We start from the raw sequence: 243,793 nt of genomic DNA, 5'->3' as shown, positions 1-243,793 counted from the left end.
TGTGGGAAAGTAACATTACCTATCTCACAGATATAAAGAAAGTGGCCTGGGCTGGGGATGTGGCTCAAGTGGTAGTATACTCACCTGGCATGCACTGGGCACTGGGTTCGATCCTCAACACCGCATAAAAATAAAATAGAGATATTGTGTCCACCTAAAACTAAAAAATAAATGTTAAAAAAAAAAAAAGAAAGTGGCCTGCCTTGCAGTGGAGAGTGGAATGGAGTTATCAACAGGAGAGAGTCCCTGCATGAAAACAGGCCTGGGAACATCTTCTTGGGTTTCTCTCAGGTGAACTTTTCATCTCTGAGGTCTCTTGTTGGATTTATATGAGAACTGATGTCCTGGTGACCTATACAAGAACTATAGCCAGAGCTGGGGAACTTTAAGATTCCTAATATCCAGGCCACACCTCTAGCCCATTAAATTAGACCCTCTAGGGGTGGGTCACAGACATTATTATTTTTTAAGCCCCTTCCCTGCAAGGTGGTTCCGAAGTGCAGATAAGTTAGCCAGTTACTTTTTTACATTTCTAAAAGTAATGGTAGAGCTGGGGGTGTAGCAGAGTGATAGATGCTCTCCCTGTGGGCATGAGGTCTTGGGTTCCACCCCAGAATTAAAAAAAAAAGTAATTGTATAGTTCTAAGAACAGACTAGCATTTTCTGGGGGCTGGGGTAAGGACAGTGGGTTCCCTGGGGCAATACATGTGGGATTTGGAAACACCCATGAACTTGTGTGAACTGTGGCAGACACCATTTATCAAAGTTTCTCTGCTGCTATTTTAAGGAAGTAAAATAGAACTGAAGGGTGTCTTGCTGTAACACAACTCTTGTGGGCCCCAGCCTTCCTCTGCTGGCTTTGCCCTTGATCTGCTGCTGGCTAGGTTCCTGCAGTGACCACACGTCTCTTATTTGCCAGTGTGGCTTATGTTCTATTCACGTGTACAAGTCTCTGGGCACACTGTTAATTTCAGACCACGAGGGTAAATTTGGTTTGAAAAAAGATGTGTCCCATGGAGTCTGCCAACTCTCCAGCCTGTAAAGAACTGGAGGCCGGAGCTGTAAGCGACTCCTGCCAAAGCTGGGGACTGTGCCAGAGTTCCTAGTGTCGCTGCCATCTGAGGCTCACGGAGGATTTTAATCAGCTGAATTGAGCAGCCTGTCCGTGTAAGCCCAGGCACAGCAACCAACTGGTGTTGTGACTTCAGGTTGCACACTGGGAGTCGATGTTGGAATCGGTCTCTAGGGCTCAGAACTCTAGATTGAAGAAATCATTCTTTGTGGTCAGACATTGCCAAAGCTTTTCTTGGACCTATGGTACCGGTACCTGATCTTGGTGCTGGGCCCAGGAAGTGCTCCTTGTCCTCAGATATTCGCAAGACCTGGCACAGAGCTATCGTTCGCCACCAACCACTAGAGGGACCTCCACCCCAAGTCGCGGGGTTAGAGTACAACCGGACCTAAGGTGGGCCGGGACGGAGCCTGCCAATATGCAGATTCCGTGGGATGGGCGGGGCTCACAGACAAGGAAAGAGGCTCTCCTCAGGCCAACCTCAATTTCTATTGCATCGCTCACTGGGTGGGGGAAGTACAGACGTCGCAAGGGTTGCTGCGCTGAGTGTGCCTCTAATAAGGTTTTCGGTGTTTCCCTGCAATTCTCTGCATAGTGTCTTCCTGCTTCTTCAGCTTTATTCTTTGCGTCGCGGGAGCGGTCCTTAGGGGCTACCGAAACCCCAGAGGCCAGGAGCACCAACACTGAGAACTGCCCAGGGGCCTCCCAGCAGCCGGAAGGGTCTGGGAGGAGGAGGTGGAGCGAGCGGGGCGGGGCCCTGGAGGGGCGTGGTTCCCCGGGAGAGGCGGGGCTTGGAGCCTGCACGCGGAGCGCGGCCCAGGGGGCGGGGGAGATGAGGCAGGTCCCTGGGGAACTGGAACCGCAGCGGACGGGTCCCAGAGGCCGGCTGTGGTTCCCGAGAGGGAGGCGAAGTGGCGGCCTTAGGAGGAGATTCCAGGGGTGGGAGAGGGACGCTCAGGGACGAGCTTCCCTCGGGGCCTCCGCCTCCGTCACGTGGGTGCGGGACCCGGCGGCTGCCGGTCGGTCTGCTGGTTGGTCAGACGGTTGGTCGGTGGGACGGTGGCCTGTAACTGAGTTTTCCGCTCTCCTGTTCGGAGGTGGGAGGGGCACAAGAGCGGCCCGCACACCTGATCCGCCCGGAGAGAAGCGGCGGTCCCGCATCCAGGTCAGTGGGCTTCCCTCAGGTGAACTTCCCCCAGGTGACAGGGGCTCACCGCTGTCCGGACGGGGATTCCCCCACAGGAGCATTGCCAGGGGACACAGATCCCCTAGATCCAACAACCACACGGGGCGTGAGGTCTGTGCCTCTTTGGGCCGGGAAGGTGTCCCAGGCGAGAGGACTGGAACCCTTCCCCTTTCTCTGGCCAGAAGACTGGGAGAAGGGTATAACTCTATGGTTTTGCTTGGGATCTTTACCCCGCTTTGCCCAGAATCCGCAGACAGCCCGCGCTCTCACAGGTGCCAGGATAGTCCTGGAGATGCCGGAGTTGGTGGTTACTTCGGTATGACAGCTTTAATATTGTTCACCCAGGCAAATCTTTGTTCAAAAAAGTGTGTGTCCAGAAGCAATGCCCGGGCTAAGACCAATGCTATATTGTAATTGCAAAAATGCAGCATGCTTTTCAAAAGCCCAAGTCGCTGCTTCCCAGTAGACTGCAATATGGGGATGGTCCTATTTAAGAGTGCACCCTCCTTCCCTCTTGACATGCCAACTCCAGACTGGTAGTTTTCCTTCAGAAGAAAATAAGATTATATATTTAAAGACCCGAGACTTCGGATTTGGGTAGGATCAAAACAGGCATTCTAGTCAGTGAAAATCCGATTATATTTTATCTTTTAAGGCAGCTGGATATTTGGTAGAGATCTGTTTCCCTTTCCAAATTTTGGTTAGTCTGTTTTCTCTCTTTCTATTTATCTCTCCTTCCTCTACCCTTCATTAGTTGATTATAAAACAAAACTATTATGTTTACAAATTTTATGGTGTTTTGTGAAGTCAAATGTTCAACTACAGAAAGGTAGTTAACAGCAGTCATAATTCATCTTTAGTCTTTTATTAGTGGTATAGTCATAGTCATACTTTCATGTATTAGGATAGTCATACTTTCATGTATTAGTATATTCAGTATAGTTAATAGACAATTCATTTTAAATGTTATCTGATTTATAAATTATTTCTCTCTGCTTAAATTTATATTTAATTGATCTTGAAGTGAGAGACAGGGGGATTGGTGAGTCTTTCACTATTGCATTCATCCTGGATTTTTTTTTTTTTTTTTTTGTGTGTGTGTGTGTGTGTGTGGTACTGGGTTTCAACCCCAGGGCCTTGCACATGCTAGGCAAATGTGCTTTACTACTGAAAGCACATTTAGACTCCCATCCCTTATATAACATTAATAGTGTTACTTTGAGATTTGGTAATGTACCAGTCATTAGCTTGTTGCTACTAGGGAAACAAGCTGAGTATCATGATCCCTTTACTGTAGTAGCTAACATAGATGGGCTATGTCTGTAGGACTAAGTGAAGTAAGATTAATTACATGAAGGAGGTAGGAACAAAGTGGGGAAATTCCCATCTTTCATTTAAGCATAAAAAATCTGGGATAATTTCAGGAAGGGGTGGTATAAGTGATGAACCTCAAAGGATTTCTCCAAGGTTTCTGCAGGCAGAGGTGAGTGAGTAGGAGTGACCTAGGCTGTGAAAGCTGTAGAGGCAGGCAAGCTCAGACTAGTGACAAGTGGCCAGCAGTCCAGCCTGGCCCCTATGGTGGGTGGTTAACAGTAAAGCAGGTAACAAGATGGAACATGGTCCCAGCTGGCCAAAAACACCAGGTGTAGAAAGAAGTTCATTCAGACTTTGTCTGAAGGCATGGGAGTCAAATGATTTTAAGCAGAGGATTGACTTATGGTTCTGTGAGCAGCTCAAAGTTGAAACTTTGACCCTTGACCCAACTCCCAGCCTGAAACAGAAAATCCAGTAAATGTTTTGTGGAAGTTTGAGAAGCAGTGCTTCTCAAACTTTAACAACCTAAGACTCACTGAAAATCTCCTTCAAATGCAGATTTGATTGGGTAGCTCAGAGGTGGGATCTGGTGTTCTGCATTTCTAACTTTTTCAGGGGAGGGTGGCTATCACTTCATTATCTATAGCAAGAATTTAAAGTAGTAGTTTGCAAACTGACTTGCTTGAGGGAGCTTTAGGAACAGTTCAGATTAGGTAGGTTTGGGATTTTGTAAAAAAGATCCCTCAGGAGATTCTGACAACTGCCTGGTAGGAATGGCTGTAGTGGACTCTGGCAATGCTTGGGAAGCAAGACTGGGGAGGCTACTTAGGAGACTGGCAGACTAATTTGGGGTAGAAGTAATGAGCCCTTATCTGGGACCTGAGAGAATGGTGAAATTGATACCCAAGAGACCCTGTAAATACAGAATCTGTAGGCCAGGAGACTAAGAAGTGGGAGGTGTCAGTCACTACATGAGGAGGGAGGAGCAGTTCTAGGAGAATTTAACTTTGGACTTGAGGAATGGTACTATTTACAAGTTGTTTTTTACTTGACCATAAGATTTTTTTTTTTTCCTGAATTACAAATCTGTTCATGATACCCTTCTGCTTAAAATCCCCTGGTGGATCCCTTAGTACAAAATATGAGACGGTAGAGTTATACAAGCACAAGAGACAAGGTATTTAAACATTTATTAAGTTCCATAAATTGTGCATCTCCATTCAAGATGTGACACTCAGTCACTATTTGGTGTGGGCACAACTAGGCTAAAACTCTTGGTAGCTTTGTTTTTTTCCTGAGTCACTATTTTTCCTGCTTCCTCTTTCCTCAAGAGTTCCACTTCCCTTGGACTTTTGTTTTCTAGCATCATGCTTTCATTTTAGTGCTTGATGGCACTTATGTGTCCCTGTTTTCAAGAATATAGGAAAGGTGAGTTGTAGTCTGCATAGGCGGACAGGTACTAGGGATTGAACCCAGAGGTGTTTTACCACTGAGCCATGTCCCCAACCCTTTTTAATTTTTTTTATACTTGTAGGTGGATAGCAGCATGCCTTTATTTGTTTAGTTTTTTTATGTAGTGCTAAGGATCCAACCCAGTGCCTCACACATGCTAGGCAAGCACTCTGCCACTGAGCTACAGCCTCAGCCCACATCCCCAACCCTTTTTAATTTTTATTTTGAGATAGGGTCTCACTAAGTTGCTTAGGGACTTGCTGAGTTACTGAGACTAGACTTGAACTTGTGATCCTTTTGCCTAAGCCTCCCAAATTGCTGGGATTGCAGGCATGTGCCACCCATCTGGCTATATTTTCTCTTAAAGCCAGCTCTGTTGGACCTTGTGGATCTCCTCAAGGCCTATTCTTATCTTCCACATAACTGGTAAATAGTCTTCTAGGAAATGATGCCCTAGAGCCATCTGTTGAGCTTTAAACCCAGTCTCCTTAAGGTCTCAAAATTCCAGAGGGCTGCTCATTCTGAGCTTTGCCTTTAGCAAATTTATGATTTCTTTTGGCCTTAGGGTCATTGGTTTAGTACTCTTTGGTAATTTCATTTCCTCTCTGTGTCTCTGTCACATTCATACTATGTATGTCTGCACACTGAGGGCTAAGCATTCATTGGGCACGGTGCTTTTAATCACCCTGTTCTATGTTGTGTAGTAATCTTGGTTTCTGTAACACATCTGTAGACACCAACAGGATGAGATTGTCTGATAGGATAAAGTATAACATTCTTGTATGACATTCAAGTCAATGTAGAGGCTGGCCCTAATTTAGCTCTCCAGCTGCATCTCCAATGTTCCCCAAACCAAGGGACTCGATCATTTCTGCTTTTATGTGTCTCCCTGCCTCTGCACACGTTTCCTCTCCCTGGAAATATCTGTTATCTCTGCTCTGCAAGATGGATGAACTGTTATTAATTCTTCAGGATGCTGATCAAATTCTTGAAAACTCCTTACCATCTTCGTTTTTACTCTTTGCTTCTAATATATACACAGTGCAACAAATTTAGATCTCTGCTGTGTTACTTAAGTCACTTGTTTGCAGTTCTCTCTATGCTCTAAACTGCTTTGGGCTGCTTCAGCTCTTGTGTATGGCCCATTATCTAGTAGATGTTCAGGAAGTGTTGTGGTAAATGTGGGCCCTGAACTGGCTGGCTTTGCAGTATTTTCTTCAATAAAGAGGAAAAGGGGCAGTTCATTTTGTGTGGAAGATGAGGGAAGAAAAGGAGCAGAAGCTGAAAGATTGGAAAGACAGACAGGCCCAAAGAGTAGTGGGCCCGCATGACTAGAATCTTGGAGTGGGTGGGGACACTAACAGAGGAGAGCCTGGGATCTCAGTCTGGGGTCAGATCATGTAAATCTTTGAAATCTAGAGCTAAAGAATTCAAATTGTATGACATCAGTGACATTTAGGGTTTTTTGAGAATGGATAAGATATGGTGAAAGCTGTGTTTTCAGGAGGATTTGGAGCTATAAAGTACAGGTTAGAGAGAGAGAGGGAAGGATTTCTTGTGAGGATGGACTATTGGATAACTCATGGAGGTAGCTTAGGACATGAATCAAGGGAATGTAGTAGCAATGGAGAGGAGGGAATGGAAGCAAGTGAGCTTTCCAACAAATCCAGTAGGATTTGGTGACTACTTGGATTTGGAAGAGAGAGAAAGGAGTCAATTTGGACACTGACATTTTGTTCTGGTTTGCTGGGAGAAGAATAAGGCAATTGTTAGCAGCATGAGAGCATGGAGGAACTTCTTGGAAGGGGGAAGGGAAATGAGGGTGATTGATTCCTTTTGGAATCAGAATGGATTCTTGCTTTCCCTTTATATTTTGACCAAGGAGGATAGTGAAACCCAAACAACCTGCCCAAGGACACCCCCCTCTTGGTGGCAGAATCCAGGTCTCCTAGCCTTCTGGCTGGGACTCCGTCATCTGTAGCACAGTGTTTGGTCAGAGGAATGCCGCCAGAAGGTCCAGATGGAGATTCCATTAGGCAATGAAAAATGGGAATGAGACCAGATTGGGGTGAATTCAGTCTGCAGAAGAGCTAAGGCTGGAGGCATACAGGGTTTTGACCTGTAGTCTGTTGGCAGCCAATGTCAATGGGGGCCAAAAGGCTCACGAGGCCTCCTGTTTGTCCTGTGTCCTCCATGCATGTGGGGCTAAATAGGTAAGAGTGCTTTTATGGTACCAGAACTCTTCTACTTGTTATTCTCAGTGTGGGTACATGTAAATTAATTGTGTTTTTCTGGGAATACAACCACTCATCAGTTTACCATTTCCATGAAAAAAGGTATTCCAAGAACCAAACATCCTTACCCCATACAGACTTTAGGGACACATTTTGCTAGTTCATGAGAACTTGAATGGGGATGGGAGCAGAGGGTGGGAGTGACAGCTAGCTGGGTGAGGCAATCAGTCCTGAGGACTTCCTCCAACTAGGGGCAGGGGTCAGGGATCCAGCTGACTGACTGAAGGCCACACCTGTCAGATGATGAGAGAGAACCTTATCTAGAATCTGCACTGCTGCCAAGAGACTTGGTGGAATTTCCCTCTTCTTCTCACCCCTCCCTCCCATACCTCCCTGCATAGCCAGGCTCTCCAGCCTTTAGCCTCCTAATATAATGCCTTGCCTTTACCATGTGCCCTGGTCACTTAAGTTTACTAAGGCAGAGCTGGGTTAATGCATGTGAAACATTATCACCTGACATGTGGTTGCCAAACAAAAACAAAAGACACAAGGAATACTGGGAGTCCACTTTAAGGGGAAACTTACAAGCCTCCTTGGCTTTTTGGAGCTATATAGCTGGGTCTTTCCATTTTCCACTTCATCTTGTTCAGAGGTTGTGCAGAAATAAACATAAACACACACATGCACCTCCTACCCCTGCCTGTCCCCACTGCCACCCTGCCTGTCCCCACTGCCAATGCACTGAGAACAAAGTGTGTGCATGAGCCTGCTCACCCATGCTAAAGTAACACAGGGACAGCCATAGATTGCAAACTTGAAAGATGGGTTTTCCAAGGCTTAGGAATCATTTATCAGAGGCAGGTGGGTGGAGGATCCATTAACAAATCTCTAGGAAGAAATTAGTTAGCTTAGATACTGTATAGGGAATAGATCCTACATGGCCTCTACCTTGGCCTGCAGCTGCTGTGGCATTCCCAGGGTGCTCTACTTTGGGTATAGCTATTTTTACCTGGGAATGAGGATAGTATAGCAGGAAATCCTAATCCCAGGGTTTCTCTGTCTGCTTAGGGATAGCCAAAGTTTTGGTGAATAAGGAAGGGTTTTTAGTGGGGTCAGTCTGAATTGCTGCCTCAACTCTCCAGGGTAAAGATGTGGTTCCACAGCAACTTGTGTGCATGTTGGAAACAAACCTATCACATACAGCTGAGTCTTTCAGGCTGGGCAGGGACCACTCTGAGCTGGAGGGCCACTTCTTTGATTGCACTAGGTGTCCCAAGAAGTCCTAGAAAATTTCCCCAACTTTTTTCTTGCAGAAAGACCCAGAAGCTCTGACAGAAGGAACCCATTGTTTGACAGGTATATGTGAATTTATGTGTAAGAGAGAGGGAGACACAGAGTTGTATAGAATCCAAGAGGTCTGTTGTAGGGACTGAAAGAACAGAAAAGGACAGAGCCACAACTCAAACTAAGAAGACCTTGCCTTATATACAGGACAGCTCTCTCAGGGGCAATAAGTTCCTTCTTCCAACACAAGTCCACCTCTTCATGGAGGCATCAAAGGTAAAGATGGGACTGACTCATAGAGGGAGAGAAGGGAAGAAAGTGTAGAACTTTTAGCTATGGTAGCTTTGACAAAGGGCTTGTCTCATGAGGTAGGGGAAGTGTTATTACCACTTTATGGGGTGTGTATTTATACACGCTCATGTGTGTATGTGTGTGTGCTTGGGAGTCAAACCCAAGGTCTTGTGCATCTAGGCAAACACTACCACTGAGCTCTACAGCCAGTCCTGGGAAACAGATTTCTGAAGGTTCCAGAGTATTAGACTTAATTTTATTTATTGGCCCATATGGATGCTTTGACGGGTGAAAGGAGGTAAGATAAATGCTAAAATATATGAACTTGGAACGATAGGACTGTTTTCACACTGGGATGTGTGGCATCAAACTGAGTGTTCAAAACTAAATTTTATGAGAAACAGGCAGGCAAGGAAGTGTGGGTAGGGGAGAGTGGATTGGTATGGGGAGAGGAGAGAAGTTAGAATGTAATTTTGGGTGGGACTGGCAGTTTCTTATCATACAACATTTTGCCAGAGTGAAGGAATGGTTCTTGGCTCTGACACCTGGCCTTGACTGGATGTCATGAAAAAGTTTATTACATAAGCTCTTCCTGCAGCCAGCCAAGACATCTGGTTCTTCAATGAATACTGCTCACCTGGTAACAGCAACAACAGCCCTGTGTGTGTCTGTCTAGGGTTTCACTGCTCAGGCTCACTGGTGCTGCATAGTGCCCTGGGCAGGGATTGTTGTCCTGCTCCTGGAAATAAGGAAACTGACTCCTGCCCACCTCCCACCTTCCTTAATGATAGGTGCAGGTTTTCTCCATCTTGGGGGCTTGGCCTCCCTGACCCTGAGGACCCTGGTAACTCTAGAATGGGGGCTTTGAATCAAACAGTTCTCCATTCAAACTCCAGCTCTACACAGGTTTGCTGTTGGTACTTTGAGCAAGTCCCTTTACCTCTCTGAGTCTTAAGTTCTTCATCTGTTTAATGGGTTAAGATAATAGGCTTACCTTTGTTGTGAAAATGAGATGATGCAATCAGTGTTGACTATAGTTCTTGGCACATTGCAGATAGTCAAACCCTATTATTTTTGTCATTATTTTTCTCTTTTCAGGAAGCCAAAGAAAAATATTTTGCCAAAAGGAGGGGTTAGCATCATCCAGAGGGATTATACTGATATTTCAGGGGAGTAGTATTCTTTAGGTGTCTAGGTGTGACACAGAAAGGGCAGTCATGGGTGGGAGTGAACAGAAAGTCCAGGAGGCAAAAGTGCATGGCAAGGTAGGTCGCAGTTTGGCTTCAGATAGCTGGTCACCTTCAGGACAAGGGAAGCACACAGATCTCAGAGCCCAAACCAGCTCAGTGAGTGGTGGCAGGATAAGTGCAAAGTCCTTCCCTTAGGCTCCCAAAATCAATTAGTGTGTCCTACTTGTCCCTGTGGAAAAGCTCAGATAAATTGGCTTAGCCTGCTGCATTAATAGAAATCCTGAGTATAGAGCTTGGTAAGGGATCTTCATCCCTACATTGGCCAAGACTGGCCACACCTGGAGGCATGTGGGCAAGGGACCGAATATGCTGCAAAGCTGTTGAGGGCCACAGCTGAGTCAGGGTGGCACCTGGCATTTTGCCAGAGGGAGTGGTTGAGAGGTGATGCCAGAAAGCCATTGAGATGATGATGCTTAAGTTAAGCTGTGTATTCAGTTGTATATAGAGCTTTGCTGTCCTGCAATAGGGTGGCTCCTGCTGCCTCAGGTGCCCACTACTTTGGAGTTCTGGGAGAGTTCGTGTTGGTTGGTTGGTGAAGTTCCGGTGGAGGGTTCCGATTGGTGTGTGGTGTTCCTGAAAGGGCCGCGTGGGTGGTGTTGGGGGGGGGGGGAGTTCGGAAATAAAAGTTTGTTCCTGCTTGAGTGGCTCGTGATTTGTGCCCAGCCAGACTGCGGCACAAAGCCAGGGTTCTTGTCCTACAAGCTTTGGAAGAACTTGAGTATAGATAGGAAGACAGGGGATCATAGGGATGTGACTATTATTTTCAGATGGGTGAGGGAGATACTATGTTCCACACTTCTCAGAATGCAGACTTGAGGAGGCCATTGCAGTAATGGTAGAGGGAGTTAAAGAGGAGGCAGATAACCAGACCTGGTGTGTACAGCCATAATCCTAGCTATTTTGAAGGCTGAGGCAGGAGGATTGCATAAATCTGTTTCCCAGGACTGGCTATAGGGCTCAGTGGTAGTGTTCAAGACCAGCCTGGGCAATTTAATGAGACCCTGACTCAAAATACAATAAAAAGGGCTGAGGATGCAGCTCAGTGGTAGCATGCCCCTGGGTTCAATCTCTAGTACAACCAAAAAGGGAGGCATATATTTGTTTGAAATGGTGTAAGAAACTCAAGCTTGTCTCTAAGGCCAAGTATCTTTCTTAAAGTATGTATTGGAGTCCACCTGAAAAAGGGCATTTATTGTCCAAGTGGTATTGAGTAGAGAGGATTTCATGAAATAAAGGGAGGCAGGTTGTGTTGAGAGGTCAAAGGACTATCTGAAAGGACTGCAAGATTTTTTTTTTATTAGTTGTTGAAAACATTACAATGATCTTGATATATCATACATTTGATTCAAGTGGGGTATGAATTCTTTTTTTTTCCACGTGTACAGATTGCAGTATCACATTGGTTTTACAGCCACGTTTATACATACAGCCATATTAATGTCTTTTGTATTCTTCGGCTACCCTTCCTTTCCCCTCTCCCCTCCCTTCCCCTCCCATCACCTCTCTCTACCCACTCTATGACACTTTTCTCTCTCTCTCTCTCTTTTTTTTTCTTCCTCACACCATCTTATATATAATTTGGACTGCAAGATTTTGACAGTAGGTTTTGTGGATCAATTAATTGGGACTGGGTCCTAAGGAATTAGAACTAGAGATATACCTTTTGGGGCAGGTGGGTTTTTTCTGTGTGAGGAAAGATGAGAATATGCAAAGATCCTTCGTGGTCAATGAAATGTTTTGAGTTAAGGACATAGAAGTCTCTTATGTAAATGAACAAGCTGGGATAAAGAAATAATGAGGAAACTTAGCTAGACTCTTTCTAGTTGTTAAAAATTGAAAAAAGTTGGAACTAAGATAATGGGGTGGGCAGGGGAGACTTTATCCTGTTGATGGTGGGAAAGAATTGTTGGCTTCTGAGCAGAGATGACTTTTAGCACATGTAGGGTGGAGTGAGGGTGAAAGGCCAGGGACAGGCAGCCTTAAAGCTGTGCAGAAACTTCTCTATCCTAGCTCATAAGAGGAATATCCCACTTAATGATGGGGCTAGGGAAAGAGGAAAGGCTCCAAGGATATCCCTTTGTGAGCTAAAACTTTGAGGCTGTGATCCATAGAAAGTGATAAACTATGTGTATTCTCTACTGGTGCCTCCCTTGGCCTAATTGCCTTGCTACAACATGAAGGCTTTTTCTTTCTCATGGGCATTCCATGAAGATTGTGAAAACACAGCACCCTGGGACAGAGAGAACCAGGGCCTGTGGTCTGAGGCACTGAGCTCCCAGCATCCAATAATGGTGGGTATAGAAGGGAGTTATCCAGAAGGACACTGGCCACAATACTGGGAAGTTTGACTGTCTACAGTCTCGGCCCAGAGCAGGTTCCAGCCCCAAGAAAGGCGGGGGAGCCTGTGGGCATCAGGGCTTTATTTAAGTGGGCTGAGGTTTTGGGTGGGGTATGGTAGGTGGGAAGATGGAGAATGCTGTGTTTAAGCAACATGGATGCCTGAGTGCCATGATATCCTGGTTTGGGGAGATATTATGGCCTGACAAAATGGTAGGGAGGAGATGGCAGCCACAGAGTCAAAACTATCCCACTGGGTTTGGGAAAACTACACCCTGTTAGGAGCATAGGCAGAGCATAATTCATAAGTACTCTGGAATCAGTAGGCTCGTGTTCTCATTATTTCAGTCACTAAATAATTTTCAAATCCTCCTCTTCTCTGAGGAAAGTAGTGGATAGTGGGACATGAGATGAAAAAGACATGACCCCTGCCTGAATGGAACTTAAGGAATGTACCTCTCACTCAAATCAGGCTGTAATAAACACTAAGAAAATAAGAGTATTTAGAAAAAAGAGGTTGGACTTCCTGAGCATGTGGTGATTGAGGTGTGTCTTGAAGACAGAAAGGGACTCTGTGGAGGTGAAGGGAATTCCTGGCAGAGGGAACAGAAATGTACAAAGGAGGGGGACTGGAAATTAAGGAGCATGTGTGAAAATAGCCAGTGGTTAGGTTGGTTAGAACTGAGAAGTGAATGAGGTTTAGCTGGGGGTCCCCCAAATCCATAATGATTGGCCATTATCATTTTTTATAAAATCCTCACCATGCCTCAGGCATTGAGCAGAGTTTTGCTTCTGTCTCATAGCAGCCTTTCAGGACTTAGCTCAGCAGGCTCCACGAGGATGCAGTACTTTCCTAAGCTTTCCTAGCTGGTGAGTGACTGAATTTGATGTACACTCAGTCTGCTTGATTTCAAACCTGTGTTCTTTCTGCCTATTTTGCTATCATATTCAGAGTCCAGATTATACAGAGTCCATTACATGAAAACTTACTTTTATCATGATGAGGAAGGAAGATGGTCAGTGAACGTGTAGTAGACCACATGAACACTTTGAGAAACACTTGGGGGGTGTGACCAGATTGTCACAAAGCACATCCTGGCCCCACTTGATATATGCAAGCATATATATTATTTAGGTAAATCTCTAAAAGTTGCATAGATTTTCATGGGATCTAGAAACTGTTAATACCTGACTGCTACAGGTAATTTCTAAATTCTTAGCTAAATTCCTCTCTTTTCTTTCCCATTCAAGAAAGTATATTAAAATAGGACAAGACAATCCCAATTTTCTCATTTATACAAAAATTTCCTCATCTTTAGCTACTTTGTCATTAGTAACAAATTATAATGAACCTTACCTGTTTGGGACCCTAGACTATCATCCCTAAAGGATGTTTGGTGAAAGTGGTGTTCGAGAGTGGGTCTTGAGAGTGGGTTGGAAGGGTTGGGTGAAGGATGAGAGTCAGAGAAATATGGGCAAAAAAACTCAGGTGGGGATGTGGGGGTGGAGAGGAGGGGCTGGTATGGTTCAGTAGGCATTTGCTGCAAGCCTGCCCATGCAGGGGTGTGGAGTAGGTGCTGGGTCATCTGCATGAAAGGAGAGTATTGTTTCCATGGTAGACATGTTCAGGCTTTGAGCTGGTGGGTGTTGGTGGGGGCTGCCTGCTCAAGTCATCCTGTATCCTGTAGAGCCAGCCAGTCCTTATTGCTTGATCAGGTATACCCTGGGCCCTGTCCTGTCCAGCTTGGCTCTCCTCCTGGAGCTGAGAACACATACCTGGCCCTAGTAGCTTCACCTTTCTTCTGTCCTCAGAGTGGTCTTGAATCCTTTAGGCTTCCAAATGGGAAGCTTTTCCTCCACTCGGAAAGTTTGAGAAAATCACATGGGGAGGCAATAATAACCTTAGAGAAGATACAGTGCCATTTCAGGGAGAAGATAGAGTGATGTCTGGGTTGTGATTACTCAAGATCTTATGTTAACAGGAGACTTCAGAGGACAGAAAGCTCTACCTCTGTGTTTTAGCTACTAATAAAGAACATTTTAAAAACTATTAAGGGCTGCCCTGGTGTCACAAATCTAGTCCTCGAACGTCATGATTACTTATATTTGAAAGAGAATTTTAACTCAAGTAACAGTTGAATGAGGAATGGTATTCATGAGAAGGATCCTGAACTCTACTTAAATGCATCTCATTACATCATTGTTAACACTGTGTATGGAAACTTTCCCTAAGTAACTCCTGGAGTAATTGACTGGTTATAGGTGTCCCTCTAGTGTGTGGTGCATACTAAGTGCAATTGTGAGGTCTTTCTGTGACACTGATACACCTCAGCCATCTTCTTTTAAGACCATCTCTAGAGTTAAAATGGGTATGCTCAAAATCAGTGTATGAGGCCAGGGACCTTCTGCTTTAAGGCTGAAGCCAGCCATGAATGTGGTCAGCACTTGGTACTTTGCTCCCTGATCCCATAAAGCCCAGCTTTGGTTTTAGCTTCCATGTTGGGGGCCTCCCAAATTCACTTCCCTGGCTACGACTTCTCTGTCAGATGTCTGCCCCAGATGGCCCCCAAGTATCATAAACTTAGCCTACTCACTGTCCCTAAGCAGTGCCACCCGGTAAGACCATAGGAAAATGACTGAGAAAGGTGCCAAGAGTTTGTTAAGAGTGCATATGATCTGTAGGAAATTTGCAGTCTTGAAGGCCTAATAGTGGCTCTAACCTGCTTTCTGTCAGGTACTGCTAGAGAGACCTGCAACTGCTGGAGAAAATCTAGAATATGTGTACCATGTTTGAGCTCCTGAACCAAAGGATCTGCCTATGTCCAGCCCTGGGTATGGGAGACATAATCTCCATTATATAAGAATCCAAGAAATCAATGTGTATTACTCAAAGAAAAAACTAATCTATCTCATAAATAGTACAGGTTTTAAGAATATGCTCTTCATCTTAGCTATGTCGTCCCCCATTCATATTATTGAAATCCTAACCCCTGAAGTGGTGGTATTAGAATGTGGGGCTTTGGAGAAGTGATTAGGTCATGAGAGTAGAGCCCTCATGAATGGATTAGTCATTAGTCCTTTCATTAGCCAGAAGGATCTAGCTAGACTCTTCTTCCATGGGAGGACATAGGTAGAAGGTGCCATCTATGTATCAGGAAATAGGCTCTCACCAGACACTGATTCTGCCAGAACTGCATTCTTGGACTTTCCAATCTCCAGAACTGTGAGAAATATATTTTGGTTGTTAAACTAGCTTAATAGTTTATAGTAATTTTGTTATAGCAGCCTGACAGTAGCAAGGTATTTTTGCTGCCTCCTGCTCTTGTCCTCCTTCAGGGGAAGAAGTCTCTACCCACTTTGACACGAAAGGAGCCTCAGAAAGTTTGGGGCTGGACTGGGCTGGAATGTGGGGACTTGGTTTTTGTAATACTGTCTCTTGGCCCTTTTGAGTCACGTAGACCTCTACACCTTTCACTTCTTACTTGAATCTGAGGAACTATTTGAATATCTTCTATGGGAGAATAACAGCCCTGATCAATGGAAAAGAAGAGGTAAAGAATGGAGAGGCCCTTAGGAGACTCAGACTTTTCTACTCCCCTAGGTTCCAGCTGGCAGACTTCCAGGAACAAGACTGCTTGGTCCCCAAGCAGGAGATATCTAGTGTGGTGTGCTCTGCAGGCTTGTCTTTGATCTATAGCACCATGTGTGGAAATGGGGGATTCCTGCATCACTTTTCTTGGGAAAGTCCCTAAACCATCTTTGACCTCAGAGCTCTGGGGGAGGGAAGTGATCTGAGTGACAAGTGTCTTGTGACTTGCAAGTAAGGTTAGGGAACTGGCTAGGTCCTGCCCCTCCCTGCCCACATTGTATGCTGGAGCTATTGAATTAGGTTGAGGAAAAGAGGGCTGGGCCCATTGCTTTTGGCTGTTTCTGCTATTGGTGCTTTTTTTTTTTTTTTTTCTTTTGCATTGCTGAGGTTCAAAGATCTCATGCACACCAAGTGAAGTGTTCTACCACTAAGCTATTCCCCCAGGCTGCTCGTGGTTTCTTGAATGTATCAGGACAGCTGGGCTATCTTTGAGGTCCTAGGTTTCCTCCTCATTGCTTCTTGGGCTTAGTCCCCAGGCATGATTCAAAGACTACAGATAAGGGAAATGCCCTTACCTGGATGTTGTTTGAGAATTAAGCAAAGTCTTCCCTGGAATGTGAGTAGATCAGAACAAGATCAAATAGCTTTGGAGAGAAGGCTGTCTTCTGTCCGTAAGTTTGCCCAGCTGTGTCCAAGATCAAATGAGGGTCAGATGAGGGCTTTGGGCTGCCAAAACAATGTACTGTGACTAGGGGACTGAAATGGCAGACATTTATTTTTTCACAGTTAAGGAGGCCAGAAGTTTGAGATTATGGTGTCAACAGAATTGATTTCTTCTGAGGCCTCTCTTCATGATTTGCAGATGGCCATCTTTTCCCTGTGTCTTCACATGTTCTTCCCTCTATACCCACCTGTGTCCTAATAACCTAATCTTACAAGAACACCATTACATTGAATTACTGTCCACCCTAATTTAATTACCTCTATTTCCAAATGTGGTCATATATTGAGGACATTAGGATGTAAACATCTGAATTTTAGGGGGACACAATTGTGCTATTAAAAAAGGTGTTTCCAAAATCCTCAGAGAACAAGGCTCAGTATTATGGTGAAAGACAGAGAGGCACTCATTGCTGGTCCTGCCAAACGGGACCAGCAAAGGAAGGTAGACATAATCTAGCCAGTAGAGAAAGTTGACCAATCTTATGCAAAGACTCAACTCAGAAAAGCTTGGGCCTGAGCTTTTTGCTTGCAGTCTGGGTTCCATTGTGGCCCTTTGTCCTCCAGTGAAGGCAGAATTGGTAATATTTTCCAGCCCAGGCCTTTAGGAGAAGCCCCTCCTCATCTGACAGAGACAGAAGCGAGGGTGTTGACAGTGCACACCGGATGGTCTTTAAGGAAATTCTTTGGTCCCTTTCTGGCATTTTGTATTGTTTTAGATGAGGTCTTGCTGTGTGGCCCAGACTCATCTTGAACTACTGGGCTCAACTGATTCTCTCATCTCAGCCTCCAGAGTATCTAGAGGGCATGTACCACTGTGCCCAGTTCTGGTTTTTTGTTTTCTTTTTTCAACGCAAAAGGAAAAACTTTGTAGTAAAAACTATTCAACAAAATGTTGAAATGAAGATTCAAAATACAGAATAAATTAATTCAATTAAATTTATCTAGAGCCTGCCAAATTCTGGGTCCAGATTCCCTGCAGGCAGCTAGAGAGGCTCCTAGAAGGTAGCTGGCTATAGGCTAAATTTATGCATGAGATCTCAAATACTCTAGATAATAGCAAAAACTCACCAATTCAGACTTTTTTTTTCTTGTTGCTTAGCATTCTAAATTAATGGAATGAGGAGAAAGTCCTGGTTTTATCATCTGTTAGGGAAAGTTACATTTTCTGCTATCATTGGTCTTTTACAAATGTAGTTGTATTCATCATTTGTCTCTTGCTCATGCCAGGCCCAATCATGGCTTAGTTCCCCTTATGGTAGAGCTGCCTTTGCCTCTGAATATCAGGCTGCAAAAAAGAGGGATCTCAAAGTTAGATGGAGAGGCTGTCATCGACAACCTCCAGCCCTTATCAGAATGCTGGTCAAAGTCACATGCCCCTTCTCTCTTTACTCTTCACTAAGAAACACAAACATTTACTGTCTACTTTTGTCCGATTCTTTGTCAGGCTCTGAGAACAAAGAAGCAAAATAGGATATATTTCTTGCTCTCTAGTCACTCAATTAAGAAGGTGGGATAGACACACTGAGAAATAATATAATTACTGTTTATATTATTATAATTCTTATAATACAAATAGCTCTGATGATCAAGGTGGTCTTCACCACCACCTTGTAAGGTAAGATAGGAACAGAGAATGGAGGGATTCTTGTATCTTTAGGAACTTGAGGTAGCAGTGTCAGAAAAGTCCTCCTGGATATGGAACATTTGAACAAAGCCTCAGACTGGGTGGGATTTAAAGTATAGATGGAGAAAAGCACCCCCCACGTAAAGAAACAAAGACAGGAAAACCTTTGTATATTGGGGGGTGGGAAGTAGTCTGGTGTGGCTGGGACTCAACTTGGTAAGAAGGTGGATGGTATTAGGATACTTGAACCAAGCTGCAAAATATGGCAGCCATGGACAGTTTGGGAACAGGGGAGTGATGTCATGAGCTATGGGAATATTCCTACCACACTGGGAAGGATGAATTGGGGAAGAGTCAGAGGAAGCAGCTTTTATAATGATGAGGGTCCAAACTATGGGAGATGAGACATGAGGAGAGCTTGATTGGATGTTAGAACATACTCAGGGAATCTGGATGGCATTGTAGAAACAGCACCATATGAGTCATCAGGAATTTAAGTTCAAATTTCAGTTCTGCAGGAGGGGAAGGAGGAATCCTGCATATAATCCCCCGTCTCCCCCTGCCCCCCCAAAAAATAAAATTTATGTCCCTAAGTGGTGGGCTTTTCTATTTAACATTTAATTATTTTAAAAAGTCCAACACACACAGAAGTAGAAGGAATAGTATAATGAATCCTCTTCGCCTATCATCCAACTTCAACAATAACCTCTTGCTTGTATTGATTTTTGAGATGAGGCTTTTAGTAAGTATTCAATTTGATGCTGGATTTGAAGCATTTCTGTAAATCTGCCTGTAATCAGTCTGAGGCAGTGAAATGATACCAGGTCCATTTATTCCTCCTTGGAGGTAAATTGAATGTGAATGTGCACACGTAAGTGTGTGTTCATTGCTGTGAGAATGAAAATGAGGGCTGCTGCCTTTGAAGGCTGAGTTCTGGGACTGAAGAGACACACTGCCAGCAGGGGCCTTGTCAGTAGGATAAGGGTCTGTTTACCACAGAGGCAGGTGTGGAGAGGGGAGAAAATGGAGGTAAGAACTGCTGGGAGGGAGGTTTTTAGGGTCAGATACACTCATTACCCATTCATTGGAATGTCTGTCTTGCCCAAGGCTTGATTCACACTGACCAACCTGATAAGGCTTGTCCATGAGCCAGATGTCAGTGAACTAATTCACTTTGGCAGGCATTGTCCCGTGGCCACAACATAAATGCCTGTCTTTCCAAACCACCTTGTTGGCATTGCCCTATGTAGGAAAATAAATTACAGCATCATCTGCGGATTGCTGGGGGAGCCGAGCTCCCAGACAGAGGACACCATATGGAAAGAAGGCATGTGACCTATGGCTGTGATGTGCCTCCTAGCTAGTGATTGTGCTCCTGCCCTCAGAGATGGTCTTTTAGTTACCAGTATGCCATGCAGACCCAACAGTTTTATGGGTATTGTTGCCTTGTTCTTCACTAGCTTGGTTTGGAGCACAGTAGTTGTTCATACTACTTAAATGACTTCCAAGTTTTAGTTTTACAATTATTGAAAAATAGGCCCAGGAATCAGAGGGATATCAAGATATCAGGTTTATGTCTAATAAAGTTGTTTACAGAATATGACCCATTGAGTCCTCAGTATATCCCTTTGCTGAATTAAAATAGCCACCTCTAGTAGGGACTTAGACTTGAGATGAATGCAAGTCTCCTCCTGGGGCAGGCCACTTCCCTTATCAAGGTGGCTTAGAGAGAGAAAGAAGGATGGGGCCGAGTTGCACATGCTTGATTGTTTCTCCCATTCTCACCAATTACATACTTATTTGCTCCCAGGGGAGGAAGTTCTGGAAAGAGAGGATGTCAGTGTCCTCTCATTGGATATCCTATGGCCACTTGAAGCAGAAACAGAATAAAGGTGAGAGCAAATGTTATAAGTCTCAGCATTGGTTCATTTGGCAGGCAGAGGTGGGAATGCTGTTGGGCAAAATTGTCTGGGCACTGAAAAATAAGTGTTGATGGACAGACTGGAGAAGGGGTCTTTTGGCTGAGGGGACAGCATGAGAAAGCATAATGCTGTCCATGGCTGGAGTATCAGGGACTCAGAATGTGGCAGGAGGTAGCTGGACTTGACGAGCAAGTGCTGTATAACCTCAGAGTCAGACTGCCTGAGTTCAAATCCTATCTCTGCTGCTTCCTGGATGTGTGATTTTGGCCAAGTTGACCAACTCTATGAGCTTCACTTTCCTTTTCTGTGAAGTTTGGTTATAAGAGTTATGAATGTTGAGATATGAGCTACATATAAACATTTAGCTCAGTGTAGAGAGAATGCTTAACAAGTGTCAGCCTTTATTAATACCTTCATGAGTCTAGAACAGTTGGAGGTTGGCTCTGATCTAGATGCACCTTATGAGTTTGGACTGCTCTGGGAAAGGCCAGGTATGCTCAGGTGAGAGGAGGCCCTGCAGTGCTCAGGTTCTGAATATGTGAATGTAGGCTGAGCAGCAAGAACAGGAAGAATGTGGTGGTGAAGACCATGTCTGCAGAGAGACCCATGGAGACTGGATGCTGTTTGAGGGGAAGGGTCACAGGTAAGTGCAGGCTGCTGTATAGTTCAAGGAGGAACCTAGAGGCGCTTTGTCCTGGATAGCAAATGAAGTAACTGTCTCACTGATGTGATGCCAAGAAAAGCAGTCCAGTCTACATGGATAGACTGCTATCTAAATGATTTACTTTCTGAACTCATTTAAATGTCTCAGTCACCTTTTCAGATAGATACTATTCCCATCTCATCCAGAAGGAACCTGAGACACAAAGGTTATTCTTGCCCAGGACACAGAGTGTCAGAATCAGGGTTCTCACCCAGGCAGTCTAACTCCAGTTTGTACTTTTAACTCCGCCTAGACTGCCTTTCTAGGAAATAAGAACAGGAACAGTTCCATAGATGACAAGGCAGCTTCAATGAGTGAAAAATTCGCTACAGTGGGAATTAGGGGGAGTGGAAGGTGAACAGTGGCTCGTGAATCCAAGAAGAAACATGACATAGTAGCTGGGGGTGTAGGATCTTAGAGAACAGAGGCTTTAACATTAGTGTGGGTTGAGAGGAAGGAGCAGGACAAGGCAAGAAATGCAGATTTAACTTAGAGGGCATAATTGAGATGGACTCATTGATGATATAACAGTAGGTCAAAGGGAGGAGGAACAACTTTTTCGCAGGATGGATGGGAGGACTGAAGTGGAGAAGAGGGGAATCCAGGGGTTCCATTTATCATCAAAGAAAGATACATGCTAGTATACTGCAAGGGAGTCTGACAGGAAGGAGATAAAAGATCATGGACATGTAAGTGTTTGGGAGCAGAAGAGACATGGGAATCTGATTCCCCAGGCAGAGGGACAGTGAGAATAAGTTGTGACCAGAGAAGCAGAATGCACCCAGCAGCAAGTTCAGTGTAAGCTGGCGGTGGCTAGGGAGAGGCAAAGTTTGAGGTGAGAACAGCCTGCTGACTGCTGGGCATAGGGCTACAGGGGGCCTCCATATGGTCCAGAACAAGGGAGTGGGGAAAGAGAAAGTCAAGTCAAAGAGAGCCTGGGAGGTGCCGGCAGGGACCTGAGGTGGGCAGGAGAGAGAGCGGCTATCATTGCCTGCTTCTACTTGGGAGGGGGCGTCCAGAGAGCTCTGTGTGCTCCGCTGAGAAGAATCCTGACTCCCTGCATCCTTCCATGTTATTGCTGGGAAGAGTAGGTGGCTTCCAGGTGTTCCCTTTAGAGGTGCCATTGTCTGGTAGACGGGGGGGGGGCAAGTTCTCTAGGTGAGTAGAAGTGAATGACTCTGCCCAAGCTGGTTCCAGCTTCACCTGCTGTCACTTTCCCTGTTCCCTGGCCACAGGGCTATATCTTTAAAAGACAAGAGTGATAATTATAATATATTCCTCACAAATGAGATAATGAAGATGAAGTCTTTTCACAGGGATTGTTACTGGTTTTTTTTTTTTTTTTTTGGTAATGGGGATTGGGCCCAGGGGTACTTTATCATTGAGCCATATCCCCAGCCCTTTTCTTCCTTCCTTCCTTCCTTCCTTCCTTCCTTCCTTCCTTCCTCCTCTTCCTCCTCCTCCTCCTCCTCCTCCTCTTCTTCTTCTTCTTCTTTTAAATTTTTTTAAATTTTGAGACAGGTTCTTGCTAAGTTGCTTAGAGTCTTACTAAACTGCTGAGGTTGGGATCCTTCTGCCTCAGGCTCCTGAGTCACTGGGATTACTAGTGGGCACCACAATGCCTGGCCGGACTGTTGCCTCTTGTAGGAGGCAAGAAACTTGCTATAAACTTTCAGAGCAGGTAGTGTTTACAGGCAGGTAGAAGTTGTCTAGTCATGAGGTAATTTGCCATCATTTTGATGCATTGTGAAGAGCCATGTAGCTAGGGAACAGGTAGCTAGCTCTCGAAGCAAGTGGGTTGTTGGTTCTGTCCTGGTCCTTTACGTCTCAGCCTTGGAGTCACACTCTCATTTACATTTACTTCTCAGATGCACTCTTTCTAAGGCCTACAGAAGGAAAAGAACCTTCCATCTCAAGTTCTCTAAGTGGCTATAGTGGGTCCTGCTCTGGTGAGGACACGTGCAGATAAACTTGTCCACAGTATGAGAGGGCAGACTGATGGGGGCCTTGGTGATATTCTGTTCCCTGGACACTGCCTGGCTCCCCATCTCACTCTTTCCAAAGGCACACATCCTGGCCTTGCCACTTCCCACCTTCCCACATACACACTCCAAGTCCCTTTCCTTTTGGAGTACTTGCATTATATGTCTTCTGAGATCTGCTCAGACCATCCTGGGGGAAGGCCCGTGGCCTTGGCCATATGGATTGTTGTGTCCTCTTTGCTACAGTTAGCCCTTGAGTTGAAGAAAAGAACCAGTTTGGGGAATGGGGGCAGGATAGAATATCAAAAGCAGAAATAGGCACAAACAAGAGGAAGGTTAAGCAGACATTTCAAAGTATTAAGCAGGGACACTGGAAGAAAACAATGTCAGCTTCTCACTGTTCCTCTAGCCCCGAGGTCAGATGTGTTGTTGGTGTGAGCCGTCAGAACCTCACACTCGCCCACTTCCTGGCCAGACCCTGCTCCTCCTTTTGGGCTGAGCTTGGCTGTCAGCATCTCATGCTCATGGCTTTGGGGTGGTGTTTCTCTTAAGTAGCTTGCCATTTCAGGTAGGAGGGAGATACTGCTCCTGTTCCTGAGACTATGGGATAGTGAGACTGGAAGTTTGGCCTCTTGGCACCTGGAGGTGAGGTCCCAGTGACTTGTGTTTCTTTGTGGTCTTTAGAGGAGGCTGTTCAGCTTTGTGACTGATTGCCCTGCTGTTGCTATGTGTTGTTGAAAAAGCTGTTCAGTACCGTGGAACCTTGTTTAAAGGGCTGTGGTTTGGTGAGAAGGGCTTGAGCATTTGGCTAAGTGTTTAAGTGGAAGCATCTGGGTTGGGCTGTGCCAAAGGAGGCTGGTGGTGGGGCAGGGACATGTGATCAAAGTCGGGCTGGGTTTTAAATGCAAGATGCAGAAAGCAAAAGGAATCTTTCCAGCGTGTTTGGTAGAGCTGGACTATAGCACAAATATTCTTAGGGATCTCTTGGATCTCCCCCAGTAGGGAGTGGCTGGTAATGCCCAGTTCATACAACTCACTAACCTGGTACAGCAGGAAAAAGATGCTAAACAAGAAATACTTCTTTAGACCCTGACACTACCTTGCACTGCCAGCCTGCACCCAGGTTTATGGCTCTTTCAGCAATTCTGGCAGATCTCAGCCTCCTCACTTTGGTTAACTGACGTACTAATCAGACCAGCCTGATGTGGGATATTTAAGTGGGAATATGAAGCTGTGTATGTGAAAAATGTATTTTGATATTATAAAGCCTTAAGCCAGTTTGTTATTAGGAGTTACTGATACTGTGATTAGGTGAAACAAGCTTGTTCACCTTCAATTTTTTTTTTGGCATTCTTTAATTTTATCCTGTTCAGCTTTTCTTAGCCTAATTAAGCTACTGTTATTCACTGACAAAAGAAATCAAAATTTCTCCTCTTAATTCTGATTGTACAGCATCTCTCTGACCTGCCTTGACTTTTCAGTCATGGCAGAATATCTCACTGGGCCCGGCTCCCCCTGTTCTCAAGGAAAGGTAAAACTGTGGCCTTGTCTTTGGGTCATGACACAAAGTCAGTGGCTCTGCCTTGCTCTGAGTGGCTTTCTTCTCAGGCCCAGTGTGCGTACTTCTCCTTTCTGTCAAGCCGTTTCTGGGATGACTGGGCATGACTTCTGGATCGTGCTAAATATTGTTCAGGCCTCAGGGCCCTTAATTAATTAATTTATTTATTTAACATGCCAAAATACATTTTTTAATATTTATTTTTTAGTTGTAGTTGGACACAATACCTTTACTTATTTTTTTTTAAAAAGGGCCCTTGATTTAGACTTTGGCCCCTGGTAGAATGTGGATGACTTGAGCTGATCCTCTCCAGTGCAGACCTGGGACTTTTATTCCTTCCATTTCTCCCCTTTGGAGTGGGACTGTCTATCCTACACCCATTCCATCACTGTATTTTAGAAGCAGATGACTTACTTCACAGGCTTATAGATGAAGAGAATTTTGCCCCAGGAGCCTCCAGCTGCCTCCCACAGGCATTGTTGATTCTGTTCACTGGTTTAGCATAGGTGAGCTGAACTCTGGGGTCAGAGACCTGGCCCTGCCCTTGAGGATCTCACCACTGAGACAAAGGAGTCTCACGCATTATATGGCTAGTGCTCTGGAGTAGTCTGTTTTGGGGATGGGAGAGAGTCCCTGGAGAGGATAATTGAGCCTCAAAAGAGGAATGGGAGTTGAGCAGGGGGAAGGAGGGTCTTGGACTCAAACATTATCTACTGAGGAAGTCCTGAAAGCAGGGTCAGGCTGGTAACAGTAGCTTGGCTATTGCTCAGGGTGGAGCCAGATACAGCCAGGAGAATCATTCCCGCTGTGGCTATGATCCCCCACTCCAGGTTTGAATCGCTACAATCCCACAATGTATATGCTTTTCCTTGCACATTACAAGTAGGGAAAATGAGGCTCATTTATGTTAAGGAACTTGTCAAGGGCACAGGTGGTCAAGGGCAGGATGTGGTTTAAATGTGGTCTAACTACAGAGCCACACTCATCACCAGCCCATGGCTCCTTACTTTCCTCTGTAGATACCTAGGCCTCTGACTCTGAGTCCTGGATGACAAGAAGATTGTGAAGTGTTGTGAAAACCTTGGTGAGATTCATGAAATAGACCCATTCTCCTGGCAGCAGGGACTAGCATGAGTGGGGTGTGAAGTACAGCTGGAGGCAAAAAGGCCAGTTAGAAAGTCATAGTAGTCATTATGATGAGAAATGACTGCAGGGCAGGTGAGAAAGAGGGGACACATCTGAGAGGGGGTGAGGAAGGAGACTTTACTAGACTTGGTGACCCACTGTGTATGGGTAATGAAAGGGGAGACTCAGGGATCCCAGGTTTCTGATTTGGTGACCATGTTGGCATCACTAAGATGGGTTGGGGAGTGTTTGGGGGAGGCGATCTGTTGGTGAGTGAAGGAGGTGTAAGGGAGACCTGTTGCCACCTCCTTCCAGCCCCCACTGTCTATCTGCCAGTATTTAGTTCAAACTGACAATAAATCAGTTTATCAATAAATCTATAAACATTTATTTAGGACTTACAGAGATCTTGGAACCTAGCAGGGCTACAGGGGAGGTGGCTGTGCACAGTTGCCATCATCTCTTTCCTGCAGGATGAAAGAGACAGGAGATCACATTTAGGTGGGCAAGATAGAGCTTGGTTTCCTGGATGAATTGGCTTAATGGAAAGATGGGAGTTTAGCAGAGAAAGCTGCTGGCATGGACATAAAACCGGACAGCCAGTTAACTAACAATTAGGGTCAGTTCATTAATGACAAAGCATTTGGTTGGGATGAGGAGAATACTGCCAAGAGATAATAGAAGCTAAATTTGTAACCAAATGATGAAAATCCATAAATTCAACTCTGACTGGTGGCCAGCCATGATATTTCTAAGCAGAAGAGTGCTTGGTGCAGGGCTCAACTTTTATTGGTGTCAGAATTACTTGAAGAGTTCAGTGAACTATGAAGGCCAGGCTCTCTTCTACTTATCTGTGCTTCATTAGGTCTCCTAGTGATCCGATAAATAGGTTGTTTTATTTTCCCAGTTCATTTTTTTCCTAAATAAGTGCATTATAATTGTACATAATGGTGGGATTTTTTTGTTACATATTCACGCACACAATATAACAGTATAATTTGACCATTATCGTTCTCCAGTATTTCCTCTTTCCCTCCCCAAACAACTGAAGTTTGAGGACCACCGAGATGTATGGGTCTGAGTACAGGTTGAGTGGAGAAGGCTGCTTGGAGGGAGGCCACCAATTAGGTGGCTATTGCAGTCCTCTGGATTGAGGTAATACAGAGACAGGTGAGGCTGTGGGAGCCAGTGAGGCCACCACAAGCAGGAGTCTAGAGAGCTGTTCTGCTGTCTTACTCAGCAGCAGCAGCACCCATAACTGCATCTCTGTCTGGAACCCTTCATTTGGCTCTGGCATCTTTCACTTTTCTTTGCTTTCCTCTTCAGTCTCCTTGGTAAATAAGATCCTCTTCTTCCTGATAGCTGTGTACTGGATGTTCCAGAGAGTCCTAGGCATTCTTCTTTTTTAATTTATATACTTTTTAAGTCACTTCATGAAATTGCTTTAAATACCTTCTTTATTCAGATGGCTCCCAAATTTATATCTCCAGCACAGACTTCTTTTCGAGCCTCAGAATATATTTCCAAATGGCATTCAGGGTATCTTTTCTAGGTGTTCTTAGGCATCCTATGTTGGGCATTTTGAAACCAATGTGCTATTTTACCCTGACATGCTCCCTTGTCACTCTTGATCTCTCAGGGACTCAGGCCAAAAACTTTGAGGTCGTGCTCAACTTCTCTCTCACATGTCTGTGTTCAACCTATCAGTGAATCTTACTGGCTTTTCCCTCCAATAGATCAGTATTAGAACATCTCTTATGATCATTTTGGTCCAAGCTACTTTCTTCTTTTGCCTGTCTTTCCTGTGTTCACAGCTTCATTCCAGCAGTCTGTTTTCCAGGCAGCAGTCAGAACAACTATTTTAAAAGGTAAGTTAGATCATGTCACAGTGTGCTCAAAGCCCTTCAGTGGGTTCCTGTCTCAGCAAAGTGGAAGAAAGACAAGAAGAGTGTGCATTCTCCAGCAAGTTGCCTAATTAGTTTTCCCATTTATAATGGAAAATAATCATATCTTTACGATGATATGCAACTGGCATGTGAGGATTAAGTGAGATAATGTTGAATAAGTCCTTAGCAGGTAGCTAACAAAAACCTGCCCAATGTAAGGTAAAGAGGAGAACTGAGCACACCTGAATTAAATGTTAATATTGTGCCACACTATGTGTATTATCCCTGGTGTTTTTGATTGTTTTGTTTTATTTTATTTTATTTTAGTATTAGAGATGAAATCCAGGGCCTTGGGCAGATTAGACAAGTATTCTACCATTAAACTATATCACCAGCCTTATTTGTTTTAATTTGATCACTAGTACATAGCCACACAATTTAAGGAGTTGATGATTATAAATGATTTCTTAACGTAGCTATCTCTCCACCTATGCACCCCACTGTCTTTCTCAGATGTAGCCACTTAAAATTCTTTTAGTATTTTTATTTGTATCTCTTAAAATGTATGTTCTCCTTCTTTATTTATTTTTAGTTGTCATTATCCAGTGACTTATAATTTCCTTATAAGTTCAGAAGGTAAGAGTTCAACTCAGAAGAGCTTAGAAATCCAGTTTTTCCCTCTCACCCACAGGCGCGTTTCCATCCATTCCATTCTGCTAATGCAGTTTCAGTGAGATCAGTACGTGGTGTTTTATCATAAGGATATGATTATAATACTCTTGGTTTCTGTGTAGTTCTTTTGTTATTTGTGTGGTTTGTTTTCTTATCATTGAATCACACAATTCTTCACCAATTATACAGATCTTGTAGATATTTAGGTGCATCAGAAGTTCTGCCAGTTTCACTTTACTGAAGAAACCTCTTTCTGAGCTTCAGAACTGGCCCTCCTTTTATGTTTATTGTATCACTGTTACTCTGGCATCTCCCTTATGTCTCCTTTCTCATGCTCTGTGTCCTTGTGGTTTATATTTTTCAAAATAAACTCTTCTATACTTGTTTGAGTGGGGAGCTAAATTAGATGTTTGGGTTCAATCTGATATATTTACATGAGGTCTCCTTGACTTTTGCCTATAACAATAAGATTTGTTTTAACTGATTTTATAGATGACACGTTGACATTCAGAGAAGTTAAATAAGTTGTGTGAGGACTCACAGAATGATGTGGCAGAGCCCATATTTTAACCCAAGTCTGGCTATACAACCTATGTTCTTGGTTGTTATAAGTTGATATGGAATGTGTTTAAGGATTCAGACATTGCCAGCAATTTCCTTCATTTTTCTCCTCTTCCTTACACTCAAATAACTTCTTGTTCTTATTATCCTAAAGAGATATGTCTCTTATATTTTTTTATTTATTTTTACTTCTGGTACCAGGAATTGAACCCAGGGCCACTTAACCACTGAGCCCCAGCCCCTGCTTTCTTTTATTTTTATTTTGAGAGAGGGTCTCACTAAGTTGCACAGGGCCTTGCTAAATTACTGAGGCTGTTTCAGCCTCCTGAGTCACTGGGATTACAGGGGTGAGCCACCACACCTGGTTCTTATATCCTTTTAGAGGCTATCTCCCAAGCTTAAGGGTAGCAAAAGGTGTTTCTTAAAATAACTACTAAAGAACAGCTATGGTTTATGGGAGGCCTTTAAATTATGGAGGAAAGACTTATAGTTTCTTGTGATATGCTGCTACTTCTTTATCATCTGTTGGCCATTTGGGGAAGGGGAAAGGTATGAGATGAAGCCAAGTTCTGTGGTGGGTCCCTGATTGAGGATCTTTCCCTGCACCTTGCCTTCGATGCAGGGTTGCTGGATGCAGCTGCTGAGGAGTCAGGTCCCAGCTCTGGCTCAGCTGTTTCCAGATACAGGATTGTCAGGGACTCCTAGCTCTTTTCTCCTATTCATCACTCCACCCAGGATGTGTGAACCTAACTCAAACAAAAATTACAACCCCAATCACTTTTATTGAGAGAAAAAAAAAATAGAAAGTAGAATGGAAGCTTGTGACTCAGTGGAAGCTTGTGATCAGTAAGGTTTACTTGTCCCAGGCATATGTTGCCCAGTTATTCCTATTTTTGGTTCCTTTTGCTAAATGTGAAAGTAGTTAATATAGTATATGAATCACTGTTTGCATCAGAGCATATCAGATGATGGATGGCAAATTATGACTCCCTTACTGGTCCTGCACCTTAATCATCTTAAGGTGCTAAGTTGGCCTTTATGTGGTGCAATTCATGTGGCCATGAGATCCATCATCACATATTGCTACTCTAAGACGTGACTGTTTGATTGGCTGGTTTTACAGCTAGAGCGGCATTTTCTCTCTGACCAGTAGCAAAGAGGAGGGTAAAGTCTTATCTTAGTGGGAGCTGTAGCCTTAGTCACTCATAGACAGGAAGATGACAGCATGCATAGAGCCTGAGAATGAAGGGAGGGATGAATGGTGAATGGACCACACCTTTGCTTAAACAACATACCTTTCCTTATATCTGTGGCCAGGGATGAGCCCATTTCTTGGCATAAGAAGTACACCTGCTCACTAGGGACAAATGCAGGGCTGTGTTAAGTGTTCAAAGAGATGATAACTGCTTTTGTATAACATAACAGCTTTCACTGTATCAAGCATGTTAAGATCAATGTCCTTCTTTATCCTGCTCCTCTCCTTCCTGGGCTGATTGGTACCCCTATTTAGAGTCTCTATTATTCTGTTATCTGTTCTTTGTCAGGCCTTGGATAGCTGTGACAGCTGTCCTTTCATTGGTAGGGAAAACGAGTTAAGTTCCTACTATTAACTTTTGACATCACCTTGATTTCACTTGTCTCTAGATTTTGACGTGGCTTCTGGCTCTCTTTCTTAGCCCCTTTGGATTGGTGCCTCTTTTGGATGCTCCCTCTGGCTTCTGAACCTTACTTCCATCTAGAAGACCTCTTGGCATATTGCCTCTGGAACTTTGCACACATAAGCCCCAATTTCCAATGAACTCAGCTCCTGGAGGAGATATGTGTCTTTGTGGGGAGGAACAGGCATGGAAGATGCTAGAACACACTATTTGTTGTCACATGACACGTTTGCCTCGGAGACTTGTGATATTGTGCTATAATAAGAAATAAAATATTTGATCTTTTTCCTGGCTTCTAGCATAGAGCTCCTAAAATCCTTGCATGGGGGTGAGAGAAGAACCTTTTGTTATTTATACAAGCCCCTTTCAACCATACCTGAGTTTATGCTAATGAGATGACTCCTAAAGGATGGGGACTGATTCCCAGAGGAACCATCCATGATTAGAGGGTTAGAAATTCAGCCCCAGCTCTAATCCTTTACCCTTCATCTTGGGGTTGAGGAAAGGGTTTGGAAATTGAGTTCAATTACCAATGATTGAATGAATAATGACTTAATCAATCATGCCTGTATAATGAAATGTCCATGTGAAATCACAAGTTTGGAGAACCTTCAGGTTGATGAACCCATAAAGGTGCTGTGAGTCACCTCTAGAGAAGGCACCAAAGCTCTACCTGACCCCATTCCCCTACACCTTGCCAAATACATCTCTTCCATTTGGCTGTCACTGAGTTGTATTCTTTATAATAAACATAAGTAAAATGTTTCCCTGACTTCTGTGAGCTGTTCTAACAAATTATTCAATCTGAGGAAGGGGTTTGGGAATCCCTGATTTATAGCTGGTCAGTCAAAAGGGAAGCCTGGAGTTCTGATTGGCATCTAGAGTAGGGATAGTCTTGTGGGATTGAGCCCTCAACTTGTGGGATCTTATGCTAACTTCAAGTAGTGTCAGAATTGAATTGAATTGTAGGGGGCTGGGGATACACCTCAGTTGGTAGAGTGCTTGCCTCAAATGCACAAAGCTCTGGGTTCAAAAAAAAAGAAATGAATTGAATTGTAGGACACCAGTTGGAGTCCTACAGACAATTTAGAAATTGCTTGGTGTAGGAAAAAAAAAAAAAACACGTTTGGTGTCAGTGGTGTTGTAAGAATACAACACTATTGTTGTTTTTCATTTTTTTCTTTAAACCTCCTTTCTTAAGGGAAGGGATTGCCCTATCATGTGTTCTTTGCTTATGGGAACTCTAACCTAGACAGTAGGGAAGAAAACCACTATTAGCTGCCAGAGTGGGAATGGCTAGTGACATCACGGCTTCCCTGATCCAGTAAGATTGTGTTCACAGATGGGGGCAGGAGGCCTTACACCTATGCTACCTTCAGCCCTTCCATATCTGATGCCTACCTCATAGCAGCACTGTGCCAGGGTAGGCAGGGACTCCTTCTTATCCAGGTATTCTGCTGTCACCTCAGACCCAGCAGGTCTAGAGCTGAGCTCATCAGCTCTGCTCCGAGAAGGTTCCCCAATCTCACTGTCCCAGCTCCTGAATTGTGACTAGGATAACTTTGACTCATGCCCCACTTCAGGCCAGCTCCCACGAGTCCACCCAGTTTTGTTTGCCAAGTATAAACTCATCACTGGGCAGAGGGCCCATGTTCTTTTGAGGCTCCTCTGTTGCAGGGGGTCATATTTTGGGCCCTTGGGCAGTACCTCCTAACTGCCCTCCCAACTTTCACCCTGATACTGAGGCCCCAAATGGGCCAGCCACAGCTCATCCATGGGCCCAGTCTCTTGAAATATGAGATCTTTCTTTAAAAATCTTTGTAGTACTTCCATCTGAGATCACTTGATTTGTTATGCACTGGTATCCAGATCCCTGAAAGGAGTGGTTGTGGTTCCCAAGCTCCTCTTTTATTGCCCTTGTCCTGCTTATGTGAATTCTTTGGAAGGTTTTGACTCATCTTGAGTGGCTGGATGGTCCTTTTTAACGTCAACTGTTTTGACCGTAGCCAGCTCCATCCTGCCCTTGCATGCTTCCCTGTCTTTCATGTACTGCCCTGTCTGGAATGCCATTCTCCTTATCTTCTGAGAAAACACCTACTCATCCTTCAAGATTCAGGGAAACTGCATACCTACATTTAAAAGCACACCTAAAAGTGTACCATAATTATTTGTTCAATTTCTGTCTTCTCTGCTCGACTCTGTGGTCCACGGGAGCAGGTACAACATCTGATTTATCAGTATTCCCCCAGTGCCCAGGACACTTTAGGAGATGTTGGTTGCATGGATTCATCCATTTATTCACAAGTATTTATTCATAAACTTCCTTGTGCCAGGCATCATGCTAGATACTGAGGATAGGGGAAAATAAGGCAGACAGGGTCCCCCTGCCTTCAGGTGGAAGCAAGAAAAAATAATTTGGAATTACTGTGCTTCACAGGGCTGCTTTAGATTAGGGGTATCTGGGGAGGCCTCTCTCAGAAGATACTTTGGAGTTGAGACCTGAAGGATAAGAATAGTCAGCCCTAACCCTGCGGAGAGCTGGGGAGTGAGTTCAGGGCAGAGAGGATGGCAGGTGTCCACTTACAGAAAGGACATTTTCTTGGTGTGATTGTGAGCCCTCAGGAGAAAATGCTGCTGAAGCCTGAGAAGCCTGAGGAGAAGATGTGAGGCTGGGCCGGCCAGACTCTGTAGTGACTTTTTGGTAGATCACAGTAAGGATTTTGGATTTTTTTCAGAAGAGCAGTGGGACGTTTTTGGAGGGAAGTATTTCAAACTTTTAATGTTATGGCTGAACAAGAGGGAATCTGCTGATGCCATTTCTGCTACCCCTCCTTTTCCTGCAGCCTCTTCTTACATCCCAACTCAAGCTTGCTTCCCTTCCCATCCCAGATTTACATACTGTGTTACTCTGGAGCAGCTGGAGCTGCTCTTCTCACTTCACAATACTTCTGGTCTTTGTTTCAGTCTTGTCTGGCTCCTTCCAGGAACCTGAGGTGCCAGTAGGACTCCCCACCCCCTGTGGGAACTCCCATTGTCATTCTCTTAAGCTAACTGTGCACTAGTTCTGTCCTGAGGCCTAATGCGTATTGCTTTTGAGCCTTCCTTGGCCTTTGTCCCTGTGAATCAATGCCCTGCCCCTCCATGTGCAGAATGGCTGTCCTCCTTTGCCAGGCTCAAGCAAATCAGAGGCTTGAGCTTATCAGGGTTCAAGATGACACATATATGAGCTCCACAGTTTCCAAAGGGTTCTCTCTCCCTGGGCCACATCCTTTTAGTTAAAGTCTAACTTTGTGAGCTGTTTTGACAAAAATATGTCCTGAGGTTATCTCGTCACTTGAAAAACAAAGAATAACAATAGCTAACTAATATTGAGCACTTATTTTGTGCAAAGGAATGTGCTTAGTGCTCACTATGAAGCCTTAATGATTAATTAATCATGACTCAATCCTGTGAATTAGGTTTTGTTATCCCCTTTTACAGATAAGGAAATTTAGGCTCAGAGATTACACAGTAAATGGTAGAGCAAGGTATGGGCTCTGGCCATAACTCTAGTGCCTATGAACTCAACTGCTACTGTCTGGTACAGTCCAGCATGGTTCCATGTGGTTCTGAAATCCTTATTTATACCATCTCCAGAGCTACTTCCATGTAGAGCCCCCTTTCTTCTCTTCACTCCAAAGGTCCAACTTCACAGGGAAAACTAGGAGAGATGCTCAGAACCATCCATTTCCTGGCCTGTGCATGTGTGAGAGCCACATCTCTGTTTTCCTGAGCTCTGATGCCATTAGGCATACTCATGGATTTTGCTGAATGAGCAAACAAAGACTCCTGCTCCAGTTGACAGACATGAGCTAAGTCTCTTAGAATTACAAATGCTGTTATAAGATCTTCCCTGATCTCAGGAAACAAGAAAAATGAGATGAGGCTGCAAGAAGACAGTTGAACTCTAAGAAGCAGAGTTGTCCAGAGATGGCCCTGTCATTACTTATCAAGCTCTTAAAGGGGAAATACAGCCTCAGGAAAGTGGCTGTTCCATGTATCCTCGGAGATGTTCCTCATCCCCAATAGGGCGAAATTCTAAACCTTGAATAGTGCCGGATAGGGTGCATCTGAGATTGGTCAGACACAGTATTCCTGGACAGTGTTCTCTTTATATCATTGTACCTTTGGCCTTCCTAGGCAGGACATGCTAGCCCATTTGGAGAAGGGAAAGTGGAAGCTGAGGCCTCTTACCTGAATCATACCCATCCAAGGAAAGCCTTGCAGGTGTGAGGCAAATGCAGCTGTAAGACAGTGGAGCCTTCCCCAGTGGTGGTTAGTGCTTCTGGAGCTTGGCGCTATCAGTATGGAGAGGTAACAATTGGGTCTTGCTGCTTCTGGTGATTCTGGAGAGCCCTAGTGACTTTTCATTATAGAAGTAAATGGGGACTGGGGATGTGGCTCAAGCGGTAGCATGCTCGCCTGGCATGCGTGCGGCCCAGGTTTGATCCTCAGCACCACATACAAACAAAGATGTTGTGTCCGCCAATAACTAAAAAATAAATATTAAAAAAATTCTCTCTCTCTCTCTGTCTTTCTATCTCTCTCGCTCTCTCTTAAAAAAAAATAAGTAAATGGGATCATGTGCTAAAGATTCATAGACAAAAAGCACTTGTGCAAGGAGGGGAAGACCATAGAGATGTCAGAAATTATACTTCAGCTACTGGAATTCTTAATGTAAATGCATGGTGTGATAATGAATTTAAAGCATTTTATGGTCTTAAGTATGTAATGTGGAACTTCTGTAACTTTTTTCTTTATTCTATATTTGAATTTTCAGTAACAGGAAGAAGAGACTAAGCAGGCAAAAAGAGTCATGGCATTTGATGCTAGTCATGCCCTGGAAGCTGCCTTGGAACAGATGGATGGGATCATTGCAGGTACACTTGGGATCCCGATGATGGATCTTTAGTTTTTCACATCTCAGAAAAGGTTTTCTTACATTTGTTTTCTTTCTTTCTTTTTTTTCGCATAGAGAGAAACCCTTTGTTAGGTTTAATTTAAAATAGGTTAAAGATATGTGCCATCTCTCTTCTTTCTAATATACAAACTTGGAGAACTCTCTCATATCTCATAGGGGTCTATGATACATTCTGAGTGTACCACTGTTGGGATTATAAATGCAAGACCGTTTAAGTGCAATGAGATTGATTCTATTTTAAAAGTTTCAGAGCATACCATGACTTATTAGAGTTGAGCTGAAACTCAAAATTGAGCAGACTTTGCCACCTACTCAGTATTCACTGCTCTGCTGTTCTCCAATGTGTTTAGAAGATGGGAGGCAGTTTTGTACTGATTCACCTAATAATATTCTATATTGCATAAGAAGCCATATTGCTTTTTATACATCTCAAGTATTTTGTCTTAATGTTTTAATTGGCCAGTAGGGGACTTTCTCTAGAAGGGAGTTGGCAAAATTGTGGGTAATTCAACAATATTGCCAGTGGACCATTCTGACTGATTAATTCCTTGAAGGGTGCAACCAGAAAGTTATATTGATTATAACAAATTTTTTCCAAAAGGCTCAGGGTCATCTTTCTGACCTTGCATGATATAGTCCAATGGTCTTTTTTGCAGACAGGGTATGCTTCTTTGGGTCTCAATTCTCCATTGTGTGAGCTATGGCTGGAGGAAATGAGGAAAGAAGGTATGGGGCTGAATGCAGCTTGACCCCAGGAATTGCTCAGGATACCTGACACTGCCCCTGTTTAGGCATTTGCTCTCTACATAGTGCAGAAATACATCTGACTCACAGAGGGCTCTGGATGTTGGAGCCTGGAGTGAGGGAGGTTTTCTGTGTCTCACAGCTTCATCATATTTTGGGTAGCTCTGTAACATGGTCTAGCTGTCTTCTGTCAGGCTCTTAATTTCTCTGTGAATAAATGGGCCCTTAGGAGGCCATGACTAATGTCCTGATTTTCAGAGTCTCCATAGATTAGGATGTGTTGTTCTAGGTTAGGGTATCTGATGACTTACTGAGAAGAAACCAAGAGAGTGGATTTCCTAGCCACACTTTTACAAAGTCTGATGGAAGCTCCCAGAGGCTCCTTTCCATGCACTGAGATACGAGCCAGAGGATCAGACCTTCAGACTGGCTGAGGTGGTCAGAACTTCTAATCCCCTTGCTGAGGAGTGAGCCCCTGGGAGAGGGAGGTATGAGGGATGAATGAGAATACTGTCCTTTTCCCATTGTATTGCCTTTGTTCCTCTGGCAAAGATCAGCTGACTGTGTTTATATGGAACTATTTCTGAGCTCTATAATCTATTCCACTGATATATTTGTCTTTATTTATGCCAATATCACACTGTATTGATTACAATAGGTTTATAGTTTGTCTTAAAATCAGATCATGTCAGTCCTTCAATTTTGTTTTTCTTCGATATTTTGTTGGCCAGCCTGGGTCTTTTTCCTTACCCTCCATAAAATCTTTAGAATCAATTTGTTGATATCCACAACATAACTTGATGAGGTTTGATTGGAATCACATTGAATCTATAGATCATGTTGGGAAGAACTGATATCTTGACCATATTGAATTGTGGAGGAATGAATAAGACACTTCCTAAAGAAGGCAGCCTTTTGTGGCATTGGTGCCTCTTCCTGCCTCCTAATTTATCCATGCAGGCATTCCCAAAGTAAGGTAGCCTCTGGCAAACCCCTGTATTTCTCTGAGAAAGGATTTTTTAACTGGATCATAAAGGCCTTACCTTGGCCAAGGATCTTTAACTGAAAATCTGGGAAGGTTGTGGAGGGAGGGGCGTTAGGTGTAGGTTGTATGGAACCTGGGAGACCTAACCCACTGACCTTCCAAAACAAAGTGCTCCCTCCTCCTCCCATTTCCTTGCTCCTCCATCTTGGATTCCATTTGGATGGGCTCCCTGGACTTTTCTGTCTAGAACAGGCATGAGAGCTTTATAGAGAGAAAATCTAAGATATTCCAAGGCATTCTTTAAAGATTGGTTCTTTGCAGATTGGTAGGGAAGAATACTGGTGGGTAGACTACAGGTATTGGTTCTGATCCTAGCCACACTTTTAGAAAGTCTGATTTGGAAGCTCCCAGAGGCGCCTTTCCTTGTGTTGAGATAAGAGCCAGAGGATCAGACCTTCAGACTGGCTAATAATAATAGTTTGTGCCTCGGTTTCCTCATATTTAAATGGGAATAATAATAGTACCCGAATTAAGGGGTTGTTTGTTAACCCATGTAAGGTGCTTAGAAAAGTGCCTGGCACATAGTAAGCACCATAAAGTGTTAGCTCTTGATATGCTGATGAAGGACAGGAAATCTTTATCATGTTGAGTTTTCCTTCTCTAAGGATACAGTAGGCTTCTCATATATTAAAGCCGTTATGTCTCCCATCTGTATTTTGTGGTTTTCATTGTATGAGGCTTGCATATTCACCACTGGACTTGCTCAGGGCCTACAAGATTGATATATAGTTTTCTGAAATATAAATTAAATATTTCTGAAAATATAAATTAAATCACATATCTCCCCTCTCCAAAACTCTTATTGGCTCCCATCTCAGGATAATATCTAAAATCCTTACCATGGCCGGCAAGGTCATAATGTGATTTGGCCTTTGCTGTCTTTATCTCTTTATCTCTTCCACTTCCCCCTGACTTATCTCATTTTAGTCGCCTGCGCTGCCTGCCTCAGGGCCCTGGTGCTTGCTGTCCTATTTCCTAGAAAGCTGTCCTCCAAATCCAGTCAGATTCCTGCTGAAATGTCACCATATGAGAAGGTCTTCCCTGACTAATACAGCATCCCACTTCACTCTCTGACCTCATAATCTGTTTATATGTTTTTATATTATTATCATCACCTTATCTATTACATTCATGTTGGTCTCTTTGTTTATTGTCTGCCTCCTACACAAAATTTAAAAATTTAAATTTACAAATTTAAATTCTATGAGGACATAGGATCTGCCATTATCTCTCCAGTGCTTTGATTGTCTGTAGCACACATAGCTATCTAATACATATTTGTCACATGTTTATTTTATTTACTTTTGTGAATAGGATGTCCTTTTCATTGGTTAGGAGTTCAATATTGGTTTCTGTATCTATCTTGTATTTGGCTGTTTAGTGAACTTTGTTCTTTTCTCAATTTGTGCCTTCCTTTGGATAATTCTTGTGGAATATCAAATCACTATTTTTGAAAACTCAGTAGTTGGTAGGTCCTGTGAACAATATCCTATGTTGTAATTAGCCCACACAGACATTTGACAGATAATTAAATTTTGAAGTTATTAGTGTCTGGAGAGCCTGCAATCTATACTCTTCTTGATGAAAGGAACTATAATTATTAGATGCCTTTATTGATGACATTTTTTTCTCAAGGTTATTCATATACTATTCTCATTTTCAAAATGGTTGGGCCGTCTGGGCCAAAAAAAAGGAACTTTGGTGGTTCTTAATGTAGTCCACAGAGTTCAACTGTTCGGGTTTGCATCCCAGCTCAACCACTTGTTACTGACTGTGAGATCTTTAACAAATTATTTAATTCTTCTGGGCCTCAGTTTCCTTAAGGATAAAATAGTAGTAATAATAATACCTATTTTATATTATTGTAAGGATTAAAATAATGCAAATAAGGCACTTAAAATAGTATCTGATACTTAGTAAGTGCTCATTTGGTCTAAGTTATTACATGTTTTATTGATATTGGTATTAATATTATTTTTATCACCTTATGGTATAATATAACACGGTATGTTTTTACACAGTGCTGGTAAATGGCAGTACTAAAATTTGCATTCAGGTTCCTTTCATTCCTGGGTTGGTCTTATGTTGATGTTTGGGGCTGTCTGTAGGAGAAAAGAGTTAATAAAGAGGAGGATGCTGTCATATTCTTGGTCATAATCTCTTTAGCTTGAGTGGTTTTTGTTCTTATTACACATTTTCCTTCCAAACAAGAGTCCCATTACTCAAAAGGTGGCACTGCTGGAATGAAGATTGAAACCCTGCCACATATTATGATATCACAGATTCTGCAGAAGTGATATTTTTTGTGAAGATTTAAATCTTCCTCATATTAATTTGAGGTTCAATGACATCAGGCAATGCTACTACCACTACTACTACCAAAATACAGTTGCTTTTGCATCTGGTGAGTACCCAAGTACCCAAGGACTGTATTCTCTCATGTTTTGAAAAGGCAATTCACTTATTTCCATAGAAGAAATTTTTGTGGGCTTCCTGTACCACCCCCCAATAGTAGCTATTTATAGAGAAAACAACAACAACAAAGATTCTCACTAAAATGGATATAATTTCTTCAATAATATGTATTAATGATCATAATACTACATGATAAGGAATTTCCCTTTATAATTAATTTATATTATAATAGGTTACTGTTCATTTTCTAAAACTCTTTTCAATAGTACATTTTGAGCACATGAGATCAATATTTATGTAGTTAACTTTTAATGCAAAAAGTCTATCCCCTCCCCCAATTAACAGAAAAAACAATGCAGATGATTATCCTATGAATAATTGGACCACTCATACTCTGAAAGTAGTCCTAATGGCAAATATGCCCCTCTAAAGGCACAGTGTGATGACTCTCCTTTCAAGGTGACCAGTGATTTGGGATGTGTGAAGAATAGAAATCAGTTCTTGTAAATTCCAGAAGAAATGTCTTATAAGTATAAGTAGGAGTATTCAATGACACTCCTTGTAAACTTGAATTCTTGAATTCTGAGTGAGTGTATGTTAGGCGTGACTAATCAGAAGGTTGGAAAGAAATGATTATTAAAACCCCAAGGACCACTGTCAATAATGATTTCTTTCTAATGTAAAAGACCATTGTTAATAGCTTCCCATATAATGCTAACTTTGATCTAATCTTTCTCCTCATTAGTCCTGTGATTCTGTCTGCAAATAACAGGATAATTGAATTACACTGTTGAAAGTCGATATTGAACTATATATTGCATAATTACATCCCTCTGGATGGCACAGAGCATCTGTCACAAACGTTAATTTTATATAGGTCTTAATTTGTGAACTAACAGGTTTAATGGCTACTCTATCAGACTACTCCTGGCATAGAACCAGAGAGCCACATGGTCAGGGCAGAGGGCCACTTATTTCTCTTTGCTGTGGCAGGAGGTTACTCATACAGCTCTTTTTATTTTTTTCGTTTTATCCATATATTTTTTTTTAGTCTTTATTGAAGAGGAATATTTAAAAGGAATCTGTTTAATGACAGTTAAAGAAGTTGCCCTGTTGGGCCTTTCTGCCAATCCTGATTAGTGTCTAGATTTATAAAAAGAAAGGAATTTTTGTGTGTGTGTGTGTGGAATTAGAAAAAGTTCTAATCAAGATTGGGATGATTCACCTTGGCCCATAAATGATGTCAGTTGTGTTGTTAATGGCTGATTGGTGAGTCCCTGCTCTGAACAGTCCTTCATCTTGTCCATCACTTCTCTTAGGAGGATCAACATAGAACAGTCATTAGTAATGTTTGTGGAATGTACACTTGCCCATTTCCATTCAGAATTTAGTTTGAGGGAGCTCTGCCATGACTGTTCAGAAGAGGGTTGAAGTGGAGTTTATAGGTGTGTAGGGGACTGAGAGGTCAAAGACTGCCACTTGTGTAAAGAGGGCAGAATGGCACACTGTTCAGCACCCCAAATGCTATTCTCTCCTTTGTTGGCAGAGTCCACCTGCCCACTTCCCACTCTTTGATACAGTGTGGCCTCATTTTCTGTTGTCTGAGAGAGTCTGGATAAGACTGGAATTATTTGTTCCTTAAATACTTGTTATAGTTGCAGGTATAGGAACTGACCTGGGGCTGGGGTTGTGGCTCAGCAGTAGAGCACTCGCCTAGCACGTGCGAAGCCCTGGATTCGATCCTCAGCACCACATAAAAACAAATAACATGAAGGTATTGTATCCAACTACAACTAAAAAATAAATATAAAACAAACAAACAAAAACCAAAAAAACCCATATGGACCTACTATTTCTTGTTGGAAAGTTTTCTTTTTTCATGGTTGTTGATAGCAAAGTTTTAATTTCTTCTTAATTGATTCTTAGCAAGTTATATTTTTCTAGGAATATGTTCATTTTACTGAGGTTTAAATTTGTTAGAAAAAAGCTGGTCATTACATTTTATCTAAGATCTACTAAACTTGTTATATGTCTATTTTTATTCTTTTTTTGGTACTAAGGATTGAACCAAGAGGCACATTTACCACTGAGCCACATCCCTAGCTCTTTTTATTTTTTCGTTTTATCCATATATTTTTTTATTAGTGCATTGGTGCATAAATTATGGGCTTTGTTGTTACATATTTATATGTGCCAATATCACTCCCCAGCACTTCCCCCATCTCTCTCCACCTCCACCCCTTGAACCCTTTTCTCTACTGATGTACCTTTGATATTTAGGAGATTCACCCCACCTTTCTTTTCCTTTTTCCTCTCTAACTTCTGCATACAAGAGAGAACATAGAACACTTAACTGTCGATGTCTTAATTTGCTTAACATAATAGTCTCTACTTCCATCCATTTTCCTGCAAATGCCATAATTTCATTTTTCTTTAGGACTGAATGTTTTAGTCAGCTTTTCCACCACTTGTGACTAAAAGATCCAATCTGAATTATTGTAGAAGAATGTTTTACTTGAGGGCTCATGGTTTTGGGGTCTTCATCCATAGACAGCTGGCTTCATTCCTCAAGGCTCCAAGTGAGGCAGGAACAACATGGCATAAGAGTGTGGCAGAGGGAAGCAGCTCACATGACAATAATGGAGCAGAGAGAAACTCCATTCACCATATAAAAATATATACCCCAAAGCCACGCCCCCAATTCCCAACTCCTCCAGCCACATTTCTACTACTTCAGTTACCACTCATTTAATCCCTATCAGGGGATTAATTTATTGATTGGTTTAAGACTCTTTCATTTTCATTACTCCTCTGAATCTTCTTGTATTGTCTCACATGTGAGCTTTTGCGGGACATCTCACATTGAAACCATAACGCTGAATAAAACTTGATTGTGTATGTATACCACATTTTCTTTGTCTATTCATCTGTTGATGAACTCCTAGACTGGTTCCATAGTTTGGCTCCTATAAATTGTGCTGCTGTAAAACGAGTATGTGTGTAACACTGCAGTATGATGACTTTAATTCTTCAGGATAAATATGCCTAGTCTTTTGAGGAGCCTCCATACTGATTTCAATAGTAGTTGTACTAATTTACAATCCCACCAATAGTGGAAAAGTCTTCCTTTTCTCCATATCTTCTCCAGTTTTTATTATTTTTGTATTCTAGATTATTGCCGTTCTAGTATGTGAGGTGAAATCTGAGTATAGTTTTGATCTGCATTCCCCTAATTGCTAATGATGTTGAATATTTTTTTCATATATTTGTTGGCCATGTATATTTTGTCCTTTGAGAAGTATCTGTTTAATTTGTTTGTCCATGTATTAATTGGGTTATTTGGTTTTTTTGGTGTCAAGTTTTTGAGTTCTTTTTGTATTCTAGATATTAATCCTTTGTTAGAAGAGCAGATAGCAAAGATTTTCTCCTGTCCTGTAGGTCCTTTCTTCATGTTCCTAATTCTTTCCCTTGCTGTGTAAAAGCTTTTTAATTTGATACCAATCCATTTATTAACTCTTGGCATTATTTCCTGAGCTTTAGAGGTCCTATTGAGAAATTGTTGCCTGTGCCTAAAAGCTGGAGTGTTGACCCTACATTTTCTTTTAGGAATTGCATAATTTCTGGCCTAGTTCCTAGGTCTTTGATCCATTTTGAGTTGATTTCTGTGTAGAGTGAGAGATAAGTTTTATCTAGTTGTATTCTTCTACATATGGACAACCAGTTGTTCCAGCACCATTTGTTAAAAGCCTGTCTTTCTTCAATATATGTTTTTGGCACCTTTGTCAAGGATCAGATGACTGTATGGGTTTATCTCTGTGTCTTCTGTTCTGTACCACTGGTCTGTATGTCTATTTCTTTGACAATACCATGCAGTTTTGTTAATATAGCTCTGTAGTAAATTTGAAGTCAGGTATTTTGATGTCTCTGGCATTGCTGTTTGGGCTTGAAATTGCTTTGGCTATTCTGGGTCTGATATATTTTTTTCTTTTTCTTTTTTAATATGTTTTAGTTGTAGATGGACATAATATCTTTATTTATTTATCTTTATGTGGTGCTGAGGACTGAACCCAGTGCTTCATGTCTGCTAGGTGAGTGCTCTACCATGAAGCCACAACCCCAGCCCTGGGTCTGAAATTCTTCCAAATGAATTTTAGTACAGTTTTTTTCTAGTTGTGGGAAGAATGCCATTGGTATTTTGATGGGGATTGCATTCAATCTGTATATAGCTTTTGGTAGGTAGTACGGGCATTTTAACAATATTAATTCTGCTTATCCATGAACATGGGATTTCTTTCCATCTTCTGAGGTCTTCTTCAATTTCTTTCTGCAGTTTTCATTGTAGAGGTCTTTCACCTCCTTGGTTAGATTTATTCCTAGGTATTGTGTTTTTTGTTGTCAAGGCTATTGTGAATGGTATTGTTTTTCTGATTTCTTTGTTAGCAGATTCATTGTTGGTATAAAAAAGACTGATTGATTTTTGTATGTTGATTTGCTAATATTTTATTAAGTATTTTTGCATCTAAAATCATCAAGGATATTGGTCTGTAGCCCCCCCCCCCCATGTGCCATTATCTAGTTTCGGTATAAATGTGATACTGCTTCATAGAATGAATTTGGAAGTGTTCATCCTTTTCTATTTCATGGAATAATTTGAGGTGTATTGGCATTAGTTCTTACTTAATGGTTTGGTAGATAGAATTCAACTGAGAATCTATCTGGTCCCTGGACTTTTCTCTGTTGGAAGATTTTTTATTACTGCTTCTATCTCATTGCTAGTTATTGATCTTTTAGATTTTCTATGTACTCTTGATTTATTTTTGGCAAATTGTATTTGTCTAAAAATATATCTATTTCTTCTAGCTTTTCTAATTTATTGGAGTATACATTTTCAAATAACAGGAATAGGGAAGAGGCTATAAGTGCAGCCTTAGTGATATCTATCCTTTCTTCCTATGGCACTAGTAAGACAGGAAAAGCTTAGTCTATTTTGTGCAACTGTAACAGAATTACCTGAGAGTGCGTGATTTACAAAGAAAAGAAATTTTTTCTCACAGTTCTGAGAATTCCAGTATCAAGGTGCTGGCATCTGACAAGGGCCTTCTTGCTGTGTCATCCCATGGCAGATGGCAGGAAGGCAACAGAGGATGCATGGAAGACAGAAGGGATGGGGCAGAACTTATCTTCTTATTAGAAGCACACTTCCAAGAAATCTCCATACTGCTTTCCATATTGGCTGCACCAATTTGCAGTCAATGAGTGTATGAGTGTACCTTTTTCCCCACATCCTCGCCAACACTTATTGTTTTTTGTCTTCATCATAGCTTCCATTCTGACTGGAATGAGATGAAATCTTAGAGTGGTTTTGATTTGCATTCTCTAATTGCTAGTGATGATGAACATTTTTTCATATATTTGTTGATTGGTTGTATATCCTCTTCTGATAAGTGTCTGTTCAGGTCCTTGGTCCATTTATTGGTTGGGTTATTTGGGTTTTTTTGGTGCTTAGCTTTTTGAGTTCTTTATATATCCTAGAGATTAGTGTTCTATCTATCCATGAGGGGCAAAGATTTGCTCCTAAGGTGTAGGCTCTCTATTTGCCACCATTTGACCCAGCTATCCCTCTCTTCAGCCTATACCCAAAGGACTTAAAAACAGCATACTACAGGGACACAGCCACATCAATGTTTATAGCAGCACAATTCACAATAGCTAAACTGTGGAGCCAACCTAAATGCCCTTCCACAGATGAATGGATTAAAAAAAGTGGCATATATACACAATGGAATATTACTTAGCAATAAAAGAGAATAAAATCATGGTATTTGCAGGTAAATGGATGGAGTTAGAGAAGATAATGCTAAGTGAAGTCAGCCAATCCCCAAAAACCAAATGCCAAATGTTTTCTCTGTTATAAGGAGGCTGATTCATAGTGGGATAAGGAGAGCGAGCATGGAACTCTAGATAGGGCAGAGGGGTTGGAGGGGAAGGGACGGGGAATAGGATTATAAATGATGATGTAATGTGATGATCATTATTATCCAAAGTACATGTATGAAGACATGAATTGATGTAAATATACTTTGTATACAACCAGAGATATGAAAAATTGTGCTTTATATGTGTAATAAGAATTTTAATGCATTCTGCTGTCTTATATAAATAAAAAAAACACACTTCCATGGTAAAGGCATAAATGCATTCATGATGGCACAGCCCTTATGGCCTAGTTACCTCTTAAAAGTCTCATATTTCAATATTGTTATATGGGGATTAAGTTTCCAACACATAAACTTTGGAGGGCACATTAAATTCATAGCAACTACCAGGTGCAGTGGCACATGCCTGTAATCCCATCAGCTTGGGAGCCTGAGGCAGGATGATCACGAATTCAAAGCCAGCCTCAGTAAAAGCAAGGAGCTAAGTAACTCAGTGAGACCCCGTCTCTAAATAAAATACAAAATAGAGCTGGGAATGTGGCTCAGTGGTTGAGTGCCCCTGATTCAATCCCCAGTACCCACCCCCCCCAAATCATAGCAACCACCTAATTGCTCTTGATTTTGGGGGGAACTTCTTATAAGGCCTGATATGTGGTCAGTTTTGAAAAAATTCTTTATATGTGCTTTAATAAAATGTGCTCTTTAGGGGGGTATTTTTCTCCACATGTCCTGCATTATATATATCAGTTCATTTTTATCTTCCGTTTGGATCTGCTGGATCTATCATTTCCCAAGAGAGATGATTATGATATGCTATCTTTTTTATATATGGTGGGATTTGACTTTGTTGATATTTGCTTAGAATTTATATATTTAATTTCATCAGTGAGACAGCCTGTGATCTTTTGTAGTACTCAGGATAGTTAAATGGTACAATTTGGGGGAGGGGCAGACCATTCTCAATCTGATCTGAAGGTTGTTTTGATAGGCTCATCTCATAAAGTAAGCTGGAAGGCAAGCCCTCTTTTTCTATACTAAACAAAAGAGTTTGTTGGATTAGAATTATCCAGATTTTGAATGTTTGATAGAATGCCTGGTATTTTCTCTGTATTTGTTTCCTTCTTTCTTTTGGTATTGGGGATTGAAACCAGGGGTGCTTTACCAGTGAGTTATATCCTCAGTCCTTTTTATTTTTTATTTTGAGGGTCTCACCAAGTTGCCCAGACTGGCCTTGGACTTGCAATCCTCCTGCCTCAGTCTGCCAAGTCACTGAGATTACAGGCATGTACCACTGTACCTGGCAAGATCATATCTTTAGAGAATAATATTTTCTTCCTTTTTAATAATACCTGATTCCTAAAGAATGTTTTAATTCCCATCACTGACCCATAATTACATAATTTTTGTTAGGATTCTAGTATAGTCTTAATTTATATTCCCTAAATTATTGGATTTTTAAAAGTTAACTTCCATTTGGTTTAACCAACAATTTTAATAACTTCTCTGATCATAATTGGTTCTTTCGTCCCATTCCTTTTGCTTTATGGCATCTCCTTCTTCCTTTGAAATCCTTTCAGTGTAGCTTATCAGTAATAAATTATATTAATCATCCTCTGAAATATGTCCTTAAATGTTTTTAATCTTGAATTGTACCTTAACTTGTATAGGCTAGTAGGTTGGTAGCCACTTGTAGTTATTATTTTATGGTCATTGGGATTTATTGCTAGTGAACAGTCTGTTGACAATCTAACTGGGTCTTTCTTCTGCTTCTGGTTGCTGTGAAGTTTCTTGAGTTCTTCAGTTTCTCTACATTGTTTCTAGGATGGATTCATTTTGATGTATCCTTTTTGGGACTCACTGTGTGTCTTTAAACTAAGAGATCTCAAATTTTCCATTCTGAAAAATCCATAGCCATTTTCTCCTTCTCTGTAGCCTCTGTGTCATCCTCTGTATTCTTCTGGAATTCCTGAAGAATTCTGTTGGATAATGTCTTACTGTCTCTCATGTCTCCTATCACTGCTTCCTACTTTCTACTTGCATCTGTCTCTGCAGGTCTACCATTCTCTCCAGTAACTCTCTCTGCTATTTAACCTATCTACTTAATATATAATTTAATTGGCTACATTTTTTATTTTGGTTTGTATTTGGCTCTTTTCGAATTTCCACATTCTTTTCTCATGCTTCCCTTTTTTTTTATCACTAAGGTTTCTGTTTCTTTTTTTCCCCTTTAATTATGTAAAACATCATATAGGTCCCAAAACACTCCCAAATAGACACATATGTACTCATAATATTAACGTATTGATTTAGTTACATGTATAAACTTTATCTCTAACAAATTATTTGTCATTATGAGAGTTGTTTTAAAAATAACCATAGTATTTTAGAGCTGTTGTAGAGCATTTGGGGATGGTGACAAAATGTGGATTCATATTTGTAGATCTGAGTGGCACCTTAGATTATGTATTTCCAACAAGCAGTTGTACAAGATATATGCCTTCCATAAGTGAAGTAAACAAAGTGATGCTACAAAAACAGAGAGTCCTAAAATGTCAGTAGTTTGAAACACAACTTGCAACTACTTCTTGCACACATTACAAGAACTTCAGATCTATGGAAAGTTCTGGTTCGTGTCATCTTTATTCTGGGACATGGGCAGACTCAATCTTCACCATTGCTAGAGGCTAGGAACTTGGGAATTGTACACTGGCTCTTAGACTTTCTCCCAGAAGTGACATGTTTCTTCTATTTATTGGCTAAAGAAATCATATGGCTATGAATAACTTCAAGGGGCATAACTATGAGCTCAAATGGAGGAAAACCAAAATATATATCTGTATAATCCTAGGGTTACCACATACATACTTCTGTGCTTTTGAAAGTGATAATTAAAGGGCTTTCAATAAAATTCTATGCTTGTATTTTATGTGGTCCTATTCTAAAATAATTACTAAATCTATAGTAAATTTTGTATTTTTTGTGCCTTAAAATAAAAATTCTCGGGTGACTCTATAAGCATCAAAAACTAACATTGATTGAGGTGATCTGCTAGTATAATGGTTTCAATTTAGGCTTCATTTTAGAATCATCTGGGAATTTTTTAATTACCCAGGTCACTGTCTTTAGACTAAATAAATTAATGTCACTGGAGGTGGGACCCAGGCATCTGTAGTTTGTGAAAATTTCAATATGCATTCATTGTTGAAAACCTTGTGTTAATCTGTCTTCTCTAAATTGCTTTGTTTTTCAAAATAATAGAATGGCTCAGAGAGAAAGTTTTTAGGATTTGAATGTAGATTGAATCACCCTTTTCTGAGCAATAATTTGGGGGAAAATAACTTTGCCTTATAAACAGACATAACCAATGTTAATCTATTGTCTTGTTTATATTGTTCTGTTAATCCCAGGATTAGGACCCACGTTTTATTTGTTGTATATGGTTACCCAGTTTTGACTTATCTCCCCAGTGGTTGTAAACTTTCATAGGAGCCAGTTGTCTGCAGGGAATGTGAATGGAGAGTGCAATTGACACTTTCTGGGAAATTCTGCCTTTGTTAATGCTGACCCTTAGGTTTTCCACCATTCTGGACCATTGTGTGTGCGGGTCGCACTTTGAGATTACTGCTCTCAATTGGGCCACTAAAGCCCCACACTCCAACATTAACTGGATCTTTGGCCCTGGGATACTTTAAAGTCAGCTTGAACTTATTTCACCATTGAGTTTGTTATTTGTTTTTAGCAACCAAGGTTTTTATTTTTTCTCAAGCTTGGACTCTACAGTAGAAAAAAAAAATGTTATCTTTCTCTTTTCTAGTTTTTCTATTTGTTCATTGTGAGTGAAGGAGACTCCTGGTGGTTGGGTTTGCTCTGTTGCCAGAAGTTCCTACTTCAGCAGTGCCTGCTTTCTTTCAATAGATCATGTGGCCTGCTTGGCCTGAGATTTTCTAAAATGATTGTTTAAACACAAGTTATTTAAACATTCACCTGTTCAGAGGCATTTCTCCCCTACTTTTTCACAATTAAGACACTGCTCAGATTATTCTTTTTATATTATTCTTTGACAACATGTCTGATTGTGTTTCCTTAGGTTAGATTTCTAAAATTGGAATTACTAAATCAAAAGGTATGAATATTTTTACTGTTTCTTGCCATATTGCTTTTTAGAAAGATTGGGCCAATTTTTTGTGTGTATTAATAGGATATGAGGATACCCTTCTTACTGCATGCTCATCAACATTGATCATTATATTTTCTTTTTATTAAAATTTTATTTGTTCCTTTTAGTTATACATGACTTTAGAGTCTTATTTTGACATATTTGTACAAACATGGAGTATATCTTTTTCTAATCAGGATGATCATTATATTTTCAACTTTAATAATTTCTTTTTTTTAAATTTTATTTTTTATTAGTTACACATGACAGTACAATGATCTTGACAATTCATACATTTGTCAACTTTAATAATTTCATAAGTGAAAAATATAATTTAATTTTACAAGTCCTATTTACTAGTGAGAAAACTAGTAAATATTTTCTTTGCATATTATAATTTTCTCTTTGTGTTGTTATTATTCCAGAGTTGCTTACATAAAACCTTATAACTATTTTGTATGAGAGAGGTGGAGTGGGCGTTTTCTTATTGATATTTAAGGTCTCTTTTTACATGAAGAATATGTTGATTTTTTTTGTTATAATTGTTAAAAGTAGAATTTTCAGGTTATAATTTGTCTTAGCTTTTATTTTGTTTTTAATGTTCCAGTAGTTAATTTTATGTAGTCAAATGTAATATTCTATTATGTTTTACTTAATTACTGCTTTTTCTATAAAATCTTTCTCTAATCCAATTTAGATCTATATTTTTTTGTATTTTAATTTTTATAGATAGTTCTTATTTAGATTTTATTTTTGTGTATATAAAGATCTTTTGGGGACTGGAGGATATAGCTCAGCACTATAGTGCTTGCCTAGCATGTGTAAGGCCCTGGGTTAGATCCCCAGCACCTCAAAAAGAAAAAAAAAAGTCTTATTTTTCTCTAAGAATAATCTTAGCAACATATTTTAGTAGTACATGGGCAAGTTCCCCTTGATTATATTTTTGGAATGTTTTAAACTATTTTTATTGCTTATTTTACTGTGTGACAAATTGCTCTAAAACTTAGCATCTTACAATAACAGAACGGGGCTGGGATTGTGGCTCAGCGGTAGAGCGCTCGCCTAGCACGGGCGGGACCCGAGTTCAATCCTCAGCACCACATAAAAATAAAAGGCATTGTGTTGTGTCCATCTACACCTAAAAAATAAATATTAAAAAAATATAAATAAATAAAATAACAGAACCTTTATTACCTTTCAGTTTCCGTGGCCCAGGAATGCCGGAGTAGCTTAGTAGGTAGTTCTGGCTTAAGGTCTTTCATGAAGTTATAGTTAAGACATCGGCCAGGGCTACAGTCATCTGGAGGCTTGAAAGAAGCTGGAGAACTGGCATCCAGGACTGTTCACTCACAAGGCTATTGGTACAAGGGCTCAGTTCCAAGAGGGTTGTTAGTAGGTGGTCATAGTTCCTCCACTCATGGACTTTTCCATAGGAATGACTGAGTGTCCTTAAAACTGGCAGCAGGCTTCCCCCAGAGCAAGTGAACCTAGAGAGAGAACAAGGCAGAAGTTACTATGTCTTTTATAACCTAGCCTTTGAAATGATATTTCTTTTCTTCTAAACTTTACTGATCACACAGAGAAACATATATGTGGAGTGAACTACATGAAGTTTTGGGCCTTTTGAAAACTTGTTATCACACTTTTTTTCTAGGAAAGAAAACTTAGAATTGTTATATCTCCCATTGAATAGATTCCTTTTTATTCAGTATCATCTTCTCATTTGCATCCCCATTCCCTTAGAAGTCTATTCTTTCCTTAGTTTTCTGTCCTATGATCATACCTGATTCTTAGATATAAAATCAAGTGAATCTTATCATCTGAGGCTTTGCTATTACTGTCATTACAACTAGCTTAGGGACAAATTATCACTTAAATATTATTATCTTTTTATTTTTCTCACCCAGCATTTATTGGCTGTTGATTTTGATAAAATATTAAAAGAAACATAAATTGCAAAAATGAATCTTTTATGCATAACACATATATCTATAAAAATAGACAGCACAAATGTACTCATACACATGTACACATAGTATCTGAATAACAGAAAGGAGTTCCAAGGTTTTAGGGCCCAAGAGTTTTAAAGGGAAGAACTTATCCAAGCCATCACAGTGATAGAAAGTTAATGAAAACTTCTGTCTTTTCACCCACACTCAATCTGACCACCCTACATTTATAAGTATATAAAAGGTGTTTGAAATTAGAGTAAGTTCAGAATGGAGAAGGGTTGTTCAAATTTGTAGATTGGAGGTCTTATTCCACTTCTGTCCATTTTCTTCCCTGAGGGTTGGTTGTGGTAGTTCCCAATCAACACTGAATTGGATTTGTAGCAGCCAAAAAGTGCTGAGCACACATCAGAGTGTGGATAATTGGGCAGTTTCTCAGTTCCCTAGTGCCACTGACTTGTTTGTGGATTTTGATCCATGATTTCCTCTACCAGACTTTTTCAGAAGGTAAACTTGCAATCAAATTCTGAGTAACTGTTTCCTTCTGTGTGGATTTCTTATTTCCAAACTGCCTGGGAAGTGAGAAGTTGGCTTCTAGAAGAGTAAAGGGCCTGGAAATTAGATGTTAGGCCTGTAGAATACCTGTGGATGTGGTGGCCCTTACAGTTCACATTTTCCAGCATAATACTATTTCAAATATTTTATCATTTTGGCTTTATAAACAATCCAAATGACCTAGAAGTTCTGCTATCTACATCACATTTTCTGAAGTGTTTCTTATTGCTAAAAGAAGCACACAAATTCTTTGTTAGACTGTGATTTTAAAAATATATCATGGTACTGGGGCTGGGCTGTAGCTCAGTGGTAGAGAACCTGCCTCACAGGATTGAAGCCTGAGGCACTGGGTTCAATCCTTAGCACCACATAAAAATAAATTTAAAAAATTGTATCCAGGAAAGAAGACTTTTGGTTCTTTGGTTGTTAAATAATGGGGTTTAGAAAGGCAAAAGCCTCTCTATCACATTAGAAAGAGCTGACTTCATATCCGAGATCTCTGAGGAAAGCCAAGCATTCTTGTTTTTCAGCTATTTACTCAAGTATATGTGTGGGTATTTGATCAGAGTCCACATCAACATCTACTGGGCAGAGCATGATGTTGGGAGCTCAGCTAAGTGGACTTGAACTCTGTTCAAGAGACCTCATAGTTCATAATGGGGAAATGAGATATGGGTATACCTAATAATTAATACAAGTTGGGAAATATAGAAATCTCCCAATGGAGAACAACAGGAAGGATTTCAACCCAACTCCAAATGAGTATGCTAATTCTTATATATTTCTGTGAAATAAACTAATCTACTTATAATGGCTTAAATCAACTACCACCATTTGTTTCTTTATAATTCTGTGATTTTGGTAGTGCTTGGTAGGTATGGCCTATATGGTGTTCTGCTGGGGTGGCTCATCTGGAGCTGAAGGATCCAAAATGGCTTACTCATGTGTCTGTTACTATGACTGGAATGGCTGGGACAGTTGGGGCTGTCTTTTTAGCAGGGTAACTGGGCTTTGCTACATAGTGGTTTAGGATCAAAGAAGAAGAATAGACAGTGTCAGATCTCTTAAAGCCCAGGCCAACTCAGTGCTGACATAGTCATTTCCACGGCATTCTAGTAATAAGAACAAAACACTAGAATAGCCCAAGGTACAGATCTCTCTCTCTCTCTATTTTTTTTATTTGGTGCATATTAATTATATAGAATAATGGGTTTCATTGTACATATTCATAGGTGCACAAAATATAATTTGGTCAATTTCATTCCCCAATACCACCCTTGCTCTTTCTTCCACCCTCTCCCTGATCTTCTTCCTATATGGTCTCCCTTATGTTTTCATGGGATCTCTTTTTCTCCTCTGTTCACTAGTTTCCACATATGAGAGAAAACATACAACACTTGTCTTTCTGATTCTGGCTTATTTTACTTAACATAATTTTCTGAGGAGTAGAATGCCTGTACAGGAATGGAGGAATTTTCAGTGGACATCTGTGCAATATGCATATTGACTTAAAAATTATGTATTAATCTAAAAGCTGAAGAACGAGATCTCATTGTCTTAAATAGCATGTTTTTGGATACTGATGAGGGCTGACTGTTTTTTCTAGTTTCTAAATATATAAGCTTCATAGTTCAGTCTTAATGGGCCATTGCCACTTCTGATGTGCACCTAGTCCAGATTATACCAAGATGATTTCTGCAAAATTTATATTATAAATCATTCTTCCAAGGTGGAAGTTATCTTTCAGGCTCCTTTCCTCTCTTCTTTTACTGCCTTTGCTCTTGACCAGTTATCTGACCATGGCTTCCACCCTTCTTACCCAGGCTTCTGCCTGTTTCTCTTGTTTCAGGCACTAAAACAGGGGCAGATATTAGTGATGGTACCTGTGAGCCTGGACTGTCTTCCCCAGCCTCTTACATGAACCCCCTCCATCTCATCGAGGACTTGAGGCTGGCCCTGGAGATGTTGGAACTTCCTCAGGAGAGAGAAGCCCTCCTGAGCCAGATCCCTGGTCCAACAGCTACCTACATAAAAGAATGGTTTGAGGAGAGCTTGGTGAGTAGGTCCATTTCTTGATGGGGAAACATGAGAAACATCATCATATAGCTTAAGGAATACCACCACCACTGGCCAGTTTGACTAATCTGTACATCCTGTATGTAGCCTTTTCTTGCTTTCCATCCAGCTTTGGCCAATCCCTGCTGAGTATACCTTCCCAGCAGGAGTTTAGAACTTAGTCAAGCAGTTTAAGCTATATGTTCTACCTTCCTGTGGTCTACAGTCAGTCTCTCCTGAGAAGAAGAAATCTAGGGCCAGAGAAGGGCAAACATGGAAGTTTCTCCTACTCCCAGGATTATATGCACTAATTACTGAGTTATAATCCCAGGTTGGGGTTTCTACCCTCAACTGGATTCCATTACTCCTTGTTTCTTTCCTCAATCTAGAACTTGCTTTGTTCATTCATTTCTTTACTTTTGCCCCTACTCCTTACCCTAGAACTATTTCCTATCTTGAGAATGGAATGTAGATTTGATAACTATCCTCCTATTCACTCTAGATTAGGTTCACAGACCTGCTCAGTCTAGGGGAAACATATGGGTAACCAAAGCCATAACAGATTTGTAGCTTTGTTAGCCATCTGCTTTCCCAAGGCGAACAGCAGGTCTTAAGAGTTAATAATATCTAAGAATGAGTAAGGTGAGGAGTTAACCCCTTGAGGAGGTAATCTGGAATGCAACCATTGGTGGGCTGGAGGAAGGACAGGATGATGGGAAGCCAGTTTGACAAAGTGTGTGATTACCTAAACTGAGTTTAAGAATGAAGGCTGAAGGAGGAGCCAAGATGGTGGATTAGTGGGAGGCAGCTTTTCTCAGAGCTCCATAATTTGGTTGGGACTCAAAAGTGAGAAAACTACTTCTCTGTGAGATGAGTGAAAAAAACACTCCATTGATACTCAATATTAGACAGAGAGCCTTGAAGACTGGGAAATTTGGGGTACATCAGACAAAACTAAGGAACAGAATTGGAACTGGGTTCCAGTGGGAATGGGCAAAATTAATATACAAGGTTGGAAAAAGACTGAAAAGTGTTGGGAAAGTCTTGGCATGGGGAATCCCAGCATCAGCAGGGTAGTCTGTCCTAGGCTGACCAAGCGGCTATTCAGCTTATTAAACTAGTGCTCAAAAGTCCTGGTCTGCCTGCCCTGAACAGGGAGCCCAAGCTCAAGATGTTTTGGTACCTTGGAACAGTAGTGAAGCAAACTCAGGCCGGGAACTTAGGTCTGTGAGTTGAGAGCTGAGTCCAATACATGCATCCAGCAGATGCCAAATGCGAGATCTAAACTAAGCCTAGCAAATCAGGAAAATCTCTGGCATGGAGAATTTCTGGCACAGAGACCATTTTTGCCTTGGGGCAATACAGATCAGAGATGCTTGAGAAAGCCCTCCCTCCAACTCTCCCTTGGCAGCTGGCAGGACCAGCAGCAGGGAGAATCTGAAAGAGTGGAGTGACTGAGCTCAGTGCTCAGAAACAGTCCTTGAGAGGCCAAAAAAGACAGTATCCCTGAACAATAGAACTGGGCGAAGGACTGACTCCCCTTTCCCACAAGCGGTGCGCTGGGGAGAATAGTGGGGTATGGTCCTAGAATAAATAAAATACCTAGGGTAATACCAGACCAAATGCTCACCCCTTGGAGTTTCACTTACAGAAACTCATCTCATAGAACTCAGCGGCCACTATACCCTGGAAGCGAAACCTAAAGTATCTTCCACAGCTCCTCACACATCCCACTGAGACACCAAAAGACAGTTTGTCACAGGCAGCGTGGATATATTCTCATTGACTATTCTGTTATTTGTTTTTGTTTTTGAATGTATACTGATTGATATATGATGAACAATTATACATTTGTGCACATTCATATGTGTTTCTGCTTTTTCATTTTTAGCATTTCTTGAAGGTAGCTATTTTTCATGCTCTGGTTTTTGAAGGTTAGGGTTTTGATTAGTATATTTTTGGATTTATTTTCTGTTGTCTCTTTTACAACTCTGTTTCCCTTTGTTTCTATTTCTCTCTCTCTCTCTCTCTCTCTCTCTCTCTCTCTCTCTCTCTGCTAACAGCCAAACTCTATTATTCTCTCTTTCACTCCTCCTTTAATTCTTTTACTTCTATTTTTCTCTTCTCTTCACCTTAAATACCTTTTCTACCCTCATCTGTTCTTCTTTACTCTTACTGAACTCTGTCTTTAACTGGATACATACTCATATCTGTTTATTTTTCTCATTTCTATAATTTTTGAAAGCAGTTATTTTTTTATGGATCAATATTTTGAGGACCAAGATGTTTGCTTAGTATATATTGATTTTGTTCTTGAAATCTTTTATTTCTTTTTTAAATTTTTATTTTATATGTTTTTTTCTCACTTATCAGTTTCCCTAGAGTCTCTTTCTCTTTTTTCCTCTGCTAACAGCCAATCTCTATTGATCTATTTTACTCTTCTTTTTATTTTTTACTTCTATTTTCTCTCCTCATGAGTATCATATCCTATATCACTTCTGTCCTATACCTGTTCACCACTTTTGTAAGCTTACTGTTTTACCATGGGCAATAACTGCCCATTTCTGATTATTGTGACAATCAACTTTATAGATTTCATAGCAAGAACTATTTGTTTTAATGCTGTAAATTGTTTGAATTTGTTATTATCTGTCTTCCCTTAAACTATGAGTTAGTAGAAACCTTTATGGATACTAAAAGTCCAAAGGGTAGACACTCTACTGTTAGATGGGTAGACACACGAACAACATGAAAAGGCAAGGAAACAAATCACCCCCCAAAACCCAAAATACTTCAATAACAGAATCCATTGAAAAGACAATGGAAGAAATGTCAGACAAGGAATTTAGAGTGTTCATAGTTAAATTGGTCTGTGAAATAAGGGACAATGTAAGGGGGAAAATACAGGAAGCAAAAGATCACTTCAGTAAAGAGATAGAGATTCTGGGGGAAAAAACAAGCAGAAATCTTTGAAATGAAGGAATCAATAAACCAAATTAAAAATTCATTGTAAAGCATACCAGCAGACAAGACCACTAGAAAGACAAAGTTTTAGGCAATGAAGACAAAATATATAATCTTAAAAATGAAGTTGACCATAGAGAAAAGTTGTTAAGAGACCATGAATAGAACTTTGAAGAAATATGGAATAACATTAAAAGACCAAACTTAAAAGATTTATTGGGATAGGTGAAGGCTCAGAGATACAAACCAAAAGGAATGCACAATCTCTTCAATGAAATAGAATCTGAAAATTTCCCAAAATTTAAGAATGAAATGGAAATCAAATATAGGAGGCTCACAGGACCCCAAATATACAAAATTATAACAGACCCACACCAAGGCACATTATTATGAAAATGCCTAATATACAAAATAAGGATAGAATTGTAAAGGCTACCAGAGAAAAACAACAGGTAACATTTGGAGGGAGACCAATCTGAATCTCAGCTGATTTTTCAACCCAGACTCTTATAGCTAGGAGGTCTTAAAATAATGTATACCAAGTCTGAAAGAAAATGGATGCCAACCAAGAATATTATACCCTGAAAAATTAAGCTTCAGAATTGACAATGAAATAAAAACCTTCCATGATAAACAAAAGTTAAAAAGAATTCACAATTAGAAAGCCTACTCTACAAAACATACTCAAATATTTTGTGAAGAAAAAAAGAAATGAAAACTAAAAATAAAAACTAGCAAAGAGAGTTTCACTTTGAATAGTCAAACAAAGAAGAAACTAATTCAAATTAAAAAAAACAGAAATAAATCAAAATTACAGGGAATAAAAATCATTTCTCAATAATAATATTGAATGTAAATGGCTAAATTCATCACTCAAAAGACATAGGGGCTGGGGATGTGGCTCAAGTGGTAACGTGCTCGCCTGACATGCGTGGGGCGCTGGGTTAGATTCTCAGCACTACATACAATAAAATAAAGATGTGTCCACTGAAAACTGAAAAATAAATATTAAAAAATTCTCTCTTCTCTCTCTCTCTCTCTCTCTTTAAAAAAAAAGACATAGACTGGGGCTGGGGTTATGGCTCAGCAGTAGAGCACTTGCTGGGTTCAATCCTCAGCACCACATAAAAATAAATAAATAAAATAAAGGTATTGTGCCCAACTACTACTAAAAAATAAATATTTAAAAAAAGACATAGAACTGGCAGATTGAATAATAAAAGAAGACCCAACAATATGCTGTCTCCAAGAGACTCACCTCATAGCAAAGACATCCACAGACTGAAGGTAAAAAGATGGGAAAAAAACTTGTCATTCATATGTATCTCTTAAACAAAGTAGATTTCAAGTAAAAATTAATCAGAAAGGGCAAAAAAAGGCCATTTCATACATTGGAGGAAAGATAGCTTCGTCAACAAGTGGTACTGGGATAACTGGAATTCCATCTGTAGTAGAATGAAATTAAATCCCTCTGTCTCACCCTGCACAAAACTCAAAGTGAATCAAGGACCTAGGCATTAGACAAGCGACCCTGTACCTACTAGAAGAAAATTTAGGCCCAACTTTCCATCATGTCAGCCCACAAATCAACTTCCTCAATAAGACTTCTAAGGCACAAGAAGTAAAATCAAGAATCAGTAAATGGAATGGCATCAAACTAAAAAGCTTCTTCATGTCAAAAGAAATAATTAAGAATGTGAAGAGAGCCTATAGAATGGGAGAAAATCTTTGCCACCTGCAGGTAAAGCACCTCAGATAGAGCCTTAGTCTCTAAGATATACAAAGAACTCAAAAAACTTAACACCAAAATAAATAAATAACCCAATCAATAAGCGAAGTAACTGAACAGGTACTTCACAGAAGAAGAAATATAATTGAACAACAAATATATGAAAAAATGTTCAACATCTCTAGCAATTAGAGAAATGCAAATCAAAACTACACTAAGATTTTATCTCACTCCAGTCAAACTGACAATAATAAAAAATACAAGCAACAATAAGTGTTGGAAGAATGTAGAAAAAAGGTACACACATACATTGCTGGTGGGACTGCAAATTGGTGCAACCACTATGGAAAGTAATATGGAAATTCCTCAGAAAGCTTGGACTGGAAACACCATGACCCAGTTATCCCACTCCTGGGTTTATATCCAAAGGACTTAAAATTAGCATACTATAGTGATGGAGCCACATCAATGTTTATAGCAGCTCAATTTACAATAGCCAAGCAATGGAATCAATCTACGTGCCCTTCAACAGCTGAATGGATTAAGAAAATGTGATATATATATATACACAATGGAATATTACTCAGCCATAAAGAGGAATGAAATTATGGCATTTGCCAGTGAATGGATGGAACTAAATAAGCCAATCCAAACAAACCAAAGACTGGATGTTCTCTCTGATATGTAAATGCTAACACACAATAAAGGTGGGAAGAGGAATAGAAATTCATTGGATTAGCCAAAAGTGAATGAATGGAAGGGAGGGGGAATGAGATTAGGAAAGACAGTAGATAACTTTTGTATGTTCTTATATGAATACATGACCAATGAAACTCTACATCATGTGCAACCAGAAGAATGGGATCCTAATTAGGTAAGTTATATTCCATGAATGTATAATATGTCCAAATACACCCTACTGTCATGTATGTTTAAGAAGAACAAATTAAAAAAATAGACACCAAAAAATAAGAAAAAGAAAGAAAGAAAGAAAGAAAAGAATGAAGGCTGAGATGCAGTTTTCTAATGCTAGTGTCTGCAGACCTGATTCAAAATTGCAAAGTATGCATAGAGGTGGAAGGACAGGAACAGGAACATTAAATTGGGGGAGAGAGCTTAATATTTGAGAACACAAGATAAGAAAGTTGAGATACTCTTGTCCAGAGGCCATGTCATTTGTGATTAGACTGACTACATTCCAGATCCCATTGCCTACTTTTTGTTCCAGAGGTCTCTGTCAATACAGTCTCATTTCTATGCCTTTGTCTGAACATTGAACAGTTCTTCATTATAGTCATTATATGTGTTATTCAATATTTTCATTAGATAGACTATCTGCCTGTGTTCTGTGTAATATCCCTATACTAATGTGGTAGACAGAATAATGCCCCCCAAATGTGCCTGTGCACTAATGGCCAGAACCTGTGATCATGTTACCTTTCACAGTGAAGGGGAAGTTTGTAGATGGAAATAAGGTTTCAAATTAGCTGACCTTAAAATAGGGATAATAGCCTGGATTATACAGGTAGACCCAGTATAATCACTATAGAGTTCTTATAAGAGCCTTCTCTATTGTTCCCTAAACACAGTATAGCAATATCTAGGTTTTATTCCTCATTGTACAGCTTACAATGAGTATGGATGTTCCTTGGTCATCTTGTATGGATGTACCTTATGTGACAATTTCTCTAATATTGATAGGTTATTTTTAATCTCTCACTAATATATTGTTGCAGTGAATATCTTTATAGAGAAATATTTGTCCTTATCTCTAGATATTTCATAGAAGTATAATTACAGAGTTCAAGTAGGGTTACCAGATAAAATATAGGATATTTTAAATTTGATTAAAATTAAAATTTGATTTTAAGTAATTAGTGAATAATTTTTATTAAGTGGGTCCCCTGTGGCTTGCTAAATCTGGCAACTTTAAACCAAAAGTATTAATATCTTTAAACTTTTTGGCACATTTTTCAAATGTTTAAATTTTTTGGCACATTTTCCCAAATCAATTTCCAAAAGAATATAATTTATATTTTCATTGGCAGGGTTTGAGGTGAGTCTATCACATAGCATCCTGATCAATTATAATCACTAATGTCACAAGGGAAAATGTTTTCCTGTTATTTTTGCATTTTGCATTCATATGTTTAATTAGACTAAACATTTTAAAATTAGTTTATTAGTATTTATTCTTTTGCATGTTCTCTAAGTTTTAAATCTTATATCCCCCAAGTTATTCTCCATATACACGTTCACATATGCAGTATTTTAATATTATTTTTAAATAATTAAAGTAATCCACAAATAGAGAATTATTTAGAGATAGGTCATAAAATAGTTCTAACATTTTCTTCCCTCATACATAGAGATTGTCCTTGAGCCGCTTGGGTGAGATTGCTCCACCCTAGTCTGTTCCTAGTCTGTTTATACTCTCCGCTCTTGCTTTCTTTTAAGGTTTTAGTGCTTATACATTTGAACAATTGTTTTTACTACTCTTTTGCTTTATTTGTGGCATATGTTTTCTTCACTTTTTAAAAAATACTCTTTATGGTGCTTTTTGAGGCACAGAAGTTTAAAAGGTTATTCTTCATAGTTTAGATTTCTCCTTTTCCTTTTAGTCCTAAAAAAGTTCCTTTGTAGCCTTAGATCTAATAACTATTTGCATATATCTTCAGTAGGTTTATGTTTGATTTTATCTTCTGGTTAACTCTTCCTCATCAGTATTTTTTAGCATGTGGTATGAAAACTGGATTTAACTTTTAAAATTCCTTTTTGGAAATAAAAAATAATTTTGATCCACAGGCAGTGAATGTGGTTGCTATTTTTGCAGGATGCATTGCAGAAAACAGTTTACATTCACATTTGCAGATTTGTTTGGGAGTTATATACAATGGTTTGGTGAATGCTTTCCTTTTGTGAGAAGATTTCCCTAAAAGTTATTGCATTCATAAATCTTTTAGAATAATTATGGCCATCAGCAACTTATGAATGGTGTACTTTTAGCAGGTCAGAAGTTCATATAAACATTCCAAGAAATCAGAGCTAGTTGTTAAGATTTTGACTCTGAACAGAGCTAGCCTGTCTATATTTCAGGTCTTGCAGTCCTCAAGTCAGTTTATACTCTGACTATATACACAATCTACACTAGTTCTTATCTGTGTGGAAATAGAATTCAGAGCAGTGAACGAACTCATGGGCATTTTAGATTTGTCCTTTGGTTAGAAGCCCTTGACATAAACATTTTGGTCTGTGGCCCAGCAGCTTGTGGGTACCCACAGATAGCTTATGAAAAAATACAGAATGTGGATTCCTATCTAGGTGATACATAGGAAAATTAAAGTGTAAGAAGCATTGTTTTAATCTCAGTGACTCACAGAAATCCACAAGAATTACAGGGAGTTAGGATTGGAACATGAACTAGTGAGAAAGGTTGAGGGATTAGGCAGGATTGACCAATGCCTTCTTATTCGTGGTGTCTGTGCATCCCTTGCATGATTTCTCCATTCTACTCCATAGATACATATATCTCAGAGTTACTGATTGTTATAACATTGGTCCATAGATATATATATATCTCAGAGTTACCGATTGGTCATAACATTGGTCTGACCACCTTTGCCTCCTGATATCTCTATTAATACTTCCTCCTGTAATGTGGTGCAGATAAAATGGAGGCTTATGTATCTCTAACACAATGTCAGAGGATAGGTAGCCTCAGGTTAAATCGGTGGTTCTGGATGACCTCAAAGTCTCTGGCTCTTCCTGTTTTCTGCCCCTCTATCCTTAGGGGTTGGGTTTTCCTCAGGCTTGTCCCTTAATGGTTGTAAGATGGCTGATGGAATTCTAGGCAACATGTTCTCACACAGACAACTACACAGCTATGTCCAGCAGTAGGGACAATTTCTTTAGTATGTCTTTTTTTCTTTTTTAATGAGGAGGGAAAGTTTCTCTGAAGCTTTCCAGAAGATTTATCATTGGTTCTAGGATTTGTTCACATTTTTGCATACACTAGCTGCAAGGGTGACTGGGGAAGCAAGTATAGGTTGAGCATCCCTAATCCAAAAATCCAAAAGTTTGAGATTTTGGAGCATTTTGAATTTCAGATTTTTGAATTAGGGATGCTTATCTGGTAAAGTCTATACAAATATTCCAAAATTTTAAAAAATTCAAAATTTAAAACACTGCTGGTCTCAATAATTTCATACAAGGTACTTAACCACTTAACCACTTCCATTTGCCGTAGAAGGAGGTAGGCTCTCTGTGAAAGGAATGATGGAGTTGGGGGGACATGAATGTCCCTTAGGAAGATAGCTCAGAATGACTGTCACAATATCTTTTACGTTTGAGTTTATTCTTCTACTTGACAAATTCTTTCCACATTTCCTCCATTTTTTAAAATTTAAATTCATGAAGAAAAGAATCTTATTGACCTAGCTAATAATTTGGGAGCTAAATTCTCCAGGCCCATAAAAATATATTAAGTACAAATGAAATAGAAATTTAAAACTTTTAATTTAAGCACTACCCAGAGACCAATCAACTGGCCAGAAGGGAAAGTAGTGTGGTTGGAAATGTGGTCTATTACTGTTGCTGTTCATTGGGGATCTCCAGGCATCATGGTGTCTGAGGTCCATAAGAAAAAACAGCTCCTGGAGAGGCAGTGGCAGAAGTGGGGGAGTGGTTGGTGGTTCGAATAGGACAAATAGACTAATCCTGGGCCTTCCCTTTGTGTCTTAAATGGAGGGAGCTCCTGATCCTAGTGTATCATACTAGGCAGCATTGGAGCTAGTTCTTCTTTGGAGTGGAGCTAGTTCCTTCTCTGCTTGGTCTTGGCAGGGCTGAGACACACCTGGACCAGCCTGGTCAACAGGAGTCCTGTTGGCCAGGACTTTCTGCCTATAGATGGGTGTTAATAGGTCAGATCATCCTAAAAACCAGGTAAACCAGACCCACTCAGATTTCAGTAATGCAGGGCTATAAGTGAGTTCCAGGGTTCTGGGGCCTGAACCCATGCTGTGTTCTTTTTGGAGCCTCCCAGTGGGAACCCAGGCTTTCTTTTGTAGGGTTGCCAGTATCCTGGTCAGCAAGCTGAACCAAGATGAGGGAGTAGGGGAGGAAGCCAGGAGTTCAAAGGCCAGAGTTCTAACCAGGCTCTGTCACTTACTTCTTTGTGACTTTGGCCAAACCTCCTCTTCTCGCCTCAGTAAGTATGATGAGGAGATGTGGGTTCTAGGCCTAGAAGGACATATGTGGGACTCTGAGCTAGGGATAGTTTCTAGGCCTCAGTGAGGGAAGAAGCAAAAGGTTTGTGTTCCCTTGGCATAGGAACAGAATGTGTGTCTGAATTCTGAGCCTGTCCCCAGAAAGTTGGTGGGTGAGACTCCTGTATAGCAAGTTTCTTGGCGTTAGGCAAGCTGGAGCCTGGCCCGCAGAGAGGCATCAGTGAGGCTGTGGTTCAGCAGAATTGTGACTCTCAGGAGCTAGGCAGGTGGTCTTTTATGTCTGACAGATAGGGCCAAGCTTTGGGTCAGTGCTCACAGAGGATAAAGTGAAGGCCTTGCTGGAAGACTGATGCATCTCTGTTGCTATGGAAGGTACCTGAGTTCCAGACAGGGACAGCCTACTCTCCTCTGTTTGCTATGGTGAAGCATGAGATGATGCCCTCAGGAGCAATTGGCTATTTCAGGTCAAGGCTCCTGAACCTCACTGGTACTCCTAAAGTCCAGGAAGGAGAGAGTGCTCCTCAGTGGCCCTGACACATGCCACAGGCAAGAAGGATGTGGGGCCACTATGACTACTTCCGGGATTTGGGCTGTACCTTGAGTGTACTTTCCTGTGGCCTGGAAGGGTGCAGAGGTTGAGTCCCACAAAGAGGTTATCTAGCCAGATCCAAATGGGCTCTACAGGATTGTGAACAACCAATCTATTGAATCAGTGGACCCAGTAGGGTACAGAGTGCAGATTAATATCCCAGGATTTTTGGTGATGCTCGAAAAATATCAAAGCAAGTAGTCTCCAGAGTAACCATGGGTGCTTTTCGAACATTCTGATATGTACCCCCCTGATCTCAAACCAGCAGCCATTCTGCCCTTCCATTTAAGATTGTGGATATGAGCCAAGGAAATCCTTGGCGAAGGTTCAAGATGAAGTCAGAGAAGGGCAGACAAAGCAGCAGAGTGAGGGCATGTCAGAGCCATGTTTAGGTTCCAGGGAGGGAGCAATGATTGGCAAAGAGCCTGTAGGGGACTGTCGTCTGGGCTCTCTTTGGAACTGGAGTATGATCAGCAGCTTTGGCCACCATTCACAGGGTTGCAGGTGTCCTGGGCAGTATGCGTAGGCAGGTAGAAGCAAGCTGAACCAAAGTGAAGGAGTAGTGAAGTCAGGACGAAGTTAAAAGGCCAGGGTTCAATCCTGGCTCTGCCACTCACTTGTGTGTGGCTTTGGCCAAACCTCCTCTTCTCCCCTCTGGAACTCAGTGTCCCTAGTAGAAATGATAGCAGATTTGGACTGTGTCTGCAAGACCTGGTTCTATTCTGTGGTTTGTTCTAAGAGCTTTATTGAGGGGCCTCTTTGTAAGCACTCATCTTGGCCTTCCTCAGTCCAGATCTTAGTTTCCAAGGTAAAGACAGGTTGGGTAGCCTCAAGACGTGGCTGCCCTATGTGAGGAGTCAGTGGAAGTCCACATCTGAAGAGCAGTGAAGAAGTCTATCCTGCATGGGTGACCTCTGCTGGGCTATGGCCTGGGGAGGGAGGCTGCATCTAGGATATGTGCTCACCTCTGACACCCCAACAGTCAGGGCAAGCAACAACCTCAGTTATCTTTTCAACTAATTTATCAAGGAACAAAGAAAGATCCAGGCCCAGGAGAGGGCACAGCCACCTCCCACAGCCCCTACACATACTCATCAGCTCCCCATCACCTTGTCACAGATGGCAGCTTCTTCAGTTCCCAACTCCTTAAACAAAGCCCATGCATTCCTGCCAGATTCAGCTGGTGATCTTTCATTCTGGCCAAAGAGGCAAATCTGTTTACCATATTGAAAAGACAGAGGAGTTGTAAAAGTGATGGGGAGAAAAATATATTTTATGGATCATAAAATGCAAGCCTGAGTTTCTCTTCCTATGTGATTCACTTCTGCATCCCCATTCTTCAGTAAGGGCAGAGAACAAAGACAGGTCTGGATATATTTGTGTTGAAATTTTTAATTTGGAAAAGTTACAGACAGGAGTTTTGTGGGAAAAATTTCCCCCTGGATCTTAGAAGAGAGAAGGGGAGATTTGGTGTTTATTTTTCAAGGGGAAAAAAGCACACCCTGTGTGAGCCAATTGCTAGTGTTTGTTTCTTACCTGCCCCTATGACAGGTATAGAGTTAAGTGAGCACTGGCACTTGCTTTCCTGTGCTTAGTCCCAAGGGACTCCTGTCCTAGGCAGGGTGCCTTGCTGCTGCTGGTGGTTCTTTGTCCTTGAGCAGTACTTGAAGAGGCCACTAGGTGGGAGTCGGGGACAAATACTGGGAAGTCTAAATCCCAAGGAATAGGAATACAATACAGGAATACAATATATATATATATATATCATCTTTAGATTAGAAAGATGATATAAGCACCTCTTATTGAAACTGCTTGACAGTGTACCTCAGTCATCTGGAAAAGAAATCAGTGGGCAAAGAGTAGGCAGGAGAGGCCTCCATTGTGGAGGAACTGTGAGGAAGAGACAGGGAGGCTAAGAGTCCTGGGAGCATAGACTTGACCTTCCATTGTTGATGGCAAGAAAGCCTCCCTGAACTCCTTGACTCAAGTGCCTTTTGCTGGGGTGCTAGTAGGTTAGCTGTCCACATTCCAGGAAGTATTTCCTGGCTCACATGTCTGCTAGCCTGCCCTTAGAGAAGCTTCCTGTGCCCTCAAGGATTTTCAATGCATTTTTACTGGCACAGCACCCCACAAGGGGGGGCCTTTCCACTGCTGCAAATTAGCAGTTTTACTTTTCCTAGATTTTTATTCCCTTTCCCCAAGTAAATTGCATTCTACTAAATTCTGCCAATCTGGATCCTTTCAGACCTGACCAAAAGAGACTGTTTCAGTCCTCAAAAACCAATGTTTATAAATGACCAAGAATGTGCAAACACTGGGGAAAGAGCAAATAAATCCTTCCCTGCTAAATTTCCTGTTTCAGGCCCAAGGGACATGGTGGGTGATGTTGCCAGGTTAGCATAACTTGAGGTCTGAGCATGTAGACACCCACTCACCCTCCACCCAGAAAGAAGGGCTGTCAGAGCCACACCACAGAGTGCCTTCTCCTTTAGGACCCACTAGTGCGCAGGTGGGCAGGCTCACTGGAATTCATGCGTCTACTGCCCAACATTTCAAGGAACTTCTGAAAGTTGTTATCTAACCTCTTGCTACTCCAGGTATAATCCTGCGTCAACTGTCTGAACCTCTCTGGGACCAGCTTATTAGAAATGCACAATTTCAAACTCCATTCCCAACCTACTGGATCAGAAGCTGCATTTTTGCTAGAGCCCCTTTCAGCCCTCTCAATTAATTATAGATGTGGAAGGTTTTTCTAACCCAGAGTTAGTAAACTATGGGTTACATTTGCTCCACTGCCTGCTTATTACACCCCACCAGCTAAGAATGTTTTTCACATTTTTCAATGATTGAAAAAAACTCACAAGAATATTCTATAGTGTGAAAATAATATAAAATTTGAATTTTAGTGTATATAAATAAAGTTTTGCTGGAACACAGCCACATTCATTTGTCTATATATTGACTGAAGTCACTTTCACTCTACAAGTAGTAAAGTCTAGTATGAAAGAAATTATATGGCCCACCAAGCCTAAAATATTTATCATCTGGTCCTTTTACTGACCCATTTTGGAGGTGTGTTCTCCATGCTTGTGCACTGATGGTGGCCAGGATGCAACTTCATGTTCAGGACTTTCTCAGCTGAGTTCTTTCTTCTCCTTGCTCTCTTCTCAGGAATGGCAGGCCACTATGCAGCATATCTGCTGAAGGACACAGCCTGTATCCTAGTAACAAGGGGTGTCCTGGCAGTTATCCCCATAGCTAAGAGGCCAAGGCTCAGGGGTGAGCTGAACCCAGGATGCAGGTGATGGGTCAACAGAATGGCATGTGGCCCACAAACTCCTCTCAGTCTACAATTCTTCCCCATGAGATGCTGCTGACTCCTGGTAATTGGCAGGAGGAAGACATCAGGGGCCCCTCTCAGCCACTTGCTGGGGTCTGTAATCTAGACCCCCAAGATGAAGGTGGGGGCAAGCTGTAGTATGTTCCCCTGTCCAAACCTGACCACTCTGGCCTCAGCTAAGCTTGCAGATCTCTCAGTCCCATATTCGCCTGTCCTTTACCCACAGCTGGTTGCCTCATGTTTCAGACAGTCATAAGTTGCAGGTGAGTGGAATGTTTATGGGAAGCCCTGAGGGCTCTGAAGGTCAGTGTGGTGATGACCCCAATTTTTGTAGCCTTTGTGGTCTCTGAGATTCTACCTCCTAAGAACAGTATACTGGAAGCAGGATTCCCAATCCCTCCACTCCCACCCAATAATAGTGGCAGCCTAAACCTTTGGGAGTAACTGCTTAGACTTAAAAACCCAGGTTTCCAAACTGATAGAGGTCACAGACCATTTTTATAACCTCATGAAAACTTTGTTTCAGAGAATAGAGATTTATACATATTAATAGTACTTTGTATTTTCTTATATTTGATACCCTGAAGCCCATCTGTGGCCCACCGTGGACCCCTGGCCAGGACAGCCTTTTGGGTGAGCATGTCGTAGTCATGGTTCACCTTTCTGGACAGGTGTAAGTGGGAGCCCTGAGTGGGCCCAGCACCGGCGATCAGTAAGCAGGTGCCTAAAACTCCTGCATTTGCTGCATCTCACTCATTCCCACCCCTTTCCCTCCTGCCAGCCACATAGAAGTGCCCTGCTCCTAGATCTTTTGGAGTGTTACTTTGTGGGTTTTTGAATTAAATGATAATGTAAGTAAAATATACTTTGGTGTTAAAAAAAAAAAAAAAAAACGAGATAAGAATCCTTACTTGAGGCTACATGAAAATATGTTAAGAATTTAGCTCAGTCTGTTTGGATTTCTCCTTCCCTTCCTCCCTCTTTTCTTTAACCTTTCTCCTTCCGAACTTCTGCCCCACAACCCTCGACTGACTGCCCCCTGTATTAGTTCATAGAGGTGTGAAATGCGCTAAAGATGAAATTGGCCCTGCCTTTTCCTGAGTCAAGCATCATTACACTGAGGAGACAGACCTTAAAGTCTATTTTCTCCAAGTCAATTTTTTGTCTTCCTTTGCATCTCTTACCATTTGAGCCTCACTCTTTCATTCAGAGAAGGCTTAAGTTTCTGCTGTGTACCAGGGATTGTGGGAGGCAGGGAAATGAGAAAAGTGAGTCAGAAATCAGACATACTTCCTCTGGTCTGGTGTAGTAGAGAGAGGCTTGTCAGCTGTCAACTATGGTTCATTGAACTAGAGAATAGGTGTTCAGGACAGAGCAGGAGAAGGGGAAGCTTCCTGGAGGGCTGCATCTGAGCCACCTCAGCAAGGAGGTTAGCAAGGCTGATGAGAAGTAGCCATGCTGCCACTTTGTCACCTGTCTCCTCCTCTCCTGTACTATAACTTGTAGAAGGGCATTGAACTCTTCCAAGGAGAGTGAGCCACTCTGCTCCACCCTTTTCAGCTCCCAAATCAGCTCCCTAGCCTCCTCCCTGGAGCCCCAGTTTCACCTTTATTACATACCATGTGATGAATTCTTTATTTATCTAGGGCAGAAAATCAGTATCATTTGCCTTGGGTGCTGGGCAAATGTGTGTTGACCTAATGAATTTCTTCATTTGACTTTCCCAGGCTTCTAGACAGTAAAAAGAAAATATAAAGACACCTCCCCCAACCCTGCCCCTGTACTCTTAAAGATGTTCTTCATTAGTACATCCTGTCACAGTCTGGACCATGCTCTGGAACTGGGCCAGGAGCCCAAAAAGGGGTCTAGAGCTCAGAGCAGGGCAGTACAGCCTGCTTTTCCTTCTGGCTTCTAATCTGGGTGTGTCTCCAGGAATGTATTCCTCCCCCATGCTGGTTTCTGGCTAGAGCTGTCCTCCCTGCACCTCTGTGTTCTCTAGGCTAGATTGCCTGCCTAAGCTGTGCAACCAGACCTTGTTTTTGTTCACTAAGGCCCATGCTTCAGGGCTTTGGTAAACATTGATGCCATGCTACGGGGCCTGCTGATACCCAATTGGGGCTTCTCTTTAGGTTGGAACTTCCTGAGAACCCCCTGGTGGCCCCCAAAGGCATGGGAAGGCCCCCTACAGTCACAAGAATTGAGCCTGCAAGTCATTTATGTCAGCAGAGTGCAGAGCCCTTGCATGTAACTGCTGTTCCCAATGTACCCACATCAAAGATCACTTTCATAATCGGTCTTAGCCAAAGGCCACACATTAAGGGCTGGGCAAGGGAGAAAAACTGTTTTTAGGGGGAGCTCTCAAAGGAGCTGGAGTGAGTAGGAGGTAGGGGTGGCATCTTGGGAGTTCTGAGTAGTCCACCCTGGTTAGCTAGCATGTGACTGGCCCATAGGAAAGCACACTCTAGCTTCTCCAAGGTTCCTGCCTACCCAGAGCTGATCCCAGTTCTCATGGAAACACACATGAAGTGGTCTCACCCTTGCCACCTTCCTAGTTTGTAAAGCAGGTCCTAAAGTATGGGGGACAGCCAGGGAGGCAGTCTGGGACTTCACAGAAGCCATACCTCCTGATTTGGAATGTGGCCTCCAGAAACCTTGTGTGGTGGCTGACAGCCCAGAGCCATAGTCCCCAGAGAGAGTGAGTGGCAAAGGTCTCCAGTTTGCAGCAGTTGTCTCTGGTGAACAGTGGCAGCAGCGCCAAGGACAGAAAACTCCCTGCCCAGAGCCTGGCACACTGCAGGCCCAGCACCAGAACTGGGGCTGGTTCTGAATCTGTTCTTTTTGGAAACAGCTTTTCCTCAGGGCACAGCCCCTGGTCCGCCTGTAAAAGGGTAGGCGTGGGCTTTGGGGCGGGGGTCAGACTGTGTGTGGGAACCAGCAAGCTCCTCCAAGGCAGCACTTATTTTTAGTCATCTCCCCAGTCCCAAATAAACTGAGAGCAGCTGGGAGCCCGTGGGTAAATGCAGAGTGAAGCAGAGACAGGAAATCGGGGGCTCTCGGTAATGAGTTCCAGCCACTCCAGAAGGGAGAAGCCAGACAAGGAATTTTCTTCAGGACTGTTTCTCTCTGGCAGGCTCTGGTATTATCACTGAAGAGAATGTTCCTGCGCCCACACAGGCGTGTGTGTGTGTGTGTGTGTGTGTGTGTGTGTGTTTACAACCCTACCCAAGTCTTTCTTTTTCCCCTACCTGTTCGTGATGTTTGCTCCACAGGGCTCCGAATCCCAGCCCCAGTATCTCTGTATGTGAGTGTGTGTGTGTGTACACGCCTGACTGTGGGGGCGGTGGGGGAGGACCCTGGAGCAGCACGGTCTGGTCTCAGTTGTTATGTATCTAAAGCTGTTTAGGGAAAGGCTGAAGGACACAGGCCAGGGAAGTGGGGAAACTTGAACACAGCTTGGCGTTCCTGAGTGGGAGGGGGCAGAGGCAAGGAAGAGGAGAGGACTTGATCTCCAGCCAGAAAAAGGGCTTTTTCAACCCAGGACTCTAACTGCTGACATGGGTGCCCAGCATGGATGGGGACATTGATGTTTACAAGCATTTCTCGTGGCTGAAGAGGGTAAGTGGCCGCTTTGTCTGGGTCTCTGTGAAGATGAGTGCGAGGAGAGACACTTTGGGGTGTTTGGATTGTGTGTGTGTGTGTGTTTGTGTATGTGTGTGTGTGTGTGTGTGTTAGGGGGAGGTATTTGTCCAGCAGAGCCCTGTTGTGGCCAAGTTCTTCATGAGAATCTAATTATAGACACCAGGGCAGAAACAGTCAGCTGTCTTTGTTTCTTCCCTGACATTCTGGTGAATGAGCCTCTGTAGAGAAAGGAAAGAATGAAGTGAGGAAAGTTAGTTATTTTAATTTTAACTTTGACTCTTACACAGTCAGAGTTCCCAAACACCATGACCAGAAAAATATGTCTACTGCTTTTTTGGTTTGTGGACACACAGAAATCTGCTGCCTTTTAAAATGCTCTCAATTTGGAAGTCATTTAACTCCTTCTCAGCTTGGATGTTATCAGGAGCGGAGGGTACATCTGCCAGCAGAATGAGCTTCTGCATTTCCGGAGGGAGGCTCTAGGGGAGTTGTCTTTTGAAAGCTCCAAAGTCTGAAGCCCAGGGTTTGAGTTACAAGTTGTCCATGCACTACCTTTAGGGGTTGAGTGTTTGTGTGTGTTGTGAGTGAGGAATGAATGAAAAATGGGGGCTGGAGTTGCTTATACCTATAGAACTGAGGTGCTCTCTTCTTGTGGCTGACTTTAAATGGCTAAGATATGTATGCCTTTATTTTCATATTGAGGAATTTTAGGCTGGAAGGGCAAGAACAGCTGACAGATAAGAGATTTGACTTTGTAACTGCATAAGGACAGGAGGGTCAGGAAGTGTCCGGCTTGGAAGGGACAGACAAGTCTCTGCTGCTCAAATCCCAAACACGTGGCTGATTGGCTTTTTTGTGTGCTCTGTGCAACACTCCTTCAGGAAATAATGAGTTCCTGATGCCGGGTGTATAGTGGTAAGCAAGATCCCATCATCTATAGACCTTCCACCTGATGTAGGAGATGGAGGTTACACAGTCCCAGGAAATAACCCTCAGATTACAGATAAGTGCAGTAAAAGGAGCAACATAGGCTTAGGAAAGCTATTGGTGATTGAGAAGGAGGATCAGGGAGCTCTCTTTGAGAAAATAACACTTCACTGAAACCTGAAAGAGCAGTAGGAGTGAGCCAGGTGAAAAATGGGACTGGAGAAAACATTCCAGGCAAAGCAGATGGTTATGTGTAAAGGTCCTACGGCAAGAGGGAGTCAGACAAGATTCAAGACTGAGAGAAAGCCAGTGTGGCTGAGCTCTGTGATAGAGGGTAGAGGCAGGTGGATGCCGGGTCATACAGGATAGTGAAGGCTACAGTAAGGGTGGAGGGTGATGGTGGTTTGAATGATGGGGGACTTGTAACAAGAAAGCGCCATGGGACTCCCTGTGGGGTCCAATTTGCATTTTAAGAAAATTATGCTAGCTGTGATGTGGTCTATGAAAAGTTGTGCTGGGAAAACTGAGGCAGCTGAGCACAATTATGAAGATGAACTGCTTGTAGGAATCAACTAGCACAACCCTATCATTTAGCAAAACCCAGGAGAAGCCTAAGAATTCCATGGTTGTTAGTGTCTTGCTGTCGGTGGTGCAGCTTGGTCTTGAACCCTGTTCTTACTTTCATCATCTCTTTTGCCACCAAATATGTAGGAAATTATTGTTTAGAACTCAGTAGAAATTCCATTTGTGCTCATCCTTGATTAGCTAGGGAAGGGAACATCACATCCATCAGAGAGCTATGCTGAGATGACTAGATATTTTGACAAAGGTTTACATCATCTTTAGATTTAAAAAATCTTATTGGCAGAATAAGTAAGAAACACTCTTCCCATTACTTAGTGTTCATTTCTTTGTTTCCAATTTAAGGAATCTTTTAACTGAGAGGTCTTTCCGCCCATGGTGTGCCTGGGTTTGTGGGATCCATGTCCCAGTCGCTGGGCAGATGCTGTAACTCTGTACCTTACGCAGGAGTTCTGCCTGTGGAGGAACTAATTCTGCACATGATGCAATGGAAGATGGCCCTGTCTGTTCTAACTTCAAGGGCATGAGCTGTGGCTCCTGTGCACAGTTGGAAGTTTGCTTAGAAAAGCTCTAAGCCAGGAGACTTCTGAACGCCCAGGATGGCTCATAGCAAAACAGATATTTTTCTTCTACTATATAATTTTAAGGGGCATTTTAAAAAAACAAAAAAAAAAACCTACAAAATTTTAGATGTGTCATAGACAGTTTTATCACAGTATGTTCTCTGTTTTCTACCCTAAATACTACAATGGAATTTTAAAATCTCCTTTTAAAAATTTCCCTTTCATCCTGTGACCCTGATCAGCACTCACCCTTATTCTGAAAGACAAAGCTCAAGCCCCTTAGCTTCCTTGGACTTTGGACTTTTTCCAACCCAGCCTCAACTTTTAGCTTTGTCTTTTAAGTCTACCTCGATAAGCTCCCAAGTATACTCCCTGTATCTTATGAACTTTTACCCCAGATTTTATCCTCCTCTCATCTAATTCCCACCCTCTTTATCTGATCCCATCAGGCCCCTCCCTTCCCACAATATTTTGTTGAGATTCCATTGCTCTACTGGGCTCCCCCAGCACTTCTCATCTGCCTGGATTACCTACTCCCTTTCATCGTCTTCCTTATGGAAAGCAGGCTTCTCTGAACCCACATTTTTGAAGGTAGAAACACTTTCCCCTTCTTTCACACGAAGGAGGTAGGTTCCACAAGAAGAGGGGTCTAGATATATGTGACCTGGTGCTCTTTGACCAGTACAAGAAGGAATGCCTCAGGAAAGGGGGTGACACTGTTCAGAGAGGCACAGAGCTGGAGATAAATATTGGCTCAGAAAAGAAATATTAGCTTCAGGGCCCTTGAGGGATGTGATAAAGTGTAATATTATAGTGAAAAACACGAAGTTTGGGGTGAGGCCTGTATTAGAATCTGGCTTACCAGGTATGTGATCTTAGTTAGACTACCTCGAAAGCCTGGATTTCTCCGTTTGTAAAAGCAGAAAGATAATAGTCCCTTCCAAGTATATATTTTGTAAGTATCAAGTAAGAGTAATGCATGTTAAATGCTTAGAACAGTACCATGCATGTAGGAAACATTCAGTAACATGTTTACTATTAACTGATATTGGCTATTACTGGGAAGAAGAAATTGAAAGAGGAACACATGAGAATGATTGATTCTTTCTGCCCTAGCATTGCATCTGTCCCTCAGCTCTAGATTCCTTCCCATGTTCCAGGTCAAGGTCTCAAACCAAACAAACTAAGGACCTAGGAGAGGTAGCTGCAACCTGGCCCACTGTAGGTAGCCAGAGGTCCCATTTGGTTGACTGGTTCTGGCCAGCTTGGCTCTGGTTGCTAAATGAATGCTGACTAGGGCTGATCCCAAAATTCATTCTCTTAATAGACACACAAGGTAATTCCTGCCACAAGTACCCAGAGGACCTTAGTCCCCTTGGTTATTTGAATTCTGACTCACCTATAGCTCACACCTGTCCTGGGTTGAGGTTAGTGGATTCAACCACACAGCCATGAAAGAACCTCTAAATATAGCTCCCAGCAGGGTCTGTGAGGCCTACTCATGGCTCTCTGAGCAGGAGTTCATTTTCCCAGGGGGAAAAAATAATATCATAGCACTGTCAGCATTTTCACACTGCTCCCTGACTTCCAGCACTTTTGGGATTTAAGCCAAATTCCAACCCAGAGTCACAAAGAAAATGGAATCACCATTAGTTCGCCATACATTTCTCTTTGACTCTGCAGTTGGCTGTGTAGTGAACTAAAGCTGTTGATGTGGGACTTTATTCCTTGCCCTCTGATACACTGACCCACTGGACCCTAAGAGGTACAAAGACAAATAAAGGCCTCTGACTTGCCTCACACTCATGTTGGGCTGTAGTAGAAGCTGGAGGTGTGGGCAACAACTTCTGTGGAAGAAGTTCCTACCCAATTAAGAGCACAGATCCTGAATCCATCCAATTTCATCTTTTTGTGACCTTGGATGATTTATTTAACCTTCCTGATATTCAGTTACTTTCACTGTAAAATATGGTTAAATAATTCAACATATGCAAAGTACTTATAAAATGTAAGTGTTAGTTATGGGGATGGTGGCATTGATCACAACTGATAGTCTCTGGCTACTCCAGAACCACATTTCCAACCCTGATTCTAAACAGAGAAGTTTTCCAAGCCCTTGGGGAGAACAAAAGTAGGCAACGTTCCTCAAGAGTTCCAGTGGTCCATATAAAGGACTATGGAAAAGCTCTGTAAACTCAACAAGCCAAAACAACTGTTTACCTGTCCGAGATTTTATTAGCAGGACCATAGCGGCCAGTCACAGAAGAGAAGGGAGGAGAGAGAGAGAGAGAGAGAGAGAGAAGAGAAGAGAAGAGAAGAGAGAAGAGAACATGAACAGGGTGTTGATTTTTATGGGCTTAACACAGGATGAGGAGGAGCAAGCACCACTTCAGGGATTGGAGATGAGCCATTCAAAGTTCGAGCCATTCACAGGGATTGGAGGAGATGGTTCGCTAACCGTTCAGTGCGTCATGGAGCTCCCTATTTCTAGCCAACACACCCAACATGCATGCCCTTCCTGTTTCTCAGTAGAACTTAGCAGCTAGAATTCTACCATCACTAACTACCCCAGCTCTGTACATCTGACTCCTATCTGCTAGCTCCTTGAAGAGAGGCCCTGAGACTTATTTTACCTGGTGGGATTTAATGAAGTGGCATCATTACCAGGGTCATTTTCTGCATAGCTTGGGGATGTTCCAGAGCAGCACAGCCATTGGTAGTTTTGTGGGCTGGCAACAGTGCTTAGAGATCCTTTGACTCATCCCTACATTCCTCTCTCTTACCCTATATAGCAATTAATTCATCCTTTCCATCCATGTCTTCAACCTTGTATGCCTTTAACTGAAACAAAACAAAGCCAAATTTAGATGAATTTTTGATTTTCCCTTCCCTTCATCACAAAATGCAACTATGTTCACAGATATTATTTTTTCAACTTCTATTTTGTGGGGGCAAGATTCCCTTCTCTTGGTGAATGTTATTCCATTTTCCTATACTCTCAAACCAATCCTGTTCCAGATCAACCTGTTCCTTTGTTTCTTCTCTCAGCTTCTCCCTGCCTGTCTCTGGTTCTTGGAGAAAAATGCTCCCCCTCAGTTCTTAGGGGAAAAACCAAAACTAAATTTGGCCTTGGACTTGCCTCTTGATGCTGCCTTATAACTTATCTTCCTTTCACTCTTAGGAAAAACATTTAAAACCTCACCATCTCTATTCCTTTCCCACCTCTCCCCAACTCACCCCACACTGGCTTTGTCCCTGTACTCATCTTTCAGACTTTGTTCATCTTTCCTATGTTGTTTTGCTACATCTAGTTCCCAAATAACCTTGCCCATCTTTTTCCCCTAGAATTCGTTCCCATTTGGGAATCTTGTAAGATTACTGGCATTCTTGTGACAAAGAACAGCTTCTTACTTTGTCCTTCCCTTAATTCCATATTCTCCAGCTATGGATTTTTCTGCCTATTTGATTGTTGCCTCCTCATGTGGAAGGTATAGGCAGTCTCAGGCGCACAAGGCAATTAGCTCTAATGGCCCCAGATAAACTACAACAGTCACAGTGCCCACTCTATCCCCAACTCCAACACCTTTTTGTCTCTGAATATGTTTTCAATAAAAATGAGTTAGTATGTCTTTTGGAATTGGCAAAGTAAGGAAACTAAAAAGTCTTCTTTTCTTATTCTCCTCTTGGTTCTAATACCATCCTTTATAGGACATCTTCAAACAAACAGCACTTATATAGTCTGGTACTGTAAACTCCTTATGTATCTAGCCACTTGATAAAAAGCAGGGATCAAGCTCAGCTAAAGCTATTATTTTTGAAAAAGATCTTGGTAAATCAAATGGTTCCTCTCACTCCAAATTTCCCAGGAGGATCAGTTAGGAGCCTCACACCAACCCCTTGGTTGGACAACTATGGACTGTCTTCAAGGTATCATTTTGCTATGGTTGCCTTGTCAGTCCAAGAAGATCAGAATGTCTGAAAGGTAGTGATTTTCATAGTTTCATTGATGGCTCTTTCAGACTGGGAAAACTATATCCAAAGGGCTATTTTTCCATTCTTCTGGGAGAGTTCTTTTTATAGACTTCAGATTCAACCACTATAAAAACCTCTTCTCTCTTTTGAAGGTAAGATTTATTTATCTGTGCCCTATGTCACTGCTGTTGGTATACATATAGCACTACTCATTCTCTCTCTCTCTCTCTCTCTCTCTCTCTCTCTACTTAATTATGCCAAGTAGGTGCTCAGGAATAGTCTAGTAATTGAATACATGCACAAATGAAGCTTAACAATATGGATATTGGTTGAACTAAAGGTGGACATTTAGATCAATGGGGTAATGATAGCCCTATCAGCAACACATAGCCTTGCTTTACATATAAGTGAAACTGTGAGGAGGGCAAAAGGGTCAAGGTCAGGATAGGATCTCTCTTGTTGGACCCCTGGTAGGTAAGGAGGTGATTGTACTCTACGCACACTGCATTTGGAGGAAACTTCTTTAACTCTGTGCCAAAGATTAGTAGATTTGTTTGACTATTCTGTATCTAGGAAAAAGTAGAACTTGTTTTGGGAACATTCGGGTTTATAATAACTACCAAAAAGCCCTAAGAGTCCTTAACCAAAGAATGTTGAAGTTTTCCTATTTACAAGCACCTGCTTACACTCATACTGTTTGATTCTCTTGGTGATGGGTAACCTAACCCATGTAATAGGAATTGACTATAGCCTCTGTGATCTACTTTCTTTTACTTGTTTATTTAGGTCCCCTTATTTTTAAGATCTGTATTTTCCAAGTTTCTAAAAGTCTTGCATTTGAGTGGTGCTTTGAGCTTGAGATCTAGCCTTGGTGACTCTGATATTACCCCCAAATCCTGTGCTTGTTAGGCATGGCTTACTTTCAGTTGATTTTCTGGATTTGATAAGAACCCCTTGACTAGGCAGCCTGGAATTAGTACACATTTCCTTTTGTTTTCTTATTCACTCAAAAGCACCAGGCTAAAGGAAAAAAAGAAAAGTTTCCAAGACTCATCTAGAGCCAAGACTTACCCAGTGTGTTGTGTTCAAAATATCAGCGTATTTGTGGACAAAGAGCTATCATATGATTGAACATGCTCTGACCAGTTGGAACAGTATATTTACCATGGCAAGGATCCTGAAGGAACTGAACTGAATTCTAGTTCATAGCTTATAGGAGGCACTGAAGGAAATGTTAATCTTTATAGGACCAAGACTTGATATATATATGAAGGACTCCCAAGGCAGGAGCTCTGAAATGCAACTGTTGGCTCTGAAAACCAACGTGATGGCTGTAGCTTTCGCTCTGGGGATTTGTCTATATTCAGATTTTTTCACACTCTTTCTTGCATACCACTGACACCCTCATTGTGACTTCTTCCTTGTCCCATCTGACTGCTCTGGAACCTACTCTGTGGCCAAGGTCAATCAAATGTAGTATTGATCAAAGTTTTTTCTGGGGTGTGTCAGCCAGATAATGAAGCAGATCTGCCCTCACCCAGCCATCCCTGAGGGTATACCCGAGCATATGTGAAGGATGCATTCTCCTGGTAGAAGCCAGACAGGGTATAAAGAAGTCGTATTCCTGGGATTCTACATGGCCCCCAGTCATGACTTCAAGTACTCATACTCAATTCCAGAACTCTGTGGAGAACCTAACATGCCTATCATTTGGCCAAGCTACCAGTTGAGGGATCAGATCAGATTAAGCAACATCATGGAATCTGACCAGCTGCTGTAGTCAAAAGATGATAACTTTGAGGAGGATAATGGGGTTAGGTTAGCTGGAAAGCTCAACCTAGATTTGACCTAACTTTTAAATTGGAACAAAAGTAAAAATTCAAGATTTTTTTTTGTGATTGATCATTATTCTTATCGAAATTCTCAATGTGTTAATTATAAATGTATATAGCACATAGAACTTATAGTGCATAATAAAATGCTTATAAGGAGGAAAAAATTATGGCCACAAAGAAGATATGACTCAAAACACAGGCACCTTTTCAGGAACAATGGAAAAGTGAACACATCACTAGCTTTGTGTGCCAAAGGTGTGATTCCAGAGCTGTTAGCTAACAGTGGGTTCTGTGTTGTCACTTAGGCTTTTAAAGTTTTTCTTTCCAGCCTGAAAGTATTTTGGCTATTGTTCTCTTGGGATGTTGGTACAGATTTTACAGATATTTCTTAGATATTATGATCAGAAATATTGCCTCTCTTGTTCTATTGCACAAAAAGAATGAGTTAATTAAAACACTCAGTAGAAGGAATGAACTGCTTCTAATTGAACCTTAGTCTTTGTGCTTAGAAAAAACCATTTAAATGATTTCCACATCTTAAGATCATTTGAAAAAATGGTTAATAACACAAAGGAATTATTAGAACATCCTTCTCTAAAAAGCATTCCTGTAGTTTTATTATTTAGGAATAAAGAGTACATTTTCACATATATAAACCTAACTGACCCTCTCTGGTGCTGTCTGAGGTATAACTGTCTCTGTTGAAAGAGTTGGAAGCCTGAGATGAGGTGACCTACCTGAAATTACACATTGTGAGGTGCAGTCTGGCTTCCTAAGCATTCCTGGTTTGTCCTCTGACTGTTGAGGACATACCTTGGGGAGAAGGATGCTCTAAGAATTTTCTAAGTGAATATGGAGGCACCTAAAAACCTCCTACAGAAAACCTACAGCTCTCAGCCTCCCAGTTCCCACACCTGGCATTTGTACAGTTGCATATGACATGTAAAATTCTTTCAGTATAACTTCTTACATAGTTGTTAGATGTGTGGGTGTGGGTGTACCAGGGATTGAACTCAAGAACACTCAACAATTGAGCCACATCCCCAGCCCCGTTTTGTATTTTATTTAGAAACCGTATCTCATTGAGTTGCTTACAGCCTTGATTTTGTTCAGGCTGGCTTTGAACTCTTGATCTTCCTGTGTCAGCCTCCTGGGCTGTTGGGATTACAGGCATGCACCACTGTGCCTGTTTATTTTCTTATATATCCTTCGTTTATTCCCTTTCCCTTTCACCTTTGTTTCTTTTAGACTTTAACTCTTATATTACTTCTTTTACCTTATTTATTTTTCTATTTATATTCTTTTACCTTAATTTTCCTTATCATACATCCTGTCCACCCCACCCTAATTTATGCCCATGGGCCTGGACCTGTTGCATCTTGTTTTCATTTCCTATCTTAAACTTCATGTTCTCTGTGGCAAATAAGAATGGAGGCAAACATGTGGTGGATAGAAAGCCATCCATTGTGTACACAAAGAGACTGGGTTCCCTTTTTATCCCAGTACATCCCACAAAAACATACCCTGAGTCACAAAGTAGATTCCTACTAGCCCTTGATGATAATCCTAGTTCTATCTATAGTTAGCTTAGAATTCACAACCCTGTCTTAAAAATTGCCAGTTCATGCAAATCAAGTGAAGATAGTTAGAATTCCTTTGTAATATAGTACTATGTCCAAATAGCAAAAATTCTTTCCTGTAAGTCTCTTTCCAAAGGAGTAAATTTTAGTCAGGTGATCACCCTTTGAGATAAATGCATTATCCAGGATTTTTGGTTACAAATAACAGAAACTTAGTTTGAACTAGTCCACGCCCAGAAGGGACTAGCAGGAAGAATCAGGATTTATCTCTGCTTTTAAACAGCATGAATCAGGGATGAGAATGCCACCTTTTTTTTTTTTTTTTTGCTTTTGTTTGCTTTTGGGTGCATGTAGGCTTCACACTTACTTCTACTGCAAACCAGATTCTTCCATGTGGAGGAGAACATAGCCACTGGCAACCTCAGAACCTCCTAGCACCACCATGCTCTGTTCTCAAGTTTAAAGTTCAGAGAGGGGTTGGGGATATAACTCACTTGCCTAGCTTGTGCTAGGGCCTGGGCTTAAGCCCCAGCAATTCAAAATGAATAAATGAATGAATGAATATTCAGAGGAAGAGTTCCTATAGCCAAACCTGGATCAGGGCTAGGATATAAAGCTATCTCTAAGAAGATGGCAGCCCTCACTCATGCCACATATTTATAATAGCAATGATGATCCTGGATTATTCTAGACAAACAATATATTCCATTAAAGCAGAGCCCAGAAGAATTATCTGCCAAGAGCAATGCAAGTTTTTATCATTCATTTTCCTTAGCAGAACAAAAGGAAGTCAAGTAGTCTCGGGTTTTCCACAGCTTATAAGATTTTTTTTTTGGGGGGGGGGTTCTTAAATATTCCTTGATTTTATTACTAGTTGAAATGCAGCGTTTCCCAAGGTGTGGAAACCTACTTTATTTCTTGAGCCTGACAGCATCCAGCTCTCTGTGCATAAGGAGCTTATCAAAGGTGAACTCACTGTCCCAGGGGAGAGATGGGAGAGGTGGGAATGGTACTCTGTTTAGGTTGGTGTCCTTATACAAACTAAATTGCCCTTTATGTAGAAACTGTCCTTGCTGGAATCTCACTAGTCACCTTTCCCTGCTGGCTGCACATAGCCCTCTCTCCATCTTCTGACTGCTTTGCTAATTACTGAGACCAATTAATGATCATGATCAATTCCATGATTCCCAACTATGGAGCAACCTGCATGGCTATTACACCTACCTGAAGCCTCTTTTACTTAGGGATGGCTTAGAAAACATGCCTCCTTAGGCCTTTGATTGCTTGAGCTATGTGTGAGGCCTGCACAGACCCAGTGGAGATAGTAATTGAGGTCCTTAAAGGGCCCATAGGATGCCTGCAAGAGTAAAGGAATTGTGTTGTCATTGTTCCTGAGGACACTGTGAACCATCCTCAAGGTTTAGGGAAGACCCTCATATGACAGTTCTTGTCTGTGTTTCATGTTTGCCTCCAAGAGATATGGATTTTAGAGGATGGGTTCCTTGTATCCCAGACTCTTGAGAGTCAAGCTTTGAAAGAGACAAAAGTTATTTGGTTTCCATAATCTTAGTTAAAGTTTCCAAATTCACTTCAGTATATTTTCAAGATCTTCTTGTCCCGATTCAGTTTTGTGATACAAGAAAGGTAGTATATTTCCCAGTGGCATTCTTCAATCAAAAATCAAAAGAATATGAAAACATCTACTAATGAAGTTTCACCTACATAGGGTGTACAGATCACATGGCCCTCACAATATTTTTATGGAACTAACCTGAATTATAGTATCATAAATACTTCTCATCATAAAAAAAATCTTATGAGGAGATTGAATTTTCCCTCTGTTATTGCTTTTTAGCAATAACTGTTAAACAAAATAGGAGAAAATTTGATCAAATGTATGTGTAGCACAGTTTCATTCATCAGTCATACGTTGGACATGTCTAGTGTGGGTACTAACGTCATTGCCTGAGTAAAAATTACCTCTTCCTTATGTGCATTCATCTGTGATATGAACATGCTTAACAGGGTAGAAAAGGTAAAATTCTTTTTAAAGTTCACCTGCCATCCCATAGAGGGGAGAAATAGAGTTGGCTTATAGCATTCTTTAGAATTTATTTGATTTCCTTCTTCTTCATTCATGTATGAGGAACTAGGCTATTGCTCTATCACTGAGTTACCTGAGAGTTACAAGATTTTTTCAGAAACTGTCCAAACCTGGAATCACTCAGGAACTTAGATATGTGACCTCAGTGTTGATCTAAGACTTCCACTGTAATTCCACTATTTGAATTAAGAGAGCAGATGTACCTTCTGACAAAGTAGAGCAAAACAGAGCTGTGTCTTAACTCTGTTTCTTAAAATGTTTCCCAACAAATTGAAATCACATTTTGATTACTATGTGGCTATTATGCCCTGATAATGCAGCCATTTGATAGAGCAAGGATGACATCATAAAGTGATTGAATGTGTTGGCTATTTAGGCTAAGGAGTATAAGTTTCTTTACCCAAACTCAAATCCTCACCTTTGGCTAAAGAATATTGGCATTCAGAAGATCATTCTTTTTTTTTTAAAGGCTTTTACTTTATTTTTTTTAAAGTTGTCCATGAACCTTTATTTTATTTATTTATATGTGGTGCTGAGGATCGAACCCAGTGCCTCACACATGCTAGGTCAGTACTCTACCACTGAGCCACAACTCCAGCCCAAGAAGATCATTCTTAAAAATCCTCTTCTTGGCCCTCTTCTCAAGTGCTTTCCCAGCTCTTCTCCAGGTGGAGATGGCATTTTACCCTAACCTGTTCTCTTCTGAGAGGCTGAAATTTTCTTAAGAAGTAAGTCCTATCTAGACAGTGAAAACATGGCTCTGTACCTCACCAAAACACAAGGATGGCAACACTGTAAAATTCTGTCTGGAATGCCATCTCTATTTCAATGCTGTTTAATACCGAATAGAAGCTTGCTGGATAACAAGTTTTGTGAGAAGAGCGCTGCTCTTGAGTACCGCTCTGCCTTGAGTACCACTGCCCAATGGACCGGTATAACTACTGGGAGAGGATCATACCCTTGAGTCTATTAGGAAAAGAAAATACAAGCGTCACTGTCCTAATTCCTTGAGCAGTGCTTCTAGATTTTAAAATGTATCTTAAATACTCAAGAAAAAATATTTTTTTAAGACACTATGGTTAAAGTAATGTTTCCTTGATCATACCTCCCAATTTCACTTTCTATACCCCAGACTCTTCTCCAGAAGATGGCACTATTAAAAGACCACCAGGTGACATTTTGGATACCTTTTCTATTTATTTTTATAGATATGTAAATAACTTTGGGTTATATTTTCTGGTATGATGCCACGTGATTTTTTTTACATCTTTTTTTATTATTCAATGTCTCTAAGTACCTATCTCATGTTTTAAAATAATACAAATTGTTCAGATTATGGATGAACCATTGTTTATATAGCCGCTCTCCCATTAAAGACATTTTCCACCTTAAGTGAGTAATCCTATAATTAGAATATATAAAACAAAATTTATACTTGATCTGCTCCTCAATTAACCTGTAACAACAGAAAGCATACTAATTTGCTATATAGTAATCTGGGCAAATTGTCCACTTGTGTCTTGTTAAAATACTTTGTGCCTTAGTTCCTTTATTTGTAAAATAGGAATAAAAATGGCATCCATCTCATGAAGTCATGGGAAGGATTAAGTGACTTAATGCACATAGTGCTCTCATCAGTGCCTGGCAAGTCTTGGGTGCTACGTAAGTACTTGCTGTCCATTGAAAGCACTGTGCTTGCACCATACCATATGGGTTTCTTAGAATTACTTTAGTCCCTCTTATCCATCAGCCTTAGACATATTTTGTGAGCATCACACAAAAGCAATGCTTTTTACTAGGCTGTGTTTACTTTAAAGGTGTCCTCATGGAAGTTGTGGATCCAGTTTGTTTTGATAACAGAAGTGGTTTCTCTCTTGCCCAGGAATAAGTTGTCTCTCCTAAGCAGTTTGATTTTCCTTTACTGATCCATGTGTCTTTTAACTGACCATGTTCTCTTCTATTGGCACTAGAGTGAATCCAGATTTTTGATCCATTTCTAGCATATGATATGAATTTTGGGGCATACATTTTGCCTTTTAACTGATGATTCTAACTTGCTTTCTTAACCTTATTTGGGGGTCAGTTATTACAAATGGCTGACCTTCTGGAAGTCTGGATGGGTTGACCTTTTATTATAATGAGGGACTGTTTTGAATGAGTTTTATTATCAGTTCAGGTAGTAGCTACTGTTCCAGCTGCCTCCACACACATGGAGGTCAGGGGGGAAAAGCAGGGAAAGAGAGATGACTTGTGAACCCCTACTTTCATATTGCACACAGAGTGCTATCCAAACTGATTTTCCATGGGGAACTTTAATTAGTGAGTTTAAAGAAACAGGCAGAAGGTTCAAGAAGTGACTGAGAGGTGGTTACTTTAATTGCAGGCATATGTCTAATGGTCCCTTTAAAGGAAAGGACCATTCCTTCCAGCCTGATAAACAGAAGAGATGCTTCTGAGTTGTCTCTGATCTAGCTGGAGCCATTCTGTTGGAATATATTATTGGGAACCGTATTAAGGGTGACTGAACCCTGCTTCTGGTGTGAAAAAGTTCAACATGTATTTATATTTTATATTTCTGTTTTATATTGCCAAGACAATATAAAATTATAAGTATTCACTAAAGGAGCATATTGCAAGCCACTTGAATACAGCACAGTGGGTGTGGTGGCTTGCTGGAGTCTTGTAGAAGGATCTACCCTTTTGCCTTCTCCCCATTTCCTACTGGACAAGTTATACCACAGTGCTGGGTGATCCATGAACATGCTGACTTTGGCCCTGGGGTCTGATGTGCAGAGTGTCAGTTGGAGGTCAGTTATTACAAATGGCTGAATTTCTGCCCACTAAAAATCATCATAGTGATATTTTTTTAGTTTTAGATGGACACAATACCTTTATTATTTTATTATTTTTATGTGGTGTAAGGATCGAAATAAGGGTCTCACACATGCTAGGCAAGTGCTATACCACTGAGCCACAATCCCAGTCCATCATTGTGAATTCTTTAACAGAGGATTTCCCCTGCTATTAAGAATTTCCTATTTTTCCTTGTCAGGTTCTGAGATAATATAAGTTATGCTGTATCCTTGGATGCTAGGCAGAAAATTTGGCCATGTTAGAGTTCCTGAAATATTAATTAATGTCAAAACAATAAACTGCCCTTGGCAAAAAAGAAGTCATTTGTGATTGTTAAGGCGCTTTGTCTGGGGCATGAAAGAACTTCTATAACAATGGACAAAACTCAAGCTTCAGCAAGGCAGGAATAAAAGGCAGTGGTGTGGCAGCAGGCGCCGTGCGCCATGTGCCATCTAGACAGTGCCTGGCACAGGTGCCCTGGGAAGCGCTCCTGGGCTCAGCCTCCCACAGTTTCTTCAACAAACATCCAATGCTTCTCTCATTAGTGAGATACCAGGGCTTGAATGTGGAATGGTTGGTCCCTATTTCTGCTCTAGAACTGAGAATGACTCTGCCACCTTATCTCAGCTAGGTAGTATCTTGGGGAGGGGTAAGATGACAGGAGGAAGGAGGGGTTCTTTCTCACCGAGAGAGAGGTTGGAAAGCCCACTTGCAATGTTGAAATGCAGAGAAATATGCCAGGACAAGGTGGGCCAACCCTGGGCCTCTCTGTCTTGCCTATTTGCATAATATTGTCTTTCCTCTGGGGTAGAAAATACCTGCTTCATGAATATTGGAGCATTGATGTCATGGACCAGCCCAGATTATGAGGATAATAACTTCCACATTTAGCAATGACATCTACTTTTTCAGACTATCAACCCACTAAATGGCCTATTGTAGGCCCCTGGCTTCAGCCTGTCATTTGATATGGAGGAAGTGTCCACTGGTGGTATTGGGGCCAGTTCAATGCCATTAGCAGCTCCTTCTCTCCTCCCTACCTATAACCAGGTCAGACACACCCTAGAAAGTGACAGCTCCTATATCTCTATGCTCAGAACATTTTATAAGATTCTGTCTCTACTCTGCCATTTTACATTCTCTCCCTTTCCTCTGTTTTCTGTAATTTTTGGCTATTTGTATTTCCTGTATTTTCCCTCTGCTTAGCTCTTTAAGATCCTCTATCTCTTATTTAGGTTCTACTCAAGATGTTTCTATGTAGCTTGCTTCTCTCTCTTTCTATGCTACAGAAATATAGTATGCCAACCTGGCTGCCAAAGTCTTAATCAGGGTTAGAATTTCGGTGGGAAGGGATATGTATGTAGAATGATGTTCAGGATGGGCCTCCATGCTGCAAGGTGTGCATGGTCTCTGAAGAATCTTGCTGTGAAAATTGCCAAGATCTGTGTAGGAGTTGTTCCCACACAGTTCCTTAATGAATGGTACCAACTCCCTTGGTCTCAAAGAGCAGACCCTCAATGGATGCAGTGGCAATTCCTGTAATCCCAGCCACTCTGGAGGCTGAGGCAGGAGGATCACAAGTCCAAGGCCAACTTCAGCAAATTAGCAAGGCCTTAAGCAACTTAGTGAAACCCTGTCTCAAAAAATAAAAGGGGCTGGGGATGCAGCTCAGTGGTAAAGTACTCCAGGGTTCAATCTCCAGTACCAACCTAAAAAAGAATAGACCCTCATTGTTGCTTTGACTCTGGCAGGCTGTGCCTTTAGCTGAACCAGACCCAGCATGTCCAGTCAAGCCAAGCACTGCTGGCCTGGAGCTTTGTGGAGGCCTCCAGGCCAAGGGTGAGGTCATCAGGGTGGTTGCACCACTTCCAAGGAACACACCTTTCAGTGGCATGTGGTCTGATCTTCCTTGTAGTAGTTTTGTAATCTGTGGCTTCCTGTTTTGGTAGATGGTTTTGCACATATAATCAATGAAACTGTCTTCACAAATTGCATACACTACACACTCCATTTGAAAGCAGGTAGTGTTTTTCTAGCTTTGTAATTGTATTCTTTCCCCTCTCTTTAGTCCCAGGCAAATCACCATGGTGCTGCTAGTAATGAAACCTACCAGGAACGCTTGGCACGTCTAGAAGGAGATAAGGAGTCCCTCATATTACAGGTGGGTGCTTTTGGATGGAAACCAGTTTACCTGTTACCTGTAGCTCTGTATCTTCCCCAAGCGATAGGGGCTTTCTCTGTTGGAGTATTCCTGCTCCCAGAGTGTATGTTTTTCAAACAGGCTTTTTCTAAAAGCAGAAAGTAACACAATTTAGCTTACTTGACTTTGGAGGACTGTGATTCATTCATTTATATTATACACCACTAAGCACCTGCCTCTACACACTTGAAGCCTTGTGGCCAGGCTGATGACCTGGTGCTAAGAATGAACAAAATGGGTCCTGTCCTCAGGATCACAGTCTTGTAAGGGAGATGAGATCATCTTCAAATCACTAATAAAATGTCTCTGAGTGATGCAGGCCTCAGAGTAAACGCTAACGGAATCAAGTCCAAAGTGTCTGAAGCTAAATCTAGACTGATCACATTGATGCCAAATCCCCTGGAGCTGGTAACATGGGCTAAGCCTTTGATGGCTTTCTTGCTTCAAACAGAGGAACTCCTAAACTTCCCATAGAGAAAGTGAGCCAAAGAAGCTTTTTCACTTCTGAAAACCTGTGTTGGTACTATAGGAAGTTAGACATTCTCACAGGAAGGCTATTACTGAAGCAGGAACTCTGCTGTGTTAGCCTCAAATACATAAATCAATTTAGCAAGGTTTGAGGTCTGGTATACATCAGATGTTAATTGACAATTGGAGAATATAAAGATTAATATCCTAATCATAGCTCCTTAAAAAGCTTGAAGGGTGATGAATAAAACTGACGGTGGAATAGAGGAGGAGATTTGCACCCTACTTTTGTTCTTTTTACTTCAATGATTTTAAAATCACTCATTCATTATAAAATAATTGAGTATCTACAACTCATCTGTCAGATACTGGTTTTAGGTGCTGGGTATACAACAGTGAACAAAATAGATCAAGTCCCTATTCTTGTAGAGAAAGAGAGAGAGGCAGGGAGTAGGATGGGGTAGGGAGAGGACAGTAATAAACAAACCAATAAATAAAATATTTCTGGTGGCGATAAGTATTCAGGAGGAAAGTGAAGCCAGATAAGGAAGTTAGGGAAGGTCTCCGTGTCAGGAGGAAGCTAAGAGGGGAGCTGTGCTGATACTTGGAGAAGAACATTCCAGCAGAGGCAGTAGTCAGTCCAGCCCACACACTGAGGCAGGAGCATGCTTAGTGTGCAGAAAGAACAGCAAGGGCCATCATGTCTACAGTCCCTACTTTGAAGAAGTAGGGAGCCACCTGAGAGTAGCATGGCCAGATTTTACTGCACAGATGTTTTAAAGAATGTCTACTTTGAAACTCCCTCCTAATGACATGATTAATAAAGAAGTATTCAATTTAGAATTTTGTAGTAAATAGTATGAAATTGCAAACTTTTGAACTGGGACTCTTTGTGATTGAAATAACACGTTTCTATTTAGAGAGGATTATAATTTAATAAAGAAGTCCTGTGTCAAAATGCTGTTACATTCATTTTTTTTTTAAATTTCAAATTCTTGAATAATCCCTGTTTAGATAATCTTAACACAGTTGGGAAGCTACTTACCAGGAAGCAGAAGTTGACCCCAGTGGTTTCTAGGCAAGCTTGTAGACAGACTCTCAAAGCAGCTTTTACATGCTCGCTCCTGTTCCTGTTCCTTGGGGGCCTCTGGAGTTGGTTAGACAGATCCTCAGTGGGGTATAGCCTCTTGCTTAACTCCCACAGCAGTTTAGCCAGACTGAATTAATTTGAGTCCTTGGTACAGGATGTGTTCCTATTTATTTTTCTATTCATAGAACACAAGACAAACATACATAACAAAATAGTTTGCTTCTAGGATTAATGAAAAGCAAAATAAAAATCTTTGTCTAAATTATAGTATAATTCCTTTAAGGCAAAGATTTTCATCCCCTCACCCCCTTTTGTATCCCTCTTTACCTAATATTATGCCCAGTATGTAGAAAGGGTTCAAAATATATTTGTCTTTATTGAATGAAGGTTACATTGTAGGATCTTTATGTGTTTTGTGTTTATTTTCTACACCTCACCATTCATAATACGTGTAGAAGTCTCGAGATCCCTTTAGTCTTATGTGCAGCTGAACCATGAGCTATAGAATTCTGAAGACTATATATTATTCCTCAGGGTATCACTAGCACATGGCCCCAAGGCATAGTGTAGACATATAGGTGTTAATCCTCATAATGGGATTAACCATAAAACATCCTTTCTAAACGAGAACTCTTGAGTCCCAGAAAGCAGAACCAATCCCCCAGAATCCTGCTCTTTTGAAAGTGGAATTAGTAGTTGAAATGGGTACCAACAGTATTGAACAAGGATAAAAAACAAGCACAAAAACACAAAAAAGGTTTATTGTTTAAGATGGGTCTAGTTGACAGAAGGAGCCCAATTTTTTAATTAAAATTGAAATATTAGCAAACCATGCATCAATGTCAGGAATATGTTCCAATAATTCATTCATTATTTGGGAACATAAACATGGAAGGGTTAAAGCCTGTTAGTTTAGATTCATTTCTTTTTAAATGGAAACTTTCTAAGTCGTACAGTTTATTTAAATACTCATAAATTAACTCACATTATCTCTTTCATGCTCCATCTATCATTCCATTATAGATTGAGAAATAATTTAGAATAATCTATTTGTGAACAACAATGACTCCACCCAAAAAGTATTACCAACTATTGATTTCTTTGCTTTTGGGAGGCCACCTATTCTCTTATTCATCTTCCTGATTTGGGGTATCTCCTAATGAAAGAAAGAAAGAAAGGAAGAAAGGAAAAGAAAGAGAAGACTATGAAAACCCTCACAGTATGTATTTAGGGCATAATTTAAATAACTTATTATAAGTGGGTTTTTATTAATGTTTTCCATAGAGAATCTCAGGGTTCCTCAGAAAAATGACTCTTTTCTACCACATATGTGCAGTGTGGCTTCTGTATATGAATGACTTAAAGTCATGTTTTGGCCTGTGAAGCACAAAAACCTCTCTGGAGCCAAGTTTTGTCAGTGCTAATACATGCCCTTTGTGTCCCACATTCCTTAATTACTTCAAAACACTTGCCTGATAGGTGAGTAGTCCTCACACCCTTATGAGAGAGGTTAGGTCATTGGTTGGTTTCCATAGAGGTTTGGATTGCTCTTCCACATGAGGTGGCAGAAGCTCTGGCAAGCCAGCTGAGATATGCCTTGAGGTCGCACTGCTCTGTTAGAGGAATCAGGAACAGGAGTCCAACCTAGAGGCAGCTCTCCTGGCTGTTGGGTGCTTTTCTCTGGAGTCTGTCAAGAGCAGGAATGTGACCAACATCGTTTGGGCATTGACCAAGACTACCTGGTAAGGTAAGAACTAGTGTTGCCTTCATCCAGGACACTTCCCCCACCTTCTACTCACCTAAGAGAAAAGCTGTTCCTCCTCACACATGAGTCAGTGTTGCACTTTCACTGCTCATACTCAGTGGGGAAACTTTGCTCTCATACAGTCCCTGCCACTCTACTGTTTGGTGCTTTATTTCCTGGAACAGGTGAGTGTTCTCACAGACCAAGTGGAAGCCCAAGGAGAGAAGATTCGGGACTTAGAAGTGTGTCTGGAAGGACACCAGGTGAAACTCAATGCTGCTGAAGAAATGCTTCAACAGGTAAGGTCAGGTGGGGTGGAAGGGCACTGGGCTTGAATCAGCTCCTGTGTTAAAGCCCCCTTCTGTGCTCTGCTTACTTTCCCAGCCCGCCTGGAGGTAGAACTGGCTGCTCAGTGTGCAGTGTTTAGACAGCAGGTGAAACCAGCCCGAGAGTGAGGGTGGAGAAGGGCCAGCCTGAGAGGAATAACCTGCTGAGCTGGTTAGACAGATTCCTAGGCCACACTTTCTCTAGGCCTGGTGCTGAGAGCTCCACTGGCTGTGTCACCCTGCTCTTATCACAGGAACCACAGTTTGACTGCTAGTGGCACCTGGGTTTTAGAATGTCAATTTGTCAGCTTATTTTCTGCTCTTTTGCCACTCTCATTTTACTCCCTCTCACTCTGTGGTTTTCTTCGATACAAATCATTACATGAAGAGCATCTTAATATAATTTAATAGGCATCAAAATGAAAAAAAAATTAGCTGCTTCCCTAATGTTCAAATAATGTCCTTTCCTTCTTTTCTTTTGGATGTGTTCATTATGCGTTCACATAATTTACAAAGCCATGATCATACAGGGATACAATTCTGCTCTCAGGTTTTGTGTGATTAATAGAATATGGTGACTTTTTTCCATTTTAAAACTTTTGCTGTATAGTCATTGTTACTGTCATTTACAATATGATTTTTTTTAGTGAAACTATCATATTTGATGTAACCATTCTTTTCCTGAATAGGTTTACTTTATTGTAAAATGAGCTGAAGTTATTACAACTTTAGGGGCTCAACTTTAGATGCTAATTAGATTTTTATTTTTTATTTTTTGTTTTTTTTTAAAGAGAAAGAGAGAGAATATTAATATTTATTTTTTAGTTCTTGGCGGACACACCATCTTTGTTTTTTGTATGTAGTGCTGAGGATCGAACCCGGGCCACACGCATGCCAGGCAAGCTCGCTACCGCTTGAGCCACATCCCCAGCCTGAGATTTTTAAATTAAACTATTAACATTAACTTAAATTATTCTTGAATTTTCAGTTATTATTTTTTTTTAATTAAACCATTCCTGAAGTTTATGTGTATATGCTTTGTAACTCCCAAATGGTACTTGGCATATAAAAGGTGCCAACCATTTCTTCAAAGAACAAAAATCATTCCTTTAAAATGAGTGGATTCAATTAGATAACTGCTTATAAACTTTCCCTCAAGCTCCAACATTTTTTTATTGTTGTGATCAGCCTAAAATTAAAATGTTTCTTGACAGTATAGTAATAAATATAGGCTTTGCATTTTACCTTTGGTCTTAAAATAAAACGCCTTAATTCCAGAGTTTCATTTGAAGAACTTAAAGAAAAAAAAAGGGGGGGGGGTCAGTATTTTTATGCATATGTCTTCATAAAAACTGTGTTAACAACTCAGAGATTGTTGTTAGTTTATCTTTTCATAACTGATTAATAAGTTACCCTGTTGTTGGCTCTATTTGGCTTTCTTTTTAGATTCATATGTCATTTCTCTTGTTTACAATATTCCCTGAAAATCTGAGTAGCAATAGGAGTCAATTCTTTTGTTGTTGTTGTCATGAATGTTTCTTTTGAAGACTCAGGAAGGAAAATAGTGTGATGGGAAAAATCTAAAATGTCAAGGGAGCATTTTCATGAAGAGTGCATAAAACATCGCACTAGATTATATTTTCAAGTCTGCACAAGTGTGGTTTTGAGATGGAAAGGATAAGGGAGGAAGATGATGGAGTGTTGTGAATAATCCAAAAAGAAACCACAAAAATTTGAGTGCAGAAGGGAACACGTGAGAAAAATGTCAGAAGGTTGATATTTCAGGAACGTGGTGTCTGGTGAGTAATCACATAATCAGAAGTCAGAGAATGAATGCATTGTAGTGCCTGAGTTATCTGCCTGGCTGCCCTGGCTTCTCTTCTGGACTGTTCTACATCTCTCTTTGGCTGTGTTTCTGCTCCATCCTCAGAGTCTCTGTGTCAAGGAGTCTGATGTAGGTGCCCAGCACCACATGGAGAGTGTCTGGCATTACCCCCTGGATGGCATTTTAGACTTTTTAAAAAGTCTTAAGATCAATTACCCTTTGTATCTGTTTATTCTAGATCTTCTTTCTTGTGTATAATGAGTTGAGATAATTTGCATGTACCATACATAGAGGTGGATGTTGTGACCTGGTATATTTGGAAATATGGTAGCTCTTTATTTGCCACTTTTGGGTTTTAAGATCTTCCTGAGCTTGACCAAGTTATTTTTGTGCCCATAAGGTTTCATTGTGTTCTCTCAATCTTTCAAATGTAAAATTTCTTGACACATTGTTTGTTTAAGACATGGGACACACTTGAGCATCTCAAGTTTTTGCACATGCTATTGCTTTCCTGAAATCTGCTTGATGCTATCTGTATAGACACTTGATTCTTGTATCACAGCACTGATGTAATGCCATCTACAGCTTAGAGTATTTACATGTCCTCTGAACTGGGGGCAGGCAGAGACCTGTTCAAATTGGCAGAGATATCCTAAGCTGCAGGGCTCTTGGCTTCTGGTATTAGGAGCAGGAATGACTCATGGCCTAGAGGCAGAGAATGGAGGCAAACAATTGCCTCCTTCTGCTAGCCTTAGACCATTCCTGCCCTGATCCAAGCCTGGCTTATCTGAACGAGACCCTTTTCCTGTCTCCAGTGGGTCCTTCTGACTGCCTGCAGACACAGTGCATCCCTAGGGATGCTGCTTCTGATACTCTGCACATTGAATGCATCCTAATGGTGGCAATTATTATTCAATTCCAGTTGACTGCCTGTATGAGCTGCATAATGCTAGATAGTCCTATTTTTCACAAAAAGTCTTGAATTAAAGATTTAAAAGTATTTATTTTTCTATATTGCCAACTAATTTAAAATGTCATGCGAATCAGAGTATACATCTATAGGTCAAGAGTAGCCTGCAAGCCTCTAATCTGAAGTCTACTCTAGACTTTGTTCTCATTTCTGACTGAAATATCACTGGGGGACTTAAGGAACCCCAAATAAACATAGCCCAGATTCTGTCCTCAGGCTCCAGCAAGCCCATCCCACAGCTGCTCTCATACCCAATGTCAACCTCCTTCAGGAGGCCAAGAGGAAGAGTTATCTCCCACCCAACTCATGAGCCAGGCACCTCTCAGCCTAGCCCAACTCAGTCCTTGCTTATTGTTCATCTCTCAGCTCCCAGCTGTTTTCATCTGTATGTGAACTCATTGAACCTCCAGAAGGAGAGAACATGAAGACCCCCATCTTGGGATTAGACAGGCAAACCAGAAACAGAGAGTCAGCACAGGGGCAGGTCCATATGAGCAGAACATAGACTGGGGACACATTTGAGCACACAATAATATTTCTTATCTGCGACCCTCTGCTGGGTGCAGGGTGGGAAGGGAGACGCTCTGAGTACCCCTGGGAACTGCCTGAAGAAGTAGCTTCTTCGAATATGGTCTCAGACTCATTGAGCATGTCTGGCTTTTCCAGGAAACTTTCCCCATTAAGACAAGACATTTCTCAGGAAGTGTATACATAGGTCTTTAAATGAGGGACAACCTGAGTCAGCTTCATTGATCTGGAACTGTCTGGGCCTGGATATAGAGCTCTGAAGGTGCTCCCATCAAGAGTTAATGGGGACTGTCTCTGGTTCTTGAGCACATCTGCACATTTACCCAGCTACATAATGAAGCCATCTGAACCCAGGGCCCAGAATTGCACCCCAGGAATATAGCCTGAGTCAGTGACTTCCTCATGATTTGCTCAGACTGTGCTGGTGACAAAATCTCTATATCAGGAAAAGCTCCTCTGGGTCTGTTGGTATATTTCAGGCCACATGGCTTTTTCTAAAGTGGCCTCTGTGGATTTTCTGAGATCTGGTTCATTTCTGCACATTGAGCTTCTTTGCCTTGATCACTGACCCTTCTCCAGAGGAGCATGATCTCAGGGAAGAAGCTCATGGCACCTAGTGGATCAGAGGTTTTACCTAGGGCGTCAGCCACAGAGAAATTTTTCCCAGAGACTGGCTATTTACAGATATAATTAACATCAAGAACAGAAGTGATATACAGTGCCAAAAGGAAAACCTCCATTTCTTTGTGAAGATACTACCCTACTGCTATGGGAAACCCTGGGTGACAACAGCCTTTGTTTCAGGTCTCCCACCTGACCCAAAGTTTTTGGGTTTGGTCAGCTTTATTGCTTTGGATGCCTTTTAGGTGAAGCATGCAGAGTGACAGTGTAGGGGATTAGGAGTCAGTGGACATGAGCTTCTATAACTAACTACTGGCAGTTGGTTTGGGAAGGTTGATGGACATGTTTTTCTTACATGTTATAATATGGACTTTTCTTACAGGATATAATATGGACTCTACGTCATCCAACTCTACTACCACCTAGAATTGTAAAATTATTCTTGTGTTTTAAAAATTCACTATCATACAAATGGCCTGTATAAGTTAAGATGTTGAGCAGGGGGTTTGGGGGCCTAGGACACTTGATCAGTGCCTGGCTAGTAAAAAGGTATTTCTGTCTCAGAGAATATTAAACAGGTCCATGTATATGATCTGGAAGAAGCACAAATCCATTCAAGGAGGTGAGACACTGAGTCATGTGTGAAGAAAGCGGGCATTTCCCAAATATTCTCTAGAATTCCCTCTGGGAGATTCATGAGGCACAAATAACTAGTTTTTTCATGTTTATCTTGTTTGATGTTGAGCGTCTTAGACCACAGCAAGGAGTGATACATTAACCTCTTTTTATAGGTAAGACTGAGGTTCAGCGAGATGGTCTAGTTAGTGGGGACTGAATCTGGACTCAAACTTTACTGTAAGCACTTCTTCTCTGCACAGTGTTACTCATGATCCAGGCTTCCTGGCAAGACTCAGGTCGTTTGCATCAAAGGGCAAAGGAACATATTTTTTTCTTACATGTCTTTCCATGGCCCATTATTTCATTCTAGTTTCAGATTGCCAGTCTGGTTGTAGTCCTCTGTCATTGGTCAGTAATTCCCTGGGTCATATTCCACACTTAAAGATGGAGGTAATTGCTTCAACATGTGGCCTGAAAGGCAAATTCTTTTTATCAGCTCCAGTCAGAACCTGAGCTTGGGCAAAAGGAAATGGAGAGTTATTCTAAGATGTAAACTTTCTTTCATCTCTGGGAAAGGAGATGTATTTGTCCTTCTGGAAGAGATTAGTGGTAGTGGTGAAGTGAGAGAGGTGAGTGATAATTTTATCCACTGTTTTTCCTGAGGTATCATTAGCCAGTTTCATGATCCTTCACAGTAAGTAAAACAAGCCCATCATACCCCTCCCTCCTCATCCCTACAGGAAACCTTGAAACAATTAGGAGCAAGCAGAATGCTGTTTATGAAACCTTTGCCCCTTATCCTCAGCCCCCTGCCTCCCTTCCTCTTCCCTCCCCGCACATCGTGGTAGCTGTAGGACTCCAAGAGAGTCCCAGCAGAATTACCCCATGGAAGTCAGGATTCCTGAGTGTGGGGCAAACCTTGCCTGGGGAAGATGTTAGTGCTCCAGACAAGGAGGCTGGATCCAGAGCTGAGCCAGTCCTGGAAATGAGAACTAGAGTCTCATGAATGTTTTCCTTTAAGTGTAAACAGAATAAAAGCAGTCAGCAAAACAGATGAAGAGGAAAAAGAAAGGTCAAGAAAATCTGGAACAGGGAAGATGGGGTGGCAAGGAGTAGCTTATACCAGTTGATGAAGTGGAGACTGTTAAGAACCAAGAAGTATAGTCAGGATCCCTGCACTTCACCACTACCACTAACCTCTTCCAGAAGGACAAATATATTGCCTTTCTTGGAAATTAAAAAGTTTACATCTTAGAACTTCTGAAAGGTTGGATATCAGTTTCCAGACCAGAACTATTTCTGTGCCCTACTTGTGAAGGCAGAAACCAGATTTCAGGTAGGCAGACATCTTGTTGAGAAGATGAAGCAGCAGAGATAGATAATTTTTTTAAAATATATGTATTTTTTAGTTGTTGATGGATCTATTTTTAAATTACATGTGTGCTGAGAATTGTACCCAATGCCTCACACATGCTAGGCAAATGCTCTACCACTGAGCCACAACCCCTGCCCCAGAGATATATTATTTTTAAAGCTTGGTTATGAAGTGGGGAGGAAAGGGCAGAGAAACACAGCACTTAAACACACAGCATGTACTTGCCCAGGGAGAGGACATGGGAGTTGATGGTGGTAACTTGAGGGGCAGTCAGGGTCAAGAGGGGAGTTTCTTAAGAATGTCAGAAATTTGATCATGTTTATAGCCTGAGGAATGAGAGCTGATGGTGAGGAGAGATTAAATGCCTGTCAAAGTGGATGATTGATGGTCCTACCCTAGACTAGTACTGAGCTTGCTGGGAACTCCTCAAACAGGGCACAGAGGTGAAGGAGAGGCTAGGGCCATGTGAATGGGAGTCATTCTGAGTTACCAGCTAGAGAGAGAAGCAGGTCCATAACACAGGGACAAAGTCAAAGATAATTTTTAAGTTTCATAGGTCGTGTGAGGATGCCTGAAGAATCTGGAGACTGAGAAATGGCAAGAAACAGGAAGGTCAGTGAGAGGTGACGATTCAGGAACAAATTCTGGAAGCACTGTATCCTTTGATGCGTAATTTTTCTGTGCAATCTGGAAACTTTTTGGGTTAGGGAACTGTTCTAAAAAGTGAAAGAACCTGACAGAGAGGATGGCCATGTGCTGTTGTGGCACATTAGCCTTGGAAAGGAGCCGAGTGCTTGCTACTTCTAAGACAGGGTTTTAGGAGATAAGAATGAGATGATTCTGGAAAATGTTGAAATAGGAAGAATTTAAGTTCAATGAATAATCTGTTGGTTTTTCGCTTTTCAGTAAACACAAGGAGAAATTATTTGAAGAGGAGAGGGGTACATTGTGGGGTTTATGGCTTGAGAACAGAAAAGATTTGGAGAAATCCCTGAAAGGAATCAGAGATGAGCACAACATTTTTCAGGCAGTATTGGAAGATAGACTGTAATTTGATAGTGTGAATTTGTCTCAAAACCATCATTAAATGACTTTTGCTAGTAATTGTCATGCCATTGGGAATGGAAACAAACAAAAGACTGAGACTTGGCTGAATTGGGCTCTAATGAACACACAGTACATCAGGTTTCAGAGTAGGGTATGCTGGGTGAAGGATTTTTTGGTATAAATAAGAGTACAATTGAAATGACTAACCTTACGGAATCTAGTGGATAGGGAGACAAGTACTGCTTAAAGGAAGTTGATAAACCAGGAAAACAATGAGTTACTAAGTAACTAGTGGTCACAGAAGAAGAAATTAGAGATTGAATGAGCAAGTAGGGCAGTTGAAAGGTTAGAAGATTGTAGCCAGTGGAGGGAATTTCAGAGTTGAGGATTTTAGAAGCAGAGAAAACACATTCTGGGTAAAGATGAGAATCAAGCTTTGGCCATGCTGCTGAGAAGCTAAAAGGAAGTAGAAGTAAAGCCTGTGGGAGCCGAGATTCACTGTGAAGCTGAACAGAAGGTCAATGTGACTACTGAGCAGAAAAGTCATTAACGACAATGTTGAATCTACTAAGGAGACACAAAGTGCCCAACGTAGGTAGAAAAGATATTGATGAAAGCTGTTGATGGGAAATGAGAGAATGTCTTGGTTCTGGATATTTGGGGAGAATATAACTGAATGGTGCTGCCTTATAAGAGGAGGGTTGATGCCGTTGATTAGTGGAGACAAACAGTGGTCTGGAAGCAGTCTTGGAACAGGGACGAAGGTGTTCAGTAAATTGGGTTGGTGGGAACACAGTGTCCTCCACTTAAGATGATTGGGAAGAACATGGCACACTGTGAGAAAATACAAGATTCTGTTTATTTTGGAAGTAGAAGGAGTAATTGAGAATGTCAGTGATTAATTCCTACTAAGTTATACATTTTTAGAGATTCCAGTACATAATAAGTGATAAGAGGCCTTGCTCAGTCTGGAGATAGTGAAGTAGAGCTGGATTGCAGTAAGCTTATTGAAGACTGTGTTTTGAATTCATGTACTAGAACATTTATTGACAAGGACAAGGGGAAGATGATCATCACAGGTAGAAGAACATGCTAATAGTTATAAGCTAGGAGACAGTAAGCCAAAGCTTTATTATTAGTGAATCATAATAGATTTCTAATTAACACTAGCATGTCCAACTGGAATGTCCACTTTCAATGTGAGCATGACCAAGTGAAAAACTGGCTAATTGGACTGGATATTGGAACCAATTACAATATTATTCTCATCAGCTAGAACATTGGTATGACCAATTACAACTGGTAGTTAAAACAGCTAGAGAGATTTTTGGCAGTAGCGGACGTAGAATAGACTTTTAACTTTCAAGGGAGACACATTCTGAAGCTTTTTTGAATTCCACCAAAGCAGTATCTCGAATGCTCATCAGTAGAAAAATTGCATGAATATCATCTTACAGCACTCGAATAGTCAACAAGGGCTGTATTTTAACATGATGTCCCTAAGTGTTGGCTTCTGGTAAGTATTTAAAAATATAAATGAAGTCTCCTAGAGAACTTTTCTTTTTAGATCTCTGAAGTAATTGTTCTTGTGGACCTTAATTTGTATAATTTTTCCTTTTTTCTGTTGCATTGCAGTAAGTAAGCTTGCATATTCATTGTAGTCCATTCCTATTTGTTCACAGGACTTTATAGCATGAGTTTTCTACGAACTGTAACTCTTGAGTTCAACTTCTATTTCTATCTGCTTTAATTTTAGGATTTTTTTTAACCTGGATATATCTATTTTGCAAACTGCCTTAAATCATTTTTGAAACAAGGCAGGTAGATGAAAGATGGGAAGAGATAGACAATGAGATGGTAGAAAGTAAGGGTCAGGGGGAGAAAGAAGAAGAGGAGGAGGGGAGTAAGGGAATAGGTGATATGGGGATGATTACATCTTGAGAAATTCAAATACTCAAGACCAAGAGAACTCATAATTTCTGTGTGTCCTCCATCCAGGGAAGAATTGCTTAAGGCCCTCCATAGCCTGCCTAACCTTAGCATCAGACCCTGGTAGATAGTATGTGGCTCAATGAAATCTTGTCAATCTGAGAGGATATTTCCTTGGCTCAGTGCAAATTTGCTTATTACTATGTATATATGTTTTTTTCCCTCAAAATTCTTGTATTTTTTTTTTCTGTTTGGGAAGCAGTGTGATATCTTAGACAGAAATGAATTCTGGAATTAAACAGAACTGGGTTTGAAAACTAATGCTGCTGATGATTAGTATGTGTCTTTGGCCAAAAGATTTACTTACCCTTTACAGTTCTGTTTCCTCATCTATAGAACTGGGATACTAATATTTACTGTCAAATTCCTAGGAGGATTTATTAAGAGGATGTATGTGAAAGCACCCAGCAGTATCTGACACAGAGAAGGCACTCAACAAATCCAAATTCTCCATTGCATTGGACACACTTATCTGCCTGACTTCTTGTAGCCAAGTAGCCCAGTTCTGGCTCTGCAGAGCTGCTGCCTCTGCCCTGTCAGTCAGCTTCTAGTTTGGCCAGTCCAGGAAGAAACCGCCTCCTCAGCTCAGAGCTCAGAGAATCCATTGCACTGAGTTGATGGACTTCTAGATTTTCATCCCCTCAGGTTAGCACATGAGCAGTTTTTCCCAGGTACTGGCAGCCTTTGACCTGGGGAATTATGTAATCCAAGTCAAACTATTTGTCCTCTCTGGTTTGATTTATGATCTGAGGACAGTTTTAAATCTATGAAATCAGAACTGTTAGGTCAGAATGTTGAGATCACCATTGTTATACTGGGGTTGGGATGCCCAAGATGATACAAAATGTGTAGAACAATGAAGGATATTATGTCTTTTTTGTCTAATACTTTGATCTGTTGCTGTCCTGATTGCCAGGAATATTCTCCTTGCCAGGAACTACCATGTGCCAGGATTTTGACCATGACAGGACATTGCTATTTGCCAATGGAAATATCTGTTGTCCTGAACTTTGGGAAGTGTTTTTGGTTTTTGAAGTCTTTTATAATTTCTAGTAACCCTCAGCAGATTTTTTACTATCTCCTTTGTTTTTTAGTAAGTGTATTTTATAAGTGTATGTATTTATGACAAATTTGTTGTTAAAGATCTGAGATATCTGATTGTAGTCAGTCACCATTCTAGCATTGGCAGGTCTATTAATAACTTTCTTGATCTCTCCTCACAATCAGGAAAGAACAGCCTTCTTGTTTACGTACCACAATGTTCAAATTGTAATTTTGGTACTTCTCAGAAAAGATCCATCTCATATAATAAGATTCCTATACAATTATCAAATAAATACTTATAAATATCCACTTTCTATTCTAAATCCCATCTATGTTCACTGTAATGAGATCTTATATTGAGATGGCTAGAGATTGGACTCAATATTGACTGTGCCCAGCAGGTGATCTAGAAACTTTGGTTTTGAAAAAGACATTATTAATGTGAATTTTTGTTTATATGGTAGAGAGGAACTGCTAATTTGTCTTAAAAATAGAGATGGAAGAAGTTGATTCTTTGAGAGTACCCATGTGTTTTTTTCTGTTTGGAAATAATTAACAAGAATTTTTTTGTGGTGAAACATGTGTTTTGATAATTGTCATTCATATTGTCTTTCAAAAATCACAGTGGGTCACACCAGGGGATGTGCTATCCCTGAGAGAACCAGTGTCAGCCCTGGCCCATCTCTAATAGACCTGGAAGTTATATGCAGCAGTCTCAGTTTTGTAGTGTGCCTTACATCTATAGATGGAGCTAGAGCTGTCCTTGTAGCAATGTTGGTTTATGATATTTGAGATCTGTTTTTCTTGTAGGAGCTGCTAAGTCGCACATCTCTTGAGACCCAGAAGCTTGATCTGATGACTGAAGTGTCTGAGCTGAAGCTCAAGCTGGTTGGCATGGAGAAGGAGCAAAGAGAGCAAGAGGAAAAGCAGAGAAAAGCAGAGGTGGGTACGATACACCAAATTCTGGAAGGTCCTATAATTGTACTAAGCTTAGACCTGGATAAGTAGGGAACTGGGAGGGACTATCCTAATATGGACTCAGCCATCTGGTCAACCCCAATTGTGGCAGCCACTGGGTGCCAGGAATATCTATGCAACTAGTGACACAATGATTTGTTAATATCAAGTTATCAGATTTTGCTGTGACTGCAAATTTCAGCAATACCCAAACCACCCAGTATTGGCTCTAAGTTTTTATCCTCCCTCAAACTGCTGACAAGGATGGAAAGGCATGCAGTAATGAGGGAAGGATCAGACAAACATGGAGGGACACAAATGTCTTCTGTAAGAACCAAGTTAGTGACAATGTACTGGGATGAAGTACAGCTTCCCAACAGGCCACTGTCACTATATCCAGAGAGTCTAGAGACATTTTGTTTACATACATTTCACTGATCCAGATGGAGCCCTCAGATTGCATGTTTCTTTTCTCCTGATGGGTCATATGGGTGTGCCCGTGCATACGCCTTGTCTAAAAGAATATTTTCTTACTTTTGTTTTTTAGGCCCCATTTGCCATTAGTTACAGCATGCCAGACTCCTTTTTGGATAAAGGTTTAGAGAGGGTTAGGCTCTGTAGCATTTTTATTTGAGAGAACAGCCTGTTTTAACCTTAGACAGCCACCTTCATATGTCTTTACCTTCAAATCTTTTACACCCAGCATTATGAGGTACAAATGAAGATAGGTTTTGGTTTCAAAAAAACCTAGGCAGATTTACTCATATATATCTGCTCAGTAGCTCTATGAACTTCAATAATTTAGTTACTTAATCTCTCTAAACTTCATTTTCTTTATCTATAAAATGGATAACTTTGTGGTGAAGACCAAATAAACTTACAAAAGTTAAGTGCCTATCATAGTATGCATGTTTAGAATTTGGCATTTTGTATGTACTTGGTTTACCTTCATCTCTAGGCTTCTTAAAACTCTAAACATGCATATTTTTCCATTCTGAAAGGCATCAACATTGTTTGCACTGACACATGCCATATTTCTGTTTGCTGGGTAAATGCTGGCAATTGGGACACTTCAATGTGTAGGCATATTCTTTACATTACGTTTGAAAACCCACTCCTTATATTTAGTAAGAAGTGTAGTTAGTTGCCAAAGGAGGATATCTCTAGTAAGCTGAAACAGTGGCTTCTAGTGATTAAGAGTACAAGCTGTAGACTCAGAGCTCCAGCTTTGACCTATGCTAAGCTACTCAGAAGCTTTATGATATTGGCCAAGTAATTTCACTCCCAAATCCCTATTTCTTCTCCTGTAAAATGATAGAGATAGCAATACTTGCTATTTCTTTGGTTGTCCTGAGGAGTGAGTGGGATCATGTATGTGCAGTCCTTAACTCAGTGCAGGACACATAGTAGTAGCCAGTTTTTATTGATCACTTACTGATAGCATTGTTAGCATGTTAGAAACGGAAATGTAGACTTGAATACATATTTACATGCCTCAGAGGTCTCAGACACAAAAAAACCAATCTGTATGAAGTATTTATTAATCAAATGGACTGTGTCTTAAATGTTCATAGAAAAGCAGTTGGGTTTTATTCTGATTTTGTCACTTTACCAATATTTAAAGATATGTAATTACATGTGAATATACATTAGGGCTTTGGAGGCAGAATTCAGTAAAGCTTAGTGAGAAGGCTTAAAGTTGCAGAAAGTCAACTCAAAGACACTTAAAAAAAGAAGAGAGAGTTGTTATGTCACACAGCTTGAAAAGTCTGGGATTTAAAAAGTCTGATATGACTAGATCAGGGTAATCTCACAGAGTCACTAAAAATCAGTTTTACTGTATCACTTAGTTTTCTTTTATTCTCAGAAAGTCTCTCCCATCTGGTAACAAAGATGCTGTCAGTAGCTGTGCATTGATGTCCTGCCAGGCTGGCAGCCCCTGCGGACATTCTTTTTCTTAAAGATTCCAGAAAAAGCGCTAGGGTTGCATCTCTTTGGGCCAATTTTGATCACTTGCCTGGTTGTACACCAGTCAGTATATGGATTACATATGTGGGATGTGTGAGTGGAGAGTCAGTCCACCTGTGGAAAAATGCAGTTAATGTGGCAGCCACTCAGTCCCTTTGTAGGGGAAATCAGAAAGAAAGGAGAGCTCCCACTTCTGGGTTATATATTGCTAAAGCAGTCATTTTACTTCTCTCTCTCTCTCTCTCTCTCTCTCTCTCTCTCTCTCTCTCTCTTTCTCTCTTATCTTTCTTTCTTTCATTTCTGAAGCGTTATTTTATAATCTGAGCTTTATGTTGTTGGTTTTCCATCAGGCAGTTTTGGCAAGAGGCAACACAGACCCTGTTTTTAGCCCCTGTTTTACCAGATCACAGCCCTTCCCCATTGCTAGTACAAATATTAGGTTTCCATGTGGAGGAATTCTGTAGACTGTTTAAACCTGTGATATTCAGTGAGCAGCCACATGACCTGAAATAAATTCCTCATTCTTGTAACTGAGCATGCTCTTTGCTAGTATGCTCAGGTCCTCTGCCTCTCTCTGTAGCTACTGGAGCACAGGGACTTAAAATTATGAGTGTTGCTGAAGCTGCACTGCGGTCATGTGATGGAGATGTTTATTTTGAGTGAGACATTTTGCTAGCTCAGGTCATCAGAGGTTGTAATTGTATAAATAAAGGGAATGCTGCTTTCCTTCCTATACTGCTGCTGTATTTTTCCAGTGAATGTATTTAGCCTAAGGGCTGATTGCTTGTGGTTTGGAAAAGACAGGACTTTTTTTTTTTTTTTTTTTTTTAAGTAGCCAGAACTGAAGTAAACTTCCTCAGGATAGCTCCAGCTTTATCCTCAAATTCCATTTTATGTTTCAATGAAAAAAAGAAGCTGCTGTTAACAAGAGTGCTGCAGACTGCTCTTTCTGCTCTGGTTCTGATCATACCCTTAAGCCACGGTTCTTAAGTCTGCTCTGAGTTGTGGAAATGATTTCTGGTGGCCACTCAGTAAGACCTGAGGACTTGGAGGCACAGATTTTTTTGATGGCCAGTCCGGTTTAGGGGTTGCTATGTAGTGGCTCACAGGAGCTAAGGGTGAATATTGAGTTTCCTATTTATTTTACCTTTTCTCTCCAACCTTTTGCAATGGTTCTGGGCTATATTAGGGTATCCAAGATTTAATTAATTAGATTTACTCCTGAAAAGCAAGATTACAGAAGATGGAAAGTTAGTGCCAGATTTAGGATTATATAACTTGAAATATGAATATGATATAACATGAATATAAGAAATATTCCCCAGTCATTCAAAATTCAAGATATAGCAAAAGGTCTCTTTCTACATCGTCTGATAGCCAGAAGTCAGGATCCAATGTTATCAGTTTGTTTTGTATCTTTGCAGTTATTTTATGCATGAACAAGCAATTCATGTGGAGACACACACACACACACACACAGAAAGACTCAGGGGCAAAGGAAGCCTCTGTATGGTACCGCAGATCAAAGACATTTCAGAGGCATATTAATCAAAAGGGTATTGGAGAAGGGATGTGTGGGGAGCCTGCATCTGAATCCCATTGTGGGACCCAGTGAGTTCTGAGCATAGCTGCCAGAGCTGCCTGTTAAGAGGGGAGCAGGGATCCAGGAGTGCTGACAAATGGAGTTATCCCAATTTATCAGGGATTTATGTGAACAGGAAGAGAACTAGAAAGAATCTTTAGGTTTTCCTGGCTGAACATGGGAAGGCCTACAACCCAGGTGGTGGTGAGGTTATCATTCCTTCTTCATGTGGTTAGGACCTTAGAAGGGAGGGATTTCACTTTCTCAGCAGGAGCAATCAGAATGATGGACTCTGGCCACAGAGCAAGAGCTTGGAACATTTTATGTGCTCAGACATGGACAGGCCTGGGAAGAAGATTTTTATTATTCTTGCTTTTATAAATATACTTTTTTCATTAGTATAAGAAATATACTTCAATCATTCAAAATTCAAGAATCAAGAGGATATATAGCAAAAGGTCTCCTTCTATACCTGTCTGATAGCCAGCAGTCAGGATCCAATGGTATCAGTTTGTTTTGTATCTTTGCAGTTATTTTATGCACGGACAAGCAGTTCCTGTGGAGACACATACACACACACACACACACACACACAGAGAGAGTTTACAAATTCTCACTATTCTAAACCTTTCTTTTAAAAATGTACCAGTCTTAGAGTTCTTTTCATACTAAGTATAATAAGAACAACAAAAACTTCCTCATATATACTTATGTCTGCATATTTTCTACGGACTATGCCTTAATGAATTTAACCAGTTCTCTTTGGTAGACATTTGTTTCCAAGTTTTTGTGGTTACACATAATACTTTTAGCGAATAATCTCAAACGTGTGTGAGGCTCTTGAAGTGGAAATGATGGGTCAAGAGTACATGCACTTGATATATTTCCAAATTGCTGTCTATAGAGTATAGAGGTTATTTCTTTTTTAATATATTTATTTTTTTAGGTGTAGATGGACACAACATCATTTATGTGGTGCTGAGGATCGAACCTGGGTCCCACCCACGCTAGGGGAGTGCTCTACCGCTGAGCCACAATCCCAGCCCCAATATAGAGGTTATTTCTACCATCAATAAAATGCCAGGACAATATTAAATTGGAATAAAGGAAGAGGAAAAGAAAAAAACTAAGGATAATTGTGAACCAGTTTAACTAGTAGGAAGGGAAGGAAAAGCTATGATTGTGGGAGGTCCTGAGTAGTTTCACATAGAAAAGAACCTTAAAAATGAACTTTGATGATTGGCAAAGCAGGATTAACAAACTGCATAAACTGAGATTACAACATAGAACAGCAATTACAATCTCATAAATATAACCTGAACATCATGATGTGGGACCCAAGAATGGATAAGTCACTTGCAAAAAACAGCTTTAAAAGAGTTTGTGAGGTGGGAGAAAAACATTTATGGTAAGAGAGGAGATGGGCCAGCCCTGAAGATAAAGAATTAGAAAGCTAAATTTAAGTGTCACATGTGATGATACACACATACCAGGAAACAATAACAACATGTGGTTAGGGAGAACTAAGGGTTATGGCTTGGCAGTGTTGGGTGTATCACATTGTCACACAAAGCAGAGGAAGAAAAATAGATACATTTCTGTTATACATCCCCAAACTGATCAGATACAGACAAGGGGCAGTAATGGAGGGAAAGGGGCAACAATTATTTGGATAATTCCTAAAAAGTCTTCACTTGAATACTGAAGTATTTGAAAGTTTTTTTTTTCATTTATTAGGATCTACCTAAAAAGGAATAATATAAAACTGGGAAAGCTGCCCTTCTAGCTACAAATTTGAAGCAAAGGGAGAAAGTGCTTTAAGAAGGAAACGTGTGTTAAGAGTGAGTGGTCATTTTTATTTGAAAGTTCATGTAATTGAGCAAGGTGAAAACTAGGCACAGACAGACATGCACTTTGAAAGTTTAGAAATAAAGAATCTGGGGAACTCTAGAAGAGAAGATTCAATGATATTGAGCTGCTGAAAAAAATAATATAGTTCTCACTGTGCCACCTCACAGATAGTATCAATAAAAAGGAAGGACTTAACAATACCTTGAGAGAAACTAGATTTTAAAGGGACCTATACAAAAGATAGAAAGGAAATTTACTAGACAAATAAAAGTGCACCTGCATGACCAGTATCAGGAAGGGCAAACTCCCAACAAAGAATAGTGCTGCTGAGGACAATAGAAAGTCTTTTTAAAAGGTATGGTTTTATTTTTAATAAGATCAAAGAAGAATAGGCTTGATCCTTCTAATGCCTCTGACAGGTGCAAAGAACTTAGGACAGCAGTCCCAAAGCTGTTTTTTGCAAGTGACTTTTGAAGGAGTTAAGGAAAATCAAGTGAGTTGCTGGGAAACTAAAAGTGAACCCTTCTTGATTTTTAAAATAGTGAAAATAAAAATTTAGATGGGTTCTGTAAAACTTGCTTTATTGGGTTTGGAGTCAGCCCTCTAATGATTTATGGGAAACTATAAGAAAAAGTAGGAATCTGTGTCCACTACGAGTGAATCACTTCAAATTCGACCTCATTGGTGTGGTTGGGAGTGTGTCTTATGGTTGTAGACCAGGAAGGTCCACACTTCAGTGGGGCATTGCAAAACTTTGCTTGGGATGGTCTTTTGGACAAGGCAAAGAAATATAGACTGGGTGCTAAAATAGGTCTATTGACATCTGAATGAGCATAGGGTTGGGGACACGTTATCATGTATGCGTCATGCCTAATGTGTAGGTCACTTGTACATGGCTGTTGACACGTTTGGCTGTGTGCATGGGGGAGTTAGCATGTGTAGCATGGACACTTGTGTGGAAGGGAGGTGTCTTTCTTTGTGCCCCTATTATGTGCCTGTCTTTGCTGTTGCTTCTGCTTGGGTGAAGCAATCTCAAAGACTGTTCATCTCAGATGTTGACATGGAAGGATGGCCATTCAACATAGCACAAAGGAGGTGTCAGGAGTTTGCTCAAACTGGAAGAAAGGCTATAGATACAGCAAGTCTCAGGAAAAATGCCACGTCTTTTGGTTCCTGAGAAGAGAATGATCTACCATGGACAGTGACTATTGGGGGCACCCGCTGCTTACCCTCTGTATACTTCCTTCCATGTTGCTCTCCACAGGAGTTCTGCCTCTGTTCACTGACCTTGAGTGCTTTTCTCTTCTTTCTCTTCCTTCCCACAGTCAGTTCTGAATGTGATCAGTGAGCTGCAGGAGCAGATGTGTAGGCTGCAGATGGACATCCACAGGCAGATCCAAGAGCGCCTCTTACTCAGTAGGGACCACTCTGAGGAGGTGGCGGCCAGCAGCTGTATGGCTGAGCCCCAGCCCTGCAGCCAGAACTGTGCCCCTTGGGAGGGTTCACCTGTAGGAACATACTTAAGTATATCAGAGCATGCGTGTGTGGGGCATTTCATTGCTGGAGGGCTGGGGTTTCTCTTCTAACCAGTACAGAGTGCAGTGGCTTAGCATGGATCTGGTATTAACTTGGATCAGAGATTGGACTGTTCAGTCCTCTTGTGATGTGAGGTGAGCTCTGAGAACCTTACTAAGCATGGTCTGAGCAAGTGAGTCAGCCCTCCAACAGGAATGAGGTGTGTCAGATTCTCTGAGTAATGGGGTATCTATGCAAAAGGTAATCTTGGGAGTCTCCGCCCCAAGATTCAGTCACATTCTTCCTCCTGCACTGGAAGATTAAATGGAACTGCATTTCACATGATTCTCCTTTTTTAAAGGAAAAAACAGTATTATGAAAAAGAATCAAATTATGTTTAAAGAGGTTTAGCCCTAGTGGGAAAATAGAACACAAATTTTCATTTGCTGATAACAAATCATCACCTGAATTTCCAGGAAAAAAGATACCCCACATAATCACATTAGAGTAATTTCATGACCTGGAGGTCATGCCTGGGGCCATATGCCAAAGAAGTCACAAGAGCGTGGAGAGCATAACCTCTGCGTCCCCATAGTGGTATCCTCTACTTTTCCTATTGTGCCATCTGTCATGCCCTCTCAGGAACAACAGAAGAACCCCCATTGTAGGGATTGGAGGGATTGGAGCACCACAGGCAGGACCAATAATGTTCCTAGTTGTTGAAAGTTGAAACAGGCGACTGAGACCTTGAAGTCTAACAATGTGGATCATGGACACAATAACTTGAGTTTATAAGACATTTTTTTCTTTTTAAACAGGTGTTACCAATGTTCACCTCAGCTATAAGGCAATCTTAACAAGTTCCCCTACAAAATTTAAGTGTAAGCAATGTCACTTTGCAGCAGAGTGTTTCAGAATGCAAAGAACTCAGGTGTTCATTCATTGATAAATAATGCATATCTACTATGTACCAGAACCTGCTGGTAAACACTTAGTAGATTTAAAGTATAGGCGAACTAGCTAATAACAATCACATGGAGAAAGAGATCAGGAAGAGGGCAGGCTAGGCTGACTGCATTAGTTTATGAACTTTGAGAAGCAAGGGAATATGGTGAACAGATTTGTGTTTTAATCCTATTGTTCCCCTGGATGCTGTAGAAGTCATTGATTGCAACAAAGGAACAATCAATGAAGAGACTGTGAGGCTACCAACATTCATTGCTATAGGAGAGAAATGAGATATTCCGGTTATTCTTTTGGAAGTGAAACTGATAAAGGCCTGGAAATAAATTACATATGTAAGGGAAGAGGGAGAAAGAGATACCAATTGCTCAGGCAAATAGATGGATGAAACAAATGACTAAGATGGGGAATTAAGAATTCCACTTGGAACATGACAGTTCTGAGATGCCTGGGTAACATCTGCATGGAAATGTTAAGTAGGAAGCTTGTGATGTGAGTTTGGAATTCAGAAAGCCTATGGAGATAATGATTTTTATGCCAGTTCATCTGATAGGGAATCTTGGTTCAAGACCACAAAGCTTAGTGATATCTTCTTATTGGAGTAATTTAAAAAGCAAGGGCCCTAACGTCAGAAGATATGGGCTTGAATTCCAGCTCTACCACTTGCTAGCTATATGAACACAGGCAAGTTGTTTTAATATCCTTTCTCCACTCAGCCACTGTCAGTGGCTTCCTACCATTCAAAGGATGGCATCAGAATTCCTTATAGTTTCATCTGAAAGCCTTTATAATAAAGCCCCATCTTCCCAGCCTCATCTCCCACTGTGTGCTGACACCCATCCAGCCCAACACAATAATAGGTTGTCTCCCTTTCTGTCTTCTGCCTTTCTCCTAACCCCCATGTACCTTTTTGCTCTCTTCTTTTTTCATACTAACCTCCTACTCTGAATTAAAACTCCATACTGGGTGTCTACATTTGACACTTAGCATTTGTTCTCTTGGTGTGTCATTTCTATCCTGCTTTCACTTCCTCTGTGAAACCTGCGAGGGTCACTGATCTCTACTCTGCCCTACCTGCTGTTCCTCCAACTTCAGCACAGAGAGATGCTCGCAATTAACCCGCTTCCTGCTCCTTTGCCTAAATTGCGAGGGGGGAAAAAAAACACTTTTGTTTGGCATCTCTGGTCCTCTCATGCTTGAGTCTTACTTTCCAGGCTCCCTACACACCTGTGCATGAATTGGGTATACCCCACATAGGACATAAATGTAGAGAAAAGGGCAGACAGAGCAAGTTCTAAAAATAAAACAACAGTTTTCTTATACCTGGAGCTCTGTGGCCTTTGTTTTTAACACAGCCACAAAGCTTTGCCTGAAACACAAACTGTTTAAAAATGGACGCTGCAGTGTAGAGCTTGATGTGGTTACTGCTGCCCCTGGCATTGTCTTTGCATGAACTTAACCAGGTTTGGAGACTCAGAGCCTGCCCTTTAAACATTAGAACTTTGTCTTTCTCCCCCTTCCTTCTAGGAATTACTACAAGAGCTCAAGCACCTCAAAATCAAAGTGGAAGAGTTGGAAAATGAACGGAATCAATATGAATGGAAGCTGAAGGCCACTAAGGTAAAAGGCAGATGTGATGCTCACAGGGAGGGGTTCTGTGGGGAGGATTATGGTTCAAACCCAGGGTTTCCGGCTGGGTTGAGTACTTGCCTAACATGCCTGAGGCCCTGGGTTCAATCCCCAGTATCTCAAAACCTCAGGGTTTCCAGCAGCCTAAGTTTGAAAATGCAAATCAACCCCTCTAGCTTGTGCAACAGATGGATTGGATCCAGGGTGGCTCCTCATGGAGAGCCTGGGAGATGATGAGCTGCTGAAATATAGTAATGAGTTTACTTCCTCTTAGTACATAGCTGACATTCACTGAGAAGGGGCCAGAAGGGAGTGAGAAACTGAGTGAGCCAGAGAGTGGTTAGTCATAAAGCACATGAGCATCAGTGTTATATTGTGTGCATTGTTTTAAACTTAGCAGTCCCCTTTTATAATTAATTTTTCAAAAAGTCACATGCATTATATTTAGGAATGAATCTATTCCTAAAATGATATAAACTTTGAGTTTTTTTTCCATCAAATCACATTTCTATTAAACTTGGAGAGGTTGCTATGTAAAGGACACCATGAATAAATTCTATTGTGAAATAAAATATATTCCCTTCCTTTATTTCTTCTGTTTGCAGTGTGGAGATTAAAACTAGTTGAATTTAGCTCACAATTTTTTTTTGCCTGCATATTATATTTTAAAATGCCAAACTAATTTCATTTAAACATCAGGAAATTTCACATTAAAATACAGTTAGGCTGTTTTTAGTTCTTAAAGGAATTTAATGTACAGCAATCTATAATATATTTCAAAAAACTAGAAGAGTACAAAAGTTTCCAACACAAAAATGGTTAACATGTGAGATGAAATTTCTTATACCATGATTTGATTATTATACATTCTATATACATATCAAAGTATCATACTTATCAGGCTATACCCTATAAAGATGTGCAAATATTAGGTTTCAGTAAAAAAAAAAAAAATACAGTTGGGCTTTTTTTAAGGAGGTAGAGGAAGCTCTTCACAACCCTGGAAAACATTCCTGCTGGGGGGAGCCTGGTAGCCTTTCCCCTTGGCTAGATGACACACCTGCCTTTCCCTAGGATTCTGCAGTGCCACCCACAGTTGTTACTGGATGGTCCCTGTAGGCATTTTAATTTTCACTTATTAGAGTTTTAAAAGTATTTCTTAGAGTTTTATTAAACTACAGTTTGTATTTTTATTTTTCTACAAGTTAATTGCTAATGATACTTTCACAAAGAGTTTTCACACCATAAAAAAAATTAAAGGAATTGGCCAGGCATTGTGGCACACTCCTGTAATCCCAGCAACTTGGGAGGCTGAGGCAAGAGGATCGCAAGTTCAAAGCCTTTCTCAGCAACTTAGTGAAGCCCTAAGCAATGTTGTGAGACCTGCAAGAAGCCATTTGTGAAATACATGGATCTTCTTTCAGTATGGAAGCCAGGGAGAGAGAGGCCTGGGATTGGGAACTTTCCATGGCTCTCCCACGGCCACAGATTGCCCAATGCACGTGACCTTTCCCTCTGCTCTGCTAGGAAGATTTCTTATAGTAGTTCCAGAGATGGGTAGAACCCATTAGGAACTGAACAGCCCACCTTTAATCTTTTTTGGAAAAGAACATTCTGTAGAATCTCTTTGATGTTTCCCAATATAAATAAAGCAGGCATGGGCCTCATTTTGTCTAGAAGTCTGATCAGCTTGCCTGTCCTCTCCCTGCTTTTGAAACGACTTTCTGTGTTCTGTGGTTTTTTTTTTTTTTTTTTAAGTTTTATTTCTCTTAGCTTTTATTTCTCAGCCAGTCCATTCCACCGAGGGGAACCCCATTCCCACTACCTATGCGGGACGTGGGCAAGAAAGACCCTGTCTCATAATAAAAAAATAAGAAAGTTCTGGGGATGTACTCAGTGGTTAAGCGCTCCTGGGTTTAATCCTCAATACCAAAAAATAAAGAAATAAAAAATGCTCAGCCGTCCTAGGAGGTACCCTGTTAATATTTCCTTCCAGATAGTTTTTTCTTTCTTTTTGTGTCTTCCCTCTCTGTTTTTTTTTTTTCCTTTCTCTCTCTGTTTCTGATGTTGATAATTTATATACAATTTTTTACCTTTTTTTAATTTAAAATTTTGCAATTTCCCATATAGTGAAAGAAAATACTGAACATGATGTTAATATCTCCCTAATATTCTAACATATAAATGTAAAATAACTTGCTTAACCATTTCATAAATGATAAAAAGGAGGCAGAGAGAGGTAAGTAAGTCTCCCAGAATTTTTTTTTTTGGGGGGGGCAGTAACTGGGGATTGAACTCAAGGGCATCAACCACTGAGCCACATCCCCAGCCCTATTTTGTATTTTATTTAGAGACAGGGTGGCACTGAGTTGACAGATTGCTTTTGCTGAGGCTGGCTTTGAACTCATGATCCTCCTGTTTCAGCCTCCTGAGCTGTGGGATTACAGGCATATGCCACTGTGCCTGACTCTTTCAAGATCTTATAGCTAGTCAGGACCAACCTGGATGATGGGGTCCATCTGCCCACCTGTCTGTTGATGTCTGATGATGGCCTTGGATGTGCTATGTTTCACAGTCACCAATTCTAAGAGCATTGTGTTTGTTCAGTAGCCCAAAACCTTCTATCACAGTGCTCCACTCAAGCAAGTCCTGTCTTGGTGAAACCTTTGAAGTTGTGCATACCACCTTGTTGTAAACCAAGTGGCTCTTTTCTTCTTAAATTACCCAAGCTCTTTGCCTTGGCTCATAGACCTGTGAGATGCTCTAGGCTATTTAATAGTTGCCAGGTATGGAGTTCCAACTGTGTGCTGGAGTGTACTGATCCCTTTTCAGACTTTTTTTCATTAATTCAAAAAATAACCCAATGGGGAATATTTTGTTATTCTGATTTGGCTGGTAAGGAAAGAGTAGCTTAGTTTGGCCAAGACGAGATTACTGCTGTCTTTTCCTGCATCAACAGTGAAATCCTGCACTGGTTTTGGAAGTTCTTCAGTTTTCTGCTTAAACTTTCTCAGTTTCTAAAGGTAGATCACTTTAGTTCTCTTAGGGACTGCCTTTAAAGTAGAATATGACCCCTGGGTTTAATGAGGCCTGGCACTTGCAGGTACCCAGAGCACCCATCTCTGCCTGCCTGCTAGTCTGCCTGGCTATCTCAGGCCTCTTGCTACACAGTTCTTACTTCTGTAGTGAGGCCGCATACTTTGCCCTAATGGTCAGGGAGAGAGCTTCTGGGCTATTGTTGGCTGGGGTCCTGTGGGGACAGGTACCATTCTAAGGGTAACAGAGTGCCTGTGATTTCTGCCCCGTTCTGTGGTCTGGCACAAGGGAGGTTTGGCTATGTCACTTGTCTGTAGGGTTCACAGTATATATATAAGTGTACTCACCTAGAGGCAGGCCTCAGGAGAGAGATCTCAGAGTGCCAGGATCTGGGGTCTGTCTCAATAGACCTGCACCACTGAAGTCAAACTGTGGGCCTAGCAGATAAGCATAAGGGATTCAGATTCGTAATAGAGATCAACACCTACTCTGTTCACAAAGGAAGGGAGAAATGGGGAAGGATATGTCCAAGAAAGGGTAAGAGATTATCTTCCAAGAATAGGCTGGCCCTTACAGAAATGAGAGGCATTTGGGTTGAGAGTCTCAAGGGCAAGCAGAAGCCACTGTCACCATTATCTATAACCCCATGGGCACCTAGGCCCTGAGTGAGCCAAGAAAACCTGCTTCATGGCTGTGCATATCAGCAAGCAGCTTGACCTAGCCATACTTGGCTCTCTGCCTCTGTGGAAAAAGATCAGAACAGGGGACAAAGCTCCATAGTGAATTTTGCAAAAAGAAAACCGTACCCATCATGGTCTCTTCGTCCTCTACGTGGTCATACTGTCCCATTTGGGGGGTGTGAAGGAAGGTTTATTCAGAAACCCTCAAGGTGGGCTCACAGACCCCAAGCCTCAGAAGAGTGTCTGTCATCTACTCTATTAACTAAGAAGCAGGTATCTGAGGGTTGCATCCTGGCCTGTTCACTGAGTCACTCTTTGTTTTCTACACTGAATCCTGTACTGTCCTGTGTTTCTCCCCAGGAAACGGGAGGGTAAATATTGTGGGTATATTGATGTAAGAAAATAGCAGGGGCTGATGCAAGGTGCATGCTGAAACTGGACACAAGACCTTTGGGCAGAGGAGCCACCAAAAAGACTGGTGCTCATGTGGTTACTTTGGGAAGTTCAAAGATTAACTTGTGACTGTGGGAAAGGACAGTCAGTATTATGCCTTTAGGATCAGAGTTGGGACATGATTAGGGTGCTCGTGGGAAGTCTAAGTCTCATGGGTCAGTCTTTTCTGTGTGTTCCATTGTTCAGGAGTCAGTTCTGACCCCTTTTTAAATTTGTTTTGATGCTCACAGAAATGAGCTGATTATCCATAAGGGAAAGAATAGGATAAGAGGAGCAACATTGGTAGCATTTTTTGAAAACTTAACATGCACTAAGTTGCTCATAACCATTATATTAGTTAATCCTCACTAGAGTCCCAAGAGGAATGTGCTATTTCCCCCATTTTATAGATGAACTGAGGCTCAGAAAGATTGAATTACTTGTCATATGTCATCCAACTAGGACATGCGAGAATCCAAATTTGTTCGAATCCAAAGTGAAGGTGCCTCTTGTGATGGGACAAACAATTTTATTCTTTTAATGAGTATGGGAAAGTATGGACAAACACATCTAGTATGTGAAATTTAACCTACTAAACTTAGTACTTGGGAACCATCCAGTGCAGCTGCCCATGTGTGTACATATATGAATGCACATATTGCTTTTTTTTTTGCAAACATTTATGCCAAACACACCGAAATGCTTGTATGTATGTATATTTGGGCAAGTATGCAGATGTGCCTACAGGCTGGGCAGAGGCATTAACTGTGCCCAAAAGTGTGAGAACATCCAGGGAGGGAGCCTTTGGCTCACGCTTTACCCACCAGTGGTATTTTGATTTCTACTGTATTTCCTGTACCGGGAGTAGGGAGATGAAGCTGCATGCACTTGTTACAGCAGCATATCTAAGTGCTGTGGCTTGAGTATTTTGGGATAAGGAAGATCACATCTAAAATGAGAATGTACAAGTCTGAATCAAGGACTGCACCCTCACATTTACCACAATTACAGCTCCTGTGGTCTCAAGGGTACCTTGGCCTCAGTGAGCAGAGGAGAAAAAGAGCCTGGTCAACTAGGAGGATGCAGGAAAAAAAAAAAAGCAGGTTGATGATCAGAAAGAGTGAGTTTCTTTGGCAGAGTTCCACACTGTGGGGAGGGCAGAGAGCCCTCCTACTTCTATTGCCTCTTTCCCTCACTCTTGTCCTAGGGCCCACTGGGTTCTGGGATCAAACATGAGACGCTTCATCATAGTTTGGAAGTTGTTCTGACTTGCAGGGAATTCTCTATTGTTTTTCCAGGCTGAGGTGGCCCAGCTACAAGAGCAAGTGGCTCTGAAAGATGCAGAAATTGAGCGTCTGCATAGCCAGCTCTCCCGGACCACAGCTCTTCACAGTGACCATGCAGAGAGAGGTGACTGGATTGACTATGACAGAATGCAGTTGTTCTGGGCCCACTCTTATAAATGGGCATGTGTATCTATGAATGAGTGTGCATATGCTTGTGTATGTAGTTATGCCATTGTGCACTTTCATGCATGTATGTGTCTGAGCATGCCCAAGTGAGTGGATGCACATATGTGTGCATGTGTGGGAGCCTGTAAAGCACAACTCTGTTGTAGAATCATGTCACTGACTCTTCTGTATCCAGAACACACAGCTCTGAATGTTTTTCTCAGGTATACAGCGTTCATTGAAGCTCTGTGCAGCCCTCTGAAGCTTTTACTGAGAATGTAGCAAATACCTGACTCTTCCTTTGATTAAAAGGCCTTGTTTCTGTGTTATCCCCAAAGAGGAGGCTTATAAATTCATCCCACCTGACAGCTGTACAAGGCCCTAAGGTTACAGAAGCAAATCAATTTATTCTCATCCTTTATATCTCAACTTAAATGTCATTTCTCAGAAAGACCTTTCCTGACTACCCAACTACAAGATGATGCCCCTACTCCTTTTATTCTCTGAGAATTCTTCATGTTTACTTCACAGTACTTATTATAACTTATGAGTATTATATTTGAGGAGATCTTGTGATGATCTTCACTCTGACATGACAAGGATGGTATCTTTCTTGTTTAGGAATATATTTACAGAGCCCAGCACTGTATTCAGCCCATGGTAACCTCCAAAGTAAAGTAATTGAATAAGGATGGTGAATGGTCCCTGAGGAGTTTAAATCTTACTGATTGAAAATAGAGGATAAATCTTCAAATACTCCAATTAATGCATTTTATCTTTATGTTATTTGCGATGTATACAGAATGATTACACACATTCCAGCTTCTCCAGTTGCCACCAGGCTGTAGAGCAATACTGTTGGAGATCATATTGTCCTATGGATTGGTGCCATTGTAGAGTCTCATCTTGGCCTCAGCACTGCTTAACTTGAATCTCCAACTGATGTGGAAGCCATGCAACCATGCATCAGTGGCTTAGACTTAAAAAAGAAATTAGTGACCAATATGTTCATTCCTGCTCTAGCTTTTCATTGGTATCCTCCAATTGGGTGTCATGTACCTGCCAAGGCCTACCTGTGGAGACTGGGAAGTCGTGAACTATGCCAAACCTTGGCAGAGAGTTCCTGGCCATGACTTCTAGGACAGGCAGGCAGCCTTCCCTCTCTACCCCATGCTTCCCTGCAGTCCAGGCTTTCCAGGACCTGCCCCAGTCAATTTTCAGGTACCTCCTAGAGATGGTCCTTTAGTTGTTTGCTGCTCAGGTTGGGTTCTGGCTACAAATCCAAGTTTGACAATCTTTATCTGTAATTTACCTCCTATCCCCACCTCCTGGCAAATTAAGCTACAGAGTTGATGTCAGCTGCCAGCCTAAGATAATGAGCAAACACATTCTACTTCACCCTGAAAATGAGCTCCACAACTATTCACACAAAGTCCATACATCTACTGTTGCTACTCTCATTGAATATAACAAGCATCCCAAAGGAAATAGGATGGATGCCTATACTTCTGTTCCCTTGTCTTGTCTTATACAGACATCCCTAATCCCTTTGCAGTATCCACTTTAGGAATAGGTATAGATTCTTATTCAGAAAAACCAGTTATATATCATCCCTAGACTTCTAAGTATCTGGCAAATGACCTCCAGCTTCTTTAGACATTAGCCTTTGACCTGGTTCTTCAGACAAGTTTGGGAAGAATTCAAACGGGTCCCTCATGGGTCTAAAGTGAGAAAAAAATATGGGTTTTCTATCACAGACCAACACAGAGCCCTCAGCCCACAGGGAAATTCTGTAGGTTTATAATGAAACAAGATTATTTTCCCTTAATGGTAGAGATTGTTTAATATATTTATTTATGTATCTGAACATTTGAAAATTCTGATTATACTATTTGAAATTAAGTTGACTACCCCAAACTCTTACATAATCATTTTTCTCAGTATCCATTTAGATGTAGATTTTTATTTTTCTTATTTTAAATTCTCCTCTACTTATAGTCTGTTTCTTAAAATAAGAAAAAGAAAAACAAGCTAGCAGCCTAGACATATGCCTATGAGAATAAGAATATCTGCCTTCTTGGGAGAGGTTGATTGTAAAAGATTTTTGGTTCTTCTGTGTCACTTTTGCATAAATGGCATTTTTATTTTTCCCATGAATGTCTACAAAGAGAAGACAAAATACCAGGTTCATTCACTTAATAGTCAAACAAATATTTTATGAGACTAACTGTGTACCAGATACCATCCCAGGCTCTTTAAAGAAACAATCCAAGTTCACATAACAAGTTTGAACTTGAGTGGCATCTTAACATATGTTGATAGCTGTTTGTATTTATACAAATAATCCTTTCTTTGCCTAAATTCTTTTAGATCAAGAAATTCAACGTCTGAAGATGGGGATGGAAACACTGCTTGTTGCCAATGAAGATAAGGTAAGATAGCCATTGTCCTTTCCCTGATAACACCTCTAGCTCTGTTTGTTCCTGTTGCTCTCTGGTACTAGACAGAGCTGTGTCCCTTGGGCCATCAACAGGCAGATGCCAGGAAGATAGCTTCTGCCTCCTAGAGACTCAGTTTCAGCACCTGTTTTGGATGCCTGGGAACTTTGCCTAAATGGAATCTTTCAAAGGCAAATTAAAGCCCTGCCTATTTATGCTAGTGTCGGGGAAAAATACTACTATGGTTAATGCCAATGTAATAGCTCCTGCTTTGATTCCTAGCAAAACTCAGAAACGGTCCACCAATATTCGTGTATACAATCTTTTTTTATACAAGTATCATAAAGACACTGGGTAACATGCAATACCTTGGTTTACCCTGCCACCTTATATTCTTCACACCTCATTCTTGCATAATCATAAATAAACACACCTATAAATAAAAAGCACCTAGATAATGTAAACATCATCTGTAAGGATCCTTTCCCCAGGGTCAGGTAACTAGTGGAGAGCAGAGCCAGGGTTCACACCCAATGGTGTCTGACTCCAAGATCTTTGTGGTCTCCCAAGTTGGTAGACCCTTGCTTGAAAGAACCTATCCCCTCTGGAAATTTCTTCTGTATGTGAGTATCTCTGACACCTAAGGAAGAGGTGAATATATCAGGTTAAATATGACAGCTTTTTTTTTTTTAGTCTTTTTTCTGTGCAACTTCAGAGGGTAACACTGGAGCAGGAGGCAGACTTTGTTGGTGGCTACTTCAGGGAGGTAGGGGGCAGAGAGTTTCATGCTTCTGAAATGTTTAAGACCCTTGAAGGATATGTCAGTGATTGTTGGCCCACAACCTTCAGATAGAGTCATGAGTATCAGACCTCTGGGACCCTGTTCCATGGGATGGACCTTGACTCTTTCCCTTTGGGATGCTCCAGAAGTTCCATGTGGGTTTTCTTCTTAATGTGCCCAGAATATAGCTGGGTCCCAAAATGAAATCCAGTAGTGGTGCTAATCTAAATCCCTTGCATGATGGCAGGACCGTCGGATAGAGGAGCTCACAGGGCTCTTGAACCAGTACCGAAGGGTGAAGGAGATCGTGATGGCAACTCAAGGTAAGAACAAGAGCAAGTCTTCCATTTTCCCTGAACAGTATTTTATCTGCTAAGTCAAATCCAGGGGTAATTCTGCCAGATGATTCTTTATCTCCAGTTGGAGAAAATCTACTGGAGAATGAAGCTTTTTGGACTCTCCTTGATAGTGGAAAAGTGGAATTTGTTGATTCCAAAAATGTTATCAAGTGATAGTCAGCTCATAACTTCCAGGGACTGTGCAAATCATCAAGAAAATAAAATCTTCAACTTTTTTACCTGGGAATTTCCACCCTTAGAGGATATTCTACACGTGTCAGAATACCCTTTAGAATGGAAACAAACCTGGATCAGAAATAAGTGTTCCCATTGGAGAGTAGAGCTTGTCTTCCTCTTAGAGAACCTAGAGCTCCTCCAAGGACACCTGGGAGTCTTCCGTGCATCACCAGGTGCCTGGTTTTTACAAGAAATTACTGGACAGGGAGAGCTGTTGTTTCATATTTGCCACCAATACTGCTATGATATGCAAACACATTTGTGTTCTTATAGGCACAGTGTAGCATATGCTAGGCTGCCTGCCTTGTCTGCACTCATGCCATTGACCTCAGCCCCCATCACAGATCCTGAAAAGGCAGCAGTTTCACAAGAAAGGAATTCAGGAATCTCTGCTTCTGTCTCTTCTTGAGAAGAAGCCATGCCTCTGCCAGGATTGTGGCTAACAAGTCACTGCTGAGGACATCTTCCAGTCCCCCCACAAATGTTACAGATTTCTTTTCTCTAATCCTTTGGGATCTTAGTCCAAGCCTCTGTCAGGACCTGATTGTCCCCAGGCAAAAAAGAAAAAAAATAAGAAAGCTGGAGAAGGGTGTTTTACCTCTGTTCTAGGAGTGAACTTTGACCTTGAAATGACCCTCATGATAGCCTTTGCTCAGATGATATGAAGAATCTTCCAAATAACTCTCTTAATGTCCCTTTTGTTTTATTATTCTTTCTTAACAAAGGCAAAATGATATTAGGGTTTTGTGGTACAATTACAAGCTTCTGAACAGTTCATATACCAGTGGTCCACCATAATACTTCCAGCCTTCATGCTTCCAGGGCCTTCAGAGAGAACTCTCTCCATCAATGAAGAAGAACTGGAGGGAAGTTTTAGAAAATGGAACACTGTAAATAAAGGCACTGAAGAATTTAAACAAGAGGTACCATGTTTCCATTCATGATATGGGGTTTTAGCAGCCCTTGGAGCTTGCCCTTAGCTTGAAGGAGGATCTAGTCAGGTACCTTTCCAATGTACATCTTAACTGGCAACTAACTAAATCAATGGAACAGGTCTTAGGCCTTAGAGAGAGAGTGGAGGAAAGAGAGGTCCACGGCTCAGGCCTGTATTCTCACTGGGGACAGCATAGTGGGTGCTGGAATTTTCAAGGATGGGAATTTTTCACTTTAATTGGATGCCTTATCTTTCCTCTGTAGAAGTAAGCATAGACCAATGTGGTGTCTTATTTACTACTGTTTCTTCAGGATCTGCGATAATGTCTGATACCCAGTAAAATTCAACAAATGAATAGTTCACCTTGCTCATTTAGAGAGATAACTTCAACTTCTGAAGTGATACATTCCTGCTTCACAGACAGCCCTTTCAGTGCCTATAATGAGCATACAGATTTTTCTTTTCTTTGGTTTGAAATTTGTTTTTGTATGAATCCCTCAGAATTTATTCTAAATACAAATGAACAAATAAACTCATGCATACTCACCTCAGGTGAAGAAGGGCTTTCAGCTTAAGGGCAAAATGTTTCATGAAATTCCAGAATGGTCAAACTGAAAAAGAATTTAGCAGGCCAGATCAATCTTTTAATTAAGGAAAGATCAAATTGTGATCCAATAACCCTGTTATTGAGCCAAGGAAGAACCTCCACATTGCTGGCAATTACAAAATAGCAATAACAAGCCTTGTTTATTACCTCTGTGTGGTCACTGTATAGTTCTTACTTAATTTACTCCTCATGACACCCCATTGGTATTCTTATTTTATTGTGATAAAATTGTGGATTAGAGAGGTAAATAATACACTCCAGGGCATACTGCAAGTAGATGGCAGAATCTTGACTTGAGCTCAGGTCTGTCTGACCACAAAACTCAAGCTCTTAACAACTATGCTATAATATAAGGGTTCTTCCTATAGGGAAGAGGTGGTCTTTGTGGTTAGCACCATACTGAAGACATAGGACTGTGTTCTTATACCCTCATTAGTTTACATTGCTCCCCCTGAGATCCTCTTTTCTTTCTTCCCTTCTTTATGAACTCATTCTCACATCTCAAGATTTGCCTCAAGTGTTCTCCCTTCTGAAGCTCTCTCAACATTCCCACCAGCTAGAGGGAGCTTCTCCCTGTCCTTTGTTCCCTTTTTTATGTTGTCAGCATCAGTGCCCTAGGATGGGTGGCATTGTTTTTATCCTTGCTTACTTATTTGCCTGTCAGATGTGTAATGTGTTTACCTCATACCTAGCATTGGGCCAGTGTTTGTGGAGTAACTATATCATTAGGGTTCTCTCACGGGAGTAACAGAATTTGACTCTGGCTAACCTAAGCTGAAAGGGAATGTTTTTGAAAGCATGTGTAATGACTTCCTAAATGAAAAGAAGAGCTGAAGAGTCAATCTCAGAAAGGACTGGAGTAGCAAAAGCCCAGGGACTCAGGTCTCAGGACTCTACTGCAAGGATGTGAATTTTATCTAAGAGCTGGGGTTTAGAGTGGAAAGGCATCAACCAGGATGGATTGACATATCTGCCTTCATGGTATTTTGAAGGAGCAAGGCATCCATCTTGATGTATCCACCATGGCTATACCCAGTGGTGGAAATGTCACTCCCCAAAGATATCAAATAAGGAGAAAGGATGGTTCTCAAATAGTAACTCTGTTCTATGGTAACCCTATTTTGATACAGATGCCTCCAAGATGCAGCTCTCCCACAGTGGGGCCACCTCCTTTGCCACAGAAATCACTGGAAAGCAGGTAGGAGCTTGACCCTCTCTCTGGAGCTCTGCTCTCAGCCCATCTTGCAATCCTCAAGTGTAGGGTAACTGGCCATGTGTGGTGAGCACAACCACCATTCTGAGCACATGCATCCTTCAGTTGACAGGGGGCACCAACCAGGCCTGCCTCTTCTGGTCACAGAAGGGCTTCCCTTCCCATGGCTGAGAGTCTAGATCACTGCCACTGAGAAAAGAGCTAGCCAGGAATTGGGGTCTCAGTGGAGAAGTGACTACTACAACTCACCCATGCCCTCCAGTGGCTCCTTGGAGCTGAGTGTGCCCCATGATATGTGTCTGTCATTGCCATCATCCCTTTTGACATGTCCTTAGCATTCTAGTCCTTTGACCACCCAGGCACTATAGGGAGGAACATTTCTCCCCACAGGGAAGTTGGTCCAATTGCTTTGGTGAAAAAAGACTTATAAACTACACTATAGAGTCATTGACTACCCCCTGACTGGTTCCCTCCAAAATTATCCCATTTCTGGATCCCCGTTTCAGTTCTTTAGAACATGTTTCTGAGCTTAGTCAGTAAGGGAGATATGGAGGTTTCACCACCATGAAAAGGCTCTTTCAGCCAACGTGTCTGGGGAAGAACATAATCATAACAGGCCTCCCTAGAAAGGTGCTGAGCCTCCAGATTCCAGTCTTTACTCTCAGAGTCCAACTTATAGAGAATCTGAAGCATCAGCCAGCCCCAGAGCAAACCAACAATATCAGAGAGTGATTGACCAGTCCTAAGTTTTATAAAATAAGAAATTTAGTTTATGAGTTCACTCAGGGGGAAATAACAATAAGGGATTCACACTGACTGGACTTACAAGAGACTAATGTATAAAGAAAATTTGTCTTATATCTATTAACTGAGGAATATAGCTGCCAAGAAGACTTGGCACATGGTAAGCCTTGTGATCACTGGTGGCATTGCCTCTTTTTTAATTATTTGGTGCCCTTCTCTGCAAAATAGCCTCTATGAAAACAATATTCCTCTGAGCAGACTTCTCAGGATATAGAGGACCAGAGAAGAGTGTTGGAGGATCTTAGCAGGAAGTACTTTGTAGCAATGGCTGGCTGATGTGTTTGTCTCTACTCTAAGGAGGAACCAACTTCTTCCTACCTGGATTACTCTTAGACTCACAAACAAGTCAGTATCAGTATTCTTCTTGTATTTCGACTCTGCAGACATTAGTCTTCTTTATGAACCCAGGGTAGCTACACAGATAACACAGTAGTTACCTCTCATGGATGCAATAGAGTTAAGTGTATTCTAACTGAGCAACATGAAGGACTTTTTATTGGGACTTAAGTGATGCTGTCATGCCTTCACCAACATCTCCCAAGGTGGGACAGCCTCATCTAATATGTTGGCTGTTGTGAGAAGGTGGTTCTTCCTTCTGCCATTTACCCTAAGCCTAAGAGAGACTACTGGTTAAGCATTTAGATTGCCTTCTGTATTAATGATACCAACCTTCACTTTCTCTTATAACTATTTTTGTCACTTTATGTTTTTCCAGGGTTCAGAAAAAACTCTCCTGTAGTCTAGAAGATTTAAGAAGCGAATCTGTGGATAAGGTCAGCTCATCAATCTATCCATAAAGATTACTGAGTTACTTCTTTAGGCCTATTACAGAGCTGGGATATGTGGGCGAGTGCTGGTCCCTACCTTGGAGAGGCTCTTGCTGGTAAGGCAGAATTACAAGAATATTTGAGAAAATCTGTCAGATATAGCCCAAGGCATCCTAGAGACAAGACAACTCGGGAAATGCGGGCTAGAGTAGGTAAGAGAAGAGGTGTCAGTGAGCAAAGGCTGAGTCCGAGTCTGATGGGAACAGGCAGGATTTGGGGAATGATGGGAAATAGGAGGAAGTAAGGTCAGAGCCAAGTATTAGATCAAGCCAGAGAAGATCTTGAATATTGGCCTTATCTCCCAAGGCACTTGGGATGATTGCAGCAATTTTGAATTAAATAATATGGATAAAGGAAATGATTCCCAGAGTAAGGTCTGGGATTGTTTACAAGATTCAAGAAGCAACTTAAAAAAAAATCTAGGAAAATGAGGGCTTTGTGACCCCCTTAGTAGCCTTTGACCATGTGGGTGGCACCTATGCTAGAGGATCACAGGCTTTTTTGCTTAGTCATCACAGAACAAGGAACCTGCTCTAATTGAGCCTCTAGTGATCCCATGCTGCATGCTATCCCCTGGTTCCAGCAGTATCAGCCTCCCAGGTGACACAATGGAGACCCATAAAAGCTGGATTTGTCAGGAGCCATGGTCTTGTCTAGTGGCTTTGCTCCCATGGGCATATGCCTCTCACTTCCCTGATCAGATTGCTGGCAGTGGCCCGGGTGTCTGTCGACAAGGTTAGACAGGGATCTGCATTTGCTGGCATGTTATGGTGATCTCCTGACATGAAGATGGGGGAGGGGCATGAGCCTTTCAGATATAAGCAAGTGGATAGTCCTGACTTATTTATGCTTTTAGACTTATTAAGATTTCTTTTCTCCATATAATTGAAATTCTTTCTGTTACTCCATAGTGTGTCAATGGGAAGCAGCTTTCTTTGGCAGTAGAACCCAAGGTACATTAAGTTCATATTATTATCACTTTTTTTGTGTTTGTTCTATTTGCCAGAGTGTTATAACAAGTTATGGTTTTTGTAGTCTTAAGATATGTTAACCATCGGGGTAAGAGGACAAGAAGAAAGACAGAACTTCCTCCTCCCATTTTACTTTTATGTGCACCCAGGTGTATAATGAGCTTTCACCAATATTATCTGTGGATAGGAGTTATTATCAACACTCCATTTTATAGGCTCTATTTTATAGAAACTAATCTTTATAGAAAGAGAGAAAACTAACCATTTTATAGAAACTAATCTTTAACAACAATCTAGCCTTAATCACTGGGCAGGGAATGCTGTGATCTCAGTACACAGAAGAGCGTGGCAGCTCTCATCCTTTATGTGCTGATGAAAAACACAAGAGTAGGGCTGGGGATGCAGCTCAGTGGTGGAGCATTTGGCTAGCATGTCAAGGCCCTGGGCTTGTTTCCCAGTGCAGCAAAACAAAACAAAACAAAACACAAACAAGTACTCTTAGCTTCCCTTTAATGAACATGTCACATTTAAAAATTCCATTAGAATTTATTTCCTCCTAGAAAAACCTGTTTTGAAAGATGATTATATTTCCAGATTGGTGCACAAATATTGAGCCCTTGATGAACTGAAGTTTTTTATAAATGGCATGATTTCATCCATTATTTTTAACATCATATGGGAGAATGTATTGTACTTGACCCTCATTTGCCTTTCATATGAGACATGGGTCCTTGTTGCCCATGAACTTTGATCTGAGAGGGTCATTTTATATTTTCATACCAGTGTGATAGAATGGGCCATCTCTGTCCTCTTAACTCAGGGTAAGAGGAAGATCTTTTTTATACTTCTATAGGCTTCTCTGCACTTTTATATTTATAGTAGTCAGTACTACAATTGGGAAGCCATTCCTTGAGCCATCTGAACTATAGAGCAGGAGTCTTCTGCCTGCTTTCTTGTCTCAGCCTGGAGCCCAGGCTTTGTATAGTCCCTTGGCAAATTGAAAGCCTTCCTGTAGAGACTGCTCTATGGCATTTTTCACCCAGCAGTTTCCCTTCCCTCTTCAGCCTCACAGAGGTCATTCATGTTTCTAAAATACATGTGTAAGTAATCATCCACTTTTTGGAAACAGAGCTGGTTCACCAGCTCAAGCTTTAAGAAATATATGTGATGGGAGATTGTTTATGAAGAGAACATATTCCAGATTAAAAGATTGATTCTTTTATCATTTTAACCATAACTATAATCTTGTGTGGTCTCAACTAGTTCAACATGAACACCTCTTTACACAAACACACACCCTACCCCATATCCTCCCCAGGACTGTTCCACAGGTGCAATGATCTTTTTGCAGTATCCCCTACCCTTGGTGCCAGGCCCTTTCTTTCTGTCACTGAGAGGTCACTAAATCATAAGATACTTCTTATATTCTCTTCAAGCTCTCACTGTGAGACATGTCTGCTGAGCTTCACCAGAATGCACATCCCCTGATCTGGCTCTCCTATGGGATGAGTCAGTACCCTCTACTCCTGATGTTCTAAAATTAAGTCCTCTTATGTTCTGTTCTCAGGACTGAACATCCTCTTACCATGTACATGGATCACCAGCCTTTAAAGCACTAGTTTCTCAATGTATTCTTTAAATTTGTCTTGGGTCAGACTTGGGCTTGATATTCTAGATGTCATTTGACCTGTGCCTTCCTTGATCTAGGGTCTGCTCTTCTGGACTGCTGTCTCTCTAGGACTCAGCATGCATACTTCTGTTTATCTGTTGTTCACTGTATGTGTATCATTTCACAGCAGATCAAAGGCAGAAATTGTTATTCCCTATTTAGAAATGACGGAACAGAGGTTCTGAAAAGTTAAAGAGAAAGAACTTTTCCTGAGTCAGTCTGACTCAGGCCGTGGGCTCTCTCCCCTCTCTGGCAGGCTGCTTTTCGATAATTCAAAGCAGCTCAGTAATAGGTTCCATGCTGCTCTTTCTCATGGGTTTTCATTTCCCCATAGCCAGGATTATTCTTCTTGGAGGTGGGAGAACAGAATCAGGCTCAAGCAGTCCTGTCTCCTCTGTGTTCTAACTTGACATTGCACTGCTTTCTCCAGCAGTGAATGGTTCTTGCCAGTTTTTCTTCTTGGCCTCAACAGAGCTGAGCGAGCCTTCTCCATTGCCTTTGGTTTCTTGTGCTGTCTTTCTTACAGGTCAGGAGCCCTATCCTAGGGCCAGGTGCATGCTTTCTTTGCATCTCAGCTACTCAGGGAACTACACACGTGGCCCACATCAGAGTTCTTGTCTTTGGCCATCTTTGCCCTGTCTTGGGGGAGCTTATGTGATGATACAGCCACAAATATGTTTGAGAGCCCTTCCCTCTCCTTTACTTCCTGTGTAATATGGAACTCTGAGTCAGGTCCCTCAGTTTTCTGAACTCTCTGAACACTGCCTTCCCACGGTCAGAGGTTCCCATATCTGACTGTGTATCAGAAAATAATCTGAGATGCTTGTTAAAAATATAGACTCCTGGAGTGTGCTCCAAAAGGGCTGATTCACAGGGCCAGAGGAACCTGGGAATTTATGTTGTTTTTGCAAGTGAAGAAGCCCGTGCATGAACTAGCACTGGGAAACTATTGCTCTTGTCCACACATCTGATCATGTCAAACCTCCACCTCATGGATCATCAGGAACTTGAAAACCTTATGCTCTTCATCTCTTGAAGTTCTAATTACTTCTACTCACTAGCCAGTTCTTTCAGAATTCTTTAAGAATTTAGTCTCCTCTTCTTTCCTTTCTGAGCTTAATTATAGCAGGTTATTTTCTATATTCAATGAGTGAACTGCATTTCATATAATTTCTAGGACATGCATTTATAAGCAAACTGAACTCAGAAATATATTGAACACTTGACTTATAGCTGAATGAAATTTCAAAGATGTCTAAGTCATACTAGTCTCCCATTATTGGCCTGACTTGCCAGTTTCAAAATCTATCTTGTCTTTCATATGACTTTTCTTCTGGATCCAATCAAGTGATCTACAGTTGGGTCCCTCAACAATGTTGCTGCAATTTCTCTTCTCTTTTATTCTTGCTCTTGAAATGCACTCTACTGTTTTCCCCAAGTTTGTAGATTTAGGGGCCATATATGCTCCTTGGCCAAATAAGTGCTATTCTTCTTCCTCTTTTATTCAACTTGCTTCTTTGGGACTTTTTATATGGCCAGTGTTCAACCACAGGGTCCATTGCATCAAAACTATGCCTCAGACAATGTACCTTAGACAATAATCCTAAATTCCAAAGGGAACTCTGTGTTGGCATATAGTCCTCTTCCCCATTTTTCCTGTTGTCATCTCCCAAAGTGTGTGCATACCTTCTTGCTTTGCCTTAACAGGCTTTCATAAAGAACTGTTATCACAAAACAGACTTTTTCTTCTACTGCTTCAAATTTAAATTCTAATCTTCTTTCTTTAGCATAGCCTTTAAGCCAGAATCTACATAATTTATGCACTTGGTTAAACCCCTAAAGAGATTTGCCCTGACCTGTTTCTGAATAAGGGTCCTACTCTGGAGAAGCATATCCTTATTGCCTGCAGGAAAGCAGGTCTCAGGAGAACAGGGAAACCCAGACCAGATATATATATATATATATATATATATATATATATATATGTGTGTGTGTGTGTGTGTGTGTGTGTGTGTGTGTGTATGTATATAAAGTATAATATATAACATGTTATATAACTAATTATATATTATATAATCATTAATATATAATAGAGATTCGTATGTGTACCATATACATACATATACATAACATACATATATATATGTGTGTGTGTGTGTATGAGATAAATATATGATATATACCTCATATCTATATATGAGATAAACTAGTAGGTAGAGAATTTTGGCTTCTGTATTTGAAGAGCTCATAGACTAATTCATGGCTATTGATTCATTAAGCTTATGAACACTAGGCCAAGTGGCAAAGGCCTCCTTCATAAGACATGTCCAATTCTTGCTTACAGGTGATTGTAGTCATCCCTAGATTGCCTGAGTCAGCCTGTGTGTTGACTCTAGTCCTGTCTCACTGTGTGGGCAGACTTTTCCCTTTCTCAGAACTCTAGTCCTCTTTCCTGGCTTGGGCTAAATGATCTTTGAGGGTTTTGTTGTTGTTGTTGTGAACTCTTGGAGAATAGAGTTATTTGGATATCCAAGGATTTCCTAACTGGGTTTGAGTTGAGTCTCAGGATTAACTAAGTATCTCTCCTTTTCTCTTTCCTTCCAATAGGACAGCTCTTTCCTGGTGGAACAGAAATACCCTACATTACCCGGGAAGCTTTCGGGAGCCACACCCAATGGAGAAGCTGCCAAATCTACTTCTGCCACCTCCCAGCCCGACCCTGTAGGAAGCAACCTGCTAAGACTGAGTGAGTGTCCAACCCTTCAGCTAGTAGATGCTGGAGCAATGTTTTTGGCATTTCCAATTATTGTACAAGATACCTGTGCCTGCCATTGCAGCCCTTAATTGAGAATGTTAGGAGTGGGTGCTGGTACAGTTTGTACCTCACAGTAATCCCATTTTTACAGCTCCCTGCCTTGGCAAGGGAGGTAAATACCAGCATCCAAGAAAACCCAACCTGAATACATACTCTATTCTTCCCGGTTGTAATTAGTCCATCCCATTTTCCTCTATCTTCTGTTCCTCCTCTTTTGAATTCCTGCCTTTCCTTCCCATGATTCCTCTTTCCCCATCTTCTTAGATATCCTGTCACCCTTCCTGCCCCTCACCCTTCCTTCTTCTGGCCTCCTGGACTTTCTCTCCTTTCTTTGCCTTGTCTGAAGTCTCCCAGCAGGATTACAGTATGCACTTTTTAGGCAAATGAAGTCAGTGGTCAATGGGCAAAGATGTCAGCTCACAGGTATCCCTTTGGAGGTTAAGTCCTGAAACCATGAGGTCTTTGCTACTTTTCATCCAAAATAGGTGATTTCTCCCCAGTAGCACCACAGATCTCATGGAGCCAAGGAAGGAATATTCTAGTCCAACAGAGTTTCCCCTTCCTCTGACTCCTCTGCTCAACTGTTGCCTGAGTCAGCCTGTGTGTTGGCTCATGAAGGCCAGTTCTGCTGTGGCTACAGAAGCTCTAGATAAGCCTTTAAATGAGTGTATCCAGTAACAGACCTGGACTCACAGCAGCTCCAGATCATTCTAGTCTGACTGAATGACCTTTGATACCTGTGCAAGAGCTTCATGTGACCCAGGTTGTTTAGTCCCTGCTGTTCTCCTTCCCTTTCCCCACAGGTAGACAAATACCTCAGCCTGCCAGGAAGTAGCACCTAGCATTTGGCCCCTCTTTTGAGGCCTTCTTTCAGTTAATGACCCTGTAGGCTAGGCTGAGTCAACACTTACCCCATCTTTCTTCATGGGATTATTTTTCTTTTGAGTTTTTCTCTCTTGCTTGATGACACTCTTTTTTATTTCTTTGCTTCCCTGTAACTCTTTTGGGTTGGACTTTGGCCTCTCTTGTTTCTTCATGTGGCTTCTCTGCTTCTTGATTGGCTGGAGATCGTGGCCGGAGTGTCAGTGCCCCTGTATTAGGTACTGTACCCGTACCAGGTGAGGTGGAGAGTGAGAATGCTTTTGCTTCCCATTTACCAATCCTTTTACTACTACCCCAAATGCTTGGCCATTGTCCCCTCCTGCCTGCATGCCTGCATATCCCTCTGAAAAGAGAACACAATCCTTGTTGAATAATCCACAAAAATTTAGACCCAAACCTTTTGAATTTGATGTCATTAGCTCACTCAGATTTGAAACACTGAGCTCACTGATGCCTTATCTGGAAAGCCTGGAGTGTGCCTGAACCTCTACTGGCCTCTGGGATACTGGTGTCAAGCTCTAAAGAGCTGAGTGGTCTTCTGAACTCCAAATCGGATGCCTGGGCTTAGGGAATAGGGGTCCAAAGGTCATTCCTCTGATTGACATATCATTCAATCTTTTCAACCACAGGAGACACAGAAAGCAGTTGGGAGAATGCTGCCATGGCCAACGAACTCTCTTCCAACTCATCGGGTGCTGAGTCAAGCCCCCAGTCCCCCCTGACACCAGATGGTAAACGGAGCCCCAAAGGAATCAAGAAATTCTGGGGAAAGTAAGTTGGTAGTAATGGGTTATAATCATATTGCTTGAAATTAATTTTCTTCTTGATTCGATAAAAAAAATCTGTGTAAGTACTTGATCCATTAGACACTGGGACAGCAGTTAAAATGGAGCAGTCATGTTCAGGGTGAATTTGAGTTATTTTTACAGGGCCTAGAGAAGGGAAGATATATATGAAAGTTATCATATATATAAAAAGTTGATATATATTATATAAAGTTAATATATTAATATATAAAGTTAATATAGCCAGTGTCCTTACACATGTCATTCATTCTAGACATCCATCCCACACACCCCAATGGTATTCACTTCAGCTTATCCTATATGGGTTTTGGGAGAGGAACAGATGAGACTGCAAAAATCTTTGAAGACAGAAAGCTGAGTTCTTGCTGGCCCAAGTGACATAGTCTATGAAATAGGCAGACACTGGAGCCTCCTTCCAGGCAGCAACCTTTAATTTGTTCCCCAAGGGGAGTGGCCCACCCCAGGCTTAGAATTGAGATGCAAGCCCAATGAAGGAACTGTCAAAAGTCATGATCCTTGGTCTCTGGGGAGGCATAAGGAGATAGCATTGCACTGAGTCTGGACTGCATGGCCCTACCTGCAAAGGAGGGGTTACACTGCCTCTAGACTCTCAGGTCATCCCTGACAGTCTCCACGGATTCCTCTCCATGCAGAATCCGAAGAACTCAGTCAGGAAATTTCAACACTGATGCACCAGGGATGGCAGAGTTTCGACGAGGTGGGCTTCGGGCAACTGCAGGACCAAGACTCTCTAGGACCAGAGATTCTAAGGGACAGAAAAGGTAAGGCTCCTTTCAGTCTATCTACAGAGAGCTACATGAAATTTTTCCTGGAATAGAGTGGGACAAGGGACTGGATGTCCCAGAGCCTCCAGAGATGGATGGGAGGAACCCTTCATGCAGAGCTTCTTGACTTGCCCATTTGACACTTGTCAACTTTGCTCATGCTGATAGATAAGATACTAAGGAGAAGGCAAGAGGCTCTCTATAGTTGGAGATGGGGTGGTGGTGGTGGTAGGAGTGCCTAAAACAGTTCTGCATATCTATAATCCATTATCAGCAATACCTTTGCACACTGGATTGAGAAGCTTTGTTGAAGCCATTAAGAGCACAGTTCCTAGAATCCCAGACACAGGTTGTATTCTCTGCTCAACCACTTCCTAGCTAAGTTATATAACCTCTTTATTCATCATTTTCTGGTTTGTAAAATGGAGATCAAATATGAGTATTTTATTAAGAAATTCTTATGAGGAATACATTTAAACCAAGCACCAGCTGTCTGCCACACAAGAGTCAACATCCCCTAGTCTATTTGGAAAAGAGAACCTCCTCTTACTGCCTGTGGGCAGCCCACTCCTTCCACAGACTCCACAGGAGAGTGTTAATGGAGCAGGTTGCATCTTCCATTATCCCTCATAATCTCACTGTGCCACATTTTACCGAGGGATGGTAATCGCTAAAGCATGAGTGGCACTGGAATCAAAATGGTGAGTTTTACATCATGCCCTAATTAAAAAAAAAAACAAAAAACATAAAGAACCTTAAGCTTTTCTAGAGGTGTCCTTGGTGGACACTTTCTTTACCTCCTTTCCATAGCTTTCCTGCTCTGAGAAAGTGTCTCCCTTCAAACATAAACAGGTTAATCTTTATTCCTGTTTTGGTGAAGCCCCTTTTTCTATCTTTGTGCTTTGTTAATTTTGATACTTCACATCCAGCAGAATATCTCCTTAGGTCTAAGTTACAGAGCTAAAGTCAGTTCTTCTGGAGTCTTCTGAAGGATTGGATTGTGCCATTTAATCTAGCCAAAAGGGGAAAAGTCGGGCTAACTGTCTTGAGTTTAGTGCCCTTGAGATTGCCATATACTGGTGTGAAGTCCAGGTAATTATCAGATAAAATGTACATAACTCAAAAATTAGTTCTCAGAAATAATGCAGTGTAGATTCCAACTGAAGGGAAGAGAATTTCCCTAAATCCGTCCTATTGTTTACAGTAGTACATCCCCTGTGGAAGGGAACCATAGCTTATTTTGCACATGTATGAGATACTTTCCTCCCCAGCTTGCCATGGGCAGGTTTATAGATTTTGTCAGGTCTTCACTCAGGTGTTTCCCAGAGTGGGGCTGCATAGTGGGGGAATCCATTTGCATTCTGCAAGTCACTTTAGAGTAAGGGGTAACCAGTATCAGAAACCTCTGCCAAAGGAAAAAACTGCCATTCCAGCCACAGAGCTGCTTTGTTAGAATGTCTTTGTGCTTTGTTAATCATAAACAATGGTTGATAAAGGGAATGGGAGTGAAGAGTCCTGATGAGATTGCTGTTTATCTTAACAGTGCTTATGGTAACAAAGATGAATTTGCTGGGAGAAAAGAAAGGCCTTTATTACCCTGAAGCAGAAATTTGATAGAATTATATGCTAATGTCCTCTAGTATTTATAGATATCAAGGCAAAATCTTTAAAAAATGTGTCAATAATATTATTGGAGGAAAAGTACTTTATTAATAATAGCTTCCAGCCCAAATTCTTCTTTTTCTGATAACAAATTATTTTTTAAATAGGTAGTTGATAATAACATTTTGTTGGAGCACTCTCTGATTACACATGAACAAATTTTATTTCTTTTCCCCCAAAGTACAGTTTTATGGATTTTTACATCCAGATAGCACTGCTGGGAATGGGGAGCCTGTCACCCATACATCCTAGTCAGTTTAAAAGTTTCAAATTTTTCTTTGTTCAAATTTCTCTTTTACAGACCTCCAAAAAAATTTATAATTTTATTGTTAATTTTGTTTGCATTTTAAATCTTCTTTTGTGAACTATCTGTATTTTTCCAATTTTATTTAGTCATTTTTATTTTGTTTACTTTATTTGCACTAAACATGCATACATGATTTTTAAAAATTTAGCATAAGAGGTTTTTTGTTGTTTTCCTGCCCTAGGAAAAAGACATTAAAGTGTAATGATTAATGCTAACAGATTCTAGAGCCATAGACTGGATCCCATCTTTATGGAGGGGTTCTCTGAGCTGATCTACTGAGGGTATTGCCCTTCAAGACTCGCGGGTTTATGAAGAGTCTCCCTCCAATCACATCACTGCCCTACTGATGGTCCCATTTGTGTGTGTGTGTGTGTGTGTGTGTGTGTCTTTTCCCCACACTTGTGGTCAGAGTCATATTTCATGATTATAAGGAAGCTACCAGGGCATCTACTTTATGGGCCCATTCCAGGGTCCAGAGAAAATCAATCAATGTGTTGACAGGGCTAAGTGTTTTGAAAGTTTTACATATATAAGGTATTTTATTTTATTTATTTTTTCATTACATTACTTATTGCACATATAGAGCACTATTTTTCGTATCTCTTTATATACAGTATGTTCATGCCAACTTATGCCATTATACATGTACCCTTTTTTTGCATTACAATTCTTAATACACATATGTACCACCATTTTTCATATCTTTATTTGTATATAAGTATGTTGGCCCCAAATTCAAATCTTCATACATGTATTTTGTATAAGGATGACCATCACATTCCACCATCCATATATAAGGTATTTTAAACACAGTGTTTAGACCGATGAGTCCTTTTATTCCAGTTTTCCCTTTGTCTATAGTTTTCCTTTTATCAGATGATGATGGACTAGACTTAGGGATCTTTGAGAGCTAACTGGTTTAGGGGAAATTGAGTTTGGGGATCCAGTTCAGGTTGAGTAGGATTTGTGGATATAACCTGCCATCACTCCATAGTTTGTTCAGTTGGGTTTAGTTAACTAGCTATCCTAGCATAAAAAAGCGTCAGTGCTCACTCCTACTTCCCATTTTGCTTGTTGCCCAGAACTAAAGATGCAAATTAGAAGTAATGTTCCAAAACAAATGTGTCCTCTAGCATTCCATACCAGAAGTACGGGATAGTGGAAACAAAACCGTATTTTAGATGTAACAAAGCCAGAAGTTAGTCTGTGGAAATTCTTTCCAGTCATCAGATCTGCAAAATCTTAAGCAGGAGATTTGGTTCTCTTGAGTGCTTAGTCAAAACAGAAATTCTCTCCTGTCAGGAATGTACTTGCTAATGAAGTGTGTGCACTTATGAATGTGCCATGCCCTTTCCCCTATCATGGAGGTGGCGTATTTGATAATCTCAGTATATCATTTTAACAACAATTTGGAAAGATATTTTGGAATGTGTCAATAAAATAAGTTGTTTGGCTGTGTATGAGAAGTACCTTCTCTGTCATTTCTAAATGATTTCCTTAGCATGTTCAGCCATATTCCTGGCAGAGGGGATGGGGGGATCTGGCTTTGACAGAAGCTGAGGAGTTCTGGGTCTGATACTGTAGGAACAACACAAGGCGGGGTAGGGAGGGTATACACAACAATAAATGAGAAGACTACGGAAATGAGGACCAGAACTCTAGTTTGGTTGAAACATCTGAAGGACAGAAGTTTTCAAATTATGATCTCAAAAATTCTTATTTCCTCCTTCAAAACTGAAATGCCTCTCTAATATATACAATTTCTGTTTTTTCCCCACAATTTCCAGAAATGAGAAGATGAGTGAAATAAAACCCTAATAACGTGAAATAAAAGTGATAAAATGAGCATTGGAACAGAGAAATTGTTCTCATATTAAGAAACAAATTATAAATGACAACAAAAAATGTTAGACCATATCAAAAGCAGTAAGTGCAAGAAATAAATTTCAAATAGAAATTGTAAATAAGTTTTCAGGTATTATTTATATAAAGTGAATCATATGAACACATTGTAAAAAGACTGAAATTTCTTGCCGATTTTACATTTTATGCTAACATCAGCAAAGATAAAATAAAACTTAAGCTACTGTCAAAAGAGCATGGACAACACATCAATTAATGAATATTGACAATTTGAAGAATATTTAAGATTAACCATGACAATAGAAAACTTGAATGCTAGAGGTCATGTTCTAAAATGAATGTGTCCTCTAGCATTCCATACCAAAATTATGGGATAGTGGAAACAAAACCATATTTTAGATGTAACAAAGTCAGAAGCTAGTCTGTGGAAATTCTTCCCAGTCATCAGATCTGCAAAATCTTAAGCAGGAGATTTGGTTCTCTTGAGTGCTTAGTCAAAATAGAAATTCTCTCCTGTCAGGAATGTACTTGCTAATGAAGTATACGCACTTATGAATCTTTAACATTCATATGTGAGAGATACTTGATAGAAGTTTTCCTAAATTTAATCAGTGATTCTAAAAATGTGCATGACAATACCAATTACAATTACAAATTGTGAAGCTGAAACTTTTTAAAACTCTCATAATTATAAAAGAAAATATTGACAGTCATCCTAGAAGAAAGACTGACTCAACCTCCATCCTACTCCATCATCTCCAGGGTTCTAGAATGGTGTTTTCTTGTCATTCTGGCCCTTTAAGAAATCCTTTCCCTTTAAGAACAGCTCAGCCAGGTATTCAAAAAATGTATTCCTGTATGTTAGGGGTGGGGGTCAGCTCTCTGTATTAAGTGGTTTTGCATCTGTACATTAAGCCAACTGAGTACTGAAGATGTGGTTAGATCTACAATGGTTTGCACTGAACATGCACACACTTTTTTCTTGCCATCATTTTCTAACAATGCAGTATAACAACTATTTGCATGGCATTTACATTATATTAGGTAATGTAAATAATCTAGATATGACTTAAGTTTATGGAGGATATGTGTAGGTTGTATGTAAATACTACTCCATCTTATGTAAGGGACTTGACTCCCTCAGAATTTGCTATCTGCAGGGGGTCCTAGAACCAATTTCCTGTGGATACCAACAGACAACTGTACTTTCCTAGAAAGAAATCTTTGTGAATATTTAGTCTTTTATATTCCATAAATCCCCATTTATGTTTAAAAATGAACATAAAGTTACTTTGTCCACTGCCTGCCACAAAGTTTCTTTTGGGATTTTGAATGTTCCATTATATTCACACTTTAAATGAAAAATTGATGTCTCTAAGAATGGTTGGTTTTAATGTCTACTCATCCTGTCGGAACATGATCTAACTCTTCATTTATTCATGTCTTTTTTTTTATGTTGCATAGTTGAGTGTTATGGCTACTATATCACCCCACTCTACCCCCTTGTGATCCCCACCCCATCACAATCACATACACAGGTACACACATTCCTTGTTAAGGCAATGTCTAGGCCGTTTATAATTTTGGTTTGTATGGGGGAGAATTTTTATTGTTTTAACAAATGCTTTAGTAGCTGTGCATGGATACTGTGTAGAAATTGATTGATTTTTGCTTGTAATATACATATTACATATGTATATATGTTTATGTGTGTGTATTTTATTACTAGTCACCTTATTGAGCTCTCTTGAGCTTTCCAGGCAGGCAGCCCTCATCTGAAAAGAACTATTTTCTTTTATGTCTACCTTTCTAGTAGCTATACTTCTTACTTTTATTTATTCTAATAAACATTATAATATTTTGGATGCAATCCTCAGAATACTGTTGTTATTATTAATAAGTACTTATAAAAATATATTGTCTCTTTGTTGATTTTTAATATGAAAGTCCCTAGTATTTTATTACTATTAGCTATTGTTAATTGGAGGGCTGTTGATTTTTTTTTTTTTTTTATGTTAGAGAACCGATTGTCTTTTTCCTTTCTAAGTATTTTCCTTAAAAAGAGTGTTGAATCTTGTGGACAAAATGAGTTAGTTTTAGGTGTTCTTCCTAATAGGGCCATGCTCTGGGATTGTGACATGTTGAGGTATATGTGGACCTATTGACTGCAGTCTCTTAAGGATTATGTCAGCTATCTCGTTCTCTAAGTAGCTGGATTTGAAACTCATTTGTTATGGAGGGGACTTGAATGTACCTCATGTGAGTGTGTTGTTGTGGAATTTCCTTCAGCTATAGCCCATGGTTAGGTTGTTTGTTAAAAGGTAGTTCCTTTTTGATGAGGCTTTATTATACGCAGAACCTCAGACTCTCAACTTACAAAAGTATACTGTTTCCCTGCTTCCCAGTGATGCCAATGCCCCCTTTGCCCAGTGGAGCACAGAGCGTGTATGTTCATGGCTTGAGGACTTCGGCCTGGCTCAGTACGTGATCTTTGCCAGGCAATGGGTGACATCTGGCCACACTTTACTGACAGCTACCCCTCAGGACATGGAAAAGGTAAGAACTGAGCCCAGGAAAAGGAGGCTGTTATTTCTCCCTAGACCAATTCATGGGAAGGTGAAGGCCCCCCACTCCATATACACACAGGAAGATGGGCAGGAAGGCTGGGATTTCCTTAGTAACTGCAGGTTGACATCCCAGGGTCTTGTGCACAGATCCCCTGCCACACTCTTTAGAGTATCTCCACCCTGACACAACATCCTCTGGAGATCAAATTGTCTGCCAAAATTTTACATCTGGTCTTCATCTTGCAATTTCAGGAACTAGGAATTAAGCACCCTCTTCATAGAAAGAAACTTGTTTTAGCAGTGAAAGCCATCAACACCAAGCAGGAAGAGAAGTCTGCGCTGCTGGATCACATTTGGGTGACACGTAAGGACAGGCATATATGTATTAAGTATGTATCTGACTGTTCCTAAGGGTAAAAAGAATTTCCATGTTGAATGTGTGCCTCAAAGATAGCTGTGTCCTTGTGAAAGGCAGATGGATTACTAAATCTTCTGAAAAAAACTGGAACCTCAAAATGATAATTGTTGCTCCTATTCTCAGGAATCCCAACACATCTATTTTTTTTTTCTGTATTTATAGGGTGGCTTGATGATATCGGCTTACCCCAATATAAAGACCAGTTTCATGAGTCCAGAGTTGATGGACGAATGCTGCAATACCTAACTGTGGTGAGGACTTTTCCTTTAAATATTTCAGTTGTATCTGTGAGCATTTGGCTCAGATATGCCCATGATTGTTATTTTAAGCCTGATTCCATCTTATTCTGAAGTCCTTGAAATAGTATTGATTGTTACATAAGATATCCCCAGTAGCAGAGTACAAATCATTGTGATAAGAGAAACTGTTGGTATGTCCATAATGCACCTTCCTGAAATGTGGAAGTCTTGTCTGTTTGGCCAGACCAGGAAGGACCACTGGAGTCTTGTTACTTTGGAAACTGGCTCATCAAAACTTTTCTTTTCCAGAATGATTTACTCTTCTTAAAAGTCACCAGCCAGCTACATCATCTCAGCATCAAATGTGCCATTCATGTGCTGCATGTCAACAAGTTCAACCCCCACTGCCTGCATCGGCGCCCAGCTGATGAGGTGAGGGCAGGATAATAGCTATGCAGGGAGCCCTGAGCCAGGACACTTGAAATATCCTGTGTGAAAAAAATAAGATTTACATAATCACAAAATGCTGCATTTTGGACTGTGGTGCTTGGGATTCTGGCACCCAAAACACCCATGTTGCTTGTACTTTTGTGTTCCATTGTGGCCACTAAACCTCCAAATCTTCCACTCTCCCTTACATTACAAATGTAATGTCTGTGGCAACAAGTTTTTCAAAGTCATCATAATGATTACAAGAGATGATGCAAAGGAAGGGGGAAGAGATACACAAAGTGGAAATTTGAGTGTCAGGCAGAGGACAGGAAAAAACAGAGAAAAAGGGACAAGGAGCCCTACAAAATCGTACATCAAGAATAGTTTTTCCTACTTGTATATATACAAAATTAAACAATGTTCAGGTCCAGATATACAGAATCCATGAGCAGGTCTTAGTAGAGAAGAAACATTACAGATAAACACAGCAACCCAAATGATATATTTGATATTGTTCCATGAACCTCAGGGTTCTTGGTGGGCCCCAAACTGAAGTGTTGTCAGTTACATCCCACCTCCTCTGTTCCTGGAAACTTTGTCTACCTCTGCTTCCTGGGGGATTAATGACTCTTACCTCTGTTCTCCACCTCCTGTTTTCTCGGTATTCAACAAATATACTCTGCTTGCCCAGGCATAGTGTTGGGCATTTTAAAGTATCTTGATGTGTGTTCCCTGTTTTAGTCAGCTTTTCACTGCTGTGATTAAAAGACCTGATGAGAATAATTTTAGAGGAGGAAAAGTTTATTTGGGGGCCCATAGGTTCAGAGGTCTCAATTCCTTGGGGCTTAACGTGAGGTAGGACATCATGACAGAAGAGTGTGGTGGAGGAAAGTGGCTCATATGATGATCAGAAAGTAGAGATAGAGAGACTCCACTAGCCAGATACAAAATATATACCCCAAAGCCATGCCCACAGTGATCCACCTCCTCCAGCCACACATTATCCACCTTCAGTTACCACAAAATTAATCCCTTCAGGGGATTAATTCACTGTTTTAGGTTAAGGCCTTCCTAACCCAACCATTTGTCCTCTAAACCTTCTTGCGTTGTCTCACACATAAGCTTTTGGGGCATACCTCACATCTAAACCATAACATTCCCCTAAACAATTGTCCACAAAAAGATCTTTTTCTTTATAAAACACTTTTCTCATAAGTGAATCTTTAAAATTATGTTGAATAATTGAATGAAAAACTACATGCCTTTATTTATTTTTCCCAAAGTTAGCCGGAAAATTAGGGAGAAACAGGATTCTGCATTCAGATGTCTTAGTGTAGAAGATCATGTAAGATCCAGTAAGAGCTGTTTCTCAGAACTGAGAAGGCTCTCAGGGAGGCAGTCTGGCTGGCCTGGGTTGTTAGGCACAAGGGTCTTCTTTTGGTGAGGCTTCTGGGGCAGATTCATTCACAGGGGATGACCCCACAGAGGACTGTGGTAGGACCAATGAAGTCTAATGTTTCACTCTTCTTCCTCTCACAGAGTAACCTTTCTCCTTCAGAAGTTGTGCAATGGTCCAACCACAGGGTGATGGAATGGTTGCGATCTGTGGACCTGGCAGAGTATGCACCCAACCTTCGAGGGAGTGGTGTCCATGGAGGTCTTATTGTGAGTTGCACTCTGGGCTAGCCCAGTTGCTTTGATGTAGATTTGGGTATTCAGAAACTAATTTTCTGAGGGCCAAACATATATTCTAGTTAAAAAAAAAAGATACTTCATCTGAAACCTTTATAGAATCTGAAGTTTCAAAATATTTGATAATTTGTGGGTAAGAATTAATATACCCCATGGAAACAAGATAACTTCTGGAAGGGCTTCCTCCACTACAGACCGAGAGATCCCAGGTTAGTGGGAATGCATGAGAATCAGACCTACACAAGTCAGCTTTACCTGCTTCTAGAGGAACAGGGGGACTGGGAAATGAAGGGGAGGTCATCAAATGTAATTTCCTGCTTGCCATGATATAATCCTTATCACAACTCAGATCTGTCAAGTGGCAAAGCCAGAGAAGAAATATGGAGATGGTGGTGTGGATGTTTGGAGGTGGTGGTTTGAACATATAAGGTTCAAGACTTGTAAGAGACTGGGAGACATCCTAAAGAGGTCGCTGTTCTCTGTTGGTCTGTGAAAATGAGATGGTCACTTAACAAATATGCTAGTGTCTGCTCAAAGCCAAGCCTTATCTGGGTAGAGAGAGGAAAGTAGGACATAGAACAAGGGTATGAGCTTCAGCCTAATTTTGAAGGCACCCTAAGGCCCTGAAGGCCAGTTTCTCCCTATTACTTACTAGGTATCATCTGTTGCCACTGACTAAATTTGTCTATGATTCTTTCTTAGATCCTGGAATCACGATTCACTGGGGATACCCTGGCCATGCTTCTCAATATCCCACCACAGAAGACGCTCCTCAGGCGCCACCTGACCACCAAATTCAGTGCCCTGATTGGTCCTGAGGCTGAACAGGAAAAGAGAGATAAAATGGCCTCACCAGCTTATACACCACTGACTACCACGGCCAAAGTCCGGGTGAGTTGTTATACTCTTTCTGGGTTACCCCTGGGGACTTCCTTCTGGCTGTCAGGTCATACAGCCACTGGCTCAGTACATGGAGCCAGATCAGTGTATACATTGAGAACCAGGAGCAGCACTCAGCTTCTGCTGCAGGAGTTTGGTCTGTTTGTCTTCATTAGGCCTACTGCCTACCTGTCCTAAGTCCAAGAAAGAGAGCACAGGGTTTTTTACACAGAGGCTATGTTCAGGAAGCATCTATTCTCAGGTAGCTGGGAGCTTGTCCTCTACCCAGTGCTACTGTTACTCATTTTGCACAGCAGATGAGTTCCTGATCTGGATTCCCTTCCATTAGGCCCATCTGTGTGCCACAGTGCAGGGGACTCAGTCAAAGCTACCCTGACAGCATGGGGAGTGCTCCTGTTGCAGCTGGTTCCACTTGTCCTGTTCTGTGATGTGGCCTGCACACAGCTGTCCCATATCCCTAATCTGAAGTCATCCAAGTACCAAGACCAAGCATCTGTGGGCTCCCTAAATCCCACAAAGCCCTTCCTGAGCCACAACATCCCCACCATGTCCTTCCCAGATCACAGGCCCACAGACTCACTCTCTGGAAGCCAGGTTGGCCCCTCCCCAGCAGGCATGATGGTGCCTCACAGCACAGCTCACAGCTTAACCTTCTTTCCTAATGAAGCACAACAGCAAGTATCTGGACTTTCTGAGGGGGGAGTCCAGTGCTGGGCAAAGCTAAAGCAAGAAGGAAGACCAACCCAGGGCATCTGGTGTGGCTCTCAAAGCACTGGTGTCAAAGGCACTGGGTGCTGCTCCCTAGTGTGCTGTCATCAAATGTGTTGAGGCAAGTCCTCCATGCTTGGCCTCAAGTGCAGGCTGGTGTTCAGTAGGAACTGAGTCCATCTGGGAAAATAGGAAAGTTCCTGGGAAAATAGGACAATGGGAACTGTTTTCCCACAGTCTTGGAGGAGCAGTTCTTGTTAGGATTATTTATCTTTTGATCTTTCCTCAGCATAGAAATTGCCTACAGGACCTGTTTGGTTCAGTTTTTTCAAGAAGCACTTTGCCTTAGTTCTTTCCTCCTAGGACTGTTCTTAAATATATTGTCGGTCATATCTGCACATTGGAGTAGTAATCTTTCCATAATCTTGTATTTGCTGTATTTTAGCCAAGGAAACTGGGATTTTCACATTTTGGAAACATAAGAAAAAAGAAGTTTGATGAATCCACAGATTACATTTGCCCAATGGAATCTAATGATGCTATCAGTGATAGTCACCGGGTCTACAGTGGCTGCCGAGGCCTCAACCCCCTTGATGCTCCTGAACTGGATGAGTTGGACCAGGTGGGACAGGTTAGCTGATGCTTGTCACCTGCCCTCTCTGTGCACCTGAAAACACAGTAACACCACATGTGCCATCATAACTGCAACCTCACCCCCTGCTCATGTGCATGACTTGCAGAGAACATTCCAGCAATTATATAGCCCTAGGTCAATCTCTCTTCATACTTTGAAGAGGCAGGCTTTGGGGACTGTTGTCAAAGGTGGACTCAGGATGAAAAACCCTTTAAGATGCTTTTACATTTTTAGTAATTTTAAACAGCCAACTTCAGCACCACCAGATATGCATGAACTTAGACACAGGTCCAGAGACTATGAACAATCCCCAAAGACTCAACTCTCAGGCATTTCCCCTGTGCTGCGGTTAAAAGAAAAGCTCAAGTGCCTTATACCTATGGACCAGAGAATCTTGGCTGAGATCAAAGAGACAAATGGCAGGGACTTCTGCGGTAGTGACAGTGTAATTGTGTTATGTCTTTCTCTACAGAGGTAGTTGCTTCTTTCTGATAATAAAAACAATATTTATGTAGGAAGTAAACAGTGCAACATATTTTTAATCTTGTTGGGGGAAGAAAGGTGAGCATGGCTGGAAATGGAACCCTACTGATTGTAGCTTAAAAGCCTGTGGCACTGAGCCCAATCCAGATACACAGTCAGGATTCCCCAAGGGGGATGGAGCAAAGAGGGACCCCTTTTTCCTCTTTGTATCCTTCAGAGAGGACTGCCTCAGGCCCCACCTCCCTCAGTGAAGCAGAGGGGAAACTTGGGTCTCATGCACATCCTGGCTATAGGTCACGTCTGCTGTGCAGACCCCAAGTTGGTTTCCAGTTCACTAAAGGAGGGTAGGGGTGACAAGTAGGGATGCCTTGCTGGCAACACTCTCTGTTCCTTCACGTGTTCTGCCAGCTTCTCATAACTGTTGTGGGGGATGGTTCGCCTGGGCTGGCAGGGCTGAAGCAGATCTGGCCTCTTGATTTAGAGGCTGACTAGCTGATAATGGGCCCTCCAGATGGGCTCTGTCTGGCCAGAGACAGAGAGAGACATGTGGTGCCAGGCTGAGCTCCTGCTCTTGAGATTCCAGTTCACCCCAGGCCAGTGTTTGGCTTCACTGGGTCCCTTGGGCCTCATCTACAGAAGAATAACAGCAGTGTCATAATCATCTGACAGTGGGGCAGGGCCAGTGACTCCATTGTAGCACTCTGATTCTGTCCCAGATGGAAAGGCTGCTAAGATTTGCTTGTTATACCACCAGCAGCCTCAGACATGGCCTATTCCCTCAAACCACCACCTCCCCTGAGGTCCAGCTAATGAGAAATGTAGATACAAGCTTGTCAGCTGGGAACACTGGTGTTTGATCCTGGCACTCAGGGCAATTAAATGGCACTCGCTCCTCCAGGCTGATCCCTGGCCATTGTGGCTGTACAGCCAGTCAGGCCACCTTTATCCCTTATTTCTTTGTTATCATATCCTGGTGAGAGACTTTGCATGTGCCTGTTTTCAAACCCTGCATGGAACTGTTTTGCCACTAATTCTCTCTGTAGCTGCATGGAAGTCCTCTTTTCCCTTTGTGGGCCTCAGTTGTTCCACCTGTTAAAAAAAGGGTTTCACTTGATATCCTACAAATCTATAAAGAATGCTTCCAAACCTACAATGTCTAAATCACCTTAGGGAAGGAGAAGTCCAGCATTACCCAAGGAAGAGGGGAGGGGAGGGGAGGAAGGCTCCTCAATAGGGAGGAGGCAGCAGCTTCCTGAAGATGTCCATCTACACTGGGGCATCGGTATCTGGCGTCCTGTTGGTACCTGGAAATTGTCATTCTATCCAGCATCCTAAAGGCCTGCTATTCTCCTCCTGGAATTATCTGGAACAGTGAACACGTGCAGCAGAGCTGCTTCTCACAGGCTATACCTGCGCCCTTCTTCTCTGTGCCCTAAATGCTGATGTGACATGTGGCCTCATGAAAGTGTGTGCATGCAGTGTGGGACATTGGACACCTTTCCTCAGCAACAGAAGCAGCACGTACCCCAGCACTTGCCACTTCTCAAGGCTTGGCACACTCCTTGCCCAACCCTCCAGGGAAGCATGCTCTGGAGAAGCCAGGCCTGAGCAGGATGGACATTGCATGCCGTCTCTGCAAGTTACAAGCTGCATCTGTGTGTGCTGACCAGGCTGCTGCCCATTTTACAGATGGCGCCTTCCGAAGGCACTGTGACGCAGATAGGGCTCCTCTCCCAAGACATTCATCGCCTTACGGTAGGACTCAGACCCCCACCCCCCAACCCCAACACAACACAGTAGGGCTGGTGCCTGAAAAGGTCCAGTGAGCTTGGTGGGCTGCTGTTCAAGGATAAGGGAGAGTAAAGGATTGTGCTGGGCCCTGAGGCCACAGCCTAAGCCTGAGTCAGCCCAGAAAGGCAGAAAGCAGCCTAGGGGCCTCCTACATTGATTGATTGCTAGGCCTTGAGTCACTAATGGGCATCTGAAAGCTCACAGACCTTTAGCTATAGCCAGGTAAGACATACTAGGTCTACGGTTCTCTTCCCCACCTCAGAGCTGGTGAAGAAACTTAGATGTTCAGCAGCCCTAAACCATCTGTGTAGTCAGCCCAGAGCCCAGCCCTCACCTCTGGCCTAGTGGACATGGTTCTTTCCTCTCTGGACATGAGACACATGCATTTCCCATCATCATGGACATCACAGGCAAGCTAGCATATACTGCCATATACCCAAGAGAACAAATCAGATCACGTGGAGGCAGGCAGCTCAGTCTCAGGGGAAGAGGAGCAGCTTTGGAGTAAGGCAGATTCATCTGCTTTTTACCTTAGGTGTGTTGTTCCCTATCTGAGCTTTGGCTCAGTTACCTGTATTTCCCATTTTGCAAGGGTTATAGGCAGATAAGAGCTGGCAATAAAATGGCCAGTTACAGAGCACAAATTGTCTTTGAGGCCCCATGCCTTCCAGACCTTTTAGTTTCTTTAGAGCCCATCCCTGGCCTGGTAGCTATAGTGTCTATCAACACTGAGTCCCCTGTCACTGTACTTTGCTTGCTGATCTACTGAGGCATGTTTAGAAGACTCTGTCTAAGGGCAAGGCAGGAGTCTTCTGGATCCAAGCAGGTCTCTTCTCGTTTCTTGGCTCATACATCACAATGGATCTATCCAACCTTGCCCTATCATCTCTAATAGGCCTTTTGTGGCCTTGAAATAGCAAGTTTACCTCTAAGATGAGCAGTTTATTTTTACCTTAATAGTACTGTCTATTCTGACCCAATGTTCAGGGTCCCCGGGATACCAGGAACTTACAGGCATCTGTCAGACCATACCGAATGCCCCCTCTGCTCCCTATGTAGCTGTTGTAGGGAAGCCTTGGCCAAAACTATTAAACTGCCCCTTTGGCTGTGTCGTTTCAGACTCTTTTGAGCCAGGACCAGATGCTGAATGACTCTTGCCTGGCTGCCCCCAACTCTGATGACTGGAGATGACATTCTTCATGGCCGAGAGCCCAGAGAGGCACATGTGGGGCCCTAAGTCTTTGCCTCAATGGGGAGCTGGCACACAGCCATCTGTACTATGCAGATGGAGCTGGTGGGACATCTCAGATGTGGGTGCTGACAAGCAAAGCAGAATGGTGGGACAGGTGTCCAGGAGGTGGCCCTCATGTTCCTAAGTGTTTTAAACTGTGCTGTGTTCTTTACTGAAGCTTTTCTACCTTTTGTACTTTTATACATGGACTACAGACCACTTTGTGGGGAGTGCAATGAGATATCAGTGCATGGACTCAATGGCTCATGCTGTTCCTGGTGACAGCTGGGAGGCTCTTACACCAAAGGGGAAGAACTGTTAGTCATAAATCCTCTGCTGGAAAAAGAAAAAGAAAGTTAGGAAAAAAAGTGTTCTGAATGTTTTATAGTGATTGAGTGGGGTGAAAGCACTATGGGAGCTCTCTCTGGGCTGCTTAACAGGAGCATCTTTTCCATTCACAGAAATCTGGCTGAGGAGGGTATTCAGGGCAAGAGCTGTGGGGATCTTCTGGGCCTCCCACTGTTTGCACAGAGGAGTCCCCAACACACACACACACACACACACACACACACACACTCCCTCATCTCATCCTGACAGAGTGTACCAACCTCTGAGGCCTTTCCCTCATTGTCCTCAAGCGGAATGTCTGCTTAAACAGCTCCCCCCAGTGGAAAGCGTCTGCACACCCTAAATTCATTTCTACTGGAACTCATCATCTTCCCAAACAAGCTGTGCCCTTTCTAATGTGTCCCATTTCAGAGAGCTGCCACTAAGCCCCAGTCAGTGTCCTCTCCCCAACCAGCCCCTTCCTCCCTCCCACCCCCATGCTCTAGTTTCAGCCTCATCTCTCATCTGATTGTTGCAGCTGGTCTTCTTAATTCCTCATCATTCCAGTTGGTCCCCTCCAGACATTTCTCTACCCCATCCCCATGATGACCTCCCAAAACACTGTTTTAATCCTGTCATTGTTCAGAACTCCTCAGTTAAATTACCACAGATGAGCATCCCAGGCCCTTCTCCATTATCAGCCATTCTGAACCCACTGTTGAGTCTTCCCTCCCTCCAGGCCTTTGCTTAATCCTTTCCCTCCATGTGGCATCCATTTTTCTCCCAGTCCCCTTCATGAAGCCAAATGTTGCCTGTCAAGGACGAGCACAGATACTACCTCTATGTCCCTCAGGAAGCTTTTACTCTTATATGGGTAAGCCCAGTCCTGACCTCAGACTGCTTCTTGATCAGGTTCCTGCTGACCAGCATCCTTGATCTCTACACTAAATGCCAGCAGCACCTTTCTTCTAGTTGTGAAATCAAAATGTCTCCATATTTTGTCAAATGTTCCCACAGTAGAGGAGGGACAAAACCCCCCATTTGAGAACCATTGGGCTAGAGAATGAATCAGAGAAGGGAGGTCCAGGAAATAAAAAATCTAATGAGGTCAGCAGGAGCCCAATCAAGAAAGATCTTGCAAACTAGGCCCCTGGAATATGTCATAGAGACAGAGGAGTGGCCAGGGTGGGTAATAGAGTACAAGCAGAGCAGGGTTTAAAGTAGGTAGGTAACAAGCATGGTCAGATCTGCAATTAGAGCAAAACCTGAGGTCAGGATCTTATGGTAAAGTATCCAGCAGAGGTGTCATTCCCTGAGCAGGAGATTCCCAGAAGACATGCTGAATGGGTAGGTAGATGAAGCCTGGCCAGCCCTTCCCTTCAGACCTCCCACAGGCCTTCTGTGAGACCATTCCAGTGTATGGCCCCCTGTGGGCAAGACAGCTGTACTGCAGAGAGTTCCCTAGAGCTGCATTCATCTTCTGTGCTCCTTCTGCCCTTCCTATTGTCCTGCATACACATATACAGTGGGTAACAAATCCAGTGGTACCAAGGTCAATACTGCTTCCATTATGTCAGTTTTTGTGAAAAGAGGAATAACTTGGAATAAAACAGACCCATTTTTAAAGTCAGCTGTGCTACCTACTGGCTGCACACTTAGTGGGAACACTTAATTTCATAACCTGTTTCCTCATCTGCAACTTGGAGAACAAAATCCCCTCAAGATCTCTGGCCTACTCAGATAACAGAGCGGCAACATGTTGTCCTGGTCCTGGACAGCAGATGGCAATAGTAGTCCCTTGTATCACTAGGGGTTAGTGATAGGATTTAAGGCAGAGCTTCTGGAACCTGCATGCAAGTTGAGAAACTTCTGTTATGTATGTAACCATCTCTACCCTTGCCCCATGCCAGGTCAGAGCTTAACACTTGGAGGATTCTCAAAAAATAATCCATTCCATGTCTCCATCTGTTGTGCCCAAAGCAGGGAGTCTGGAAGGAGTTCCCAGAGCCTACTTACTCTGGGATTTATTGCCCTAATGTGTGTGCCTTTAATCCCATTCCCACTTTAAGATGTCCCAGAAGAAAAGGAAGAGTGCATTATGGAGGGTGCCTGAGACTTTGTAGGCCTGACCTTAAAAGCAGCACACTCTAAAGAGAGGTTCAAGAGAGATTATTGGGAGTTACTGTGATCCTACTTGGATTCTGCTGGAATTCTGTTGTGGCACTATTGCAGTTCTGACCCCCTTAGGGGCATATAGAAGTCAACTCTCAAGCAGGGCAGACAAGGCCCAGTGGGTCTCTCACAGAACCATACTTCATGTGTTATCTGCTGACTACTTAAGTTTATTTTACTATGGAGAAAGATAACCATAACAGAGCTCTTTCCAGCCTCCAAGACAGGAGGTCTCAGAAGTCATTTTGTCTCCAGCCTCTTGAACACTTCTTCTTAGGCCCCACATTCAAAAGGGGAATGCCAGTGTGGGGGCCCAAGGGTGCATAGAGATGCACCTTCAAAAACATCCCAGTTTAATATGGAGAAGTTGAACTCACTCTGAAACAGAGGAAAGGGTCCCAGGAAATTTTCTAGGAGTACAGGAGATACTAGTAGGTGAAAATCATATCCTTGGTATAACCCAGCTTCTCCAGGTTGGGATGAGCCGCTGTCTGGATCAAGGCTGGTGGGCCACAAACCAGGATGAGTGTGGTTTTCCCAGGGGGTGGGAGGTGCTGCTTGATCATGTCAGCAGTCACAAAGCCTGAGCTGTACTTCCAGCCTGAAATGAAGCACAGCAGGAAAGAGTCACGGGGTAGCAGGCTAAGCCCCCTCCATGCTAGGCTTCTGCCCTCCCTCCTTTCAGCTAAGCAGACCAGGCTGCTCTATAAAGGCTTAGAAGTCTGTACTGCAGCTCCCTGTAATAAGCCCAAGAAGAGGATAAGGGGACAGAATTTACCCCATATTCCAGGCATGGCTGGGACTCAGAGGCCCCTGCTGATGACTGACTTCTGTGAGCACTGAGGAGGGTGAAGGACTTCTTGATGAGGTGTACTAGAGTATAGTGAGTCAGGATAGTGAGCTGGAGCTGTCAGGGCGTGGTATGGAATAGTGTGGGGTTTGTGGAGTTGGGCAGTGCCATCTGCTGGGAAGTGAGCCATATGACAAGACAGGTACAGATAGGTACAGTGTGTGAGACATGCCACACAGGGTACATTGTGCATGATGGTTCCTGGGGTGCTGGCTGAGGCTTAGCATATGACAACTGCTGTCCAGATGAGATGGATAGGGAGGGCTGCAGTGGCCATGAACAATGACATGACTGGTGAAAAGACCAGTGGCCATATCAGCTGCAGTATGTGTGATGGCTGTGGTGTTGAGAGTAGCCCTGGGGCTCACTGTTCCTTTTGATGTTCAGTACAATTCATGGACTGCTCCTGAGATACTGGACACATGCCTTTTGTCACCATTACAAGCAGGCCATCCAAATCCTATCTCCCTCAACACTTGCATTTCCCATATGGATCCAGAGCCCAAAGCCAAATGCTCAAACTCAGTCCTCATAAACAAAATAAGAGGCCAGTCCTTGAGGTGGATCAAAGCCTGGAGCTGACCCACAGTGAGGGAAGCAACAGGGTTTGTACCAAGGGGAGGCCTGTCCAGGGTGTACCACAGTTTGAACTGGTTTAGGTGAGTCTTGGCAATTTCTTCCAGCTCCTTTCTCATCAAGATATCCTCCTCTGTCTAGAAAAGAAGGAACATTATAAAAGACCCTCCAGGGACAGCCTGTATGTCCTCCCACACACTCCTGCCCAAGCTGCCACCACCCTTGCTTGAGTGTATGCAGTAGACTCCCAGGATAAACGAGGATTCTGCTGCTCCTACAGAGCAAACCCATCCTCTTATGGAGGGAGCTGCTGGGATGGTGACATTTTCCACAATGCAGCAGTAACTGCTGCTAAAAGACTGTGGCTGTACAGGCTGGGTGGCTTCACTTGAAAGTCCCCATCCCACCTCCTATATTCACTTTAGGCACCAGGAATGGCAGAACCAACTAGAACAAGCTCACTATAGGCTCAGGTCTTCTGCAAGAAAGTAGGGACTAAGAAGTCATTCAGGAGACACTACCAAAGAACTACAAAAGAAAACAGACTGGAGCCTCATGTGGGAAAAGAGAGCCAAAGTCACTTGTCACAGGCTCAGAGTACACAGAAGGTATGGATCATAAAACTCTTCAAGACTCTTGTCTCAGTTTTCCACTTCCGAGGTTCCATTTAAGAAAATAATCTAGAAGTCATCAGGCCTAGGTGCAATTATTCCTCATTGTATCATTTAGCATTAATAACTGAAAACTGGAAAAAATGTAGATTTAGTAAATCTAAACTTGACACAGACTATGATGAAAATATTCATAGAATTTTTTGTCTTTCTATTTTTTTGGCCGGGGGGGCGGGGGCGTAGCACATACTAGGAATTAAACCCAGGCATGCTTTTCCACTGAGCCACACTCCTAGCCCTTTAAAATTTTTCTCCTTTTTAATTTTTATTCTGAGTCAGGGTCTCACTAGGTTGCTTAGGCCTGGCTAAATTGCTAAGGCTAGCCTAGAACTTGCAATCCTGCCTCAGCTTCCTGAGTCACTGGGATTCTAGGCATGCACCATTGTGCCCAGCTCATAAAGAGTTTTAAGGGGAACAAAATGCCTATGTGGTAATGCTAAGTGAAAACAATATATACACACATGCCCACCACACACAGAAATATATAGCACATAAAAAGAATAAGTAAAAATATATATGTTTTCTCTATTTTTTTCCAAATTTCCACTGAGAGCATCTATGATTTTGTACTCAGAAAATCAAAAATATGTATCAAGGAAGGAAGAAATAAGTATCAAGGAGATACGGATGCTACAGCATTGGCTGGGATGACAGAAAAGTTAAACAAAAACAAGCAGTAAAAGGAGCCTGGATTCAGCTTCTCCAGCTGCCCACTAAACCCTCCCACAGCCACAGGCACCCAAGCAGCTTGGTCAGTGGGGGAGGAATGAATGCAGAGCCCCAGATCAGCGAACACTCCATTCTCCCTCTGCAAGCTCAGGGCTGACTCGGCAGAACTGACCTGGTTGGCAAAGATGAGGGACATCCTGGTCTTGTCCATGGGGTTCTTGGTGATGTGGCGTATGAGCTGCAGCATGGGCGTAATGCCTGGAACACAGTGGGCAGGCAGAACAGCTTCTCCTGTCCCCTGGCTTGCAGCAGCTTAGCAGTTTCCCTTAGCCCTGATATCTTTTCACTTCTGTCCCCAAACTAAGTGGGGAACAGTCCATCATTTTATTGTCCCTTTTAAATGCAACAGTAATTCAAAAGCCCTTTTTCAGTTTCATATGGCAAAATGGAAAGAGAATTCTGAGCTCTTAAGTATACTCATTTGCAAAACAGAATTAGTTCCTTATTAATACCTTAATTAATAAGTAAATGTGATGCTTTTTAAAGTGCCTATGATGGTACCTGGCACACTGTATGTCTCCATGTTTGTTCTCTTCAGTCAGTTATTCATTCCCAAGGGTTGGGAGAATTGGGCTTGGAATGAGTCTAGAAACTGCTGGAGACCAGGGGCAGTCCAGTCGGCCCCACCTGGCCACATAGCCTCCACATGGCCCAGGATTTCCATGTAAGACTCTCTGTGGCCCTGGACAGCCTCCACATTGGTTCAGAGGAGCAGGGCACACAGGGCCAGGTTCAAGACCTATACTAATTCCACATTCCCACCACCATGGCTATAGAAGGAATCTCTTGTGCCATGCCTTCTCCAATAACTCCAAAGTCAAAGTCAGAATTATCTTAGGGCTCACCTTCTGGATGATACCCCCAGAAACCTCTTACCTGTGCCCCCAGCAATCATTCCCAAGTGACAGACCAGTTTTTTCTCAGGCATGCTCGTTTTGTACTGTCTGATTGCAAGGTTTCCTGGAAACACAGAGAATGCTTCTAATTTCTGCAGCTCTTGTCTGGGAGCCTGCAAAAGACTATTGACTTTCTTTAGGATTCCCAGGAAGCAAGTCCATCTTAGGGACTTGCCAGAGAAGCAGGCCATGATAGCTTCCTCTACCAGCCCCATAAGAGCCTGGGCCTCCTCAGGGAACCTCTGGGCCTTCTCTTCTGAGGCAAAAGGCAAGCTGAAGCTAATATGGAACCTCACAAAGCACTCTCACCCAGTGTAGCAAATGCAAGAGAACAAATCAGCCTGGATTCCACCCATCATCCATTTTCAGTATTATGTCTCAGGCTCTGAGTTGGAGATACAGTGAAGACACACCGAATGAAGATTAGGACCTTGTGAGGTGGGTATATGGATGACAATAAAACCAGTGCAGGAATCTCCTTTCTCCCAGCTGGAGATTCAGTGTGACTACCCCAGTACCTTGCCCTTGGTAAAATAGGCGCCCCGTTGGTCCTCGAAAAAGGATAGTGTCCCCAATTTTCATTTTCTCCAAATACTGAGTCATCTTCCCCCCTTCAGGATAATGAGGGTGTACATTTTTGAAGTAGATCTGAAAAACAAGGCAAACTGATTTTCACATGCTCAGATCTATGGCCCTAGCTGCACACAACTAGAAAATGCATCTGCTACAGAAAGCCACACAGGGAAAATGACCCACTCCCACAATTGCTATGGGCAATACCTAAAGACTGCACTCAGTTTACTATAGCTCCACTGTTAAATGACACTGCTGGAAAGTCCTGCTTGGGGCATGAGCAACCTCACAGAAAAAGTACTGCCCTCTACCCTGACACCCACAGTAAACAGCTGCACATGGTGTTTTTTTTTTTTTTTTATCTTTATAATCATTTATATCATTTACCTTTATAATTAAGTCCACAAAGCCTTTGTCATCATCACTTGAGACAGGTGTGTATGCCCTGATCACGAAATCATTATCAATTCTGGCCATGAGATGGACATAGTTACCTACAGAAGAGGCACCAAATATTAGCCTGAGCATGGCCAGCCTAAGGAGCTCCTGGGAATCCCAGAAAGGACTATACTTCAGTGAAGGAGCAAATGCTGCAGCAAGATGTAAAGAGGGGGATTTAGTCTCTTCATCTGTAAAATGGGGATGATGAGCTTCGGGTTGTGGCTTAGTGCTAAAACACTTGCCTAGCATGTGCAAGGCTCTGGGTTGGAACCCATTAACACCCCCACCCACCACACACACATACACAAGTGGGGGTGATGATATACCTGTTCAGATGTGATCATAATTTAAGTAATTTGTAAAGGAAGAGAAGCTAACTGAAATTGGAGGGTGAATTTTGCTTCCAAATAAAAATGTTATCTTTATAAACTCATTTCTTCCTGAACTGGATGTACCACTGGGGTCTGTGAATAAGTCACAGCTACCCCATCTGTATCCTAGTGCCTGGCACAGAACAGGCCTGGGATTCATAGACACTGCAGGGCCCCAGTATCTGGACACCTATGGACCAAATAAAGCAACACCACTGTGTCTTTCTGACCTGTGGCTCCACTGAGGGACAGCAATAAAATTCTGAACCATGAAATTCTGCCCCTCCAGAGTGGAATTCATCACACTCGTATGACACTGAGACTAAGCCCAGTATCAGATGATATGCTGGGCTGCTCAGACTTCTGTTGAGTCTAAACTGGAGACTCCAGTGACCATGGCAATTAGTGCTGAGGGTAAGAGTTGCTACCAAGAGGCACTAACACTAGAGGCAAGAAAATAATATATGTCAGTTTCTGAGGAAGTAGAAACTGGTTTTCCCAGGAAATTAGAGACTTTAATGGAGACTTAAGAGTAGAGATAGAGGCTCTGTCTCAGGGTAGGGAAAAGACGGTAGGGAGGAGGAAAGGTGGTGGAGTGGAACAGTCAAGAAGCCAGTCCTTGAAATTGTTTCTGGAGCATAAACCAGAGTCTTTGAGGAGGCCCTGAGGTCTGAGGTGTAAGCACACTTGATGACTGACTGTGGTATAGCCGGGTACCAGGGATACTCAGGCACACAGGCCTGGAGCAGCCTCCTTCTGAGAGCTCACTTGATACTGGGAACCTGGAAAGGCTGTTCAGATGCAGCTAACCTGGGCTTGGTCTAGCAGCATCCCCAGACAACTTGTGGCTGACCCACTGGTCCCTTGGGCCCTATCTCTAACTAGCTTAATTTCAGCTAAGTTGAGAAGCATCAGCAATATCCTGTGTCCTCATATCAAATTCTCCCAGAACTCACTAAAATTACCCTGATCCCACTAACTGCACAGCTTCCACCAGGACCAAGAAAATTTTATTTCTCCAAAGTTTTTCATTCTTTTACTCTTTCTACAAACAGGACTGGTGACAGGCCAGTCAGAGGGCTGGAAGGCAGCAGGACATTGCACTGTCATGCACAGAGAAGGAATTAGGGAGCATCAAGGAGGGTGATGGGCCAATCTAGCTGCCTATGTATAATTTTATTCCCTATAGAATTGAGGTTAAGGTTTTCTCTTGTTCATATGAGAAGAGTAGGCTGAGGATTAGGATATCTAACAGGAAGCAAGCTGCACAAGTAGTTTATACAAAGTTTCTCTGGATCCCTAGGCCCTGAAGTTTTCCACCTTACAGACTGACTCAGCTGTCTAGAGGTGTTACAGATTGAAAACAGGGTAACTTGGAACTCTAAGACTGCTAGGACTGATATCACAACAGTTCCTGCTTGTGTAGATCTGGGGACCCTATAGAAAATCCACAGTGAGGGGAAGGCACCTGCCTACCTCCACATTCTGAGCATTCTCCTAACTGCAGAGGAACATCAATTCCTCCTTTCCCTCCTATGTACACAATGCTTTGCAGTTTCTGAATTTTCATATCTGTCAATCACCTTACCCTCACTATAATGTAAATGAAGCAGGTAGGCAGGGCCTGGGAAATCCCAATTCATAGACTGAAGATCAGAAAGGTTGAGAAACTTGGTTAACGAGCCCATCAAAGAACCTTCCAAGGAGCCTTCAATGAGATCTTAGATCTTCTGACTCTAGCATCATCTCTTTTCAATGCTTATTAAGATACCACTTTTAGTCAGCCCAAATGGAATAATGAAGAATGATCCCAAGCCCATTTTCTTCTCCCTGAGCCCATATGGTTCAGGAAGAGTATCAGGGAAACCTCGTACCTCAGGAGGTTGGAAACATGTGCTTCTGATAGGAACAGAGTACCTAGCCCTCAAAGGCTGAGCCCTGGAGATGACACGAAACCCCACTCACCTACAGGAAGCCCTAAGACATGCTCTGGAGAGGGCAATCCAAAGCGGAACCGGCGGGTGTTGTGGTTGATTTTCTAGTAAAAGAAAACAGAGGCAGGCTCTATCAGCTCTAGAACTCTTGCTGGGAAGCTCAAATTCCTGGGAAAATAGCTCCACTGGCCCATGATATGAGTCCACCCCACTTTCCCATCCAATATTCCCCACCACTTCTGTCTCCTGTCTTTCACCCAACCAAGGGGAGGGGTTGGGCTGATCCACTACCTCTTTCTCAATCAAAGGCAATGGGTACTTGGCATCAGGGTCCTGTAAGGTGATAGGATCTCTTTTCCTGGAGTTCATGTTCTTCAGGGCAAACACAAGCACTGTAACCCCAACGACCGCAAGGGCCAGCAGCAGGGAAGGGTCCTGGCAGACACAATGTGAACAGTACATCTCAGGTCTTACCATCCCTAAGCAGCACAGTGCTCAGACACAGCAATCTCCCAACCACAGCGTCCTCCCCACAGGAGGAAGCAGGCTACACTAACAAAAAGCAGGTTGAGCTTCTGTGTACCAGAAGGTAGGGAGGGGGTCAGCTGCAGATACTGGTGGGAAAATGCTACTATCTCCAGGCCCCTCCTGCCCATCTGCCTCATCCTGGCTACAGCCAAGGGTGCAAACTTTGGGAGTCCTCCTCCACGTGGGGTGGTTATGACATTACCTGTAACATGCAATACGGAATGAAAGCCCAAGCCCCCAGGACAGAACCAGAGAGAGGGGTGGCTGCCTCCCAAGGTGGTTACAGCTGAGGGCAGGGCACTCCCCTTTTGGTCTGGGGAGGGTGTAGGAGTGAAGTAGCTCTAACCAGGGGATGTTCCACGACTTTGGGCACACTCCAGGACAGGCAAAGGAGGCCTGGGCACTCACCTGCTAGAGGCTTGGAGGGCCTTCCCGCAACCGCCCTCAACTCTGCCACCGCGCCCGGCACGCAAGGCCAGCCTGTTCATTTCTCCACCCAAGCCTGGCCCGACCGGATTCGGTAAAGGTCGTTCGGCTTCTCCCACCCGATGCCCCGCCCGCACCCCGCCTTCTGGGAATCCGCCGCCCGCCCTGCCCAGCGCTCCCGCCCGCCCTGCCCAGCGCTCCCGCCCGCCCTGCCCAGCGCTCCCGCCCTGCGCGGTGCTGCCTGCGGCCTACGCGGCCTCTGTCCCGCCTCCCGCCCCCGCTTGGGTCTGTCCGACGTCAGGGCCTGTGGCTCTCTGCGCCTCCCGCCTCTTCCCGCCCTGCTGTTCCGCGGAACCCACCCGGAATGAGACGCCCAACATGTTAACGAACTGGGGCTCCCCGCGGAGCTCCGCCTGGCGGACTAGAGCGGGACTGAGGCCGGCAGCGGACAGCGGCAGGCAGGGGACCGCCAGCGGCCCGGCCTTGGCGGCGGCTGACTGTCCCCCCAGGGGCCCAGTCGAGGATTCTTTCTCGCGCGATGCTGGCTCTGGCCCAGCCCTGCCCCCAGGGCCACGCGGAAAACCGAGACTTCTGGGCTTGCAGGCCCGGAACCGGGGGCGTCCTTGTTCCTAGATTCCTAATTTGATCCTGATCCCCTCTGCCCCCCCCCCCCCCGCCCCTTGCATACTGAAAGCAGCCATGACTGAGAACTCAGTCCCTCTAGCTTATTTAAGTTGTGGCTTGGCTGGAGAAAGGGACATCTGAATGACTAAAGGAAGGGATGCTGCAAAGGGAATGGGAGTTGGGGGCCAAAAAGCAATAAATACATACATTCATTCAACACGTCTTGTGTGCTTCTCTTTTGAGCCTTGTCTTGAGCTGTGTGTTTGCAGAGTATGGTGGAATCAAAAGCTATCATTGAATTGAAGACATTTACTCAAAGTGTTCTCTCATTTCGCTGGCCAGTCCGTCTGTCCATCCATACATCCCTTGAAGAGAGATGGCAACAATCGGCCCTGATGGGATGGAAGCCAGGATGCGAGACACTGATGGTTGTAGTTATGGGGGTTCTTCACAGTGCCTTTCAGAACCTTGGTCTTCCACCCCAGCCCACCCTGTGCTAGTGGCAAAGGTAAATCCCTGCCTCCTGGGCCTGAGAGAGAGAAGCCAAGAACAAGTCCCCACCTGTTTTAGTTTGCTAGGACTGATGCCAGATACTGGGATCTTTTGGACTGGTAAGGATGGAAACAAAATCTGGTCACATGTGAACATACAGGCATGACTTTTCCTGGAGCTTTCATTTAGGAAAAGAAACAGCTCTGACAAAATGTCAGACTGGGTCTCTAAACAAAAGAAGGAAGCTTAGTTTGTTGGTTACTTGCTGGGGTGGGAATGTGAATTAGCTTTAGGTGTACTCAAGAGTTTCGGCCTGGGCTAAAGATAATTTAGTACAGTTGCTGAACACACTAAAGCATTCCCACTTTAGGTAGCAGTTAGACATAAGCAGTAGGCAGGAGTTTAAGAAAATACTTGGTATAGAACTAAATGATTAACCAACAGCCCTGCTTCAGTGACACCTCAAGCTCTGAAAAGACAGCTATTTCAGGACCCTTGTCTGATCTCAGTCTTATAAACTATTCCTCTTACAACTGAAGAAAGAGATAAATTCAGGAGAGGATGAAGATAAGTTTCCTCAGAAGGGCCTAATTGCTGAGGCATCTTATGCAAGACCCTACACAAACACAGACCAGAGATTTCCATACTCCGGAAAACAGGATAATTAAGACCAGAGCCCACAGCCCATAAATTCTGTTAAAAGAGTTCCATTTAGGACCTGTAAGCCAGACCAAGATGACCCAGAGTTGCCGTTAGGTTGTTAACTAATGTAGTCTGTCAATCCAGAGCCGAAAGTGATACTTGGGTGGGTGTTCTAAGGATCTCCCTCCTATTCCAAAAAAGGCTGGGACAGAAAGAAGTGAGTTGTCACTGTCCTCTCTGAGAGAAACCACTCTCTCCCTTGAGGGTGCTTCCCCCTTCTTTCTCTTCTAATAAACTTTGCTATACTTTTACTAAAAGTCTCATGTCTTGCTTGAAATCTTCTCATGAAGAACTAAAAACATAATGCAATCTCCAGTAAGATCTCAGATGTGATTACATCTCTGTTTTCACCTTTCTTCAAGTATGCGAAGCCAACACTGGTTGAGGGTGGTGTATACTGTGTCTCCTGGTGTTTACTGTCAGGCCATGAGCTTGCCCAGCACCAATAGTGCATTTGCCCTTTGTCCCTGTGGTGGTCCCTATCTCAGAGCTATTGTAACAAGGTACTGCAGATTGTGTGGTTTACCCAACAGAAATTTACTGTCTCATAGTTCTAAAAACTAGAAATCCAAAATTGAGATGTGGCTTCTAACCAGCCCACTACTGACTACTGTGGGCGCCCAGGCCTAGTCCAGATCTGCCCACACAAGCCTGTATGGGACCCAGGCTACAGTAGGCCTGGGTACACTCCTTTACTTGCAGGGCAGACACCTGCCAGAGCTCAGCCTCCAGCATAGGACCGCCCCTTCTCATCAGCAGACTACCACAGGAGCCCAGACCCAGCCCAGATCCACCCACACAGACTCTGTAGGACCCAGGTCCAGGGTAGGTCCGAGTTTGCCCCCTCCGCCCCCACCTGGGAGCCTAAGCCTAACCCACTTCCGTCTTGGAACACTGCAGTCATCACCATAGCCTTCCCCACGCAGTCCCTAACTTTTTGACAGTAGATAGGGCATAGAAGCAGCTGCATCTCAGAGCAGACATCCCAAACAGAGTGTGAGGCCCACCCTTTCAGCCCCATCTCTATAAGACATTGCTTCCATCTTGGGCACCTTAACTATTATTTCGAATCACCTCCGCTATTGCCACCACCATATTTAGATGCAGTAGTATACATTGAGGGACACCAGTAGGACTTGGAAGCCCAACATCAAGGTGAGGTACAGACAATCTGCACAAGAATATAGGGAAGAAACTGTAATAGCTCAGATCCACGCTGCAAGAAAGGAAGACACATAGACAACATGAAAAAACAAGGAAGGAAAGTGTCCCAAACAAACTATATATTATATATTACTATAATAAACAAAATCCATGAACAGAGAAATTGGTGAAATGTCAGAGAAGGAGTTCAGAAAGTTCATAAGTAAAATGGTCTGTGAATTAAAGAATGACCTAAATGAGCAAAAATCGTTCACTCCAACAAAGAGATAAGAGAGCAAATCCAGGTAGCAAAAGATTACTTCAAGAAAGAGATAGAGACTTTGGGGGGCAAAAAAAGTCAGAAAGCCCTAAAATGAAGGGTACAGTAAGCCAAATAAAAAAACTCAACTGGAAGCATAACCAACAGACTAGATCACTTGGAAGAAAGAACATCAGATAATGAAGACAAAATACACAATCTGGAAAATAAAGTTGATCACACAGTGAAGATAGTAAGAAAACATGAACAGAACATCCAAGAATTATGGGACAGCATCAAAAAACCAAATCTAAGAGTTATTGGGTAGAGGAAGGCATAGAGTTTCAAACCGAAGGAATGCACAATCTCTTCAATGAGATAATATCAGAAATTTCCCAAGCATGAAGAATGAATTGGAAAGCCAAATACAAGAGGCTTAGAGGACACCAAATGTACAAAATTACAACAGATCTACACCAAGGCACATTATAATGAAAATGCCTAGCATACAGAATAAGGACAGAATTTTAAAAGCCACAAGAGAGAGGAATCAGATCATATATAGGGGGAGACCAATTCGTATCTCAGCAGATTTAACAACCCAGACCCTCAAAGCCAGGAGATCGTGGAACAACATATACCAAGCTCTGAAAGAAAATGGATGCCAATCAAGAATCTTATATCCAGCAAAACTAAGCTTTAGATTTGATGATGAAATAAAAACCTTCCATGTTAAACAAAAGTTAAAAGAATTTACAAGTAGAAAGCCTGCACTACAGAACATCTTCAGCAAAATATTACGTGAAGAGGAAATGAAAAACAATGATGAAAATCAGCAGAGGGAGGTATTACACTAAAGGAAATTTTATTCAGAGGAGGAACCAAGTCATGTTAAATACCAAAAATAAACAAAAACGGCTGGGAATACAAATCATGTCTCAATAACAACCCTGAATGTTAATGGCCTAAACTCATCAATCAAAAGACATAGACAAGCAGATTGGATTAAAAAAAAAAGACCCAACAATATGCTGCCTCCAAGAGACTCATCTCATAAAAAAAGACATCTACAGACTGAAGGTGAAGGGTTGGGAAAAATCATACCACTCACATGGACTGCAGAAGCAAGCAGGGGTTTCCATCCTCACATCAAATAAAGTAGACTTCAAGCTAAAGTCAATCAAAAAGGATAAAGAAGGACACTACATACGGCTTAAGGGAACCATACACCAACAAGATTTAACAATTATAATTATATATACCCCAAACAATGGAGCGTCTGTGTTCATCAAACAAACTCTTCTCAAGTTAAAGAGCCAAATAGACCACAACACAATAATTTTGGGTGACTTTAACACACCTCTTTCATCACTAGATAGATCTTCGAAACAAAAGCTGAAGAAAGAAATTATAGAACTCAATAATAGAATCAATAACTTAGACTTAACTGACATATAGAATATTTCATCCTTCAACGAGAGAATACACTTTCTTCTCAGCAGCACATGAATCCTTCTCTAAAATAGACCATATATTATGCCACAAAGCAACTCTTAGCAAATATAAAAAGGTAGAGATATTACCCTGCATTCTATCAGATCATGATGGAATTAAATTAGAAATCAATGATGAAATAAGAAATAAAATCCACTCCAATACCTGGAAACTAAATAATATGCTACTGAATGGACAATGGGCTGCAGAAGACATCAAGGAGGAGATTTAAAAAATTTTAGAGGTGAATAAGAACACAGATACAACATTGAAATCTCAGGGACACTATGAAAGCAGTTCTAAGAGGAAAGTTCATTACACGGAGTTCATTCTTTAAAAGAAGAAAAAGTCAACAAATAAATGACTTAACATTACATCTCAAAGCCTTAGAAACAGAAGAATAAATCAACACCAAAAGCAGTATAAGACAGGAAATAATTAAAATCAGAGCCAAAAATCAATGAAATTGAATACAAAGAAACAATTGGAAAAATTGACAGAACAAAAATGTTTGTTCTTTGAAAAAGTAAATAAAATTGACAAACCCTTAGCCATGGTAATGAAGAGAAGGAGAGAGAAAACTCAAATTACTAACATACAGGATGAAAAAGGAAATATCATGACAGACACTACAGAAATACAGAAGATAATTAGAAATTATTTTGAAAATTTGTACTCCAATAAAATAGAAAATATCAAAGGCATCGAAAATTTCTAGAGTCATATAATTTGCCCAAATTGAATCAGGATGATATACACAATTTAAACAGATCAATTTCAAGCGATGAAATAGAAGATGCCATCAAAAGTCTACCAACCAAGAAAAGCCCAGGACCTGATGGATACACAGGTGAGGTCTTCTACAAGACATTTAAGGAAGAACTAATACCAATACTCTTCAATTTATTTCAGGAAATAGAAAAAGAGGCAGCACTTCCGAACTCATTCTATGAGGCCAATATCACCCTGATTCCAAAACCCACACATCAAAGGAAGAAAACTTCAGACCAATATCTCTAATGAGCATAGTTCTCAATAAAATTCTGGCAAATCGGGCCTGTCTGCGGAGGGACGTCTCCTGACGTCACCACCAGTCTGGCTTCAACAGCAACCGGCGGGAGTTTTTCAAAATGGGAGTGCAGAGGCACCGCCCAAGCCTCGGATGGTGTCGAGGAATTCCGGTGGCTTTAGCATCGTCGCCAAGAGTGGCGGCCTAGAAGGCAGAGCCTGATGGGCACCACTACCGGCTTGCTGCCTGGAGCTCCACCTCGAAGGGACTGTGAAAAGGGACCTGACCCGGGGAGCGCCTGCCCGGGCCTGAGAATATGGCGACTTGCATCGGCGAGAAGATTGAGGATTTTAAAGTCGGAAATCTGCTCGGTAAGGGATCATTTGCTGGTGTCTATAGAGCTGAGTCCATTCACACTGGTTTGGAAGTTGCAATCAAAATGATAGATAAAAAAGCCATGTACAAAGCTGGAATGGTACAGCGAGTCCAAAATGAGGTGAAAATACATTGTCAATTGAAACATCCCTCTATCTTGGAGCTATATAACTATTTTGAAGATAACAATTATGTGTACCTGGTATTAGAAATGTGTCATAATGGTGAAATGAACAGATACCTAAAGAATAGAATGAAACCTTTCTCAGAAAATGAAGCTGGACACTTCATGCACCAGATCATCACAGGAATGTTGTATCTTCATTCTCATGGCATATTACACCGGGACCTCACACTTTCTAACCTCTTACTTACTCGTAATATGAATATCAAGATTGCCGATTTTGGGCTGGCAACTCAATTGACAATGCCACATGAAAAGCACTATACATTATGTGGAACTCCTAATTACTTTTCACCAGAAATTGCAACTTGAAGTGCACATGGACTTGAATCTGATGTTTGGTCCTTGGGCTGCATGTTTTATACATTACTAATTGGGAGACCATCTTTTGACACTGACACAGTCAAGAACACATTAAATAAAGTCGTATTGGCAGATTATGAAATGCCAACGTTTTTGTCAAGAGAGGCCCAAGATCTTATTCACCAGCTACTTGGTAGAAATCCAGCAGATCCTTTAAGTCTGTCTTCAATATTGGACCATCCTTTTATGTCCCGAAATTCTTCAACAAAAAGTAAAGATTTTGGAACTGTAGAAGACTCAATTGATAGTGGATATGCCACAATTTCTACTGCAGTTACGGCTTCTTCCAGTACCAGTGTAAGTGGTAGTTTACTTGACAGAAGATGACTCTTGACTGGCCAGCCACTTCCAAATAAAATGACTGTATTTCCAAAGCATAAAAATTCAAGTGACTTTTCTTCAGGAGATGGAAGCAGTTTTTGTACTCAGTGGGGAAATCAAGTACATGAAACCAGTAACAGTGGAAGAGGAAGTGTAATTCAAGATGCAGAAGAAAGGCCACATTCTCGATACCTCCATAGAGCCCATTCCTCTGATAGATCTGGCACTTCTAATAGTCAATCTCGAGCAAAAACATATACAATGGAACAATGTCACTCAGCAGAAACACTTTCAAAGTCCAAAAGATCAGGAATAGAAGAAAATGAAGACCGATGTCCACCCACAAACAGCAATGTCAATATTTTTCATTTCTTTAAAGAAAAGACATCTCATAGTTCTGGATCTTTTGAAAGACCTGATAACAACCAAGCACTTTCAAATCATCTTTGTCCAGGAAAAAGTCCTTTTCCATTTTCAGACCAGACACCTCAAACTGAAATTGTACAACAGTGGTTTGGAAATCTGCAAATGAATGATCCTCTTTCAGAACAAATCAAGACTAGGGGTATGGAGTCAACAGTGGGATATCAGAAACACACATTGCGAAGCATTACGTCTCCTTTGATTGCTCACAGGTTAAAACCAATCAGACAGAAAACTAAAAAGGCTGTGGTGAGCATACTTGATTCAGAGGAGGTGTGTGTGGAGCTTCTAAAGGAATATGCATCTCAAGAATATGTGAAAGAAGTACTTCAAATATCTAGTGATGGGAATATGATCACTATATATTATCCCAATGATGGAAGAGGCTTTCCTCTTGCTGATAAACCACCCTTACCTACTGACAACATCAGTAGGTACAACTTTGACAATTTACCAGAAAAATACTGGCAAAAATATCAATATGCTTCCAGATTTGTACAGCTTGTAAGATCTAAATCTCCCTAAATCACTTATTTTACAAGATACGCTAAATGTATTTTGATGGAGAATTCTCCTGATGCTGATTTTGAGGTTTGGTTTTATGATGGAGCAAAAATACACAAAACAGAAGATTTAATTCAAGTAATTGAAAAGACTGGGAAATCTTACACTTTAAAGGATGAAAATCAAATTCATAGCTTAAAAGAGGAAATAAAAATATACATGGACCATGCTAATGAGGCTCATCGTATTTGTTTAGCACTGGAATCTGTAATTTCAGGAGAGGAAAAGAAGAGTGGGAGTGCTCCCTTCTTCCCAATAATTGTGGGAAGAAAACCTGGTAATACTAGTTCACCTAAGGCCCTGTCACCACCTCCTTGTGTAGATCCAAACTGTGCAATAAGAGATGCACCATCTTTGGGTAGATTGATCATGAATAGTGCTACTACTCCAACCCAGGCACCCATGCTTAGTCCTTCTATAGTTACAGCTGAAGGACTTGGCCATACCACTACAGCTTCAGGAACAAACGTCTCTTCTAATAATCTAAAAGATTGTCTTCCTACATCAGCACAACTTTTGAAGTCTGTTTTTGTGAAAAATGTTGGTTGGGCTACACAGTTAACTAGTGGAGCTGTGTGGGTTCAGTTTAATGATGGGTCCCAGCTGGTTGTCCAGGCAGGAGTATCTTCTATCAGTTACACGTCACCAAATGGTCAAACAACTAGGTATGGAGACAATGAAAAATTTAACGGAATACATCAAACAGAGATTACAGTGTCTTTCTTCCATCCTGTTGATGTTTTCTAATGCAACTCCTGGTTTTCATTGATTGAAAAGATACCTACATTTAATAAATAACTTTTTGGTTGGCTTTCAAGTAAAGTGACTTTTTATTTAATATAACTTCTTCAAAAAGCCTATTAAAGAGAATTTTAATCTGTACAGTAAAGGATATGTGCTGAGAGAAAACTGAATGAAATTTGAGTCAACAAATAATTGGTCGCAGAGTACAGTAGGATGCCTAACTTTGCTCTGAAAACATACCCTCAAGCTTACTGAGTATATTTGTATTGAATGTTTTTTTAAAAGCAAAAATTTAAATGGTGTGTGGTGTATTTATGCTTTTATTGTTTCTCTGCTTCCCAGACATGTTGAGAATCACGGACAAAATATGCTGTAGTTTGGAATTTTTGAACATGTAAATAATATGTATTTATGTTAAAACAGCGTGGTACTGGTACCAAAACAGGCAGGTGGACCAATGGTACAGAATAGAGGACACAGAGACCAATCCACAAAATTACAACTTTCTTATATTTGATAAAGGGGCTAAAAGCATACAATGGAGGAAGGATAGCATCTTCAACAAATGGTGCTGGGAAAACTGGAAATCCATATGCAACAAAATGAAGCTGAACCCCTTTCTGTCGCCATGCACAAAAGTTAACTCAAAATGGATCAAAGAGCTTGATATCAAATCAGAGACTCTGCGCCTGATAGAAGAAAAAGTTGGCTCCAATCTACATATTGTGGGGTCGGGCTCCAAATTCCTTAATAGGACGCCCATAGACCAAGAGTTAATAACAAGAATAAACAAATGGGACTTACTTAAACTAAAAAGTTTTTTCTCAGCAAGAGAAACAATAAGAGAAGTAAATAGGGAGCCTACATCCTGGGAACAAATCTTTACTCCTCACACTTCAGATAGAGCCCTAATTTCCAGAATATACAAAGAACTCAAAAAATTAAACAATAAGATAACAAATTACCCAATCAACAAATGGGCCAAGGACCTGAACAGACACTTCTCAGAGGAGGACATACAATCAATCAATAAGTACATGAAAAAATGCTCACCATTTATAGCAGTCAGAGAAATGCAAATCAAAACCACCCTAAGATACCATCTCACTCCAGTAAGACTGGCAGCCATTATAAAGTCAAACAACAATAAGTGCTGGCGAGGATGTGGGGAAAAGGGTACACTTGTACATTGCTGGTGGGACTGCAAACTGGTGCGGCCAATATGGAAAGCAGTATGGAGATTCCTGGGAAAGCTGGGAATGGAACCACCATTTGACCCAGCTATTGCCCTTCTCGGACTATTCCCTGAGGACCTTAAAAGAGCGTACTATAGGGATACTGCCACATCAATGATCATAGCAGCAAAATTCACAATAGCTAGACTGTGGAACCAACCTAGATGTCCTTCAATAGATGAATGGATAAAAAAATGTGGCATTTATACACAATGGAGTATTACACAGCACTAAAAAATGACAAAATCATGGAATTTGCAGGGAAATGGATGGCATTAGAGCAGATTATGCTTAGTGAAGCTAGCCAATCCTTAAAAAACAAATGCCAAATGTCCTCTTTGATTTAAGGAGAGCAACTAAGAACTGAGCAGGGAGGAAGAGCATGAGGGAAAGATTAACATTAAACAGAGACGAGTGGTGGGAAGGAAAGGGAGAGAGAAGGGAAATTGCATGGAAACGGAAGGAAACCCTCAATGTTATACGAAATCACATATAAGAGGTTGTGAGGGGAAAGGGGGGGAAAAACAAGGGAGAGAACTGAACAACAACAGATGAGGCAGAGAGGGAAGATGGGAGGGGAGGGGAGGGGGGATAGTAGGGGATAGGAAAGGCAGCAGAATACAACAGTCACAAATATGGCATTATGTAAAAATGTGAATGTGTAACTGATGTGATTCTGCAATTTGTATTTGGGGTAAAAATGGGAGTTCATAACTCACTTGAATCAAATGTATGAAAGATGATATGTCATGAGCTTTGTAATGTTTTGAACAACCAATAAAAAAGACTACTATATCATATCTTTTTATAACTTAAAAAAAAATTCTGGCAAATCAAATACAAAAACATATCAAAAAGATGGTGCACCACGATCAAGTGGGATTCATTCCAGGGATGCAAGTTTGGTTCAACATATGGAAATCAATAAATGTAATTCATCACATCAATAGATTTAAAGATAAGAATAATATTAGCATCTAAATAGATGCAGAATAAGCATTTAACAAAATACAGGACCCCTTCATATTCAAAACACTAGAAAAATTAGGGATAACAGGAACATATCTCAACATCATAAAAGCTATCTATGCTAACCCCCAGGCCAACATCATTCTAAATGGAGAAAAATCAAAAGCATTCCCTCTAAAAACTGGAAAAAAAGAGTGATTCCCTCTTTCACCACTTAATTTAACATAGTTCTTTAAACACTGGCTAAAGCAATTAGACAGGCAAAATAAATTATAGGGATACACATAGGAAAAACAAAATTAAAATTGGCACTATTTGCTGATGACATGATTCTATGCCTAGAAGACCCCAAAAGTTCCACCAGAAAACTTCTAGAACTAGTAAATGAATTCAGCAAAGCAGCAGGATATAAAACCAACACCCATAAATCAAACACATTTCTGTATATCAGTGATAAATCCTCTGAAAGGAAAACTACCTCATTATAATAGCTTCAAAAAAATAAAATAAAATACTTGAGAATCAACCTAATGAAAGAGGTGAAAGATTTATATAGTGAAAATTATAGAACTCTAAAGAAGTCAAAGAAGACCTTAGAAGATGGAAAGATCTCCCTTGTTCTTGGATAGGTAGAATTAATATTATCAAAATGACCATACTACCAAAAGAACTGTACAGATTTAATGCAATTCTGATCAAAATCCCAATGACATTCCTCTTAGAAATAGAAAAAGCAGTCATGAAATTCATCTTGAAAAATAACAGACTCAGAATAGCTAAAGCAATCCTTAGCAGGAAGAGTAAAGCAGGTAGCATCACTATACCAGACCTTAAACTATACTACAAAGCAATAGTAACAAAAACAGCATGGTATTGGCACCAAAACAGACTGGTAGACCAATGGTACAGAATAGAGGACAACCCACAAAATCCCATTATCTTATATTAGACATAGGAGCCAAAAACATGCATTGAAGAAAAGATAGCCTCTTCAACAAATGGTGCTGGGAAAACTGGAAATTCATATGCAACAAAATGAAATTAAACCCCTATCTCTCAACATGCACAAAACTTAACTCAAAATGGGTCAAGCACCTAGGAATAAAATCAGAGACTCTGCATCTAATAAAAGAAAAAGTAGGCCCTAATATCCATGTGGGATTAGGCCTCCAACTTCCTTAATAAGACTCCTTTGTGCAAGAATTAAAACCAAGAATTGGTAAATGGAATGGAATCAAACTAAAAAGTTTCTTCTCAGAAAAAGAAACAATCTGTGAGGTGAACAGAGAGCCTACATCTTGGGAGCAAATCTTTACACCCCGCACATCAGAGAGAGCATTAATCTCTAGGGTATATAAAGAACTCAAAAAGCTAAGCACCAAAAAGACCCAAATAACCCAATCAATAAATGGGCCAAGGACCTGAACAGAGACTTCTCAGAAGAGGATATACAATCAATCAACAAATATATGAAAAATGTTCATCATCTCTAGCAATTAGAGAAATGCAAATCAAAACTACTCTAAGATTTCATTGCACTCCAGTCAGAATGGCATCTTTTATGAAGACAAACAACAATAAATGTTGGCAAGAATGTGGGGAAAAAGGTAAACTCATACATTGGTAGTAGGACTGCAAATTGGTGCAGTCAATATGTAAAGCAGTATGGAGATTTCTTGGAAAACTGGGAATGGAACCACCATTTGACCCAGCTTCCCCTCTCCTCAGTCTATACCCAAAGGACTTAAAAGCAGCATATTACAGTGACACAGCCACATCAATGCTTATAGCAGCACAATTCACAATAGCTAAACTGTGGAACCAACCTAGATACCCTTCAGTAGATGAAAGGATAAAAAAATGTGGTATTTATACACAATGGAATATTCCTCAGCAATAAAAGAGAATAAAATCATGGCATTTGCAGGTAAATGTATGCAGTTAGAGAAGATAATGCTAAGTGAAGTTAGCCAATCCCAAAACACCAAATGCCGAATGTTTTCTCTGATATAAGGAGGCTGATTCATAGTGTGGTAGGGAGGGAGAGCATGGGGGGAATATAAGAACTCTAGATAGGGCAGAGGGGTGGGAAGGGAAGGGAGGGGGTATGGGGTTAGAAATGATGATGGAATGTTATGGACATTATTATCCAAAGTACATGTATGAGGACACAAATTGGTGTGAATATACTTTGATTACAACCAGAGATATGAAAAAATGTGCTCTATATGTGTAATAAGAATTGTAATGCATTCTGCTGTCATATATAAATTAAAAAAATAAAATAATTGAGATGTGGATGGGTTGCTTCCTTGTTGGGGCTGTGAGGGAAGGATCTGTACCATGCCTTTCCATAGTTTGCAAATGGTGACTTCTTGTGTCTCTTCACATGGTCTTCCCTCTGTGTGTGCTCCTGTGTCCAAATTTCCTCATTAAAAAGACATCGTATTGGGCTGGGGATGTGGCTCAAGCAAGCGGTAGCACGCTCACCTGGCATGCGTGTGGCTCGGGTTCGATCCTCAGCACCACATACAAACTAAAAAATAAATATTAAAAAAAATTCTCTCTCTCTCTCTCTCTCTCTCTCTCTCTCTCTCTCTCTCTCTCTCTCTCTCACTCTCTCTTAAAAAAAAAAAGATATCATATTGACTTGGTGTCCATCCAAATGACCACATTTTAACTTGATACCTCTGTAAAGACCCTATCTCTAAATTAAGTTACATTCTTTGATATTGCAGGTTTAGATTTCAACATAGAAATCTGGAGGAAAACAATCTGTAACACCACACCAGCTCCCATCCCAAAACATACATCACCATATGCACATGCAGTGGGCCCCTCCCAAAATGCCTGCAGGTGCCACAGAATTATTGTGAGTCATCTTAATTTTTTACAACTTAAGTTGTCAAAATGATGTCTTGGTGAACCTAATTTGCATTACATAATAATTGCTAATGAATTTGAGCATCTTTCATATGTTTATTTCCAGTGGAGTTTCCTTTTCACAAAAATATGCGTGCTCATGATTTTTGCCCATTTTTTTCCCTTTGAGTTGTCTATTTTAAATACCTCTCCTTTGCTAGTTATATGAATCAACCCATTTTCTTCCAATTTGTAACTTTTTCTCCATTCCTTGTTTTATCTTCTCACTGTCTCTTTTCTCTCTCTCTGTAGAAATTTGTAATTTTAGTGTTGTCAAATATATCAGTCATTAATCTTTCCACTTAGTGCTTTTTGCAACTTATCTATTCCTTCTCAAGCTCATATTTTCTGTGACACATTTTCTCTGACAAGATTTAACATTTGTTCTCTCATATTTAAGTTATTTAAATTTATTGACCACTTCAAATTGATTTCTTTGAGAGGCAAGGATCCAATTTAATTTTTTCCATGTGACTTTGTGTATTATCTCTATAATATTTATTGAATTGCTCATACCTGGACACAGACCTGTACTGCTACCCCTGTCACATGTCAGTTTTCAGGTATATGTGAGTGGTTCTAAACTCACTGTTCTCTACATTGATCTGTATGCCCAATCCTGTGGCAATGCCACACTCTTCTAGTCACAATAGTCATTAGCAATAGAATTTATATCTTTCATTATTATACAGAGGATGTCCAGCTGGTGTTCATTGGAGGATTTCTTGAGAAATCCTCACACATCTGGGGGCACAGAAGAGTTGGTTGTTGAGTGAGAGAGTAGGAAAAACATTTTGCTTTTTTCTATATCTCTGCCAGTGATTAAGTTAAGGATCTTCAGACAAAGAGACTCTTCTAGGTTGTCTGAGTGAGCCTGACTTGATCAATCTACAGAAGAGAGACTCAGGAGAAGACAGTTAAAGGACAAGGCCATGCAGTGACAGCAGCAGAGACTATAGTGATGTACTTTGAGACAAGGAAGGGACTACAAGCCAAGAGATAAATGCAACCACTAGAAGCTGAGAGATAAGGAGATGGACTTTTCCCTTAGAGCCTTCAGAATGAATAAGCTTTCTTGACACTTCGATTTTAGTCTGTAAAGCAGATTTCATACTTCCAGTTTCCAAAAATTTCTCCAAATTTAGTGATTTAAAACAATAAATGTATTCTTTTGTAGGGCAGCAATAGGAATTTTTAATACACCAAATGCACTATTGATTTTTATCTTTTTAAAAAGAAAGCTTCTATGATTTGGTTAAGAAATTCTAAATGCCCCCCTCCCTCCCCTCAGTTCTGATGCCCTCATTGCTTTAATTGTGGGTGTCTTTTCTGAAGTACTTCCTCCAATCTGGTCCCAGATTCAGTTTCATATTTCTGCCAGGCCACAGGAACAGCCTACCCACTCCATCTCTTCCTCTTTACCCTGGCTCTGGACCATACTTTGTGAATTTCACTAAAATGTCCCCCTGAACAAAGCTCAGCAGCCAAGTATTTATGAGCAACCACTGGTGGAGCACCCAGCCCTCTCCAAGCACCCAACACACACCATCGCAGGCCAATGCAGAACATTTCTTGAGTTAGATTTTTCTAGGTTTCCCTCTTTGAAAATTAGACTTTGAAGTTAACAATACTGATGCTGCCTGAGCAGAATTTCCCACTAAGCACAGAAGATGAACACAAAGCAATGGCAATACTTTACTTTGAAATGATTTCCACCTAGACTGGCACAACAGACATGTGACTGTGGAAAACCTTGCACACTTCTGTGGGTTGTCAATGCTATTGGAATCCCAGACCAGAGGCCTGACACAGAGTGTATCAGGTCTGGCCACTTGCCACCTCTGGGAGGGGGGTCCAGTTAACAAAAAAGGAGTTTATTTTTGGTTTTGCCAAGCCACGAAGATAGGCCAGAGAATAATCTTCTCGCTTTGACAACAGCTCCAGTACTATGCAGGGAAATGACAAAGCAGGGAGCCCAGAGGTACATACATGCATACCAGTTTAATTCAGGCTATGAGGACCTGTGAACACATACATGTTGTATGTTCTGGTTGTGTGAGTCCTGCCGAGACCAGGGTTTGGGGGAGAGTTTCTGCTCCCAACCCGAGATAAAGCTAGGAAAGGAAAAAAAAAACAACCTAAAGACAACAGGTTAGAGGGACAAAATGGAGTCATTCAGGACAATGACTAGGTGCCTTTTTAAATCCCACAATTTTTTTTTTAATTTATTTTTTTGCAGTATTGGGGATTGAACCCAGGGCCTTGTGCAATTTTTTTTTAATATTTATTTTTAGTTCTCGGCGGATACAACATCTTTGCATGTGGTGCTGAGGGTCGAACCCTGGCACGCATGCCAGGTGAGCGCGCTACCGCTGGAGCCACATCCCCAGCCCCCAATCCCACAATTTTAAAAGAGGTTTTCACATCAGGGGCTTGCTGGAGCAATTCTGTATACAGGCAAGATGCCTGAGACACCTGGAATGATGGAGTTTGCTAGAAACTGTGTGATTGGGAAAAGTCAAAAGAACAGCTTGCAGAATCCTATTCCTGTCGTCCTTCCCACACCCCGGGGGAATTCTTCCCGAGCAGCTATGTCTGTAGAGCTACGCCAATGACGCCGTCAGTTCTCCACCAATATTTACAGCAGTTGCTTCAACTCTTCCTAAACAGCATCTGTTGTGGCAGAGGCTGGGTTGGAGCCTCCAGAAGGTAGTGATTGTGAGTTCACAGCTTGGAGACAACAGGGAGAAATGCAAAGCAAATGCCTTCTGCAGGGGAGAGCTCCACCTGCATAGAGTGTGGCTGCCAGCCCTCCCACCAACAATGGGAGAAAAGCAGGCCTCCAGGAAGAGAGGAGGGGCTCCCATCCAAAAGAGAGACAGGGAAGCATTCCTAATGCCTACTTAACCAGGAATCATGTGGAAAAGTTTTAAAATTTTCTCTTTTCCCTTTGGTTTTGATAATTGTAGTCTATGAAATGAGTGGACATTAGATAGATTAACAGGAGAAAAAGCGCGTGAATTTTTTAACATGCAGGAACACGGGAGCCATACAAAAGTATGCATCTCAAGGAAAGCACAGATGATTGACGTTTATATAATATCTTATGTTACACAAAGAAATCGGGGACTGGGGTTTCCAGAGGTGGGAAGGAAGCAAGGTAGTCATGGGAGCTTCAGGAAAGGAAGGACCTGAGGATCCAAGGTTGTCTTATTATACAGACAAAACTTCATGGGTAGCAAAATCCTCAAAAGACCACCTGTGGCAATCTCTGACCAGGCATCAGAACCCTAATCTCTTTTTTTGTAAAAAGCTCTTTTCTAGGCAGACATAGAGGTCTCAGAACGAAAGCTTTTGCCTTCATCCTTTGCTCACTTTACTAAAATAGATGTGAATTTCTTTTTTAAAAGAATATATTTCAGAGCTATTTCTGTCTGCAGTTTCTTTGAATAACTATCTTGAAATATACCAAGGAAATCTATTTGGACTACCTCACACTTGGGTTATTCGCAACCTTGCTCCAGCCCCTACTTCCTTATCTCTTTCTTTTTTATTAAGGCATTTTACTTATTCATAATAGCTGGGTTCATTTGGACAAATCATACATGTGTGGAATGTGATTTACTCCGTTTCAGTCCCTGGAGCCCCCACCTTTCCCTTCCTTCCTCCCTCCTATTCTCCTTCCTCTACTGGTCTTCCTTTATTTACTCTTTGTTGGTGCTTTATAGATATGTGTAAAGGGAAAATTCACTATGGTACACGCACATAGCATAATTTTGTCAAATTCATTCTGTGTTTCCTCTCCTTTACCATCCCTCCTCCCTCCCTCTCTTTTCATCTCCTACTTCTACTCCACTGATCTTCTCCATATCTTTATGATATCCGACTCCCCTCACCCTTTTCCCTTATTTTGTTCTAGCTTTCACATATGAGAGAAAGCATTTGACCCTTGACTTTCTGACTCTGGCTTATATCATTTGGCATGATATTCTCTAGTTTCATCCATTTGCTGCCAAATGCCATAATTTCATTCTTTATGGCTGAGTAAAACTCCACTGTGTTGTATATACCACAATTTCTTTATTCATTCATCTATTGATGGTTATATGGGTTGGTTCCATAACTTGGCTATAGTGAACTATGCTGCTATAAACATTGATGTGGCTGCAGTACTGCAGTATGCTGATTTTAAATATTTTGGATCTATATCAAGGGGTGAGTCATATGATATTTCCATTCCTAGTTTTTTAAGGACTCTCCATACTCCTTTACAGAATGGTTGTACTAATTTTTAGTCCCACCAACAATGGATGAGTGTACTTTGCCCCCCACATTCTTGCCAGCATTTATTATTTATAATCTTGATAACTGCCATTCTGGCTGGAGTGAGATGAAATCTTAGTGTAGTTTTGATGTACATCTTCCTGATTCCTAGAGATATTGAACTTTTTTCTGCATGTATTTGTTGGCTATTGTGTTTCTTTTTTTCCATAGTTTTTAATTGGTGCATTATAGTTGTACACAATGTTGGGATTTGTTGTTACATCATCATACATGCACACAATATAACATTATACTTTGGCCAGTATTATTCCCCAGGGTATTTTTCTTTTTAGAAAAGTATATTTAATTTTTTTTGTCTATTTATTGATTTGGTTATTTGGTTTATTTATTTTATTTTATTTTTTGGTGTTAAGCTTTTTCAAATTTTTATCTCTTAAGAGGATGAAAGCAAGAAATTTTCAGAAAAGAGTTTTGTTTGTGAGGACAATTTATGATTTTAAAATGTTTTAAATTTAAGAACAAGTGAAGGTAGAACAAACTGTATTGAAGTCTCCAATCTAAGAGCAATTCTAAAACCTTCATTTTCATAAAGCTGTAGATTTACAAAGCATGTCTCACAGTGAAACCTATCTCTCTGAAATTGTTATAATCTTTCTACCACCCTATTGGTTTGGAAAAAAAAAAAAGAAACATCTCAGAGAGATTCCAAAACTTCCCCAAGACCAAGCTTGGAAATAGCAAACTGGTGCAAGCCCATGCTTCAGGATCCAGCTTAATGTTTTCCCTGACAACACTATAAACTCTGGGGAGTAAACCCATAAGGGGCATTTTCTTTTTTGATACCATGCAAACTTAAACCAGATTCTTGATTTCAAATTAAAAAGAAGCTCTCCATCTGACAGAGCTGAGGCCCAGAGATGGATGTTAATGATTCTTTGGGAAGAGGACCAAGATTGGGTCATTTGTATTGAGATGTCAGCTCTGAGCAACCTGCTCACTGATTAAAAACAAGAGATGGAAGAGAATCAAGAGATGGAAGAATATTCAGAAAGTATAGAATGCACACCCAGTTCCTCCACCTTTCCTCCTGTTACAGTGTCACCTGCCTTGTTACCAAATGCTCCCCTTGTGTGTGCTAGTTCTTTTCCCTTCTCGTCTGCTTAAGAACATTGTCCCCCAAACCTTTCCTTTTATTATCAGTATCTTCTCTCTACTTAATTCCTGCCAGTATACATATATGCCATCATTTCTGCCATGTTGAAAGAGGCAACATATCTTCTCTTTTCTTCCATATCCCCATCTAGGTGCTAATTCATTTTTGTGTTCCCAGTTAAGATCCCTTAAAAGAACTGTCTGTGTTTGCTGTCTCCAATTCTTTCCATCACATTCTCTTTTAAATCTACTCAAAAACAAAACTTTTGCCCTTACTACTCCTTTAAGACTGCCCTTGTTGTTTTTTTTGTTGCTGTTGTTCTTTTTAGATATGCATGACAGTAGATTATATTTTGACATATTATACATCCATGGAGAATAACATTTAATTAGGATTCAATTCTTAAGGTTGTACATGATATGGAGTTTGACTGATTGTATAATCATACAAGAACAGAGGAAAGTTATGTCTGATTCATTCTATTGTCTTTCCTATTCCTATCTTCCTCCCTTCCCTTCATTCCCTTTTGTCTAATCTAGTGAACTTCTATTCCCTTCCCACTTGTTGTATGTTAGCATCTGCATATCAGAGAGAACATCAGGACTCTGGTTTTGGGTGTTGGTTTATTTCACTTAGGACTATAGTCTCCTGTTCCATCCATTTACCGGCAAAAGTCATACAGCCATTTTTTATTTTATTCTGTGGCTGAGTAATAGTCCATTGTGTGTGTGTGTGTGTGTGTGTGTGTGTATTTCACATTTTCCTTATCCATTCATCTGTTGAAGGGCACCTAGTTTGATCTCATACCTTAGATATTGTGAATTCAGCTACTATAAACATTGAAGTGGCTTTGTCACTGTAGTATGCTGATTTTAAGTCCTCTGGGTATAAACCCAGGAGTGGGATAACTGGGTCAAATGGTGGTTCCATTCCAAGTTTTCTAAGGAATATCCATACTGCTTTCCAGAGTGGTTGCACCAATTTTAATTCCCACCAGCAATGAAAGAGTGTACCTTTATCCCCACATTTCATCAACATTTATTGTTACTTGTATTCTTGATAATCGCCATTATGACTGGAGCAAGTTGAAATCTCATTATAGTTTTAATTTGCATTTCTCTAATTGCTAAAGATGTTGAACATTTTTTAATATATTTGTTGACTGATCATATTTCTTCTTCTTTGAAGTGTCTGTTCAGTTCCTTAGCCCACTTATTGATTAGGTTATTATTATTATTATTATTATTATTATTATTATTATTATTATTTTGGCGTTAAGTTTTTTGAGTTCTTTGTATATCCTGAAGATTAATGCTCTATCTGAAGTGCAGGTGGCAAAGATTTTTTCCCATTCTGTAGGCTCTCTCTACACATTCTTGATTGTTTCCTGTGAAGAAGCTTTTTAGTTTTTATTTCTTGTGCTTTAGGGGTCTTGTTGAGGAAGTTGATTCCTAAGCCAACATGATGAAAAGTTGGGCTATATTTCTTCTAGTAGGCAGAGTTTCTGGTGTAATGCCTAGGTCCTTGATGCACTTTGAGTTGAGTTTTTTGCAGGGTGAGACAAATGGATTTGATTTCATTCTGCTACATATGGATTTCCATTTTTCCCTGCACCATTTGTTGAAGATAAAACTGCCCCTGTAGAGATCATTAAAATCACCCTTACCCCACTCCTATTGCTAAATATAATGGTCAATTTTTGGTCATTTGTCCTCATTTCTACCACCCGGAAATTTTAGAGTATCCCATGAGTGAAAGCTCACTCTTCTTTGGTGAACTCTTCCGGTGTCATGGATTTAAATATCAACCATGGGGTGACAGTCTGAAGTTTACATGTACAGACTGGATCATTTTCCTGAACTGCACATTCATAGATCTACCTTCCCACTAGACATCTCCTGAGTGGCCACAGGCAATTCAAACTTGACCAAATATAAACTCCTGATCTCTGCTGCGTCCCTACCCAATTCTGATATCTTAGTTGTTCATGCTTAGAGTTGTTCAAGCCAAGGGCCTTGCAATCACTTTTGATTTCTCTCACACATCATATCCACTCCAATAGGAAATTCTGTTTGCTTTTATTTTAAAATAGGCCTAGAGTCTGACTTCTCACCACTTCCCCTGCTACCATTTGGATCTTAGTTTCTCCCCTTGATTATTGCAATAGCCTCTCAGTGATCTCCTGGCTTCTTCCCTTATCCCCTCCTGCAGTCTTGTTTCAATGCTGTAGCCAGAGTACTCACGAAAATGGTCTTAGGTCCTGTTGGTTTTTTTTGGTGCGAGTGTGTGTGTGTGTGTGTGTTTGTGTGTGTGTGTGTTTAAGACCCAGCAAAAGTCTAATGTTTACTGAAATATTTCCTCAGGCAAGTTATCTCTTTCTCAAGGTGATCGCTAAATTTAGTGCTCATGTCAACTATAGTATTTATCGGAGCGCCAGAAGGAAGCGTTCGCCGTGATCCCAGCGGCTGCGCCGGGGTATGCGGTACCGGCTAACGTGGCTGCTGCACCCCGCGCTACCCAACACCTTCCGCTCCGTCCTTGGCTCCCGCCTGCCCCCCTCGGAGCGTCGCTGTGGTTTCCAAAAAAAGACTTACAGCAAAATGAATAATCCTGCTATCAAGAGAATAGGAAATCACATTATCAAATCTCCTGAAGACAAGCGAGAATACCGTGGACTAGAGTTGGCCAATGGTATCAAAGTACTTCTCATCAGTGATCCCACCACGGATAAGTCATCAGCAGCACTTGATGTACACATAGGTTCATTGTCAGATCCTCCAAATATTGCTGGCTTAAGTCATTTTTGTGAACATATGCTTTTTTTGGGAACAAAGAAATACCCTAAAGAAAATGAATACAGCCAGTTTCTCAGTGAGCATGCAGGAAGTTCAAATGCCTTTACCAGTGGAGAGCATACCAATTACTATTTTGACGTTTCCCATGAACATCTAGAAGGTGCCCTAGATAGGTTTGCACAGTTTTTCCTGTGCCCCTTGTTTGATGAGAGTTGTAAAGACAGAGAAGTGAATGCAGTTGATTCAGAGCATGAGAAGAATGTGATGAATGATGCCTGGAGACTCTTCCAGTTGGAAAAAGCTACAGGGAATCCCAAACACCCCTTCAGCAAATTTGGGACAGGTAACAAATATACTCTAGAGACTCGACCCAACCAAGAAGGCATTGATGTAAGACAAGAGCTACTGAAGTTCCATTCTACTTATTATTCCTCCAACTTAATGGCTATTTGTGTTTTGGGCCGAGAATCTTTAGATGACTTAACTAATCTTGTGGTAAAGTTATTTTCTGAAGTAGAGAATAAAAATGTCCCATTGCCAGAATTTCCTGAGCACCCTTTCCAAGAAGAACATCTTAAACAACTTTATAAAATAGTGCCCATTAAGGATATTAGGAATCTTTATGTAACATTTCCCATACCTGACCTTCAGAAATACTATAAATCAAATCCTGGTCATTATCTTGGTCATCTGATTGGGCATGAAGGTCCTGGAAGTCTATTATCAGAACTTAAATCAAAGGGCTGGGTAAATACCCTGGTTGGTGGACAGAAGGAAGGAGCTCGAGGTTTTATGTTTTTTATCATTAATGTGGACTTAACTGAGGAAGGATTATTACATGTTGAAGATATAATTTTGCACATGTTTCAATACATTCAGAAGTTACGTGCAGAAGGACCTCAAGAATGGGTTTTCCAAGAGTGCAAGGACTTGAATGCTGTTGCTTTTAGGTTTAAAGATAAAGAGAGGCCACGAGGCTATACATCTAAAATTGCAGGAATATTGCATTATTATCCCCTAGAAGAAGTACTCACAGCTGAATATTTACTGGAAGAATTTAGACCTGACTTAATAGAGATGGTTCTTGATAAGCTCAGACCAGAAAATGTCCGGGTTGCAATAGTTTCCAAATCTTTTGAAGGAAAAACTGATCGCACAGAAGAATGGTATGGGACCCAGTACAAACAGGAAGCTATACCAGATGAAGTCATTAAGAAATGGCAAAACGCTGACCTAAATGGGAAATTTAAACTTCCAACAAAGAATGAATTTATTCCTACAAATTTTGAGATTGTATCATTAGAAAAAGAAGCAACAGCATACCCTGCTCTTATTAAGGATACAGCTATGAGCAAACTATGGTTCAAACAAGATGATAAGTTTTTCTTGCCAAAGGCTTGTCTCAACTTTGAATTTTTCAGCCCATTTGCTTATGTGGACCCCTTGCACTGTAACATGGCCTATTTGTACCTTGAGCTCCTCAAAGACTCACTCAACGAGTATGCATATGCAGCAGAGCTAGCAGGCTTGAGATATGACCTCCAAAATACCATCTATGGGATGTATCTTTCAGTGAAAGGTTATAATGACAAGCAGCCAATTTTGCTAAAGAAGATCACTGAGAAAATGGCTACCTTTGAGATTGATAAAAAAAGATTTGAAATTATCAAAGAAGCGTATATGCGGTCTCTCAACAATTTCCGGGCTGAACAGCCTCACCAGCATGCCATGTACTACCTCCGCTTGCTGATGACTGAAGTGGCCTGGACTAAAGATGAGTTAAAAGAAGCCCTGGATGATGTCACTCTTCCTCGCCTTAAGGCCTTCATACCTCAGCTTCTGTCACGGCTGCACATTGAGGCCCTTCTCCATGGAAACATAACAAAACAGGCTGCATTAGGAATCATGCAAATGGTCGAAGACACCCTTATTGAATATGCTCACACCAAACCTCTTCTTCCAAGTCAGCTGGTTCGATATAGAGAAGTTCAGCTCCCTGACAGAGGATGGTTTGTTTATCAGCAGAGGAATGAAGTTCATAATAACTGTGGCATCGAGATATACTACCAAACAGACATGCAGAGCACCTCGGAGAACATGTTTCTAGAACTTTTCTGTCAGATTATCTCTGAGCCTTGCTTCAATACCCTGCGTACCAAGGAGCAGCTGGGTTACATTGTCTTCAGTGGGCCACGTCGAGCTAATGGTATACAGGGCTTGCGCTTCATCATCCAGTCAGAAAAGCCACCACACTACCTAGAAAGCAGAGTGGAAGCTTTCTTAATTACTATGGAAAAGTCCATAGAGGACATGACAGAAGAAGCCTTCCAAAAACATATTCAAGCATTAGCAATTCGTCGACTTCACAAACCAAAGAAATTATCTGCAGAGTGTGCTAAATATTGGGGAGAAATCATCTCCCAGCAATACAATTTTGACAGAGATAATATAGAAGTTGCATATTTAAAGACCCTTACCAAGGAAGACATCATCAAATTCTACAAGGAAATGTTAGCAGTAGATGCCCCAAGGAGACATAAGGTATCCGTTCACGTTCTTGCCAGGGAAATGGATTCTTGTCCTGTTGTTGGAGAGTTCCCCTGTCAAAATGATATAAATTTGTCACAAGCACCAGCCTTGCCACAACCTGAAGTGATTCAGAACATGACTGAGTTCAAGCGTGGTTTGCCGCTATTTCCCCTTGTGAAACCACATATTAACTTCATGGCTGCAAAACTCTGAAGATTCCCATTCACTGCTGGGAAAGTAAAAGAGGATGTATTCCTGAGTCTTCCAGAGCCTAGGAAAACAGTCTTGGCCACTTTAATAGTTTCTTGTTCACTATCAGAGACACAGACAAAAAGAAGTTGTCAAATGTCATTATGTAGAAATATTAAAAATCCAAAGTAATTAAATTACAGAGTCTTAGAGATGTAGAATATTTTTAAAATACATGCCCTCAAATATTTTACATTTTTCTTTTCATTACTAAGAGAAATTTCCCTTATATAACTGCTTAAAATGATGAATGATATTCCTATAGAATCTTTCTTCCCTATTCTGTAAAATAGTCACTTGTCTGAAGAAAAAGTTAGCTTTTTTGTAAAAGCCTCCTAGGTTGGCATAGAAGGCTTTAAAACATTTAAAAAGGTATTACCTTTTTAAAAATTGATCTTCAAATTTGCTTTCTACTTGATGGTTTCATGTAAATCAATGGAGAACATTACATTTGGCAGATAATGCACAAAGCAATGTCATTTTCTTTTATTAGTGAAATTGCTGGTTATATAAGGCATGGTTTTAATCTTTTTATAAAATTTGAACATGTTTTTTATTCCAACTAGCAAAACGCTGGAAAAATCTAGAATACCCTACTTATTTATAGTGCTAGAAATACAGATTTACCCTACATCAATTTTGTCCCAAACTGAATTTCTCAGGATTACTGTGGTTTGTTTTTGACTGAATTATATTGCCATTCTTGTTCATAGTTGGTTTGCAGTGTTCTGTCAGTTTTACCATTTCTCATCAACATGTTGCTGTATTTACTTAACAAGTACAAATAGAGTCAACTTCAGATTCTACTGAGTGGGTGACATGCTTTTCCAACATCAGCTATTGTTACCACCCTTAACTCTTTACTACAGTGAAATTGCAGTCAGTGTGTGAACCACAATATTTTGCCCCTTTATGAATTTAAAAGGCAGCAAATACAAAGCCACCTTTTTGGAGATATGCGTTCTTAAGTAGTGAGTTCCATAAGATTAAATCCCTCGTTGATACCAGTCTGATCTTGCCTTAAGTGTTATTTTTTTTAATATATAAATATAAACATACATACAGATGACTGGAGTGGACTTTTAAAAATATTTTTTTCATGAGATACTATTTTAGGTGAAATTGTTATTGTAGATTTAACAGCTGTTTTGAAATATTTACTATTATTAAAACTTGCTTCAAGAGAAATTGTGAATATATTTCCACATACAGGCACTAGTAATAGTAAGTGGTCCTGTTGTCCACTAACTCAGGCAAAGAATGGCATTTTCAAATGAAATGTAACCTCCCCTTATGACTTGATTTGCCAGGACTTCTTTCTGTGGAGTCGTGTCTTTTCACATCTTAGGTTTTTCCATTTTCCAAATTATCTCAATTTGGGGCAAGAATGATACTAGTCACAACCTAGGAGACTGCTTTCAAAAGCAGGGCTCCCTTTCTATTGTCAGGTCAATGTGGTGCTGTAACTGTCTTTTTATCTAACTTCAAGAGCCTCCTTGTGTGAAGCTGTCTTGGTCCATCAGAAGGTGTATGAAGTTATCACTTCCTTCTGGTCTCATGCATTTGTAGACTATGCAGCTTTTCATCAAACTACAAATATATACAAGATGAATCTAAAATTTGTCCTGAGTGTTTAAATCCAACACTGTAAAAGTAAATGAAAATCCACCTACCTTTTCTGTGGAAAATTATGTGCTATTGAGTAACTTTTAGCTCTTTAAAAAAAAAAATGAATAAAATTTACAAGTGTCATTTGTATGAGGAAAGGCACCTGAAGAGATCTGAAAGCAATTCCTTGTAGTCTTCCATGAACCTGCACTTGTTTAGTGTGCTCCAGCACTTTCTGGTTTCCAAATGGGATCTAGAGCTACTGTTGGGTCACTCAGGCATACTAATGGATTCATTTAAATGGATCCCAGCTGCAGTCCATGAGCAATAACAGACTACCCCAGATACTTCTATTTACTCCGTGTTTAGCAGATGAGATTTGTGAAACACATTAAGTTATTAGTTACTGGGGACTTGTTTTTGACTAGTTGATGTGAAAGAGCATGTGACACAGCCAGTATGATAGAGTCCTAGGGTTTTCCTGTTTACAATAAATTGGCTGAATTAAAAAAAAAAAAAAAAAAAAAAAAAAACTATAGTATTTATCGAATTGGCCTGGGGTACTTGTACTTAGTTCTCCAGTGCTAGGTGCTCAGTGAAGATTTGCTCATGACTGTATGAAAAAATGAATGAACCAAGTGATTAATGGTTGATATGCAGGCAGGGTAGGGAAAGGCAATTGGGCACCAGCACTGTGTGTGTAATATAATTAGTGGCTCATTCTCCAAAACAGGCAAGGGCGTGCTGTGGAAAGGTCTTTGTGCTCAGGCTGAATCCAGGGCAAACTGTCTCTCTCACTTAGCAGCTATGTGACTTTGTGTCCCTTAGAAAATTTATAAGCCCCAATTTCTTTATTGTTCCCTTTCATTTTATTATTTTTTTTCTTAACATGGGAATAAGTATTCTCCCCACTTTTTCCCCTGTGAAAGAAGTGTGAGGAGGAACCAAGAGAGTAGGACACGGGAGCCTGTGAAGTGCTGCAGAGTAAGGCAGTAAGGACATCACAGGAGTGTTGTTCACAGACCTGTAAGACAGCCCCATCCTGTGACCCTGCAAGACCTGGAAGCAGGTAGCCCCTGGCCTCTTGGCAGACAGGCTGAATCAGCGTGCTGATGGATCAAAGTGGATCAGCCAGCAGCAATGGTGCCAGGTCACAGTCCTCAGTGATGCTTTCAAAGGCAGAGTGTATAATTATGTGCTCAGTGGATTTTTTAATAAGACAAAGAAGCAGTTAAAAATCCCCACTGAAGAGGAGAGGAGCATGGAGCTTGGCTACTTGCATTCCCCTAAGACAGGAAGTAATTCACAGTGCGGGTACCTGGTGCCACCTGATGCAAGTGCCCCACCTGGCTCTGGGTGAGGGCGGGCCTCAGAGAGGGCTTCTTAAGTGATTGTTGCTAGTTTTGTAGTCTTGTGAGGACTGGAAACAAGACAAATCTGGTCTGCAGATAAATCTTCAGTGGCAAGTGTCAGAAAGTAGAGGGTCCCTGTTGTGCAGCATAAACCAACCAACCAACTTGGAATTGGCTCTTCAATATTTCCCTGTTTCTCTGCTGACATCAAGGGAAAGAACATTCAATCTAAATTCTGTACCCCACCCCTGAAACATCTGTGGCCAGTCCTGGTCAGCACTGGAGCTGCACAGACTAGTGGGGCTGCAGCAGTCACAGGGAAATGCATGGCCAGCACTGGCTGGAGAGAAGGGGAGCTCTGAGGCTTCAGACCTGAGAGCATCTTTAGCCAAATCATGGATCCTGGATTCACCACCCAGGAAAATACATTCGGTTCCCAAGAAAGTGAGAGGATGAGAAATTTCAATTATCATCTCTTTAAAATATGTGGAGATAGAAAGTGACTGTCTCAGACTCAGAAACTCTGGGGTCAGGGGGAAACAAGGCTGCTAGCTTGACCCTCATAATGATAGCAGCAGCCATTCTATCTAGCAGTCCTGCAGGTTCTAATGTTCTTATCCTCTGTCTTCTGTTCATGTTTTAGTTTTCTATTTATTTATTTTTTTGCAGTACTAGGGATTAAACCCAGGGTTTCACGTGTGCTAGGCAAGTGCTCTATTGTCGCGACCCCCTCGCCAGCAAGGAAGACACGACACAGGATTCTTCTTTCAGCGGTTTACTCAGGCCTTAACTCTAGTCTTCTCTCAAGCGCGCGCTTTCTCCACGCCCCCACACACAGCCTAATAAAGCTTACTCAAGTCCAATCCAAAGCTGCCACTCGGGGTTTTCTCATAGGGTGTTGAGGGACAGCGCGCCAACTTTTCCTAATAAGGAGTTGTTTACCAAGATCTACAACGGAGACCGGTGCCATCTTCTAATGGCGGCAACGGTCTACAAACACGGCTCACCACACTCTATCACTGAGCCACATTCCCAAGCCATTTTAGTCTGTTTTCTACTGCTCTGACAGAGTATCTAAGGCTGGTATTCTGGTGACTTACAAGCAGAATTTATTTGGCTCATGATTCTGGCCAGAACACATAGAAACTCTTCACTAAACGACTCCCACTCATGAGAGCAGAGCCTTCAGGACCTGAACATCTCCTAAAGATCTCACCTCTCAAAACTTACAGTAGCAATTAAATTTCAACATGAGTTTTAGAGGGGATATTCAAGTCATAGCAATGTACATGGAAGATACTAGACTCAGAAACATGAAGAATCTGTCTGAAATCATTTGCATAGTTAAGATCTCTAATGGAAACAGTCAATTCTTGAAGTTTCTTGCTAATCTAACATCAATACAACTTATAACTGTGCCTATCTATCAGTCCTCCTCAGGAAACTTCTCAATACTATACAATCAGAGGAAATACGTTCACTAAAAAGAAATGTAGCTATTTTCTTTTTGTTCTTCTTCTTGATACCTGGGATTAAAGTGAGGGGCACTTAACCACTGAGCCCCACCCCTTTAAAAATATATTTTATGTAGAGATAGAGTCTTGCTGAGTTGTTTAGGGCTTCACTAAGTTGCTAAGGCTGGCTTTGAACTTATGATCCTCCTGCCTCAGCTTCCCAAACCACTGGGTTACAGGTGTGCACCACCATGCCTGTCCAAAATGTAGCTGTTTTCTAAGGATATAAAAATCTAAGGATGAAAGGACAAAACACTACCCAGTGTAATTGTTTTTGGAAATATTTTTTAAAAAGTACAAAATCAAGAACAAAGTAGAAAGTTATCTCCAAAACAAAATGGATTAATCATCAGGGAATGTTTTGCACAACTCAAGGCAACAAGTAGGAAAATATGAATGGTATAACTATTACTAGGAGATTCTGTTATGTAAATTGTCTGAAGAAAAAAAATTAAATCTGAAAATCAATAACTGTGAAGGAAATTGAGAAGGGTTAACTTAAAGACTCTAAGGAAAAGCTATTTAGCATGTGTACTTACGTGACATCATTATTTATTATTATTTATATATTGTATACTATTCTTATATATACCAAAAACACAACGTATTATTTATTATTCTTGTCCTGTAAATTGTATGCAAAATATAAAACAATCTCCAGTTTTTTAAAAAAAACTCTGACAAGAATTTCAGAGAAATGCAGAAGCTAATTAGAAGATCGAAGGTCAGCAACTCTCAAACATTTTGGTCACCTTTACACTTTAAAAAAAAATCACTGAGTGTCTTAAAGAGCTTTGTTTATGTGAGCTCTATTTGTAAATATTTATCACTTTAGAAATTAAGGCAAACATGTAAGAATTCACTTCTTGGGCTGGGGATGTGGCTCAAGCGGTAACACTCTCGCCTGGCATGCGCGGGGCGCTGGGTTCGATCCTCAGCACCACATAAAAATAAAATAAAGATGTTGTGTCCACTGAAAACTAAAAAATAAATATTAAAAAATTCTCTTTTCTCTCTCTCTCTCTTAAAAAAAAGAATTCACTTCTTAATTTATTTGGACAATCATAATAAAACATTAGGTATTCACTTTAAGTAATATGTTCATGCAAATAACATTCCCAAACAACAACAACAAAATAATGACTGGCCTTGTTTTACATTTTTGTAAAACTCTTTTAGTTTCTGGTTAAATAAAATATAGGCAGGTTTTATTATCTGCTTTTTACATTCAATCTATTGAGATAGCAGATGTTATGTAGCCTCTGTAAAACTCTATCATACACTCCATAGAGAATGAGAATAAAAAAGGGAGAACAATACCTTGGTTTTAGTAGGAAAGTAGTTTTGACATTGAGGACCCTGTAAAAAGATCTTGTAGATCCTCAGTGTCTCCAGACCATACTTAGAGAATATAACTAAATTTAAATTATAAATGTGGTTACAAAAATTTAAAAGAAATATTAGTAAATAGAACCCAGAAGAACACTGAAAGATGAGGTGCCATGTCCAAGTGGAATTCATTTCACGAGCAAATGAACATTAAGAAATATATTTAGTATGGATTTAATGTTAATCATTCAATCATATCACTATCTGCTAAAAAGTATTTCACAAAATTCAATATTAATTTTTGACTTAAAAAATTAATAGGGAAGAAAATATGATAATTCTTAGGAAAAGAAGATATGATTAAACAAGTATGTATTTAATAGTCCACATCATGCTTAATTAGAATATACTAAAAACACGATGTGACATGGCAGAGCTTTCTGGTGCACTTAGGGATTGCTCAGGATGGTAATGAATGGGGGAGCCAGTGGTAACTCACAGCAGACCCTGATCAGTATCAGAGATGGTGGCTGGAGGGTTAATAATCAAACCATTTAAACCATCATTCCTCACCACTTTCCACTGCCCAGTGTACTTTCTTACTGGTGAGGCAGTGAGCAGTGTTTTTTTGGATAATAGTGCCTCTACGGAGATACTCAGTGGCAATCTGCAGGCAGGCCAGCCATGGCCAGGAGCTGGCTGTGGCCCTCTCATCATCCACCTGGGTTGGGGCCAAGAAGATGCATATTTATTGCCAATGGAGAGACACCTGGAAATAATGATAAAAAAAAATTTATTCTATTCTAGAGAGATAAAAAAACAAACATTACCTGAAGTGGGTCTCTCACCCAGGAGCACAATATCAAGCTCACTTTTGACCCCCTCTTTTTTTTGCTCTAACTATTCAGTCTTCAAATATTTTAGTTGCAATATCTACAATATATCTTACATTCATCTTCTACCCACTAGAAGATATTCTATCTTAGGGTTTGAGTCCTCTGGGTAGGTGTGATATTTAAAATCAGACACATGTGAACTTTCTTGTCCTTAAGTTTGTATGGTCACATATAAAGGAAGAAAGTTTTAAAGAAGGTTTGAGTTCAGTGAGAGAAAATTAGGAAATTTCTTCAGGATATATAGTGAATTATTTAATTTTATTCACCAAATATTTATTTGATACCATCTTTGTTCTGGGCATTGCAGCAGGTCCTGGGAATTAAATGATAACTGTCACTGAGGGTTGTAACCAGATTCCTTGGAAAATACTGTTTGGTTTAGGCTGATGAAAAATGACTGTGCTGAATATACTCCCTAGTGGCCAAGAGAAGGAAATATTGCAGCCACACTTCACCTAGGATCTCTGTGCATCATGAGGTCATTGTCAAGGAGGACAGAATGAAAAGATTCAGAATGCTCCCATCCCTTCTCATTACGAGTAATATTCACTATCCACTCCACTCTATTATTATGTGTTCTATGTTTCAGAAAATTTGTAAAAATAGAAATAAATAAAAATAATATGCTTGACTTTTAACAAACTATTAAAATGGCAAAGTATGAAAGTTTCCCCACTTCCATCCTCTGCCTGATCCCCTCATCAATGTGTCATCTATATGGAACAGCATATCAATGTCTATGTCAGTGGATGTCATGGAGAACACAAGAAAATGGTAAATCTCAGTAAATTTCAAAACTCATTGATGTTAAAACATAGTGGTTTTACTTGCTGTTATTCAGTGAAAGATCTTGTGAGTCAGAACAGGAGTTGGCACATAATTGAGTCATCCCCACCAAATGAGTCAGTTAAGAAGGGAGTTTTTATTCTTGGACTGGAAATATTTCAGTGTTGCTTTGAACAGAAGGGACAATGACCCTTTTGATATGTCAACTTGGTTGGACTTGCGCCTGTAGTTATTCAATTGAACACTAGGTGTTGCTGTGAAGGAAGTTTGCAGCTATCATCCCTAATCCATTGCCTTTAGGTAAGGAAAATCATCCTGGACGTAATGAGTTGGAAGATCTTAAAAGCAGGGCTGAGGCTTCCTGAAAAAAGAGAAGAGATACTGCCTACGGAGAACAACTTCAGTTCCTGCTGTGGATTCAATACTCTCGACATTTTCCCTTTCTGCCTGCCTGCCTTAAGGATGTTCTTGCTTGGTCAGCTCTTACAAATCATGCAAGCAAATTTTGAAGCACTCATTTGCTAGAGCTGCTATAACAAAGTACCACAAACCAGGTAGCTTGGAACAAGAAGAATTTATTGTCTCGCAGTTCTAGAGATCCAAGATCAATGAGCTGGCAGGTTTGTTCTTTTGGAGATCTGCGATGGAGGTTCAATGGAACTTTCTTGCTTCTGGTGGTTCACTGGCAACTCTTGGTGTTCCTTGGTATTATGATTTGGGAATAAGGTGTCCCCCCAAAATTTCTGTGTTAATCACATAACCTCTGTTAATTCAGAGGTTAAATGATTAGACTGGAAGCTGTAACCTGGTCAGTTCACCCTAGTTTGAATGGATTGACTGGGTGGTAACTTTAGAGGAGGTGGGTCACTGGAGGTATACTCTGGAAGAGTGCATCCTCACTCTGGACCCTATCTCTCCCCCTTTATCTACTTTCTGACTCAATGAGGTGAGCCATTTTTGTCCACTGTGTCCCTCAACCGTGATATCCCACCTCACTTTGGATCTAGAGCAATAGACTCAGCCATCTATGGATTGAGAAATTCTGAAACCAGAGCCCCAAATAGACTTTCCCTCCTCTAAGTGGTTCTTGTTAGGAATTTTGGTCATAGCATTGCAAAGCTGACTAAAACACTTGGCTTATAAATGATATGTCACTGGATTTCTGCTTTCTTCTTCATATCATGTTATTCCTTTGTATGTGTGTCTCTCTACATCCAAATTTCCCCTATTAAGACTAGCATTCATATAGAATTAGGGACTACTCTAATGACCTCATTTTAACTCAGTTAATCTCTGTAAAGACCCTATATCCAAGTAAAGTCACATTCTAGGGTACTGGAGGATTCCAACACAATTTGGAAGGAAAACATATTCAACCCATCACACCTGCTTCTCTGACTGAACCCTGGATAATATGTTCCATATATGTGTGTATGTGTGTATATACATATGTGTGTGTGTATACACACGCATACACATTAAGTAGTTACAGTCCCCAAACAGCTTACCAGAAGCATTAATTTCTTCAGATGGCACATTCCATGTCTCCAGAAACACTGGTCCATCCTCTAATACCAAGGTATTTAAATCTGGATATAAACATAACATAATTACTTAATTCACACACACACACACACACAAAAAAAAAACAGGGTTGGTTTTCTTTGTGTGAATTAAGTCATCAGAAAATGACTTATAAGTCATCAGAAAATTACTTATGAGATAATGTTAGAATTTTGGGACACCTCAGTTAGCAGGACTCTGTGAGTATTTTAACTGAGAAGTGGAATATTGTAACTATAACCTGGCCTTTTTCTTCCAACAGTAGTTTCTTAACAAGAAGGAACAACTTGGGAAGCAGATAATTGCTTCGTGGGATCTCCCATATGGAAAAGGGATCATGGTGAAGACTGGGAAAAAAGATGTATAGGTTCCAGGGCCTGGGATTGGTGATTATATTTTCTGTTTTTTTTTTTTTTTGTTATATGAGCCCTTGCTTATAGCCAAGTGTATCTTATCTGATTTAATCTCCACTCCATTCTTTCCTAGACATGATTATTCTCCCATTGTAAGGTTGAAAATGACATTGAGATGATTCTTTCTTAAAAACCACACATCTAGTAAGGATAGGCCAAGATTCAGACACACCATATATCTTTCTTATTTATAGGTTCCATATATGTGAATTCACCTACTCACTAAAATGTATTTATAACCTCAAAAGCAATATTCATGGTGCTTTCACAAACATCTAACTTTCAGGTTTTCAGCTGACGTAAAATAAGGCAATTCCCTGTCTTCTTGTTTCAGCTCTCATCCTATAAACAAATGTCCTTTTCGTTGTCTATTTAGTACCACATTGTGGGTGTGCTTTTTGTTGGTGACTTCAGTTTAGTGTGTCTTCCAAGCATAGTGCTGAAGTGCCCTCTAGTGTTCCTAAGTGCAAGAAGACTGAAATGTACCTCACCCAGAATGTGTTAGAAAAGCTTTGTTCAGATATGAGTTATAGTGCTATTTGCTCTGAATTTAATACAAATGATCATTAATACATATGAATAATGTGTCTTTAAGCAGAAACACTTAAAACTAGGTTATGTATTGATGGGTTGATAAAAAAATGTACAGTGCCCCCAGGAAAATAACTTTGTATTTTCTTAGGAGGAATGGCTGAGTAGCCACTTATTCAGTGTTCACAGTGACTTTATAGGATCTAATTACCACAAATTATGAAAATCAAATGGATCCATGTTGGATTCTAAAGGTTTCCCTTTATTACCACTCTATGAGGATTAGAATTAGACACTGAAGGATCGTTGCCTCCCTCTTCTTACCTGCTATAGGAATGAAGGAGACTGCAGCCTGGAAGCCTCTGAAGGTCCCATTTTCATCTGATTGGAAGTTGATGAGCATGACACTGGAGGAGCTCAGCACAGGGGGAGGGACATCATAGCCACACAACCGAGCTGGTTGAAGACCAATCCAAAGCATCATCCAGTGCCAGGCAAATAAACATGACATGGATAGGAGAAAAAAAATGTGTCCTCTAGTTAACTTTTGAGAAGTAAGCTTTTCAGGTAAATATCACACTTCATTTTCAAAATAAAAAGGCAGCTTGCTTTTTTAAATATTCATTTAACCCCATTGATGTTTCAATTCTGTTTCGTCTGCCACACTCCCACTAAAACGCTGCCAAGAGTTGGTTCCAGCTACAGGGCTTATTTTGATGGGACTTTCCCCATCTGGCTCTTCCTTCATTGTGGGCCTTTTGAATTTCCCTTCAAGTGGTTCTTTGGTCCTGTCTCTCTCCTCCTGCCCTTGAAAAAGGAGTGGTGGTACAGGGGAATTAAGGAAAACTGAGCCATATCCTTCATCTCAAGACTGGGTCTAAATGCAAACCAGGGGAAGCTGAGCCTTTGAGGAACACAAACCTATTTCCTTCTTCCTTTCTACATCACTGTGCACTGTCACATAGTCAGAAGTGCAGTCTCCACTTTCTTCTATTTCCAGACTCTGAAATGACAGCTGAGGAGACTGAAGGTTATTCTCAGAGTAAACAATACAGATGAATGACCTTATTTTGATTAAGCAAAGAAATCTGGATTTGCTTAACTTGCTCTGGAGGAAGACCTTAGAAGAGAAGAGTAGCATTTTCTGGTTTTCAACTAAATTCCCTCTTCTTACTCCTCCTAGAAATATGCTTATATTTAAATTCTTATCTTTCATTGTGAATAAAAAAATTTTTTCCCTTAATTCTGCTGAAATTTTTGCCTTAACTCTGTTTTGGTTTTCAGAAAACATTAGAAAAAGAAGATCTATACTCATCTCACTCATTTGTAAACCTTATGTGATCTTGTTTCTGCTCCTAATTTCTGACTTATTTTAGTACTTCAGACACTGCCACGCCCAACTTTTTTCAACTTTTTAATTGTCCAGTCCAATTATTCTGCCTTATTGAGGGGTGTGGTGGTGTCTGAACAGTTCATCCTTAATTCTCATTCTCTTTAAACTCTATGTGGTAAGCCCAAAACTATTTGCCACATCTTTTTGTTTATTTGTTTTATTTTGTGTTTTAAGTGAAAAGATCCATTCTCTGGAGTGACTTCACCAATTCAGTTTTACTCCTGCATCTCAGACCTCTTTCCTGTTCAAATATGGTCATGCACAACATAACAATGTTTTGGTCAACAATGGACCACATATGGGACAGTGGTCTCATAAGATTATACATCTTGTGACCTTGGAGCTGTCTTGGTTGTGTGAAGACACTCTGTAATAGTCACACAATAATAAAACACCTAATGACCATCCAATTCTCAAGATGTGAACCATTGTTAGGAAATACACTCCCATACTGGAGAACTTTGAGGCTTTGAGGTCTTGTCTGCCCTTACTCCTTCATATATCCCTTGCTTTTAATTATTATTTTAAAAGAAATACTTATAAATAAATCCTAAGTCCAATCTCATCCTGACTGTAGCCTGACCTTCAGCTACCTAGTGACATCTCTCTGCAGATTGTCCACTAGTGTTTAATGGGAAAACAAACCAATGAATGGCCAGTAACACTCATAGGCAAATGTGGAATAAACACCATATCCTGATATTGAAGGGTCTCAGCCTTACCTCCTACCAGCCCCCCACCCCAAGTACACTTGTGACTTTTTGAAGCTAGTCATCCACTGTGCCTATTCTGCATTGTTTCTTCTTTGCTCTATCTCCTTTACTTAGAAGGCTTAATGATTTTGGACTAATTGTTATTGACATCTGTTTGCCATTACAAACATAGTGTTTTGTCAGAGGTTGAATTGTAAGGAAGAAATGCTTGTTTCTAGAAGGAACTAGAGACTGATAAAGTCACCAGGTACAAAGGTTAAGACAACACTATTTTGGGGGGATTTGGTTTTGTTTTTAACAAAAACTAAAGAGTGCAAGTGCTATCTAGTGGTAAAAGTGGATAGTTGCAGGGGAAACTAAACTGGTTCATTATTCAAGTGTTTAATTAAAACTTGAATATAGCAGTGGATAACTCAGATAAAAACCTCTGCTGCATGGTGCTTCTGATAGCTGTTCTGTGGATATGCCATGGCTAAGGAAGAGTAACCCAAGTAAATACCTTAATTATGTGATGTTTGGGGGCTTGAAAAATCCAGTTACAGTTGGCCATGTCATTGTAGTCTTCAGGATAGTGAAGACTCTGTATGATGCCTTCTTTAAAAAGGATAGTTAAGGAATTGCAACCCGAATCTGAAATACATAAAGAAACTCCAAACAAATGGAAGCACCTAAGGAAGAGGAATTCTCATTGTTCTCCCTCCCATCTCTCACAGGTGATGTGTGAACTGAATCTTTAGACAGAGCCAACAAGAAGGAAGAGGGATGTGCATAGATCTTACAGAATTCTTTGGGTCTTCTCAGCTTACTTGGTAGGTGATAAATACAAAGCATCAAGGCTGTGGAAGGAGAGACTGCACCCTGCTCTCAAGCTGGCCAGTTGGTCCCCTGCACTATGGAACTAGTGGGCCTTGCCAGGGGGCTTATGCCTATGATGCCCAAACTTCTTCAAAGGGTCTGGAGGGCATGTGATAAGTATAAATGGTTTTACCAGGAAAGTGGGTTGGGGTAACAGCTTTATAGGTGAGATTAAACCCAGTGGCATAATCTGTGGCATCAGAGATGAACTTCAGCTTTATAGAATTGGAACCAACAAGAACAGAGGAAGGGAGGATTTCTCCACAGAGTTTTCCTGCAAGATGAGAAAGAAGATTCTTGGCTTAGAATCTAGAAAACATCACCCTTTAAATGACTTAAAGAGAACTGAATTTTCCATGATATTTCAGGATTGTCTAAAACAGGGTGTCTCAATCTCAGCACTATTGGGTGTCTTATGTCTCTCTCTCTCTCTCTCTCTCTTTTTTTTTTTTTGGTGTCTTATGTAGTACCCTGGCTTCCACCAGTAAAACACCCTCCAGTTGGGACAACCTAACAGCTTTCTAGTAATAGTCTCTACAGTTGTAACATCCAAAAAAGTCTCTAAGACATTGCCAAACATTTCCTGAGGGGCTAAATCGTGTCCAGTTTAGAACCACTCCATTCCTGTTTCTTATGTAACTTTTGTCTCCTTTTTGCAGGTAAAGATCCTTTTCATGCCTGGGAAAGCAGCTTTCTGCTTGGGATACCCTGCAATATGCCTAGATTTTACTCCCAGTTTAATAAGAGCAAGTGAAAATGATGCAGAAGTGAAATGCCCTGTGACCCTGCAGTCTCAGGTTCAGTTCCTCTGTACTCCTCCTGATCTGAGTCTCAAACTGGGAGACCGGAAGTATGGCATTTACAGATGACTCCATGCCAAACATATTGTAACCAGGCCTCTTTAAGCCACTTATTACTGATTTCCACTGGTCAGTGTGAAAATCCACTCACCAAAGAGTCTGTCTTCCAAAGAATACATTGCCAGGTGATTGTGGTGACAAGACTCTGCATCCATGCGGGAAAAACTGAGCAACACATGCATTCCCTCTGGTGCCAACAGGGTCCAAACACACTGTCTGCAGACAGACATGTGGAGAGGATGTTATTTCTAGATAGAAAGTGACAATTGCTGTCCAGTTAATGGGTGGAGCCAGACTGGAGGTGGGAGTCTGGGGAAGGGTGACAGAAGGGGCTACTCACTGCTCACTGTCATAATACACGTGGAGACTTTCTGGGAAGTGCAGCTCCCCATCAGACCCGCTGACTATACCATCCTTTTCACTGCATGATGCTGGGAGGGAAAGTCACGGAATCAGGGTCAATGATGTTGGCTGGCCATAATAGCCCCTCCTTCCAGAAGCTGAGGACACTGGAGCCTCCTGGTTATTCTTTATGTACTCTTTCACTCTTTATGAAATATTTTCCTGTCTTGCCTTCTGAGATGCCATATTCATTTTTGTTCCTTTTAGATCCTGCTTAGCCTTGGGATTCTGGATTTGTTTTTCTCCTTAATTCTTTCCTCTGACCCCATTCTGTGGATACAGATATTTCCCAGGTTCTATCCCAGCATTCATCTTCTCTCTATATTTCAGACCTCTGACCAGTCTCAGTCATTCCCTCAGTTTTGATTATTATCTCTGCTTTTCTGAACTTCAGACAGATTTTGCAATGGTCTCATAGCTATCACCCTGAAACTCAACATGCTGCTGATGGAATCTCTCTGGGTCAGCAAATCTGCATCTGCCTCTGACTTTATGACTTTCTGTATCCTTAGTATCTTATGCTCAAAACTATCAAAGAATCAAGTTTGTTTCTTTCCTCTTCCTTGCTACTGCTCATCAAAATGACTATAAAGTCCATTCTTTTATCAGGAAAGTCTAGTTCTAATCTATTTATCTAATTAATCAAATTCTTATTGCTCAATAAAGTCTAAAATTTTTGGCTGACGTTTGAAGTTTTCATAACTTGCTATCAAGTTATCTTTCTATTCTTTTCTCTCATGAAACCCCATTACACATCCTTCATTTCAACTGTTTTGGCTGACTTACTGGTCTCTTACATCCTGCATTCTCTTACCTCCATCTTTCAATATCCATCCTTGGATAAGGATGATTCCTTCAACTAGATTTTCAGCTAGAAGCAGCCTCTGAGCTCTGAGGATGCTATTTTCCATATGGCATTTTGTAGGTAGTTTTATGGGCTCAAGGAACAATTGAAGATCTGAGCTAAAGAGGCCTTAAAGACCATCTGGTCCAACCTCTATTCTTTATAGATGAAGTAACTGAGGTCCAGAGATAGGAAAGAGCTTACCCAAAATCACAAGGTGAATTAATTGCAGAGCTACAATGTGATACAGGGATGAGTCCCCTATATAATGAAGGACACTTTCAGGGAGGTGTGTGGAACTTATTTACCACATCTGTACCACCTCTTTTCTTTCCCGAGTCTCTGATTCAAAGCTAGAGTTTGTCAAATGTTTGCTGAATTAGATGGAGCACTGAATAGACAAGAAAAGAAACAGGAGAGAATCCAGGGCATGTGATTGTCCAAACTGGCAGGGCTGCAGGTGTGCTTGGTAGTTTTATACCTAGTAAACATGAAAACTCTTGCTGAGGGTAACTTTTGATTATAGAGGAAACTGATATTCAGAAATGCTATATGTTAATTCATGCTCATGGTGGAGCAGACTACAAGGAATACCCACCTCTGGAGCTCTTTCTTTGATGCCCTGGGAAAGAAAAAGAAAAACACAACTCAAAGCTTAGGTATCACAAACAATATTTCAAAAAGTTGGCTCAAAAGTGCAGAGAATTTTTAGTCAATATACTATTATGAAAATCTACTCTTGTGGAAAGAACAGAAAGGATAAATGGCAAAGTATGAAAGGGGTCTTGATATAAAAAAGTAGATGATTTTACTTGGTTTATTGAGTAGCCTAATTAAGAAACAGACAGTAATTAACCAGTGATTAACATGACATTTACACAGAACAGAAAGAGGTGATTGTACATAAAAATGGAGGCTACAGATGGAAATAACTTTCCTACAAGCACAAAAATGTTTCTAGAATATCTACAACTTGAATTTAATGCTCAGGTACCTGATGCTGTGCCATATGCTCCACAACAAGTCGTTTTCTACTGAACTAATTTGAATGAACTGTTTCAGGAAAGGATGGAAGGCCCTTTAAGGCTGTTAGAAACCAGGTAAAAAAACAACTAAGTTGAGTTTGGAGGTATAAATGAGGCTACAATTCAGCCCCTGGTGTATGCATTCGCTGGCCTTTTCTGATTTACTGAACTTGGTTCTGTGCCAGGGCTTCTCACTACTAACATCGGGGATGAGATTATTCTTTGTGGGACGCCGTGTTGTGCACTGTTAGTATACTTAACAGCATCCATGGCCCCTACCCAGTAGGTGCCACTGCCTCCTCTCTAGTTGTAACAACACAAATATCCCCCCAAATAGTTTCCTGGGTGGCAAAATTACTACTGTTTTATGCTATAGCTAGCTGAATCTTGCTGGAACAACTGAGAAATAAGTGGAGAAAACATATCTTCAAGTTGAAACTGTTTCAATTAAAGGCAAACTTGACAAAATAAAAAATGTATGAATTCATATATCATTGAACATTTTCTACTGTATCACATACCATATTCAGCTCCTGTTTTTGACAACAAATTTCATAATCTTTATGCACCAATTGAGAACAGAAGTAGACCTCTTTACTCTGGTCCTGACTTGGCTAGACAGCTGATGATCTGCCCTAGCAGAACACCAACTTCTTAACCTTGCATAATGGCTTTATTACCAGTTTGGATGTGTTCACGGATCCAGGGAAGCACTTTACTAAGATCTGTGAAGATCCCAGGGGACCCTTGCTCATCTTTCTGCCCATTGTTTCTCCAGCTTCGACCACAGCCCAAACCCCAGGAAGTCACGCCAGCCAGAGTCCAGGTTCCTTTCTTATTTCTGCACATGAGTGAGCCACCTGAATCTCCCTGAAGAAGAAAGAAGCTTCTTTTACCATCATTGTCAGTGTTGATTCCCTACGGTGCTCACTCTTTATCCATAGGATACTTAATAATTGACCTCAGCTCTTGATCAACGGGAGAACAGAAGACCAGTAAAGTTCCAAACATCTACAAACTCCAAATAAGAAAGCTCCATCCATCCTGTAGGGATGAATCCTGAGCTTATTCTTGGCACTATTTCTATTATTTGGTCTTTTTGGAAAAATCAGATAACCTCCTCTGAACACCCCTGCTCAAAACAGATTGTTTAAACTTTCCCTTTATTTTGACTTTATTTTTCCTTTTTACTCTGGCTCTTCTTTCCACATTCCAGGTTTAGCTGGAATCAGCCTTCCTGAAGCCCCTCACCTGCTAAAAAAGCTGAGGAGAGACCTGCCTGAGCGGAGCCTGTCAGCCCAGCCAATGCCACTCACCTTACATGCATCCCTCCCTCCATCAGGGGAGCCTGTGCAGAGAAAGGTCTTCCCATTAAATGGCTTCTTTAGGGTTAACAGAGCTGCCACACACTCCTTCTTGGATAAAATAGGCAGGTTCACCTCCTGCAGGACTTGTGAGAGGATTCCATCTGTAACACAGTACAGGAGCCTCAGCAAGGCACACTGACCCTTTCTGAGTTGAAGATGCCCTATTCACCTCATCAACTGGATTCAAGTTTGTGTCCTTTGGAAAAACCTAAATTTCCAAGTACAATGTTACATTTTTTATCTTTCAAAATGTTACATTTTTTATCTTTTAAACATAACTGTTTAAAAAAAGTAGATTAAAATTCTATTTTCTGATTGCCCACCAGAAAGTTCTAAACTCTGATTAAGAAGAGTGGCACAGGTATTCTTACCTTCAGTCAAGCGGCCCCAGCCTGTAGTTGTACAAATAAATCCAGCCTCAAATCTTTCCCCTGGTTCTGGAAGACACACAGGTCCCACCAACTGGCCTAAAAAAAAAAAAAAATCAAAGCAGTGCTCATCTCATTCACAGAGGACAGGACAGGATACCATTAGCCATTCACCAATTTGCATCTAGGTAGTCCCCAAGGACCTTGGTGAGAGTTGTAATATCTGCTTGGAACCTACTGGGGTTACTTATCAGACAAAGATCCTCTCCTTTCCTGACTCCACATAATTCTATATCCAGAACTACAAGCAAAGAGAGTTTCAGGTAGAGAACTTTCCAGCCTAAATCTCTATCTCAAAACACATGATTTAGAACAGCTGGGTACATGCTATATAATATGAACTGCAGGGAATTATGAGTCAAAGGTCATGGGAACAGGGGGCATTCAAATCAGGGTGAATCTCAAATGTTTACCAAATTGGAAGGTCCCAGCCATTCTCAAAATGGCAATATCATAGTCCATTGGTTTCTTGATGGTGAATCTTGGGTGTACAATGATGGTTTCAATGGTGAGGGTTTGCTCTCCTGGCTCTTCCTGGCTTAAGTCATGTTCTCCAGCAGTAACGTTCAAAGTTGATGCAAAGTTTCTATGAAGAGGGAGCAGTAAAATGGTGGATTTCAATGAAACTCACAGCACAGCTGCTGACAAATTTGTCTCTTTAAAATTATATAGATAATGTGGGTGGTGGGGTTGCTGAGCAAATGAGAATGATTCCAATGCTATTAGAAAAACATGCAGAGATCCCCAGTTTCAGTGCAGAATTAGTAATTCTGCCACTGGCCTCATATGGAGCAATGATATGATAAACTTAACATTTATTATCTCTAGATAATCAATTCTGATTATCTAGAGATGCATATACATTGTAATTCAGGCTTCTAAAGTCTAGGGGACCATATTCAGCTATCCTTAATACCAATGAAATCCTTTAAGAATGATTTGGGATTCCCACTAAGTATGCTGCTTCAACGTCAAAGAATTCATGCAGAGTGTATATTATGAAGAATAGCATCATAACTCTAATGTCACAGAGAGCACACACACTCAAGGGTTTAGAACTAATTACAACAAGGGAAAATTGGGATCTTCTCCTTACCTTCCTTATATCTGTGATTTAAAGACCTTATATGACATGGAAAAGACCCCATCTTCCTGGGTAATCAGAAAGGAGTTTGGTAGGATTGTTGAGATGGATGAAGAGCTTTGGCTTACCATCTTTTGGAATCCTTCATCTCTAAGATTGATACTTTTATACAAAATTAGAAAGGGCATCATTTTCTCTTGGTATATGCCTCTGAATTTTGACTATATTACGTACCTAATCTAACATACAGCATCTCACTAGCCTACTGTCTGCTGCATTGTAGAGAAATTATCAGTTGACTATTCTTTTAGTCTATTAACTCTCCAGTGGTAGGGACTGTGTCTCAATTTTTGTATGTTGGCACTCCCTGGTGCCTAGCTGGGCATCCAAAGAAATTTTGCAGACTTAAATGAAAGAGGACAAAAATGGAGACAGGATCTTGATTACAATTTAGTAAAGTATTTTACCTCTGTGAAGAATGTGTATTTTCAACCTAGTTGAGTAGCATCTGACAATGTCACCAAGCCCCATTTGTGTTATAGCATTAGAGTTTCCCCCATATTTTAAGAGTCATCACTGATGATTCCAAGGGAGAGGAAAGGGGTGATCTGATTTTCTTCCTTGAGTGAGTCCATCCCTACCTGTTTGCCACACAGTGAGCAGCTGTGATCACCCACTGTGGAGAGATGATGGTTCCTCCACAGATATGCTTCTGCCTTTGTTTCAGAGATACCTGAATAGTAAAGACCTTAAATAGGTACAAGTTCATGCTCAAGGATTCCCCCCTTCCCCAAATCTGACAACTGAGCATATTCTAAAATATACACCCAGATACTCACTCATAATTTCTTAAGGGGTAAAATGCATACACTACAGCTCAGAAAGAAGGGCAGTGCTGGAACCAGAACATTCCCAGCCTTGGTCTAGATAAGATGTAGTTAATTTGAAATGATTGGCTGTAAGAGTTTTAGTAGAGTTGATAGTTAGAAATATTAGTATTTATTTCTTTATTTGGATAACACTGTTGACCCAGATCTGTGGCTCTGACAGTATGAACATTACCTATGAATGAAGAAAAAGAAGTAGAAAATATAGCAGAGTACAGCTGTTTGGGGAAAAAGGCAAGTTGTAGACTTGGGAGCCTTTCAACACATGCTCCAATTCTCCAAGCCTCTTAGAGAAATAGTTTGGACCTATGATTTTCTCATACTTTTAATAAACTCTTTGACCCTTTTATCTTTTTCAAAGTCATTCTGATTCTACCTCTCAAGCATACTTTTTATCTTTGGTTTATCTTATTTATAATATTTTATTTGATTCTAAAATGACTTAAATGTACAATTAAATACTTTTAATGACAATATTTACATTTTTGGAATTAGAACAAAGCAATTTATTAGAAATGTCAACTTTTGACCAAAAATTATTTAATGAGAAATCAAAGGAAAAGTAATGCAGAGAGGGCAATGGTAGAGCTCAGGCATGCTTAACATTTGTGAGACCCTGGGTTTGATCCCCAGCATGAGAGAGAGGGAAAGAGGAAGAAGAAGAGGGAGAGAAGGAGAGAGGGAGGGAGGGAGGGAGGGAGAGAAAGAGAGGGAGAGAGGAAAAGAGGGGAGAAAGAGAAAGAGAGAAACAGAGTGAAGAGGCCAAGAATAGAACAAAGAGCAAGGAAGTAAAAGTCAATGAATTACTGTTACTAGGAACTGAACATGGACTTCTAAATTGTCTAGAAAAACACCTGATCAAGTAACTAACTGATCAGTCTAACTATTCTATCAAGTATTTAACCAGTTAATCAAATGACAATGATTCAGTTAATCAGTCAACCTCCTGAACACAAACTTAATCAACCAACCATTAACATTTGTTCATTGACCTAAAAGTTATGACTTATCCATGAGAAGTAAAAATAAAGAAGGATTGCTTTAAATGGAAATTTAAGAAGCAAGAAGATAACATGACCTCAAGGGTAAGGAAAATCTCGAGAGTTTCAAAGACAATAGATACAAACCCTGGGGCTGGTGCAAAAGCACAAATCCATTTTCATGTCATAGAAGGATCAGGAAATTAAACTGAGGTAGAATTCCTAGGACATTAGATACTAAGGAGGCAGTATTCTTGATTACTCTCTGAGAGGTCCTATTATATACGTGAGAACCTTACACCCTAAACACAAAGTGGATTCTCTGGTCTTTATAACAAATCAAGTATTTTTTAAAATATACTCGTTCAATCAAGAATTGTTTTTTAAATAGTAAATTCATTTTTTTTAGCTTCTTGAAGTGGTATTTTTGTCTTAAGAGTTGAAAGTTGTGGATTGCATTACTTTCAATAGTTTGTGACTCAAGTCAACAGTGCATATAATTGTTCTGAACAAACTTTTTCTGGAACTCAATTGATGTACATCATGAGGAACTTGGATTTTTGTATGCACTCATAAGATTGTTAGTGAAGGACTAGACAGGATGGAGCACTGAAGACTCAATTATTCAGGAGATCCAGCCCTGAGACATCTCACAACTCACATACCAGAGAATGTTTCTTGAGACTCACCTGCCAGGGGTAAGAACCCTTTTTCACTTGGCTTCCCCCAACAATGCGACTGAAAATGTTAAAGTAATTCTGAGGCCCTACCTTAGCCAGATTCTTCCCACATTCGGTACCTGGGAAAAAAAAAATTAGACAAACATTGAGTGACTAAATAGTTTTTAGTACTGAGCAACATAGGAAAGCCTTCTGAGCAAGAAAAATCAACAAGATAGGGAGCATAAAGATCACAAGATGATTCTAAGTTAGTTGTTGGGATTTGCTTTAATTTGCAGTAAATTGCTCAGTTTGTGTCATGTAGGACAAGTATATCATAAAGGGATATACTTTCCTGAAGTATGGGTTAAGGCCTCAGGAGGAGGTCTCCAGTGGGTTATTAGGAATGCAGACCTCTTTTGATTCTGAGCTCTCTAGCCCCTGAGAGTTTTTTCACAGCACTCTGTATTCTCTTCTGTGATATCTATCATGCACCATTATGGCTATTTCTATGTCTTTCAACACAACTGTACAGTGGGATCCTCAAATATAGGAACATAAGTCTTAGAAATACTGACATCCACAACATCTACCACAATTCCTGAAGAATAAAGTTGTTCAACCAATTGTCAGTGATAACATCCTCTGCTTTCATTGCAGTTGTGTGCATATTTCTCTGTTCCACCCATGAGACTGAGTCTAAGACTGCAGTCTGTGGTGCCAGTCACACAGTCATATATTAACAAATGCTACTGGATTTATTTCTCTGCTGGGATGGAAAATGACACAGTGTTCAAGGACTGTGGAGTGAAGACAGTGTCCTGATTCACATACCATAGTTTAGAATAGAAGGTTGCCAGGTAATAAGACAAATCTTTCCTCTTTATGGAAAATACTTTATCCCTTAAAAAGTTGCATTCATTTGCACTCCGTGGGCTTTTTTGACTTCTCAAATAAAAAATAGGTTAGATTAAAGATACTGACCTCCACCAGGTAATTCAGAGATGGCATGTCACATGTTCTTCCTGTAGGTCTTTCCACATGATTTTAGGAGGGTTTATAAAGCCCTGTCTCATAATCTACCCACTCCTTTGCCTAAATAAATCCTCTCATTTACTTCTGAGCTTGGAAATCATCTCAAGTGAGGAGTCGTCCTTGATTTCTTAAAACTGGGTTAAGGGTCTCTTCCATGGGTTGTGTAGCAATCCTTCTCCCCCAGCCCATCACTTAATCATTTTTACCATGCTATACTTGTACATTTTGTTCCATCACCAGACCATGAACTATTTGAGGAAAAGACCTACATCTTATTCATCTCTGTATTTCTTAGGTTTAGCACAATTCCCAGCATTAATTTCCCATGGAAATGAAGTGAGTCATCAAAATGTTTTTTCTTTAGAACATATCTCTAATAACACAGATATTTAGATAAATATGCTAAAATATAAAACCTCTTTCATAGGACTCCCTGTTTAATCTCCATTCCATGCCTAAGGATCAAGCATTGTTATCTACGCATTTCAGATGAAAAAAATAAAAGAATCAAAGAGATGCTCACCTAAATGATAGCAGTGCATGAATATAATGCTCAGGTTTTTTTTTATTCTGAAGCCAGTGGGAGTACGATGTTGGATCAACATCTTATTTTCTAACTGCTTCAGCTGAATGAGTCATAATTACTTTAGATACAAAATTTATTGTTTCCTGAACTCACTGAAGCAAAGACAGAAATTTATTATTTCCTGAACTCATTGAGGCAAAGACAGAAAACATAGTGGTTCTTTAGGCTGGCACAACTCTGACCACAAAGAAGCCTGCCAAGAGCTATTTTCAGATTATGATAATCACAAGGAAAAGACTATTTCCAATATATCACAGTGAACATGCTTCATATTTCCTAGTAAGATAATTTTCCAAAAGATCACAAATGCTTCTAGACCTATGCTTATGTGTAGAGTTTGCTCCATGAAAGATGGTACTGTGAAACATGTCTAAATAAATAAATAATCCCAATTCACTTAGTACACCTAAGTGAAACAAACTTAGTTGCATTCCTTAAGTATTTCACATGCCGATTGTAGGAGCAAAATCAAAAAAAAATTATTGAAGAAACAATCAGATCTCTAAAACTTATTTGCTTGTTCAATTTTTCCAAAATAATATGGAGTGCAGTTGTGATGCCCATTGTCAGCAAAGGTGGTTCCTTCAGAGAAAGGTAGTTATAGAGCTTATTTGGAACTTACCTTTGGGAAGAGGAAGATTTGCAGATGTGCCTTGTTCCAAACAGACCATTCCTAGTAGCAAAATCATCTTGTTCCAGCTTATAGGCATTTTGAAACTCAGATGCCCCTGAAATTTTAAAGACACTAAGGAGAACAAAAGTAGAAATAAGCCAATTTAAAACAAGTTCATTCATTAACTAAGGCTTGAGGCATTCAACCATGCCCATATGATGTTTCTCAATGTGGTTTCTTGCAAAATGTAGAGAAGCAACCACAAAAGCAGAGTCTTCATCTAGACTTATGTATTCATTACACCTACATCAGTCAGTTGCTTCCCCTAGAAATGTTTCTGACTAACAAAGTGTCTGGCGTCTAAGGTCTTCATTTGCAAACATTACTTACTCCGTTGTATAGGTTACTGTTTTCCAAAAGAGGATTGAATACCAAAATTGTCCTTGTTTGCAAGAGTAGACTTCCGTACCTGTTTGCAAACAAGCATCAGAATGTACTAAAACATTTTATTTAAATTTTGTTTCCCAAATGTAACTAGATGGCTATGATTGCCATGTGTTAGAGAAGGAGAGAAAAGAGACTTGGGTAGTATACTCAGGAATTCATGCTACTAGACAGTTGTTTTGGATACTGTCCATCAGGATATTTGTGAATCTACATTGTCCCACCATTTTTTTTGTATTTCTAGAAGATAAACACTAAATATTCACATTTACTACTAGTAGGTGTGTAGGCACAGGAAAGTAGCTATGCTTACTTATAAGTCTTCCTCTTTCCTGGCTAAGATTTTGACACATCATTATTGTGTAAGAAATGAATAAGAATTGATCAATGCCAACAATAATCACATAAGGATATGAGATTTTTATGTCAACTTTTTAGAAATTGCCTTCTCAAAATAGCAATTGTCAGACTAAAAGTCCATAACTTTCTTGTAGCAACATTTCCAACTTGAAAAAAACAAATCTATATAAAGAAAATAATGTAAGTGCAAAATAAACATTTTAAACCTAAAATTTATGAGTGCTGCATATTTAGGAAAAACAGAAAGAAGGAAAATCAAATCCCTCATTGTGGCATCATCCTTAACTTATGCTTCTTAATTCTGAAATCAAAAATTTGCGACTGTTAATTTGGGGGTTATATCAATCCTAAGAGGTATGTAATCAATCAATGCCTAAGCCATAATCAAAATCCAATCTTTCTTTGACAAATACTTTTAAAGATTCTATTAGATTTCATCAATCACTTTTCAGAGTAACTTCAAAAGGAATATGGCTCTTTGGACTCCAAAATTCACTATATCTTGTCTAAACTTTGTGTACTATGTCTCCTTTCCAAATAATTTCTGCCCTTTTAGAATCTATTTTTTATCAGCAATCTCATTATTTTTGATTATCCATAAGGCACTTTCTTATTGCCCTTAATTATTTTATAATTCAATTTGTAATCTTTATCTTTCATTTGCCTTCAGTTTCAAGTGTATCATCTTTTGCTGCAGCAAGGAATAAACCAGGTAGACTCAGCAACTCCACTTAGGGATTGGATTAAATGACCTCTTGAGAACTATGATCTCCGGTTCCTGCTCCAGGTCTATGATAAGAAAGATGTGTTAAGTAAATGAACTCATAGCAATACTTGAAAATCAGAAAGTGAAGGGAAAATTTTAGTATTCCCAAATTATGAATTATTTTAGAAAGATAAAAAACAGATGGAGTCCAATAGAAGGAAGAACCACAGCCTTACATGTCTGTTAAGAGAAAAATGCTGACAAAGTTTCAGAGTGATAGAACTTCAGAGGCAGCAGCAAAAGGAGCAGGAAAAAGGTTCAGAATATTACCCAGGGTCAATGTTTGGGTGGCCCAGTAGATTTTAGACATGAATTCTTCCCACTCCAACCCACTCCAAATAAGAATCACTTACAGTGTTTTCCCTGGGAAGGATGTGTGAGGGAGTATGTGGACCTAAAAGGCAAGGCACATCTTCAGGTGGGTGGCCACATGCAGGAAGAATGAGGACAGGTTCAGAAATCCAACTCTTGAACTCCAGGATAATACATCCTGTCCCTTTCTCAGGAGCACTGGAAATGGCTGTGGCAAACGTTTATGGCATTCACATCAAAGCTTAAATAGATAATCAGAAGAAAATGGTTGAACAACTATCAAGAAACAACTAAAAAAGAAAGAAAAAAAAGAAACATTTGATTGCTGAGAGTAAACAATATGATGGAGGAGATACACCAAATGTAATCATTAGAATATCCAATGTCCATGGAAACAGAGTTTACCAAAAGCAATTAGAATAAAATCTTTAAAAAAGTATAATTAATTTACTGAAATGGATATGAGAAAATATTGCAAGCAGAAAAATCCATTTCAGGTGAGAAGATGTTGCTCCTGGTGACTCCACTCTGGCACACCTCCATCCAGCATGCCACTTCAGGGGTGAGCTGGTGCTTGCTGGGGAAGCAGCGAGGCTGGTTGTGCTTTGTCTTGACCACTAGAGGCACGCAAGTTCTGAACACCAGCAGCTGGGACTGTGACTGTGTTCTGGGTGTTAGGCTCATCTAACTGCTTATTTTAGGCAATAAAAAAATAAAAATTTTATTGCTGAATTTCTTCTAAAAAAGCAAAACCCTCAACTGATGGGTTGAACATCAAAATGTATGCAGGGAGTTCTCTATCATTGAGCCTGGAACAGCACTGAAAGTGCCTAACACAGTACAAAAGGTCAAAGAGAAGGAGAAAAAAATTTTTACTTTATATATTTTTTATTTGTTCTAATTAGTTATATATGACAGTAGAGTGTGTTTAGGCACTTTGCATATCATACATAAATAGGATATGATTTCTCATTTTTCTGATTTTACCTGTTGTAGAATCACACTGGTAATGCAGTCATATATGTATACAAAATAATAATGTATGTTTCATTCTACTATCCTTCCTGTCCTCATACCTGCTCTCCTCCCTTCACTCCCCTCTACCTAATCTAAAATAACTCTATTCTTCCTAAGCACTCCCACCCCCACTGCCTTATTGTGAATTAGCATCCACATATCAGAGAAAATATTTGCCCTTTGGGTTTTTGGGATTGGCTTATTTCAATTAGCATGATATTCTCCAACTCCATCCATTTACCTGCAAATGTCATAATTTAATTCTTCTTTAAAGCTGAGTAATATTCCATTGAATATATATAACACATTTTCTTTATTCATTCATCTGTTGAAGGGCACCTAGGTTGGTTCCATAGTTCAGCTATTGTGAATTGTGCTGCTACAAACATTAATGTGGCTGTGTCACTGTAGTGTGCTGATTTTAAGTCATTTGGGTATAAACGGAGGAGTGGGATAGCTGGGTCAAATGGTGGTTCCATTCCAAGTTTTCTGAGGAATCTCCATACTGCTTTCCATAGTGTTTGTACCAATTTGCAGTCCCATCAGCAATGTATGAGTGTGCCTTTTTTAAGAAGGGGAAAAAAATTAAAGGTAAGAGATGAGAAACATTGATTGAGAAGTCCAACATGTATGCAGTAAAAACCCCAAACAAAGAGACCAGTAAAGTGGGAGTGGAATTAACTTGCTAATAATATAATTAGAAAAAAATTTAGTGCTGAAGAGAGTCAAACATTCTCAGAAAGAAATGTCTCTTTAAATATCAAGCATGAAGAATGACAAGAAACAACTACTTCCAAAGTCATGTAATGAAATTTTAAAAACAAGGAATATAGAGACTATCCTAAATTTTCACAAATAACAACAATTATCTATAGAGGAAGCAAGTACTAACACCAGACTTTTCATTAGCCACACTAGATACTAAAAGATAAAAAAGCAACTCTTCAAAAAGTTGTGTGGTGGGAAATAATCATGCATATGGAATTCTATATCCAAATAATATATGATTCAAGCAGGAGAAAAAAAATCCATTTTCATATCATGGAAAGACTCAGAAATTTTAATACCCACCTTTCTGGATGAAGAGAGAGTAGATGGGGACATGTGAAACCTGAGGAACAGGAGTGAGTAAAGGAACAAATAAAAGTCATTTATTAGTTTAGATAATTGTTGGTCAAACACTTCATAGCTAAATTTCTCGATGATTTAACACGTGAGATGGGGAGTAGTAAAAGTTGGAAGAGAGAGAGGGACAGACAGGACATATTCTCGTCAAGTTCCAAGTTAGGGTTTAAGAGCAAGTTAATTCCAGACATTGATAGAATAAGTAAACAATGTATTAAACCATTAGGAGTTTGTAGGGTCAGGGATGTAGCTCAGTGGTAGAAAGCTTACCTAAAGTGCAATACAGTCATAACTATAGGAAAAGTAGAAATGAGGTACATAAATTCTGTGTTATTAGGTTGAAAGCAATACAAAGAAAAATGAATTTCAATCTAACTGGTGTAAATAATAATAGGAAAACAACAACCAAAGCAACAATAACAGAGGAAAAATAATAAAAAGAAAACTCAAAATTAGATACCATCACAATAATGGTGGTATTCATTGCAAAACTGAACAAGTTTGATCAATATGGAAATATGTGCTCTCGAATATTGCAGATGGGAATGAGATTGACAAAAAACAATTTTAAAGGTTTTATAAAAATAAAAAGTGAAATTCACAGGAACTTATAGCAGTCACAATCATTTATATATCTAACAATACAGTGTTGAAATATTTAAAACAAAACTAACAGGAATACGGTGAAATGGGGGGAAATTCCATAATTATAATGCAAGACTTTGAGGAACTGGAGGTCAAATAAATAACAAAAAGTGTGATCTGATAGCTTATTAACAAAACATCATTCCTTAAACAGTGCTAGTTGTCTTTAAGGGGCAGTTGGCAGTATCTACTAGAATTTAAATTGTGCAAATCTTTTGATCCACTATCTCCCTTCTTTGTGTACATCATAGAGAAATAGTGTTACCATGAAACATGAGAAGGGCTATAATTAAATGAATAATAAATACATTGAAATCATATGAATCATTACAAAGAATGAAAAATATTAATACATACATGGAATTGTCTAAAATATTTTTGAAAAAAATTATGACATTAGCATCCCTTATTAAAAACCACACGGAAATTTTAAAAAGGGAAAGATTTTTGGCTTACCTACTAAAAGTATTGGGATAGAGATGATTATGGAGCAGGAAAAGGAATTACCTTCAATAACTAGATCACTATCTTCAGAGCCCAGGATTTTGAAGATATTATATATATATATATATATATATATATATATATATATATATATATATAACATATATATATATATATAATATATAAAATACACATATATAAAAATACATACATATATATATATATATATATATATATATATATATATATATATATATATATATGTCAAACCAATTGTAATGTGGGTCACTTTCACAGAGGAAAGCATCACAGCTCTTCCTGTAGCTCCAGAAGGTGAAACTAAATATAAACTTCATGAAAATGCTTGACAGCAGACACCTGGTTATGGCTGCTTCTCAGAAATGGCACTGATGATCACAGCATAGCTCATGCTAATTATGTTTATCCAAGTCAAGTTTCAAAACTAATTAGATCTTTGCACTTGTATTACCTGTATGCTAATAATAAAGAGAATAAATGAAGCCCCTGAGATCTTAATGAATATCTTAGCCAGCATAATGGTGTATGAATACATAAACACACCTAATTTTCTTAGTCTCATTGGATTTTCTCCCACTGGATTTTCAATAGAATATTAAAAAAAAACAACTGTGCATTTCTGATGCTAAGGTACTGATGATCTAGCATTCCAAATAGTCCAAAGTCTTACATAAATAAGCCCTGCTATATAGAAATGACTCCAAAAATCTGTCCTCATCATAATATTTGACCAGCAGGTAACATTCACTTTGTTATTAATATATAAATGTCCTTTGCATTTACAGTGAAAGCTAATAATTGCGTATTTAAAAGAGGTTTTGAATTACTAATTCATTACTGCTAATTGCTAGGTGTTTTAGCACACATTATCTCCTTTAACACAAACATAGAAGACTAATGGTATTATTTTAAAAAGAAAGTTGAGGCTCAAAAGGGTTATATAATTTTTCCAAAATTACCTAGATGGTAAGCAGTAGACCTGGAATTCAGCCCCAGAAATTTGGGTTCTGAAATCTTATTTTAATTACAGCACTGTATGTTATGCCTCTCACTTCATACTAGCACTCATCACATTTCAAATTCCTTTGGGTGTTTCATGTATTTATTTTTCTAATAAAAATAGTATTTATTCCAGATTGTGTTTTTTAACCTGTGACACAATCCCGAAGCTATAGTTAGTGAAGCCAGAGATGTAGCATTCATATGTTATTATATTAAGTTTTGTTTGTATGAAAAATGGATTAAGTCACATTAATTAATTCTTTCTGCATTGAGATAGGTAAGATTAGTAAGGTTGACTAAGAAGGGCACTGATAGCAATTTCTTTCCCACTCATCTTTTGATGCTGGGGTGGGAGAGGGGCTCCATTTTTCTACATTTGCCTGTGGAGTAGAATCAGTTATTAACAGTAGTACTGTCTTGCTAGGCTGCCCCCTTCCAGTATTTTGTCTAGAAAGAGCTGGATTTTGTTGGGCATCTTTCTTGATCTTTTGGGGTTTGAATTTCAGGTTTCTCCAGATTTGGATAAACACAGTTTATTCATCCACTCAGTCAACTGAAAGACTTCTTGATTCCTTCCAAGTTTTGACAGGAATAAAGCTTCTATAAACCTCTGAGTGTACATTTTTGTGTAGCATAAGCTTTCAGTTCATTTGGGTAAATACCAATGAGTGCAATTAATGGATTTCATGATAAGGGTATTTTTAATTTTATGAGGAACTGTCAAACCATCTTCTGAAGTGGCTGCACCAATTTGTGCCTTTATCTGTGAGAAGGAGAGTTCCTGTTGTCAGTGACTTTAGTTCAGGCCTTTCTTTGGTGATCCACCTATCAGATCTTTGTTCATTTCTTATTGTTAAGTGTTAAAAATTCCTTAATAAAAACTCCTTAATAAAAATAACTACACAAAACAGCACATCATTGAAAGAATCCCTAATTCAATAAAGGTAGAAGGAAAATGAACCAGAAGGAAGGTCTTCACACATAGGAAGGAATAGTGTACAAATATATATGCAAGTGTGGAATAAATATAAATAAACAAAATGCATAAATCAATGAAATCTGAAACAATGTGATAATTACTGAAATTTTTTCTTTGTACTTTTTCTCTTTACACTACCTATAGCTATTGAATTCCAGATTGGAAAATGTTTCTAGGTTACTGTAGTTCTGCTTCAGCTTATCTTGCTGGTTATAATTAGGTTATAATGTTCTCTCAAGTCTTTGAACTTATTCAGTGTTTTCTGGTTCCTGTTATTACTGGTGGAGAGTCTTCTGTTAATTTAATTGCCATGACTTCATAAGAAATTTTCTAATATTTCTGGCTAACTTAATAATTTTTCCTTATGTTTATTATTTTTCAGTTTTACTGTAAGAAGATTCTTATTTGTGCTTGCTATATGTAAATATTTATATTTTTCATCAATCTCAATATTTCTCAGCCATTGACTATATAAAAAATTATTTCTCTCTTATTCTTTCTAATATTTGCTTCTGGAACTTACTCTGAGTGTGAAAAATGGGCGCTCTAATTTCATCTTCTACCTTAATGTCTCTTTCATTTATTCAATTATCTTGCCCCTCTGTTTTCTGATTTTTAATTTTTTAGTTGTATGTTGACAATACACTTATTTTATCTATTTATTCTTTAATGTAGTGCTGAGGATCAAACCCAGGGCCTCACACATGCTAGGAAAGAGCTACAACTCCAGCCCCAACAGTGTTTTCTTAAAAAAACACTTTACGCCTATTCCCAGGTTACAGTTCTTTCAGATTAGTTGTGCCTAATGTTCTGTGTAAAGGAGCACCTGGGGAGGGATACCTGTGAGGAGGTGCACAAAGAACAGACAGACACGAAAGTACAAGCAGACATAAGGATGGAGTGGAGAGAGTGAAGTGAAGTGGTGAAGAAGAAATGAAGAAGTGAACTGACCACTCCTCCCTGCCTGGGAGTTTATTAACTCAAAGAGCACATACCCCCATTACCATGACCATATTCTGATTAGTATTTCTTTACCCTGAGTGCTAGCTAACTGAGGTTAATACAAAAACAGAGCCCCTTCTATACAATGAGATTTCTAAGGAAACCAGATAGTGCCTGCAGAGTTGTCTTATTACCTCAGAGGGAGGAGGCTGGGCATTCCAATCGTGAGAATAAGGGTGAAATTTGCTCCCCAGGAGTTTGCTCACTGGGGGGATAGTCACCTGTCTATTTCCACAGTCAGAATACCTACAGTTCTGCTTAAACTATTTCTTGAGTTTTAATCAAATGTCAATATTTTTCATTTCTAGTAATTGTCATTGTCATTCTTTATAATATTTGCTTTTTAAAAATATAGTATCTTGAGTGTGAGAGTGAAGCAGACCTGCCCGGAGACTCCAAGGCAACAGAGATGTCTGGACCACAGAGTGCCTGCTGAGGAGAGCTGTAGGCAGCTTGCAAAACCTGCACAAAAAAAATTGAAAGAATCATGTGGTGAGAGCTTCCAATCACTCCTGCAAGGTAGGCGGGCCTGTGACCCACCTGCAGAAGAGGAGCAGCGGCCTGCTGAGAGGCAGAGCCGCCCCCTCCCCCTGCGCCAGCAAGGTAGAGGGAACTGTGACCACCCACAGAGCAGGCCCAGCGGCCTGCTGAGGGGCAGAGCCGCCCCCCACCCCCCGCGCCTGCCAGGTAGGCGGAACTGTGACCACCGACAGAAAAGGCCCAGTGGCCCGTGGCGGGACAGAGCTTCCAATCACTCCTGCAAGGTAGGCGGGCCTGCGACCCACCAGCAGAAGAGGAGCACCGGCCTGCTGAGAGGCAGTGTCGCCCCCTCCCCCTGTGCTGGCAAGGTAGACGGAACTGTGACCACCATCAGAACAGGCCAGACCTGCAACCGACAGACAGAACAGGCCCAGTGGCCTGAGGAAGGGTAGAGCCGCCCCGCCCCCCGCGTCTGCAAGGTAGGCGGACCTGTGACCCACTGGCAGAACAGCCCCAGAGGCCTGCAGAGGGGCAGTGCCGCTGCCTGCACCTGCAAAGTAGCCAGAACTGCGACCACTGACAGAACAAGCCTAGCGGCCTGCAGAGGGACAGAGCTGCCGCCCACGCCTGCAAGGTAGGCGGACCTGCTACCAACCGGCAGAGCAGGCCCAGTGGCCTGCCGGCGTGGTAGGCATATTGCCCCAATTGGAGGAGGGGCAGAGCCGCCGCCCACGCCTGCGAGGGAGACTTTGCAACTATACAAGAGCAATATAAATATATAGGGGGAAAATTCAATAGCACAACAGTTTCACCAAGTAGAAAGGAACGCAAACAGTATGAAGAGACAAGGAAAGAAAGGACCACAAGCAATGCAGGTCAACTCAACTTTAGAAGAGGTAATAGCTGCAGCAGATGGAATGTCAGATAAAGAATTCAGGATATACATGCTTCAGATGATCTGGAGTCTCAAGGAAGACATCAGACAGCAAAATCAGACAATGAAAGATCACTTCAACAATGAATTACATAAACAAATCCAAGAAGCAAAAGATCAACTATACAGGGAGATAGAGGTTATAAAAAACAAACAAACAGAAATACTAGAAATGCAGAAAGCAATAAACCAACTTAAAAACTCAATGGAGAATACTACCAGCAGAGTAGAACACTTAGAAGATAGAACATCACACAATGAAGATAAAGTATTTCAACTTGAAAAGAACATAGACAGCTCAGCAAGACTGTTAAGAAACCATGAGCAGAACATCCAAGAAATATGGGATAACATCAAGAGACCAAATTTAAGAGTCATTGGGATACAGGAAGGGACAGAGTTTCAAACCAAAGGAATGAGCAATCTATTCAATGAAATAATACGAGAAAACTTCCCAGACTTGAAGAATGAGACAGAATCCCAAATCCTAGAAGCCTACAGGACGCCGAATGTGCAAAATCATAAGAGACCCACACCTAGACACATTATAATGAAGATGCCCAACATACAGAATAAGGAGAGAATTTTAAAAGCTACAAGAGAAAGGAAGCAGATCACATTTAGGGGTAAGCCAATCAGGATAACAGCTGATCTTTCAACACAGACTCTGAAAGCTAGAAGATCCTGGAATAACATATTTCAAACACTGAAAGAAAATGGGTTCCAACCAAGAATTGTGTTTCCAGCGAAATTAAGCTTCAGGATGGAAGATGAAATTAAAACCTTCCACGATAAACAAAAGTTAAAAGAATTTGCAGCTAGAAAACCATCTCTTCAAAACATCCTTGGCAAAACATTACAGGAAGAGGAAATGGAAAATAACAATGAAAACCAACAGTGGGAGGTAGGACAGTAAAGGGGGGAAAAATAATCAAAGAGGAAAACAAACCATGTTTAGTAACATAAATAAACAAATATGGCTGGAAGAACAACCCATATCTCAATAATAACCCTAAATGTTAATGGCTTAAACTCACCAATCAAGAGACACAGGCTAGTAGAATGAATCTCAAAACAAGACCCAACAATATGCTGCCTACAGGAGACGCATTTGATAGGAAAAGACATACATAGGCTGAAGGTGAAAGGTTGGGAAAAATCATATCACTCATATGGACTTCAGAAACAAGCAGGAGTGTCCACACTCATATCAAATAAAATAGATTTCAAGCCAAAGATAATCAAAAGGGATAAAGAGGGACACTACATACTGCTTAAGGGAACCATACACCAACAAGACATAACAATCATAAATATATATGCCCCAAACAATGGTGCAGCTATGTTCATCAAACAAACTCTTCTCAAGTTCAAGAGTCTAATAGACCACCATACAATAATCATGGGAGACTTCAACACACCTCTCTCGCCACTGGACAGATCTTCCAAACAAAAGTTGAATAAGGAAACTATAGAACTCAATAACACAATTAATAACCTAGACTTAATTGACATATATAGAATATACCACCCAACATCAAGCAGTACACTTTTTTCTCAGCAGCACATGGATCCTTCTCAAAAATAGATCATATATTATGTCACAGGGAAACTCTTAGACAATACAAAGGAGTAGAGATAATGCCATGCATCCTATCTGATCATAATGGAATGGAACTGAAAATCAACGATAAAAGAAGGAAGGAAAAAGAATACATCACTTGGAGAATGAACAATAGGTTACTGAATGATCAATGGGTTATAGAAGACATCAAGGAGGAAATTAAAAAATTCTTAGAGATAAATGAAAACACAGACACAACATATCGGAATCTATGGGACACATTGAAAGCAGTTCTAAGAGGAAAATTCATTGCTTGGAGTTCATTCCTTAAAAAAAGAAAAAACCAACAAATAAATGATCTCATACTTCATCTCAAAATCCTAGAAAAAGAAGAGCAAAACAATAGCAAAAGAAGTAGAAGGCAAGAAATAATTAAAATCAGAGCTGAAATTAATGAAATCGAAACAAAAGAAACAATTGAAAAAATTGACAAAACTAAAAGTTGGTTCTTTGAAAAAATAAACAAAATCGACAGACCCTTAGCCATGCTAGTGAAGAGAAGAAGAGAGAGAACTCAAATTACTAGCATACAGGATGAAAAAGGCAATATCACAACAGACACCTCAGATATACAGAAGATAATCAAAAATTATTTTGAATCCTTATACTCCAATAAATTAGAAGATAGTGAAGGCATAGATAAATTTCTTAAGTCGTATGATCTGCCCAGATTGAGTCAGGAGGATATAGACAACCTAAACAGACCAATATCAATTGAGGAAATAGAAGAAACCATCAAAAGACTACCAACTAAGAAAAGCCCAGGACCGGATGGGTATACAGCAGAGTTTTACAAAACCTTTAAAGAGGAACTAATACCAATACTTTTCAAGCTACTTCAGGACATAGAAAAAGAGGGAGAACTTCCAAATTCATTCTACAAGGCCAACATCACCCTGATACCTAAACCAGACAAAGACACTTCAAAGAAAGAAAACTACAGACCAATATCTCTGATGAACCTAGATGCAAAAATCCTCAATAAAATTCTGGCGAATCGGATACAAAAACATATCAAAAAAATTGTGCACCATGATCAAGTAGGATTCATCCCTGGGATGCAAGGCTGGTTCAATATACGGAAATCAGTAAATGTTATTCACCACATCAATAGACTTAAAAATAAGAACCATATGATCATCTCGATAGATGCGGAAAAAGCATTTGACAAAGTACAGCATCCCTTTATGTTCAAAACTCTAGAAAAACTAGGGATAACAGGAACATACCTCAATATTGTAAAAGCAATCTATGCTAAGCCTCAGGCTAGCATCATTCTGAATGGAGAAAAACTGAAGGCATTCCCTCTAAAATCTGGAACAAGACAGGGATGCCCTCTCTCTCCACTTCTCTTCAACATAGTTCTCGAAACACTGGCCAGAGCAATTAGACAGACGAAAGAAATTAAAGGCATCAAAATAGGAAAAGAAGAACTTAAATTATCACTATTTGCAGATGACATGATTATATACCTAGAAGACCCAAAAGTGTCTACAAAGAAACTATTAGAGCTAATAAATGAATTCAGCAAGGTGGCAGGATATAAAATCAACACGCATAAATCAAATGCATTCCTGTATATCAGCGACAAATCCTCTGAAATGGAAATGAGGACAACCACTCCATTCACAATATCTTCAAAAAAAAAATAAAATACTTGGGAATCAACCTAACAAAAGAGGTGAAAGACTTATACAATGAAAACTACAGAATCCTAAAGAGAGAAATAGAAGAAGATCTTAGAAGATGGAAAAATATACCCTGTTCATGGATAGGCAGAACTAACATCATCAAAATGGCGATATTACCAAAAGTTCTCTATAGGTTTAATGCAATGCCAATCAAAATCCCAATGGAATTTCTTGTAGAAATAGAGAAAGCAATCATGAAATTCATATGGAAAAATAAAAGACCCAGAATAGCAAAAACAATGCTAAGCAGGAAGTGTGAATCAGGCGGTATAGCAATACCAGACTTCAAACTATACTACAGAGCAATAGTAACAAAAACAGCATGGTACTGGTACCAAAACAGGCAGGTGGACCAATGGTACAGAATAGAGGACACAGAAACCAATCCACAAAACTACAACTACCTTATATTTGATAAAGGGGCTAAAAGCATGCAATGGAGGAAGGATAGCATCTTCAACAAATGGTGCTGGGAAAACTGGAAATCCATATGCAACAAAATGAAACTGAATCCCTTTCTCTCGCCATGCACAAAAGTTAATTCAAAATGGATCAAGGAGCTTGATATCAAATCAGAGACACACCGTCTGATAGAAGAAAAAGTTGGCTACGATCTACATACTGTGGGGTCGGGCTCCAAATTCCTCAATAGGACACCCATAGCACAAAAGTTAATAACTAGAATCAACAAATGGGACTTACTCAAACTAAAAAGTTTTTTTCTCAGCAAAAGAAACAATAAGAGAGGTAAATAGAGAGCCTACATCCTGGGAACAAATCTTTACTCCTCACACTTCAGATAGAGCCCTAATATCCAGAGTATACAAAGAACTCCAAAAATTAGACAATAAGAGAACAAACAACCCAATCAACAAATGGGCCAAGGACCTGAACAGACACTTCTCAGAGGAGGACATACAATCAATCAACAAGTACATGAAAAAATGCTCACCATCTCTAGCAGTCAGAGAAATGCAAATCAAAACCACCCTAAGATACCATCTCACTCCAGTTAGATTGGCAGCCATTATGAAGTCAAACAACAACAAGTGCTGGCGAGGATGTGGGGAAAAGGGTACACTTGTACATTGCTGGTGGGACTGCAAATTGGTGCAGCCAATTTGGAAAGCAGTATGGAGATTTCTTGGAAAGCTGGGAATGGAACCACCATTTGACCCAGCTATTCCCCTTCTCGGTCTATTCCCTAAAGACCTAAAAAGAGCATGCTACAGGGACACTGCTACATCGATGTTCATAGCAGCACAATTCACAATCGCAAGACTGTGGAACCAACCTAGATGCCCTTCAATAGATGAATGGATAAAAAAAATGTGGCATTTATACACAATGGAGTATTACTCTGCATTAAAAATTGACAAAATCATAGAATTTACAGGGAAATGGATGGCATTAGAGCAGATTATGCTAAGTAAAGCTAGCCAATCCCTAAAAAACAAATGCCAAATGTCTTCTTTGATATAAGGAGAGTAACTAAGAACAGAGTAGGGTCGAAGAGCATGAGAAGAAGATTAACATTAAACAGGGATGAGAGGTGGGAGGGAAAGGGAGAGAGAAGGGAAATTGCATGGAAATGGAAGGAGACCCTCAGAGTTATACAAAAGTACATACAAGAGGAAGTGAGGGGAAAGGGAAAAATAATACAAGGGGGACAAATGAATGTCAGTAGAGGGGGCAGAGAGAGAAGAGGGGAGGGGAGGGGAGGGGAGGGGGGATAGTAGAGGATAGGAAAGGCAGCAGAACACAACAGACACTAGTATGGTAATATGTAAATCAATGGATGTGTAACTGATGTAATTCTGCAATCTGTATGTGGGGTAAAAATGGGAGCTCATAACCCACTTGAATCAAATTGTGAAATATGATATATCAAGAACTATGTAATGTTTTGAACAGCCAACAATAAAAAATTTAAAAAAATAATAAAAAAAATAAAAATATAGTATCTTGATCCTTTCTCTGATTTTTAATATCATGTTTTATTACTTTAAATGTAAGTATTTTGTATCCTGTTTTAGATAATTCCACCACAGGGAATCTTAGATTGTAATTATTACTTTCTTATTTGTGCTCACTCATGATAGCCCATGTCTTCTTGTGGGACTGTGCACAAGAGATCGTTTGGGATTTGTGGTGATGGTATGTCATTCCAGATAGACTTGGCGTTTTCTCTTTTAGGAGATACTTACTGATCAATTACTGATAAACTATAACAAACCATGGTTTAAAAGAACCATTTTATTTTCTTCTTCATAATTTTATAGATCAGGAAGTTGGGGAGGGCTCCTCTATATGGTTTGGCTATGATTTCATGTGGCATGCTGGCACTGCTGTGGCTACAGGATCCACTACCCAAGTGGGTTCTTCACTCATGTGCCTGGCCTGGACTGCTTATAGTTGATGCCATGGGCTGGGAGCTCAGCTGTAGCTGTCAACTGGTACAACTATACTTTGTCTCTTCGTGTGGCTAACACTTGGAGCTTAAGTGTGGCAGCTAGGTTCCCAGAGAGATGGTCAAAAGGATGAACATTCCAAGAGCTGTGACTACTTATGAACTAGTCTCAAAAGTATCAGAACATCATCTCTGCATCTCAGGCAAGTCACGAAGTTTCCCTTAAATCCAAGTTCATAGGGAATTAGACTCTTCTCTCAATGGCAAAAGTAGAACAAAATTTGCAGTCACCTTTAATCATCCAAAATACATCTTTAATATATCACATTTGTGATATATCATAGTAATCTAGCATATTATTGTCAGGGCATGACTACTTATTATAATTTCGAAACTTGAGATTTATGACTAAATGAGTATAAATTCAAACCCCAGGACTCCATTAGGATAGACCAATATAATAGATTCTTAGGAGATCCTTAGTTTTGTTTTTTTTTTTTCCCTCTCTCCTAGGGACTCGGATGAAACAGAAAAATTTCCTTCTCACCTCTCTTAACTAGTATGAGGATGTTTTAAAAAACTGTCTGCTAAGGTTGAAAGTGTGGATTCTTGCATTTAGAGAAAATATGTCAGGAGAGAGAACGTAGGAGTCTCACTTTAAACTCTTCTCTTTGCATCGTCCCAAGCCCTTATCTTCCATGCCTTTGCAACTATTAGAGCACAAATCCTTAGTTACAGAGTTTGGCATATGTCTCTGGACAGTGGCAGTTCTGTTTCAGTGCAGGTTGCTCTTGTATTATTTTTGGCCAATGAGGGTTTCTTTTATTACATGCAAGTTCACTTCTGCTTCTGAACTTTTAAAAATAATTCATTAATTGACAAATAATAATTGTATATATTCATGGGTACAACATGATGTTTTAAAGAGTGTATACATTATAAAATATTAAATCAACTTACTTAATGTATTCATCATCTTGTTTATAATTTTTAATAAGAACATTTAAAATCCATTTTTTGGGCAATTTTGAAATATATAATGCATTATTATTAATTATGGTCATCATGTACATTATATAGTACAATATAACTAAAATATATTTCTTCTGTCTAAAATTTGTGTCTTTTTAACCAACATCTCACCTTTTTCTATCTTCCTGTCTGTCCAGAGCCTCTGGTAAACACCATTCAACTCTCTGTTTCTCTGAGATGGTCTTTTTATGATCTATCTATAGCTGGGATGATACAGTGTATGTATTTATGTGTCAGACTTTTTTCACTTAGCATAAAATACTCTAGGTTTCTCCATGTTATTACAAATGGCAATCTATACCTACTTCTTAAGGCGGCATAATATCTCATTGTGAATATATATCACATTTTCTTTATCCATTCATCCATTGATGGACGCTCAGGTTTCTTTCATATATTGGCTATTGTGCATAATGCTTAAATGAACATGGAAGTACAATAATCATTCTGGCATACCAATTTCAGTTCCTTTGGATATATATGCAGAAGTGCAACTACTAAATCTTATGGTAAGTCTACTTTTAGATTTTTGAGAAACCTCCTTACTATTTAAATAGCTGAACTATTTGAACTTCCAACCAAGTGTACCAGGGTTCTGTTTTCTCCACATTCTTGCCAGCATTTGTTATCTTTCATCTTTTGATAATAGTCATTCCAATAGGTGTGAGGGAATATTTCACTCTAGTTTTAATTTGCATTTCCCTAATGATTTAGAGATGTTGAGCATTTTTAATATTTTTTTATACCTAAGTAAGCAGTTTGTATAAGTATTTTGTTGAAATGTTTTTTGGATAGTTTATGTTAGCAATATTGTTTAACTAAAACTAGATTTATTTATTTTTTTACTTTCTCCTAGTTAAAACTACTCACTAGTTTTTTGTTAAATTAAATTAGTTCTTTCAATCCCTTTTGTTTATGTATTACCCTGTTTGCACTCACATGCACAATGTTTTGTTAACCTATTCTGCTGCATACCTTATTTATATAGGTTTATAAAATATATTCTTTTGTTAGTTTGATACAATTCCTAAAGTACAATTATCCAAAGTGGGCTTTTTCTCATGTTTCTCTCAGGATCAAACTCTATGTGTAGCTTCTATTCACAACTAATCTGTAATTATATTAAACAGATCAGAGGATGTTGTGCTGTTTTAAACTCGAAATTTCCAAGATTCATGCAGATAGATCTATTTTGCACTTCCAGTATAATTTCAGAATATTTTTTTGTTCCCTGGATTTACTCAAAGCTCATGCTGGTGGGAAGTACCACTGTACTGTAGCTGTATCAGGTAAAATATGTCACTGTAAAAAGAAGAGAAATTTCCTACCAATAACTTAATTTGATCCTGAACACACACACATTTCCTCTTGCAGCCATTTGGTATGTACAGTTCACTCCCACCTAACTTCAAGATGACTGGGAAGAGTGGTCTCAAGTATGACTGAGAAATAGAAGCAAGCTGGATATTGCCAAACACTGACTTAATTAAGGTCAATCACTTTAACCATTCAGGTTTTCAAAAAATCATTCAACATTCAACAGACTGAATTGATTTCAAAGCATTCATTCAACAGACTGAATTGATTAAATGTTGTAGCAGTGAACTGTGTTCTGATCCAAAAAAAAAATCATTGGTCCCTTTGTATCTGTGGCCTTAAGATAAATAAAGATTAATATTTTCATCTCATATATAATGTAACATGTTTGAAACCATATTGTGAAGTTTAAGCGTTAGACAAAAGTGAGTCTACATTTTTATATTTTAATAGGCTAAATATTGAAGTAAATATATCAATTTTGAGATTATTTAAGTTATTCTCATATCCACTGGTTTTTATTTTAGAAGATACCATTCCAAAAAGGATGGAGACTGAAAACTATACAATGGTGACAGAGTTTATCATTTTGGGGTTCACAGAAGATCCTACACTTTGTTCCATCTTCTTTGTGGTCTTCCTAGGGATCTATGTTATTACTATATTGGGCAATACAAGCATAATCATGTTAATTCGAAGAAGCCCTCAGCTTCACACCCCAATGTACCTCTTCCTCAGCCATTTGGCCTTTGTGGACATTGGGTACTCCACGAAAGTCACACCTGTCATGATTGTCAGTTTCCTGAGAGAGAGAACTACTATTCCTGTTGCTGGCTGCATAGCCCAGCTTGGCTCTGATGTCGTTTTTGGGACAGCTGAGTGCTTCCTGTTGGCTGCCATGGCCTACGACCGCTATGTGGCCATCTGCTCACCCCTGCTCTACTCCACCCACATGTCTCCCACTGTCTGCATCATTTTATTGGTGGCTTCCTATCTGGGTGGAATCATGAATGCTTCATCATTTACCAGCTGTTTATTGAGCCTGACTTTCTGTGGACCAAATACAATCAACCATTTCTTCTGTGACCTCCCACCACTAGTAAAGCTTTCTTGTACCCATATTTACATTGCTGAAATATCTCCTGCCATCTCAGCTGGGTCAATCATTGTAATCACACTGTTCACCATCAGTGTTTCATACCTGTATATTCTCCATTCCATCCTGAGGATGCGTTCTACTGAGGGAAGGCACAAGGCCTTCTCTACATGCACTTCCCATCTCACTGCAGTCACTTTGTTTTATGGGACAGTCACATTTGTTTATGTTATACCCAAGTCAAGTCATTCACCCGACCATATTAAAGTAGTGTCTGTGTTCTATACAGTCGTGATCCCCATGTTGAACCCCCTGATCTACAGTCTGAGGAATAAGGAGGTAAAAGAGGCCATGAAGAAATTGATGGTAAAAACACATTCCTAATTTTGAAGGAAATTCAGTGTGAATTGAGAAACTGTAAAGTAACCATTTTGAGAACATCTGCAATTTGGGTTTATGTTGCCAATTGGCCTTATTTTAGGTGAAGAAATATCTTAAAGTACCAGTATGTTGATTAATGCCAACTTTAATATATAAATTTCTAGAGTAACAAAATAAAGCATATCATTTTCACAGAAATCTGTTGGGCTCATATTTAATGTCTATATTTTGTGGTTAGGATATCTGGAAAACATAGTTTCAGTTTTTCTTTCCTCTGCCTATTATTTAGGGAAAATTTGACTAAAGAGTTTTCCCCAACCCTTTGGTTAAGTAATATGTATGTTTTAAATGGGATCATAAAAATTAACATCTTGGAGAGCATCAGGTGCTCAATGTCATAGCAATTAATGGTAGTGTTGATAGCCCACTCACTTGATATGGAAGATTTGGCTTCTCTTACACAGGAATATCATAATCTTTGAAAATAGTGAAGCTGTGTATTATATATATTTGAATGGGATTAAATTAAACTGTAGTTTTTCATAAATCTTTTATATCTCAGCTGAATTTTTAATTATTTTGACAAACCTCAGTGCTCTTCTATTAGGGAACATATCAGTATTGCTAGAAGAGCTTTGTCAAAAAAAATCCAGATCCTTTCGCTTCGCTCCGGGCAGAAAAGGTGAATGTGTAATCAGCAGTTGATTGTAAGTACCCTAGGCAAAGAAAGCTCAGTGTGCCCCGCCTTTTTTTTTTTTTTGAATATTTTTTATACAGGGAGAGTTTGTGGATTGGGATCGTTGGCTGGGCTGCGGTTTCTGTGCCAAAAATCCACTCCGCTGGAGATGCCATTTGCTTTCTGCCGGCTGTCTTGATGGCTATGGCTACATTGTCCGGCAGCCGCACCTAGAGGTTGGAGCTGGGCTGCATGCCGAGCCCTGTCCTCCAAAGGCTGGACTGCAGCCTTGAGCACCTGGGTCACCTGTTCGCCGCTGCACCCTCGGGCAGAGCCTGATCTGGGGTCGTTCTGCATGCCCCTGCGAGGGGACCCATGCTTCAGAGGAGGGAGCTGGAGAACCGCGGTGGCAGAGAACTGACGTCACGGGCGGAGGAGATAACTGCATTGAAACCAGCGCAACAGGGCTCCCAGGAGCAGCAGACATGGCGTGTAGCCAGTATTGTGGTGAGCGTCACAGGTGAGTGCGGCCTGGCTTGAGGAAACACAAGAGAAGGCCCTAGGCACTCAGGATTGGAGACCCGCCCAGTCTGTGAGGAAGAGCTGCTACACAGTGATTGGTTCCCACCTAGTGAGAGGAGAAGCTTGACCCAGTGGGCACAGCTCCACCTACTGGAAGAGAAATTAATCGAACTCTATGACTGCATTTATTATTATTATTATTATCATTTTTTTTCTTTTTCTTTTTTTTCTTTCATTTTCAATTTTTTATTGTTGTTGTTCTTTAACTTTTTTAATGTTTTTAATTTTTTCTTAATTTTTTTATTATTATTATATTTTTTTAAATTTTAATTTTCATTATTTTTATTATCATTATTATTTTTGTAAAAAAAATTTTTTTCTTTTCTTTCTTTCTTTATTTTCTAACTTTTTTGTGTGTGTTTTGTTTTTGTTTCTTTTATCTTTTCATTTATTTTCAATTTTCTTATTCCCCCTTCCTTGAATTCTACCTGCCTACTCTCATTCTCTTTAATGACTTCTTCCCTTCCCTTCTAGTATCTTTCCTCCCAAGCATCAAATAAATTTATAAGAGTAAACAGTAACTCAGCAGTCAAACAGAACAAGAAGTAACATGAGCAGCATAAAAAAACAAGGAAGAAAAGGGGTACAAACAAAGAAGGACAGCCTAAATATTCAGGAGGACCTAGAGTCAGCAGAAAAATGGTCATATAAAGAACTCAAGGAATACCTTAGACAGATGGAATGGAACCGTAAAGAGGATATGAGACAGCAAATCCAAACAGTGAAAGAACACTTTGAAAATCAATTACATAAACAGATAAAAGAAGAAGTTAAGCATCTTAATCAGGAGATAGAGATTATTAAAAAAATCAAACAATAATTCTAGAAATGAAGGAAACGATAAACCAAATTAAAAACTCAATTGAGAGTATCACTAACAGAGTGGAGCAAGTAGAAGCCAGAACGTCAGATAATGAAGACAAAATATATCATCTTGAAAAGAGCCTAGCCAACTCAGAAATGCTGGTTAAAAATCACGAGAGAAACATCCAAGAGATATGGGATAACATAAAAAAACCAAACCTACAAGTCATCGGGATAGAAGAAGGTACAGAGATTCAAACCAAGGGAATGAGTAGCCTGCTGAATGAAATAATTACAGAAAACTTTCCAGAAATAAAAAAGGAAATGGATATACAAATTTTAGATGCATACAGGACACCGAGCACACAAAATCACAGTAGACCAACGCCAAGACACATTGTTATGAAGATATCCAATATACAGAACAAAGAGAAAATATTAAAAGCTACAAGAGAAAGGAGGCAGATTACATTCAGGGGTAAACCAATAAGGTTAACAACGGATTTTTCATCACAGACGCTGAAAGCAAGAAGATCCTGGAACAACGTATTTCAAACACTGAAAGACAATGGATGCCAACCAAGAATTCTGTATCCAGCAAAATTAAGCTTCAGTTATGACAACGAAATAAAAATCTTTCATGATAAAAAAAAGCTAAAAGAATTTGCAGCCAGAAAACCAGCATTGCAAAGCATCTTGAGCAAAACACTACACGAAGAAGAAATGAAAAACAATAACCAAAACCATCAGTGGGAAGTGCCTCTATAAAAACAGAGGGCGGGGGGAAAGCTAACCATGGAGAAACAAACTAAATTAAATAAAAAAAAATAAAAGAAGATAAATAATCAAACATGGCTGGAAGTACAAACCATATATCAATAGTAACTCTAAATGTTAATGGCTTAAACTCTCCAATAAAGCGACATAGGCTGGTAACATGGATTAAAAAAACAAATCCAACAATATGCTGCCTCCAGGAGACACATCTGATTGGAAAAGACATACACAGGCTGAAGGTGAAAGGTTGGGAAAAAATATACCACACACACGGTCCTCGTAAGCAAGCAGGGGTGGCCATCCACATATAGAATAAAATCGACTTCAAGACTAAGTTAATCAAAAGGGATAAGGAAGGACATTATATACTGTTAAAAGGAACCATTCACCAACAAGACATAACAATTATCAATATTTATGCACCAAATAATGGTGCTGCGACGTTCATAAAACAAATTCTCCTCAAGTTCAAGAATCAAATAGACCACAACACAATAATTATGGGTGACTTCAACACACCTCTCTCACCATTTGACAGATCCTCCAAACAAAAGTTGAATAAAGAAACAATAGAACTCAATATCACAATCAACAACCTAGACTTAACTGACATATATAGAATATATCAACCATCATCAAGTGGATATACTTTTTTCTCAGCAGCACATGGATCCTTCTCAAAAATAGACCATATATTATGCCATAGGGCAACCCTCAGTAAATAGGGGTAGAGATAATACCATGCATTTTATCTGATCATAATGGAATGAAACTGGAAATCAATGATAAAAGAAGGAAGGAAAAATCCTACATCAAATGGAAAATGAACAATATGTTACTGAATGATCAATGGGTTACAGAAGACATAAAGGAGGAAATCAAAAAATTCTTAGAGATAAATGAAAATACAGACACAACATATCGGAATCTATGGGACACAATGAAAGCAGTTTTAAGAGGGAAATTCATCGCCTGGAAGTCATTCCTCAAAAAAAGGAAAAACCAACAAATAAATGAGCTCACACTTCATCTCAAAGCCCTAGAAAAGGAAGAGCAAAACAACAGCAAATGTAGCAGAAGGCAAGAAATAATTAAAATCAGAGCGGAAATCAACGAAATTGAAACAAAAGAAACTATTGAAAAAATTAACAAAACTAAAAGTTGGTTCTTTGAAAAAATAAATAAGATCGACAGACCCTTAGCCATGCTAACGAAGAGAAGAAGAGAGAGAACTCAAATTACTAACATACGGGATGAAAAAGGCAATATCACAACAGACGCTACAGAAATACAGAAGACAATTAGGAATTATTTTGAAAACCTATATTCCAATAAAATAGAAGATAGTGAAGACATCGATAAATTCCTTAAGTCATATGATTTGCCCAGACTGAGTCAGGAGGATACTCACAACTTAAACAGACCAATATCAATAGATGAAATAGAAGAAGCAATCAAAAGACTTCCAACCAAGAAAAGCCCAGGACCGGATGGGTATACAGCGGAGTTCTACCAAACCTTTAAGGAAGAATTAATACCAATACTTTTCAAGCTATTTCAGGAAATAGCAAAAGAGGGAGCTCTGCCAAATTCATTCTATGAGGCCAACATTACCCTGATTCCGAAACCAGACAAAGACACCTCAAAGAAAGAAAACTACAGACCAATATCTCTGATGAACCTAGATGCAAAAATCCTCAATAAAATTCTGGTGAATCGGATACAAAGGCACATCAAAAAAATTGTGCACCATGATCAAGTAGGATTCATCCCTGGGATGCAAGGATGGTTCAATATACGGAAATCAATAAATGTTATTCACCACATCAATAGACTTAAAGATAAGAACCATATGATCATCTCAATAGACGCAGAAAAAGCATTCGACAAAGTACAGCATCCCTTTATGTTCAAAACATTAGAAAAACTAGGGATAACAGAAACTTACCTCGACATAGTAAAAGCTATCTATGCTAAGCCTCAGGCTAGCATCATTCTCAATGGAGAAAAATTGAAGGCATTCCCCCTAAAATCTGGAACAAGACAGGGATGCCCTCTATCACCACTTCTATTCAATATAGTCCTCAAAACGCTGGCCAGAGCAATTAGACAGTCGAAAGAAATTAAAGGCATAAAAATAGGAAAGGAAGCACTTAAATTATCACTATTTGCAGATGACATGATTCTATACCTAGAAGACCCAAAAGGGTCTACAAAAAAACTACTAGAACTAATAAATGAATTCAGCAAAGTTGCAGGATATAAAATCAACATGCATAAATCAAAGGCATTTCTGTATATCAGCGACAAAACTTCTGAAACGGAAATGAGGAAAAACACTCCATTCACAATATCCTCAAAAAAAATAAAATACTTGGGAATCAACCTAACAAAAGAGGTGAAGGACTTATACAATGAAAACTACAAAACCCTAAAAAGAGAAGTAGAAGAAGATCTTAGAAGATGGAAAAATATACCCTGTTCATGGATAGGCAGAACTAACATCATCAAAATGGCGATATTACCAAAGTTCTCTATAGGTTTAATGCAATGCCAATCAAAATCCCAATGGCATTTCTTGTAGAAATAGATAAAGCAATCATGAAATTCATATGGAAAAATAAAAGACCCAGAATAGCAAAAGCAATTCTAAGCAGGAAGTGTGAATCAGGCGGTATAGCGATACCAGACTTCAAACTATACTACAGAGCAATAGTAACAAAAACAGCATGGTACTGGTACCAAAACAGGCGGGTGGACCAATGGTACAGAATAGAGGACACAGAGACTAATCCACAAACTACAGCTATCTTATATTTGATAAAGGGGCTAAAAGCATGCAATGGAGGGAGGATAGCATCTTCAACAAATGGTGCTGGGAAAACTGGAAATCCATATGCAACAAAATGAAACTGAGTCCCCTCCTCTCGCCAAGCACAAAAGTTAGCTCAAAGTGGATCAAGGAGCTAGATATCAAATCAGAGACTCTACGTCTGATAGAAGAAAAAGTTGGCTCCGATCTACATATTGTGGGGTCGGGCTCCAAATTCCTTAATAGGACACCCATAGCACAAAAGTTAATAACAAGAATCAACAAATGGGACTTACTTAAACTGAAAAGATTTTTCTCAGCAAGAGAAACAATAAGAGAGGTAAATAGGGAGCCTACATCATGGGAACAAATTTTTACTCCTCACACTTCAGATAGAGCCCTAATGTCCAGAGTATACAAAGAACTCAAAAAATTAAACAATAAGAAAACAAATAACCCAATCAACAAATGGGCCAAAGACCTGAACAGACACTTCTCAGAGGAGGACATACAATCAATCAACAAGTACATGAAAAAATGCTCACCATCACTAGCAGTCAGAGAAATGCAAATCAAATCCACCCTATGATACCATCTCACTCCAGTAAGATTGGCAGCCATTATGAAGTCAAACAACAAGTGCTGGCGAGGATGTGGGGAAAAGGGTACTCTTGTACATTGCTGGTGGGACTGCAAACTGGTGCGGCCAATTTGGAAAGCAGTATGAGATTCCTGGTAAAGCTGGGAATGGAACCACCATTTGACCCAGCTATTGCCCTTCTCGGACTATTCCCTGAAGACCTTAAAAGAACGTACTACAGGGATACTGCTACATCGATGTTCATAGCAGCACAATTCACAATCGCTAGACTGTGGAACCAACCCACATGCCCTTCAATAGATGAATGGATAAAAAAAATGTGGCATTTATACACAATGGAGTATTATACAGCACTAAAAAATGACAAAATCATGGAATTTGCAGGGAAATGGATGGCACTAGAGCAGATTATGCTTAGTGAAGCTAGCCAATCCCTAAAAAACAAATACCAAATGTCTTCTTTGATATAATGAGAGCAACTAAGAACAAAGCAGGGAGGAAGAGCAGGAAGAAAAGATTAACATTAAACAGATACATGAGGTGGGAGGGAAAGGGAGAGAAAAGGGAAATTGCATGGTAATGGAGGGAGATCCTCATTGTTATACAAAATTACATATAAGAGGTTGTGAGGGGAATGGGAAAATAAACAAGGAGAGAAATGAATTACAGTAGATGGGGTAGAGAGAGAAGATGGGAGGGGAGGGGAGGGGAGATAGTAGAGGATAGGAAAGGTAGCAGAATACAACAGTTACTAATAGGGCATTATGTAAAAATGTAGATGTGTAACCGACGTGATTCTGCAATCTGTATTTGGGGTAAAATTGGGAGTTCAAAACCCACCTGAATCAAATGTATGAAATATGATATGTCAAGAGCTTTGTAATGTTTTGAACAACCAATAAAAAAAAGATTTTCATACTATTTTAAAAAATAAAAAAAAATTAAAAAAAAAATCCAGATCCACTCAGTACTCACCACAGTTCTTGAGAAGTCTCTCCCTGGAGAAATCTCAAAGATAGCAGGGTATTGCAGTTTGATCTTTATCAGTAATTTTGGTGGAGAACCTTTGATTTTTTTTTGATACTTTTCTTGTCATATATGTTGATGGTAGATTCTGCTTTGCTCATACTATTCAAGAGCAGCAGTGATAGGCAGTTTGTCAGTATGACACTACTTCCATTCACCCCAATGACCCTGGCAGCCACCAGAGAACAAGAAGGCTGTAACATTGGGTCAATCCTTCTATTTGTTTGCCCCCATGCAATTTTCTTGGTTTTTGTCTCTACCAATAATAAGGAACTGGCAATATTCTTCATTTCCAGCTTATCTGTGCTATGCCCACAGTTTTTTCAGTGCCTTCCACCAAGTTATAAACATTCATAGGTACTTGATTATTAGAATACAGACTAATGTTTATTGTAAGGAGGAGGAAAAAACCCCTTTATTTCTACCTTGTAAAGAAGGAGGTCACTTTCCAGTGATTTAAAATTGTGAGGTAACTATGCTGTAGGAAGATTTAGTCTCACACCTTAGAGGTTGCTTTCTGTGGCTCTTCCTGTGATTTCATATATTTTATAACTAAATTTTAAGGTATTTCCCTTTTGAAGGTCTGTGATGAATCCTCTCTGAAATTTGAGAATCTTATAAAGGTAGTGTCTTCTTTATTTATTAAGGTCTAATTTTGGATTGTGAAGATTTTAATGAGAGTCTTGAGAACTCCGTTAGGAATTAGAAGTCTTGTGTCTGTGGATCTATTAGCCGATGTCATGTCCACAAAAGTTCATGATAGGGACTTTTTTTTTAAAGAGAGATAGAGATAGAGATAGATAGATAGATAGATAGATAGATAGAGAGAGAGAGAGAGAGAGAGAGAGAGAGAGAATTTCTTAATATTTATTTTTTTTAGTTTTTGGCAGACACAAAAATCTTTGTTTGTATGTGGTGCTGAGGATCGAACCTGAGCCCCAAGCATGCCAGGCGAGCACGCTATAGCTTGAGCCACATCCCCAGCCCTGTGATAGAGACTTTTTGAAATGTTTGTTCTTATTCTTCTGAATGAAAGTAGAAATGATTGCAAATCAATTTGTTAAAAATAGATATTGAAACTGGATGTATGGTGCACACCTGTGACTAGAGAGACTGAGGCAGAAGGATTACAAGTTCAAAGCCAGTCTCAGTAACTTAGTGAGGTCCTCAACAACTTAGGGAAAGCCTGTCTTAAAAAAATAATAAAAATTTAAAAATAAAATAAAATAGCTTAGTGGTAAAGTACCCCTGGTTTCAATCCCCAGTAACTATAAACAAACAAACAAACAAATAAATACTGGAATGCTAGTGATTTCATCAGGCATATTCACTTCTTATTATAATACCATTTATTTTATAATTCTGAAAATTTGCCAAGTTTTTCAGATTTCTACCACTCTATTCACAGGTCAAAAGGAATGAGGTGTCATGAGACTATTCCCTAGGGAAGAAAAGAAGGTGGGTAGGAAGAATGAACACACAGTCTGATCCTTGTTATTGCTCTCTCATAGGGCAGCTCTGTTATAGAAGACATTGCTTAAAATGAATATACACCTTTATCCAAATCCCCAGTTATTGCGGGGACACCTGCAAATGGCTCCTAATTGCCTCTCTAATCATCTTGTCCCTCAAATTCTTTACCATCTGTTCTTTCACCCAATAGACTGCCAAGTATTATCACCAATATTTGTTCTCATAAGCTCAGATCTTGAGGCAAACTAGTCAATACACTATCTTTTTTTAAAAAATGTTTAAATTAAATTTATTTTTAAACTAACATATAAAACAGTATACATACTAATGAGGTATCATGTGATTTTTTTTGATACATGTATTGTTATGGTTTGGATGTGAGGTATCCCCGAAAAGCTCATGTGTGAGACAATGCAAGAAGGCTTAGAGGTGAAATGATTGGGTTATTAGAGCCTTAACCCAATCAATCCTGATGGGGTTAAACTGAAGGCAACTGAAGGCAGGTAGAGTGTGGCTGGAAGAGGCGGGTCATTGGGGGACTGCCTGTGGGCATGTATTTTGTATCCAGTCGGTGGAGTCTCTACCTCTGCTTCCTGACGACATCCTGAGCTGCTCTCCACTGCCACACTTTTTCACGATTACATTCTGCCTTACCTTGAGCCCTGAGAAATTGAGCTGGCTGTCTTAGGACTGAGACCTCTGAAGCCATAAGCCCCCAAATAAACTTTTCATCCTCTAAGATTGTTCTTGTCAGGTCTTTTAGTCATAGCAGTGAAAAAGCTGACTAAAACATATACACATTATATGCTGTTTAAATCACTTTAAACATATGCATCTTCTCAAACATTCATCATTTTATACGGGGAAAACACTCAAAATCCTTTCTTCTAGCTTTTTGAAATATTCAGTACATTATTATTATCTATAGCCCCATACTATGTAGTAGAACACCCAAATTACTTCCCTATTTGACTATAACTTAATAAACATTGACCAGCTACTCCCATCCTTTCCTCTCCCCTACTCTTTCCAGTCTCTGGTAACCACCAATCCGGTCTCAACTTTTATGGGATGACATTTTGATATTTTATAATTGAGCAAGATCACACAGTACTACTAATCTTTCTGTGTCTGGCTTATTTCAGTTAATGATCTCCAGTCCCATGCATGTTATTGTTATTGAAAGCATTTCATCTTTTTGTGAGCAATTAATATTCCAGTGAACACACTATCTCTTGATTAAATTCTGCAATTCCTTGTTCTGTCTTATATTCCTTCTGTCTAAAAATCTCTATTTTGGGCTTAACCCATCAAAAACCTTGCCCATTCTTCAAGGCTCAGCACAACTGCCATATCACCCAAGAAGCCTCTTACTTGCACAGTATTTAACAACAGAAGTAAAAAGCACATTCATTAAGAAGGAAGTCTATTAGGAGGGGAACTTTTGTTGGCCTCCACTAGGTTCCAAAGCCTCAATGCTAATAGATGCAGTATAGCGACTAGGTTGCTATACATAATGAATTAGAACTTTTAAGAGCCAGATTGATCTGCTTTTACCTTTCTTGGACACTTCATACAAATGCAGAGAGCACATCCTCAATTTTCTTTGAGAGCCAACTGCTATCATTCATAGCCATACTTTTGAGAACTGCTCTTGGCAGAAAGGAACTTAATAGACAAAATCTGGGAGAACATGCTGGTATACCCAGCGTGACCTATGGCCAATAACTAAATGATACACAGATTTAAAACAATAATAACAAACTGCCCTTTTGCTGCAAAGTTGAACCACTCTGAGGTGCCACTCATGATCCATTGTTACCTGTGGGCTAGGACTGAAGGTGCACTTCAGCTGACACTGCATGTTCATCTAGAGTCTTCTCATGCCTTATTCTGCTTCTCTCTCATCCTTACAGTTTTCCCCTGAGACAGCCCCTTTACTAAATCACTTGTGTGACCATTACTAATGCTCTGGTTTGGAGAACTTGTCAAAGACAGAATGCCAATGAACACTGGAATAAGAACTTTATGTACTTAATTATGCACACTCAAAATTTTAAAAACAATGGAGTATAAACATCAAGTTCAAATTACTGGACCTTATTCATTCTCTCTGAGCAAACAGCTGTAACAGCCATCACGGCCAGTCATATAGTCATACAGACTGAATTTCTGTCTGTGGATATATGTGTTTGTTTCCTGTGGTACTGGGGTTCTGCTTCTTGCTAACTGGTTCTCATTACTAAGTACTGGAATCCACCTCTATGTGGAGGACATTTCATGAAGTCTGAGTTCACACCCTTGATTTTCTTTAGTCTGTGAAATAATGTGCCAAAGGCGGATAAGGGCTGCATGTTTCTGCAGCTCTGTGCCTACCCTGAATAGCCAGTCTATCTGTTTGCTCTATCTTCCTCCTCTACTCATCCAAATGCAATATCAGCCAGCTCCAGGAAGAGTAATAGCAATAGCAATAGCAGTATCATTTCCTGCTAGAAAGTGGAGCTAAGAACACTATCAACCCTCTTCTTAATTATATTAAAAAATGAGTAGGTTACATTTTAAAATTAAAATAACCCCTTTAACCATATTCCTGGAGATAATAATCTAGAACGTTAATTGTCTAATCCATTATCTCATTCATAGATTTACATTGAGTGCATCAGTTGGAAATATGAGGGTCAAATAGCCAGAGGTGTATGCTGTGGTGGAATTTATCTTCTAGCATCTCCAAAACAGAAAAAGAGGGAACTATGTTTTGGCCTAAATTAAATATGCCAAAAATTAAGAGGAAAAAATAATTTAATTACCCTCTTAAGAAGATTAATCAACAGTAACTTCAAATAATTTAAATATTTTGACTAGCTTCTAACAAGGAACAGAGAAGATTTTTGAAAGGAGTTCTTGAATAGAAAAAGTAGAGGGAAGAAAGTGAGAGTCAAAAGTGGGAGTAAAAAGTGTTTGGTTTTAAGGCCCTTCTTAAGTACAAAAGTTAATTCAGTGTAATTGATGAAGCTGTTCTAGAAAGAAAAATAAAATCTTCTCTGACAGTAATACTCCTTGTCATTCATTTCAATAACTTTTAAAAGAATTTCCATTACCTTCTGAATATTCCTCATGTCTATTTGCAGTCTTTGCTTCCCTCTGCCCTGGCTCCAGGTACCTGCAGATATTCTTCTACACAACATAGGTTAATTTGCCTTTCCTACAGTTTTATAACTTAAAATCACGTGCTTCATTGCATCTGACTCCTTTTACTAGCATAATTATTTTAAGATTCATTCATGTCATGTGCATCATTAATCTGATTCTTTTTTATTGCTCAGTAGGGTCTCATTAAATAGATATATCATGTTTTTAACATTTACCTGTTGCTGGCTTATTTCCGGTTTGGGGCCTTTGTTAATAAATCTGGTACTATAAACTTTCAAATAGTGTGTGCATGTCTTCCCTTGTCGTAAGTAAATACAAAGGAGAAAGCATGCTGGCTCTTCAGGTGGTATATGTTTACATTTTTTAAGAAATTGTAGAGGCTAACTCATAGTGGGATAGGGAGGGGGAGCATGGGAGGAATAGATGAATTCTAGATAGGACAGAGGGATGGGAGGAGAAAAGGAGGGGTGGGGGATTAGTAAGGATGGTGTAATGTGATAGACATCATTATCCAAAGTACATGTATAAAGACATGAATTTTTGTCAACATACTTTATATACAAAGATATGAAAATTTGTTCTATATGTGTAATAAGAATTGTAATGCACTCCATTGTCATTTATTTTTTAAAAAAATCAATCAAAAAATTAAGAAACAGCAGAACAGTTTTCCAAAGTAGCTGCATAATTTTATATTTCTGTGTGTCATGTTAAAGATTCAGTTGCTCAAAATCTCACTTTTGGTATTAATTTTAATCATCGATATATAGATACCTCTATAGGTGTCTGTCTGTCACATCAATTTACATTAATCTGAGGACTTGTAATATTAAGCACCTTCTCATGTGTCATCAGTCTTGTGTGTATCTCCTTGTGAAGTTTCTGTTCACATATATCCTTACAAAGTACCTATTTCCCCAATTTAAAAAAATTAGACTCTGGGTCATCTTAATACTCAGTTCTAGCTGTTCTTTACACATTCTGTATACAAGCTAAGCTAATTGTCATGTACATGTATTGAAAATATTTTTTATTTTTATTTTCCTGGTCTTTGTTTCTAAAAAAACAAACCTTTAAAGAAGATTACATGTCAATTTTATTTCTTTCCTTCCAAAAACATTTGCATGCTCCAAAGTTACAAATATTTTCTCATGTATTTACTTTTAGAAATCTTGTAATTTTGTCTCTCATACTCATGTCTGTGAAATATTTGGGGTTAAATTTTCTGTTTGGTATAAATTCAGAGTTGTTCATTTTTTTCCATATGGATATTAAATTGTTCAAGTAATAGGCTGAAACCTTTTTTTCCTATTCAATTGCCTTAGTGTTTGTCCAAAATCAATGGTTCAATATATATATATATATATATATATATATATATATATATGGGTGTGTGGAAAATTTTTGGAATGTCTTTTCCTTTGCTCTATATGTTTATAATTTTGTTATGGTTTGGATATAAGGTGTCCCCTGAAAGATTCTGTGTCGATGCAGGAATGTTCAGAGGTAAAATGTGGGTGGGGTGTGGCTGGAGGTATGGGGTTACTGGGAGCATGCTTTCAAGGGGTTCATCTCCCCTGCAGCCTCTTCTCCTTTCCCTTTCTGCCTTCTAACTGCCATGAATGAGTGGAGCAGTGCTCCTCTACCATGCCTTTCCACCATGACATCTTGACTCATCTTAGGCCCAGAGCAATGGAGTCAGCAGATCATGGGCAAAGGTGTATGATCTCTAAGATCATACACCAAAATAAAAATTTCTTCATCTAAGGTTTTCTTGTCAGGTTTTTTTGTCACAATGATGAAAAGTTGACTAACAAACTAATTTGTATGGAGAAGTAGGGTCATTTCCAAGACTCATTTGACCATGTGGTTTATTAGCTTTTGTAACTGGCTTGTGGAAGGAGTTTGGAGTTGCAGGATGGAGAAGCCTGAGAATGTTTTAAGAAGTGCATAATAGGCAATTCTGATGGATGTTCAGAAGACCTGAATGCTACTAGGAATGCATATAGTAAAGACTGCTAATGAGGTTTCAGAGTGGAATGCGTATTTGATGGGGAATTGGACTGCAAGCCATTGGATTATATTCTGGCAAAAAAAAAAAATCTTGTCTACATTTTGCGCATTGCATGATACTTTGTATGAGACTGAATTTAAAGATGATGGACTAAGTAATCTGCCAGAGAAAATTTCAAAACATTTAGGCTGTGGAGTGGATTTTGCTAGAATTCTTTAGCCAAGTTAACTGTGAGGTTTGGGAACAGAAAGCAGAGAAGCAGGATTTTTAAAACTTGAAGTTTAGCCAGAAAAGTGGGACCAAAGAAGGTGTGGTTGTTGAAGAGATTACTGCCACTAAAGAAAATTTAAGTACTTTGCACACAGATAATAGGAAAAATGTCTTAAAAGTCATCTCATAAATTAACAAGAGCACACCCATGGCAAGCTCAAGGGTTTAAAATTTTAAAAACCTGTTTAAGAGAACTTGGGGGCTCTCTGCTTGCACAAGTGCCTAGCAAGCCATTTCTCCAGGATTTATTTCACCTTGGTTAGCCCATCCAAGCACTCGGAGGCTGCTGCAACCATGGTTACAGGGGGCCCAAGCTGGCAGCAGACCTTAGCATTATCCATGTGGTGCTGGTTCAGCAGGAATGCAGGATACTGGAATCAGGGGATCACAGAGGCTTCCACTGAGATTTCAAAGGAATACCTGCGAGTCCAGCCAGAGCATAGCAGAATTGGAATTCCTGTGGGCAGTCCCTGAAAGAGGATTCATGAAGCTGTGAGAAAAAGTTGAAGTTGCAGTTGAGATCCCTGAGATTAAGAGATGCCAGTAACATGAAACATCTGCTAGGGAGTGTTTCTGACTGCAGAGAGAACCTGGCCAAAAGGGAGGCCATGTGGGCTGCAACCTACAAGGTCACAGGGACAGGGCAGCCTGTAGCCCTTTGGAGATCACATCTCATGTGCCCTGGATGCTATGCCTAGAGTTACAGTACCAAATGTTTACTCAGCTGGATTTCAGTCTTGTCCATCTCATTTTTGCCCCTATTCTTCCCTTTAGGAATTGGGAATGTTTAGTCTATGCCTGTATATATTACATATCTGTAACTTGCTTTTGCTTTTTACTGGGACTCACAGTCAAGAGTTTGCCTTGAGTTTCAGAGGAGACTTTGGACTTGGACTTTTGGGCAATGATGGAACTGTTAAGACTATGGAGACTCTTGCAGATGGACTAAATGAAATTTGCACTGTGAGATAGAGCTTTTGGGGGTCTAGAGGTAGAATGTTTGGATATGAGGTATTCCCCCCAAAGCTCCTGTGTTAATGCAGAAATGTTCATGGGTAAATATGGTGGGGGGGCATGGATGGAGGAGGTGGTTTATAGGGGACAGGCCCTGGAAAGGTTCATCTTCCTTGCAGCCACTCTCTCTCTCTCTGCTTTCTGGCCATCATGAGCAGACCAGTGGATCTTCTGCCATACCTTGGAACCATGATGATTTGCCTCACTTGGTCCCAGAACAATGAAATTAGCTCACCATGGACTGAACCTCTGAAACCATGAGCCAAAATAAACTTTTTCTTTTTTAAGTTGTTCTTGTCAGGTATTTTTATCACAGAAAAAAAAACTGACTAATACACATTTTATACTGTATTGATTATTATTGTTTATGGTGAGTCTTGAAGTTATGCAATGCAAATTCCTTAAACGTATTCTTTGTCTTCATTGTAGAGGTCTTTCACCTCTTTTGTTAGATTGAGTCCCAAGGCTTTTTTGAAGCTATTGTGAGTGAGGTGGTTTTCCTAATTTCTCTTGCAGTGGATTCATTGATTATGTATAGAAATGCATTTGGTTTATAGGTATTGATTTTATATCCTGCTACTTTGCTGAATTCATTTATTAATTCTAGAAGTTTTCTGGTGGATTTTTTTGGATCTTCTAAATATGGAATCATGGCATTGGCAAAATAATGACAATTTGTGTTCTTCTTTTCCTATTCATATTCCTTTAATTTCTTTCATCTCTCTGATTGCTCTAGCTAGAGTTTCAAGGACTCTATTGAATAGAAGTGGTGAAAAAGGCATCCCTATCTTGAAATAGTTTTTAGAGGGAACACTTTCAATTTTTCTCCATTTAGAATGATGTTGGCCTTGGGTTTAGCACTTAGCTTTTACAGTGTTGAGGTATATTCCTACTATCCCTAGTTTTTCTAGTGTTTTGAACATGAAGTGGTGCTGCTCTATTATGTAAAATGCTTTCTCTACAGCTATTGAGATAATTATATAATTCTTATCTTTAAGTCTGTTGATGTGACATATAACATTTATTGATTTCTGTATGTTGAACCAACTTTGCATCCCTGGGATGAACCCATCTTGATTGTGGTGCACTATCTTTTTGATAAATTTTTGTATGTGATTTGCCAGAAATTTATTGAGAATGTTTGCATCTATTCATCAGGGATATTGGTCTGAGGTTTCCTTGATGTGTTTTGTCTGATTTTGGTATCAGGGTGATACTAGCCTCATAGAATGAGTTTGGAAGGGCTCCCCCCCTTTGTCCTTCATGGAATAATTTGAGGAGTATTGGTATTAATTCTTTTTTGAAGGTGTTGTAGAACTTGGCTGATAATTTGTCTGGTCCTAAGGTTTTTCTTGGGTTGG

General features: G+C 40.5%; 5 protein-coding genes, 1 long non-coding RNA gene and 1 pseudogene across 24 annotated transcripts; 4 read left to right on the top strand and 3 right to left on the bottom strand.

The window, feature by feature from the left end:
- Positions 1–1,910: 1,910 nt before the first annotated feature.
- Positions 1,911–159,715, top strand: Ppfibp2 (PPFIA binding protein 2). Of its 16 annotated transcripts, XM_058576917.1 has the most exons (27): positions 1,911–2,237; positions 20,167–20,248; positions 35,243–35,342; positions 54,033–54,238; positions 88,209–88,301; positions 91,828–91,941; positions 102,796–102,927; positions 112,349–112,441; positions 117,897–118,008; positions 120,420–120,481; positions 121,516–121,591; positions 122,651–122,766; positions 124,515–124,582; positions 126,117–126,174; positions 127,140–127,181; positions 131,476–131,614; positions 133,195–133,336; positions 134,025–134,153; positions 140,394–140,544; positions 140,808–140,919; positions 141,136–141,224; positions 141,522–141,644; positions 143,184–143,309; positions 144,039–144,227; positions 145,390–145,575; positions 147,751–147,816; positions 159,532–159,715. In XM_058576917.1, exons 3-27 carry the CDS (start codon positions 35,279–35,281, stop codon positions 159,673–159,675), a joined length of 2,832 nt encoding a protein of 943 aa, XP_058432900.1. In that variant the 5' UTR covers positions 1,911–2,237; positions 20,167–20,248; positions 35,243–35,278; the 3' UTR covers positions 159,676–159,715. The 16 variants fall into 16 exon arrangements, with proteins under 16 accessions (XP_058432900.1, XP_058432902.1, XP_058432899.1 ...); XM_058576919.1 differs by lacking the exon at positions 20,167–20,248 and having other exon boundaries at positions 145,390–145,566; positions 159,532–159,714; XM_058576916.1 differs by lacking the exon at positions 20,167–20,248 and having other exon boundaries at positions 159,532–159,714.
- On the bottom strand, positions 119,720–133,016 carry LOC124088511 (uncharacterized). The gene is made up of 3 exons (XR_006850370.2): positions 132,595–133,016; positions 123,325–123,388; positions 119,720–122,703 (listed from the first exon to the last, which is right to left on the bottom strand). It is a non-coding gene; the product is annotated as an uncharacterized LOC124088511 (long non-coding RNA).
- On the bottom strand, positions 136,630–159,692 carry LOC124088510 (NADH-cytochrome b5 reductase 2). Of its 3 annotated transcripts, XM_046438189.2 has the most exons (9): positions 159,560–159,692; positions 158,915–159,058; positions 158,655–158,727; positions 156,265–156,371; positions 155,823–155,952; positions 155,285–155,368; positions 154,521–154,606; positions 153,046–153,145; positions 151,732–152,183 (listed from the first exon to the last, which is right to left on the bottom strand). In XM_046438189.2, the coding sequence occupies exons 2-9, from the start codon at positions 158,990–158,992 to the stop codon at positions 152,011–152,013; spliced, it is 831 nt and encodes a 276-aa protein (XP_046294145.1). In that variant the 5' UTR covers positions 158,993–159,058; positions 159,560–159,692; the 3' UTR covers positions 151,732–152,010. The 3 variants fall into 3 exon arrangements, 2 of the variants coding, with proteins under 2 accessions (XP_046294145.1, XP_058432912.1); XR_009226127.1 differs by lacking the exons at positions 158,655–158,727; positions 158,915–159,058; positions 159,560–159,692 and adding an exon at positions 136,630–141,700 and having other exon boundaries at positions 151,960–152,183; positions 156,265–156,567; XM_058576929.1 differs by lacking the exons at positions 158,655–158,727; positions 158,915–159,058; positions 159,560–159,692 and having other exon boundaries at positions 156,265–156,567.
- A 5,845-nt stretch (positions 159,716–165,560) lies between the features above and the next one.
- On the top strand, positions 165,561–168,299 carry LOC124088559 (serine/threonine-protein kinase PLK4-like; annotated as a pseudogene).
- Positions 168,300–181,272: 12,973 nt separating this feature from the next.
- On the top strand, positions 181,273–185,423 carry LOC124088566 (insulin-degrading enzyme-like). The gene has a single exon (XM_046438260.2). It carries the CDS (start codon positions 181,315–181,317, stop codon positions 184,372–184,374), a length of 3,060 nt encoding a protein of 1,019 aa, XP_046294216.1. The 5' UTR covers positions 181,273–181,314; the 3' UTR covers positions 184,375–185,423.
- Positions 185,424–192,454: 7,031 nt separating this feature from the next.
- Positions 192,455–208,353, bottom strand: Ovch2 (ovochymase 2). Its single transcript, XM_046437924.2, has 16 exons — positions 208,143–208,353; positions 205,930–206,039; positions 204,015–204,106; positions 202,703–202,875; positions 202,233–202,328; positions 201,811–201,962; positions 201,175–201,364; positions 200,068–200,091; positions 198,564–198,654; positions 198,315–198,439; positions 197,497–197,637; positions 197,008–197,138; positions 195,324–195,417; positions 194,727–194,858; positions 193,404–193,484; positions 192,455–192,596 (listed from the first exon to the last, which is right to left on the bottom strand). The coding sequence occupies exons 1-16, from the start codon at positions 208,228–208,230 to the stop codon at positions 192,547–192,549; spliced, it is 1,770 nt and encodes a 589-aa protein (XP_046293880.1). The 5' UTR covers positions 208,231–208,353; the 3' UTR covers positions 192,455–192,546.
- A 13,981-nt stretch (positions 208,354–222,334) lies between these two features.
- LOC124088519 (olfactory receptor 5P4-like) lies at positions 222,335–227,816 on the top strand. Of its 2 annotated transcripts, none has more exons than XM_046438202.1 (2): positions 222,335–222,349; positions 226,310–227,236. In XM_046438202.1, the coding sequence occupies exon 2, from the start codon at positions 226,325–226,327 to the stop codon at positions 227,234–227,236; it is 912 nt and encodes a 303-aa protein (XP_046294158.1). In that variant the 5' UTR covers positions 222,335–222,349; positions 226,310–226,324. The 2 variants fall into 2 exon arrangements, with proteins under 2 accessions (XP_046294158.1, XP_046294157.1); XM_046438201.1 differs by lacking the exon at positions 222,335–222,349 and adding an exon at positions 227,806–227,816 and having other exon boundaries at positions 226,304–227,225.
- Positions 227,817–243,793: the final 15,977 nt, after the last annotated feature.

Source organism: Marmota monax, unplaced genomic scaffold (genome assembly GCF_021218885.2).
Source record: "Marmota monax isolate L192 unplaced genomic scaffold, Marmota_monax_Labrador192_F-V1.1 WCK01_AAM20220418_F8-fsc00061, whole genome shotgun sequence".
In the NCBI taxonomy this organism is placed as follows: domain Eukaryota; kingdom Metazoa; phylum Chordata; class Mammalia; order Rodentia; family Sciuridae; genus Marmota; species Marmota monax.
The sequence above is the reverse complement of the archived record's forward strand: the minus strand, read 5'-3'. Positions and strand labels throughout refer to the sequence as shown.

What these genes read in the sequence shown, in the direction of transcription:
- Ovch2 (XM_046437924.2), bottom strand. Translation starts at nt 208,230, where the DNA reads ATGCCTATAAGCTGGAACAAGATGATTTTGCTACTAGGAATGGTCTGT. An exon ending in CTGGGGCCGCTTGACTGAAG is followed by an intron (nt 201,963 to 202,232) that starts GTAAGAATACCT and finishes ACTGTGTTACAG; the next exon opens with ATGGAATCCTCTCACAAGTC. An exon ending in CCAAACATCACATAATTAAG is followed by an intron (nt 195,418 to 197,007) that starts GTATTTACTTGG and finishes CAGTCTCCTCAG; the next exon opens with CTGTCATTTCAGAGTCTGGA.
- LOC124088519 (XM_046438201.1), top strand. Translation starts at nt 226,304, where the DNA reads ATGGAGACTGAAAACTATACAATGGTGACAGAGTTTATCATTTTGGGG.
- LOC124088510 (XM_058576929.1), bottom strand. Translation starts at nt 156,567, where the DNA reads ATGCTAGGCAAGTGTTTTAGCACTAAGCCACAACCCGAAGCTCATCAT. An exon ending in TTGTGGACTTAATTATAAAG is followed by an intron (nt 155,953 to 156,264) that starts GTAAATGATATA and finishes CTTGTTTTTCAG; the next exon opens with ATCTACTTCAAAAATGTACA. An exon ending in CCCTCATCTTTGCCAACCAG is followed by an intron (nt 153,146 to 154,520) that starts GTCAGTTCTGCC and finishes CTTCTTTTCTAG; the next exon opens with ACAGAGGAGGATATCTTGAT.
- Ppfibp2 (XM_058576917.1), top strand. Translation starts at nt 35,279, where the DNA reads ATGGCATTTGATGCTAGTCATGCCCTGGAAGCTGCCTTGGAACAGATG. An exon ending in AATGGTTTGAGGAGAGCTTG is followed by an intron (nt 54,239 to 88,208) that starts GTGAGTAGGTCC and finishes CCCTCTCTTTAG; the next exon opens with TCCCAGGCAAATCACCATGG. An exon ending in TTGTTGCCAATGAAGATAAG is followed by an intron (nt 120,482 to 121,515) that starts GTAAGATAGCCA and finishes GCATGATGGCAG; the next exon opens with GACCGTCGGATAGAGGAGCT.
- LOC124088566 (XM_046438260.2), top strand. Translation starts at nt 181,315, where the DNA reads ATGCGGTACCGGCTAACGTGGCTGCTGCACCCCGCGCTACCCAACACC.